The sequence below is a fragment of the Myxine glutinosa genome, chromosome 14, assembly GCF_964187855.1.
Source record: "Myxine glutinosa chromosome 14, kmMyxGlut1.1, whole genome shotgun sequence".
NCBI classification, from domain to species: Eukaryota; Metazoa; Chordata; class Myxini; order Myxiniformes; family Myxinidae; genus Myxine; species Myxine glutinosa.
The window spans coordinates 50,820,864-51,082,676 of record NC_136274.1 but is presented as its reverse complement, the minus strand read 5'-3'; the positions used below and the strand labels follow the sequence as shown (position 1 = coordinate 51,082,676).

General features: G+C 43.8%; 3 protein-coding genes and 1 long non-coding RNA gene across 11 annotated transcripts; 2 read left to right on the top strand and 2 right to left on the bottom strand.

The window, feature by feature from the left end:
* Positions 1-11,241: 11,241 nt before the first annotated feature.
* On the bottom strand, positions 11,242-68,216 carry TPR (translocated promoter region, nuclear basket protein). Of its 4 annotated transcripts, none has more exons than XM_068135808.2 (52): positions 68,062-68,216; positions 65,674-65,778; positions 58,884-58,957; positions 55,571-55,667; positions 55,364-55,467; positions 54,914-55,078; positions 54,729-54,821; positions 54,499-54,579; positions 52,335-52,422; positions 49,254-49,394; positions 48,643-48,734; positions 42,780-42,977; positions 42,550-42,657; positions 42,243-42,370; positions 41,657-41,776; positions 41,380-41,534; positions 40,674-40,807; positions 40,416-40,564; positions 40,082-40,244; positions 39,814-39,948; positions 39,486-39,626; positions 39,119-39,296; positions 38,871-39,025; positions 32,314-32,466; positions 32,063-32,179; positions 31,099-31,302; positions 26,123-26,295; positions 24,793-24,940; positions 24,304-24,441; positions 24,090-24,221; positions 23,813-23,946; positions 23,503-23,671; positions 23,224-23,397; positions 22,705-22,882; positions 21,201-21,385; positions 20,307-20,377; positions 20,034-20,191; positions 19,046-19,510; positions 18,729-18,823; positions 18,387-18,635; positions 15,833-15,979; positions 15,563-15,734; positions 15,325-15,377; positions 14,916-15,062; positions 14,761-14,829; positions 14,540-14,634; positions 14,314-14,420; positions 14,096-14,194; positions 13,883-14,003; positions 13,686-13,798; positions 13,409-13,579; positions 11,242-11,410 (listed from the first exon to the last, which is right to left on the bottom strand). In XM_068135808.2, exons 1-52 carry the CDS (start codon positions 68,162-68,164, stop codon positions 11,379-11,381), a joined length of 7,176 nt encoding a protein of 2,391 aa, XP_067991909.2. In that variant the 5' UTR covers positions 68,165-68,216; the 3' UTR covers positions 11,242-11,378. The 4 variants fall into 4 exon arrangements, with proteins under 4 accessions (XP_067991909.2, XP_067991911.2, XP_067991910.2 ...); XM_068135810.2 differs by having other exon boundaries at positions 15,833-15,964; XM_068135809.2 differs by having other exon boundaries at positions 23,813-23,943.
* Positions 68,217-83,281: 15,065 nt separating this feature from the next.
* On the top strand, positions 83,282-250,653 carry LOC137439747 (uncharacterized). Of its 5 annotated transcripts, XM_068135802.2 has the most exons (22): positions 83,282-83,438; positions 102,138-102,219; positions 152,734-153,362; positions 164,384-169,166; positions 175,557-175,601; positions 178,957-179,075; positions 183,201-183,360; positions 186,008-186,147; positions 187,346-187,472; positions 191,423-191,458; positions 193,124-193,263; positions 194,418-194,544; positions 221,707-221,852; positions 243,490-243,616; positions 243,773-243,805; positions 245,954-246,075; positions 246,254-246,383; positions 246,546-246,685; positions 246,904-247,027; positions 247,444-247,602; positions 249,801-249,963; positions 250,054-250,653. In XM_068135802.2, the coding sequence occupies exons 1-22, from the start codon at positions 83,320-83,322 to the stop codon at positions 250,143-250,145; spliced, it is 7,743 nt and encodes a 2,580-aa protein (XP_067991903.2). In that variant the 5' UTR covers positions 83,282-83,319; the 3' UTR covers positions 250,146-250,653. The 5 variants fall into 5 exon arrangements, with proteins under 5 accessions (XP_067991903.2, XP_067991905.2, XP_067991906.2 ...); XM_068135804.2 differs by lacking the exons at positions 83,282-83,438; positions 102,138-102,219 and adding an exon at positions 116,761-116,853; XM_068135805.2 differs by lacking the exons at positions 83,282-83,438; positions 102,138-102,219 and adding an exon at positions 122,101-122,334.
* On the bottom strand, positions 129,252-130,382 carry LOC137436234 (uncharacterized). The gene is made up of 2 exons (XR_013621325.1): positions 130,251-130,382; positions 129,252-130,127 (listed from the first exon to the last, which is right to left on the bottom strand). It is a non-coding gene; the product is annotated as an uncharacterized LOC137436234 (long non-coding RNA).
* On the top strand, positions 204,640-205,901 carry LOC144888850 (uncharacterized). Its single transcript, XM_078768367.1, has 2 exons — positions 204,640-204,696; positions 204,835-205,901. The coding sequence occupies exons 1-2, from the start codon at positions 204,640-204,642 to the stop codon at positions 205,681-205,683; spliced, it is 906 nt and encodes a 301-aa protein (XP_078624493.1). The 3' UTR covers positions 205,684-205,901.
* Positions 250,654-261,813: the final 11,160 nt, after the last annotated feature.

Genomic DNA, 261,813 nt, shown 5'->3' with positions numbered 1-261,813 from the left:
TCACATCAGCATGTGGAGGAATGCAGTCCTTTCTCTACGAGAAGCTTCCAGCCTGTACCGACTTGAGACAAATCAGCTCAAATGTTGACCTCCTCTGGAAGGTTTCGCTTACTGTTCGATCACCTCGGCCCTCTTGGACAGGAATGATGCAGATGGTACACAAGGGAGAACATCTGGGTGAGGCATCAATAATGTTTCTGCCCATGATTGAAGGTCCCTCAACGAAAGACTGTGCCCATCAGAAAAGGGGTGAGCGACCATCAGTGAAGGTATCTTTTTCTCAAACCATGACGCTTTCTGTCAAGAAGGAAGAGTTTCTTCGGAACAAGGAGAACAAGCAACAATTCATAGACATTCTTGGTAAGAAACTGGAAGAATCTCATTGTGAAGTGCTTCATGCGAGTGGGGATGCGGACCTACTCATAGCAACAACTGCAGTTTGTAGCTCTTCAAAATCCAACACTGTTCTTGTTGGCGAAGACACTGACTTGTTGATACTACTGTGCTACTATTTTCACAAGAATACTGCGCACACTCTCTACTTAATGTCGGAGCCGAAAAAGGGTTCATTGAATCCAAGACAATACTTGGACATTGGCAAAGTCTGGGTCTGGGTGATACTGTCTGTGAAAACATTCTCTTCATCCATGCGTACCTGGGATGCGACACGACATCAAGGGTCTTTGGGATCGGCAAAGGCACTGGACTCAAACTGTTCAAGGACAATGAAATGTTCCAGCAAGAGGCCCTAATTTTCGGCAATAAAGAGTCAACACAGGATGAGGTCATTGCTGCAGGAGACAGAGCAATGGTTTGTGTGTACGGAGGCAAACCATCAGACAATTTGAACGAATTGAGGGTAGCAAAATTTCATGCTAAGGTGACAACAAACAAAACATCGTTGCACCCACGGGTACTTCCGCCCACGAGCTCAGCTTCCAAATATCACAGCCTATGGGTATTTGAATTGAACCGATCCACCCGATCCGATTTTGGCCCGATCCACGCTCGTCGTAAAAATAAAAACGGGTTTCATATACCGAGTGAAAAGTCAGACAGGTTCAGGAGTGGAAAGGACACAAACTCAACCCGCTTGACTGGGGATGGAGGATCATGGACACCAGGATGATCCCTATGCATTCTGACCTCGCTGCAGCACCAGACTGTCTCCTAAAGCTGGTTAGGTGTTCTTGCAAGGGTGGTTGCACTGATAAACGTTGTGGTTGTCAGAAACTTGGGCTGCCTTGCACATTTGCATGTAGGGAGTGCAGAGGTATTTGTGCAAATGCAGACGAATCAGTGGACGTTTTCGAGGATGCTGATGATAGTGACCATGGAAGAGACGAAGTGACGTGTTAAATATTGTGAACGGACAGAAGGACATTGGGTACAAATAGTTGTGGTAGTGTATTCAAACATGGTTAAATAAAGAATTTAGAGTTGATTTGGTGTATTATTAAGAGTGATATTGTCATATAATTAATTTCTAAACATTGCGGTAGTCCGAAAAGTTCCCAAATCGGAAAGGACCTGAAAAACCATGTTCCACTCAATATATTTAAGTATAATTTTGGGCAGATATTTAGTAGACATCAAGGTCTCAGAAAAGTATTACTTCGTTTCTCTTGCAATTAGTGGCGGGTCCATTCACATTTTGACTGGACGATATCGAAGACAACAACAACAACATGCATTTTAAAGGCCATTTTCCCTGCTAGAGCGGGGGTTAGCCAAGCCAAGTGTGTTGTTGTTGTTGTTGTATATCGAAGAGAAGGATGTTGGATTTCCAGAACAGCATTGATTTTTTTTTTTTTGTATACTGAATCGAGGCTCGTGAAAGAGCTAACATTTATTTCACAAACAAATCAACCAGACAAACAAAATATACAAAAAGAGGGAGCGGAAGACAAGATGGTGAGAGAAGGGGAAGCACACAACCACAACATTTGAGAGCAGGGAGATGTGTGGGAGGGAGAGGGCTTGGGGGCAGGAGGCGTGGGAAGGGGAGGGGGCGGGGGGGGGGGGGACATATTGGTCAGTAACATAAATTTGGATGAAATGATAGCGCTGAGCCTTATTCACACTTGAAGCACCTGCTCTCTAAGGGAGCTACCAAGGGAGAGGGTGGGGTGGGGGGGCGCAATGTTATTATCTTTATGATTATTTTACCAAAGCAAAGTACCCACCCTACGGGTGATCTTGTTCCAAGCGTGTAACAGGTTCTTCTGACATCCCTTTATTTGGGCAGTGTATAGGCAACAGACCACTGCCTTGATCACTCCCGAAAATAAAATTAACCAGTATATGTTATGCATAAAGCGAAAACATGCGTGCCACATAATACATTGTGGTTATGCAACTGAGACCCCCCCAAAGGAAGAAAATGCCAAGATGGGCATCTTTAAAAAAAAATTGATGGAATCAAATGAGATTTGCACATGAAAAACTTCATGGAGCCCTTGAACTTTCAGCTTCCTCGGTCAAATCCTCTCGGAGGAGTAGATGTTACATATAAGCATAATACATACACTTGCTCCATTATATGTGGATGTTTCTCTTACATAGGTCAATCTTGTAGAGGTTTGGGTTTCATTGCATTGTCATGTCATTGTTATTGAGGTTGTTCTTGTGCCAGGGCTCTTAAAAACATCAAAATTTGTATAAATTGAGAAGAATACCAGTTGGTCGAAACGAGCTGCACACTCCTTTTGTTTAAACAAACAGGCTCCATCCTGATAACGAAGGCCCCGAGATCCTGGCGTTGAAGAGCCTACATTACGGTGAACACATTATGTCACTCCGAGACTCGTATGAGCATCGCTTTCAGAATTGGCAAGAGATCGATGGAGGACGGAGCAAGTGGTGGGTGTGGGAACACGTCCTGGATGTTCTCATTAATGCTACGAGGCAGTTACAGGTGTACGTGGACAACATTAACCACGGTAGGTTATCTTCAATGGCCATTGGTCAGAGAGTTACATTTCAACCACTAGAGGGCGTAGTTAGATCAAATCATGGCCACATTGGAAAGCTTGTCCGCCATCATCGTTCCGGGTAAAATTGCATCTGAAGCTGCACTTGCTACGGTTGTACCAACAGAACAAGAAACAGTGCAATTTCCATTCATAAGTGAGTAGTATAGTAGAGTACATAGCGTCAAATGATAACGGGTTAGTCGTACTTTATTACCAGACAATGACCATGTTAAAGTTACCCGTCATCATAGACTGACTAACATCAACATTGTTTAATCCAAGCAATCAATGAGTTGGTTAAATCATGCATCAGTTTAAAATTAAAGTGAATAATCTATATAAACGATAACGGGACTCACTAGAGAGCATACCTCCACCTGGTTAGCCGTATCACTCAATGGTGAAGAATCACATAAAATATTCTACAAGCTGGATCCGGATCTTCACCAAAACTGAATCGATTCTTCCTTGTCACACACACACACACACACACACACACACAGTCCAACAAGTTTTTGAGATATCTTGTTCACAAACGGACACACAGGGGTGAAAACATCAGCTGCGTCCACCTGCGGCAGTGGAGGTAATAAACCCGAAAAACACGGTCCGTCCGGGAAGCCGTATGATTATATGTCTATTGATTACGTACTGTTGAAATATACCTTTCGACCCTTTCGACGGCTGAGACCCCTTAGACATTTGGAAACCCTTTAAGTCCCCGAAGACCTTTAAAGATCCAGAAGACCCCAACGATCCTTAAAGACCACACACACCCAAAAGACCCATAATACCCTTTAAACCAGCTTGGACCCTTGACCATTTAGAGCTTTAGATCACTTGAACCTTTTTTATTGCAAATAAATTACAAATAAATAATATCACCAATAATACAAATAAATTTGTACAAAAGAAATGTTTGTATTATGATTGGTGTAAATCATGACAACACAGAAAGTCAAGTTCAGTCAGGTCATTATCCTCAGTTAAAACAAGCCCGTGCCTCTGCAGCGATGACGTATGGTGAGGCGAGCGGAGCGAGCCGATCCCCGCTCGTCGTAAAAATAAAAACGGGTTTCATATACCGAGTGAAAAGTCAGACTAGTTTTCGGAAGCCTTTTAACAAGTACGTGGCTGTGTCGGGGGACCCCTGTATTGTCCCATGCGGTGCTTGTGATTGTTTCAGTCAGCAAGTTTTTGGTCCTAAATATATTCATACTAGCAAGGTTACTTGGCGTTGTTAGGGGTAGAAAGAACTGAGAAGGGGCAGGAGAACTGCTGGAGCAGGTGAGGGACAGAAGAACTGGTGGCTGCGAAGATGCCAGTGTAACACCACACCCCTCCCACTCCACCTTGGCCCAAGCACACCCAGGCTTGTTGAAAGGCAAGCTAATGCTCAAGCAGTATGGCAAGCAGGTATGTTCCAAGTGCATGAAAACCAATTAAAAATTAGTCCAATGGACCAACAGGCCCACGACAATACACAATAAATACGGGCCCGCACGGAAGTGGCATAGAAATACTGTTCAACCAACGATCTAATCTGACTTCAATAAAGGGGGATGTATCAATTAACTTTCTCATAATTTCCACCTCAAATTGAGTGCGATATAACTCAGGCCGGCTATGATTTTACATTGAGCATTTCACATGGAATCACTGGGTTATTGAATTTGATGAAACCAATTATTTAATTCATCATTTACTAACCTACGACCGTGCACTATACTGGACATTTAACAGATAATGTAAATACATGTAACACCAAAAAAGGCAGGGAGACCGAGTTAATAAGGTACAACTAGTGGATTAGAGCAAAGCCTTTCCACAAAGTTTTCACGTCAAATCGCATCCAGACACATTCTGGTGATGGTGGACAAGCTTTCTAATGTGGCCATCTAATGTGTACTGTATTCTGGATAAATCTACTTGGTAGATGCAAGTCTGTGCCATTGATGAATCGTTTTCAGCTCACGTGGAACAAAACATTGTTCAGGTGAGGTATTGGCATTGCACGAGGCAGTCAGGCTGTTTGTAAACACTTGGAACTTCTTCGAAACTACACACACGATTTCGATGAAACTTCACCACAACCTTCATCACCCGTGATGTACCAAAGTTTGTTCACAGCATTTTAAAAAAAAAGTATCTAGGGGGTCGACTGGGGATTTGTCCCCCAAAATGTAGGTATTTGTTTTCTTCTCCAGATCCACACACACCGTTTTGATGAAACTTGACCACAACCATTATCACCCTTGATGGACTAAAGTTTTTTCATGGCATTTCAAAAATCAGGATCGACAGGGGTCTACAGGACTGGCGGTGGGGGGCTAGGGGGGGGGGGAGGAGAAGTGTGAGGCAGTCTTGACCCCCCAAAATAGATATTTGCTTTTTCTCCGAAACACATAATTTGAATAAAACTTTACCATAACCTTCATCACCCATGATGCACTAAAGTTTGTTCATGGCATTTAAAAAAAACATCAGGGTATGGCCCCCCAAAATAGGTATTTACTCTCTTTTCCGTTACATATTTCATGGGTCATCCACACTTATCAGTGGTTCCCTGGTTCTACCAGGTGAGCCCAGGGGCATTGCCTCTATTTTTGGTTTATACTTGGAGCAGATTTTGAGCTTGCTTACAAAATGACAGTTGTCTTTATTGGATTCTTGCTGGATCTTTGTGCAGACATCAGTTATATCCTTTTCAACGTTTTTTTCCACCTCCTCAACATGGCGATTTGTGACTAGGAAGGGCAGCTTGTGTTTTCGGATTGTGTTTCACCACCGAGGAGTGTGAAGCGAGACTCGGCGAGTTTGGCTCATACTGCCCTGTCTCTCTGGCCCTGCACGGAGAGCTCGTCTGCACCCACAGTCCCTCTATGCGCTTTGTCGCTGAGTTCAAAAGGCATTTCTACAAAATGGCATCTCAGGAGGCATTGCAGGTAAGTTTTGTACAATCATAATTACGAGGGAGATACCCGTGCTACGGGTGGGAGGCCAGAAGCAAACAGGCAATGCAGATATGGCGAATACTAAAGCATGAAACCAATAAATTCCACATTCATGTAGCACCTTCAGTCGCACGTCAGACATGGACAGCAAGTTCGTGAAGGACTTCCATGAAAAACGTACCCGTTCGCAAACAAACGGGTATGTTCACGTATAGAAACATCGATCGTGGGCCCGTGGCGAATCTGCATATGGCGATCCACGAAGTTCACGTTTAGAAAGTAGAAACCATCACGGCATGTCGTCATTTACTTGAACTCGATATCTTTTTTCATTCCCAACAACATAACTCAAATCACAAATTAATCACAAAATAAACTTTTAACATTGTTAATATTTCCTTCATTGTAAAAACTACCAAATCAACAGTTAAAAGGATTTTGAGCCGATAGGTGTTACGGCCTTGGCAAAATCGATGGAGACAGAGATCTGTTAGCGTATACATCGCCCAAATAGCTATGTGGAATTCTCTCATGTAGAGATTAAACTCACGTCGTTTGAACTTTGGCCGAGGTCATTATTTACTTTTAATGATGTTTGTATACGAATCAAAAAGAAGATAATTGGTTTTGGGTCGTCCTTTCTGCATATCTCGTGCGATTGTGAGTTGGACCGTGATGGCGGGGAGGGGGTTGGCATTCTCTTAAGCAGGGATTCAACCCATGTCCTTATAAAAGGTCTTTGTCCAAGGTCACCGAGTCCAATCGGTGCAGCCATTTGTGCAGCACCCGGAAAAATAACGTAATGCGGGAGTCCAATCGAGAATGCTGGAGACCAAAGCGGAAATTGGAAAAACAATATAGCCTATTTTACTCCAGAGGATCCCAGGATTACCCACTCCAAATATCGTTCCGATCGGTTCAGTCGTTTTTGCGGTACCTTCGAATGGATGGACCGACAGACGGACAGACATTTGGTGAATTATAGTAAGATAAAGAGCTCAAATTGTTCATACACGAAGGGCTGAATCGCAGTGCATGCCAAATGCATCAGGTTGTATCCATTTTGATGAATAATTTTGAATCAAGAATGGAGGAAAAATGAGACTGAAGAGGCTGTGCAAGATGGTTCCACAGGTGGGGAAAAAAAAGATACCACCGACCCATCTGCGATGGTAACGTGATAGGCCCATAGACTCAGCTTCATTGCAGGAGATTCCAATGATCTTGAAAGCCTTGGTTTTTCCTTGGCGTCAAGCTGAGCAATATGTGAGGCAGGGGAGCCAGCCCAGAGGGGAGAGCAGTACTCCCAACCTGTGGATGAAAGCCTTGTGGGTGGATAGTTCAGGTGTGCCAAGGAAGGAATTTGTATGACGGAGGATGCCCAGTCGGCATCCGGTTTGGTGGCAAACTTTGAAATGTGGTTTGCCCAAGAAAGATCTTGGCTTAGAGACCCAAGACTTTGAATGAGCGAACTTGAAGAGGTTTGTTCAGAAGGTAGATGGGGTGAGGGTGTGGCGGATGCTCCTTTTTAGAGAGTGAGAGAATGCAAGATTTGTCAGAACTGAAAGACATATTCCGAGTTTTTGGTAATGAAATTCCATGCAGATTCAAATCCAGGAACTTATCTTGAAGTGCCCTCTGGCCATTAATTTAAACGAACTCTAATGTTAACCCTTTGAAGTTTATAAAAACCCAACAGACCATCTACCATACATTGTCTTTGCATGAGAACTCAGTTCCTTGTGCAGTTTACCACAACTGATCCACAGTTTAGTCCTTGTTCTCTTTCTGGATAGATGTTTCTCGCTGAACCAGAGACGTACACTTCAGTGGATATTATACGTCTTCTTACGCCAGCGGATCTCTTGCCGGTGCATCTGGAGTTATCAAAAGCTCTCGGTTTGCTCGAAACCGATGTGGAACTGGACGGCTTTTGTCCCGTCACTTACAGAGATGGGAAAGAAAGGTAAGTGGTGTTGCTCTCATAAAGGGAGAACCTTTGCTTTCTATTTTTAAAGATGGATTTTACATTTCACACATGTCTTGTTTTCCACAGGACAGAATCTCCGGTTCCTGGAAACATCAACCATGCTGTCAAATACAGAAACAAGGTCGTCTATGTGTGTCATTCTGAAGGAGCAATGGACACATTTTAAAAGTGGACTAAACCCCCAACAAGTCTTGCATAATGTTTTGTGTAAATCGACATTTATTTTCATTACTTTTTTGTTACACGTGATAAGAACAACCTTCTTTGCAGATTACCAGAGGTATACTCCAGTGTAACTCTTCCCAAAAAGCTTCCACCCAAGAAAGAACCCTTGGTCTTAACAGCTCTGCCAGTTTTGGGCTATTTGGAGCAGGTGAGCACTTGCACTGCAAAGGGACAACCCAAACAAATATGTGAACCCCATGCCCAATCACCATGTAAGCTGTTGCAATTTGTATTCAGAGTGTGGGGAAAGCTCTCACTCGAGCTTTGACCTTGGTGGGCACGGTGAAGCCCAAACTGCCACTTGTGAGCATCAAACTATCTGCGTTGCTCTACACGGCTTGCACTTTGAAAGGTACGGACATTGGATGTGTTCCGCAGGTGGGATCATGTCCTGGAGCACCATGTGGGAGGGTTTGCCATGTTTGTATTTCCACTTGAGGTGCTAACCACAAACAACTGCATTCTCAGGTTACGCAACTACCAAAATAAAACTTGGAATTCCAAAAATGGAATTACTCCTGTTCCGTTGCCATTGCAGTGAACTGTAGTAGTCTTTGGAATGTCAATGTAGTCGACTTTTTTTTTGGAATTTTAAGATAAAATGTGGAATCTTTCACAATTCACATGAGCATGCAATATATTTGGCTTCATCGCTTCCAGTGGGGTGGCAAGATGGCATGGAGGTACGCACACTCACCTCCAAGCTATTTAGCCTGGGTTTGAATCCCAACCCAGTCATCCCGGTGTTGCAGAGGCAGGGTGATTTTTCAATGTGCCTTGCCTTGGATGGACGTTAAAACAGGCGTCCTATGTTCCAACATTAGTTGGACTTTAAAAAAAAGAAGAAAAAAAAAACCAAGGTGTCTTTCATGAAGAATATGAGCTGTCACCAACACCCTGAAAAAAAATCCAAATTCCTGCCCTGACTTCCTGTGTTGGAGTAGCGACCCATCCAAGATTGTAACCGTTCGATATACTTGCTCTGATGTCACGTGCTGAGAAGTACCACGATGATTCGTAGTTGTTGAATATTTTATTCTTCTTTTTAAATTACAGCTTTTAATGCCCAGAGTGAACACTTCGTGAGAGAAATATGCAGCTGAACTTAAAAAGATGGAGTACACGGAATTGATTGTGTGTCTAGGATTGAAAGTCACTCATCACAAAGAGCCATGGGAGCAACCTCATGACGTGCACCAGAAAATGGAACAACTATTGGCAAAGAAAAGGAACGCACCAGTGTTTACAGGAAATGTTAATTTATAATTCTATTAAGTGTGCCCCATACACGCGCTCGGCATGTTTAAAGATGTTCACATTTGTGCTCCTGCTACTGAATTAGAATGAAACCAGATTATATTTTACATTGAACTTGAAAATACAAAATATCAACTTCTGCAGAAGGACGGATTATTCAAGGATACAACAACATGCATTTTAAGGCCATTTTCTCTGCTAGAGCGGGGGTTAGCCTTGCGGTCCCCATGACAATCTTCTCCATTTTGCCCTATTTTCTGCATCTCTCCTTGTTAAACCCCCTTGCCCGCATTTCTTCTTCCACCATCTTTAGCCAAGTCTTTCTCCGTCTTCCCCGTCCTCTACTTCCTTCTACATTCATTTCCATCACTCTTCTCAACCAGTCACTTTCATCCTTCCTCAACACATGACCAAACCATCTCAATCTGTTCCTCTTCACAGCATCAATCGCAGGCAATATTATTGGTTATCTGTAATCATTGGTTATCTATCAACAAGGATAATCATTGGTTATCTGTTGCAGTGAAAGATTACTATATATATATATATGTAATGCCTGTGTATGTATGACTGACAGACCCTCTCATGGCACAATGGTCTCTTTTTGGAGGGTAGAAGGAAGCTTGGTACTTTGAAGAGTTGTTTCAAATTTGTAAAAATCAGTTCGGAAATTGCTTGGAATTGTAGTTAGTAGTTTTAATACCTTCATTCTGATTGTTTGTTTAAAAATTCAATTTTATTTTTAACATAACAAAGAACCTTCCCCCACAACCCCACCCCCTTTCCAGATCCCCCAATCCACGACCCCCTCGGTGAGTTGGGGGGGGGGGGGGGGGGAGGGGAAGAGAGTAAGCTGGGGGAATGAGAGTCAGGAATTGAGTAAGGTGAGAAGGGCGTGAGGGAGCGGTGGAGGTAATGGGGAGGAAGAAGGCAGGAATGGAAGGGGATGGAGAAAGGGCGTAAGAGTGAGCGGTTGAGGTAATACAGGGAGAAGGGTGGGGTGGTAAGGAGGGGAGAGAGTGAGAGATCGAGGAATGGGAGGGGGGAGAGGGAGTGTTGAAAAGGGAGTGCAGTAGAGGATGGGGGGGCGGTGGGGGGAGGAGAAGAGGGAACGGAGGGTGGGGGAGTAAGGGGTGAGGAATTAAGGTAGTAATGGGGATAGTAAAGGATGGAGTAAGGTGGGCCATGGGAGGGGAGGGAAGGGGGAGTTCGGGAGTAAGGCGGAGGGATTAAGGGAAAAGGGAGGGACGAGGCAAGGAGTAATGGGGTTGGGAGGTATGGAGGAAGTAGGTGGAGGGGGAATTGAGAGTGTAAGAGGCATGAGGAGTAAGTGAGTAAGGGGAAGGAGTGAGGGGGCTAGGGGCAGCGATGAAGGGAAGTGGAGGTAGTGAATAATGGGAGAGGGAGATGGGCAGGAGGTAAGAGGGCGTAATGGGCGAGGAAAAGAGCGAGGGATTTAGGTAGCAAGTGTAGTGGGAAGAAGAGGGGGAGGAAGTAAGGGTGTAAAGGAGGGGACAGAGGGAGTGAGGGGTAAAGGAGGAATGGATGAGGAGAGTAAGGTTGGGCAAAGGTGGTTGAGGTAGGAGGAGTGAGGGGGGAAAAGGGGGAGAATGTGTGTTAGGGGGAGGGGGAAAGGGAGGGAGTGGAAAGGTGAACATGGGAGAGGTGGTGGAGGATGAGGGGAGTTGGTGGTGGAGGAGCAGGTTTAGGGGAAGGCAAAAGGTAGCAGGCAAGATTTATCTTTTAAGAAGACCTGAACTTCATCTTCACCTTCAAGGGAAGGGAAGGGAAGGGAAGGGAGAGCAGGTGTAAGGAAGTTGCTAAATTCAGCAAGAGTCTATTAGATGTGAAAACCAATTTTATTGCAGAAATTAGCCAAAGTTTAGGAGGAAGAAAAAAAACCAATTATTATTTAAAAAAAATAAATGCAGTGATGGTTCTTTTATTTGTTGAAGCTTGGGAGGAAGTGTCGCTTTTTTACAAAGCTCTTCTTCTCCCTGATGTTGGACCTGTGGAAAAAGACAAGTGATTAAAGTGTTAAAAAGCAAAGCTCCTTTCATGAATATCTCTTGTTAAATGGTGTTTTCACACTGACTAGCAAATACCACCCATCACCTAGCGACGGGAATATTAAGCTAGGAGGTGCAGGTGGGAAAATGGGAGGGGGGGGGGGGGGGGGGAGAAGAGACACACACAGAGAGAGAGAGACAGAGACAGAGACAGAGACAGAGACAGAGAGAGAGAGAGAGAGAGAGAGAGAGAGAGACACACACACAGACAGAGTTAGGAAGTTGGCGTTTGCAGTTTAGCTACATGGCCATACACGAACATTCCTTCCTTTTGATATTTTCATGCCTCTGACCCCAGAGGTGGCTGGAGGCATTATGTTTTCAGGTTGTCCGTCCGTCCGTATGGGCTAAACCTCGTTTTTCTCAGCAACTTCCCCCATCCAAAACCTTGATCTTTTCTACCCCCGTTAATTCACCCCAGATCCACTTTTTTGAAATTCCGACTTCTTTCCTGGAAGTCCGAGCAGTGTCCATGTGCTTTATACCTCTCCCAACCCCCCCTCCCCTCACCTTCCCACACCGCCTCACCCCAAAGCCCTCTCCCTCCCACAGATCTCCTGATGTCCCTGTTCTCAAATGTTGAACTTGTGTGCTTCCCTCTCCCCATCTTGTCTCCCGCTCCCTTTATCTTAAGTTTTGTGTCAGTTTGTCTTTTTGTGATTAATGTTAGCTCCTACACGAGCCTCGATCTTGTATACAAAAAAAGAAACCACATGTCCAATTGAGACAAAACTTTCAGGGTAGGAGTGACACCCATGCAGAATGTTTTTATGATAATTGTGATGTCATAGGTCACGTGGTATGGCAGCCATCCTGGATTAAATGAAAATAATTTAATAATGATTTCTTGGAAATCGCTGAATGGAAAAATTTGAAACTTGGCAGATTGTCAAGTACTCCCAATGGGGAACAAAACATGATAATGATGACATCATAGTTGAAGTGGTCTACCAGCCAAAAATGTTTTAATCGAATTCCTTATTGTAAAAATCTGAAATTGCATGCATACGATCTATGACCCATTTGTATTGAAATATTAAATTTATGACATCATAGGTCACATGGTTTGGCAGCCATATTGGATTAAACTTAAAATGTAAAAAAGCATCTTCTCCTATACCACCAAATCGATTGACTCAAAACTGTGTGTCATTGATGAGCCATGGTGATTAAAAGATGATCACAAAATCATCATTGGTCACATGGTGTGGCAGCCATATTGGATTGAAGGAAAATATTAAATAATTACATCTCTGAAACTGCTTACCCTATTGATGCGAATTTTTACAAATATCATCTAACACCACTGTTGCATATAGTTTGAAAATGATGTCATAGGTCACGTGGTTTGGCAGCCATATTGGATAGAAACACAAACCTTATTCGATCAACACGAAACTTCACAAACGTGATCCCCTACCCATACATATGCAGAGTGTACATTTTTTTTAAGGTCATATGTCACGTGGTGTGGCAGCCATATTAGCTTGAAAGCCCATCCCTTCTCTGAAGCCGCTTCACCGATCGATGTGAAACCTGTCCTGTCTGATGAAAATGTGATACTTGAAAACAGCTGAAGGGATTTAAATCAAACTTGTTTATTTTTAGGACAGTGAACGAGGGCATCTACCTGTTGTGGGACTATGTGGAGGCATATTGGCGACAGTCGCATTGCTCTAGTTTTCTTTATGCGTCACAAACCTTCCTGGGAGTTCCCTGAATCCACTGTCATTGGTTTCATGTTAATCTGTTCTCAAGTTATAGCACAACAAACAGACAAACACAGCTCTTTTTATAATATAGATGGATTTTAATCTGCGTTTTATAGAGTTGCCTCTTGTGATGGGACGCCAATATCAATTCTGCTTAGGTTGTTCCTATTCAAATCAGACTGATGCAACAAATTGAAAAAGTAACAATTGTGATTATTCCCCTTACCTCTGCGCCTGGTGACCCTCAGCCCAGTAGAGGGGCTGGAGGAAACGGGCAAACAAATTGGGCGACGAACCTGCACCGCACCTCCACCTCTTTCTGTCCTTCCACCTCGTGCAACCCTAATACCTCTCGCACTTCTGGCTGCTCGTCCCCGTGGTCCTCTGCTGCTTGATGCTGTGGGGTTGGAAGAGGTTTTGCTCAGATATTAGAAACCAAAAGCTTTTTTCTTTGCACCAGAACACAAATTTCATAAAAACTATTTTCTCCCAGATCAGTTTACCTATTGGTGTGTCCTGGCTAGTTGAAGGAACAGGTGCATCATCCTGCATCCCTTCTCCTTCTCCCTCATCTACTCCTTCAAGAGTTTCCATGTCCATCTGTCCCTGGCCAGAACTGATAACATATCACAAGCACAGAGTCAATTTCAGGTTTCCAGTTCACATATGACATATGTAAAGCACAAAATCAACAATGCACCTGTCAGGATCTGCTTCCAGGTCATGGGTTGAACTTGTGTCTGGGGCAGTTGCTCCTGTTGCCACGGGTACAGATTGTGATGGATTCTCCGTTTGTTCCACTAGTCCTTCAAACACACAGGCTGTAGAAGGGGAAGGTAAGCGTATCAAAGTTATGCTTCAGCTCTTACATCAGCAAGCTTGTGCATTTGGAGTTTGATGAGAGAATGATCACCTGGTGCTGTCGGCTGCAGCGGAGTGGTTGGTACACTCCGTCCACCATCATCCTCAGAGGCTGGCTGCAGACATATTGGTGTCTCATACATTCCCAAGCCTGTAGACAAACAACGGCAGGAAATAATTCCTTTGTTAAAGTACAGTCTGGTATTATTAACTTCACACAAACAAACCGTAATTTCAAAGTCTGATCAGTTGAACAAATCGTGCCCAAACCTCCTTGTGATGCAAGCTGGCGTAAATCGGATTGGCCACTCGTGGAGGCCGAGAGCTCCTCTGGTGGTCCAAACTGAAACCGAGGCATGCGTGCTACCTGTGGAGAGCTTGAGGGAGAGAGAGAGAGATAGAGAGAGAGGGAGAGCGAGAGATGCCAATTAGAATGGAAACTGTAAAAAGTTTGAGGTGATATGTGAGAGCATAAAGAAAGAAGTGAAAGACTTGCTTTATAGCCTGAGCAAAATCATCAGTCCGGTGCGGCACCGGAAGAGTTGGAGTGCTGGGAACCATACTATCATCGTCTTCGAATAAAAAGGAAGCCTGTGATACAAAAAGACATGACGACAAGATGTTTAAAGCAACGACTTATTAGCGCATGATAAATCTCCCTCTATAATACCTCAGTGCAGTGCTTTGTCAAGTGCAACCGTTCCTAGAACTCCTTACCGCTGTGCCAATGCCTGGAGTGACGGGCCCACCACGTCCTCCCATGGATGGTCTGCGGAATGAACCTCGCTGGTGGAAAAAAGACGAGAAGAAAATTAATAATCGAGGTGAAAAGGGGAAGGATTCTCCGAAGTTCATGAAGACAGATAGCGTACCTGCACGTGCGGTGCTGGGTGTTCTGTGGCAGGGGGATATATGGTGAGCCTTGGTGGCAAAATAGGTGAAGGGCGACGATGGGACGGGGGGTATCCTACGTGCCTTTCTCCTCTGGAATACCCTGAGTTGTGTCCATCTTCCACCTCCTACAAATTAAACAAGAGCAAGATTTGCTTTGAAATACATGTCCCCTACCGGTGCCAATGATTGATTTTTTTGTTGAGACAAATAAGGAAAGATTGTGTGAATAAGGAAAAGCAAAAATGTAGCTTTTATAGGGCTGACCTCATTGGTCCAAATCATACTGTTGTAACAAAAACAGGGGGTTTGAAAGCTATCCAGGTGTTTGTTGGTCCAACTACATGATGCTTTAGCAAAATTCTAATCCTCACAGGACTGCATTTGTACCTCCGAGTCTTCATACCCCACTGACTGCGCAGCCTGGGCTTCTCCAGGTACGTCTGGGAATGTGTGGGAGGGAATGGGGAAAGATCACAACTGAGTATATAATCATGTGATGACATTTCAGTGGAAGAAGATCAAATTCAACTCTTCAAACAACTCCATGAAATAAAGTTGCCTCTTCACACAACTTCGCCTGCTCTCTGTTCGTTATACCACTTCACAAGTGCAAGAGGCTGCTCACCAATGGTAGAATCATCCTCAGGTCTTGATCTTCTTGCTTCACCAGGTAAATCACATTCTCCCTCAACTTGTTCCACCTCCTCTTCCTCCTCCTCCTCCTCCTCAGCTTCGTCCTCTTCCTCTTCATCATCCTCATCATCTTCATCATCATCTTCATCGTCATCTCCAACTGCCTGCAGAAACATAAAAATAGGAGATTGTCGATGATAATTTAATCACAGAAGAAGCAGAGCAAAATAGGCAGGAAGTGTGTGTACGCTGATGTCAGAACCTCAATTTGATCTTGTGAATCTTCATCCATGACCTCATCTTCCTCTTCCTCTTCTTGTTCATCATCCTGGTCTGCGATGTCAACATCTCGTCCCTCCCCATCATCATCATCATCATCATCATCATCATCGAACTGCAGACATACACCCTGAAAACCTTAAAACATTACCAATGGACCACGGACAAGCCCACAACAACCACTCCCTCCCAATTCAGCACCAAACTATTCCGGCTGAGAGTAAAGAGTGCAGAATACCCTGAGGTGAGAAGGTGAATGTCAGTATGAAATATATTTTGTGCCATGGCTAATAATCCCGTCTGCAGCAGGGGTCAATAAACCACTTGCACTGTGGCAGCTGTACATGCCAAAAATCGCAAGTCTTCTCCTGGGAGGGGATTTTTTTTTAGGCCTCCGCGATGGTCGCCTTTTCACTCTTTCGAGGCTTTACGTTTTCAGATTGTCCCCTTCTGTGCGTCTGTCTCCGATAGGTTTTCATTACCCCAATAACTTGAGAATGGCTGAAGAGATCGAAGTCAAACTTGGTGCAGGTATGCATCATGACGTAAAGATGCACTGATTCGATTTTGGGGTCACGAGGTCAAAGGTCAAGTTCGGTAAAGATCATGTTACCACGATAACTTGTGAACCAGTGATGGGATTTTGACGAAACCTGGTACAAGTATGTATAATGATGCAAAGATGAACTGATTAGATTATGGTGTCCTGAGGTCAAAGGTCCCATCAAGTAAAAATTATATTACCAAAAATCACCAAGGGCAATAATAACCAAAACAAAGGAATTTATCACGATTATATGAAGCAAGGTACATGGCAGTACTGTATGCGCTGTGTGTCTCAGACTCTTAGTTTATCACCTGCACAGCAGCAGTGCCACTGATTCACAATTACATGTGCAAAGTCGAGACCGCTGTAAAGTTGTTTTCTTTATGTTGAAGGCTCCAGTCACGGACTATATAGTCCTCAGAGGCCAAGCCTGAAATAAATTAACTGTATTGATAAATGTGAGGAAAGAGAAATAAAAGAATGTAAAGGTGAGGAGTGAAAATGAGCAAGAAAAGTGAATGATGGAAAGTGTATGATGTTTGTTTGCAAGAGAGGTTGAAGCTAGCCCGGTAGCTCTAGTTTGAGTGAGACAGAAAGTAAAACCAATCAGCTTACTTCCAATAATCAGCAAGGTCATGGAATCAATCATCACAGTTGACAAAATCATTCCTTTTCTCCAACAGTCTCATCTTGTCACCAATTTGGATTCAGACCAGGTCACTCTACCTTGGACATGCTGCTTCTATTCTACCAACAATGGATGGGGCCCTCAATATCAGACCTGAGATCAGGGCCATCTCTTTGGACATATCTCGAGTCTTCAATACAGTCTGGCATCCCATCGTCCTCTCCAAATTGTCTGCCGATGGAATCCAAGGCCAATTCCACGATTGGATTACCGACTTCCTCCACCCTCGTAGCCAACATGTGGCTCGTACTTTCTCCTCAGACCTTGACAAAATCACAATCTGGTCAAACACTTGGAACAGGTCTTTCAATCCTGAGAAATCCCACACATTCACTCTCTCCTGGCAAAAGGACCGTTGCACAAACCCTCTCATTTACTTTCTCATCAAAGAGGTTCAGCCACTCAAACTCTTGGCTTTCACTCTCAGCCACAATCTCTCTTGGACAATCCACATTTAAAAGTTGGCCTCCAAATCCAGACCCCGTCTAGGCATCCTCTGTCGTGCAAAGTCCTTCCTTGGCACACCTGAGGTCCTATCCACCCACAAGGCTTTCATCCGCAGCTTGATTGAGTACTGCTCTCTCCTGACTAACATCTTGTTCAGCTTGGCGCTCTGGAAACCAAGGATTTCAATATCATTGGAATCCCTCGCAATGAAAGTGAATCTTTGGAACCATCAGCAACAGGTTTGTGGTCTCTTTGTCTTCTTCCTCCTCATTTCTGGTCTTGCACCCTCTGCCCTCTCTCCATGCTTTGTCCCCCTCCCCTCCCCAGGTATCTGTGCAACCCCATCTTAGTGAGACTGTCCAAATCGAGAGCCTCTGCTCAACTCCACTCATTTATTCCTCTTTTTTCCCCACCTGTGGAACTGCCTTCCAAACTCTTTAGTCTCATTCTTCCCTCCAAGTCTTCAAGACAGCTGTTCACCAACATCTCAAGTCACCCCTCCTCCCCCCATCCAAAACCATGATCTTTTCTACACCCGATAAATAATCCCCCCACCCCTCTCAAAATTTTGCGTATCTATATTGTCCACCCATTGCATTCAACCCTACCCCTCATTATTACCTGCATCCTTTGTTTGTCCGTCTCATTCTACTTTCTCACTCCGCCCTGCTGTTGGCATTCCCCCTTTGTTATATTGCGTCCTGATCTGTTATGTGTCCTAGCTCTTCCACAACTCTAGACCATGTAAATATATAGTTGAAAGTAAATGGACACGGCCTTGTGTGTCAAAAGACTATGATGATAAGTAAGAAACACAGTAGATTTTATTTATATCTCAGATACTGTCTAACGTACCTGCCCATCACGATCCTCATTTTCGCTGTCAATGACAATGACATCTGTAAGAACAGACTGGAAACTAGGGTTGACCTCATCTGCCTCAAATTCCCTATTACTCTCTTCTGTACCATCATCTGCTTCCCGCTCTCCATCACCTTCCAAGACAACGGTGTGGGGACGTCCTGACACCTCCTGTTGGGCACTTGATGGTGACATTCCGGTGTCCACTGTGGTGTCGCTTGATCCAGCTCTTAACACGTCCTCCTGAAATATAAAGTGCAAACAAAGTGGCAGTAATCACAAATGAGAGTAACAGGAAGTAGTGAAGAAAGTGAACTGATACGAAGAGGAGAATACCTGCGATCTGGGTCTTTTTGCTTGCTGGGAATCAGGTTCTGTGGTAGTGCTGCTAGTTCCAGGCTCTGCCTCTTCACGAGGCCGCTTCCCCGCCCCTGGTGGATGATATATGATGTCAATGGATAATGGTGCGGGGAAGGATAAAAAAAACACAAAAAAAACCATCATGAGTGGAAGAAATCAAGTGGAATTAAAGGATTAAATAAGCCGGCAAGGAAAATTAAAAAAAATGAAACCAACAACATAACTGAATTAAAAATAAATCCAAAAGATAAATCAATTTAAATAAAAATAAACAAACAAATCTGACAACTTACCAAAAACAACACCAGAAGATCCTGGACGTTCCACATCTGTTCCGCTAACCACGACTGCTGAGCCACTGTCACTCCCTGGAAGCAGTTGCATGTTGGACAAACCAGGCTGGACACTGGGGTCCAGTCCTGCGGCTTCAGTCGGTGGAAGCAAGGGGGGAGTTTGCTGAGTTGGCTGCACGAAAACCTTAACGAGAGTCGGAAGCTGCAGTGACAAAGTTGGGCCAGGTACAGATGAAGCTGCAGATGATGAAGAGGATGATGTTGCCGCCGGTGACGGCGGAGGAGGAGGCAGGGTAGTTGACACACTGGGGCTCGGGCTTGGACCACCCGATGAAGAGGGGCTTGGGGACGGAGCTGGCGCGGCCGAGATGGGAGGGGTCACAACCGGGCTGGTGGAGCGAACAACACCGCTGGCACTTCGAAGTACAGGGGATTGGTCGGGAGGAGGTTGGTCCGGTTGAAAGGCTGGATAAGGTTAATGGGGAGTGGAATGAAAGAAGTGAATATGAATGAATGAATGATCGTTTTAAGGCCATTTTTCCCCGCTAGAGTGGGGGTTGGCCTTGCGGGCCCCATGACCTCATGGTTCCCTGTTTGAGGCAATGTTTTTATGGCCGGATGCCCTTCCTGACGCCAACCCTTAGTCGTCTCTTACGATGCGCAGGGATGCAGGGATACAGTGTACCTATTCTAAACCGGGGTACACACCGGGATCATTCCCCCAGCAAGCTGGTACTCAATTTGCCGACCTCGGAAGGATGACAGGCTGAGTCAACCGCCCTGGTGTTAATTCAGCGATCGACCGGGATTCGAACTCAGGATCCTAGGATCCCAAGCCAGCGCCCTAACCGCTAAGCCAACACCAGGCTTGGAATGAAAGAAGTGAAGAGTACAAAACAGTAAGAGGAAAACAAAATGTTCTCTTTTCTCCAACTCATAAGACTCAATCCACTTTTCCTTTCTCCTCAATTTTTATTTCACATCTCACCCTCAGGGCTCTCCATTGGCATTACAGTAGCAGTGGGCGTGCCAGTTGAAGTTCCAGGAGTGATCATTGGACGAATGCTAGCCCTGGGTGTGGCCTTTCCCCCAGTCCCTGGTCCCACGGTTGGCTTGATATTCATCATCGGAGGGTCTGCAGATGTGCTGATGAACATGGAGGAATTTTTTTGTTAAACATGCTAATAATTTAAGGTTAATGTGAGAAATAATATCAATGGTTTATGAGGCAATCAATTAACAGACGAACAAAACAACTCACCCAGCCCTCTCCCCTGCTGAAGTTGGTTTGATTGCCCTTTGCTGGTCAGTTGTGCGAGAAGTCTCGGTGGCCTAAAGGTAAAGCAAGCAAATGAGGGGACTGGAGGGGAGGAGGGGGACAGGAGTGTAGACGAAAAACAAAAAGGCTATTTCAGCCAAAATCATGCCCTACTGATCAATGATCAAGATTTTGTAGTTTATCCTGTTCTCGGCTCTCAACTGGCAACCCCGCCTCACACCTTGCTAAGCTTGACGCTGGAGAAGCCAAGGCCTTCAAAACAATTGTAATCTCCCAAGATGAAGCAGAGTCTCTTGGCCAACCTATAACATACAAGTTGGTGGTCTCTGTCTTCTACCATTCCCTTTCTGGTCTTGCACCCTCTGCAGTTTCCGTGATCTCTACTACCCCCGCCCCCTTCAGGGGCATACACAGTCTGACAATAACCCTCTTCTGGAGAAACTGCAAAAATACAGACCCACTGCTCACCTCCACTCACTCGTTCGTCCTTTTTCCCTCCTGTAGCCCAACTTTCTCATTCTCTTTCATCTCATTCCTCCCTCAAACTTCAAGATAACTGTTCACCAAAATCTCAGGTCATCCCCTATCCACAACCAATATAGTTTCCACCCTGATTATACTCTCCCCAAGCCCAACGCTTTCCAAGTTTCCAGTTTATGGCTGTATCCATCTCATCCACCCCTAGCCATCTTTCTTCTTCACATCAATTTCTCCAAGACTCCATCGATTTTGTCCCTCAACCCTGCTGTTTGTGTGTTCCCACTCACACTATTTCTGTTCCTTTTGTGACTTCCTGATCCATTCTATGTTCGAGCTCCTCCACAAGTCTACACATTCTACAAAAAACCCCAAAAAGAAAAAAGTCTAGACAGACACCTTGGATCCATCTGGTGAGCCCTCTCGGGCCTTAAGTGGGGGTGCAGAGCGGAGTTCGTGCTCGAGACGGAGGTTCTGAGACCGCAAATTGGCCACGCGGGCCTGCAAGTCCTCCAGCTGATGCTGCAGTGCATTTGCTCGATTGCGCTGCTCCTCCACTTCTTGGGACAGCTGGTCACGTGCAGCTGTGTCACACACATTAGCAAGATGACATTTAAATCAATAAATCAAAAAACACTCTGCACCCTGACAAATGATAGATCACAAAGAACTGACACAGGAGGCCATATGGGTCATCAACCCTGTGCTCCATAAACACTACATTAATCTATATAATAATGCACATGTCTGTCGTCAGTCTGTGTTTAACATTCCTTTTCACCCATTGATTGGACAGCTGGCCTGGCTCACCCACAATTGTCCCCTGAAAAATCAAAGCCGTCATGTTGGTGCTATGCATATCCAAAGACATTTTCGGAGCTGTCATATGCACAATCGCCATGCCCTCCCTATAAGTTTTCCTTTCAATGTATAACGGCAAAAGCGACTGTTAAGAGGATCATCAAATATAGAAAGGTTGGAGGTAATAGGCATCACCGACCGGTCTTATGAAGGCCACAGTAAGTTCAAGTATCATGCTTCGGTTTCTAGGCTTCAGGCCTCTGGTGTCAACTTATGGGTAAGTGCAATAGGAATCTATCCGAGCTACAGCGCCTTCAGTAAATATTCACACGCCTTGACTTTTTCACATTTTGTTGTGGTACAGCCTGAATTAAAATGGATAAAATGGAGATTTTTGTCATGAATCGACACATAATACCCCATCATAATGCCAGTGGATTTTTTTTTTTTAAAAGAAATTTTTACAAAATAATTAAAAATGAAAAGCTGAAACGTCTTGAGTCGACAAGTATTAAATATATGCATATGCATATATCTGCGGTTCTGCGTACCGTCACCCCAGGGCAATGACAACATATAGGTTCTCGAGTTAGTTATTTCATTATTAAACATGTGCTACCGTTTCCACTGTTCCCTCCTGTCAGCGGCGACCCTCCGGTTGTCTACCATGACATCTTAGCCACAAATAAATGTCTTTGTCCTGCTGTACTTTGTGAATAAAACCTGATTGAATGAATGTTCTATATACCTTTCCCCCCCCACCCCCATCCCCCTTTTGTAAATAATAAACCCCCCTTACACATGTTCTTACAATCTGCTTGTGATGTCTTATCCTCCATTGGTCTCACATAATCCGCACTAGCGTTAGCCAGGATGCTCTTCCCCACGAATTGACTCCACCACTTAGCCGGTGCATTTTCAACAGTACTGCTCGACTGTTCGTGCTTTTCTAAAACTTGCATTGTGGCCGAGTATTATAACCATGGTTTTCCAAAAACCTGGTGTCGTGGTCTTTGCCTTCTTATAATATGACACTTCAAAGGATACAAAGCCCAAGGCCTGCTGCCAGTGCATTGAACCCACATGTTAAAAACCCACTCACCAGACAGCTGTGTGATTTTCTGTTTGGCTGAAAGTAGCAATTTCTTTGCCTTTTCCTCCTTCTCTCCCAGCTGTTGGCGCAGTTGTTCTTCCGTGTCTGACCGTGCAAATACCTCTGCCCTGAGCTGCTCACCGGTCTGCCTCTCCGCAGCAAGCTCAACCTCCCTTGCAGCCAGGGACTGCAACATCACAACATGTAAAAACATGAGCTCATTTTATAAGTAGAACAGACTGGTTTGTACCAGCAGATTATTGTCCCTCCACAAAGGCGGCTATGATTGAACCAGATGGGTTTGTAACACAAAAAAAAAAAAGAAGAAAAAATAATAATTCTGTGACTTGCTCAGTTTTCAGTTGAAAATACTTGTACTGCTGACAAAGTGAACCCATCATCTCTGAGTTCCTAGTATGGAATTTTCATCACATCTAATGTGCATCAACTTGAGTAATGGTCATGTCACAAAAAATTCCTGCAATCAGCACACCTCTAACAAAAATGTTGGAAGATAAAACAACAAACCTGTTGGACGGCATCAAGATTGGTCTGCAGCTCTTGCAGCCGAACTCCTTCCTGTTGGCTTGTGGAATCGGAGGTCGTGGGTATAGGTGAATGGGTTTCAGAGGTCACGAGGTTGGCCTGGGAGGACACAGCTTGAGCGGTTCGGTCAGCAGCTGAAGCTTGGCTGGCAAGAAGCTGTACGTGAGAGGGCAGTGCACACAAGATGAGTATCCATCAACGTTAGAAAAACAAAATGGAAGAACAATGGCCAAAACAGGAAACTCAAACAAGTCAACCAACCTGATCGTATTGCAACTTCAGCTCTTCGTATTGTGATTTGTATCTTCGGCCAATCTTCTTCACCTGGTTTACCATACGGCCCTTTTCAGCAACTTCATGCTGCAAAGCTTCCCGCTCTGTACGACTTGCCTCAGCTGTTGTCTGTGCCACTGCCTGTGTTGCGGAAAGCCTGAACAAAAAAAGAAGGGGGAAGAGGACAGAGAGACACAGAATGAAGACCAAGAAGTCGAACAAATCAAGTGCGTCACTGAGGTCTAAAGAAAGTGCTGTGATGTAGATCATAAAGGTCTGTCCACAACGAATGTCCCACCGAGCATTCTCAGCCTTGAGTCTGGCAACATCCTCAACGAGCTGCTGCTGGCGCTGCCGGATGCTGTCGCGTTCACTTTGTAGGCGTTTCACCTCTTCCGCCTCTCCTGTTCGTACTGCCTGGTTTGCAATCTGCTGGGACAGGGCCATGGCCAGTGGTAGATGAAGACGATTATAAATGTTCAGGAGTTGCTTGTTCAAAGGCAGCAGGTAAGCACACATCATGCCGACTCTGAGGTAGGAACACGGAAAAATAAATGCAAGGAAGTGGTGCAAACCTGAACTCTGTTCTTCCATCGTTTTATCTCATCTTCAGCAGTCCTCTTCTCGGCCTGCATCTGCCCGTTTCTCTCACAGAGCTCCCGATTAGATTGTTGCAGAGGAGCCAACTCTCCTTCCAGACGTTCTGCCTGATGGAACGGAAAACACAGTCAAATGACGGGGCAACGGGCAGTGTATGAAAGTAGTTCCCAGGGCAAGCCACATCCTTACCCTGGCAGTTGTTTGCTTTAGCTTCTGGATGAGGCCTTCCCGTTCCTCCCGCAAAAGTCGGTTGGAATCTGTTACCACAGCCAGCGTCTCAAGTTTTCTCATTAAGTCCTCATGTTGGGCTGGGCTCTGCATCTCTCCCTGGTTCCCATAAAGACCAAGGTTTATTTTTTTGAGCCTTTTCAACACCAAACAGTGAGAAATGCTTTGATCTATTACCGAACACACAAAAGCCAATGGCAGAATACTTAACTGACTTATTGTTAAAAATTTCATGCAGTATTATCCATTTCAAAATAAGCTTTCAAACATTTAGCTTTGATGAAACGACTGATCACATGATTCATTCCTCGTATGCTCAAAGACTGAAAAAGAGAACAAAAATAAATAAATAAAAAAGACTCACATAACTTCCAAGGCCACATATTTGACAAAATGTCATCTTTAACCACCGATAAGTCCATTTTTTCAAACCATTTTTCATTTAGTCACCTGAGTCGTCTCTCGTTCGGTAGCAAGAGCCGTGCGAGTCACCACGAGCTCATTCTCTACCTGCTCCAATCTTTGCTGCACCCTCAGTGCCTCAGCCCTCGCAAGTTCCCCCCGTGCCTCCATAATATCTTTTTCTCTTCGCACAAACCTGAAGGAACATGTGTGAGTTAGAACCAGTTTGATATTTACTTTCATGCCTCCAAATTGGTGAACATTTGATTAAAAATAACCGTAACCGTACCGTAAAAACGGCTGAACCGATCGCAACGATATTTTGGGTGGGTAGTCCTGGGATCACCTGGAGTAAAATAGGCTATATTGCTTTTCCAATTTCAGCTTTGGCCTCCAGCATTTTCAGGTTTGGACTCCCGCATAACGTTATTTTCCCGGGTGCCGCACAAACGGCTGCACCAATCGCTGCACGGCTGCACCGATCAGACTCGGTGACCTCGGACAAAGACCTTTTATAAGGACATGGTTTGAATCCCTGCTTGAGTGAATGCCAACCCCCTCCCCGCCATCACGGCCGTCTCTCCAACTCACAATCCCACGAGATATGCGGAAAAGACGACCCAAAACCAATTATCTTCTTTTTGATTCGTATATAAACATCATTAAAAGTAAATAATGACCTCGGCCAAAGTTCAAAGACGTGGGTTTAATCTCTACATAAGAGAATTCCACATAGTTATTTGGGCGGTGTTTAAGCCAACAGATCGCTGTCTCCATCGATCTTGCCGAGGCCATAACACCTATTGGCTCAAAATCCTTTTAACTGTTGATTTGGTAGTTTTTACAATGAAGGAAACATTAACAATGTTGTTAAAAGTTTATTTTGTGATTAATTTGTGATTAGAGTTATGTTGTTTGGAATGAAAAAAGAGATATCGAGTTCAAGTAAATGACGACGTGCCGTGAGGGTTTCTACTCTCGAAACGTGAACTTCGCGGATCGCCATATGCAGATTCGCCACGGACCCATGATCGATGTTTCTATACGTGAATGTACCGTTTGTTTGCGAACGTACCCGTTTATTTGCGAACGGGTACGTTTTTCATGGAAGTCCTTCACGAACTTGCTGTCCATGTCTGACGTGCGACTGAGGGTGCTACAGGAATGTGGAATTTATTGGTTTCATGCTTTAGCATTCACCGTATCTGCATTGCGTGTTTGCTTCTGGCCTCCCACGCGTGCGGAGCACGGGTATCTCACTAGTCTTATTAATAATAATCTTTATTTTTCTTTACCATTCACCGCTGGCATGGCTGTACAAAGTAAGAGTTATATCACCCATTGAGAACAACTCCACAAAATTTGGTGGTTTAGATACCTGAGGATTTCGAGCAGCTGTTCTGGTGTCGTCGGGTCAGCTGCTGTGACTGACACGCGATCACTCTCCTGCAATGAGATGAGTTGAGCTCCGAGTGACTCAAGCTGAGTGTGCAGGAGGACATTCTGCGTCTCCAAATCATCAGCTCTTGCTGAAGCTCGTTGGTTCTCTTCCTACATGGGAAAACGATAGGATGAGTGGTCAAGACAGCAACATCAATGTCGTACCCAAATCAAAGATGAGACTAGAACGACACTCTTCAATGTCACGACGTCGACCGATATCTCTCCGCCCAAATTACATCATCATATATAGTTGTTCCAAGTTTGATTTAAATCCATCCAGCTGTTCTGAAGTTTTCACACTTTTACCTGGCATGACCTCTGACCTGTTGATGCCAGAATCCAATCAGTTTATCATTGCATCATATATAGGCCTACTTATACCACGTTTGTTCAAAATCCCATCACTTGTTCAGAAGATGGTGTGGCAACATAATTTTACTTAACATGACCTCATGACCATGACTTAACATTTCCTCTTCTCCAATGGCTTAATCTCTGATCATCAATTTGGTTTCAGACCTGGTCACTACTCTGGACATGCTGCTTCTGCTTTCTCAACAATGGATGGAGGTCCTCAATGCCAAACAGGAAATTAGAGCTGTCTCCCTTGACATATCACGTGCCTTCGATACGGTCTGGCACCCCGCTCTGCTCACCAAACTCTCCTCTTTTGGTATCCATGGAAATCTCCACGCATGGCTGGCGGACTTCCTCTCTAGTCGTAGTCAATGTGTGGCCCTGAATGGGTTTCTCTCATCTCCTCTTCCTGTTCAGGCTGGAGTTCCCCAAGGCAGTGTTCTGGGCCCTGTGCTTTTTCTGGTCTTCATCAATGATCTCTCTGACTCTCTTGAAAATCCCCTCTATCTCTTTGCTGATGACTCTACTCTCTGTCGCTCCATTCTTCATCCCTCAGATCGGCAGTCTGCAGCCTCCTCACTCTCTGCAGACCTGGACAAAATCACAGACTGGGCAAACAAGTGGAACATGTCTTTCAATCCTGACAAATCTCACACTCTTAAGATGTCTCTCCAAAAAGACCGACTGGACAACCCTCCCATCCTCTTTCTGAATAATCCTCTCCAAGAAGTTCTGTCATTCAAGCTTTTGGGTCTCACTATCTGCCATGATCTTTCCTGGGAAAACCACATTTCAAATCTGGCCTCCAAAGCCAGTCCACAGCTGGGCATCCTCCGTCGTGCGAAGTCCTTCCTTGGCACACCTGAGCTCCACACCACATACAAGGCTTTCATCCGCAGCTCAATGGAATACTGCTCTCCCCTCTGGGCTGGTACTCCTGCCTCACACCTAGCCCGCCTTCACGCTGTTGAAACCAAAGCATTCAGAATCATTGGAATCTCCCGCGATGAAGCTAACTCCAAGGGCCTCTCACTCACTCACCGCAGGCAGGTTGGTGGTCTTTCCGTCTTCTACCGACTCCTCTCTGGCCTTGGCCCCCCAGCTCTCTCTGGGCTCTGTCCCGCAAATATTCCTACAGGTCGCACAAGATCTGCCTGCAACCCTCTCATGGTTAAACTGCCAAAATCAAGACTCTCTGCTCACCTTCACTCCTTCATTCCTCTTTTCTCCCACCTCTGGAACAAACTCCCTCACTCTCTTCAATCCCACTCCTCCCTCCAGGTCTTTAAAACAGCTGTTCACCACCATCTCTTATCTTCCCCCATCCAAAACCTTGAGCTTTTCTACCCCAGCTAATTTCACCCCAATTCCACTTTTTTGAAATACCAACTTCTGTCCTGGAAGTCCTTGGTGTCCTTGTGTTTATACTTCTCCCACCCCCCCCCCCCCTTCCCACGCCTCCTCCCCCCAAGCCCTCTCCCTCCCACACATCTCCCTGCTCTCAAATGTTGTGTGCTCTCAAGTGTTTGTGTGCTTCCCCTTCTCTCCCCATCTTGTCTTCCGCTCCCTCTTTTTATATATTTTCTTTGTCTGGTTGATTTGTTTGTGAAGTAAATGTTAGCTCTTTCACAAGCCTCGATTCAGTATACAAAAAACAAAACAAAAAAAAAACCAAAAAAAAAAAAACAACCCATTATCTAATCAGTTCATTTTTACCTCATTATACATATCTGCACCAATTTTGACTAATATCCCTTCAGCCGCTCTTAAGTTATCGTGGTAATGAAGCAATTGTAACTTAACATGACCTCTGATCTTTGACCTCTTGACCCCAAAATCGAATCGGTTTATCTTTTCATCATCTATCTATAATTCCAGTAATCTCTGTGTGTGTGTGTGTATGTGTGTGTGTATGTCTGTGTGTCTGTGACCGCTGTTTCTCGACAACCACGGGTCCGATATACTTTAAACTTGCCAGGTATATTGCTGGGGACCCGAGGATGTGCCTTTTCAAGGTTTCATATTAATCGGAGAAGTAGTTACCGAGCTATGGCGATTTCTTTACCAAACTCCGCAAGCCGTTCGCTTTGGACCAAACCATTTCATGTAAATAGAGGGGGGGGGGGGATTGTCACCGTACTCGCAAGCCGTTCGCTTTGGACCAAACCATTTCATGTAAATAGAGGGGGGGGGGATTGTCACCGTACTCGCAAGCCGTTCGCTTTGGCTTTGCGAATGAACCAAACCATTTCATGTAAATAGAGGGGGGGGATATAATTTTAGATATCTATCTATAATTCCAGTAATCTCTGTGTGTATGTCTGTGTGTCTGTGTGTCTGTGACCGCTGTTTCTCGACAACCACGGGTCCGATATACTTGAAACTTGCCAGGTATATTGCTGGGGACCCGAGGATGTGCCTTTTCAAGGTTTCATATTAATCGGAGAAGTAGTTACCGAGCTATGGCGATTTATTTACCAAACTCCGCAAGCCGTTCGCTTTGGACCAAACCATTTCATGTAAATAGAGGGGGGGGGGGATTGTCACCGTACTCGCAAGCCGTTCGCTTTGGACCAAACCATTTCATGTAAATAGAGGGGGGGGGGATATAATTTTAGATATATATATAGTACGGGCATGCCCTAGTCTATCTATAATTCCAGTAATCTCTGTGTGTCTGTGTGTTTGTCTGTGACCGCTGTTTCTCGACAACCACGGGTCCGATATACTTGAAACTTGCCAGGTATATTGCTGGGGACCCGAGGATGTGCCTTTTCAAGGTTTCATATTAATCGGACAAGTAGTTACCGAGCTATGGCGATTTCTTTACCAAACTCCGCAAGCCGTTCGTTTTGGACCAAACCATTTCATGTAAATAGAGGGGGGGGGGGGATTGTCACCGTACTCGCAAGCCGTTCGCTTTGGCTTTGCGAATGGACCAAACCATTCCATGTAAATAGAGGGGGGGGATTGTCACCGTACTCGCAAGCCGTTCGCTTTGGCTTTGCGAATGGACCAAACCATTTCATGTAAATAGAGGGGGGGGGGGGATATAATTTTAGATATATATATAGTACGGGCATGCCCTAGTCTATCTATAATTCCAGTAATCTCTGTGTGTGTGTCTGTGTGTGTGTCTGTGTGTTTGTTTGTCTGTGACCGCTGTTTCTCGACAACCACGGGTCCGATATACTTGAAACTTGCCAGGTATATTGCTGGGGACCTGAGGATGTGCCTTTTCAAGGTTTCATATTAATCGGAGAAGTAGTTACCGAGCTATTAGTAAAAGTAACGCAAGCCGTTCGCTTTGGCTTTGCGAATGAACCAAACCATTTCATGTAAATAGAGGGGGGGGGGGTTCTGTGGTCGTTACTGCCACGTGGTTTCAAAGTTTTTTTTTGTTGTTGTTGTTTGCACGCATGTTTTTTTGCACCCACGTACTGGCACGCCCTAGTAATATATAATTATACTAAGTTTGGTGAAAATCCCATGACTGGTTCACAAGTTAGCTTGGTAGCAGAATTTTTACCTGAAGGGCCTTTTGACATTTGACCTTCAACCTCTTGACCCTAAAATCTAATCAGTTAATCTTTACATTATACATACCTGTACCAAGTTTCAATTCGATCCCTTCAGCCGTTCTGAAGTTATAGACCTATCACAGACTTTGACCTCTTGACCCCAAAATCAATGAAGTTCATCTTTGCATCATAATAATTTAGATCCTAATTTTAGGATCATAAATAAATAAATTGCATCATAATTTAGATCCTGGGGGGACAGGGCCTTCTCCATCGCTGCTCCCACCCTCTGGAACTCGCTACCTCACACCATCAGAGACTCCTCCTCACTCTCCACATTCAAAACATCACTCAAGACCCACCTGTTCAACACTGCATTCAACATTTAACCCACAGCATCTAACCCCTGACTATCTCCTCTCCTTCTCCCTCCTTTGTGCTTTGAATATTTCCCTATTGATTCTTCTTTTTTTTGCAATTGTTTTTATGTTTTGCTATGCATTATGTTTTGCACTCTGTCAAAGCGTCTTTGGGCTTCCTGAAAAGCGCTATATAAAATAAATGCATTATTATTATTATTATAATACACACTTTTACCAACTATGGTCAGAATCCCATCACTGGTTCACATGTTATTGCAGTCACAGGATTTTTTTTTTTTTAACTGCAGGAAGTTTGACTAAGATCCCTTCAGTCGTTCCCAAGTTATCGCGGTAACGAAAAGCCATCATGGTCAGCTGGACGGACAACCTGAAACAATGCCTCCGGCGACTTCATCGGTGGAGGCATAATAAAAAAAAGAAGCAATTCTGAAAAAAAGAAGACAAGTGATAAAACTGATCTCCCTCCACCCAAACCCATTGCTTTAACAAATATTTTGGACTCAAACACTTGAAAATTGAAAAATAAAAAAAAAGATAGCACAGTTGGAATGCCCCTTGAGCCATAGGAAGTGAAACACCCAAGGCATTGAATAGCTAAACTCTAAACCATGAGAATAACAATCAAAATATTCCCAGAAACTTCCATTCACCTTCAGAATCCTTTCCTGAGTGGTCCAGGTTGAAGAATGTGCTTCCATTTTGATCTGTATGCCTTCAGCCTCACCAGCTGCCTTATGTGCAGCTTCTCCAGCCTGGGAAAGCTGGGCACGAGCAGCTGACAGGGCCTCAACATCTGCTGCATGTAGAATGAGTTCACGTTGATAACGCTCCTGAGCCTCGGTTGCTTCTCTTGCCTGAGAAATGCGATATCGAAAGAATTAAGGGTGTAGTACTGGTGAACTTTCCAATATGCCTCTTTAAAAAAAAACTATGTTTTTACGGTTTAGATTCATACGTATTGTATAAACTCATTCAGTATTTCCTTTAAAATATCTAATGTTATCTTTACACGCAATTTACAAGAAATATAATATTTTGCATGAAATTTGTTATAACTTTAATTTGCATCATTCTTTTGGGCTGAAATTTGGACAGGATATTCAGAATATCACTTCCTTTAAAATGATGAAGGCTTTTGTTTATAGGAGTAGCCATTGTGGATTTATTGAAGGACAACCAAGTTTTATCTGGTAATTGGCATAATTAGCTAATTAGTGAACATTTGACATAATTTCACAAAATCCTCTCATCAGGTAGTAGAGTAACACATGTATAATACATGTACCAAGTTTTGTGTGAAAAGAATGATCGGTGACATAGAAGATAGAAGTAGAAATGTGTTCTTTGTTTTTCCTTGTTTTTTATTGACGGTCTAATTTATGCAAATTATATGCATGTAATATGACAAAGAAGCGTTGAAACTGGTCTGAGTTAAAGCCAAAATTATATCTTTCAAGAAAAACTGAAAATTAGACATTAACTTGACTTTGTTTTTGTGTAAAGGCCTCTCAAAGGTACCTATGTAGTTTTCTCAATTTTTCACCAGTACTACACCCTTAAAGAACAAAATATGAGAAAGCAAAAGAAAAACGCATACCTGAATGACCATCATACCTGTTGCTGGCATTCCTGTTGGGCAGCTCTCTCTCGGCTGGTTGCCTGTGTTGACGATTCAAATGCTTCCTGCAGCTGCTGGCGCAGCGAGTCAGACGAGGTTCGCAGAGAATTTATCTAAAAAAGGTGAGATTTAATAACCAGTGAGAAGAGTAAAGGCAATTAATGTAAGGATATTGGGAAAATAGTCGATGCAATGATCGTTTTGAAACAAGTGAAAAGGGTGCAAAACAACAGGTAGTTTAATATACGGTGTTATGCGCTAGCTGCTGTTCAATCCGTCGCTCCTCTGCTATTGCTTCTTTTTCCTTGTCAGCGTCACTCAATGCTTGCTGCAGCCGTTTGGCCATCTCGTGCATCTCTTCGGTGGCTCGCTCCAGTGCTTGCCTGGTGGCATCGCTGGCCTGGACACACCACACACAAGACCATGAGAAGCACCCACTCTCTCAGGGAGTGCCCAGGGGGGTGATGTTATTATCCATTATTATTAAAACCATTTCGGCCCAACTTCGGTGAGCAATTTAAGGTGGTGATATTTCCACAGTGATACTTCCTTCTGTGACACCACAAATTTCAGCACCCACACCACCAAGGGGCACTATTTTCCATCACATACATATACATATATACTCCGGGGCAAAAATATTTGGAGCCAAAGATGAGCAGTACATATTCCAGGTTAAATTGATTACTCAAGTTACAGGAGCAAAAATTCCTCCGTGTAGTTTACAGCAATTTTTGTGAAAAAAATTGTTTCAAGAAGTTTTGTTCTCAAAAAAACGAAAATTACGAAATTTCTGTATTTTCACCTTTCATCTTCAAAGGCCAATAACTCAAGACAAAATAGATCAAAATTTTTAAAATAGAAAAGGAAGATAAGTCTGTTTTAAGTTGTTCTGGCACAAAAAATTCAAAAATATTTTTTACTGTTACAGTCTGTGACCTTTCTTTTTTTTCTTCCTTCTCCCCCCCCCCCCCCCCTCCTCCCGTGAGTTAGACTAAGTGGTTTGGTCTATGGGTATAAAGCCTATAATTGGCTGTGGGGTAGGGGAGGGGCCAGGAAGGTGATTCAGAGGAGAGAGAGGGGCCATTTTGGAAGAGGCCTCATGACGGAGTGCCTTGTCGTGTGCTTGTAGAGTCGTCAGCGGAAATCTCTCCACCTGAAGGTTGTGCTGGATCAACCCCTGCGGCCACCTCTGTACCTGAAGGTTGACTTGTGCCGGATCCACCCCTGCGGCCACCTCGGTACCTGAAGGTTGACTTGTGCCGGATCAACCCCTGCGGCCACCTCTGTACCTGACGGTTGACTTGGATTAAACTCTTGCTACCGCTGGGCCTGCACTGGGGCCTAATCTTGGACCTGCATCCTCCTACCCTCTCGTGCTGGCCTACTGCTGGGCCTGCATTGGGGGCTACTGCTGGGCCTGCCTTGGGGCCTACTCTTGGACCTGCCTACTCTTACCCTCGCGTGCTGGCCTACTCTGGTTTTTCCCTCTCTTCTCCCTTCTTTGTTTTATGTGTAGTGTTACGGATTTATGTGAATTACTATTCAGGTCTTTGCTTATTAATGTGTAGTCGATTAAAGGTTGTTGTGATTAAAGGGTCAGGAGCCCTTCTGGGGAAAAGGAGACTGGAAACGGAAGAAAAAAGACACGAGGTCCGGGAGAAGCGGCGATTCTCTTCTTCTTCCTCGCCCAGCGCCGAGAAGAGCGGTATCGATATTGAGCAACGGGGAACGCTGCGTTTGAAAGCCCGTCTGGCGAGAGGAGTTACCTGGGCGGGGTAATTACCCATTTACACGTCAAGTCGCCGTGGGTTCGTGCACGGAACCCAGCGTCCGGCACAGTTCGCCTCACCATCTACAAGGACGCGTACGGGTCGCACCTTGGGCCTCGCGCGCGTTGCAAGCCGCGCTTGGTTTTGCCCCGTTGCTTGGCAAGGAGGTGTGCGCTGCAGCAGCTGTCCCCGGTACGAGACGTGCACGTTTGGAGCACGTCCGCCCGGGGTTCGTTCAACCGCCCGGGTGCGGAGAAGAGAGACATTGTGAGGGACAGTGACCCAAGTGGTCGTGAGTGGGGACAGGGGGGGACACATATGTAAGATGGCCATCTTCGTAATATTGATTGTGGATTGTTGATGGTTGTTGATTGCTCGGGGAATATATTATTGATTACTCCGGATCCTTGGTGTGGGGTTTCTTATTGACTGAAATTCATATTGATTGCGTTACGAAAGCGTATAAATCATAGATCTTTCTGGCGGAGTTCCTCTCACGGTCCGGGGGTCACCGAGACCAGGTAGTCACCGGGAGGACCACGTAACAGTAGGAATAGATTTTGAGTGTGATAACCCATAAATAAAGCCAGCGTGATTGACGGCTTGGCTTGGTGTGCGTCAGGCCGTAACAATACTTTTAAAGTTCTGCAATGCATTTTTAGGGTGTTATGTTTTTTTTACCCATGCCTGAGAGGGCATTTCATTTGTGTCCGTTTGTTTGTCTGTTTGTCCGCACAGAATAAATATGATTTTCTCTGCAACCGTTGGTCCGATTGACAGGAAATTTTCACCATAGGTGCAACTCCACCTGTAGAATTTTTTAATGATAATTATGACGTCGTAGGTCACGTACACGACCGGTCAAAAGTTTTAGAACACCTCAATTTTTCCAGTTTTTATTGAAATTTATGCAGCTTAATGTCTCAATGTACTCTGAAATCAAGCATAGAACAAATAAACAATTGGACATAAAAAAAGGAATCATAGAATCATTTTGTTTAACAAAATTTTATTTAAATTTTTGACTCGGCAAAGTAGCCACCTTTTACAGATATAACCGCCGAACACACTCGTGGCAATCTTTCTGCAATGGAAATCAAATATTGTTCGGGAAGTTCTTCCCAACACTGTTGCAGAAGTTCCCACAAATGTGTTGCACTTGGAGGTTGCTTTGCTTTCACCCTTCTGTACAGTTCATCCCAAACCAGATCGATGGGGTTTAAGTCTGGAGACTGTGCTGGGCCATTCCATGATTTGAAGCCTACCGTCTTGTTCTTTTCCTCGAACGTAGTTTTAACATAGCCTGGAGGTGTGTTTAGGGTCATTATCTTGCTGTAGGATGAACCCCTGACCAACTAGGCGTATACCAGAAGGTATTGCATGGCGCTGCAAAATGCTGTGGTAGCCCTTTTGGTCCAGAGTGCCAGTCACTCTGTGCAAGTCGCTGACTCTGGATCCAGCAAAAGATCCCCAGACCATCACGCTTCCTCCTCCATGTTTGACAGTTGGTGTCACACACACTGAGGAACCATCCTTTCGCCTACTCGACGGCGTACAAAAACCCTGCGTGATGAACCAAAGATTTCAAAGTTTGATGCATCGGTCCATAGGACCTTCTTCCAGTCTTCAGTAGTCCACTGGCGGTGCTTCATGGCCCAGGCAAGCCTCTTTTTCTTATTTTGCCATCTTAGCAATGGCTTTCTTACTGCCATTCGACCTGTCAAACCTGCAGCTCAAAGTCTTCTCTTCACAGTTGAAACTGAGACTTGCTTACTTCGACCAGTGTTAAGCTGTGCTTGAAGCTGTTGTCCTGTGAGCTGCCTATTACGCAAGCTGTTGACTCTCAGAAACTTGTCTTCTGATTCTGTTGTGGCTTTGGTCTGCCAGACCTCTTCCTGTCAGAGTTTCCTCCAGTTTCCAATATACTACTTCCTGCAGTGCAATATTGTCCAAATAATGCTTCAGAGGGTGTAATAACAGTCTGTTCCAATACTGCTTTTATACAGAGGGGGTTTGTAATCAAGTAATCAGCAGAAGTTGGGACCCCTGTAGGAATTGTTTGCATCAACTTTCAAGGTTTAATTTACTTACATTGCTGCAGAACAGCTGTAAGTTAACCCATTACTTGTTCCCTAAAGAAGGCCTTTTTTACAATATCACTGTGCAATTTACATTATTTTCCCATTTTTGCTGACCTAAACTTTTTTCTTTTTTTTTTAACCTCGAGCAGTTTACTGCTTACCTTTGTACCATTTCAGGTTATTCACTGGACATTAAACTGCGTAAATTTCAATAAAAACTGAAAAAATTGTGTTCTAAATCTTTTGACCGGTAGTGTAGTTCGGCCGCCATCTTGGAAAAACCGAAAAACATTGCACCTCTATATCTACGAAAGCGCTGAATAGAAAAAAATAGAGACATGGCTCATTGTAAAGAACTCTCCATGGGGAATAAAATATGTTAATGATGATGTCATAGGTGCTTCCATTATGACGTTATAATTCGACAAGTACAAAACTTCATCCTATCAAGATGAAATTTCTTGTCATGTAGGCATAATTTAGTGGAGAAAAAAAAAATAATGACGTCATCGGTCACATGGTTCGGCCACCATATTTGTTTTAACACAAAAGCCTTAAAACCACTGAAAATACATCCTTGTGAGGGTTTGCAATTGCTTTTTTTTGTTTTTGATTCATGCATATGTAGTGCCTAAATTGCTCTAATTTATGACTTGTACAGTTAATTTAGGTCGTGTTTTTTGTTTCAATTTAGAAATACTTCCAAAGAAAGAAGTTAAGAGAAGAAAGTTTATCATATGCTTGCGAGTCAACATCTCTCTGGCTATTCTGAGAGCTGCCTCAACATCGGCAAGTCTGGCATTTCACTCAAGCAGATTGGCAGGGACTGCATGCATCCCTCTCTCTTCAGGACTGGTCTCCCATATCTACTGCCGCTGATGTTAACTCAGCCTGAGAATTATTCTACAGAAACATGCTCTCATGCACAGATTCATCCCATCTCGTCTTCAATTAATCCTACCCTAAATCCTGCCAATGGTACCTTGAATCCTGTGATGAAGCAGTTGTTCTGAAACAATTAGCCTTCTCTTCGTGGAAGGCTAATCTGACCGATGGAAATCTCAGTGCATTCCCAAAAGCCCATTGTCTAGCCTCATTGTGTTTATGGTGCATTGCATTGGATACATGGGAACACCTGCTGTGCGGATGACGACATCACGTGAATTGGAGGATGGGAGGCCTGCTTAACTTTCGGAATACAAAACGGTTGCTCTTGGAGTCCCTGGAGTTACGACGTTTTCCTGCTTCCTGCATGCTCTTTCGATACAAGTGTGTGTCCACTCTCAGGAGAGCGAGAAAACATCTGGTCAACCTCAAGGTTGACCTTTCAAACTTGTCATCCTCCAGAACCTGGTGGCACCTTGTTAAGTCTGTCTCTGCTCATGGACTCTGTCTTTTGCACCAGAGGAGGTGGAAATGGTGGAGAAGGTTCTTGCAACCTTCATCTCTGACACTGCTTCTGGGCCGGAAAACATCAGCTCACGAGTCCTAAAAACCTGCTCTGCTGCTCTTGCACATCCCCTCTGCCATTTTCACCTTGTCATTTGCCCCAGGTCATCTTCCATCTCCTTGGAAATCTGCCAACATCACTGCACTACATAAAAGGTGCAAAAACGGATTCCCATCAACTACAGGCCGATCAGCTTACTTCCAATCAACAAGGTCATCCATCATCTCAGGTGATATTAAATCATTCCTTGTGACACACCTGATAACCACCTATGAACCACCACCTATGTTCCTATGAACTCCTAACCACCTACAAGGCCTTCATCCGCAGCTTAGAGTACCCCTCTCCCCTCTGCGCTGCCTCACACCATGCTCAGCTTGACAACATGCAAACCAAGGCCTTCAGTATCAATGGAAACTCACATTCTAGAGCAGAGTCTATGGGCCTATCACTTCGCCATAACAGACAGGTCGGTTGTCTTCTACCGCCTCATTTATGGACTTGCACCCTCCGTTATTTCCATGCTTTGCCCCCCACAAGTATTTGCAGCATGCACATGGTCCACCATTAACACCCTTCTCGTGAAACAACCTAAATGCAGGATCACTGCTCACCTCCACTCATTTTGTTCCTTTTTTTCCCACCTGTAGAACCAACTTCCACATTCTCTTCAATCTCAATTTCCCCTCCAGGTCTTCAAGACAGCTGTTCACCACCACCTCAAATCATTTCCAAGCCATTCTCAATCTTTTCTATCTTCATTAACCCACTCAAACCCCAAGCCCTCCTACTTCCAAATTTCCACTTCTTCTCTTCTGAGAATTTCCTTCTCCATCCATCTTGTCCACACCCTGCATCCTTTTTCCTGCCCCCCCCCCCCCCCCATGCCTACCCACACCCACTGTTTGTTAAAGTCTTCCTCCATCTTGCCCTTCATATCGACTGTTGGTACCCTCCCCCCAACCCCTCCCCCCACACTTTCCCTTCATTTTTTTTATGACCATGGCAATTCATGGTAAATCTAATGTACTTATACCAAGTTTGGTCAAAATCCCATCATTGGTTCACAAGTTAGTGCAATAACATAATTTTTACCTAACCAAGCTTGCCTCTTGAGAAAAGTCTCTGACCTTTGACCTCATAATCTATTATGTTTATCTTGTGTCATTTTACATGGGCTACTTGTACCAAGTTTGACTTCGTTCCCTTCAGCCGTTCTAATGTTATCACGGTAACGGAAACCCATTACCGACTGACCTTTTGACCTCTTGACCCCACACTCCAATCAGTTCATCTTTACATAATAGTACATACTTGATCCAAGTTGGATTGAATTCCCTTCAGCTGTTCTCCAAGTTATCACGAACAGACGGACAGCTAGACGGACAACCCGAAAACAATGCCTCCGGCGACTTTGTCGGTGGAGGCCTAGAAAGTCCTGCCGTCCAATCCCAATGTGTACCCCCACAGCCCCACAAAGTACCTGTGTGCAGAATCACACCTGTTTTTCCTGAGACAAAGCTTCCTCCAAGTCAGAACACATGCTACGTAGTTGTCGCATACTCTCTGCACTCTGCTCCAGTCGTGCGCGCAAGGACGTCTCCAGTTGACGCGCTTCTTGCAAGGACACGAGCAACTCACCCGCTTCGCCATCATCTACAATAAAGATATCGATCGACAGAAAAAAATTGCAAGACAATACAGACCAGGCACATATGAGCCCAATCAAAGGCAGAAACAACCATTTACCATCTTGATTCTCTACGGAGGTGGGTGGTCGTGATGCTGAGGCTAGGCGGGCCTCTGTTTCTGCTAACTTAGTACGCAAAGCTGAGGCAGAAGTTGAAGCTTCACGTAGCTGCTCGCGCACTGTGGCATGGCTTGCACTCTCAGCAGCCAAAAGCTTTCGGAGCTCGGACGTCTGTGCCTGTGGAAGAAGAAAACATTGTCCGTGCAATTCAGGTGCAAGTACAGCAACGATCCTCTGATGTGGAGGAGCTTGTACATCAGTCGCACAAGCCTAGAGTTGGTAAGAATAAAAACAAATTGAAAGAAGATCCCAAAGACAACTTGCCAACTGTTCAGAAACATCAAGATGATGTAATCTTGTGCAAACCTCAGCATTTCGAACAGCTTCTCTCCTCGTTTCTTCTTCCTCTTGCAATCGCTGGCGCAGTTTATTCAACTCGGCATCTTGCTTCTCGAGGCGGCTTTCCAGCCGTTGTTTGTCACCAACCTCAGCCCGCTCCAGGTTCAACTACAAGCAAGAATTGTTATTCTTCAGAGACCAATCTGGTTTGCAGCACACTTCTGTCCATTAGACCAAACTGGTACACAGCAGAAATGCGACGACTGCAGCGTAAAAGGAAATTAACGGGTTTTTTTGTTTTGCTTGGTCTCCTCTGAAGAGATTGCTGTTAGCTACACCAGAAAGTAAAACATACCTGGATCAAGCTAAGGTTTGTGAGCAGAGAAGCTTGGGCACTCTTCTCAACAAGAATAGCCTCCCTTTCCTTGCATAGACGAGTCTCCACTGAACGCAACATGTCTCTTTCTTGCCGAAGGCCGTCTGCCTGCACCTGTACAGCCACACACAGCAACGCTAAATATTTGGGAATCGTGCTTGTTAACTAACACAACGAGCCAAGACAGCACACAGATCAATCCTAATCAGTTACATTCGGATAAAGATAAAACACACAGCCATCCAACCTGTACTCTGTTGAGCTTTTCATTGGCAGTCGTTAGATCAGAGGTAAGAGAAATCACTGCCTCTTCCTGCTTCTGGCACGACAGCGACATCTTGCTGGTTCTGTCACGCAGCGTGCTCAGCTCCTTCCGGTAGCTCTCCAGGTTAGTCTGCATAATTTCCTGCCTTCTCGCCCAGTTAACAAAAACTTCAACAGCCATACCAACTTCTGGACAAATCGAGCAGATATCGATATGAATGCATTCATGCCAAACCACATTCACACTTAGTAAACAGAATAGTCAACCACCCCACCCTTAAAAAGAAAGTCATAAATAAATAAATATATTTCCAAACCGTTTTGTGGCGAACTCGAGCTGCGAGGAGACGCGAGTGTTCTCAGTGCGAAGTTGTCCTAATTTCTGCTGGAGGCTGTCGATAATATCTTGCTTCTCCCTCTCGTTGTCCTTCACCTCAGTTCGTACTCTCTCCATCTCCTCCCGCATCTGCATCCAAAGAAGGTGAACACAGCAGGAAGGTGAAGCACACACTGCTCTAAATAAATAAATACAAACAAATAATGGGCGTAAACCACAACAAAATTCAAAGTCTCACCTGAGCCAAAGCAGCCTTCGCTTCTATGGCTGCCTTCTCACTTGCGGCCAAGCCTCCGACCGAGCTATGTCCTGGCGCGATAGTTTCGCCATCTTGGCCCGAATGGATCTGGGCTTCGGTTTCTTTCTCCAACCCTAGATAACAACAAATTGAAGTTCAGACTTGACAGATTTGCTGCAATCAAGGGTAACCCCCGCTCCAGCAGGGAAAATGGCCTTAAAAAGGGAATTTTATTTTTTAAACATTTACACCCTTTAGACCTGTTCAGCCCGGCGGAGGTATGCGTTCTACCGAGTGCCGTTCTAGTTTTCTTTTGCAACATCTTTGATGCTATTACAATGGCAATCTGATAGTTTTCTATGTGCATGATCAATTGAAAAATCTAAAGATCAAAAGAAAAGAGACCAAGAAAAAAATGTCGGAGAGACCAAGAAGGAAACACGGATGGAGGATTAAAGAAAGGCAGAGGACCAGGTGAAATGGAAAACGAGCAGAAAGTCAAACATCTGCCATTCAGCACTTCATTTGCTGTATCATTTTAAAGGAAAAAAAAAAATGTTAGAATGTGTTTCTCAAATCATTATAAAAATTTTTATTTATCAAAAGACATTTGGACAAAAGTGCAGCAGCTCAAATCAGAGTTCTGGTTAAGTAAATTCTATCTCAAAAAAAAAGAAAGAAAAGAGCTTGAAGACCAATTACTTACTTGGTATTGCTCCTCCAGCTGTTTGCAGAAGTACTCTGTACATGTCTCTTTGTCTGACCAGCGAATCAACGAGCTGAGTCTGTTTCGCCCTCGCATCCTTCAACTCTCCAATACTCTCAAGTGCCTTCTCGAGTTCAGCTTTCAATTCGGTGATGCTGGGGAAATTAAACAAATAAATAATTCCTCATGTAAACATCACAAGACTCCAGTAACACTACAAACTGAAAAAGAAGCACAAAATTACAGTCTTGCAACAAGTGTGGCGGCGCGAGCTCACCGAGAATCCAGCACGCGATCCTCCTCTGATTCCCGGGCAAGGCTCAGGTCCCTCACAACGCCCAACAAGCGCTGGTTCTGAGCTTGGAGTTCAGCAATACTCCCAAAACTCACCAAGTGCCTAGAAAGCACAGGACCATCACTATACAAAGGAAAACGACACTCGGTCGAGTGCATACCTTCGTCAGACTGAACAGTTTACGTTCTGTATCCCACTGATAGGCCGGATCTGCATCAAGACCTGAAACAAAACCTAATGAATTCGTCCTCGTCACACACCCGACCTGTCCACCAAATTTCGTCCAAATCCATCCATAACTTTTGGAAATATCCTTCTCACAAACAGACAGGGGTGAAAACATAGCCTCCGCCCACCTTCGGTGGCAGGGGTAATAAAAACAGATAAGTCTAGAAAACGTTTATATTACCAATTGAACATTTTTGTTCAATAAGCACACGACACGTAATTTTATGGATTGGTCCAAATTTAACACCAGTAAAAGTTTTGATTTCCCAATATTAACCAGCCAGTGAAAACTGGGTTACAAAACTGACGAGGTGCAAGAAAGAGTACAATGTCAACTCACTTTGAGATAACCTCTGAAGAGCTGGACACATTGTCCGAACTTAGCTCGGCTTCTTTCTCCACCTCGGACGCGTCCCTCATACCATGGTCACCGCTCACCTCTGAGAGCTCACGCAGTAACCGTCGAACCTGGAGGTCACAGCAATGGGACGAGCACCACACCACTCTCATTTAAATGAAAATCCACAATGTTGCCTTCAGACCGGCAGCATTTTTCGGCCCTTAATCATGCCCCGCTCAATTAAAATCTGAAGAAAATGTGCCCGCAAGCTCACACAAACAATCGTGACAAATACCACCCATTTCACCTGCTGGCCCAGGTCTACAGTCTGCAATTGGAGTCTCTGTTTCTCTCTGTTGCTCAATACAACCTCTCGTCGACTTTTCTCCAGGTCTGCCCCGAGCTTCTCGATCTCCTTTGGTAACCACGGATTAGAGATACAAAAGGTGATAACTGAGAAAGATGTATTCCACATGATAAAATGTGATAAACATCACAAGAAGGAAAGACACTGAAAAGTTTGAGAGCCCAAATAACCTGCATGGCAGCACCAAGCCGGGATGAAAGGCCTGCCGTGGAGCGCAAAGCCTGCTCGTAATCCTTCCGTTGACGTTGTAACATCGGCGCGTTCGTTTGCACTTCGGCCAGAACACCCTCCAATGAGGCACGCAAGGAGGCAGACTGCTCACGCTCCGTCGCCAAGGCCTCGCCTGTTTCCATGTACGCTGAGTAGATCTGTGACCCACACACCACAACCAAAAGTACCATTCGAAATTTCTCCAAAACTTCTTTTTTAACTGACCATTGAAATATCAAGCGCTGACGAACTTGACAGGTGGCTCACAAATCACTGAACTCATGCTGGCCTTGCTACATCAGTAATCATCTCATTTATTCACACCTGTAATCTGGTACGTTCTCCGTGCTGTGAATATCTTGGTATCTTTGCTGTGTCTATTATAACACTATTAAAACAATTCAGCGATTGTTCTTTTTTTGATTCGATTTTGCTGCTCCGATTCAGCGTTTTTATAAACCTCTTTCAAAACATTTTTGCACAACTGTTTGGGTATTCTGCCTTCTTGGACCGTCACTTTCTTTTCCTTATCTATTGTCACTGCATCATTTATTTTAAATGCACTATTTAGTTGTTGTTAAATGACTAATGCACGGACAGACGCCACAGGCTGCATAATATCAAAGTTAGATTACTCTACCTCCCAACCTGCGCGCTCGCTTCGGACATATGCTCCTACAAAACGTGCCCCAAACGTATGATACTCCACGTGAGGACTTGCGTGAAAACGCTTGCCTCGAGCCTGCGTCCAGCCCAGCGTGTTCGAGAATACCTCGAGGCAGGTACAGTTCGCTCACCGAGGCGACAACACTTTTCATTTCCATTTCATCTGTTACACTTTTTGTTAAAAGTTTGAAATGTCGAAGCACAATAAAATGAAACAAAACTTTTCCCTTCAAGTTAAATTGTAAGCTTTGAGAATGGAGAAGGCCATGCTTGTTCATTGTGGTTTTACTTTATACAATTTTATGAATCATTACGACTGTTATTTATTCATTAATAAGCACAACTTTATGCTTTAGAACTCTTAATTTTGAGGAAAACAAGACCAAAAGTCCAACAGCGTCATAGCCGGTCTTGTAAACTATTATAAACCACAAACACAAATGATTAGCTTTTTAAACAGTCGCTAATGCAGCTTATAACATTAAACAAATAAGTTCTGAGGATTCCCGTCATCCGTGAGGTAGGTTTTACTTACAGAACTGAGCGAAGATCTACTGTAATCTATATACCCCACAAGGGTTGGAGGTGTGCTCATTTACCAAGCAGCTAGCTAGCGCTTGCCAAGCCAGCCGTTCCTTAAGGGTTTTGAATTGAGTGCTTGCTCAAATGTTTAAACCACTTGGCGATATCTCCACGAGAACCTTGGTAAATGAACACACCTAATGTTCTTGAGACCCGACCATAGATCGACTGTAATCTATATACCCCAAAGAGGAATGGCCCTTCCTGCCACTCCCGTAGTGAGCGAGTGTACTAGTAAATTAAAATGTCTGTCGGTGGAGTCGGCCGTCGTAATGACATAGACGTAATGACAGTAATGACATAACGGACACAAAACTGCCGCTACTTTAATATATAGATGATGATGTATTTTAACTTGCAGTATGTTTACAGTCACTATGAAGGGGTTCATGTTACGATTATATTTACTATAATATTAACGTTACGTTATCATTATTTTGAAAATGCTATTGCTATCAAAAAACCGAGGCAAATTCCTTACTTCCCCAATGATTAATATTAGTGCCGAACACCGCTTATATCATTGATTCATGAACCATACACCGCTTCAATCCATCAACTTTCCATTCATGACAATGGGATTAAAGTGTTATGGTTATATTTTTTATATTATTATTATTATTACAAAAATGATACGACTGAAACAATAAACTACTGTATTAATAAACCTGGGCTCAATTTGTCCAAAGATGAGGCATAATGCCTAAGGCCTATACGTACCGTTTTGTTGGAAGAGCCGTAACGTCGATGCTTTCGACATTTGATTTTAACATTCGGTTTGTTTGTGTTTCACACTGAATGAAAACTGTGAAGGTAGAGCATGGCGATTGTGATATATGACAGTTTTGACAATATGTTTGGCATGAATGGCATACAAATCAAAATGGCAGTGTGTGGAGAGAGTCAGCCGCCTCACGCCATAATGACATCAGACGAAATCACATCACACTGTCTTGTGACCAGATCCTCAGCTCTGATTGGAACATGTTTGAGGGGACCTACATACATACATACATACATACATACATACATACATACATACAGATGGACAAACACTGTTCTAGACAGCTTTACCCTAAGGGCTATGCCGTAAAAAAAAATCCTGTTTTTTGCCATCTTTCAGGAACGCATCTCCTATTTACAACACTATTCTTGGAGGAAAATATGTTTCGCAACATGCCGATTCACAATACGCTCGGATTTTCAGGAATGCACGCAGAGTGTATAAATATACAGTGTCCTCAATAAGTATTGGAACAGTAAAGTCAAATTAGTCTCCTTCAGCAAGTGAAATGCTTGCTCCATTGGATTTAAATCAGGAGCTCGACTTGGCCCGTCTAAAACCTTCCACTTTGTTCCCCTGATGAATTCCTTGGTTGTGTTGGCAGTGTGTTTTGGGGCATTCTCTTGTTGCATGGTGAAGCATCACACAATGAGTTTTGAGGAATTTTCTTGTACATACCATGTCCGACATAGACAATGTTTCTGTACATTTCCAAATTCATTCTGCTGCTGCCATAATTAATTACATCATCAACAAAGATGAGTGCGTGAGCCAGTTCCAGAGGCAGCCATGGAAGCATAAACCATGACACTACCTCCACCATGTTTCACAGATGAGATAGTGTGCTTTGGATAATATGCAGTTCCTTCTTTTCTCCACACTTTCACCTTTCCATCGCTGTAGTAAAGGTTTACTGTGGTCTAATCTGTCCATAAAACTTTGTTCCAGAACTAACTGGCTCATCTCTTTACTTCTTGGCAAATTCTAATCTGGCCTTTCTATCCTCGGTGCTGATAAGAGGTTTGCATCTTGCTGTGTAGCCTTTGTAATTCTGTCAGTCTTCTGCGAACGGTAGATTGTGACACTTTCATCCCTGCACTTTGGAGGATGTTGGTGATGTCACTGACAGTTGTTTCAGGGTTTTCTTAACAGCGCATGATTTTTGTCATCAACTGCCGTCGTTTTCTTTGGCCAACCTGGCCGTTGACAAGGGTCTATTGATAAGTGCACTAGTGGTTTAGTTCTTTTGTTAAGATATTCCAAATTGTTGTATTTGCTATGCCCAGTTTTTGTGCTGTGGTTCTCATTGAATTTTTCTGTTCTTTCAGTTTCCAAATTGCTTGTTTTTCTTTCATAGACAGTCCTCTGGTCTTCATGTTGATTTATGCCGACAGACGCCAAAGGCAGACCCCCCCGACCCGAGGCAAAAGCAAAGGCTAAAACCAAGACTAGACATTCACAGCTCTTTTATGTGTGAACAATCAATGCAACAAGAAACACCTGTCAGTCATTTGTTCCAATACTTGTGCATACCTAAAATGGAGGGGGGGGGGGGGGTGAACATAAAAGTGCTACTGTTCTGTAATGGTAAAACAAATATGCATAGAAATACCAAAAAATAATAGCTGACCTTCAGTACTCTTGCCTTTTTGATCATCTTTTGATCTCAAATCCAAATTTCTTGAGTAATTGTAATAAGAAAAGGGTGTGTGTGTTTCTGTCCATCTCCTCCATAACTCCAAAAACATGGAACCAAGCAGCCCTAAACTTTGCATGCAAACTTATCAAACTCCAAGGGAGTGGACCTTATTGGGTGTGTTTGGGTGTGTTAAAACACCCTTTTTGAAGATGATTAACGATATGCTCATAACAAAAAACCATTTAAAAAAGCCTTACCAAAATGGCGATCCACCATCTTGGTCAGCCCACGGTCACATCACTGGATTCTTAAGCCACTGTTTGCCCATCCACACTGGGCACTTTTGCTAGTATAGCAATAACAAGCGTTACGCCTAGGTCCCCCGTCGGTGAAGTGATGCGAGTTGACAGTGGAAGACGCAAGGCGGCCATCTTGGATTTTGACATGGTGACCCAATTTTCAATAGCGTTCTTCCTTATGCGTAGATACACCCACACACCAGATTTAGTTAGTAGTTCGTTTATATTTCAAGATATTTCGCTCACAAGGTTCAGACATATATATGGTGGCGGCCATGTTGGATTTTGACGTGGCGACCCAATTTGCAATAGCGTTCTTCCTTATGCCTAGATACACCCACACACCAGATTAGAAGTTGGTACTTCGCTTCTTTTTCAAGATATTCCGCTCACAAGGTTCAGACATACATGGTGGCAGCCATCTTGGATTTTGACGTGGCGACCCAATTTTCAATAGCGTTCTTCCTTTTGCCTGGTTGCACCCACACACCAAATTAGAATTCGGTCCTTCGCTTACGCACACACGCATGGACGGACGGACGCACACACGGACGGAGGGGAAAACCATCGTCCCCCTTTCGCTCCGCGGTGCGACGGGGGACAATAACAAATTTGACTTCACAGTTCCAATACTTATGGAGGGCACTGTGTGTATAATTGTAATAGCCATCAAATCTTGGATAACCATTGTAGTCAGGTTCACCATGTTTTTTTCGTTCAAATTTTTTGGAGATTAGCAAAACTATACATTTTTGGAATATTCAGAGCATGGGGAATCCAAAAATTAATGTTGGCATTTGCGTGGACACCTGCATTGCCGCCATAAAATACATAATTTGTGCTATCTCGGCTTCTAGTCAACCGAGAATCTTATTTAAATACTGTAGGCTAATCCTATGTTTTCTGGGTCAAGAAAGCCATTGATGGGATCATTAGACTTCTAATCCTAACACTTGCTTCACTTTTAGGACTTTCCAGATGTTAGTGGTACAAAAAAATATTCCGCTCATATCTTCCGACCTATAAACTTTTCATTGAATATGCCTATTCCATGTTCAATCTGATACTAAAAAGGCTGCTTTCTTGCTTTATAAACCCATACCTATAACTTCAAAGGACTTGCAATATCATGTATTATGTAATATCACAAATATAAAGACAATGGTTTTCAATTACCTTTGTTTGTTGCTTTTCTATAATCCTGAGCACTATTTTGAGGCCTTTATTGGATTCCTTGGCCCAGAAAACATAGGATTAGCATATTTAATTAAGTTTCTAGGTTGACTAGAAGCCGAGATAGCGCAAAATATGTATTTTATGGTGGCCATTTTGAAAATCCAAAATGGCGGCCAGGCAGGTGTTGTGCAAATGCCAACATTGATTTTCGGATTCTCCATGCTCTGACGATTCCAAAAATGTACAGGTTTGCTAATCTCCCAAAATTTTGAACGAAATTATATTTGTTAACATAGTGAACCTGACTATTGCGTGGACCAGCGTAAATTATTAAATATACTCAATTACCTTACAAGGTGAAGAAACGGCAACTCGTGGCTTGTCAAGATAGTGCGAGGTCAATAAAAAAAAAAAGAAGAAGGATTTGAGCAAAGAATACTACTTTGCTACAAATTTAGGAAAATACATCTCAAAGATGGTTCATCTTAAGGAGACTGTGCAGCATCTAAATTCTAAAATATACTTGGAACACAGATCAAACGCCTAAAAATAACAGAAGAATATTGAGCAGCAAAATCAAATATAGTCCATCAAAACCAACATGGCCTATCTAAAACAGAATCCACAAACAGATCAATTTGCAGGGTGTTGGTGGAACCTTAAAAGCTGCACCATACCTGTGTGAGTGTCATTCCACTGCGGATGAAGCGGCTAGCAGAGGCAGCTGCAGGCGAAAGACTCACGAGTTCTTCCTCTGTCAATTCCACTCCTATAACCAACAGAACCAATAAAATGCTGGTACCTAACTAGTGGTAACTGTGCTAGTAAGTACACCGACAGCAGTCCCAACCATTCATATCTGACAATCATTATTGGGAATCCATGACGAGGCAGCAGCTAAATGTCTGTTACTCTCACACCACAGACAGGTCCATGGCTTGCTTGTATTTTTTGTTTTTGAATGTCATACCTCTTCTAATGTTAAACTTATTCTGCTCTCACTCTCGCTCTCTCTCTCTCTCTCTCTGACCCTTCCGAGTTCCTTCAATAATAAATGCACATGTTCTTCCAATAACCCACACATGTGCAATAAAAAAAAATCAAACAAAAATCCAGGTTTACGGCACACCTCCGCTCTTTTGTTAAACTTTTCACCCGTTTGTGGAACCACTTTCCTGAGTTGGTCAATCTCACGTTCTTCTGTGAGCACAAATTTCACCTAAATAAATATACAGTATTACTGCCATCTCGCATCCCCAAACTCATTCAACCAAAGGGAGAAGGCTACCTCTGCGGGTAGCCGAGGCAAGCAAGCGGTTACTGTGGGCAATCTCCGTCTGGACAGCGGTTAACTGGCTCTTTAGTTCATCGATCTCCAGCTTGCTCTTCTCCTCCACCTCCAACAGTTTTCCTTCAGCCTCACTTTGAGCTGGTGGAAAATTGCCAACAGTATCACAGGATGAGAGATGAGAACATGTTTCAAAACTCAGGCATTGTTGAAAAGTTTGTGAAATTTTGCTTTTGAACATTTTATATTTTACTTAAGCCGGTCACACCTTGACGTTTTAGCCAGCGTATGAAAAATTTGGCGAATACGCTGGCACACGTCGAATACGTTATGGGTAAGTTTTGTATACGTTAAGAGCACGCTGGCATACGTCGTAGTACGCCGAGCACAAAATTTGTCGACGTATGCCAGCGTATGACTCACACGTTCCGCATACGCTGGCCATAAGTTGCAGGCACGTTAGGCGATCATTGACACACGTCGACACACGTTCAGGTAATTCATGTTTACATAGCATATATTATACAGTATACAATGCAATTCAACTTTTAGCCTATGCTTATAAACATTATATGATTTACCTTAAATGTTATATGTATCATTATATTACTTTTTATTGTACAGCGCATTAGAATATGTTTTTATTATAGGTGCACTTTATAAGTAAATAAAATCAAATTCAAATTCCAGGTACCCAGGACTACAGAACCAGCAGCTTGACCGGGCAGAGAATGAGAACCGCGACCTTGTTCCAGGAGCATGGTGAGAGGGACATCACTTGGAGGATACACAGACAGCTACTGGCCCCAACACTGCCTCCAAGGACGGAAAGAAACAGAGGAATCTCCTCAAGCACTGGGTTAACTCCCCAGCTGGCGCAGTTCCGTGGCAAGATAGGATGATTTAGATATTTGTATTACTGCATTGTTCAGGCAATAAAGTAAGATTCCTCTTGAAATGAACATCGTATAAAAAGCTTTTTTTCAATTATGCACTTTGCAATATACATGTACAATTCAACAAATAAAAAAAATGTTCTCGTTACTTTGTAATACGTTTGTATTGACTGCACATTATATTATTATACCTTTTTCAAAGTGTATGAATAAACATATATATTTATATGGACCCAAAGGGAGTCAGTGATTCGAATTCGAAGATTCGAAGTTTTCTTCGGCATGACGGTGATGTTGACACTTCGATGTCGAGTGCGGTTATGATTTGAATCGTCGAGCGGAAGCCTTTTAATAGGCGACGCCACGTGATCGTCGGCGATACGCTGCCGCACGCTATGCATAAGTTAGACTATCTTTGGGCATAGGTTGTGACCGCCGACAACACGCTAAGCATTCGTTGGTATAAGTTATCTATAAGTTATCGAAACGTTCTGTGTACGTTACTAATACGTTATGCATACGTCCAACTCATTATGAATACGCTATTATACGCCCAAAACTGAAAAAAAACAGATAGTTCAGCGAACGCCAGCGTTTTAGATAAATTTTGATACGTCGGCATACGCTGGCTAAATCGTCAAGGTGTGACAGGGGCTTTACATACAAGTTTTTAACTTTAGTGTCAACAATGATGGCCAATAATGACAGTACTTTTGCAGCAAATTCAAAGTTTCCAGCAATTCAAGAAAGGAAATAACAATGATGATAAATAAATGTTTAATAAATAGCACCGCAAAGCGGGCGTAACCCCTCAGCCCATGCATGGTGAAAGGAAGCCGTGGCGGCCATATTGAAAATCGCAGCGCGCCCATTTTCGAAAGGAACCTTCCTCTACTCAACCCCAACACACACTGCAAAAATGGATTTAATCAGACAAGCCGTTCTCCTTGAAATTTATGGAAACCAATTTCAAGATGGCTGCCGCGGTAGCCATATTGAAAATTGCAGCGTGCCCATTTTCGAAAAGAACCTTCCTCTACTCAACCCCAACACACACTGCAAACATGGATTTAATCGGACAAGCCGTTCTCCTTGAAATCGACGGAAACCAATTTCAAGATGGCTCACGTGGTGACCATATTGAAAATCGCAGCATGCCCATTTTCGAAAGAAACCTTCCTCTACTCAACCCCAACACACTGCAAGCATGGATTTAATCGGACAAGCCGTTCTGCTTGAAATTGACGGAAACCAAAAGTTGGACGCCCGGACGACATCCGTGATGACAATATCCTTTAGCCCATTGGGCTGAGGGGTGAAAAGGGGAAGCGGAGGGGAGAGGATGTCATCAACAGCTTCTTCTTCAATGTCTACAATTATTCCCATGTTCTTGTGGGGTTGGCCAGGGGAGGTTTTTGGCCCAAGCCTTTCACGAACCGGCTGGTCAGGCCTGACGGTCGACTAAATAGTTAGGGCAGGAAATTTGGAATTTGGCCAGGGTGCCGGTGATAACTCACCTATGATTCGCGAAGGACACCGTGGAGTTTTTGACGTCCACCAACTACGAGTAATACTGGCAGATGGGACGCCTAGTTTAACGTCCATCTGAGGGACGAAGATTGATGATGAATTACCATGAATTGAATAACACTGATGTGTTCCGTGTCAGTGAATCATGTGAATTAGAGTATTTGAGCAACCATGCCTGTGAAACACCAGTATGACAGTTTTATAGCTGGGTCGGTATTATAGCCCAGGACAGACAGCCTAGAGGCGAGTGTGCGTACCTCGAGGCCATCCTGTTCGCCCAGTTGGCATCAACAGTTAAAAGCCAGAAAACACAAATACAGAAACGTCTCACACCTGAAAGGAAAGCATTTTTCTCAAGTGCACCTGTTGAATTTATGATTGTTAACAATATCAAGGGAGTTGGTAGTGAAAGTACAAGTAACACTGATTAACAAGGAACTTTTTTGAATCAATAGCAGGAAATCAAAACAAGCTATAAATAGCTGCCCAAGCAATTATAATGTATCCTGATGGTTTACATTTGGCGCATGATTTTTGACAATTTTGTCTCAAAAAAAAAAGCTCAATTTGGTGAACGACTTAAAATGATGTCAAGAGAATCAAAGGACTACACGATGCATACGCCAAATAAAAACCATCAGGACACCTTCCTCACCTTTTCCAGCCACTCTTAGCACAGTGTGAAGCTCTTCAACACCACGCATCAACTCTGTAGATTTCTGTTCTGCATCATCAGCTGCAGACTAAGGAAAGGTCAAAGTGAGAGCCTCAGAATCAAACTTGAGGTTAAGGGAGAATTAATAACAACAGCGACAACAACAAGATGGGCCACCTATGCCGAGCTACTTTATAATTGCGGGCAGTTATGACCGGGATCCAATCTGCCCCACTTTAATACAACCCCGCTTTCATCGCACACACGACACATAAAAAGGACATCCTTTTTATAAAACTGCATTCAGTGTTGGATTTTAAATATTGAAAAAAAATATGAAGTCTCAGGGTCTTTTGGGTCCTCGGAGTAGTCGTGGTATTTTGAGTCCTTGGGGACTTTTGGGTCCCCAGGGGACTTTTGGGTCTGATAGTTCCTTGGGGATTTTTTTTTTTTTTTTTTTGTATACTCAGTCGAGGCTCATGTAAGAGCTAACACATGTAACAAAAAAAACAAGTACAAAAAGTTTTAATTAAAACAAAAGCCGCATCGATGTTACACAATGCCTACATGCAGCTGTGCCTATAACGTCGATGTTATAGGCACAGGACATTCCTATTGATTCGATTACTTGATGTTATTTTTGTGCAAAGTGAAAATATATCTCGGCAATTTCCCGTGTGTGGCGACGAATTTTGAATATATCTCGGCATTTTCCCGTCTCTTATTTCGGGCGGTGTATGACTGACCATGCCGCGATTTAAACAAAATATATATATCTCGGCATTTTCCCGTCTCTTATTTCGGGCGGTGTATGACTGACCATGCCACGATTTAAAAAAAAAATTATCTCAATGGACTTGAAGTTACAGGCCTTTGAGAATTCATTTCGTTCTATAAAGGGCAACTTTCATCGGATTTTCTTCCCGTTTTTTTTCAACCGAGTAAAACTATGTTAGCGACTGTGAAAAATGAAATGATATATCGAATTTGATTTGAAATAAAACTGTGTGAGAGAGGAAGACACCACGGGCCTACAAAACAGGCCTCAAAGCTATGCGAGTTAATAAAATGGTGGATATTTGTTTATATGAAGGCTCTCCCAGAATGGGTGGAGCTTTGAGGTTTTGTCTTCTCTGCAAGAAGAAGAAGAAGAAGAACAACAACAACAGCAGAGGGCACTCTATGAGCAGCGTCTGCGCCACGGCTAAAAAGACATAAAATGTCATAGCCCCCACCATGGTTTTAATAATTTTGCTGTACAGAGTTAAAGGCTGTCAGTCGGCCATTTTTGGTCGGATGACAAAACAAAATCTTCTGCATATGTATACTCATTTATATACTCATGTATTGCCTTTGTGCTAAGTTTGAAGAAAATCGGACCATGCATGTCCAATAAATGGTTAGGGACACTGTTAAGTAACAAAATGGCTGCCAGTCGGCCATCCCAACACAAGTGCGAAAAGTGGTTTTGCAACACGAACACAAGTGGGGAAAGTGGCTTTGCAATACTCGCACAAGTGCATAAAGTGGTTTTGCATTGTAAACACAAGTGCGGAAAGTGGTTCTGCAACACTAACACAACTGTGAGAAGTGGTTTTCAACACCAACACAAGTGTGGAAAGTGGTCAGCCGGCCATCTTGCATCTGTTCTTGAAAAATAATGACGTGCATATGCATGCCATCATTCATCATCTTTGTGCCAACATCGAATAACATTGGTAAATGCATGTCGGAGAAATGGTTGAGGACATGTTCAACATTAGTTGTTTTTTTTACAACTAAAATGGCCGCCAGTCGCGGCCATCTTTGATAGCATTGTGAAACAAAATGATGTGCACATGTACACCATCATGTATTGTCTTTGTGCTAAGTATGAACAAAATCGGTCCATACATCTCCAAGATATGGTTGCGGACATACGGACGAGACAAAATCCACAAGTCCCCATTTCAGACCAAGTCCAACGGCGGCTAATAATAATATTCAAGACAATAGGGTATCACAGCCTGAAAGGCATATGGTACCCTAATAATAATAAAAACCAAACCGATTTTAATTGGTCTCCCAGCCTGCAAGCTTTGGGACCCATATTAATAAAAACATAACAGAACATGGAAACGTTCAGTAAAGGAAAGGATAGGAGGGTTTGAAAAGGGATGTTCACCTTGTAAAGAGCCATAAGTTTGGCTTGAGCAGCAAGTTCCTTGCGGAACTGTTCCTCCGTGCTTGCTTGTACATCTCGTTGCTGGGATCAGAAGGTTATCATTAAAACTATGCATATACCCTACACATCAAAAATAATCATTTGAACAACACTTCATGACATTTCGATTCACATTCAGTGGCCTAAGGTGAATAGGTTGAAGAGTTTGTGGCAGCCATGACAACACCAACCTCCTTGAGTTTCTGCAGAGCATCTTCAAGCCTTTTGCATTGCTCTTCGTGTTGCTCCTTTAACGTTTTCATGGTTTCTTCCACGTTTTCTTTCTACACATGCAAAATTGGTTTGAACATACCATGAACCAATGTTCGAGTACGCGACAGTACTCAAATGGCAGATCAAAAACAAAAAGGTGTACCTCTTGTGTGAGCGAATCCAGCTTCCCTCGGAGATCCAAGCCCTGCTGCGCATGTTCTCGTCGCAGCTTTGCCAGGTCATCACTCGTGCGTTGGAACTCCTTATCGAGCCAAGACCGTTGGTTCTCCAGAAGGTTATTCTCGCGTTCCAGCCTTTGCTCGCGCAGCTGCACCAGAAGTTCAAGCACATTTTCAACAACCCGTTCCGTGTGTAGAACACAGTTTTCTCAGACGTTTTTCGGCCTTCAAGTTTGTACAGATTTCAAAATTAAATTATACAACTACCCAACATCATCAACACCAACCAGCAGCAATTAGTCGACTCGGTCGAAAGTGACAATATTAATTTGAACCAAGATAATTTAAAATAATTAACAAATAAAAGCTTTCAATTAATTTCACAGCAGCGTCTATTTTATTCCAGTGACTGCCTCAATCACCCTTTTCGCTACCTTGGTTGTAAGTTCAGAGCCTTGAAGTTCATCCAACCGGCCCTGCAACTGCCCCCGCGCTACCAACGATGCCGACAGCTTTTCGCTCAGCAACTTCCACTCACCTGAAAAATGAACACAGACATACACACTCCAAATTTATACCCTTCTGATCGAGCTGCGTTGTTTAAAGATTTCAAATGCTTCAAATTCTACTTTCTTCTTCACCATTCAATTGTTCCGCATCCCTCTCCCGCTTCTCCAATGCTGTGATCAAATCCCGCTTTTCTTTCTCCAGTTCAACCACAGTTTGCTCCAGTTTCCCCTGGGAAGAACAGGATACACCATGCCATATCAGGATGGATGAGGACAGAGCAGGGAATACAACAACACATCATTTTAAGGCCATTTTCCCTGCGAGAGCGGGGGCTAGCCTTGCGGTCCCCATGACAATCTTCTCCATTTTGCCCTATTTTCTGCATCTTTCCTTGTTAACCCCCTTGCCCGCATTTCTTCTTCCACCATCTTTAGCCAAGTCTTTCTCGGTCTTCCCCATCCTCTACTTCCTTCTACATTCAATTCCATCACTCTTCTCAATCAGTCACTTTCATCCTTCCTCAACACATGACCAAACCATCTCAACCTGTTCCTCTTCACAGCATCAATCACAGGCTCTATTCCCATCATCTTTTGCAATTCATCATTTGTCTTCCTCTCTCTCTCTCTCTCAACGATACTCCGCACATCCACCGAACCATTCGCATTTCCACCCTTTCCAGCCTTCGTTGCTGCTCTACGTTCATTACCCATGTCTCGCTCCCATAAATCATAACACTTCTCACACATGCAGCATACACCTTTCCCTTCAGCTTCAACGACACTCCTCCTCATCAGCACGCCACTCAGTTCCCGAAACTTCTTCCATGCACGTCACTCGAGCAACCGTTGCCGAGTCTGATCCACCTTCTCCATTCAGCATGCCTCCGAGGTAGCAAAATGTTTTCACACCTTCCAGCTTCACGCCGTCTCCAAGATCCAACTCAACATTTCCTCCATCTGCAGCTCCCTCTGTGCACACCTTACATTTGAATGTAGCTGCCACACTGGTTAATGACCGTCTCAGACCACTGCATTTTTGATGAACCCACTCAGCGCACATTGTACATTGAATGGAGTTCACTCCGACACCCTTCCTGGACACAGCACATGGCCACTTCCCAGTTCTTTCCACCTCACCACATGCTTTACCACTTGCCATCACCTTTGTCTTTCCGATATTCACCTTCAGACCTTTTGTCTCCATACATTCCTTCCACTTGTTCATCTTTTCCTTCAGTCCATCCATACTTTCCACAATCAACACCAGATCATCTGCATACAACAACTCCCACGGTAAACCCTCCTTTACGTTCTGAGCAAGCACCTCCATCACAGCTACAAATAGTAGTGGACTTAGTACCGACCCCTGATGCACTCCCACCTTCACCTCAAACTCACCACTGTTCCCGTCCTTCATCCTTACAGCTGTGCGCGCTCTTTTGTACATTGCCATCACTACTCTGATCAACCATTCCTCCACTCCTAACTTCCTCAATGCCCATGTCACTACTTCACGTGGAACCCTATTGAATGCTTTCTCCAGATCACCAAACCCAAGAAACAACTTCTTCCTCTTCTCCATGTACTTCTCCTGCAACTGCCTCACAATAAAGAGCGCGTCTGTCGTTCCTCTTCCTGGCATAAATCCAAACTGCATTTCGTCGATCTTCACCTTCTTCTTTATCCTCCTCTCTAACACCCTTTCCAATACCTTCATTCCATGCTCCAATAACTTTATCACTCGGTACGAGCCACACTCCAGAGGGTCACCTTTCCCCTTGTATAAAGGGACGAGGGTACTCAGTTCCCAATCCACTGGTATGCGGCCTTCTTTCACCACCAGATTACAGATCTCTGCCATTCTCTTCACACCCCAACTTCCTGCTGCCTTCAACATATCTCCCACAACTCGCGTTGGCCCTCCTGCTTTTCTACTCTTCATTGCTTTTATCGCTTCCTCAACTTCCTTCTCAGTTATCTTCTCTGCCGGTCCTAAAACTGGGTTACTCTCTATGTTGCCATCCCATTCATTCTCTGTATTCAACAGCATTTCCATATATCTTTTCCATCTTCCTTTAATTCCATCTCGGTCCACAACGATTGGTCCCTCTTCATCCTTCAAGCAACTCATCCCCATCACATCACACCTCTTTCGCTATCTGCTTTGCAATCCTGAATACAGCTCTCTGACCCTCTTCCGAATCCAAGCGTTCTCCAAACATTTTCCTGCATGCCTCCTGCGCCTTTGCTACCTCTTTCTTTGCAGCCTTCTTGGCTGCCTTATAACTTTCATGCTCTGCTTTTTCTGCTCCCGTACCCTTCGCCTTCTGCCACTCCTTGAACTTCTTCCTCTTCTCGTCAATCCTCTTTCCAACTTCATCATCCCACCACCATGTTTCCGAGTGCCTCGGTGGTCCTTTTGTCCATCCACATACCTCACCAACGGCTCCCAACAGACTATCCTTCATTGACATCCAACCACTTTCAAGCTCAACCACATCATCCTCAACCCTACTCAGCCTCTCTTTTAATGCCTCCCTTACTGTCACCTCTTTCAACCTCCACACCTTCATTCTCGGTTGGTACTTCACCCGCCGAGCTCTCCTCGCACCTTCCACCCTTATGTCGCAGACAACCAAGTGGTGCTGTGAAACAGCCTCCTCCCCCGGGATCACCTTTGTGTCCCGGAGGTGCCCTCTATCTCGCCTACGCACCATCAGGTAGTCAACGGTTGTCGTCAACCCACCTGACGTGTATGTAACAAGCTTATTATCCTCTTTCTGGAACTGAGTATTACAAATCAACAAATCAGCTCCATCAGCAAACTCCAAAATCCTTTCACCTCCTCCATTTCTCACACCATATCCATAACCCCCATGAACTCCCTCAAAACCATCCATACTCCTTCCCACATGTCCATTTAGGTCTCCTCCTACCACAACAACTTCCTCATCTTTCACGTTTTCCATCAGCTTCTCTATCGCACACCAGAACTTGTCCTTCTCTTCACCGCTCCGACCAACCTGCGGAGCATATCCTGAGATGACGTTCACAAAGAGCTTTCCAATCATAATTTTCACCATCATCAACCTTTCACTCACTCTCGTCACACTCACCACACTGTCTACAAACTCCTCAGAAAACAGGACACCAACACCATTCACGCCCTCCGGGCACCCTTGCCACAGAAACTTGTATTTCTGTCCCTGGCTACCCTTCACCATTCTCACACCACTTCCCTTCCATCTCCTCTCTTGCACACAACATATGTCCACTCTTCTTCTGATCAATACTTCCACCACTTCTCCTGATCTCCCTGTCATTGTACCTACATTCTTTCCCTACTGTCCTGACAGAGCAGGGAATATCATAGAGAAATAAATGGATGAAGAATGGAGAAGGTTATCAATATAAAAGTGGAATAAGGGAAAATAACCTTCACCTTCATACTTGATGCCAACTTCTCCACCTCTTCCTGAGAATGGCACTTGGATTCCATATCCTGGCACTTCCTGTCTGTATTGATAAATAGCATGAGCCATGTCGGCACAAAAATAATTCCCAAATATCTCACAATGTCACCTAATTCTGATGAATAACTTTCCACACTAAAACACTTCACTCTCAAATATAATAAATAGCACAGCAAAGCGGGCGTAACCACTCAGCCCATGCATGGTGAAAGGAAGCATTGATGATAATTTGTTATTTGAAAAGAAGTTGTATTTTGCAGTAGGATTTTGCAGGATTTTGCAGGTTATTTGAAAGTAGGATTTTGCAGTAAAGAAATTTCATGATAGTGGCGATGTATGGATATAATTATTGAACAGAACGATTCAAAAAGATATAGCAGCTGCATATGGGAGCATATGACAGCATGATTGAATATAGAAGTGGGTTATAAATTTATAGGGAGCAGCCAAAGAAGACCATAGAAAAGGATACCTTTAACTTTGAATTAATGTCAATGAACCATTGAATATTTCTATTGCAGCATGCATCGTGGCCAAATGTTTGTCTGTTCACTAACGTCTTGGCTACATTGTATAAGTCTCTGACCAGACTCCTGGGTTTCAGTACATTTGTCTCTTCACAAACGTCTTGGGTACATTGTATAACTCCTTGACTAGACTCCTGGGGTTTATAACATTTGTCTCTTCACTAACGTGTTGGCTACATCGTATAACTCCCTGGAGTTATAATTTCATCTCCAACTCCACACTTAATTCATGCAACTGATTCTTCTCTGTATAGTCTGCGTCTGTAGTGTCTGGACGAGAGAAACTTACAGGTATCATGGCAATAAGTTTGTTTAATCATGTAGACAAGAAATTGCTTTGTGATCGGAATGTTTCATGAACATCTGTGTATTTTGGGAGCCGGAATATTTGAATAAATGTGGTCAATAGTAGTCTGGTAGTCTGTTGTGTAACCTGTGATGAGTTGGTTGAAGTTAGACTATTTGAGAAATGTGAGGAGCTGGCGACTTTGTGGTGATTGATGTGATATGTCGATGTTGAAGTCTCCAAGTAGAACTGTCGGTGTGTTTTGTAGATTTTCTTTTTCAACGAGTCCTTGAATTGCTCGTTTCAGGGCATTAAGTTGTGTTTGTGGTGCACTATAAATTCCTTTAACATTCAAATTGGAAACTTTCTGGTCTGAAGCATGAGAAATCGTAGTCAATATCACTTCCACACTTTTGTAATTATGCCGCGTTGATGATGTGGTAAAGTTCTTGTGTGGTGTCACATTTACTGCCATGCCGTGTGCAGGTCTTTGGTGCGTAGGACAGCTTTCATCATTTCTGAATGGTAGCTGGAAACTAGGGAGGGCAATGTATTGTGTAGAATCGTTCACTGAAAACCGTGTTTCGCAACAAATGAGTATATTGTTACGGATTAGTCACTTCCATTGTGGTGGTTTGCATCCACTGTAAATATTTCTGATTCCATATACTATTATTGCTTTCAAAAGGTTTATTGTCCATGAGCTGTTTTCCAAAGGTAAAAAAAGTTAATGTTAAAAGAAACAGGAAACCGGATCGGGAACCGGAGGACGAAGAGAAAGAGGGCGGAGTGAATGAGTTGGACAAGAAAGCTGAGTTGCTCCGGGTTCTGAAGCGAACGTTGGCGAGCCAGAGTCACTAGCGAACTTTCGGGTTTCCGGGAAAGGGATTCCTACGACAGAGTTGTCATCGCTGTGACCGGTCAACCTGTGTGTCAGGTTTTGCGATCGATTCAGGAGAAAATCATCGCCGTGCCGTGCGCCACGAGACCGGGTCGTCGGCCATTTTGACTCACGAACGACTTGCGCTTCGCTCGCGGTTTCGTCTCTTTTCGACCATCTCCACCGCATTCAGACGTCGATCTGGGGCGTGTGTGTGACGTGGCTTTTTGAAGGTTAATTCGTCCATACCCAAGGGTGTGATCTCTCAGTCGCCTGGAGGGCGCCTTTGGATTTCCCAGGTGCCTTGAAGGCGCCTTTGTACAGCTTCGGCTGTGTGACTGTATTTGCCATCCGCACAGGATTCTGGTCTTGATTGGACCTCGTTCTGGCGATTGCTGGAGCGAATCAATTTCGTCTCAAAGCCGGGAATAAGAGACATTGGGGAATGTTCGTGTTTCACTCACTTGGAGCACAGTGAGTTAAATATTACAAAAATGATGGTACCATCATAGGACATATTGATTGTACTTTTGAATACTATTATTGTTGTACTGTTATTCTTGTGTGATCTTAATACAATATTTGTTTGCGAGTAACAATTGGGGTGGCTTCTCCCTCGATCTTTGACATACAGAATAACACATCTTTCTGCCGTGATTCCTCTCGGGGCTCGGAGGTACACCGTGACCAGGGGGTCGGGGAGGAGCACGTAACAATATCAGCAGTGGATAGTCTATAGTCAGTAGCAACATCAGGCAGGTGTTGATGTAGCGATTGTGCGTTGACATATATGATAGAGATATGTGAATCAGGACACTTGGCAAATGGTGCATCTTTGGAGGAAGATGATCTGAGGCGGTTCATCTCATGTACAACTGGTTGACTAACAGTTATCTTGTCTGGCACAAAGTTGCGTAGATGAAGTCCTGTAGGTGTTGTCATTCTGCTCAGCGCAACATTGTAAAGATGAGGTTGAGCTCTACCCTTGAAATCTATGTAGGGTTGATCAAGTGTCTCCTTGAGACCTGTGGACAGTTTTTGCCGTAGCTGGGCGAAGGGGAAACTACATTCGTATTACTTGATATTTTCACAAGTTAAATTGGCACGTGACGGCCTTTATTATATTGGTGTCCATGAAGGAAGGATTCCTTTTTTGTGGAGACGTTTGTTGTCGTTTCTGGTCATTTGCCCTACATTTTTGTCATTGAATTCAACCCAAACAGTTCCAGTGGGGTTATTGCCGGAAATTCATAGTTTCTTAATAATACAGGAAGCTTAATTGGTCATGCCGTCTTCAATCCTGACATTGATCGACACATCATACCTCAGATCTGTTGCTAACTGGAGGGTTGTGTATAATTGCATAGTTTTTGTGTATTAATCGGACAAGCCATTCTGCTCGAAATTGATGGAAACCAATTTCAAGAGGGCTGACGTGGGGGCCATATTGAAAATCGCAGCGCGCCCATTTTCGAAAGGAACCTTCCTCTACTCAACCACAACACACACTGCAAAAATGGATTTAATCGGACAAGCCGTTCTCCTTGAAATTGACGGAAACCAAAAGGTGACGGATGCACGGACGACGCCCGTGACAATACCCCTTAGCCCAATTTGGGCTGAGGGGTGAAAAGGAATTGTTTTTTTCTAATCTAATGAAACATTTTGGCCCAAGCGTATAATTTTCGCTATTTAGCAACAAAACACTGGATCAATGATTTATGACAAAACCCTTCAAATTCCCCTTAACCACAGAGGTAGCAAAAGCAAGGAGCCCTTTTCGGTGACTGATCCCTTACAGACAACATATCTGCAATGCATTATTAGCATTAAATGCACAAAGATCAAAGTGCCAAAACAGCAAGTGACAAGCCAGCAAAATCAAATTCCATAGAGGTACTTACATGTCGGAACAAATGCATCATGGAGAAGTGAAACAAAAATTGGTATTTTGATTCAAATTCCCTCAACCTCTCCCATTGCTTGTTGGTACAAGTACAGCACGTTTGCTAAGCAGTCTCTTATCAGGTAAAGCTGAACAAGAACAAACCTTCCACAATTGTCTGTGTCTGATTATATCTTGACAACGGAACATTGTGGGGCCAACAAAATTGCAGGCTATTCACGTCAGCCCTATGGATCGTACGGCTACCAAATGTAACTTGCTGGAGTCATATGGAAGGGAGGGGGGGTGAGGGGGGGTTGGAATCGGGGGCAGGGATCTCTAATGGTGTGTTCGCCAGAAACCTTGTTGGGGACAGTGTAGGCCCCATGTGAAGTAGAATGAGGGGGTGGAGGTGGTGGGGTGAGTTTGTGGGAAAGGGGTAGGGGTTATTTGTGTTTGTTGTCTAGGATGTTTGTTCCCGAATGCTCAGCACTTGTCTTCTGTATTGTCTTGCTGTACAGTTTCACCCTTCCAATAACTTTGAAAAACACTCCCCATGCACAATAACTTTGAAAAAGGCATTATCGGCTCTGACTAGATCACTTGGTTAAGTCAATTAAGTAAGACCAGGAATGACCGCACTGTGGTCACAACCTGCAACAAAATCTGGTAAAGAGCCGATTGGGAAATGCAAATGTAATGCACTCTTAAAAAACCACCGTATGGAGGCCATTTTTCCCCCGCAGAGCGGGGGTTGGCCTTTTTCGGGGACCGTGGTTGTTTTTTTTTTTGGTCCCCTTTTTGAAGCAATGTTTTACGGCCGGATGCCCTTCCTGCCGCCAACCCTTTTTGTCGCCTTTTACGACAAGCAGGGAATTACCAGTGAACTGGTACTCAATTAGCCGACCTCGGAAGGATGACAGGCTGAGTCAACCCCCCTGGCGTTAATTCAGCGATCGACCGGGATTCAAACCCAGGATCCTAAAAGATGAACAGCGCAATTGGGAAACACATTCAATGAACTATTAAATAATATCCATAACGTAACACTTGATTACGCAACGTAATCTAACACTTGATTACCATGCATTATAAGGAGCTCGATTAAACCTTACTATTATTCAACATGCCATCACATTTTTCAGGGTACCTCATCATCGATAACACTCAATACAAACAAAGCCAATGGAAATCTGACGCAACAAACCCGGGCAGTGTATAATCAGCATACACCTACAGGCCCAATTTGTTAGGCCCTTCAGAAAACCAAGATGGCCTCACTCTCCCTGCACTGCCCTTACTCCACGGCACCCCCAGAGTACCTCTGGCTACGGCTTCCCCTCCGCTCCGACCTTTTGTGCATATGTGTGTTGTACCAACCACCAAACAGTGATGACTCCATTTACATCTCGCAGTCTGACAATATGGACCAACTTCCATCCACTCATCCCAACTCTCTCTTCCTCATATGTGGCAACTTCAACTGTCATCATGCCAGCTGGCTGGGTGTGGGTACCTCTCACACCAGCCATAGCACCTCAGCAAAGGACTCCTGCGACTCATTGGGACTAACACAATCTGTCAATTTCCCAACCAGCATCTCAGTCAACAGAGCATCATCTCTTTTGGACTTGGTTATGACAAACTTCCCTGCAAATGTCTGCTGCTCTTCTTCTGCTCAAATCAGTTCTTCTGATAATTTCCTTGTTAAAGTGGACATCTCTCTGGCCATTCTCAGAGAGCCTCCTCAGCGTCGACGAGTCTGGCATTTCACTCAGGCCAACTGGGCTGGTCTTCAAGCAGCCATCAATCATCTGGACTGGTCTCCCATCTCTACCGCCTCTGACATAAACTCATCCTGGGAATTCTTCCAAAGTAAATTGCTCTCTCTCATTGTTACGGATTTATGTGAATTACTATTCAGGTCTTTGCTTATTAATGTGTAGTCGATTAAAGGTTGTTGTGATTAAAGGGTCAGGAGCCCTTCTGGGGAAAAGGAGACCGGAAACGGAAGAAGAAAGACACGAGGTCCGGGAGAAGCGGCGATTCTCTTCTTCTTCCTCGCCCAGCGCCGAGAAGAGCGGTATCGATATTGAGCAGCGGGGAACGCTGCGTTTGAAAGCCCGTCTGGCGAGAGGAGTTACCTGGGCGGGGTAATTACCCATTTACACGTCAAGTCGCCGTGGGTTCGTGCACGGAACCCAGCGTCCGGCACAGTTCGCCTCACTGTCTACAAGGACGCGTACGGGTCGCACCTTGGGCCTCGCGCGCGTTGCAAGCCGCGCTTGGTTTTGCCCCGTTGCTTGGCAAGGAGGTGTGCGCTGCAGCAGCTGTCCCCGGTACGAGACGTGCACGTTTGGAGCACGTCCGCCCGGGGTTCGTTCAACCGCCCGTGTGCGGAGAAGAGAGACATTGTGAGGGGCAGTGACCCAAGTGGTCGTGAGTGGGGACAGGGGGGGACACATATGTAAGATGGCCATCTTCGTAATATTGATTGTGGATTGTTGATGGTTGTTGATTGCTCGGGGAATATATTATTGATTACTCCGGATCCTTGGTGTGGGGTTTCTTATTGACTGAAATTCATATTGATTACGTTACGAAAGCGTATAAATCATAGATCTTTCTGGCGGAGTTCCTCTCATGGTCCGGGGGTCACCGAGACCAGGTAGTCACCGGGAGGACCACGTAACACTCATGCACAGATTTATCCCATATCTTCAGTTGTCATACCCTTCCTCCCATCCATGGTACACTGAATCTTGTGGTGAGGGAGTTGCCCTGAAGATTTGGCGTTATGGAGGATGGGCGGACACGCGCACGCACACGCACTTTTATAATTAGAGATAGAGCGGGTGATGGAGAGGTGGGGGGAGGAGGAGGGCGGCGGTTGTCAGTGGGGAAAAAGACACTTCACAAATTAATTTTTATATTTTCAGGGCTAAGCATTATTTCCGACGCAGCCCAATGATATGACCCGACAAGGTTATCCTTGAATAATTAATTTCATCATCTTATTTTCATATGGTGAACAAGGTTTGTCCTCCAAGCTAATGAGGCAGTTTCATACGTCAAAAACACGAATACTGTACAACATCCTTAATTGTCGGTATCATTAATACCACACCTACCTTCGTACCCCTTTCTTTTTCCTACCTTCCCTTTCCCTTTCCAAACACACCTGAATCCTGCAACTTCTTTTCCAGTTCAGTGCACTCATTTCGTCCCACATCCAATTTCTTCTGGCTCTCTAACAAACGCTGCTCCAGCAAAACAGCACGTTGTTCTGATGGGGAAAGTGCAAATTAATTCAAGATTCTTGATCATCTCAGATTAATACAAATTGGTCAAGCATGACAAATTATATCAGTGATTAACAATTCACGGTTCGCACAACCATGGAAGACCAAATTTCCAGGAGTTTTCCAGGACAAACTTGATGAAATTTTCCTCGACAGAGCAGGCCGATGCCAATGGCATTCCAGCTTTTATTGATATAGATAGAAAGCCATTTAAAAGGAGGAAAGTCTTGGAAATGACATCGTTTGGAAAACACAAAAAAGTTACTGCAAGAAAGTAGAGTATTTGAGTACAAAAAGTATCGAGAAGAAAAATTGGAAAATGAAACGGATTTTAACGACATTTCATAAACCGAAAGCAGCGTCGGCATCAGAGTTATTTCACAGCAGCAAGGTTAATATCAAACCAACTGTTAACCAATACCAAAGCAGACATTAAGGAAGGCAAGAGAAGAAGAGACAGAAGATGAATGACTTTTCCAAGGAAATGATAGCAATAGTCCATGTATGATGTAAGTGCAAGGTTTATCGATAAAGCCTTGTATAGACAGAGAAAACATTTCTGAAGAAAGAGCAACGGACATGACAGCAGAGAAGCTTTTCCAGTTCATGGCTACAACAGCTGTCTTGAAGACCTGGATGGAGTTTTCACAGGTTTTTTTAGGGTAGGTTGATTTGTACATAAAATACAGCAAATATCAGCAAGGATCAAGGTTTTCATCAGCAAACATCAAAATACAGCAAGGATCAAGGTTTTCTCCCGCCTCTGGAACAAACTCCCCCACTCCCTTCAATCCCACTCCTCCCTCCAGGTCTTTAAAACAGCTGTTCACCACCATCTCTTATCTTCCCCCATCGAAAACCTTGATCTTTTCTACCCCCGGTAATTCACCCCAGAGTCCTTGCAGTGTTCATGTTTTATTCCTCTCCCACCTCCCCCCAAATCCTCCCGATGTCCCCCCTGCTCTCAAATGTTGTGTTTGTGTCCTTCCCCCTCTCCCCATCTTGTCTGCCGCTCCCCTTGTTTTTTGTGTTTTGTGTGTCGGTTTGTCTTTTTGTGTGATTAATGTTAGCTCTTTCACGAGCCTCGATCTTGTATACAAAAAAAAAAAAAAAAAAAAAAAAGTCAAAACTTACACAACATGGTTTTCCTTGGTTCTCAGATGCACTTCAATCAATTTTAAGCATCAGACAGGCCTATGTTATACGAAGGGGGCGGGGCGGGGTGCTACAAAAATTTAATTCGCTGCATTCTAGAAATTGGCAGAGATGCCTGGAATCGCGGAGTAGTTAATGCCTGGAATGAATGGTAGTGGTGCAGGTAACAGTGGATATGGTCCAAGTGGAATTGGATAGGTACTTCGAAGCATTGGGGATAGATAGGTACATGGATATTGTCATTGACAGGACTGGAAGGTAGCTTTAAAGGTAGGGTTGTATGTTTATACATGCGTCGTAATTGTTACGTTTGTAAGAGCATTTCATCGAAAGGTATGTTCGGTGTGCGTTTGTTCATTGCTCACCCGACAGGCTCCTTCATCCCAAACCACAAAAAAACCTTTTATTTTAAAAAGAAATTTGGTATCTGTCAGGATTATTGACGAGTTCTGCTCTTTCTTACTTCCCCATTGGTATGTATGATCTACTATCATGTGAAGACAAATACTTATACGCATAGTGCTGTATTTCCCCGCTTACACACTGACACTATCACTATGAGTATGAGTATGACCAGAGAGCATCGTGCTCGTGCTGCTGCTGCTGCTGCTGCTGCCCTCCTCCTCCTTTTCATGTCCATTGGGTGTTGTACAGGTTGTGTGCTGGCAAGCTTGTTGTGCAGGTTGTGAGTAATCATGTGCAGGTTGTGTGCACCATTCCCTTTTTACCACCTCTATTAAATTAATGGATTGTATCGTAATACACATGTACATATAACACCCTAACAATGCCCTGTGTCTTTCCTTTTATAAACATTTATACATTTCCTTTCTCTCGAAGGTCAAGGCGACAATTTAAATGAAGGCCTTTCCCTCCAACAACATTTGAATTTCATACCTTCGTATTGAAAAAATACAAGCCTTTATAAACAATGCGAACTCTTTTGAGGTCAGATTATAAAATAATATCCGATTTTAGACTATTTGTAATTGATATACTTTGTTTGAATTTGAAATGTCGATTGCAAAAATTAATATTGGCGTTTTTGACTTCGAATCTTATTCGTGAAATTTTTCTACTTCACTCTTTCTGTGAGGTAACAAGGCTCTTACCTGCGTTCACCTTCGTGTGCTCCAGCTCAGCCCGAAGAACTTCCACCTCAGAGCGACTCTGGGCGAGTTCATGCGCAGCATCCATCTCCACACGAGCCGCCATGAGGAAACCCGGCAACACTAAGTACTAACTCCTCCCCTCCCTCAACCTTCTTTCATTATTTCACCACTATACTACACGTGCTTCGTTAATTGAGGAAGTTCCAGGGATTTGTCTATTTTCCTCCAATATCGTCAACCACAAACTATTCCTTTTTTGTTTAATCGGATGTCGCTTAAATTAAACGTGAACACCAATGGACTTAGGCTGGAGTACCTATACACCGCTCTTTTGAACTGATATCTATAAATACCGTATAGATGATGGCTGCCGAGAAAAGGTAAAGCAACAACAAACGTAAACAAACCGATTTTTAAAATGTAATATATTTTGATTAAAATAAAATGTTAGCGAGAATGCAACGTTTTGACGTTGCTCAGCCACAACTATACACCTCTTCTTCTTCTTGATAAATCATATTCCTATCATGCTTTCCTTTCAGCCGAGCTTTCCTGGAGCATAATTAGTTCGTGATGCTTTTATCCTACAGTTTTCTTGTCTTGCGATATTGTTTTTACAAGTAGTGATAACTGCATTAATTTCATTCAAATCGTTCAGTTCAAATATCATTCAGTTTAAAAAAGACTAAACGACGCTTAAAGCTTATACACCGCTAAATGCACACGGGCGTATACCAGCATTGTACAACTCCTGGGAGTGTGTCCCATTAGCAAACGGCTTGCTATCGCTTTCCAAGCCATTTGTTTCGTATCAATCGCTTTGCAAGCCGTTTGGTAAGTGGAGCAAGCGTTTAAGAGCAGTGTTTCGTTTTGTTAGCAAAAAATGGCCGCCGTAGTCAGATTCAACAACCAATTAAATGTTCTGACTTCTGAGGCATATACCCTGTTATGTATACTCATATTATTGAAAAATGCATTTCATACTTTTTTTATACTCTTTTCATACTCTTTTTCCCAGTGTTATCTATATAAATAATAGCGTAAGGACTCGACTTTGTTATCCCTTTTACGCCGCACCCAGTGACCCGATGCCCACGGCACTAATGCATTTACGATCTACGAACCGCGCTCTTTGTTTATCACGGACAGGCATACTCGAAAAATCTGAATTAGCCGACGTTGGGGCCCAAAAGCATCCGATTAACTGCCGATACGACGCCATCTTACGACGCCATCGTATTGGCGTCTGCTGGGCGAAGGCGAAGCAAGCCGTCCGCTGATTGGACAGGCGAAGGCGAAAGCAAGCCGTCCGCTGATTGGACAATCCCAGAGTGGTGCTCTGCCGATTCCTATTACGAATCCATTCATTTTTCAAAAGTATATCGTAGCGTTGTCATTTAAGTAGATTGCAATAAATACGTTGTTCATATACGCATTCTTCATTCTCATCTTTCTTCCTAACTCTTACTCGGACAAGCAAATCCCCTATGCCATCCATAATGGTACACCCTATCCATACACCACATCCTCCCTTCCGTGGATTTTCCACGGGTTTCGGCTATCCAGAGCATGCATTTGTGCCGGTGTCGGCGATCGTTGTTCATATACGCACTCTTTATTCTCATCTTTCTTCCTAACTCTTACTCGGACAAGCAAATCCCCGATGCCATCCATAATGGTACACTCTATCCATACACCACATCCTCCCTTCCGTGGATGTTCCACGGGTTTCGGCTAGTCTATATAATAATAGCGTAAGGACTCGAATTTGTTATCCCTTTTACGCCGCACCCAGTGACCCGATGCCCACGGCACCAATGGATTTACGATCTACGAACCTCGCTCTTTGTTTATCACGTACAGACATACTCGAAAAATCTGAATTAGCCGACGTTGGGGCCCAAAAGCATCCGATTAACTGCCGATACGACGCCATCTTACGACGCCATCGTATTGGCGTCTGCTGGGCGAAGGCGAAGCAAGCCGTCCGCTGATTGGACAGGCGAAGGCGACAGCAAGCCGTCCACTGAGTGGACAATCCAGAGCATGCATTTGTGCCGGTGTCGGCGATCGTTGTTCATATACGCACTCTTCATTCTCATCTTTCTTCCTAACTCTTACTCGGACAAGCAAATCCCCAATGCCATCAATAATGGTACACTCTATCCATACACCACATCCTCCCTTCCGTGGATGTTCCACGGGTTTCGGCTAGTGAAAAATATTTACAAGTGTTCATGACTTTGTTCATGCAAACATCTTCAACAAGTTAAGCGTTCATGGCTTTGTTTATGTAAACATCTTCAACACCACAATCGAGAGACTTTGATTTTAGTGGGATGGCCACAATAGAGAGACTTTGATTTTAGTGGCATGGCCACAATCGAGAGACTATGATTTTAGTGGGATGGCCACAATAGAGAGACTTTGATTTTCGTGGGATGGCCACAATCGAGAGACTTTGATTTTCGTGGGATGGCCACAATCGAGAGACTTTGATTTTAGTGGGATGGCCACAATCGAGAGACTTTGATTTTCGTGGGATGGCCACAATCGAGAGACTTTGATTTTCGTGAGATGGCCACAATCGAGAGACTTTGATTTTAGTGGGATGGCCACAATAGAGAGACTTTGATTTTAGTGGGATGGCCACAATAGAGAGACTTTGATTTTCGTGGGATGGCCACAATCGAGAGACTTTGATTTTCGTGGGATGGCCACAATTGAGAGACTTTGATTTTAGTGGGATGGCCACAATCGAGAGACTTTGATTTTCGTGGGATGGCCACAATCGAGAGACTTTGATTTTCGTGGGATGGCCACAATCGAGAGACTTTGATTTTAGTGGGATGGCCACAATAGAGAGACTTTGATTTTAGTGGGATGGCCACAATAGAGAGACTTTGATTTTAGTGGGATGGCCACAATCGAGAGACTTTGATTTTTGTGGGACCTTATGGCCACAATAGAGAGACTTTGATTTTTGTGGGATGGCCACAATAGAGAGACTTTGATTTTAGTGGGATGGCCACAATCGAGAGACTTTGATTTTCGTGGGATGGCCACAATCGAGAGACTTTGATTTTCGTGGGATGGCAACAATCGAGTGACTTTGATTTTAGTGGGATAGCCACAATAGAGAGACTTTGATTTTAGTGGGATGGCCACAATCGAGAGACTTTGATTTTTGTGGGACCTTATGGCCACAATAGAGAGACTTTGATTTTAGTGGGATGGCCACAATAGAGAGACTTTGATTTTAGCGGAACCTTATGGCCACAATAGACCTTACCTATCCCACTGATCGCCAGATCTGCATCCAGACCTCAACCAAAATTGGATTGTTCTTATCACCTACTCAACTTAAGTCAAACAAGTCAGGAGACCACGATGGTTCACGAGTGAGCGGTATTCAATGACAAAGGTCAAAACCGACATTGAAAATATATAAATAGGAATGTATTATCTGTTATGAAACCAGTTAGCTACACAATACCGAAAATTTGGTTCGATTCCAACAACTTTGAAAATTTGACCTTTGTGACCTTGAAATGTCAAAACGAAGGTGACTGACCTTGAAATGAGATAGAAAAGAATGTATGATCAGTTATGAGGTTAGTTAGCTAAACAATACCGAAAATTCAGTTCGATTCCGACAACTTTGAAAATTTGACCTTTGTGACCTTGAAATGTCAAAACGAAGGTGACTGACCTTGAAATGAGATAGAAAAGAATGTATAATCAGTTATGAGGTTAGTTAGCTAAACAATACCGAAAATTCAGTTCGATTCCGACAACTTTGAAAATTTGACCTTTGTGACCTTCAAAGGTCAAAGGTCGAAGATTCTGACATTTGTCGGAAAACTTGTATTTCATGATGTATGTGATAATATAAAACCATAAATTTGGTACGACATTTCACCCTATCAGGAAGCGAACAATGTAATAAAACCATCAAAAATCGACTTTTCTAAATTTCGTGACCTTGTGACCTTGACCTTGGGGCGAAAATGAAAAATCGAGCTCCGTGGGGCTAGACACATGACATTGGCCTAACGAAATACCGAAACCCCTGTCAGATTACACTAAACCCCTCGGAGAAGATGTAGCTTGAACTCGATTACCCCTGAAAATACATCTTTTTCGGGCGTGGCTCCGCCCACAATGGGCGCAATACGCCCACTCTAGGCAGGACACAACTAGATCATGATATCAACCTCCCACCCATGTTTCATCAAGATCGGATGATATCATCGGGTAGTTATGCTGCGGACAGACAGACAGAAAGACACCCATGACGAATATAGTGGTCACTCTGATAACTCGTGAACCAACATATTGTTACAGATACGACTTTGATGGTATGGTGGGCCGAGCGGGATGGCCGCCGTATCCGTACAAGTTACCCGATTGTGCCCGAATGTTGACTAATCGCGCTACGCTGGCTCAATAGGAAAGAGAAGACACCCGGCTGGGTTATAATGACACAATACGACACCAGGGTTTCGATTCTCAAGTATATTCGTACGGAAAAAGGTTAGATTACAGGGGCTAGAGGTATATTACAGGAAGACAGGCACTTAGACACACTCTTATATTATCCCCGGACAGACGACAGACACACGGGACAAAATGCTGACTCACACGGGGGTTGATGAAAAGGGGAGGCAGGTCGCGATGGCTCAGGTGCACCTGGCTCAGGGACAGAATCACGTACGGTGGTGTCCAGAGATGCGTGAAGGTATCACAGCGCTTGTGGGTCGCGACTTTGGTCTCAAGCTGGGGAGGTCGCTCAGCGCTCGGGAGGGTGGCGTCTTTTCCTTCCAAGCTCGGGGCGCATCTCTTGTCACGTCCGGCGCGGGGCCGCGTATATATCCGGCGGGGAGTGACACGCCCTCGGCTCGTTAGCGCCGCCCCAGATGGCATCGGCCCATGGCTTCTCATTGGGTGCGGGGGTTACCGGCTCCGCCCTTGACGAGGGGCCGACAGGGAGCCCCTTCGTGGTAACCCCGTGGAGCGCGTGGTCAATGGTGGCTAACCGAGCCGGAAGGAGGACGCCCACTCCCCATGCCGTCACCGCGCCGCCCCCCTCTTTTGTTGTTGTTGTTGTAGTTGGCGCTTCTTCATGGGGAAGAGATGCGGAGAGGTATGGGGAGGTCCTAAACTTCCTAACAGGTGCCATATAATCACATTCTGGTGCAACGAAGAGTCATAATTAATGGAAACAAGTCCTTAACTGACATAGATTAAGAATAACTAGCAAGATGTCCTATAATTGTCTACGTGTGGTGCGGGGGACCTGGGCACGACATTTAATGGGGGGATGAAGGGGAAGATCGGCTCTAATGGGTGTTGTTTACAGACAATGGGACTAGGGAATGGGGTAAGGGAGAGTTGGGGAGTATCGGAGAAAATAGGGGAATATTTACAAGCGGATATGGAGGCCAAATTCCATATTCGCAACATTGCACCCTTCTCTACCCTCGGGGCGTCCCGACCCGATAAATTTTTACCTACTTTAGTGTGGCACGCAATGTAGTTCCCTCTACTATTAACTCTACCCTGAGTGCGACAGTTTTACTGATATTCACAAATGAGTAAATATGTCCCCCTGCGACGTTGCACCCTTCTCCTCACAGAAACACACCCACAGGATAACCGAATCCGGAAAGAATTCTCAAACTAAACATACAGCCGGTAGGGAGCATTATTTACAAGACTACGCTGCTATTTACACTACGATCCAGGACCTGTTTTTGGAGGAACACATGCAGATGTTATGCATAGAGAGAGCGCGCTTGCCAACATCGATACACCAACCCACGAGTGCTCTGTATCCGACGGCCTTTAATAACGTGCAGAGCACCCTTTCCCGAGCATCAACAGCACCACCCCACCACCAATCGGTGCAGTCACCATTGTTCATTGGAATAAAAATAACTTCAACAACCCCTAACCCTGCAGGTGTCTCTTGCTCTTCTTGTGGTGCACTTGGTGGTGTTAACTATTAGTGGTTCACCTGTATGGCATAGGTGCCACGTTGATCCATAGGTCCATCCCCGGGTGGTGCTTGGCCGCAAACGAACTGCGGTCCATTGTGGGTGGCCACAAACATTGCGGTCCATATGGTGTACCGATCCAGGCAGCGAACAGCGAAAGTGCAGGCCCACAACTGCGCAGCCAGCACCTCTCTCTCCTCTCTCTCTACCCCAAAGCCAGATCCTCGGAGGTGGGAGACAAAAGAAGCAGACAAGTGAGTAAGGTGGTAAGGGCGCAAAAGTGCACGCAATATAAGGTAATGCACACTGGGGGCACATGGGAACCAGGTGAGACAGGTACGTTCCTATCGTACGCCCCCCCCCCCACCAGGTAACCTACATGGCCCCTCCCTTACCCCTTACTGCATCCACACAACACAACACTACTCATAAACATCTACTTTACAAATCAACAAACATCCCTACTGTCTTCCCCGTTCCTCCCATATACCAAATTCGTCTTCTCTCCCTCCTAACCAATCAAATTTGCCATTTTCAACTCTCATCAAAATTTGCCATCTCCAACTGAACATCAAAATTTGCCATCACCAATTCATCATCAGTCCCTCCTAGGGAGGGAGAGATGGAATCACCCCAATGTCTCATCCACGTCGTGATGCGTCTCACAAATCCTCACAGCAATTCTCATTTCTGCAACACAACCAAAGAAAACACAGGTGTGGAGTCATCATCATCACCACAGGCAAGTGGCTGCGTATGGTGCGACAGGTTCATCAATCCTAACTATCTCCTAAATGACTTTAACAACTTTACACTACCCGGGGTCTTTCTCCGGCCAAACCATTGGTCCTCTTACGCTATGGGTTCTAAAAACCAATTCCCATTGGCCAAACTGTGGTGCTCTTCAATTTGGGGTCTCACTCCCCCGATTCATCTCCCGGTGCCCTCGCACAATTTCTGGGCTGCGGCGTGTACCTCTCCCAGTGGGTCTACCCACCTGCACACCTCCACCACTGCAGTTGCCTCCGAGCTTACCTGCTCCTCACCCTAACCTAACTACCTGGGGAAGGCCCTCTGGCTCTCTCCCCACTCCGTGCCCTCTCTGGCACTGGGCTGCCCGATCCACACCCGGGATCCTCAGGCACCCACTCACAACTACCGGCTCCCAGAGCCCACCTGCGGCCTCACCTGGCCGACATCCTCACAGTGGTGGAGTGCCCAACCAACTACACACACTAACAGGCTACACGCCCAGCCATTTCCACAACACTAATGCACCCATTCACAACACCATTCTGCAACCGCACCACAAATGCCAATATCCAACCACAATTTACCTGCACCCTCTACCTAACACTTACACTACCCGCCCCGGGTGCTCGTGAAAGGGGTCCACTCTTCCCCCATCCACACCTTCGCACCATGCACACCACTCCGTACCACTCACTCCAACTCTCTCCACACACCGGTACCTGCACACCTGTGCTCTCACACCTGGTGCCACCTGCACCCTTCTCTCCCCAAGCGCATTCGCGCTGATCCACACACTCACTACTCATACACTGCTCCACACACCTGTCCAGTTGCACACCTGTGCAATCACACCTGTTCAATTCTCACACACACGGCATCATCTCAGCTAACTACTCCCTTCTGAAACTTGCGCTTCCCAGTCGTCCCTTTAACTATTGCGCTCCCTCGTCATTATAATCCACACTAATCTACCTGCGTCCCCACTACAGGTATCAGTCACTAACTAATCTTAACGTTACCTAATGTCAATCTTCGCTAGATCCCTACACACCATATCCTAACCCACCCGGGCTAGTTTTCACTGCCATACACCCCATAAGCTATTGCTCCTTTGCCCCCCACACATGGAAAGGGTGGCAGGGATGCCATCCCACCACGTCGGGGGTCTCTCACTACCAATTTTGCACATCAAATTTCAACAAATCAAAAATTTGCCAATCATCTGCCAATCACTGTACCATTACCAATCATCACTCTGCCAATCCTTTGCCAATCATCAAATTTCGCCTTTTTCTAATTTCGGGGCCAAAACACTAACCTCATCACCCAGTCGACTCACTAATACCTCTCGGTGCGCCAATCCCTGTCCAAAGCCCGGCTTCGTAAAGCCAAGCAATGAATGCGGGTTGTTCTGTGCCAGCGGCTGGATGCGTCCGGCACTCGGTGCAGGGATGGGGGCTTACCCGTGCCGAGATCCCACGCACCATCTCGGCACGGAGCCATCCAATGTCCCGCTCTCGACCTGCCGGCACGTCTCACCAAAAAGTGGTCGCCATGACGACCCTTTCTATCGGGCTGCCAGCTCCGCCTAGTGGAGCCTGGACGCGGCCGTTCAAAGCGAGGCCCGGCACGCACCGAGGGCCTGCTTCGGCTATAAGTCGTTCTAACCTCTAACCCGTGTAACGTCGATGCTTCACCTGGACGCTTACACCCCGCAGCCCGTTCCTTGCTCACACATCCAGCCGTGCCCATGCTCCTCGTACCGTTCCTTACACACCCAGGCACACCCATTCCACTCACAGCCTTGGTCACACACCTGACCACCGAACACTTTGGCACACACTCGTTGGTAGCACACCTCACCAATACACCTCTTCGCGCCCCCTCCTCGGTCACCTCCTCTGTGACAATCACAGGTGTGCTCTCATTCGCACACCCAACCACGTGCCTCACCACCAACTCCAGCGTGCATTCCCACTCACGCTCTACCATTCCAGGTGTGCATCCTTCCATCCCAGGTGTACATCCTCGCTCACCTGTCACAACTAACTCACGCTCCATGTCACTCTCACTACTTTCACCTCCACTCGTGACAACGCACTCACCCTTACTCTTGACAGCACACTCTTTCCCCATGCACCTGTCCGTCACACACCTTTCTCGCGCACACTCTCCCGTTACACCCTCTGTAACACTCACCACAGGTGGACACTCTTCCTTACTTCTGACAGCGCACTCTTTCCTCATGCACCTGTCCGTCACACACCTTGCTCGCGCACACTCTTGCGCACACTCTCCCGTCACACCCTCTGTAACACTCACCACACCGCGCTTCCATGTGCTCCCTCGCACACACGCTACGACCGACTCACTCTCGCCAGCACACTCACTCCTTGGCACGCACTTTTTCCTCACACACCCCAGAGTCGGACTTTCTCGCACACCTCCTTTTTCGCACACCAGACCTGTCGCACACTTCACCAACGGCCTCTCACGAACACCCGGGTCCATCTCGACCCCCAAGCTTATTAAATCCCCTGGCGCATCCTACGCACGACCATATTGGTCACCACTTACACCGGGTCCTCTTCCTCTTCGCTTCTCCTCCATCACCTGCGAATCCCTCATCCGGTTAATGAGCACATCATCACGATCCAAACACAGACTTTGGACCAATTCTTTTATCTCCTCCTTTATCTCCTTCTTATCCCCTCTCCGTCGCTTCTTAATTTCACTCATCCCTTCTTCCACTTCTTCTAATTTGTGCTTCACCTCTTTTATTCCCCGGTACGTCTCCTCAAGCTCGTCCTCCAAGGCTACCTTGACCGTTTCCATGTGCGTCCTCACCTGCCGGTCCTTCGTCTCCATAACCTCTATCACTTCGTCCAACCTCGTTGTCAGTCCCTCACGTACCATCTGACATTCCCTCTTCGTCGCTACCAAGTCATCTTTGAGTTCTTTCTGTGTCGCCTTTAAACCTCCTAATACCGCAGTGTTCCTTTGAACCTGCTCCACTAACTCCGTCTGTCCCACCGTCAGCTGCTCCACCTCTTGCGTCAGGTCCTCTATGCCCCCTTGTAACTTTACAGTCGCCTTTCTCACCTCCTTTTCCATGTGCTCCTCACAGTGCCTCACCTCCTCGCGCACTCCTCCGACCTCCTCACTCACTCCTCTTCTGATCTCCTCTCCCATCACTTGCATCTCCTGCCCAGATGCCACCCTCATCTGCTCCATTTCCTCCCTGTGAGCATCCAGTTTGGTTTCTACCCCCATTCTGACCCCCTCTATCTGCTGCTCCATTTGTTTAACTTCCCTTTCCGCTTGGTCCCTCATGTCCCTCAATTTGCCTTCCATACTGTTTTCTAACCCCTCTAACCCTTTTTGCATCCCTTCCATTTGATTCTCTTGAGCGGCCATTCTGTTTTCTACCCCCGTTAACCCATTCTTTACTTCTTTTATCCCGTTGTCTAACTCCTCAAAATTATTGTCTAACTTCTCAATTTTCTTGTCTAACTCCTCAAAATTATTGTCTAACTTCTCACTGGTACCCCTCGCTTCGTCCCTCATTACCCCCATTTGGCCCTCCAATCGCTCACCCTGAGCATCCATCCGGTTTCCCAACCGCTCACCCAATCGCTCATTATCAGCCCTCATTTCCTCCCTCATTTTCTCGCTATTCTGGGCCATAAGGGCCTTCATTTGTATGAAAAAAAACAAGTTCCAATCCACCGGGGGCGCTGCCACGGTCGCTGGCGCGGTGATCAGCGAGGCGCCATTTTGCGCGCCCGCTTCTTCGTGCGTGACGGCGCTATTTTGCGAACCTGCCGCCCTCACTGCTTCGCTCTCCTCCTGTCCCTCATTTTGGTCCTGGATCGACCCTACCTCACTCTCCCCTACCGGACCCCAGCCGTCTTGATCCGCCATAGCGCGACTTGCAAAATTCGAGTTTCGTAAAACAAAACAAATTTCGGCCGCTCCAAATTTTGACCAAATTTTTTTTTTTCCTCTATTCGTTTTTTTTTTTTTTCTTCAAAATTTGGTCGGGCCTCGAATCCCACTCCTGACACCAATTGTTACAGATACGACTTTGATGGTATGGTGGGCCGAGCGGGATGGCCGCCGTATCCGTACAAGTTACCCGATTGTGCCCGAATGTTGACTAATCGCGCTACGCTGGCTCAATAGGAAAGAGAAGACACCCGGCTGGGTTATAATGACACAATACGACACCAGGGTTTCGATTCTCAAGTATATTCGTACGGAAAAAGGTTAGATTACAGGGGCTAGAGGTATATTACAGGAAGACAGGCACTTAGACACACTCTTATATTATCCCCGGACAGACGACAGACACACGGGACAAAATGCTGACTCACACGGGGGTTGATGAAAAGGGGAGGCAGGTCGCGATGGCTCAGGTGCACCTGGCTCAGGGACAGAATCACGTACGGTGGTGTCCAGAGATGCGTGAAGGTATCACAGCGCTTGTGGGTCGCGACTTTGGTCTCAAGCTGGGGAGGTCGCTCAGCGCTCGGGAGGGTGGCGTCTTTTCCTTCCAAGCTCGGGGCGCATCTCTTGTCACGTCCGGCGCGGGGCCGCGTATATATCCGGCGGGGAGTGACACGCCCTCGGCTCGTTAGCGCCGCCCCAGATGGCATCGGCCCATGGCTTCTCATTGGGTGCGGGGGTTACCGGCTCCGCCCTTGACGAGGGGCCGACAGGGAGCCCCTTCGTGGTAACCCCGTGGAGCGCGTGGTCAATGGTGGCTAACCGAGCCGGAAGGAGGACGCCCACTCCCCATGCCGTCACCGCGCCGCCCCCCTCTTTTGTTGTTGTTGTTGTAGTTGGCGCTTCTTCATGGGGAAGAGATGCGGAGAGGTATGGGGAGGTCCTAAACTTCCTAACAGGTGCCATATAATCACATTCTGGTGCAACGAAGAGTCATAATTAATGGAAACAAGTCCTTAACTGACATAGATTAAGAATAACTAGCAAGATGTCCTATAATTGTCTACGTGTGGTGCGGGGGACCTGGGCACGACATTTAATGGGGGGATGAAGGGGAAGATCGGCTCTAATGGGTGTTGTTTACAGACAATGGGACTAGGGAATGGGGTAAGGGAGAGTTGGGGAGTATCGGAGAAAATAGGGGAATATTTACAAGCGGATATGGAGGCCAAATTCCATATTCGCAACAATATCGACAAATACAGACAGACAGACAGGGTGAAAATAAAACCTCCGCCACCGAATATGGAGCAAATAGAATGCGAGACAATCACACTCACAAAGCTGTGCGTGGTATTTGGGACACATTCTGCAAGAGTGATGATTCAGAAAATTCCTGTGTCACCATGACCCTCAAGAAAGGAGCAACTTTGAAGACCATTGACTATAAGTACCTTTGAAGCCCATTAAAGGAGTCCATTAAATACTGTAAGTGATGTAAAAATTCACACAATGTAGGAAGCTGTAATCAAGTGGAACATGTATGTTTAAGTGGAGTCTTTCAAAGTAGAAGGTTGCATACATTTGCCTTATCATGATGGGTGAGGATAAGACCACAATAGGGACACAAGGGGAGGTGGTTAAAATGTCAATCTTAAAGTTATTTTCTGACATAGCTTGATCGTATCACTATTACATTTTAAAGATATTTTTAGATTGGAGGCTGGAGTGCCCCTAGGCAGTCTTGGGCCTGTCTTGTTCCTTAGCCTCTCCAGATGCTCTTTTCTTATTCTTTTTTTTTTCGTATACTGAATCGAGGCTCGTGAAAGAGCTAACATTTATTTCACAAACAAATCAACCAGACAAACAAAATATACAAAAAGAGGGAGCGGAAGACAAGATGGGGAGAGAAGGGGAAGCACACAACCACAACATTTGAGAGCAGGGAGAAGTGTGGGAGGGAGAGGGCTTGGGGGGAGGAGGTGTGGGAAGGTGGGGGTGGGGGGGGGGAGAGGTATAAAACACAAGGGGACCGAAATTAGCGGGGGTAGAAAAGATCAAGGTTTTGGATGGGGGAGGATAAGAGATGGTGGTGAACAGCTGTTTTAAAGACCTGGAGGGTGGAGTGGGATTGAAGAGAGTGAGGGAGTTTGTTCCAGAGGTGGGAGAAAAGAGGAATGAAGGAGTGAAGGTGAGCAGAAAGTCTTGATTTTGGCAGTTTAACCATAAGAGGGTTGCAGGCAGATCTTGTGCGACCTGTAGGAATATTTGGGGGACAGAGCCCAGAGAGAGCTGGGGGGGCAAGGCCAGAGAGGAGTCGGTAGAAGACGGAAAGACCACCAACCTGCCTGCGGTGAGTGAGTGAAAGGCCCTTGGAGTTAGCTTTGTCGCGGGAGATTCCAATGATTCTGAACGCTTTGGTTTCAACAGCGTGAAGACGAGCTAGGTGTGAGGCAGGATCACCAGACCAGAGGGGAGAGCAGTATTCCATAGAGCTGCGGATGAAAGCCTTGTATGTGGTGAGGAGCTCAGGTGTGCCAAGGAAGGACTTCGCACGACGGAGGATGCCCAGTCGGCGACTGGCTTTGGAGGCCAGATTTGAAATGTGGTTTTCCCAGGAAAGATCATGGCAAATAGTGAGACCCAAAAGCTTGAGTGACAGAACTTCTTGGAAAGGATTATTCAGAAAGTGGATGGGAGGGTTGTCCAGTCGGTCTTTTCGGAGAGACATCGTAAGAGTGTGAGATTTGTCAGGATTGAAAGACATGTTGCATTTGTTTGCCCAGTCTGTGATTTTGTCCAGGTCTGCAGAGAGTGAGGAGGCTGCAGACTGCCGATCTGAGGGATGAGGAATGGAGCGACAGAGAGTAGAGTCGTCAGCAAAGAGATAGAGAGGATTTTCAAGAGAGTCAGAGAGATCATTGATGAAGACCAGAAAAAGCACAGGGCCCAGAACACTACCTTGGGGAACTCCAGCCTGAACAGGAAGAGGAGATGAGAGAAACCCATTCAGGGCCACACGTTGACTACGACCAGAGAGGACGTCTGCCAGCCATGCGTGGAGATTTCCATGGATACCAAAGGAGGAGAGTTTGGTGAGCAGAGCGGGGTGCCAGACCGTATCGAAGGCACGTGAAATGTCAAGGGAGACAGCTCTAATCTCCTGTTTGGCGTTGAGGACCTCCATCCATTGTTGAGAAAGCAGAAGCAGCATGTCCAGAGTAGAGTGACCAGGTCTGAAACCAAATTGATGATCAGAGATCAAGCCATTGGAGAAGAGGAAAGATTTCATATGTGAAGCAATGATGGAGCTCTGAAATGAAGCAAGCATGAAGCAAGTAATGAAGCTCTGAAAAACATATCGCGATAGTCAGGCCTTAGGCTTCACGTTGGGTTGAATGGTCTGATTGGCCAAATTTGAAGCCGCAAGTCGGGGCCTCGTTGCCGCCCAAACCAAACCCAAGTACCGTAAAATGGGGTGAATAGGGACAGCAAGGTGAATAGGGACACAAACTGAAAGAAAGTTCGGAAACTTTTTTCGCTGAAAATTGATAACCATGTGGGAGCTGTGCTCGCACGATAAAGCCAGACAAAATGGACGACACAGGAACGAAGTTTCACCGAGCTATTTATTTAGCTCAAAACCAAAGAACTCAAGAGCACACTGAATCCGTCCGCCCCTCGAACGGGCGGCAATTTATATCGCAAACTGAACACACAAAACCACGCCTCTCAGGCGGGGCGTGGTATGCAAAATAGGTAAGTCACGCCTCTCGACGGGGCGTGGTATGCAAGGGAAGTGTTCGCCCGAGAAGGGCAAGGGCAAGTCTGCACACGCCCGGGCGAGTCCGGACACGTGACCACCCGCCGGTTGCGTCATCGGCCCGTGCACGGTAATTGTGTCATGCTTCCGGTAACCGCTACAACCATACTGATTTGTTGATATTTGGGTTGAAAGTGTTGTCTTGTTTTTTTAAAAAGCAACTTATAGTCCCTATTAACCCCATATATGGGTTAAATAGGAATAAATAGGATTTTTATGGCTGTCGCGATTCACCCCGTTTTACAGGTGAATAGGGACAGTCACTAATACAAAAAAATAATAAATTTTTTTTTTTTTAGATCAAAAGGTCAAAGGTTAAGTTTGCATACAATTGTCAGTTTTTGTCCAATTGACCTGAAGGTTTAAGAATTTGCATATTGTATTACACAATTGCCAATCAAAAGCAAGAAGCTGATTTTTCTTTTTTACTTCTAGCTCAAAGGTCAAGGCTGCATAAAATCATCAATTTTCATTTTGTATTTTTTAAAACTGTTTTTGTTATTTTTCGCATATAGAAGAAGAAGCCGACTGAATACAAACGGACGGGCTTTGCATTTTCACATGCTTTCTACCTTCTTTTGTTATGTTGCGTCCGCCCACGTATCAGCAACAGCCAATCCACGTCGAGTGCACCTGACTTGAAGCTCCGCCCTCACCATACATTTTCCCAGCTGATCGCTACGAAGAGCTGGAAGAGAGCGCGTGCGGCGAGTATGTTGTGATTCCGCCGACATCATGGAACTCTCACAGACCTTCCGGAAAAGGTTGAGCAAACTCACCCAGTTCTTTCAGGAGATGGAATCGGATGTGGCGACGCTGCAAAACGATATGAAGAATGACGTCAGCTCGTCCAGGTGAGTGATCGCACCCCCTTGGGCATGTGAGGATACCCGTAAAGCACGATGGGGATTGTCTATCGGACAAGTGAGCAAGTTGCTTAATGACTCTGTGGTCACAATTTGAGGGAGGACATCGATCTTGTTGTGGGGCAATGATCACGGAGACCTCGGGGACACAGAGATAATTAAATAATATTCACCACAGGAGTAATAATAATTAGGAACGGAAATAATTTTGTGTGAAATTGACGGAATATTGTGTGGAATAGCGAATGTTATTGTTGTTTTGATCATTTTGTGTTAACACTGCAACAGAAACCCACCCAGGAAGCTTGATCAGCACTCCCTGACACGCAACGTACAGTATTGTTAGCCATTGTATTTTTCACCATAATTAAATGTAATTATTCCATTGACATATTATGATGTGTACATTTAATTGTTTTAACTTAAAAACAAAGTAACTTGTGATATATTAAACGACAAGCGAATGCTCTTTGCTCGTCATGGGTAACAAGGATATGTAACTATTTCTGGTACCACTTACCCTATCTGGCCCATGGACTAATGTGCACCAACCTGAACCATAAGTTGGGGACAAGAGCATCCATTCCCCATGCCCACCCTCCAATCCCCCATCCCCATGCCCACCCTCCAATCCCCCATCCTCCACCCTAACCTCCAATCCCCCATGCCTAGATCCCCCTTCTCTCGCCCATCTCCCACCTCTCCATCCCCTCCCTAATGTCACCCTCACCTGCCCTCTGCCATCTCGCACCACCCACCCCCCAACCACAACTCGACCTTTCCTACAATTTGCAAAGGGTTTTGCTCCCCAAATCTAAGTTGAACATTCACCTCCATTCTTTCATCCCTGTGGAAGCGACTCCCTGTTCTAATCCTTGGTGTCTCGTTCATTGTCACCTTGTGCTTTCCACCATACTTATTTTACTTTCGCTGAACCCTCCCTCCCCGCCCCCCCGCCCCCCCTTTCTCCCCAATCTCCCCAATCTCCCCACACGCCCTGTACCTGTTTGCATGTTACAAATGTATTTATTTATTTTTTCTTCAATCCCATTCGTGACACTCAACTAATAGTTTGCACTGTGTACATCCATTTTTGCTTGTTCCTCTTTTCTCCCTGGCCTAGTTATCAGTATGTCAAGTTCTCTCTTTCTCTTTCTCTCTGTCTAATTCTCCATAGAAAACCAAACTCTGTACCTCTGATGAGTATACCTGGTTACAACGCAAGTACCAATGCTTGCACCTGCCATTGCACGCCATTGTGTTCTGATGCCCTCACCTTGCATCTTGGGTTAAAGGCATCAATTAAGAGAGGCAAGATGCAACAACATCCATCTGCACACCGTCGTTCTGTTTTGGATCCTGATCACCCACACGTGGTGTGTCAGAATCCTCCACAGCACGTGTGTGGATCTGGTTTTGTACAGTGTGGTGCATAAGTACAAACGTCTCCGTTTCTACTGGCACACACATTTGTCTTTGGTGTATGCGGACCGACCTGTTCAACAGCCTTCCATTTCCATTGCACCATGTCTGATGCCTACACGCTTTGGCATTAGGGAGGTTTCGTAATCAGGAATAATGTGAGAATTCTCTCCAAATGGTGAAGTTATGGTTTTATTGAAAGCTGGTGTTTTGTGCACTCGTTGAGATGGTAACAACATGCAGGTAATGAAAGGGTTCGGGTTCATTGTCTGTCGATGCACCTGTGATGGTGGACGAGCTGCACATCTGTCGTTGCTTCTTTATGAAAGGTGTCGTTCCCCCATTTCTGAGAAACGATAAACCAACACACCGTCATGGAAATAGCTGTTGTCAAAATAATACAGAGGTCAATTGTCAATAATTGTTTTGTTTTTATCACAATAATTATGTTGCAACTTACAATTAGCCTACAGCACCCTCAGAAAGTATTCGCACCCCTTAACCTTTTTCACATTTTGATCTGGATTTAAAATTGATTAAAGTGAGATTTTTTTTTTCTCACTGATCCAAACATAACACCCCATAATGTCAAAGTGGAATTTTGTTTTTAGAAAATTTTACAACATCATTTAAAAATAGCCCTGAGTGAGGTCTCGTCCATTGTCACCTTGTGTCAATTAAAAGCAAAGGCAGTGTTAATTCAGACCACCGCTGATTTAGGGGAACCCCCCCCCCCCCTCCCGGGAGCTCCCTGTTTTCCGAAATCGGAAAATCTAAGACCGAGCGATCCTGTAGATCATCGAGTAGGAGGGCTGTATCGGATTTCAGAGCAATCTGTTCGTAAATAAGGGATGAGAGGGGATCCAAAGTCAATCCTCCCCCCACCCCTTCCCTTCCCCGCACCCCCTCCCGAAAGCCCAAATGATCCGAAATCGAACAATCGAAGCCAGAGCGATTGTGGGAGCTTTTGTCTTGTATTCATGTGTAAAGTTTCAGAACAACCAGCTGAGTGATAGGGGAGGAGTAGTAAAAACAGCAAAAAGTTAAAGGATGGACGGATGACTGGATGGACAGATATCCAGACATCACGACCATTTTATATTTTAATCTCTTCAAGAATCGAGATGAGATGACCTAAAAATGAAAAGCTGAAATGTCTTAAGTCAGTAAGTATTCAACCCCTTTGCTATGACACTCCAAATTGAGTTCAGGTGCATCCAATTTCCTTAGATCATCCTTGATGTCTCTATAACTTGATTGGAGTCCACCTGTGGACAATTCAATTGATCAGAGTAGTGATGGAAATGTACAAAAGAGCGCGCACAGCTGCAAGGACGAAGGACGGGAACAGTGGTGAGTTTGAGGTGAAGGTGGGAGTGCATCAGGGGTCGGTACTAAGTCCACTACTATTTGTAGCTGTGATGGAGGTGCTGGCTCAGAACGTAAAGGAGGGTTTACCGTGGGAGTTGTTGTGTGCAGATGATCTGGTGTTGATTGCGGAAAGTATGGATGGACTGAAGGAAAAGATGAACAAGTGGAAGGAATGTATGGAGACAAAAGGTCTGAAGGTGAATATCGGAAAGACAGACGAAGGTAATGGCAAGTGGTAAAGCATGTGGTGAGGTGGAAAGAACTGGGAAGTGGCCCTGTGCTGTGTGTAGGAAGGGTGTCGGAGTGAACTCCATTCAATGTACAATGTGCGCTGAGTGGGTTCATCAAAAATGTCGTGGTCTAAGAGGGTCATTAACCAGTGTGGCAGCTACATTCAAATGTAAGGTGTGCACAGAGGGAGCTGCAGATGGAGGAAATGTTGAGTTGGATCTTGGAGACGGCGTGAAGCTGGAAGGTGTGAAAACATTTTGCTACCTCGGAGACATGCTGAATAGAGAAGGTGGATCAGACTCGGCAACGGTTGCTAGAGTGAGATCTGCATGGAAGAGGTTTCGGGAACTGAGTGGCGTGCTGATGAGGAGGGGAGTGTCGTTGAAGCTGAAGGGAAAGGTGTATGCTGCATGTGTGATAAGTGTTATGATTTATGGGAGCGAGACATGGGTAATGAACGTAGAGCAGCAACGAAGTTTGGAAAGGATGGAAATGCGAATGGTTCGGTGGATGTGCGGAGTATCGTTGAGAGAGAGGAAGACAAATGATGAATTGCGAAAGATGATGGGAATAGAGCCTGTGATTGATGCTGTGAAGAGGAACAGGTTGAGATGGTTTGGTCATGTGTTGAGGAAGGATGAAAGTGACTGGTTGAGAAGAGTGATGGAAATGAATGTAGAAGGAAGTAGAGGACGGGGAAGACCGAGGAAGACTTGGCTAAAGATGGTGGAAGAAGAAATGCGGGCAAGGGGGTTAACAAGGAGAGATGCAGAAAATAGGGCAAAATGGAGAACATTGTCATGGGGACCGCAAGGCTAACCCCTGCTCTAGCAGGGAAAATGGCCGTTAAAATGCTTGTTGTTGTTGTTGTTGTTGTTGTTGTTGTTTGTACCATTTCAGGTTATTCACTGGACTTGAATTGCTTAAATTTCAATAAAAACTGGAAAAATTGAGGTGTTCTAAAACTTTTGACCGGTAGTGCATATATGTAATTAATTGAACAACTTCTAAAAGGTACCAATAATATTGTCCAGGCCAATTTTGGATTTCTATGTGGAATAAGCTAAGGTTTAGTAATTTTTCAGCTCTTTTTGTTTTGCTCCAATGTAAACTAAAGAAATACATGTATGTACAGTCGTGGCTAAAAAATATTGGCACCCTTGCACGTTTTTCAAATAATTCACCATTTCTTCCAGAAAATATTTGAAATTAAAAAATATTTTGGGATCCACATAGGTATTTATTTGGTTTGCAGTGGAACAAAACAAACAAACAAAAAAAAACTGAAAAAATTAATAAAGCTTATCTTATTTCACACAGAAATCCTAAAATGGCCCTGACAATAATATTGGCATGTTGTAGAAGTTGTTATAAATAATTAGATTTCAAGCAGGTGATTCTTCTTTACTTTGGAATTGAACTCACCTGCGGTGAGTTGCAAGTGCCTGCAATATAAAAATCACTCATTCAACCAGTTTGAATGAAGAAAAGGAGTCATTTTGCTGTTTTGTGTCACTGTGTGTACCGCAATGAGCATGGAGAGAAGAAAGAAAACCAGAGAATTGTCTGAGGAGGCCAATCAAGTCAAGCATGGACAATCTCAAGGTTACAAATCCATCTCCAGAGACCTTAATGTTCCTGTGTTCACCGTTCGCAATGTTATCAGGAAGTTTAAGGCCCATGGCACTGTAGCCAACCTCCCTGGACGTGGCCGGAAGAGAAAACTTGATCAAAGATTGCAGCGAAGGATTGTTTGTATGGTGTTGAAAGCACCTCGAGCAACTGCCAAACAGATTCAAACTGACCTTCAGGCACAAGGTACGACAGTTTCAACTTGGACCATCCGTCACCAACTCGATGAAAGGGGGTTCTATGGTAGGAGACCCAGAAGGACCCCACTGCTAAGAAAGCCCGACTGGAGTTTGCCCAAACACACCTGAACAAGCAAAAATCTTTCTGGGAGAATGTCCTGTGGACAGATGAGACCAAATTAGAGCTTTTTCGTAAAGCACATCATCTCTATATTTACAGAAAACAAAATGAAGCCTTCAAAGAAAGGAACACCTTCCCTACAGTCAAACATGGAGGAGGTTCAATGATGTTTTGGGGTTGCTGTGCTACCTCTGGCACTGGGTGCCTTGAATGTGTGTATGGCATCATGAAATTAGGAGATTACCAAGGCATTTTGGAGTGCAATGTTGAACCCAGTGTCAGAAAGCTGGGTCTCTGTCGAAGGTCATGGATTTTGCAGCAGGACAATGACCCCAAACACTTTAGAAAGCACCCAGGAATGGTTCAAGACAAAATGCTGGACTGTTCTGAAGTGGCCAGCAATGAGTCCAGATCTAAATCCCAATGAACACCTGTGGGTGGATCTGAAAACAGCAGTTGGGAGAAGGCACCCTTCAAATCTGGGAGAACTGGAGCAGTTTGCACAAGAGTGGGCCAAACTGCCAGTAGAGAGGTGTAGGAAGCTCATTCATGGCTATAGGAAGTGCTTGACTGCAGTTATATTGTCCAAAGTCTGTGCTAGCAAATATTAAGTCTCGGGTGTCAATAATTTGGTCAATGCCATTTCTTTTTATTTTCTGATTTAAAAGGATATATGAAGTTCTGAATAAAAACAAAGGTTCTGTAATATTAACAGTGAAATAAAGAATTGTGGAGACCAAATACTTTTGTCAATTTCAACTTATTATTCGGGAAAATTGTGAGTTATTTGAAAAAAGTGCAAGGGTGCCAATATTTTTGGCCACGACTGTATCTTACTATAATTCACCAAATGTCCGTCCGTCTGTCCGGCCGTTCGAAGGTACCGCAAAAACGGCTGAACCGATCGCAACGATATTTTGGGTGGGTAATCCTGGGATCTCCTGGAGTAAAATAGGCTACATTGTTTTTCCAATTTCAGCTTTGGCCTCCAGCATTTTCAGGTTTGGACTCCCGCATAACGTTATTTTCCCGGGTGCCGCACAAACGGCTGCATCAATCGCTGCACGGCTGCACCGATCGACTGCACCGATCGGACTCGGTTACCTCGGACAAAGACCTTTTATAAGGACATGGGTTGAATCCCTGCTTGAGTGAATGCCAACCCCCTCCCCGCCATCATGGTCGTCTCTCCAACTCACAATCCCACGAGATATGTGGAAAGGACAGGACGACCCAAGACCAATTATCTTCTTTTTGATTCATATATAAACATCATGAAAAGTAAATAATGACCTCGGCCAAAGTTCAAACGACGTGAGTTTAATCTCTATATAAGAGAATTCCACATAGCTATTTGGGCGGTGTATACGCTAACAGATCGCTGTCTCCATCCATCTTGCCAAGGCCGCAACACCTATCGGCTCAAAATCATTTTAACTGTTGACTTGGTAGTTTTTACAATGAAGGAAACATTAACAATGTTGTTAAAAGTTTATTTTGTGATTAATTTGTGATTGGAGTCATGTTGTTCGGAATGAAAAAAGAGATATCGAGTTCAAGTAAATTACGACATGCGGTGATGGTTTCTACTTTCTAATGATTCGCCACGGACCCACGATCGATGTTTCTATACGTGAACATACCCGTTTGATTGCGAACGGGTACGTTTTTCATGGAAGTCCTTCACGAACTTGCTGTCCATGTCTGACGTGTGACTGAGGGTGCTACAGGAATGTGGAATTTATTGGTTTCATGCTTTAGCATTCGCCGTATCTGCATTGCCTGTTTGCTTCCGGCCTCCCACCCGTGTGTAGCACGGGTAACTCACTTGTGTATATATAATACTAGCAGGAGTACCTGGCGTTGTGTGTGCGGGGGGTGGAGGGGGGTGGGGGGGGGGGGGGAGGGGCCGGAAGGAGGCTGCATCGCGAAACACGTCGCACCAAGCCGGTTGTCTTGTCTCCACTGGGGACGATAAAGACGGAGCTCGCCACATCCTTTGGTACATTAGTGGTGTAGTGCCAAAGGCAGTGTGGGAATCTTCATCCTGATGGTGGTTCGAGTGCAGCCACCCAGCTGCTGGTTGCATCATTTTTTCTGTGGGCGCATCTGCTGCCTCTCTATAACCAGTTATCTGGTACTCATTTTACCGACCTCAGAAGGATGACAGGCTGAGTCAACCTCACCTGGTATTAATTTAACAGCTGAATGGGATTCGAACTCAGGACCTTAGGATCCTAAGCCCATCGCCCTGACATTGATTTAATTACTAACACATAATGATTTTCAAAGAGTTTTCAATTGGACAAAATGAAAAACAAATTTACATGAAAATAGACTTTATTACACATTTTCTCAGTGGCTACCGTGCTACTGCTTCATTTTGTGGGCAAGCTCCTCTAAGTTTGGTTTTATGTTGATGGGCAGAGCACAACGCAAATCATGCTGAGGATCCACATGGTTCCTTGCTTTAGTCTTGATTGCAACAAGACCTGAAAATCCTTGTTCACAGAGATATATTGTTGGAAAAGGGAGAAGAGCTTTTTCTGCCTCCCAAGTCAGAATGGGCTTATCCTCAAGTTGGATCCAAAATTTCGAATATGGGAGCTTTTCAAAGCATTGCATCTGCACTTGATTTTCCTGGAGTTCTATAAGTTCTTCTTGAAATCACGGAATATCTTCTCCACCTTCACTGACGTCCACATTGAACACATTTCTGATCCAACTATGCTTCTTGAGGTCGACGTTTTCTGGAAAATACCTGTCCATTTCTTCCTGAAGGTTCTTCAGATGATCTTCGGAAATACTTTTGACATCAACAAGCGATATTTCCGACGTATCTTCCAGCACAGCACCCAGTTCTCGAAAGGCAGCCGTTTTTCCTTTAGTCAGTTTTTCTCTCCAAAGAGCTTGCTTTTTCTTGAATGAGGCAATTTTTTCACCTATGTCCACCATGGTATGATTACGGCCCTGCCTGTCTGAATTCAGTTCATTCAGGTGCATGAAGGTGTCACCCAAATAGGCAAGCTTTGCCAGCCAAGCAGCATCTTTAAAGCAGTCTACCAGTGCATGTCTCTTCTCACGTTAAAAAAAAAAAAAATCCATTTCCGTTTTTAATTCAAGAACTCTTCCGAGAATCTTCCCTCAAGAGAGCCAACAAACTTCCCGAGTTCTTCCTTCCTGAACTTCCCAAACTTCCCGAGCCAACTTCCCGAGTGGAACAGCAAGACCTGGTGATGTGATCTCATCTTTTCACTCATTTTATGAAAAATGCATGAGTTTAAAGCCCTGGCCTTGACATAATTCACAATTTGGATAGCATTATTGAGAACTACATGAAGGTCCAGTTGCAAACATTGAGTGGCAAGGTTTTCCCAATGTAAGAAACAGTGAATTATTATGATATCAGGATTTTCTCTACCTTAGCTCCTCCCACTCTCCAAAACTAACCATCACCTCCGTTTCCCATACATATGAACTATAACATGTGAATTATAACATGTGAATTCCAAACATAACAGATGCTATATTATCCACAACTATTCTACTTTAATTACTATTTCAATAATCCTTCATATTGTGCCAGTGAAGTAATCCCCTTATAACACTAATATTTCTTTTTTGTGACCGTCCCGTGACCCTCAGGAACACCCTCGCGACCCTCATTTGGGTCGTGACCATGGGTTTGGGAACCACTGGCTTAAAACAAAGAGGGTAAGGTATGCCACTTTCTCTCATCTCGATGTATGAAATGCTGCAAACGCTTCTGATAACGTTGATGCAGTACAGTCATCTCATGTAGTACAGCTCATGTAGTCATCATCTGTTTGAGCAGACTTGGGTATGTATGACTAGCAAAGGTACCTAGCGTTGCCGGGCAATGCAGCGTCACTTCATGATGGGAATATCGAGAGAGGGGGAGGGGGTCTTTGAAGACTAACTAGTTGCCTGTCTAAGGGTCTTTGAAGGCTAAAGACAACACCCTTGTCTTTACAAATATGCACCCATATCCGCAGATACGTCGTAGGAAACCTGTCTCACGATGGTCTAAATTCTAAACTCAGCTCACGTTCCATGTTGGTGGGTGAGCAATTTCAATCGGCCGAAACAAAATGGCGGTTAAGAACTCAGTGATGTAACAGTGTGCTGCCAAAGTTGGTGGACCACCATTTTGGTTAGGTTTGTTATGTGTTTTTTTTGTTATGAGCACCTCGTTAATCATCTTCAAAAATGGTGTTTTAACACACCGAAACACCCAGTTTTCGTTTATGCATTCTCTTGGAGGTCGGGAAGTATGCAAAGTTTGGGGGCCACTCGGTTTCATGGTTTTGGAGTTATCGAGGACACACACACACACACACACACACACACTGCCTTTTATTATTATGGATGAGATTCTTGCAATCCTCATGATCTTCCATAAGAATTGGAAGTTGGTTCCGAATCAGACTTGTATCCCTCTTGAGTTGATCCACATAGATGAGAACAGGGTGGCCATGAGACCTCTTGCCTTGCGATGGCTCCCATAGCAGAAGTTGTGATACCATTTCCTACTTGCTTCTCCAACAATGGCTGGCAATTTTTTTTAAAGCAAGAGATGCAAAGGTCAATCCGCCATATAGTCTTTATTTGTTTGACGTTTGTTCTCTCCAGATTATTGTCGTGTGACTACCCTCTGGTGAACACCGCAGGGTGACACGGAGGACCAAACGAGCTTAACACTCCAAGGTGTTCAGTCAAAATATAGTGGAGAATATGCGTGGGGGAATGGGGGATGGTGGTGGGGGGGGGGGGGGCGAAAAGCTTACCTTCACGGATCCACCGGCGGTCTTCACACCTGTGATGATTAACTCAAACCGAGACGGAATTAAAATATATAAATAAACAGGTTTAATGAAATAAATGCCAGTAACAAGGAAAGCATGATAAAAATAAATTCCTAACTAGAGCGCTCCCACACAGACTCGAATACAGACAAGGGATAAAATAACTGAAAAATAAATGTGTTGTTTGTGGCACTTAGCTCAAATTGGCTGGTGTATCTCGTAAGGAATCGTCAAAGATAGTCTGAGGCCTTGACGGGAAAATGCGTCCTTTGTCGCGAACTAGGCCTCGCTGCGTATCCGCCCACTCCTGGCTTCGCCAAGAGCCAGCGAGCAGGCGGCGCCCATCCACTCGTCGTTCTTGCTTGGGAAACCGCAGTTCTCGGTCCACCGTTACTCCTCCTCACGATCACTATCAAGATGTCGGAATACGATCGTTCGTGATCAATCTCCCTTGCGCAAGAAGACAAAATGCGACCGTTCGCTATGGGATCCAGAACGAGAAGGGAAAATGTCCGCCGTTCCACCTATTTTGTACTTGAGGCTCTGACGTCATCCCATGACATCTCTGTCTCCGCTCCTATCAGCGAGTCTCATCGTCTTATCTTAGCAGTCTCTGTGCCAATCAAATCCCTGCCAATCACTGCTCTTTGAGACGTGGCTTCACGGACCTTTTGTGCCTCCGTGCTCACCAAGTCCGTGTTATCAACGATAATGCTTGATGCCTGGTTTCTGGTTGGTTTTTAATTAGTGTGGTTAATGGCCGATTTCTTACTAGGTGTCTGTAGTGCGGTACCATAAGGAACATAGGAAAGGATTAGAGGCAATTACATACAGGGGATTAATTACCCATAATCCCTCGCTAATTAACAAACCCCACCCCTCTCATGGGGACGAAGATACACTTACACGACATCCGGTCTACACAAATTTCCTACTTATGATACACCGAGGTTTCTTCTTCATGACAGTCGGAGAACACTAATCTATACAATTCTACTTGGACTAAGGTATTGCCTACCCCCTACAAACGTAACATTATATTCAGTGCTGCCCTCAACAACCTTGTATAGCAGCCATCAAATCACCTCTCAAGTGTCATTGTTAGTGTCCAACTCTCGGTACCATGTGGATGATCTTCCCATCACATCAGCACTCTCTACTGTTGCATGGAAGCATTTCACCGCTGGGTTTCTGTCCAGATTTGATTTCCATAGAGTATTTATTCTTCTTTTTGAGCGCTGTCCAAACCTTGGTTTCTCTTACTTCAAAATCTTTGTTACTTTTGTTGATCCCGGTCCCAAGACATTGAAAGTCAGCTCCCCCTTTTAAAGCTTTTCGACTAGTCGCTTTATGTTCACCCTCTTGATTGAACAACACAAATAATATTATATGGGACTGATGACGTTAATGATGAAGAATTGTGTCCTTTTAGGCTTTCGTGTGCAGAATATTTTTTCCTTTCAACATTTTCAAAGCCTCATGGAGGAGCTTGTCTTTATCAGATACAGGGCAATGGCATGTGAAGGCATCATGATACTTTCACATGTGTTACAAACACATTACGAGTAATATAATGTGTGTGGGAAAAGAAAGTTAAAGTGGAAAGTTAAAGTGCAGTGCTGCAAAGTGAGTATGGGAATTGAACTTGGTTGGATACGGCATCATGAACTATGTAATCAAATAATAAAAATGTTTTAGCAGGATCAAAATTTACTTTGACTTCACGGTCCACGAGGGGGAGCAATCGTGTCGTCTTTGGACCGCTGGGATCAAGGAGGCAACCGAAAATTACCATGATTCTGTACCATTTCATCAGACTAAATCCATATCTTCACTTAATCCAAATTTGTATATGAAACCAGGACAAGCCTTTTCATCTGTATGTCAATATAAAAAATAAAGGATGAAATCAACAGCAGGAGGTCTATTGAGCTATGCTAACCGCAGTTGGAATCGAGCAGGAGCTGACGTTTTGGGCGTTAACCCTTCATCGGAGTGAAATATGACGAAGGGTTAATGTCCGAAACGTCAGCTACTTGCTTCCGATGGTGGTTATTATCATACCTCATTTCATTCATCATTCTACCCGTCCTCCAACGCAGATCAACACTACAGCTTTTACCAGTGTTCTTTTTCATTCATATTGTTGCGGATCTCCAACCTCGGCCTTTCCCCTTACAAAGGGGGGATTAATCCCCTTGTCTTTTTACTAGCCGACAGGATCCAGAGCTATGACGTTCCTTCCAGACGGCGTTAACTAGGGTTGTAAGCCGAATTCTTATTACCTACTTACTAACGCCGCCCAGGAAGCAAGGAAATAACTCCAGCCCGAATCACGGATACAGATGGAAATGCCGAGCGGTAGCGATCCGTGATCCGAGCTGTTAACAATGACTAGACCCGATTCTAAGCGGTTCCGAATCGTGCCACGTTTACCCAATGGAGAAATCACTAAGACAGTCGAATTAAGAGGAAACAGGAAGAACAAGCAATTTATTACACTTTGTACAATGAAGAAGAAGAAGAAGAAGCAATGTACAGTGAAGAAGAAGCAATGTACAGTGAAGAAGAAGAAGCAGATACACAGGGCAGCCTTATACAGTCTTAACTTATAGCTGGACACGGGCCCATTCGCACTCAGACTCACACGGGGGTTGTAGATGGTCGGGTTGAGGGTCCAAAGATGGCGTCCACAGCTCGCTCCGGTCCCCGACTCGTACCACGAAGAAGATGGTAGACGGCAGGCAAGCTCTCCGCATGTCGTTGGTGCGGATCGGACAATTATATGGGGGGATCGGTAAGCTGGGCTGGCGGTTACTGTGCGGCTCACGGCCACGTACGTAATAGAAGTACCGGCGCGTTATATGCGCTCCCCGCAAGCCCAAAGCCAAATCCTCAACGAGTTCTTGCAATCACTCAGCATAACAGCGCCTCTTCCAACCAGTCCTCAAACAGGGCGATCTCCAATCAGGCCTCTTTTATGCACTAATCGTGCGAGTCCTCCTCGCAATGCAATGCGCTCCAAACAAGTCCTTATCACGCGAGTCCTTCCCCAATAGCAAGTCCTGTTGCAAAGCCCCTCGCTTATCAGTTCTCTCGATCAAGCGCATGAGTCCTCTTCATGCGAGCGAGCTCAGTCCTCTCTGCACAGTCCTGTCGATCAAGCGCATCAGTCCTCCCAATACCCATCCTTGGCTTCAGTCCTCCTCATGCGAGCTCGCTCAGACCTTTCCGCACAGTCCTTCGATCAAGCGCATCAGTCCTCTCTCAGGGCTTTGCGTGCGCGGTTATATAGCGCCGCCCAGCGAACCCTCTCGAATGTGCCAGGCGTGCACTTACCACGCCCCTTAGGCCATGCCCACTGAGCCCTGGTTGGTTGTTGGGGTCTTACCGGCTCCGCCCTTGATGTCTGCTTGACATGGCCAGTGCCACACCCCCGACCTCGCGCTCCGCCCCTTTTCCAGGCCTTACCTCGTGGCATTTGGCTGGTTTCAGCATCCTAATGCGAGGGGCAATGGGGCGCAGACTGGATGGTGCCCAACGAGGTCGATTGGAGGGTGGGCTGTAAAATGAATGGGGCCTACTCTTATTTATTTCTTTTACACAACGCAGGTATCACTATTGGAAATGGCCTTATCTCACATATACTATGAAATAACTAACGTTCTAAGGTGACCTCCGTGTTGCATGTAGACTAACTATGGGGGCAAAACCTTTAACCTTTATTAATCAAATATGTACATTTTCAGAACCGCAACACTGCACCCCTCCTTTTCCTGGCTTGTCCCCGAGCCGGACCCACACACCAGTGAGCCCGACTGGGTCTGATGCAAGGGTCAGGACTACTTTTTAACAATTAGTGTGACACTTAGGTGTAGTTTCCCTCTACATTTAACCTTAAACACTGGATATGTCCCACCTACTGCGTTGTGTACTAACTAACTGACTCACGCCCACAATTAACCGAATTACGGAAAGAATTCCCAAACTAAACATAAAGCCGGTGGGGAGCATGTTATTTACAAGACTACTAATTATTTACAATACTACAACCCAGGACCTGTCTTTTGTGGGAAAGAGAAGGGATTTTGAAAAGAGGAAACACAGAATGCACTGCACTGCACCAATACACCATATGTACAAATTTTTTTTTTAAATGCACAAAAAGCACCAAAATGCACAATCATCACATTTCAATAATAAATGAATGACGTCTTGGGCTTGCTTGGCTGCTGGGCTGTTGTATCTTGGCTGCTCCTCTTCTTCTTCGGTGTGCCGTAATAATTTGGAGATCTTCTTTTCCTGGCACACCGGAATAATAAAAAGTGCACAAACCGTGTCCGCTTTTTATTTTGGCCAGCAGGGCCAACTTAGGTGGTCCGACTGCATGGCATTGATGCCACTTAAACACAGTGGTCCGCAGGGCAAGATAACGTTTGCCACGATTGTCTGCCCAAGCAAAGGTGCCAGGCCACAGAACGTGTGGTCCATATGGTGTACCGGTGCAGGCATCAGGCAGCAGGGTGCAGCGCAAGAGTGCAGCCACATGGCTCAGGGCACCTGCACACTCCCCTCAACAAAAGGTAATGGGTTGACTACGTCCCCACTACTCGTACAATGTCTCTACTTAATTCTCAGTCTCCTAAAGTCACCTCTAAATCCCTAACATTATCCTAGCCCGCCCTCGGCTAGTTTACACTGCCAAACCCCATACATCTACTGCTCCTTTGCCCCAACTTGTGAGGTGAATGGTAAAGCTACCATTCGCCATCACTACTGCCATTACCATTCCAGTCCTCTGAACTATGAGCCTCGTCGGGTGGGAATACATTTTCATAGCTCGGCTTCAAAAAGCCGAGCAATGCATACTGGTGGTCTGTCTCCTGTTGGTTGGGTCCGTCCGGCATTTTCGATTCTGGGGAGGAGGCATACTTGGGCCGAGGTTCCAGGCGCCATCCCGGCGCGGAGCCTTTCGGACTCCGCCACGATCACCCAACCTCCCCCGGTCGGAGCACCGCGCCCGCCAGGGGGCGAAGGTCCGACCTGGCCTACCTCCCCCGGAATCGTGCTGTTTGCCCCTTGCGCCACGGCACGGCACCGACCATACAGGGCGGGACCCAGCCCGAATCGTGCACGGCGCTCCTTGCGAGACCGCCGCGGCAACGATCCCCGCCGGCTCCCGCAGCACACAAAGAACACCACGCCCGAGAGCTCGCGTTGGCGGTACGTCACCCTAAACGCCAAGGCCCGGTCTGCGTCGATGCTCGAGTCGCATTCTCACACCACGCGACCCGTTTCTCACTCGCACATCCCATACACTCCCTTACTGAACTCTCCTGTGCACACTCTTCCGTTCCACACTCAGGTGCACTCACGCCGTTCACACACTCCCTTAGTACACATCCTCGCGCACACCCTGGCACTCTCATACCACTTACGCACTCAGTTACACACTCTGTAACACCCACGGGTGTGCACTCCTGCACACACCCAATCATCACCGCACACCCTCACGCACATTCTTGCACACACTCCTCCGTTAGGTACTCCGGACCAGTCGCACACCTTACCATTGGCCTCTCACGAACGCCCGGGTCTATACTAACTCCCAAGCTTGTTGAACCTCCCCTCACACCATATACATTCCCGACATTATCGCCACTCACCTCGGCGCTTCTTCCTCTTCGCTCCTCCTCCACCACCTGCATCCGACCGTCTTGACTAGCCATGGCACGATGTTAATTTGGGTGTTAATAATAAATTTCGGCCGCTCGTAATTTGGAGTGCGTTAGGCGCACTTCGGGTCCAATCCCACTTCCCTGACACCAATTGTTGCGGCCAATATGCACAATTGGTGTCCAAAATTTGGTCTTAAAAATTTAGTCCAAGGTTCCAAATCCCCACTCCTGACACCAATTGTTGCAGATCTCCAACGTCGGCCTTTCCCCTTACCAAGGGGGGGATTAATCCCCTTGTCTTTTTACTAGCCGACGGGATCCAGAGCTATGACGTTCCTTCCGGACGGCGTTAACTAGGATTGTAAGCCGAATTCTTATTACCTACTTACTAACGCCGCCCAGGAAGCAAGGAAATAACTCCCGCCCGTATCACGGATACAGATGGAAATGCCGAGCGGTAGCGATCCATGATCCGAGCTGTTAACAATGACTAGACCCGATTCTAAGCGGTTCCGAATCATGCCACGTTTACGCAATGGGGAAATCACTAAGACGGTCGAATTAAGAGGAAACAGGAAGAACAAGCAATTTATTACACTTTGTACAATGAAGAAGAAGAAGCAATGTACAGTGAAGAAGAAGAAGCAATGTACAGTGAAGAAGAAGAAGCAGATACACAGGGCAGCCTTATACAGTCTTAACTTATCCCTGGACACGGGCCCGTTCGCACTCGCACTCAGACTCACACGGGGGTTGTATATGGTCGGGTTGAGGGTCCAAAGATGGCGTCCACAGCTCGCTCCGGTCCCCGACTCATACCACGAAGAAGATGGTAGACGGCAGGCAAGCTCTCCACGTGTCGTTGGCGCGGATCGGACAATTATATGGGGGGATCGGTAAGCTGGGCTGGCGGTTACTGTGCGGCTCTCGGCCACATACGTAATAGAAATACCGGCGCGTTATATGCGCTCCCCGCAAGCCCAAAGCCAAATCCTCAACGAGTTCTTGCAATCACTCAGCATAACAGCGCCTCTTCCAACCAGTCCTCAAACAGGGCGATCTCCAATCAGGCCTCTTTTATGCGTCAATCGTGCGAGTCCTCCTCGCAATGCAATGCGGTCCAAACAAGTCCTTATCACGCGAGTCCTTCCCCAATAGCAAGTCCTGTTGCAAAGCCCCTCGCTCATCAGTTCTCTTGATCAAGCGCATCAGTCCTCTTCATGCGAGCGAGCTCAGTCCTCTCCGCACAGTCCTGTCGATCAAGCGCATCAGTCCTCCCAATACCCATCCTTGGCTTCAGTCCTCATGCGAGCTCGCTCAGACCTTTCCGCACAGTCCTTCGATCAAGCGCATCAGTCCTCTCTAAGGGTTTTGCGTGCGCGGTTATATAGCGCCGCCCAGCGAACCCTCTCGAATGTGCCAGACGTGCACTTACCACGCCCCTTAGGCCATGCCCACTGAGCCCTGGTTGGTTGTTGGGGTCTTACCGGCTCCGCCCTTGATGTCTGCTTGATGTGGCCACACCCCCGACCTCACGCTCCGCCCCTTTTCCAGGCCTTACCTCATGGCATTTGGCTGGTTTCAGCATCCTAATGCGATGGGGCAATGGGGCGCAGACTGGATGGTGCCCAACGAGGTCGATTGGAGGGTGGGCTGTAAAATGAACGGGGCCTACTCTTATTTATTTATTTTACACAACGCAGGTATCACTATTGGAAATGGCCTTATCTCACATATACTATGAAATAACTAACGTTCTAAGGTGACTTACGGGTTGCATGTGGACTAACTATGGGGGCAAAACCTTTAACCTTTATTAATCAAATATGTACATTTTCAGAACCGCAACAATATGTAGCACAAGGTTGTGGCGTAGCATCATTGCCTGAGGGTTCTGCTGTGCTGCTGACGCAGTGCCCCATGTAGGTTAGAGCTGGAGTTAGTAATTTGTCCATGGTGCTCGCCACACAGTGGGATCTTCAATGTGCACCAATGAATGCTTGCAGACGCCCCTATAACGTCCATCGAGGGACGGCACACACATTGATGAATCACACTGCATGTGAAGCACCAGGAAGCACACACATTGATGAATCACACTGCATGTGAAGCACCAGGATGCACACACATTGATGAATCACACTGCATGTGAAGCACCAGGATGCACACACATTGATCAATCACACTGCATGTGAAGCACCAGGATGCACACACATTGATCAATCACACTGCATGTGAAGCACCAGGATGCACATACATTGATGAATCGCTGCATGTGATGCACCAGGATGACAATTTATAGCTGGGTCAGGATTCGAGCTTCGAGGTGAGTGTGCATACTTCTGGGCCATCCTGTCATCCCACCTTCACCAGCAAGACTTGCTCTTAATTCTACAATAATGAAAAGACAGCTCTTGATACACTGAAGATAATGACAGGCAACTGGTGAGTTAACACAAATACGGGACTTGAACGAAAGGTTTTTTGCCCTTTGTGCTTGACTTTCCCAGGCAAAGAGCAGAGCAGCCTTCGACTCAGCAGGTCTAGACAAATAATTAGTCTGTATAATGATAACAGTAATAATGAAGCAATTATCATTTTAAAGCAATTTATTGTGTGCCCCATTTTGGTTGGAGCAGGATTCGTTTATATGGGTCGCCATTGACAAAGTGTGTAAGTTCTGAGGCATTTGCTGCGAGTGCTCGCAGATATGTATGTGTGGTGGAAATTCACTTGAAAGCCTTGTTTTCTCAATGAAGCAGTCTGGGCTTGCCACCCTGGTTGAAAGCGCACATGGCACGGCTTTAATGTGCTGCTTGGTGGCGTGGGCAGGCAGTGCGGCTTGTGATCGGTGAGTTGTGGGACGCCAGTTAACCCAGATTGCTCTCATTCAGAGCTGTGTCCGCTGCCTGTCCAGGTATCGGTTATTACCTGTCTAGATACCTGGTGCATTGCATTCCTTCCAAGCAATCATTTTGGTCATGTAAACATACTATTCAACATCTTTCACAGTCGTATCGTGCTCATTGACGTATCTTTCAAGAGATGGCAGCACAGAGCATATACTACGTAGCTGTTGCCAAAATTTAAGTTCTTAAAACCCACAACAACTCAACCGCTCCCTCCCACCCCCACCCCTATCCCTCCTCCCAACTTCCGTTCCTCCAGTTCTTGGTTTATCTTTCACTTCATTCATGCACCCTATCACCCCATCACTCCTTCCTTAGACGGAGTCAGTACGAGAGCAGTCTTTCAGAAGCAGGAGCACCACCGGGAAATAACATGGAGGGCCCAAGGTTTGATAACGTGGTGAGTAACGTGTTAAGTACAGGTGTGCTGATGTATGGATTTATTGAATAGGTATTTGCAATGAAGATATTTCCTGGTTTTTATTGAGGCAAACAAAAATTACCTTTTGATAGAGTTGGCGTGTTTGGATCCTTTTACATCCTTTTACCTGTTAGCACAAAAACAAATGAATTACAAGCTGCAAGCAGCAAGAGCCTGTATAAGTGTTGCGTGTCTCTAATTCTTGGTGTTTCTCCATTAAAAGGAGTAGCACGCTGGAAGAGACTAGTAAGAGTTGGATCCTTTTACAAATGTCATGATGCAATGTACATTTGTTACATATCCAAGGCACCCACTCTGAAAGTAACCCAACAATTAATTATAGTATTCATAATCACCAGTACCTTTTCTATGTAAGGATTTAAATTTATGAACAGCGCACAGATCAGTCCTCATAAAAAAAAGATTTCCTTGGGTTATGCATTTAGTGTTAAACAGCAGTTATGCTCTAACTCTTCTGAAACGATCCATAATATGTTGAATCTCATGAACTTCATTTGTCCAAAACGAATCTACGGAAAGTGTGCTTTTTCTTTAAACCTTTCGCAGACTTGTGAAGGTATGGCTGAAAATATGTAGGAAATCTTATATGTGAGTACAGCACCTTTCCCGTAGTAATGTGCAAGCCAGATTGTTTGTTGTCCAAATAAATCCAATTTTTGAGTTGAGCAATGATTATGAAAAGGGCACAAAGTTCAAACAAGACCCACCTTTGTTTAAGGTTGTATAATCTGGTTGATTTAAACTCTTGGGCAAGTTTCCTTGTGCTCTACCTCTTTTGAATACTCATACTCAATGAGGTGTGTGGCCTAGCATGCCAATGGTGAGTGGTATAGTGAAAGGGGGGAACATTTACTAGCCAGATGAGAAAATTCATGACATGTCTGGGCCGAGCACAGCACCTCCGTGTGGGCAAAGACAGATCTGAAGAATTCCTTTTGCTTACTGAGTGCTTGATTAATCAGTTGGGCACTGTCCATCATCAAAGTTTTCTGAGAGGGAGAGAGAGGGAGAGAGAGGGAGAGAGAGGGAGAGAGAGGGAGAGAGAGGGAGAGGGAGGGAGGGGGGGAGGGGGGTTGTGGGGGAGGGAGGGAGAATATGAAAGAAAAGGAGAGAGACTTTTGACTTTTGAGGTCCTTTTATTCCAAAATTATAAAAGTGTGACGTGTGTATGTACAATTTACAAATCAAAATTCCAAACAAAACACAAGAGAATATGAAAGCGATGAAACAACAAGAGTAGAAAAATTAATCAGTTCATTTTACAAAAACATAAAATAAAGCAATACTACGAAAATATAGAAAGACTTGATTATTTAAGAAAGAGATAATAACAACTCATTTTCGTGAACTTCACATACATTTTTCAAACACCATTTTCCCACAAACACATCAAGTTCAGCCATGGTCTTGGAAAAATTTAATTCAAGTTTTAACCTTGCAGAAACAAGCGCAGTGAAAAACGTCATGACGTTGCATTGGTGAAGCGGTGTACCGGTACGCTTCTCCTTTCTGGACAAGTATGTAGCAAGTTTTGCTGTAGCAACACAAAAAACACAACAGTTCATACTTTTTGTCATGTTGACGTTCCTTTTTGAACCCAAAAATAAAGGATCGAAAAGTCGATCTGAAATTCTGAATACTGAAACTGGTCTCCAATTCTCCATCCGCCGGAGATCTCCTGACTTTGGGGGGAGACTCACCACTGCTCTCCTTAGACTCAATGGCATTGCACCAGTTCACAGGGATTCTTGGATTACATTTAAGAGTTCCCGACCTAAAAGGTCCCAAAATTCCAAGTGTAACTCGGCTGGTAGGCCATCAATTCCTGGAGCTTTTCCAGATTCCATTTCAGCCAGAGCACATTCTAATTCAGCAAGGGTTAACTGCACATCCAGCTCCAGACGTTGAGTCTCCGTCAGGGATGGGAGATGGGAGGTAAAGAGTTTCATCTTATCCTTATAAACATCTTTTTTTGCAAACAGTTCTGAATAGTACTTTCTAATAGTATTTTTTACCCCCATCAGAATTTGCAATTACATTTTCACTGGGGTCAATAACTGTTAAAATAAGCCGAGCTGGCTTCGTTTTGGATTCAAGGTGGAAAAAGGATTTGCTCGGGCTATCTGATACTTTAATATATTTTTATTCTTAATCTAAATATTAATCCTGCCGCTTTCTCCTGCAATAGTTCTCCAAGTTGGGTCTTTCTTTCAAGGAGTAACTTATAGTTTGCCTCATTCTCTTGTTTCGCCAGTTTGTTCTCCAGTTTTAAAATTTCAGTTTCTAACCGAGCCAATGTGACTCGACTTTCATGGGTGACATATGAATTAAAATGTTGACAAAACAGCTGTATATGGGTTTTCATATTGTCCCACCATAGGTTAATGGAAGCAAAAAGGGGCTTTTTCAACTACTGCTATCCATAGATTGCGAAAGGCTTCCTTAAAAAAGGCACCATCCAAAAGACTAGTATTACATTTCCAATAGGCACTAGTATGTTTGAATTGAGGAAAGGATAGACCCATAGTGACCATGTGGTGGTCAGAGAAGATAGATGGGACAATATTCGAGAAGGCTATCATATTCCTAAAACGTGGGGTGATGTACCATCTGTCAAGTCTCGCTAAGGACACTTGACCATTGGAACATCGACACCATGTGTACTGTTGGTCATTTGGGTGTATCAAACACCATACATCAAGAAAACCCACGACGGAAAGGAAATGGGAGAGGTCACCATGGGTTTCGGGATGTGGTTCTGGTGAGTTTCTGTCCAATTTGGGCTCAAACGTGCAATAGAAATCACCCCCCATGCAAATGTACTGATTGAGGTCAAACTATTGTAAATGGTTTACCACGACAGTAAAGACAGTTTTACGGTCAGTACTTTCACTTGGTGCATATACATTAAAATAATAACTTTTTGGTTATTAATCACCAGTTCCAGGGAAGCAAACAGGCTTTTTATCACCTCCTGCAAGAGGCAAGAATCAGGTACAAACCCTGGTTTTTAACAAAAACCCAACTCCAGCAGATACAGACGACATGTTAATGAAGCAGGATTAACCTTTAAAAATGCTGCTCCAGTCATGTTCAACCTTCTCAATGATATGAGTTTCCTGCAGTAAGATCACATCAACTTGTTTCCGTTTGAATAAACTATTTACTTGGATCTGGCGGATGTTACTAGCCCCGCCACCATTTATATTAAGAGTTGCAAGAGTGAGTGTCCATTATTTGTTAGTGAATTTTGTCTGACGCTGAGAATACTCAGACTTTGCCTTTGTTATAACTTTGTTTAGTCGATGAAACTGTGATTTTGTGAGGTTTAGTTCCTCAGATTTTTTTTTTTAGGACCAGTTTTGCAGCCTGAATAAAGGAAGCAAAGTCGGGGGAAAATGATAAAAAATGACAACATTCCGTTGTCTGTACGTTTCATTGAGAAATGAGAGAACTAGGTGGGGAGGAACTTGGGGCTGATCTACCATTGATTGTGATAAAACAGTCACATCCACCTCCTCTTCTGATTCCGATAAGTCAGAAATTGCCCCACTGGGGTCTGGGTCAATACCCTCAGCCAATTCTGTTTTATGAATAAGTCTGCCAATGTCTGGGGGTCCCCAGAGTGCTGGGTTCGGGAAACATCAGCAGCCTGACTACGACTTTCCTCAAATGGAGTAAAATCTTTGTTTCCACACTGCTGTGGATTTGCGTTTACACCCTCATTTGTTAAATGGGCATAATTATGTTGGACCATAGTTTGGTCACCTTCATGTGGTCGGATCAATGATGTATCATTCACTGACTCACGGTCAGCTTTATTTACATCATCATCCTCGTCCGTGCGGGTAATGGAAGCACTTTGTTGCACCGTTTGAATCCCGTTACACTTCCCCAGGTGTTCTGTTTCATTTATTTGGTCAGCGTTTTGCAAAGAGATTTCAGGAGTATCCTGAAGAGTTTTTTGCACCGAAGGTCTGCACATCGAGCACAACCTTTTCAACAGCACCTGATGAGCCATTAACATCAGGTGCTCTTCGTTTACTGGTCACCAATTTAGACTCGGGATCCATAGCAACGTTTCGCCGAGGAGGAATAACTTTGGAGGTTGAGCCGGTGGTTTCACCCTCATTGGGAACATTAAGCCGTGCATTAACGTTTACCTCCTCCTCGTTGGGAATGTTAATGTGTGGAGTAACGTTAACCTCCACCTCACTGGGAATGTTAATTTGTGGAGTAACGGTAACCTCATCTTCATTCGAAACATTAAGTGGTATAGTCACGTTAACCTCCTTCCCAATAGGAATGTTAATTCGTGGAGTCACGGTAACCTCCTTCTTACACACCGCATCAGTGTGACCTTTTTTGCCACACCTGACACACGAGGCTTTGGGACAAAAGCGTTTTAAATATCCGACCGCTCTGCACTGAAGACACATCAAGGTGGTGGACGATGCATACAGCTGGTAATTCGTGTCCTCAAAGTTTATTTTGAACGAGATAGTGAGGCCTGTATCGACCCCATGGTCTGGTAGGACCATGTAAACCTGCCTTCGGAAACTCATGACGTGTTTAACACGTTCATTCCGACAACCAAGAGGAATTGTAGAAATCCTGGACACCATTTTACCATAACGTGATAACACGGTCATAATCTTGTCATTAGGAATAAAGGGCAGTGCGTTTGATATAACAACTCTCATTGCGGGAGTCATCATCGGCGACGCCATCATAAAATGACCACTTTCTGTGGTTATTCCGGCATTTACAACGTCATGGATGAGTTCTTCGTCTGAAACGAAAACAACCACTTTCTGATTCATACGTGATGCAGCACGTATATTTTCATCACCAATAATATTCCCAACTGCGAGGATAATGTCCTCTACAGGCACTCCGTCAGGAGTCACACGCACAAACTTGTGTTTCCGGGTTAGTCCCCTGAAACCCTCACACCGAGAGCGTACATTCGCCATGTCGGCGATATTATCGCCCCCTTCTTGTCCGGTTCGGACAAGAAGGTATCAAACCTAAATAAATAAAGCTAAAATGAAAACCAAAAACGCATTATAAGCATAAACAAGGCATAAACAAGGCATTATAAGCAACCCAGAAACGGGTAGGCCGCACCCAAAATAGGCCCGCTCTTAATCTTTCTCTCTCTCGAACACAAAGGAGTAGAAAAACGGAGAACAAAATGCCAGAGGCACATAGGATGTAACAGGAAAAGAGAGAAGGGATGGGGGAGCTGTAGGGCCAAAAACAATACACTGACGACTCACCACAATACAAAGCAGCTGCATAAGGCGGTCATGACCCCACACCCAAAGTACAACATGCCGAGAGAGAGAGAGAGAGAGAGAGAGAGAGAGAGAGAGAGAGAGAGAGAGAGACAGACAGACAGACAGAGAGACAGAGACAGAGACAGAGAGAGAGAGAGAGAGAGAGAGAGAGAGACAGACAGACAGACAGACAGACAGACACAGACAGACAGACAGACACAGACAGACAGACACAGACAGACAGACACAGACAGACAGACAGACAGAGAGAGAGAGAGAGAGAGAGAGAGAGAGAGAGAGACAGACAGACAGACAGACAGACAGACAGACAGACACAGACAGACAGACACAGACAGAGACAGACAGACAGAGACAGACAGACAGACAGACATAGATAGATAGATATGTATGGAAGAGCACAATTTACATTCACATTCTAATTGTAAGTAATTCACCAGAAGTGAATGCATAATTTACTAGAATGGCACTCAGTAGATTGCATACCAGGCTGAACAGTTTATGATTTGTATCCACTGACAGGCCAGATATGGATTCGGACCTGAACCAAAATCGAATCGGCTTGTTCTTGTCACCTAACCAACTCATCCACCAAGTTTTGTCATAACCCGTCCAGAAGTTTTTGAAATAACGTGATATAAATCGTTTTTGGCCCTAACTCTCAATGGTGAAGAATCACTTTTAAAATTCTCATATCCGGATCCAGATCTTCACCAAAATCGAATCAATTTGTCTTTTTCACGCATCCAACATGTCCAATAGGTTTTCTCTAAATCCGTCCATAAATTTTGAGATATCATATTCGCAGACAAACAAACCGGGGTGAAAACATAACCTCTCTTCACCTTTGATGGAGGAGATAAAAATTAATGTAAGAGCGCTGTCTAATTGTTTAAGACTTTGAGGCAGGATGTACCAGTTGCATTAAGTAAAAGTAGATCAAGTCTATTCCGTTCTCTCCAGACTATTGGCACTGCCGAAGCAGGTAAACATTATACAATGAGTGGTTTGCCATCGCTCTTCCTAATGGAAGTCAGTCCAGAAAATTGTCCAGGTTACTAGCACATGGTGGCCATCTCTCTTTGAAAGATTCTGTTGCATAGTTAACATCCAACAGAGAATGCTAGCAGAAGGGAACTCGAGCTTAACATCTGTCCGGAGGACGGTGCACTCTTTCATGCTACGACTTCTTCCTGCAAAGGACCAGAGTTGCAGTATATAGGTGAGTATGCTACCTTTGAGCAATCTAGCTACCCCAGTTCGAAGATACTTTTTGTAATTTCAATTTTGTTCATGGAAAACTCAATTGTGTACAGAATTCTGAAGTTCTCCAGTTACCTGAGGATGAAAATACTGAGAAAAACACTCGACAATTATCCATTCAATAGCTTTTCTGTATGCAAATGCCCAATTGTGTCACACTCATTTTGGAATGAGTTTCTAATTGCATCAAATAAGAAGTTCTGAATTAGAATTTCTGGAATGTTTAACCGACAAAAAAAAAAGTAGTTGGAAAAGGCATCTCCGGAGGTGCACATATAGTGGAGTGCAAACTCATGATTCCAAAAACAAATTTGTCATCATATTGAAAATGTGTATCCATATTCTTTAATTAATCATAATTATTATTGACTGACACTTTGGATAAACAGAATAAACGAAGGGTGAATGCATTTGAGAGAAAGATAAAATTTACGTGAGCAGTCTGACTCTGCTCTGATTTGGGGAAATATTGACTCGTGCATAATCCATACACTAATCCTATTATAATAGAGGGAATGTATGTGTTGTAAGTCAGAGAAACAACATTGTCCCAAGAGTAGGTTTAAAAGTAATCGTTCTCAAACAGCATCTGGAGAGAAAACCAATAATCATTGTATTAATATTACTTCAGGTGACTTCAGGTGAATACAGGTGCATACAGGTGGTATCTCGATAAGCGAGCAGATAGTGTACATTGCAGAATCGTTACCATTCTACGGAAGCCCAGAGGTGCTATAGAGTTACATAGCGATGATGGATGAAGAACTCCTTTCTGCGCTGAAAGGCAGTCTCTTTTATAGGAGCCACGGTGGTGTCGCGTAGCGGCAATGAGGAGAATAACATCAGTGTCGTAACTTGGATGACGATTTCATCACAGTATGTATGTACGTATATACCTTTTGATCATTTAGACTGTTGAGACCCCTTCGACCTTTTGAAGACCCTTTAAGACCACCAAGTCCCCAGAACACCGAAAAGACCCAGAGGACCCCAAACTAACCCAAAGATTCAAAAGTCCCCAAAGACACAAAATACCCCAAATACCCAAATTTCCCTGAGCGAAGTATTTCCTTCAGGGCTTTTGCATAAACAACCCTTTCGGAAATCCTCAGCTAAGGATTTCCTTGAGGTTCAGGAAATCCTTAGGAGCTGTTGCTATGCCGGCAACCAATCAGATTAGAGATCTCTGATCGTCAATTTTGATTCAGACCAGGCCACTCTACTCTGGACATGCTGCTTCTGCTGTCTCAACAATGGATGGAGGTCCTCAACGCCAAACATGAAATCAGAGCTGTCTCCCTTGACATATCGCATGCCTTCGATATGGTCTGGCACTTATATGAGCCTCGACAAATTGATCATCAATTTGTATTCAGACCAGGCCACTCTACTCTGCACATGCTGCTTCTGCTGTCTCAACAATGGATGGAGGTCCTCAACGCCAAACAAGAAATCAGAGCTGTCTCCCTTGACATATCGCATGCCTTCAATATGGTCTGGCACTCTGCCCTGCTCACCAAACTCTCTTCTTATGGTATTCATGGAAATCTCCATGCATGGCTCGCAGACTTCCTCTCTGGATGCAGTCAATGTGTGGCCCTGAATGGAATTCTCTCATCTCCCCTTCTGATCAGGCTGGAGTTCCTCAGGGCAGTGTTCTGGGCCCTGTGCTTTTTCTTGTCTGCATCAATGATCTCTCTGACTCTCTAGAAAATCATCTTTATCCTTTTGCTGATGACTCCACCCTCTGCCACTCCATCCCTCATCCCTCAGATCGGCAGTCTGCAGCCTCCTCACTATCTGCAGACCTGGACAAAATCACAAACTGGTCAAACAAGTGGAACATGTCTTTCAATCCTGACAAATCTCACACTCTTACAATGTCTCTCCAAAAAGACCATCTGGAAAACCATCCCATCTACTTTCTCAACAATCCTCTCAAAGAAGTTCTGTCACTCAAGCTTTTGGGTTTCACTATCAGCCATGATCTTTCCTGGGAAAGCCACATTTCCAAGCTGGCCTCCAAAGCCAGTCGCCGACTGGGCATCCTCCGTCGTGCGAAGTCCTTTCTGGGCACTTCTGAGCGAATCACCACTTACAAAGCTTTCATCTGCAGCTCAATGGAGTACTGCTCTCCCCTCTGGGCTGGTGCTCCTGCCTCACACCTAGCTTGGCTTCACGCTGTAGAAACCAAAGCTTTCAGAATCATTGGTATCTCCCGTGATGAAGCTGATGCTGAGGGCCTTTCACTCAGGCAGGTAGGTGGTCTTTCTATCCTCTACCGACTCCTCTCCGTCCTAGCACCCCCAGCTCTCTCTGGGCTCTGTCCTCTCCCCCCTCCCCCCCAAATATTCCTGCAGGACACACAAGGTCTGCCAGAAACCCCCTTCTGGTGAAACTGCCAAAATCAAGACTCTCTCCTCACCTTCACTTTTTCATTCCTCTTTTCTCCTGCCTCTGGAACAAACTCCCACACTCTATTCAATCCCACTCCTCCCTCCAGGTCTTTAGAACAGCTGTTGACCACCATGTCTTATCTTCCCCCATCCAAAACCTTGATCTTTTCTACCCCCATTAATCCACCACAAACTCACCTCCTTCAAATTTCATTTTCTTTCCTGAAAGTCCTTGTAGTGTCCATCTTGTTTTTCCCGTGTACCCCGCCCCAGCCCTCTCTCTTCCACAGATCTCCCGATGTCCCTGTTCTCTACTGTTGTTGTGCTTCCCTCTCCCCCTCTTGTCTCCTGCTCCCTTCATTATGTGTTATATGTGTTAGCTCTTATATGAGCCTCGACTAAGTATACAAAAAAAAAATCAATCATAAAATAAAAGCCAATAATGAAAAAGCGATAAAGGTTGTGCGTATCTCGGTGTGGTTTGCTCTGCATGTGCCTGCTTTAACATGCCTGTGTTGAGTTCTTGGCAAACGAACAAAGAGCAAATAAAGCTGAGTTTGCACTCGATTCATCTTTGGCATTTTTCGAAAGTATCAGGATGGGAAATATTAAACTGTATAGGAAAGCCAAAGTACAATTTGGAAAGAAAACTGTGAAAACATTTGCGTTACCTGTCTTTCCAGTTACCAGAATAACGTTTATTTGCTATTATTGGAGGTTTTTTATTTCATTTTTGTCTCGGGTGATGCTGTAAGCCTGATAGGATAGCTTGAAGGTGTGTACACTCACCTATGAACTACCTAGCCTGGATGTCCCTTCTGCTGGCATTATTTGGTGGATGTTGAAGATCACACGGTGTTCTTCGCAAAGAATATGTAAATTATGACTGGCACTGAACAAATTACAAAATAGGGTTGTGACTGACTGCTGGGAAGGTAATGGCAAACTACCCAGTGTAACCCGAACGTTACCAAATAATTGCTTTGGCAACACCAACATCCTTTAAGAGTTTAAAGTGCGATGATGATGATGATGCCGTAAACAGATCTAACAGAATAATCATTGGGAATGTCCCTTTATGAAACTGAATCTCTGGGCCTGTTACTCTCACATCCCAGACATGTCAAGTGGTCTCTGTATTCTGCCAGCTCCTTTCTGTAGGGCACACACCGTTCTGCCATTTATCGCCTTCTGGTGAAACTCCCAAAATACAAGCCCACCGCATGTCCATTCATTAGTTCCTCTTTTCTATCATGTATGAAACCAACATCCTCAGTTCATTCAATCTCATTCATTCATCCAGGGCTTCAAGATGGCTGTTCACCTCCTCAGGTCATTCTCATGATCTTTTCTACTCTCATTTTCACTGCCCAGCATTAACCCTCTCCAAGCCCACCTTCCTTTAACAAGTTATTGTGTATCCCGGTTTAGAATAGGTACACCGTATCCCTGTGCATCGTAAGAGGCGACTAAGGGTTGGCGCCAGGAAGGGCATCCGGCCATAAAAACATTGCCTCAAACAGGGAACTATGATTGTCATGGGACCCGCAAGGCTAACCCCCGCTATAGCGGGGAAAATGGCCTTAAAACGATCATTCATTCATTCATTCATTCATTGTGTATGCTCCCCTCTCTCTATCCATCCTTTTCGTTTTTTTTTCTATTTCTGTTTCATCCTCGGTCTTCCCTTTTCTTCTCACTGTGTATTTTTAGTCTCATCTCAAAGGAGTTGCGAGACTATTGTAAAGGCCACTTATGTCTATTATAAAGGCCATTTATGTCTGTCTGTCTGTCTTTGTCTATATATTTTCGCTCAATTTTTTAAAGCAGTGAAGCTACTTCGATATTTGTCTGTCTTTCCTTCCATACGTCCACCCGCCGTTCAAAAATGATGAAGAAGAACCTTTCTAACTCATCGTGTTTAATTCTAAAGGGTTCTAAAGGGTAATTTTAATGTGTTTTAAAGGGTATTTCTAAAGAGTAATCCTAAGGGTTTCTAAAGGGTGATTTTAATGGGTTAATTTGCTTCTAGGTTTTGCCTATTTCATATTAAAAATGCCAAACTGAACCGCTTCCTTCGGGCATGGATGTGATATTGTTCTCTGCAACTGCTTGGCCAATCGATGCAAAACTTTAAACATAGGGGACTCCCCAATGGAGGATTAAAAAAAAAACAACTCTGTCACAGGCAACATGGTATGGCAGCCAACATGGTATGGCTCCATCGAGTGCTGTTCTAGTTTTTGTTTGATTTCTGTTTACAAAGTCAAGGCTCATAGAGGAGCAAGAACACAGAATGTATTAGGATGTAAAATAACAAAAGGAACAGTAGAATAGATGGGGAAAGCACACCAACAGCAGGGTTTAGGGCCAAAATAGAGGAGGATTTGGGATATGGAGAAAATGTGGGGTAGGAGAGGGCACATGGAGTGAACAAGATACATACAGAAGCAAACTCTTCGGAAGGAAGACTGGAGGTTTGGAAAGGGTTGTGCTTGGGGAGGGTTAATGTGGGTAGAACAGATCATGGGTGATCTGAGATTGTGGTGAATATCTGTTTTGAAGACCTTGAGGGAAGAATGAGATCGAAGAGGATATGGAAGTTTGTTCAACATGAGGTAAAAAGAAGAGGAATGAGTGGAGGTGAGCAGGGATTATAGATTTTGGGGGTTTCACCAGAAGGGGGTTGCTGGTGGACTGCATGTGCCCTGCAAAATTCTGAAAGAGCAGAGGGTTCAGGACCAGAAAAAGGCAGAAGAAGATAGAGAGACCACCGACCTGTGTGATGTGAAAGTGATAGGCCCATTGACTCGGCTTCAGCGCAGGAGATTCCAATGATCGTAAAGGCCTTAGTTTCCATGGCATCAAGATGAGCAAGATGTGTGTCAAGGGCGCCATTCCTTCAGGGAGAGCAGTACTCCACCTTGTCTCCAATGTTTGAGCTTATAATAATAATAACAATAATAACAATAACAACAATAATAATAATAACAATAATAACAATAGTAACAAGAAAGAGCAATCAGAGATTGCAGACCCTCGCCATGATTGATTTCTTTGGTGTATTTTTTGTGGTGTTTATTAGCTACTGTGTTTGTTTGGTTTATTGATTACGTAGATTTATGTTCAATCCAATATGGCTGCCGAACCACGTAACTGATGACGTCATTATCATTTTTTCTGCATGAATTTATACCGAGATGATGCTCAAGAAATCTCATTCTGATCAGATGAAGTTTTTTTTTACTTGTCTAATTATGAGGTCATAATGGAGGCACCTATGACATCAATCACATATGTTATTCTGCATGGAGAGTTCTTTACAATGAGCCATGTCTCAATATTTTCTACGCAGCACTTTTGGAGATACAGAGATGCAAAGTTTTTCGGTTTTTCCAAGATGGCAACCGTACCACATGACCTATGACATCATAACTATCGTTTAAAACATCTACAGGAGGAGATGCTCCTATGGTGAAAATTTCTTATCATTCGGACCAACGGTTGCAGAGAAAAACATATTCACATTCTGTGCGGACAAACAAACAGACCAAATTCCACGATTTAACAAATCCCTTTGTCTTCTTTCCCCACCCCTTGCTCTCATTCTCCCCCTCACCTATTCTCCCTCCAGGTGTCTCTCTGTTGTGTCCTTCTACCCAAATGTTGGTGTGTTTCTCTGCTTTCCACTATGTTGTTTCTGTTTTATCAACTGCGCCACCAAAGGTGGATGGAGGTTATGTTTTCACTCCTGTTTTTTGCCATCTGTTTGTGAACAGGATATCTCAAAAGGTTATAGATGGCTTCGGACGAAACATGGTGGACAGGTTGGGAGAATGATAAGGATGAATTGATTCGATTTTGGTGAAGATGCAGATTTGGATCCAGATGCGAGAATATTTTTAAGTGATTCTTTACCGTTGATCAGAGATGGGGCCAGAAACAATAAATAGCACGATATCGCAAGTTCTGGACAGATTCGGACGAAACATGGTGGACAGATTGGGTCTGCGATGTGGCAAAGACGAATGTATTAGATTTAGGTATATAGGACCAAAAACTATATATTGTTCTTCTCCGTCCTGCTCTTTATAAGGGTTGAGGTCCAATGGTACCAAGCCTCTACTTCTGATTAGATTTTAGTTAAAAAACAAGCCGATTTGATTGATTAAGATTTGGATGCAGATCCAGCCTATCGGTGGGTTACAAAACGTAAACTGTTCGGCTTGGCGGAGGTACGCGCTCTACCGAGTGCAGTTCTGTAGGTTTTTGTTCTGTATTCTAACTCTTACATGAGCCTCGACTTTATATACAATAAACAGAATAATCTCACATATGGATGCTTGACTTGTTCTAGATAAGTGGGGTTAGCGGGTTTACAAAACGTGGGGGTTGAGGCAAGAAGGAAGGGGGGAGGGAGTACGGCTAACGTAGTGGTCTTGTAAGAAGGTAGTAGGGTCCTGGCCCTACAGGACCCAGTGTTCGATCTGTACTCGCTTTACATCCTTGCAGAAAATGTGTAATCAAATACAAAAAGAAGAAAGTTTGTTTGTTTGTTTGTTTGTTTATGCATTCGTATCATCCAGGAACCGGTGCAACCAAACTTTGCACGGCCTCCTCTTTAATCCAGAGGAAGATCGAGAGCTATGTTTGGGTAAAAACAGTTGACCCAAGATTAAACCAGATCACCTGATCATTAAACCAGATCACCCAGATCACCTTCAGGCCTCGGTCGGGTATTGTGCTTATACACTGCCTGGGTTTTTTTCCCAGGAGCGATCGAGTAATATGTTTTGTGAAGATCATATGTTGAGGTCATATGTATGCAAACTAATAAGGGAAACTGTGTATTCCCTTGGTACGTAAGGCCAACATTTCCCAATTTGTCATGCAGGAAATATTTAAATACATATTTCATTGAATACACCTGGGCCACACCTGGTACTTTAACTAGTTATTAAGCATAAATACAACTTTAGTGAATTTCCCAGTGATTTATATAATGGCAGCCATGTCTTGTCCCTGTGGGTCCCTCATTGACTGTGAAATATAACGTCATTTTCGTTCGCATCATGAACCAACAAATGCAAGATATGGCAACCTTCAAATAAATTGGTGAGAAATTCCCAAAAGTCCCATTTACTGCTTAATGTTGCATTTCTTTAATGTGAAGAGACAAAATTGAAAATTCAACCCTTTCAAGTCTTCCTTGAGCAGCACATTATGATGTTAGTTTGGGAGATATCCAAGTGACTGCAGGTTGGAAGGTGGAAAGAGAGGAGTCTCTTTTTAAGGTCTGTATTAACATTGAATCATCGCAGAGTAGGTTTTATTGGATGCAGCAGAGACTGGAATAACAAGATCGAGAACAAGCAACATCTTGTATGTGAGGGATATCTGGCGCCCCGGGAGATGGATCGGCTAGTGCAGCAGGTCTGTTCAGCAGAACTAAACAACAACAACAACAACAACAACAACGTATATTAGGAGGAAAACAACCCGAATCGGATGTATGCTTGGAGAGCAAATCTCGTGACAAGGGAGGACGCAGGGAAATGGTAAAGAAGAATGCTATTGGTGACTTCCTCGGAGGTCTCGCAGCACCAGGAAGCAGTTTTGTTTCTCATTGCCAGGTAATGTGTACTGTATAATCTTTCGGTCAAAAGAGAAGAGTATGGTTTATTGGTTATAGACTTGACATTTGTAATGCAGTCTTGCTGAACTTGTATTATGCCTTGAAGCTGCCTCCTTTCCTTGTGGCAGGCCTCAACTTGTCTGTTCTTCAATTTGTCAGGATTCCTCAGTGTCACGTGGCTTTTCACCCTGTAAAGTGTCACGTGGCGGGCCTCAGTGTGACATGTTCTTCCTAATTTGTGCAGGGTTATTTTAAATCTTTAAACACTGATTTAGTTTCATGGTACAGAGGTAAATGAATTGTAAAATAATACAATTGTTTTTTTACAAAGAATACTTTTGGTTTTGCAAATGGATATAGAGACTGTTTTCTATTTGGTTAGAGGAATGTGGGGTGGGGATGTTGCCCTTCTATAGGAACCATTTTCCCATCCACAGTTTATCTGAGAGCACTGAAGAGCCAAGCATGAAGTGGCAACGAGCACCATCCAAATGTTCAGGGAGGAAAACGTATAGTACTCCATCCCTTAAGGTCATAAGTGAGCCAGGTGGTATTTAACAACAGGAATTCTCAGATTGGCTCAGCAAATGTAGTGTTCACCTGTATGATGAATTCAGCGCAGGTCAATTTTGAAGGACGAAACACCTTCTCTTCGGAATTCTGTGGCATAAGATGCAACTCGGTTGTATAACTGGAGAATGAAAGGCTATTGTGGCCACTCATGTCCACAATATGAGGTCCACAATCGATCCATTTACAAACTGCTTGATGGACAATTTGCTATCATTGTCCTTTACTTATTGTTCCCTATCTGTCTGTCTGTCCATCCGTCCATCACACTTGTGGTGATAAGTTACAGTAGAGGTTTGAGTTTTGGGGCGTTTCACCAATTGTTTTCACGGAGATATTCCCCTTTTGGACTTAGAAAATATCACATGCTATACATGGGCCAGTTTTCCAGACTTTTCCTCCTTACTCTTTAACATATTCAACTGAAACTTGGTAGGGGACATGTATTGCAAAGCAATTCTCCCTCTTGTTAGCTCACCTGGAACATATAGTTCCGGGGAGCTTATGTGATGGTGCGTCGTCAGTCCATAAACACTTGCAACCTCTTCTCCAAAACTGCTGATGAGATTGTGACCAAACTTGGCACAAATGACATTTGGTATGTCGCAACTCAACTTTGTTAACAGCGTGAAAAAAGTGGGGGAGTAATGGGGTCTACTGGGGGTCAAATTGGATCCAGGTTTGACCCCCCCAAAATAGGAATTTGCTTTTTCCTCTGAAACCACACACACTATATTGATGTACCTTGACCACAACCTTCATCACCTGTGATGTATCAAAGTTTGTTCACGGCAGAAAAAAAAAATCGAGGTCTGAGGAAGTTTACAGGTAGGTTTGAGCCCCCTACAATAGGTGTTTGCTTTCTTCTCCGAAACTATACACACAATTTTGATGAAACTCGATCACAACCTTCATCACCCGTGATGTACCAAAGAAACTACACAAGCAATTCCAATTAAACTTGACAACAACGTTCCGTTCATCACCCTGATGTACCAACGTTTATCCATGGCATTAAAAAAATTGGTCACGTGGGGAGGAAAGGGGGAAGGGTTGCCCCCCAAAATAGGTATTTTTTGTAATGTGTTTGTTTAAAGTCGTATGATTACACTAGCCGAAAGCACCCGGCATTGCCCGGGTTCTTTTTGAATGAATTTATTACTATAATTCAGCTTTTACTCGCGGCCGAAGAAGTTTGACTACTATAATTCAGCTCAGCTTTTAATTGCGAAATGGGCCCAGCCCGGCCGAAGCCGCCTCGACCGGCCTTGCCACCTAGCCTATAACCTTCCCGGGGCCCGTCCTGACATTTTAAGTTATTTTTGAATGAATTTACTAGTATAATTCAGCTTTTACTCGTGGCCGAAGAAGATTGACGACTATAATTCAGCTCAGCTTTTAATTGTGAAATGGGCCCAGCCCGGCCGAGGCGGCCTCGACCGGCCTCGCCACCTAGCCTATAATCTTCCCGGGGCCCTTCCCGACATTTTTTGTTTGAGAGGTTGCCTCCTATCTTTCACCGTTCAGGAGATTAGCGCGTGCAGACAAACAAACAAACAAACACACAAAAACTTTTTTATATACAGTCACGTGAAAAAGTAAGTACACCCCATGTAAAGTTTTGACTTTTTCAACATATTTCAACATACAGCTATTTGATCTTCATTTCAACAATATTGATAGATAAAGGTGATATAATATAACAAATATCATGAAACATTTACATTTTGTAGTCCATTGTATAATTTAAATAAACATAAATGCAAATTTTGCATGTGGAAAAAGTAAGTACACCCTTGGCTCTAATATTGCCCCCTTTGGCAGAAACAACCTCAAGTAAGCGTTTCTTACAACTGTCTACCAGTCACTGACATCGACTGGGAGAAGTTTTTGTCCACTCCTCCGTGCAGAATTATTTCAGCTGTGCGATGCTTGAGGGGTTTCTTGCATGCACAGCTTGTTTCAAATCCCCCCACAACATCTCGATGGAATTTAGATCCGGGCTTTGACTTGGCCATTCCAGAACCCTCCATTTCTTTCTTTTCAGCCATTCCTTGGTGGATTTACTGGTATGTTTAGGGTCATTGTCATGTTGCAAGGTCCATCTTCGGTTGAGCTTCAAATTTCCGACAGATGGCCTCACATTATCCTCAAGCACCCTCTGGTACAATGAAGAATTCATTGTGGATTCTATGATGGTGAGCTGCCCAGGCCCTGATGCAGCAAAGCTGCCCCAAACCATAATATTTCCACCACCATGCTTTATAGTTGGTATCAGGTTCTTGTGGTCAAATGCTGTCTTTGGTTTTCGCCAAACATGTCTTCTGGTGGAAAGTGGCAAGAGCTACCTGTAGGTCCCGTGATGACATTCTGGGGTTCTTAGAGACTTCTTTCAGCATCTTGCGGTCCGCTCTCGGGCTAAACTTGCTGGGGTGGCCTGGCCTGAACAAGTTGGCAGTTGTTTGGAATCTTCTCCACTTGTAGATGATCTTCCGGACAGTCGAATGATTGATTTCAAATTGTTTGCAGATCTTTTTCAATCCCTTCCCAGACTCGTAGGCATCTATAACCTTCTTTCTGAAGGCCTCAGGGAGCTCTTTTGATCTCGGCATGGTGACGCCGCACACTTCAACAACAAAGAGCAAACCAAACTAAATGTCTGAGGTTTAAATAAGACAGGTTCCTCCAAGATCCTCTAACGATGTTCTAATCATTTGCACCTGAGCTGGTGCACCTGATTCTAATTTTATGTATTTGAAGTAGTGATAAATGTAGGGGTGTACTTACTTTTTCCACATGTGAAATTTGCAATATTTGTTTGTTTAAATTATACAATGGACAACAAAATGTAAATGTTTCATGATATTTGTTATATTATATCACCTTTATCTATAAATATTGTTGAAATGAAGATCAAATAGCTGTATGTTGAAATATGTTTAAAAAGTCAAAACTTTACATGGGGTGTACTTACTTTTTCACGTGACTGTATAAGTATAGATAGAAGATAGAAGATAGATTAGTAAGATTCTACATGCTGCCCTGTCTTCGAGCAACCATTGGAATTGGTATAAAATACTGTGATACTGTTTAAAATACCTTTAGTCAGTGTAGTATACTGCTTTATTCTACCAGGTGAGTGCTCATGGGTATTGTCCATATTTATTTATTTATTTGTCTTTCACTGCCATTCATTATTTATCACAAGTTTTGAGTGTTTTGTACTTTATTTAAAATAGTAGTACAAAATCACATAAATGTGGGGAAAACAAAATTGATGAAATACCTGGATTTTACCCCACAATTCTTTCGTCTTCCATCAATTTTGTTGTACCCCACATTTGGACTATAGGACACAATCGGGAAACTAATGAAACGAAGCCATTGCTGCAGTCATATAATAATTGGGCTCCTTTTGATTAAGCCTTAGAATTGGAATTTTGGGATGTGGTTAAAAAACCTTCATCACCTGTGATGTCGGTCCTATGTTTGTCGGCTTGCTTAAACGTCGTCGAGTTGTTTTGAAATGCAAATCGTGTAACATTTAAGTGTCTTCCATGGGCGAATTGACGTCAGTGGTTTCCAACACGACACGTCACGTGGCTCTGGCATGGCAGAGAAGCCTCGTTTGTTTTCGGCCACGGATTTGGGAGAATCAGGCAAGTTATACCCAGTTCCCTGAAACATGGAGGCTACTTACCAAACAACCGTGCAACGTGCTAACGGGGAAACGCACCAACTGTAGCTCGTACATTTAAGTCCAACCACAAAATAACTATCTGCCCTATTGTAAAATGTTGTGACTGTTAATTCAGCCGTTTGTGTGGCAGGACGTTTCCAAGCGTGCCATTCAGCTCCAGTGATTTGTATTGTATTTTATAAGGAATAATGAAGGTTCACATTATCAGGAAACTCTGTTGAATGTTACATTTTCACAATGTCTGTCTTGTTGTTGGCAAAATTACATTGCATGTGATTAGATTTTTTTAAATCCTCAACCTCGTAAGTACTCCCTAAAGCACAATCTTTGCAGATGAACACACAGGTATATAATAGAACCACCTTCAGAGGCCATTTTCCCCCACAGAGCAGGGGTTGGCCTTTTTCGGGCACCGTGGTCCCCTTTTTGAAGCAATGTTTTATGGTCGGATGCCCTTCCTGCCGCCAACCCTGTTAGTCGCCTCTTGTGACACACAGTGAATTACCAGTGAACCGGTACTCAATTTGCGGACCTCGGAAGGATGACAGGCTGAGTCAACCCCCCTGGTGTTAATTCAGCGATCGACCTGGATTTGAACCCAGGATCCTTGGATCCCAAGCCAGCACCCTAACTGCTTACACAGGTATATAATGTCGGTTGATATTGATAAAATGTGGTCCTTTTTATTTATTTCTTGCCTTTCTTAATTTTCTGTAATCAGAGGCCTGAGAAGGTTTAAGTCCAGGAAGACTAGAACCGACAATTTTCACATCTTTATGAAGATTGGATGTCCTAATAGGCTGCGGCTGTCCGCTTGCCATGTCACATCGTCAGGTGAAGGCAGGATTACAATATCGCTTTCTGAACGAGAGATATTGTTCTCCCTTACAGGCAGGAATGAACCACAGAACTGATGAGTGGGTGCGCCTTGAAGGGAGTTAATCTCTTCACTGCCGCATTACTCCCTCCACTCCCAGTGCGGACAGGTGCTCGACGCTCGCTCGTAAACAGAACGTTCAGGAAGGGTATAAGCGCTTGCATACTGCAAGTGTTGACGGAATTCCATCTCTGCTCTTCGACCACATGTGGGAATCCCTGGATCTGTGGATTTTTTGTTTTTAGACTTTGGCCTGAGAAGGCTCCTGGCTCCTGGCCTGAGAAGGCTCCACACTGTCTTTCAGCTTTCTGTAACTCTTTGTGAGGTAAAAGGTATGTATACCTGGCTGCCAAGTTGTTACTGTTTCAAACTTGTCGTCATTCCACGAAAATCCTCATATTTTACTCCTCATGCTTTAAACTTAAAGACTCATGCTTTACACTACTCACAATAAGTTAGGGATATTGTGGGAGTGAGTTTATTTTTTTTATAGGGGTTAGGGTTAGGGTATTGAAATCAAGAATGCTGTGTTTTTTCACACTCATTAATAACCATAAAATTAGGACCAACAACTTTTTTCAACATAATTAATACACAAAATCAACCACACCGAAGAACCTGCCAACATCCCTAACTTATTGTGAGTAGTGTATGTCGATAATACATACAACTGCTTCACCTGCAACGGCCTTGCAATTATATAACCCTTGCTTTAATCTTGCAGCAAGTGTAAGTTTGTTGTGGCTAGTTTTCTGTGCACAATGGTTGTTCTCACAAATTTTAAGAGTAATTATACTTGTTTTGGTGAATCGACATCATATTAAAATATGCAATTTGGTGTCTCTGTCGGTCTGACCATTACGCTCGGTCATTACTTATCCATTCTCAACCAAACTTGATCGGATGACTAAGGGTTACACGATGGAGGTTATAGTGACTTAATTTGCCCTCCTCCCCAAGGGGGTTGTCTGCCTTGGGTGAAATCTGTTAAGGTGGATGTCTGTGTTAAGGTGTAAATCATGGTGTTTTTCCAAGGCCGCTTATAATAACAAAAGTAATAGCAACACTAATGATAATATCACCTGGTGTTGGCCTAATGGTTTGGGCGGCAGGCTTGGGATCCTAAGGTCCTGAGTTCGAATCCCGTTGAATTAACTCCAGGTGGGGTTGACTCAGCCTAAGTCATTCGTCATTCATCCTCACTCAGTCATTCGTCATTCTTCTGAGGTCGGCAAAATGAATAACTGGTTAAAGAGAGGAATTGCATCAGTGGCAGACACGCCCACAGAAAGATGATGCAACCAGCAGCTGGGTGGCCACCCACTCATTATAATAGGCATAACATTAAGGTTATTACAAAATAATATTAATATGAATAATGTCCCCCCCCCCCTCTCCCCCCAAGGGCCCCTTCCTCCTTGGACTGCCTCCAGACTATTATCTAGGGCTAGGCCTAGCGAAAAGTATGATGAAGCTCCTATATTTCATTTCTGCATAAGTATAAGAAGCTCCCACATAATTTCAGGGACTTCTTGCAGCTTCAGTTGTCTTTCCTACTTTTCTTTTTTTATCAACTTAGAGTAACCAATCACAAATGGGGATAATTATAGAATGTTGTTATTAGAGACGTCCATGCAGTTTGTTAGAAGTTGATGATCATGTACTGAAATTATAACATTGTACTCCGGCTGCTAATTTGTCGGGTCTCATTATGTGGCTGCACTACAAGAGTAATCAAGTACTGTACTGTTCTAACCAGTGGAGTGTTTGTAGAAACTTGAAGCAATAACTGATGAAGTGTAACGTAATGTTGTGATGTAGAGATTGTTATGTGATTGCAATACTGTTAGCTACTCTCTAAAGTCTAAACCAACATCATCCCTATCTTGTTTAGGACCTTTTTTTAGACTGTAGTTTGTCATCCCTACATTGCCTTTTTAATTTAGCATACATTTTTTTATTCACTCGTTTCTGTAATTTTTTTCAATGTGGAATAACACAATGGTATGTGGTACTCAGAGGATACCCAATCCTGGAGTAAACGTGTCAAGATATCTTAGTCAGCAAAGTCAAACACTGCACATGTTCATATATTGTCTTCTTACGTAACCCTGACTGTATCTTGCAGCTCTGTTATCAAAATAAGATAAAAGTACTTCTCTGTAGTATCCAAATCCTGGTTCCTAGAGATCAGAAGACCTCGGTAATAGCTGAGTAGATTCTCGCCAGACAAATACAGTCACTATAAATCATCAGAATCATCACAAGCAGGTGAAAGTGTGGCAGGTATTTCCTGGTGGTCAGGATGCATGCAGCAATAGCTGGTGTGGCACTTGCTTCTGGCCTGGTACCCACTACAGTTATGGAGTCTGGTCTCAAACATCTATATATATATATATATATATATATATATATATATATATATATATATATATATATATATATATATATATATATGCCAAAAATATTTTAAAAATAAACATTTTTGGTGGTGGGGGTTGGGGTAGGTGAACATGCATGGTTATAGGGTGAGGAATGAACAAACAGACAGCACATTCACCTTTGGACGAAACCTTCTAACATACATTCCAGTTACCGATCAAATACCTCTGATATATATATTGTTGCGGATATGGGATTGGCATCCATCCATATCCGCTTGTAAATATTCCCCTATTTCCTCAGTACTTCCCAACTATCCCCAATTCCCCATTCCCTAGCCCCATTTTCTGTAAACAACACTCTGTAGACCCGACCTTCCCCTATTTCCCCCATTAAATGTCGCATCCAGGTCCACCGCATCTCACGTAGACAACTATAGGACATCTTGCTAGTTATTCTTAGTCTATGTCAGTTAAGGACTCGTTTCCATTAATTCTGACTCTTCGTTGCACCAGAATGTGATTGTATGGCACCGTTAGGAAGTTTAGGACCTCCCAATACCTCCCCGCAGCTCTTCCTCACGGTTCAACAACAACAACAACAACAGCGGCGGCGGCGCAGGGAGTGTGCATCCTCACTCCGGCTTGGTTGGTCGGGGGGTGTTGGGAGGGCACCAAGCCTTTCCAACGAGCCGCCATCGAGCATGTGCTCGACGGGGTTACCAAGTAGGGGCTCGCTGTCAGCTCCTCGTCAGGGGCGGAGCCCGGTAACCCCCGCACCCAATAGAAGCGGCGGACCGATCCCATCTGGGGCGGAGCCAACGAGCCGAGGGCGTGTCACTCCCCGCTGAGCATGCGCAGGAAGAGGGAGGTGACGTCAGATGCGCCCTCAGCTTGGAGAGAGAAGGACGCCACCTCCGAGCGCTGCAATACCTCACCGCATCTCTGGACCGGACCGTGTTTGATTCTGCCCCTGAGCCAAGGTGCACCTTGTGCTATCGACTGCCTGTCCTTCCCTGCCATCAATCCCTGTGTAAGTCAGTCTTGTTCCGTTTGTCTGTGGTCTGTCTGGGCTAGATAAGATTGTGTCTAAGTGCCTATCTCTTCTGTGCTTTACCTCTTACCTTGTAATCTACCCCTTTTCTCCACCACCAATTATATCCTCCTCCGGAGGTCTTGAGAACTGTACCCCTTGTGTCGTTTCATTTATCCCAGCCGTTGTGTCCTTTCCATCATTGATTTAGCGTAGCGCGATTCGGCCAACGTTCGAGTGGAATCGGGTGAGTTGGGGGTAATCGGGTAAACTGTGCGAACACGGCGGCCATTCCGCTCGGCCCATCATAACATCTTAAGCCGTGTCAGTAACAATTGGTGTCGAGGAGTGAGATCGGACCCGAAGCGCGCTTAACGCGCTCAAAATTACAAGTGACCGAAATTTGTTTTGTTGTAAAATAAAAACCCGAATTTTGAAAGTCGCGCTATGGCAGATCAAGACGGCTGGGTTCCGGTAGAGGAGAGTGAGGCAGGGTCGATCCAGGACCAAATTGAGGGACATGAGGAGAGCGAAGCAGTGAGGGCGGCAGGTTCGCAGGGTGGCGTCCTCGCGCACGAGGTTACGGGCGCGCAAAATGGCGCCTCGCACATGGCCACGGCGACCGCGCCCGCGACCGTAGTAGCGCCACCGGTGGATTTGAACCTTTTTTTTATACAAATGAAGGCCCTTATGGACAAGAATAATGAAGAAATGGAAAACAGAATGATGGGGGCCCTTATGGGACAAATGGGAGACCAAATTGGAGGTTTGAAAAACAGTATGGGGGCAATGAGGGACGAATTGGGGGGCAAAATGGGGGTCATGGGGGGCGAAATGGGGTCCAATAGCGAGAAATTGAGGGAGGACATGGGATCCAATAGCGAGAAATTGAGGGAGGAAATGGGGGCCAATAGCCAACGGTTAGAACAAAGGATGGGGGCCCAGATCGGAGGGTTAGGGAGTAGAATAGAGGGATTAGACAATAGATTAGGGGAAATACAGGAGGGGTTAATGGGGGTAGAAAACAGAATGGCCGTTCAGGAGAATCAAATGGAAGGGATGAAAAAGGGGTTAGAGGGGTTAGAAAACAGTATGGAAGGCAAATTGAGGGACATGAGGGACCAAGCGGAAAGGGAAGTTAAACAAATGGGGCAGCAGATAGAGGGGGTCAGAATGGGGGTAGAAACTAAATTGGATGCTCACAGGGGGGAAATGGAGCAGATGAGGGTGGCATCTGGGCAGGAGATGCAAGTGATGGGAGAAGAGATCAGAAGAGGGGTGAGTGAGGAGGTCGGAGGAGTGCGCGAGGAGGTGAGGCACTGTAAGGAGCGCATGGAGAAGGAGGTGAGAAAGGGGACTGTAAAATTGCAAGGTGGTATAGAGGAGTTGACGCTGGGAGTAGAACAACTGACAGTGGGACAAAAGGAGTTGGGGGACCAGGTAAAGAAGAACACAGCGGTAATAGAGGGTTTAAAATCGACACAGAAGGAGATGAAAAAGGACGTAGGGGTAATTAAAAAAGAGTGTCAGACGGTACATGAGGACCTGACGAGGAAAATGAACAAGGTGGTAGAGGTGATGGAGGTTAAAGAGCGGGAGGTGCGGGAGCACATAGAAAAAAATAAGGTGGAGTTAGAGGAAGAACTTAAGGGGGCGCACGAGGAGATGAAGGAGGTGAAGCAGAAATTAGAAGAAGTGGAAGAAGGGGTGAACGAAATTAAGAAGCGACGGAGAGAGGATAAGAAAGAGATAAAGGAGGAAGTAAAAGAATTGGTCCAAAGTCTGTGTTCGGATCGTGATGAGGTGCTCATTAACCGGATGAGGGATTTGCAGGTGATGGAGGAGAAGCGAAGAGAAAGAGGACCCGGTGTAAGTGGTGACCAATATGGTCGTGCGTATGATGCGCCAGGTGATTTAATGAGCTTGGGGGTCGAGATAGACCCGGGTGTTCGTGAGAGGCCGTTGGTGAAGTGTGCGACAGGTCTGGTGTGCGAAAAAGGAGGTGTGCGAGAAAGTCCGACTCTGGGGTGTGTGAGGAAAAAGTGCGTGCCAAGGAGTGAGGGTGCTGTCGAGAGTGAGTCGGTCGTAGCGCGTGTGCGAGGGAGCACATGGAAGCGCGTAGTGAGGAGTGTTACGGAGGGTGTAAAGGGAGAGTGCACACCTGTGGTGAGTGTTACAGAGGGTGTAACGGGAGAGTGTGCGCGAGAAAGGTGTGTAACGGACGGGTGCATGAGGAAAGAGTGCGCTGTCGAGAGTAAGGGTGAGTGCGCTGTCAAGAGTGGAGGTGAGAGTAGTAAGAGTGACACGGAGCGTGAGTTGGTTGTGACAGGTGAGAAAGGAAGCACACCTGGAATGGTGGAGCGTGTCTGGGAATGCACGCTGGAATTGGTAGTGAGGCACGTGGTTGGGTGTGCGAGTGAAAGCACACCTGTGATTGTCACATAGGAGGTGACCGAGGAAGGGGCGCGAAGAGGTGTGTTGGTGAGGTGTGCGACCAACGAATGTGTGCCAAAGTGTTCGGTGGTCAGGTGTGTGACCAAGGCTGTGAGTGGAATGAGTGTACCGAGGTGTGTAAGGAAAGGTACGAGGAGCATGGGAACAGCTGGAGGTATGAGCAAGAAAGGGGTAGCGTATGCATGTTAGCATGCAGGTGAGGCATCGACGGTAACCGGGTTAGCGGTTAGAGCGACTTTTAGCCGAATCGGGCCCTCGGTGCGTGCCGGGCTTCGCGTGCCGCGAGAACCAGCGGGGATCCGAGCCACGGCGGGTTCGAAAGGACCGCCGTACGCGATCCACGCTGGGCCTCGCTTTGAACGGCCGCGTCCGTGCTCCACTAGGCGGAGCGGGCAGCCTGATAGGAAGGGTCGTCATGGCGACCACCTTTTGTTGAGGCATTCCGGCAGGTCGAGATCGGGCCATGGGATGGCTCCGTGCCGAGATGGTGTGTGGGACCTCGGCCCGGGTAAACCTCCTTCCCTGCACCGAATGCGGGACGTATCCAGCCGCTGGCACCAAACAACCCGCATTCATGGCTTGGCTGTACGAAGCCGAGCTTTAGAAGTAAATTGGCGCACCGAGAGGCATTAGTAAGTAGACTGTAACGACGAGGATAGTGTTTTGGCCCCGAAATTAGAAAAACAAAATTTGATGATTGGCAAAGGATTGGCAGTAATGATTGGCAGATGATGGGTAGTGATTGGCAAATTTTTGATTTGTTGAAATTTGATGTGCAAAATTGGTAGTGGGAGATGCCCGATGTGGTGGGATGGCAACTCTGTCATCCCTCACAAACATGGGGGCAAATGCGCTATAGATTATGGGGTGTATGGCAGTGAAAACTAGCCCGGGTGGGTTAGGATATTGTGTGTAGGGATCTAGAAGAGATGACATTAGGTAACGTTAAGGTTTAGATAGTGACTGATACCTGTAGTGGGGACGTAGTAGCTTAGTGTTTGATAATGACGAGGGAGCGCAATAGTTTACAGTTTTTTTCGATTGCTTAAACACGATTTTGAAAACAGGGCCCATTTTGTCAAAACACTACACACAATTCACACAACCACACACACAAGTAGCAGAACACCTCAGATCCTTTGCAAAATGAAACACTCTTGTAAAAACTATACACTAATTTATAAAAACCATATTCTGTTACCATATGAAACACACACGTTTCATATGACTTAATTCTGTTTGAACCAGTTACACACTGCTGTTGCGAACCTAAAACACTTTTAGCAATTCTACTTCTCAGCGATTAGAGTACTGCAAGGGAAGCACACAGAGAAAGTGCAAATATACAATAAATTCACCAAACACGACACAAGACCAATGCTGCAGACTGATGAAAATATAATTTATTTCTCTCCATATACCCAAATCAGTCAACATGTCAACATGGAGAATCACAACAAAACATGTCCCAGTTTTCATGCTACTACAGTAGTGTGCATAACACTGTAAGCTCAACAAATATCAGACAAACGTAAAATACTGTATCCAGTACAGGTTACAATTACAGTAAAAAGAAAAAAAAACTGAAAATACAGTACAGAAAATACTAGACATTATCTCTTCGCCTAGCTGGATCTGGCCAGAGAATTTCATCAACATCACAGGCGATATCCTCATTGGCAAGACAACGTGGGAAGAACCGTCTCGAATGTCGGATCCATCCTTGCACAGCTGCGGCGTCGATTTGGTCACAGGCCTCCTCCATGGCCTGAATGAGGGGTACCTGAGCTTGGGGCCGGAGATCGTAAACCCTCCACCGCCATGCCGAGAAAAACTCTTCGATTGGGTTTAGAAACGGAGAGTATGGTGGAAGGTATAGTACTGTAAACTGTGGATGGTGTTGAAACCAGTTCTGGACCAGAGCAGAGCGGTGGAACGACACATTGTCCCAGACGACAATGTATTGCATCTGGTGCATTTGGTTTACTGCTGTGACGATGTTGTGCAATCGGTCCAAAAATGTGAGAATGTGAGGTGTGTTGTAAGGGCCCATATTGGCATGACGGAGGAGGACCCCAGTCTGTGTAATGGCAGCGCAAAGGGTGATGTTACCCCCACGTTGCCCTGGGACATTGATTATAGCCCTGTGGCCAATGATATTTCTGCCTCTCCTTCTTGCTTTTGTGAGGTTGAACCCTGCCTCATCTATGTATATGAAGTCATGCGGGATTTCCTCAGCATCCATCTGTAAAACTCTCTGAAATACAGTGAAAGACAAGATTGTGTAGTTCAGCATAGATCTAGTATACAGTAAATTTACATGTAAAAAGGTTACGTGTGCAGTATGCAACATCACAGTGCTAAAGTGAACAATACATACCTCCACATACTCATGCCGCAGCTGTTTGACCCTCTCTGAATTCCGCTCAAAAGGCACTCGATAAACTTGTTTCATTTGAACCTGATGTCTTTTCAGGATGCGTGCCAGTGTTGACAGAGAGACCTGATGGACATTATTGAAAATGGCATGGTCACCGATAATGTTGGCTTGAATTTCTCTGAGCCTGATAGCATTATTGGCCAAAACCATGTTTATGATCTGTGGAAGTGTAACTCAGTGTAACGTATTGATTGGCCCTGGTAACTCATTGATTAAATCTGGTAACGAAGCAGAATGTGCATGAACATGATAATCCTTTGGAAACACCTGGTCAAGGCCCCAGGCTAGAGCACCCCCCCCTGCTGTGTAAATGGAGATCACAGCAGGAGGGGAGCGAGCTGATGCCAGGACTCGGTGCGATGCATGACCTCGGGACATTAGCGGAGAAGAGATTACGAGTTCAGCGGACAGAGGATTAAGTCGAGTTGGTCCATATAAGCGGGAGCTGCGGCTGGAGTCGAGAGGACTTGCTACGTGAAGCGCTGACCGAACGGGAGTGTCGGATGAACGAGAAGGACCAGCGAAAAGAGTTAACCTGATCCATTATATTATGCGGTATCATTTTGGTAATTGGATGAAGTGAATACAGTTTAATAAACTAGACCTTTGTAACCTGTGTCCGGTCGTTGGAGTCCTGTGAGTCCCCCAGTAAATTCCCTGACAATCTTGGAGGCACCGCTGGGATCAATTGTACAAGCAAGTCTTCTTTAAAAGGTGAGTGTGTCTTGTCTTGTCCAATATGATTTACGAACTTGGAAGTTATGGGTACATACATGGGGGAGCAGGTGATCTGGGGCTTCCCTACGCACCGATACCACGATATAGGTAACGTAACGATAATCCGAGGAGTGTAACGTATTTTTGCGCTGTGTAAATAGATGCGCCAGTTCGACGCTGGTTATTAGAAGCCTTACCATGAACTAGGAGCAAGATCGTGCCATGAGTGCACCATGGGACGATCTGCTTCCAGGACGTGTAAGGCCGGTACACTCGTTTACCCACCAGCACACGGATAAAGTACTATTTTTTTTTTGCACTTGTTCGAAGCACTTGACTTGATCGGCGCTTGGCGAGCGACAGGGAACCGGGAAACGGAATTATATTTATATATATATATATTTCCAATATGGTACACCGGCCACAACGATTTTAGCGATTATCCGAGTTTTTTTTTAACGATTTCTGTAAATACGTATTTTTCCTGCGCTGTGTAATTCTTCTGACATGCGCCACGAAGAAACGCACCACTGATGTGCATGAAGCGACTTGTTTGCCGGTTCGCTAAGGTCCGTCCGTACACGTGTACAATCGTGTACACCCGTTTTAAATAAATAATTTTTTTCAGTTTTCCCGCCATGCCTATAAATTCATGACAGACAACCCCCCTCATGCCGGTCCAGAATTATGATGAAAGATGGCGATTGAGGAAAAAATTGCATCAAATTTTGTCCAGGTCCATCAAGAAGCCTTTGAGACATGCTTCACGGTTGAATAAAAAACCACCGTTAAGAGTACTTCTTTTTTTGTTCAAAGCACTCGACTTGGAGCCAGCGACTTGCTCGGCGGGGGATATAATTTTAGATATATATATAGTATGGGCATGCCCTAGTGAGAGATAATTACAGGAAATGGTGTTTTGTGAGTAGCAACCACTCTCTGGTCGAGGCTCATAGAAAAATTGATACTTATTGATTTGGCACGCTTACAATAGATATTAATGGCGAGGGTTCTGTGGTCGTTCGTTTTGGCTTTGCGAATGGACCAAAGAGACAAAGTGAGAAAGAGAGACAGACAGAGAGAGATAGACAGAAAAAGAAAGAAAGAGAGACATAGAGACAAACAGAGATAAAGATGATAGTCAGAGTCAGACACATAGAGAGAGACAGACAAAAAGAGATAGACAGAGTGAGACAAAGTGAGAAAGAGAGACAGACAGAGAGAGATAGACAGAAAAAGAAAGAAAGAGAGACATAGAGACAAACAGAGATAAAGATGATAGTCAGAGTCAGACACATAGAGAGAGACAGACAAAAAGAGATAGACACTGAGTGAGACAAAGTGAGAAAGAGAGACAGACAGAGAGAGATAGACAGAAAAAAAGAAAGAAAGAGAGACATAGAGACAAACAGAGATAAAAATGATAGTCAGACACATAGAGAGAGACAGACAAAAAGAGATAGACAGAGTGAGACAAAGTGAGAAAGAGAGACAGACAGAGAGAGAGATAGACAGAAAAAGAAAGAAAGAGAGACATAGAGACAAACAGAGATAAAGATGATAGTCAGACACATGTTTTACAGATGGATACAGGTGGGACAAAGGGAAACACCGTATCAAGACAAGCCGACCAATCAAGGGAAACCAGAGACTTCTACTTCAGATACTCCTTGAAAATGGTGATATTTATCCTAGGAATGGGTTCTCTGGTAGTGGGGACTCTGTGTTGTATGGATTATTTTGGGGTAATGAGGGAACAAAATGCAACACCAGCAAATGATACACAGATATATGATCATGCGGAACGACAAAAGCAGAAGAGAAGTTTGATGAAGGATAAAGACACACCTTTAGAATCCGATGGATTACACGGGATTAATACTTTTTTACATTTAGCCCATACAAGGGCTGCTATAGCAAATGGAACTTGTTGGAACTTGTTGTTGGAACTTGTTGTTGGAACTTGTTGGAACTTGTTGTTGGAACTTGTTGTTGGAACTTGTTGTTGGAACTTGCTGTTGGAACTTGTTGGAACTTGTTGTTGGAACTTGTTGTTGGAACTTGTTGTTGGAACTTGCTGTTGGAACTTGCTGTTGGAACTTGTTGTTGGAACTTGTTGTTGGAACTTGTTGTTGGAACTTGTTGGAACTTGTTGTTGCAACTTGCTGTTGGAACTTGCTGTTGGAACTTGTTGGAACTTGTTGTTGGAACTTGTTGTTGCAACTTGCTGTTGGAACTTGCTGTTGGAACTTGTTGGAACTTGTTGTTGGAACTTGTTGTTGGAACTTGTTGTTGGAACTTGTTGTTGGAACTTGCTGTTGGAACTTGTTGTTGGAACTTGTTGGAACTTGTTGTTGGAACTTGTTGTTGGAACTTGTTGTTGGAACTTGTTGGAACTTGTTGTTGGAACTTGTTGGAACTTGTTGTTGGAACTTGTTGTTGGAACTTGTTGTTGGAACTTGCTGTTGGAACTTGTTGTTGGAACTTGCTGTTGGAACTTGTTGGAACTTGTTGTTGGAACTTGTTGTTGGAACTTGTTGTTGGAACTTGTTGTTGGAACTTGTTGTTGAAACTTGCTGTTGGAACTTGTTGTTGGAACTTGCTGTTGGAACTTGTTGTTGGAACTTGCTGTTGGAACTTGCTGTTGGAACTTGTTGTTGGAACTTGTTGTTGGAACTTGTTGTTGGAACTTGTTGGAACTTGTTGTTGCAACTTGCTGTTGGAACTTGCTGTTGGAACTTGTTGGAACTTGTTGTTGGAACTTGTTGTTGGAACTTGTTGTTGGAACTTGTTGGAACTTGTTGTTGGAACTTGTTGTTGGAACTTGTTGTTGGAACTTGCTGTTGGAACTTGTTGTTGGAACTTGCTGTTGGAACTTGTTGGAACTTGTTGTTGGAACTTGTTGTTGGAACTTGTTGTTGGAACTTGCTGTTGGAACTTGCTGTTGGAACTTGTTGTTGGAACTTGCTGTTGGAAGTTGTTGGAACTTGTTGTTGGAACTTGTTGTTGGAACTTGTTGTTGGAATGAATGGGAACATTCAAATGTTGGGTTTTGCTAACATTTCCACAACGTCGCTACAACGTTTCACTTTCGTTGTTGCAACGTTTTGCTCCAACGTTTTGGGGACATTCGAATGTCAAGTGAATCGAATGAGAATTCAGGAATTATTTCATTATTAACGATTAATGAAGTACTTATTTAATTAATTACATTTCTTATTACATTACAGTAATTACATTACAGTAATTACCTGAGGTAATTACAGTAATTACAGTTCCGGTAATTACAGTAATTACAGTAATCATTACAGTAATTGCAGTAATCTTATTACAGTAATTACATTACATTAACTCAGGCACCTTTTGAGTAAGGAAGCTGATATTTGGACATGACACTGACCAAGTGATGTGGCTGTCAAGGAAAATATTGATTTATTGATTAATCATTTAATAAATTAACTCGTTGATTTATAAATGACTTATTTAATTAAAATTCCTGAGAGATACATCTTCGGATGAAATACTTGCAGATTGGTTATGCTATGAGCCAATTGATTAAGGAAAATATTTTGTGATGGCCATATTGGCAATTTCGTGGCCATATTCGTGGCAACTCAGTTAGTGCCACTGCACCTTTAAAATGCATCCCTGCGTTCATTTTTCGATCGATTGAGTTGAAATTTTGAACAATCGGATCTGGACTGTCGTTGTTAACGACTCTAGCACGCACTCGTCCAATCAGGATGGAGCGGTATGGTCCCCGGATCATCACTGCCCGCAGTTTTAATTAATTTTACCTTTTCTCTTGGTCATATAATTTTGAAGACATGCGTGTCATGATAGAGGAAATGTTTGTTCTGTTGAACGGAATAAATGTTGTTTATTTGTGTGGGAGTGTATTTTTGTGTATTTCTTGTGTATTTTGGATATATTTTCACGACTAATTCCAGTTAACATCCTGCAAAATTTGCTCGTTTGCTGGCCGAGTCGAAATTGCGTTGAGTTTCTATGGCATGCGCCATTAAAAGCGCTGTGTAATGGTTGAGCTCCTTTTATTTCGGTTTGGTCATGCGGATGAGCAAACAAAGTGACAAATGCTGCGGCTGGAGCAGTAGAAGCGATGTTTTTTTTAAATGGAAACGATGTAATGAGTAATTAAAAGTGGGAGGGGGCAACACCACGCATACCTCTTTTAAGGTGTGTATAAACCCTGGAATATTTCAGCAATCAATACAATGCTGAAACTATGTAAGTTAAGTTAATGAGTAATTTACTGAGTAATTTAATGAGTAATTTAATGAGTAATTTAATGAGTAATTTACTGAGTAATTTAATGAGTAATTTAATGAGTAATTTAATGAGTAATTTAATGAGTAATTTAACGAATAATTTAATGAGTAATTTAATGAGTAATTTAATGAGTAATTTAACGAATAATTTAATGAGTAATTTAATGAGTAATTTAACGAATAATTTAATGAGTAATTTAATGAGTAATTTAATGAGTAATTTAACGAATAATTTAATGAGTAATTTAATGAGTAATTTAATGAGTAATTTAATAAGTAATTTAATAAGTAATTTAATGAGGAATTAAAAGTGGGAGGGGGCAACACCACGCATACCTCTTTTAAGGTGTGTATAAACCCTGGAATAAACGTGGGAGGGGGCAACACCACGCATACCTCTTTTAAGGTATGTATAAACCCTGGAATATTTCAGCAATCAATACGATGCTGAAATGATGTAATTTACTGTGTAAGAGGGTCGACCTTGGGTTTGTTTGGGTTTGTTGTTTATTTTGTGGATGTGTATTTTTTGTGTATTTTGGATATATTTTCACGACTAATTCCAGTTAACATCCTGCAAAATTTGCTCGTTTTCTGGCCGAGTCGAAATTGCGTTGAGGTCCTATGGCATGCGCCATTAAAAGCGCTGTGTAATGGTTGAGCTCCCTTTATTTCGTTTTGGTCATGCGGATGAGCAGACAAAATGACGAATGCTGCGGCTGGAGCAGTGGAAGCGATTTTTGAATTGTTCAATGATTATTCGATATTGTTATGACTTATTGTCAATAGGTATACTAAGTGGCCATGAGGTAGCCTGTTGCTATGTACAGTTTTATTCTAGTGTTGATTATACCACATAGCTGTGGTGATAAAGGAAATGTTCGTTTAAATAGATGACTATGATATGACCATGACTATAAAATCATGATGATTATTATGAATGATATCATAGGGTTCAAATGCAGAATGATTGCATGAACTTGGGAAAGAACTTTCAAGCCCTATGGGATCAATTGGGTGTTACAAGCGATGGAGTTTCAAAATTTAGCATGATTGAAGGAATTTTACAGTCTTATTTCAGGAGTTTTACGAAATTTAAATTGCCAAGAGATTTTGGGTACTATTAAAGGAAAAATGATGAGATATTTTTCCAATGAACTTTAATATCTGCCATCCATTTTGGCTGTCTCACGAATGAAGGATGAGTTGCCTTTAGTGGTTGCAAAGAAAATTTGTGGAGACCAGGCAAAATGGGGAAATATGTCAGATATGACCCTAGGACAGGACGGTGATTCATCAATTGACATGAGGTACGAACCAGAGGTGACGACCGATAAAATTCGATCTCAGTCAATGGATGGACCTGTCCTGATATCATTGGGGAAAGGGCTTATGCAAGGAGTCATCCAAAATGATTAATTTGATTTATTGATGAATATTGATGAATTAATTGAAATTGAATAATTGATTGAATTGTTGATTGATTGAATCTAATTGATTGAATTTAATTGAATAAAATTAACTGAATAAATTGAACTGAATAAATTGAATTGAATATATTGATTGTTTGATTGATGAAAATGCGGTCTCAAGAAAGAAGCTTTGATATCTTTGCGAGATATTATCAATGTGGAGACAACCTGGGAAAATTGAGCAAGGTGGTGAGTTTATATACAGATATATATGTGCGGTTACCATTGTGTGATTTCCCCGTCAACAGAGCGGACACCTGAGGATTCACCCATTTCATACTGACCCTTTGGCTCATCTGCAAATACTGATCTGTGAGATTGGATTGTGCAAAAGCCACAGCTGAGGGAGATTCTCTGGAAATCACCGTGTGAACAGGTGGAGAGACCCTTCCTGGAGGTACGAGTGAAGCTTTAGAGGAACAAACTACAACACATCCAACGCTACTTTGATAAAAGGCAGAATGGGAAATGGAGCCTGCAAGAACACACAAGGACAACCAGAAATTCCACAAAAAGGTACTTGTACACATCATATGTACGACCGTTATGGTGCCGAAGCTATAAGACAGGTCGAGAATTGGTATTTGTGGACAAAGGGACATGATGAGGAGTTTCCAAGAGATGGTACATTCGAGCGAAGTCGATTGGAAAGATTGGAACAAAGATTGAAAGCCAGGAAGAGACAGAATCTAACGGTAGACTGGCTTGCATTCCATCTTTGGGATGGTGAATCCAGACAACGGGAACAGCAAGAACGGATAACGGATCTAGAACTTAAAATAAAAAGGATACAGGATACAGTGGAGGAGACAAATGCACAACTGCCCTCGAAATTAGGAACGAAAGTGACAGTTGTCCCATCAGATTTCCAGTTGTCTCCCCAAAAAGGACGGTACAGAGAATTTTTTCGTGTTTCAGGAGATAACGAGAGATTGCAGTGGCAACTCAGGGATGTAGAGATGCAGCCCAGCAATACAAGTGCACAGGCGCACAGATCAGACAACGACAGAAACCGGTGTTTCGAGTGTGGAAAGATGGGACATTGGAGAAGAAGATGTCCGTATGTCAACAGGAAGACAAGGTCATGGGGCAAACCAAGATCAAGGGTACCAGTGCTTACCGGTACCTCAGACAATGATTAGGCCTTCATTGCTGCAAATCCCAAATGATGATTGGCCTCAACAGATTCGATTACTGGACAAACATGAACAACTGTCAATGATTCTTGTGTCTGAAAAGTTTTCAGAGCAAGAATGATTCATTTTTCTTTTTGCTTGTTAACAAATTAATAATTAATTGATCAAATGCCAAAATTGGATCTTCTATTTTGGGCACAGCAATTTTAAATTTACAAAGTTTGGAACAATTGCGTTGCAATTGTTGGCAAACCAAGTAACAAGAGTCACATGATGATCAGGTGGGAATTTCGGACTATTGTTCCGCACGATTGATAGGTCAATGGTCGACTGACATGCAAATGGGTGTGTAGTCAAAATTTGGATAGATTATTGTGAAGGCAGAAAGGGTAATTTCAATTTGACATCATAAGGGTTTTCTAAGAATGGACTTTTGGTTTATTTGTCTATAAGCATTTTGAATTTGATTGACAAATTTTATGAAATTGAAATAAAATTGACACCCATCTGATCTGTAAATAATGGTTCCAACGCAAACAAATATGCATAATGCATGTGTGTGTGTGTTTTTGTGTATCAATCTTACAAGATTGTTGACACCGACAGTGTGCCTGTCTGGAAATGGATAGTTATATGTGGATGGGATTGGGATATGTGGATGGGATTGAATATCCAGAGAATCCGTAAAATAAAATAGAAATATAATTTGATTATGAACATTATCTCTTTTGTCAAGGGAAATGGAATATAAAAAATTTTTTTTGATGTGCTGGGTTATGAGCAGCCATTAATTAATAGTAAAATTGTGAGTAATTTTGGGATTCCATTTTTGATAGAATGTATATGAGAATAACATCTATTTATGGATATGAGCTTCATAAAAGGAAATGAGGAAGTACAAAATCATCCAAATTTGGGAGAGGTCTTACACTGACTTCCCAGAATACTCTGCTCATGGATTTTATATATATAAACTTGAATTTTATCAGCATATAAATTGTGCTGTATGTATGGATGTGTTTTAGGCATAGATGATATGGGAAAAGAGTAAAGAAAATTTTGCTGGTTTGAACTATTGTGGGTTTTCAGTTCTGGAGTTTAAACAAAGTCACTGGTTAACAGATGAGAAAGGATAGTAAATAAATTATTCCCTGCTGGGCAAATTAAGTACGATATTACTAAGACTTATGAGAGCTATTGTTCCGCCTTACAGCAGTGGAAAATTATTGGAAAAAATTAGATCCAACATAATGAATCTATAAAAGAATGTGATAGGGATAATATCCTCAATTTGTACTAATTATTTGATTGTGGGTAAAGGAATTAAGTCATCGTAGTGGATTGTTAACAGCAGCCTGAAAATGTCCTGAGAGTGTGCATCCATGTAATCAGAAATCCCAGATTTGTTTTTACAAACAACATTTTGGTAGAGGTCTTGTGTGGAACACTTCCTTGGTAGATAAAAACGGTACTGCATGCTGGCAGCCACTTTTGCGGCCAGTTAGGCCAAACAAATTGAGAGGAAATTGTAGATAAATACTAAGTTACACATGGCTATTTGTAAAAAAGGAAATTTGTTGAGATGGGAAACATTTTTTCGAAGGTTTATTAAGGTGTTATAATATGACATGTGGCAAGGCAAACTATTGGATAGGAAAATTAGATCTGGCTATAGAATAAATTTATTGACCCCTTGAAGTTAAGCCTTCGAATCATTGTTTCACTGGCATTTTTGTTCACATTGGAAATAGTTTGGTAGAGCTTTGGTTAAAACCTTTGGTTGCGGTATCTTGGAACGAATTGATAAACCATAGGAGATTGATAAGAATAGAAACAAATATGGACCCAAAATAGAAAGTTGGATTCATGCCTCTCATTGCAAGCAAGCACATGGGGCTAAGGTGGACGATCCCACAGAAAATGAGGCTGCACCTAGCAGCCCAGCAGAACATTCAGTGGTAGAAAAATGATAGTCATGATTTACAGTCATTTGAATTACATTTTAACACCCCTTGCATTGATAAACATTACATTTTCAACATGTGATATTCCTACTTGGAATAGTGACATTTATTTGCCTACATGACATACAATTACCTGCTGATATTAATACAGCATGAGTGAAAAAATGTATCACAACTACACTCATGATCAGGGGATTGAGTTCAACCCCGGGAGATAGGGGGATCAGGGTAAGACAAATAATCTGATTATGTTACATATTAAGGGATTTTCTTTATTTACCTTTTAGGAAGCTTGTTAGTTTGGTATATAATGTTAAATGTCATCGACATATAACTATGTCATAGATATGAATATATACAAGGAGTAGCAGACTTGTTTGTTGGTTTAGTAGTTATATTGGCAATTGTTTTAGTGGTGGCTTGCTTGAAAGCCTTAGTGACGGTGTGTTTGAATAAGGTAACCAACAACACGATGATAACGCATGAAGTGACAAATGAGGAAAGAAATGTGGAACCAGAAAAGGAAGACTTTTATGGCGACATAAATACTGAGATTAAAAGACTAAATCAAGTGATGTTGCAAATGAATACAGTAGAATTAAGATAATGGCATAACGACAATGTTATGAGTTGTGTCAATTACAATATCAATGAACTCATATCACCACGAGTGACACACTGTTAGAAAAAAAAAAAAGAGGGAAAAGAAAAAGTGGAGAGGAATTATGGTAATAATACATTATGCTTAATTTGTTGGTTTGGGAAAATTGTTGTTGGGAATTAGGTATTCCCGTGTGTGATTGTAATCATATACAATGCTATTCTTAGTTTAGTAATAAAATACATACCTGATTGAATATTATTTGTGTGACGCATATAAATGAATATAACTTTTTGTGTTAAGGAAAACAACAAATTGTTGAATGTGAAACTGTCGGAAGATATACATGATTATGCTGATTTCATGGTAAGATGTACCCTATCTGATTCAGTGTGTGCGGAAAGCAGATTCAGATATGACTGAGCATAAGGATAAGACGAGATCACATTTTGGAGGGATTGCTAACGGAATTGGGAAGAAGAAAGAAAGAAAATTTGTGGCTAAAAAATGAAGTTAATCGTGGCATACACCCTCTTTCTCAAAGAATGATGAAGACATTCTCCCGTGTAACTTGGAGATGAATGCTTACCTTCACCAAGGAAATTTATGTGACCATTTGCCTGGATCACACTGCAACATATGAAAGAAAGGCGATCACTTACTCTTGTTCGAAGACTTCGAACATTCACCACATCAGAAGTTGCAGGACAACGACATTTTACCTGCAACCTCTGTGAAATGCGGGGACATATGTTATTACTTCACCAACGTCCGGGGAACCAGCATGGAGCTGCAAAAAACGGCTGTGCCCTTGTCACAACAGCTGTGCACGATTCTGCTGGATTGCTCCTGGTAAGGACCATGAATGACCTGAACACCATGGTCCCAACATCAGTGTGGATGCATCCGGCATCCCTGTTCCACATCTTGCTGGCCAATCAACGTCACACCAATACTTGCTGCCCACTCACAATGAGGGAAGAGGCAAGTCGACTACAACTGGGTGAAGGCCTTGTTCAAGGAATCATTATGGTTCACAGCAAAAAAGTGGCAAGAATGCTACATGGAGAGAAGGGTCAGTCTATGACTCCGCAGTGTTACCACAACAGCGAAATCCTACACGAAGTAGTGCAGGAGCTATGAAGACATTAGGAGAAAATGTTTCATACCTGGATTCAAACACAAGTGATCAGCCCTTCCTTTCAAACAAAGTTAACATTTGTGTGGAGGCAAACGTTTTTGCCAGATGGTGCAGATGCTTTACAAAACTTGAAAATGAAGTGAAATTGTTGTATCTTGGTGATGGTGAAGTGTTGTTTTGAAAATATATTTGTGATGCAAATGCAATAGATTGAACAATATGGAAGGAGTCAATGACCAACGAAATGTTTTGTGATTCTTGCAGGATGACGGTGTATGCCTAAGGGAATTTGATTACCAAAGTGATTGATTATTTACTTATACTTGTAATGATGTTTACAAAGTGATTGATTATTTACTTATACTTGTAATGATGTTTACTAGTAGTGATTGATTGTTTACTTATATTGATGTTTAGATTAATGGTTAATATAAACAAAAACAAAAAGATGAGGGAATTGTGGAAGTGTAACTCAGTGTAACGTATTGATTGGCCCTGGTAACTCATTGATTAAATCTGGTAACGAAGCAGAATGTGCATGAACATGATAATCCTTTGGAAACACCTGGTCAAGGCCCCAGGCTAGAGCACCCCCCCCTGCTGTGTAAATGGAGATCACAGCAGGAGGGGAGCGAGCTGATGCCAGGACTCGGTGCGATGCATGACCTCGGGACATTAGCGGAGAAGAGATTACGAGTTCAGCGGACAGAGGATTAAGTCGAGTTGGTCCATATAAGCGGGAGCTGCGGCTGGAGTCGAGAGGACTTGCTACGTGAAGCGCTGACCGAACGGGAGTGTCGGATGAACGAGAAGGACCAGCGAAAAGAGTTAACCTGATCCATTATATTATGCGGTATCATTTTGGTAATTGGATGAAGTGAATACAGTTTAATAAACTAGACCTTTGTAACCCGTGTCCGGTCGTTGGAGTCCTGTGAGTCCCCCAGTAAATTCCCTGACAGATCTCTCTCTCTTGTTCTTGCGTGAACATGGGCCCCCTTCCTCCTTGTCGTTCTCGACCCTCAATCCTATGTAGAAAAAAATACATGTAACCTACTGTAAATGTCACAGGAAGGAGTATCAAAAGTGCTGATATGGTGCATGCAATAAGCAGCTGATTACTGTAAACTGTCGACAGATTTTATTTTACCTGTTTTCTTGTCGAAATGTCCTAATGACAGATGCCACTGTATATCTGCTAAGATTTGGCTGAACTCTTAGTCAAGCCTCCCTCAGCGCCAATCCGTGGTTCACGACATGGTCAACTAGTGTTGCGCGAATTTCATTTTATAAATTTGGTCCTCTTCTTCTTTGAGCACGTTCTCCTCCTGCTTCAGGTCTTCCTCTTCCTCTACCGCCTTCTCCTCCTCCGTGGATTCCCCCTGGCACCCTCACTCTTCTTCTTCTGACTCCTTCCATTTTGGTTGAAGACAGGTGAACTCACCTGCTGCATTTTTATAGTGCTTAAACCTGATTTGTGTGTCTACAATTAAGCAATCGTGTGTTTGCGCACCTGCTGGCTGTGTTTAACCGATTGGCTCATAGGTGTGGTAATTTGACAGTCCGTGCTTTGGAATTGCAAGGAAGTGACATCATGATATACTTCTGTGTCTAATGTATACAAGTGTGTTTAGTGTTTTGCAAATCACTGTGTGTATTGTTTTGTAAAAGGTGTGAGGCTGACATTGTGCTTATAGTGGTGCAAATCTGGGCCGATGTTTTGCTCCTTGAGTGTAAGGTTTTGATAATTGTGTAATACTTTTGATTTTAGTGTTTATGCAATCGGAAAAAACTGTAAAGGGACGACTGGGAAGCGCAAGTTTCAGAGGGGAGTAGTTAGATGACATGATGCTGTGTGAGAACTGGACAGGTGTGTGGAGCAGTGTATGAGTAGTGAGTGTTGTGGATCAGCGCGAATGCGCTTGGGGGAGAGAAGGGTGCAGGCGGCACCAAGTATGAGAGCACAGGTGTGCAAGTGCAGGTGTGTGGAATACATGGAGTATTGGAATGAGTGGTGTGGAGAGAGTTGGAGTAAGTGGTACGGAGTGGTGTGCATGGTGCGAAGGTGTGGATGGGGGAAGAGTGGACCCCTTTCACGAGTACCCGGGGCAGGTAGTGTAAGTGTTAGGTAGAGGGTATAGGTAAATTGTGGTTGGATATTGGCATTTGTGGTGCGGTTGCAGAATGGTATTGTGGATGGGTGCATTAGTGTTGTGGAAATGGCTGGGCGTGTAGCCTGTTAGTGTGTGTAGTTGGTTTGGGCACTCCACCACTGTGAGGATGTCGGCCAGGTGAGGCCGCAGGTGGGCTCTGGGAGCCGTTAGTGTCAGTGGGTGCCTGAGGATCCCGGGTGTGGATCGGGCAGCCCGTGCCAGAGAGGGCACTGAGGGGGTGAGAGTGCGAGAGGGCCTTCCCCAGTTAGTTAGGTTAGGGTGAGGAGCAGGTAAGCTCGGGTGGCAACTACGGTGGTGGAGGTGTGCAGGTGGGTAGACCTGCTGGGAGAGCTGCACGTCACAGCCCAGAAATTGTGCGAGGGCACCGAGTGATGAATCGGGGGAGTGAGACCCCAAATTGAGAAGCACCACAGTTTGGTCAATGGGAATTGGTTTTTAGAACCCATAGTGTAAGTTGGCCAATGGATTGGCAGGGAAAGACCCCGGGTAATGTAAAGTTGTTAAAGTCATTTAGGAAATAGTTAGGATTGATGAACCTGTCGCACCATACGCAGCCACTTACCAGAGGTGATGATGATGACTCCACACCTGTGTTTCTTTGTTCTGTGTTGCAGGAAATGAGAATTGCTGTTGGATTTGTGAGACGCATCACGACGTGGATAAGACATTGGGGTGATTCCATCTCTCCCTCCTTAGGAGGGACTGATGATGAATTGGTGATGGCAAATTTTGATGTTGAATTGGAGATGGCAAATTTTGATGAGAGTTGGAAATGGCAAATTTGATTGGTTAGGAGGGAGAGAAGACGAATTTGGTTTATGGGAAGAACGGGGAAGACAGTAGGGACGTTTGTTGATGTGTAAAGTAGATGTTTATGGGTAGTGTTGTGTTTTGTGGATACAGTAAGGGGTAAGGGAGGGGCAATGTAGGTTACCTGGTGGGGGGGGGGGCGTACGGTAGGAATGTACCTGTCTCACCTGGTTCCCATGTGCCCCCAGTGTGCATTACCTTATATTGCGTGCACTTCTGCGCCCTTACCACCTTACTCACTTGTTTTCTTTTGTCTCCCACCTCCGAGGATCTGGCTTTGGGGCGGAGAGAGAGGAGAGAGAGGTGCTGGCTCCGCAGTTGTGGGCCTGTACTTTCGCTGTTTGCTGCCTGGATCGATACACCATATGGACCGCAATTTTTGTGGCCGCCCACAATGGACCGCAGTTCTTTTGCGGGCAAGCACCACCCGTTGATGGACCTCTGGGTCAACGTGGCACCTATGCCATACAGGTGAACCACTTTTAGTTGGCCCCCCTGACGGCCACAATTCAGAAATGGACGCGGTTGGCGCCTTTCTTTATTTCTAAAGAAGCCAGAAGGCCAAGTGCACTCCATGAAGGCAAGACCAGCGGCAGAACATCGGCCGGCTGCGACACCACCGGTGACCATGGACACTTGATTGTGCTTTTGTTTTTATTGAACACTTTATTGGTGCACCGGATGGTGCTGACTGTGCGTATGGGGTGGTGCTTTTGGTGCTTGGATGGGGTGCTCTGCACATTATTAAAGGCCGTAGGGCCACAGGGCACTCGTGGGTTGGTGTATCGATGCTGGCATGCGTGCTCTCTCTATGCATAACATCTGCATGTGTTCCTCAAAGAACAGGTCCTGGATCGTAGTGTAAATATCAGTCTTGTGTAAATGATGCTCCCTACCGGCTGTATGTTTAGTTTGAGGATGCTTTCCGCGATTCGGTTATCCTGTGGGTGTGTTTCTGTTAGGAGAAGGGTGCAACGTCGCAGGGGGGCATATTTACTCATTTGTGAACATCTGTAAAACTGTCGCACTCAGGGTTGAGTTAATAGTAGAGGGAACTACATCTGAGTGCCACACTAACGTAGGTAAAAATTTATCGGGTCGGGACGCCCCGAGGTAGTGAAGGGTGCAATGTTGCGGATATGGGATTGGCATCCATCCATATCTGCTTGTAAATATTCCCCTATTTCCTCAGTACTGCCCAACTATCCCCAATTCCCCATTCCCTAGTCCCATTTTCTGTAAACAACACTCTGTAGACCCGACCTTCCCCTATTTCCCCCATTAAATGTCGCATCCAGGTCCACCGCATCTCACGTAGACAACTATAGGACATCTTGCTAGTTATTCTTAGTCTATGTCAGTTAAGGACTCGTTTCCATTAATTCTGACTCTTCGTTGCACCAGAATGTGATTTTATGGCACCGTTAGGAAGTTTAGGACCTCCCAATACCTCCCCGCAGCTCTTCCTCACGGTTCAACAACAACAACAACAACAACAGCGGCGGCGGCGCGGGGAGTGTGCGTCCTCACTCCGGCTTGGTTGGTCGGGGGGTGTTGGGAGGGCACCAAGCCTTTCCAACGAGCCGCCATCGAGCATGTGCTCGACGGGGTTACCAAGTAGGGGCTCGCTGTCAGCTCCTCGTCAGGGGCGGAGCCCGGTAACCCCCGCACCCAATAGAAGCGGCGGACCGATCCCATCTGGGGCGGAGCCAACGAGCCGAGGGCGTGTCACTCCCCGCTGAGCATGCGCAGGAAGAGGGAGGTGACGTCAGATGCGCCCTCAGCTTGGAGAGAGAAGGACGCCACCTCCGAGCGCTGCAATACCTCCCCGCATCTCTGGACCGGACCGTGTTTGATTCTGCCCCTGAGCCAAGGTGCACCTTGTGCTATCGACTGCCTGTCCTTCCCTGCCATCAATCCCTGTGTAAGTCAGTCTTGTTCCGTTTGTCTGTGGTCTGTCTGGGATAGATAAGATTGTGTCTAAGTGCCTATCTCTTCTGTGCTTTACCTCTTACCTTGTAATCTACCCCTTTTCTCCACCACCAATTATATCCTCCTCCGGAGGTCTTGAGAACTGTACCCCTTGTGTCGTTTCATTTATCCCAGCCGTTGTGTCCTTTCCATCATTGATTTAGCGTAGCGCGATTCGGCCAACGTTCGAGTGGAATCGGGTGAGTTGGGGGTAATCGGGTAAACTGTGCGAACACGGCGGCCATTCCGCTCGGCCCATCATAACATCTTAAGCCGTGTCCGTAACAATATATATATATATATATATATATATATATATATATATATATATATATATATATATATATACATATATACTAGGGCATGCCCGTACTATATATATATCTAAAATTATATCCCCCCCCTCTATTTACATGAAATGGTTTGGTCCAAAGCGAACGGCTTGCGAGTACGGTGACAATCCCCCCCCCCCTCTATTTACATGAAATGGTTTGGTCCAAAGCGAACGGCTTGCGAGTACGGTGACAACCCCCCCCCCCTCTATTTACATGAAATGGTTTGGTCCAAAGCGAACGGCTTGCGAGTACGGTGACAATCCCCCCCCCTCTATTTACATGAAATGGTTTGGTCCAAAGCAAACGGCTTGCGGAGTTTGGTAAAGAAATCGCCATAGCTCGGTAACTACTTGTCCGATTAATATGAAACCTTGAAAAGGCACATCCTCGGGTCCCCAGCAATATACCTGGCAAGTTTCAAGTATATCGGACCCGTGGTTGTCGAGAAACAGCGGTCACAGACAAACATACAAACATACAAACATACAAACATACAAACATACACACAGAGATTACTGGAATTATAGATAGATATATATATATATATATATATATATATATATATATATATATATATATACACCAGTCCTGACACTGTTCAGGTACTCCTCTATTCCCAATGCCTTGAGGTACAGTGCATTTAGAAAGTATTCAGACACCTTCACTTTTTTCACATTTTGTTATGTTGCAGCCTTATAGTCCAGGCAAAATAAGGTTTCACTTGGAACAAATATTGCAAGAGAAATTATTTCGCCACAATGCATTTCTTCAATGTCCCCAGAACAACATACTAAAAGTCCCAAGCAATCCCAACATGGGAAATATGTCTAATTTGCATAATCCAATATGACCGCCAATCTGCAATATTTCTCTCATATAACGAATGATGCTCTGTCTATTGGTGACAGATACACGAGTTTCATTACAAAATCACCATACTATGCTTATATAAAGATGTTCAGCTAGTGAAAATTGCTGTAGTGATTGCTGTAGGTATACAAAATGCTGGAACATCCAACTCAAACGATTAAACAGATTTGTCATCCTCCTCTGTGAAATCTGGCAGTTCTACATTGGTACAACTTGTACCATGACATTCCCCGCACACAGCACTGCATGTGAGACCATATTTTCTACAAGTACATCTTCGTGTATTGCAGTCCTTTTTACAGTTGCAGCAGATGACGTCCAGGAGTGCTGATGGTGCTGCGGCCTGATCTGTCAGTATTGGTAGGCAATGTCCATCTACTCTGTGCCATCCCCACTCCAGTGGATTTAGATCGATCCCTTTCCACTGCTGTATTTGGTGGTACACACGAAGGCTGTGGTATCTTGCAGCTGCAGAGGTGGGTGGCAGGGTCTGTGGCTCTACATGTGAAACATTCTTGGTGACCTTTTCACAAAACCGCCTGTACCGTAAGGTGTCCAATCCTTCCTCCTCAGATCCTCCATACGACGACACAAGTGCATGTTCTCCTGCCTTGGCGATAACCTTCTCCTCCATTTAATGTGTTTGACTGAAAACTTTAGCTTGTTGATAGAAGAAGGCATCGTTCATGATTTTTTTCAGTGCTAGACCCTTTCCCAAACCAAACAGGCGAGAAGTTGTATCGCAACCAAGAATAGCATGTACGAACAGCATACAGACACATACGTCACTGCCAAGCAAATTCTTTGATTGCTTCATGTTCCAAATCCTGTTCTTTCTTGAAGTTTGCTTTGGTTCTGGTATCAGGAACAAGTCATGTGCGTCCATTTCAGCATGGTGAATAAGAAGGATGAGTAAGTCCGGGTCATCTCCCACCAGGACAGTGTTTGTTGTTCATGCAGAGGCAACAGCTGTTTGAACAATTAACAAATCAGCATCTTGCTTCGCATGAAATGTATTGCACCCAGCTGTCTCCTGTTTGTCACTCAGATAAGAAATGAAGCACTGTTTGTTCCTCGCATTGTTCAAGAAATCCTCTTTTCTGGATTGAATCACCATTTCACCCGCGGAGTGAACTGTCACACCAGTACAGGCTCCTGTTCTTCTCATGTGTGTGGCATCTTTCGTTGATGGGTCATCATTGTAGCCATAAAACACAACAGTAGCATCAGCATATTTCTGTACAACATAGTTGTTGTATAGATCACACACATAATCAAAGGTAGAAACTCTTGGCCAGGGTAGTCTGTGAAGTAGAGCACCACCATCAATGATGTACTGGACATTTTCAGTAGGTTCTCGTTTCTCTGGGATGACTTTCCAGATAGAATCAGCAAGAGTTGCCTTATTGGCCTGCAGTGGAAGGGAGGAAGATTCGAACAATGCAGGAGGGTGACTAGAGTTCATACTTGAACAGTGATGGAACATCTTCACAGCGTTCAGCGACAGTTATCAGCCTCTGGAATATCAGCTGTGGATCCACCTTCCCAGATTCGCCTTTGATTTTGACAGTTGATCTTGTACCGAGAATCTTTGCTTGATCAGCTTTTCGGAAGACAAACTCATCGACAGATTTCCCAACCATTGATGCTAGAATCCGTTCACCAACCTCTCGATCTTTCAACATTGACTCCTTCCTGAGCTGTCATGCCATTTGCAATGTTGAGCATTGTACTGTTATTAACAAATGGGTTTCTCTTTTCAAGATAACTGATAAGGTCAAGGGTGTCGCTGACATCTCTAGCTTGTCTTGCTGATGATATGTCCTTGTGTTGGTCACTGGTTTCATATGACACACCACTGAGCTTTTGCATGGCATCATTGATGTTTGCACACGCTGACATAGATAGGACCCACACCAAGCGCGGGGTGTCTGTCATCCCCTTTCCTCTTGTAAGTCCCCCACTTGTCTTAACACTTCTCATGAGCACTTGTTCAATAATGAGATCGGTCGACAATCCTGACCAATATCTGTCGCTGCGTCTCACCACATGGTATCCATGCTCAAATTTCTGGTTGACTTCTGGGTGTGTCTCTGGCAGATTTAACATCATTTGAAGATAGATATATGCAGACTTTGCATATAGTGTGTGTCCAGATGCTGCAAAGTATGGTAACATTTCACGTACTGTTTGGAGAGCATTTTCCAATTGCCTGTGCGTTCAGCCTTGAGAAACCTCTGTAGAATGTCTACCATTTCCAGATATTGTACCCAGAGTTCTGCGGTCCGCATTGTGGTCATTATATCCTTCTTTTCCTTCAGTTTGCTTTGAATTCTGGTTCAGACATCTGCCAAACACACGTTTTCTACAGATGTTGTAGAGGAAACTGCATTGTCATATACTTCTGCTGCTATGGTCAAGTCGGTTGTGTCAGAATGTTGTTCGACATCATCACCTGTCATCACTTCATCAGGGTCGTCTGCTTTCATTTTGGATGGCACTGGTACATTGTATGCGCTGGACAGAAGGATGGTGTTCAATGCAGCATCTACGAGCATGTGACCACGGACTGCTCTGGACACAGTCTTGCCAGTCAACATGTGGCTCACGGTGTTACTAGCATACACAACCTCAAGGACTTCTTCCAATCCGGAACCTGCCATCAGATGCCCGATGCTACCCAGGAAACTCATTTCCATGTGAAACGCTCCCAGTTTGAGGACCATTCGCCGGAGATGACTGTCAACTGGTTGAGATCGAACAATTGATAATGCTTTCCAATACAAGGGTTGATCGAATGTGAGGACAGGAGTAACACCATGTCGCCTGGCCTGAGCTGACACAAACTTTAGTGTGGAATAGATACAATTTGGATCACTAGGATTGAGATCAATCATTGGAAGGAATATCACAGAAGACTGTCCTGGATATTGGCCATGATGGAACATTTACATCATACCAGACCATGCTGGTCTTGGAGAGCGAAGAAGTAGGGAGGTTTTCCATAGAATGTCAAGTTGAGATGTCGGATCATCCGCTGCCGTGTGTACAAGTGGCAGATAGGTGAGTGGTGGCATCATTGCAGGGATACGGAAGTACTCAATGTTTATACGGCCAACTGCAGCAATGTCCGAAGCTGTAACAGACACTTTGGGGACAGGTCTTGAGGTCTTTATTTGTGGTGTAATAGTAGCTATGATGCCCATGCCATGAAATGTCCCGGTGCCATCTAGTGTTGCTACGTTATGGTCAACATTGTCCGCAATATACTGGATGCATTGTTCTTGAGTAAAGGGTATATCTGTGCCTTGTACAACTGCCGCACTTCGTTCAAATTTTTTCACCTCGGCATAGGAGCATGAGAATCCATGTTCATGAAGTGTGTCTATCAGGAACCGTGACGCAAAATGATGGTGCATCTGTACCCCAAGACCAAGTTGAAGTGGCGCAAGTATGGATCTTGGTCGAATTGCCTGCATGATTGACCGCCCAATCGATGCAACTTTAGACATATTTCCCATGTTGGGATTGCTTGGGATTTTTAGTATGTTGTTCTGGGGACCTTGTAGGATGCATTGTGGCAAAAAAAATTCTGTTGCAATTTGTTCCAAGTTGAGTGAAAAAATGGGCTAGATTGCCTGGACCATTATGCTGAAATCGTTTAAATTCATTTTTTCCCTCATCAATCTACATTCAATACCCCATAATGACAAAGAGAAAACAAGATTTTAGAAAGTTTTGCTAATTTATTAAAAAGAAAAACCTGAAATATCACATTGACATAAGTATTCAGACCCTTTGCTATGACACTTGAAATTTAGCTCAGGTGCCTCCCATTTCTCTTGATCATCTTTGAGATGTTTCTACACCTTGATTGGAGTCCACCTGTGGTAAATTCAATTGATTGGACATGATTTGGAAAGGCACACACCTGTCTATATAAGGTCTCATAGCTGACAATGCATATCAAAGCAAAAACCAAGCCATGAGGTCGAAGGAACTGCCTGCAGAGCTCAGAGACAGGATTGTGTCGAGGCACAGATCTGGGGAAGCCTACAAAAAAAAATTCTGCTGCATTGAAGGTTCCCAAGAGCATAGTGGCCTCCATAATTCTTAAATGGAAGAAGTTTAGAACAACCAGGACTCCTCCTAGAGCTGGCCGCCCGGCCAAACTGAGCAATCCGGGGAGCAGGGCCTTGGTAAGAGAGGTGACCAAGAACCCGATGGTCACTCTGGCTGAGCTCCAGAGATCCTGTTTGGAGATGGGAGAAACTTCCAGAAAGACAACCATCACAGCAACTCTCCACCGATCTGGGCTTTATGGCAGAGTGGCCAGACGGAAGCCTCTCCTCAGTGAAGTATCTGGTGTTGGTATAGCGCAGGTATGATTGATTGAATGGCCTCCTGCTGCGTCACAGTTCCTTGTTGATGGTGACCAACACTGATACAGGTAAATATGGAACTGGCACCATATTTGTGCATAAAATGTTTTGAAGGTTTCTGGGAAAAGGTTTTCAAAACTATGTTGAGTTTGTAGACTTTAATAATTCATTTTGACTATCCTTTATAGTGCCAATACAGGACATTGATGTCATGTTTTGGTACCGGTACTCTATAAATGTTATGAGGGTTGATTGCTTTTTTTCTTCAGTGTTGAGAGAACTGAGTGATATAAAAGCAATTTTGCTTTCATTTGGAAATGTCAAACCGAGTCATCCTTAACATGTCATGTCATCCTTAACACAATACTGTATTTACTTTGAAAACATCTGGTAGTTTCCTATTAAGCAGGCCAATCAGGGGAGTGGGTGGAGTGTCGGTGATCTAATCCAATACAGTAGGTCCAGGTATGCATGTGATGAGTAACAGGCAAAAGGGAAAGAGTCACCTCTGTAATGGAGCAATTAGACACATTCTTTGCCTTTTTTCACGTGTGTGTACAGGAAGGGCCCTTGGTATCGGACGAAGTCGACCAAGCCTTCAACTATACAGACATGCCTCGACGTCGTTCTGGTTCTGGGTCGTCTCCAAAGGAAGCAGCTGATAAACAAAAGTCACGTTCACAGCCAGGAAAGAGCCAGGAAGGAGGACAGACATGTGTAGAGCTACCCGAGAGTCAAAAAGCAGAAGCTAAAGATGAAATAAAGAATGACGTTTCGAAAGTTGAAGCAAAGAAAATGCTTTCAGAAATCCTGCGGAAAAAATGTACCGGATCAGACCTGTCAAGGGGCACCTGCAACACGAGTAAGAGTACGATGGAGCATGTTGACATGACCTCTGCAGAAGCTCATTCGGTTAGCGCCAGTGATTTGATCGGTGCTCATTCAGATGTTCAAAGCCCCGTGGAAGCGCACAAAGCAGATCCCGTTCAGACCAAGGAGTCCAACATGAACATCGTGAATGAAGAACAAGTAGATCGGCTATTTCTTACAAGGGGGAGACGTTGGAATGAACAATACCGTACAGTACTATCAATATCTACCAAGAACCCAAGAGTGGGCATGAGGGAAGACTTAAAAATGAGTGAAGATGGAACCACCAACGTATTTGTCAGCAACAGCACACTTCGTCTGTAAGTACCTTTACCTTAAAGAGTGAATCGTCTCAATATTCACCAGTTTGTTTTTATCCAAATAGTGACAGATTGTTTCATGAGATATGTACCAAATTATTTGCAGAGCATTGGTGCTGCAGAAGCAGTTTCTTGGCACGGGTTATACCAGGTCAGTGAGAGCAGGAATTTGTCATTTGTTCAGGGTGTCCGCGATAGCTCACCTGCTTTCGCAAAGGACACCGTGGGATCTTTAACGTCCACCGACTAATACTTGCAGGCATGATGCCTGGGTGAACGTCCATCCAAGGGAATCACCCTGCCTGTGAAACACCAGGATGACAGTTTAGTGTTGGGCCGAGGTTCGAACCCAGGATAGACGGCTTTGAGGCGAGTGTGGGTACCTCTCGGCAATCCTGCGAGGCCGGATTGTTTAATATGGAGCATCTGATTGAATACTAACGTGTTCAAAATTGGTATAAAAGTTTTTTTTTTTTTTTTTTTTTTTTTTTTTTTTTTGTATACTGAATCGAGGCTCGTGTAAGAGCTAAAAGAACAATAGTCAAAGTTTGTTTCAAAATATTCTTTTTCAATGATTTCAGGGAAGACTTGCACAACAGGGAATAAGTTGTGACCTTGGTTGGAAACTCCAAATAAAAGGTCACCAGCTGAGGACCATCTTGTTGTGAGTGAGGGACGGGGGGGCGGACCATTTAACTTCTATTGATGATGTAACTGGAAGGATTTTTATGGTGGTATGTTCATTCTTCAAAAATTATATCTTCTGTCGATATTTCCAGCAAAACTGAAGCTAATTAATATGTTCTTGGAATTACTGCCAAACCATAATTAGTGAACTAAACTTGTGTACGTCAAGACACTTGCCCATTAATTTGCTTTCAGTACTAAGTTATTCATAAATGAAGGTCAAAGTTTTTTTTGTTGTTGTTTTTTTGTATACAAGATCGAGGCTCGTGTAGGAGCTAACATCAATCACAAAAAAAGAAACCGACACATAAAACATACAAAAAAGGGAGCGGGAGACAAGATGGGGAGAGAGAGGGAAGCACACAAGTACAACAGTAGAGAGCCGGGAGATCTGTGGGAGGGGGAGGGCTTGGGGGGGAGGAGGCATGGGAAAGGCGGGGGGGGGGGGGGATGGGGGAGGTATAAAACACATGGACACTGCAAGGACTTCCAGGAAAGAAGTTGGTATTTCAAAAAAGTGGATCTGGGGTGAATTAGCGGGGGTAGAAGAGATCAAGGTTTTGGATGGGGGGAGATAAGAGATGGTGGTGAACAGCTGTTTTAAAGACCTGGAGGGAGGAGTGGGATTGAAGAGAGTGAGGGAGTTTGTTACAGAGGCGGGAGAAAAGAGGAATAAAATAGTGAAGGTGAATAGAGAGTCTTGATTTTGGCAATAAACAACAATTTTTTGTTGATCTCCTTATACGGACGAACCAACACAGAATATTCACTTTACTTTCAGATCAGTCCTCTTCTTTATCCACCCTTCACCAAATCCAATTACCATTTTCCCTTTATCTGTACAGGAAACGACAAGACAAGATAAGACATTATCTACAAGGGTGCCTTATCTATATCAAAGGATTTGTAAATTTCTACCCTCACCACCTTTGCTCCTTTTTCACCTCCCACTCCGTTCCCCACCTCATATAGTTATTTCTTATGATCCTACTGAAAAATCAGAAACCAGAAATGCCATTTTTCACAACGGCATGATCAGACTTGCTTGGTGCAATTTCCTGGTGCTCCAAAATGCCTGCTTAGGTTTGCCTTGCCAAATCAGACGGTCACGATATCAAGACCGCCGTACATTGACTCGTCGGACAGTGCAGTAGTGTCGCGTGCATGCCCCATGGACTGCCATGGCTGCCAAAGCACAATTTTGGGACCCAAAATATCGGGTTGCATGAATAGCCATGCCACATCAAATATTTACGTTTCTAGCCTGGACCCGCCTCCAGTTGTCGAACAGGCTGAGTCAGGACAGTCATAGTTGTTTTATCCCAACGTACCGTCTGCCACACCAAACGGTGCTGGCGAGCTTGCGAATGGCTCGGCAACAATCTCCGGAACTCGCTTTGCTGACGGATCCAAAGAAAAGGTAAACTTGAAAAACAATTCTGAAAACTTTGGTGTTGACAGAAAACTGATGAACGTTTGATCGCGCTTGTCGTCAAGTAACAATGTATTATGCATTTCAAGAGATTGAACTTGCTGAGACAAACTTTTGAGCGGCTTGTCTTTAAACAATCCGGTTGAATAAATTGATAATGCTTTTTATATTCAATGAATGCGTTTCTGAGAAACGTCTGCTTTTTGAGCAGGCAAATGGCAAAAGAGCCAGACATGCAACGACCTGTTGTAACATTCCTGCAGAAAAGCTGGCTGTCTCTAAAGAAAAGAGTTATTTTCCGTAGGAAGCACAACTTTGCGACGACTGGTCTCTTTGATTGTTTTATCCAGGTTTTGTGTTTTATGCAATTTCAACTGTTGTCGAGTTTGTAAAATTCAGGCCACTGGATATGCACATGTTGAGATACACGACCTCACGTACCTGAGATTGAGGAGCAACACATCCCTCAAGCAAAGGTGTGCATCAAAAGATGCTTTAGAAGTAACAGGTAAATTGCGTTAATTGAGTCGAATAGATTCGAACTGTGGTTGCAATGACCTTGGGGATGAAAATTCCCCAAACATTGACTTTAGAACCACCGTGGCCTACTGTCTCATCTGTAACGCCTGGACATTTGACAACAGACTCCACTGACATGTTTGCTCTCCCATAAGTTTAGTCCCCTCCACCCCTCCGACAAGGTTAGAGGAGGGGAACATTAAAATGAACCCATCCGACCAACTTACCGACCGGTTATGTCCAAGTACTTTTGTGTACACGACTTTTCAAAAACCGTTGAACGTTTATCTCTCATAATGAAGATATCTATTCCTCATGACATTATCTCAACCTGATTAGATCACGATTGTGATTGGCTGAATTATGTTGCCATGGCAACAATCTTGGTAACTTGGCTTATGTACGTGGTATTTCAAAAAACATTCAAGATTTCGCTTTCATATTACACACATTTATTCCTCATACCACCCAAAAGATGGGGGTACCTAGGGTATCAGCTCCTTATATTTTGTAATATGGTAATTTAAAATGAAACTATATGATTGGGGTATTGGCAAGGTTTTGATGACAAACTATGTCAACTTAAGAACGCCTGCGTCTTTCCAAGTCTCCTGCCTTCAAACCCCACCTCTTCTAGATGTCTTCCTCTTCATGATCCTTCCACTTCATGTCCCCTCTTTCTACGTTCTCCCTCGTCCTGCCCCTCTCAGTTTCCCTCTCGTCCTGCCACCTCACAGCTGCCCCACTTGTTCCACCCCTCTCAGCTGCCCCACTTGTTCCACCCCTCACAGCTACCCTACTTGTTCCACCCCTCTCAGCTGCTCCACTTGTTCCACCCCTCTCATCTTCCCTCTCGTCCTGCCACCTCTCAGCTGCCCCACTTGTTCCACTCCTCTCAGCTGCCCCACTTGTTCCACCCCTCTCAGCTGCCCCACTTGTTCCACCCCACTTGTTCCACCCCTCTCAGCTGCCCCACTTGTTCCACCCCTCTCAGCTGCCCCACTTGTTCCACCCCTCTCAGCTGCCCCACTTCTTCCACCCTTCTCAGCTGCCCCACTTGTTCCACCCTCTCAGCTGCCCCACTTGTTCCACCCCTCTCAGCTGCCCCACTTGTTCCACCCTCTCAGCTGCCCCACTTGTTCCATCCCTCTCAGCTGCCCCACTTGTTCCACCCCTCTCAGCTGCACCACTTGTTCCATCCCTCTCAGCTGCCCCACTTGTTCCACCCCTCTCAGCTGCCCCACTTGTTCCACCCCTCTCAGCTGCCCCACTTGTTCCACCCCTCTCAGCTGCCCCACTTGTTCCACCCTTCTCAGCTGCCCCACTTGTTCCACCCTCTCATCTGCCCCACTTTTTCCACCCCTCAGCTGCCCCACTTGTTCCACCCTCTCAGCTGCCCCACTTGTTCCACCCTTCTCAGCTGCCCCACTTGTTCCACCCCTCTCAGCTGCCCCACTTGTTCCACCCCTCAGCTGCCCCACTTGTTCCACCCTCTCAGCTGCCCCACTTGTTCCACCCTCTCAGCTGCCCCACTTGTTCCACCCTTCTCAGCTGCCCCACTTGTTCCACCCCTCTCCGCTGCCCCACTTGTTCCACCCCTCTCAGCTGCCCCACTTGTTCCACCCCTCTCAGCTGCCCCACTTTTTCCACCTCTCTCAGCTGCCCCACTTGTTCCACCCCTCTCAGCTGCCCCACTTGTTCCACCCCTCTCAGCTGCCGCACTTGTTCCACCCCTCTCAGCTGCCCTTCGTTCTGCCCCCTCTCCGCTTCCATACCATCCTGCACCATCCTAGTCTCCCTACCCCCCATGTTCCACAACCCTCCCAATACCCCGTCCTCTGTCCCCCATTCTGTGGACTTCAAACATCTGAGGCCTCCGCTCAAACCTGACAAATCTCTCAATTCAGGCCACTACCGATAAAAATGATACTGCCATGCCGTTATCAGTATCGGCAGTGTCAGTTTTATCTGATACTGATATTGACCAAAACTGATATCGGCCACTGCCGATAAAACTGCCGATAAAACTGCTGATAAAACGAACGAAACGATAAAACGAAACGAACATTCCTACAGGTCGCACAAGATCTGCCTGCAACCCTCTTATGGTTAAACTGCCAAAATCAAGACTCTCTGCTCACCTTCACTCCTTCATTCCTCTTTTCTCCCACCTCTGGAACAAACTCCCTCACTCTCTTCAATCCCACTCCACCCTCCAGGTCTTTAAAACAGCTGTTCACCACCATCTCTTATCCTCCCCCATCCAAAACCTTGATCTTTTCTACCCCCGCTAATTTCACCCCAATTCCACTTTTTTGAAATACCAACTTCTGTCCTGGAAGTCCTTGGTGTCCTTGTGTTTTATACTTCTCCCTGCACCCCCCCCCCTTCCCACGCCTCCTCCCCCCAAGCCCTCTCCCTCCCACACATCTCCCTGCTCTCAAAATGTTGTGTTTGTGTGCTTCCCCTTCTCTCCCCATCTTGTTTTCCGCTCCCTCTTTTTATATATTTTGTTTGTCTGGTTGATTTGTTTGTGAAGTAAATGTTAGCTCTTTCACGAGCCTCGATACAGTATACAAAAAAAACAAACAAACAAAAAAACAAACACAACATCATCATCTGTTTAACATTTCTCCCACAGGACGTTCCTGGCACCTTAGTGACTCTCCCTGGTTATTGTCACCTCCAATTTGATAGGCCGGAACCCCAACCTGGTGGCGAAGATGTACATTACATCAACATCTAAATTTCTCACTGTCCTTGTACTGATCGTATACCTCCCAAACCCCAGGAGTAACTTTGGCTGTGACTTCCCCTCTACTCCAACCTCTTTGTCATGTGTTGTACCATCCTCCAAACAGTGACAACTCCATATACATCTCTCTCTCTCTCCCTCTTTCTCTCTCTCTCTCTCCCTCTCTCAGACAACATGTACCAACTCTCTCTTCCTCACATGTCGAGATTTCAATTGTCACCATGCAATTTGGCTGGGGGTGTTGGTACCTCTCACACCAGCCATGGTACTTCAGCAAAGAACTTCTGTGACTCCATATGACTTACTCGATCTGTGAACTTTCCCACCTGGATTTCTCCAAATGGCAAATCCTCCCTCTCGACTTGAAGTTTACCAACTTCCCCACAAATGTCTCCTGCTCTTCTTCTGCTCCAATTGGTTCCTGCTCTCTCTCATGCGCAGATTCATCCCATCTCATCTTTAATTATCCTACCCTTCTTCCCCCTCATGGTACACTGAATCCTATGGCGAGGCAGTTGCTCTGAAACAACTTCTTTATCTTCCTGGAAAGCAAATCCAACCGAAGACAATCTCAGATTATTCCATAAATCCCGCAACGAGTGTGTGTCCACTCATGAGAGCCAGAAAACATCTGTCCAACCTTAGGATTGAGCTTTCATTCAAAGTTGTATCCCACCTCTAAAACCAGGTGGTGCCTCGTTGAGTCTGTCTCTAGTGTATGTTCCCCCTCCACCCCTTCCTTCACTTCAAATGGCATCACACACAGCCAACACCGCCAGTGAGAAGGATGAATGCCTCAATTTTGTATTTGCTTCCAAATCTTATGTCCCGAACCCCTCGCTCTCTGTACCCACCCTACCCAGATGAACTCAACTGCTCCTCGACTCTGTGAGAAGGTGGAGAATTTTCTGTCAACCCTCGACTCTGTGCAATTGGACCAGATGGCATCGGCTCACATGTCTTTAAAAAACCATTCTACTGCTCTTTTACATCATCTCTCTGCCCTTTTCCCCTTTCATTTACTACAGGTCATCTTTCACCTGCTATAAAATCATCCACCATCACTGCATTTCATAAAAAGGTGCAAAAATGGATCCCCTTAACTACAGACCTATCAGCTTACTTCCAATCATCAGCAAGGTCATGGAATCAATCATCGCAGTTGATATGAAAGCCTTCCTTTTCTCCACTAACCTCATCTCAAATGACCAATTTGGATTCAGAACAGGTCACTCCACCTTGGACATGCTGTTTCTACTACCCTCCCAACAATGGATGGAGGCCCTCAATGTCAGACATGAAATCCAGGCAGTCTCTCTGGACATATCTCGAGCTTTCAATACAGTCAGGCATCCCACATTGCTCTCCAAACTCTTTACCCATGGCATCCAAGGCCAACTCCACACATGGCGTACTGACGTCCTCTACACTTTTAGCAAACATGTGGCTCTCAACAGAAGCCTCTCATCTCCTCTCCTTGTTAAGGTTGGAATGCTGCAAGGCAGTATTATGGGCCCAGATTCCCATTCCTAACTCTAATAACTGATCAGTCTGACTCTCTAGAAAATCCCCTTTATTTATTTGCTGATGACTCCACCCTCGACCATGACTTTCCTCATCCTTCAGGCAGGCAGGTTGCAGCCTCTTCCCTCATGTTGACACAATAACAAGCTGGTCAAACACATGGGATTTGTCTTTCAATCCTGACAACACTCTCTCTCTCTCTCTCTCTCTCTCTCTCTCTCTCTGTCTCTCTGTCTCTCTGTCTCTCTGTCATCTCTGTCTGTCTGTCTGTCTCTCTCTTGCAAACCCTCCAAACTACCTTGTTAACAATCCTCTTGAAGAAGTTCAATAGCCCAAACTCTTGAGTCATACTATCAGCCATGACGTCTCTTTGGCAAACCTCTCATCCAAGTATGGCCTCCAAAGCCAGTAGCTGACTGGGCATCCTCCATTGTGTAAAGTCCTTCCTTAGCACACCTGAACTCCTATCCACATAAAAGGCCTTCATCCATAGCTTGATGGAGCACTGCTCCCCCTTCTGGGCTGGTTCCTCCACCTCACACCTTGCTCAGCTTGATGTCATGGAAACCGAGGCCTTCACGATCATTGGACTCTCCCATGATGAAGCTGAGTCTATGGACATATTACCTCAACATTTCAGACAGGTCGGTTGTCTCTGTCTTCTTACGTCTCCTTTCTCATCTTTCCCCCCCTCCCCCACCTCCCCGCCCGCCTCGTAACAGGTTTCTAGGTTTCTGCAGGGCTCACGTGGTCCACCATCAATCACCTTCTGGTGAAACCCCTAAAATCCAGAAACACTGCTCACCTCCACTCATTTGTTCCTCTTTTTCCCAGCTGTAGAACAAACTTCTACCTTCTCTTCAATCTCCAGGTATTCAAGTCAGCTGTTCATCCTCATCTCAGATCACACACCACCCATCGCCCCCCCCCCCCAATCCAAAACCATGATCCGTTGTACCCCCACTAGCTTCCCCACCCCCAAGCCCACCTCCTTCCAAATTTCCTGGTTTTTTTCCTGAGAGTTTGCTTCTATATCCATCTTGTCGAACCAGTGCGCCTCCTCCACCACTCTTTCCTCCCAACTTTCCTTATTTGTCCAAGTTTCCCTCTATTTTGTCCTTCAGCCATGTGTCCTGATATGTTCAGTGTTTAGCTCTTACATGAGCCTTGTCTTCGTGTTATTTTGGGGAGAGTTTTTGTATGCAAAGGTCACTTGGAGGGTAAACGTTTTCAGTAATGGCAGTCTGCGAGGGAAGACAATGTCAGACTGATTGATCATTAAACCGCTAATTCATTTTAAAATGGTCAGTTCGTTCAAAAGACTTTGTAATTGAACATTTTAAGGTTGGTCTAACGACATTAAACAAAAACATTTCATGTTTTGACTCAATAATATAACCTTAAAGTCAATAAAAAGTTATAGCCTGGATAGACACATTGAAGCTCAATGTTAAATAAATGAAGAAACAGAAGCGATGAAATAAATGTTGAGTCTCGTGCTTGATGTGCCATGGTGAGGTCAATAAGGGCTATTTATAGTCACTATGACTCTGCCCTTTCACATTTTGATCCAAATTAAATTGTTTTCTCCATATTTTCATAATAAACGTTTGTTGAAAATAAAGTTAAATAAAAATTTTAAATAAAAAAATAAAAAGTTGTGGCAAGGACAGACACAGACACAGACACAGACACAGACACAGACACAGACACAGACACAGACACAGACACAGACACAGACACAGACACAGACACAGACACAGACACAGACACAGACACAGACACAGACACACACACACACACAGCAAAGACAGACAAGACACATACACACATGCAATTGCAAAACTCTGTCTTCCTCTATGCGGGGGCAGGAGAGGGGTAATGATGATAATAATAATAATAAGTTCCCTTAAAAGGAACTTCAATGCAGGAGGCCATCAGGCCTGTCAAAGCTAATATTGCCAACCTATTGTCCATGCTCTATTCTTTTTGAATGTGGTGTATCAAGCAATGAAAAGCAGCACGTACCATTTGTAGTCTTCGGTCTGACTCGAGATGTCAGTATAATAATCCGACAGGGTGGTACAGGGATAGCACATGCCTTTGAACTCTATAGTCTGAGTTATAGTTTCAGCCTGACTTTAAAGTTGGTGCTTCATAGGCAGGGTGTTCAATAAAAAGTTTATGATGTCGAGTCTCCTCGGGCTATGATGGCGTGTGCCATCATATTGCCTTTCTATGGCTGGTATACACGAGTAAGTGTGTGGTATAGACGGGGGGTCGCCACCCCTCTCCGTCCCTCTGCCGGCCGTTGGGGGATTCACCCTCTGCCGCCTGTGCTGTTGGAGTCGACTGGACCCTCAACCACCAGATGTGCAGAGCCATCTGCCATTTAAACCCCATGGCTGTGGACCATTACCCTGGTAAGGGGGGCTGACAGGTACTACACCTTGCCCACAGATGACCTGGGATTATGCAAGGCAAGGGCATCCATCTCCCTGAGGTATCAGAAGACACCTGCATACCCATATAAAGTTACCTGTCCCTTAGAATGTTTGTTAAGCTTGGTTTTTCCATCTAATATTATTAGTTGGTGGGCATTACACATCTCATGGTGTCTTTTAATGAAGAGTAAGCTATTTACATCAGCAACCTGGGCAAACTCAAAATTTCTGTTGTCTGTGTCGGAGTGGCGACACTAGCCAAGAAACTGCTTCAGCAGAACCAGTGCTTTGCATTGAGCATGTTGAAAAAATGAAAAAAAAATTGGATATATTGAAATATATAAATATATATTGAAATATTATATATTGAAAAAAAAAACTTCAATTGGAAGAAAAATGTTCGAAACAAAAAGTAATGACGACGACGGCTATTCACAGCTACACAGATCACCACTCCGCCCTCTATGGTAGCTTTTTATGATTTCATTGCTACTCCTGCTTTACCAAAGGAAAAGTTCCCTGCTTAACCAAAGTACGACTTCCCATTTAAATAAATGCATTACGTATTAACAGTGCATTATTGGGTCCATTGCCTTGAATGTTTCCTCCCACTCCCCTCTTCCCAGACCCTTTCCAAAAATGCCGATCTACAGTCACTTGAAATGTTGGAGGAAGGTGGGGTGTGGAGGGTTGGAGGAATTTTCATTTGTATGCAACCTGTGGCTGTTTGGTTGCAGCATTTTTCTGGGGACGAGGCTGTGCCATTGATGCTCCCTTACCAGCTAGGTGGCACTCATTTTGCTGACCTTGGAAGGATGAGAGGTTGAGTCGGCCCGCCTGGTGTTAATTCAATGGCATGGCAGGGGCTTGAACTCACGGCTTGAACTAGGATCTTAAAGCCAGTCACCTTAACCGTTAAGCCAACACGAGGCTTTGCATGGCATGATGACATCCAATGATACAACAACACAACAACAGGCATTTTAAGGCCATTTTCCCTGCAAGAGCGGGGGTTGGCCTTGTGGTCCCCATGACAATCTTCTCCATTTTGCCCTATTTTCTGCATCTCTCCTTGTTTGTTTGTTTTTTTGTTTGTTTTTTTTGTATACTCAATCGAGGCTCGTGAAAGAGCTGAAACCATGAAAGAGCTGTTAACCCCCTTGCCCGCATTTCTTCTTCCATCATCTTTAGCCAAGTCTTTCTCGGTCTTCCCCATCCTCTACTTCCTTCTACGTTCATTTCCATCACTCTTCTCAACCAGTCACTTTCATCCTTCCTCAACACATGACCAAACCATCTCAACCTGTTCCTCTTCACAGCATCAATCACAGGCTCTATTCCCATCATCTTTCGCCATTCATCATTTGTCTTCCTCTCTCTCAACGAGACTCCACACATCCACCGAACCATTCACATTTCCACCCTTTCCAGCCTTCGTTGCTGCTCTACATTCATTACCCATGTCTCACTCCCATAAATCATAACACCATACTGACCATCCAATGATGCAAGTTATAAATCATAAACTCACATTTTGTTGTCAAAAGTATAATGTGACTGGTGACTTGTAAAATAGATGGTAAATGTATATGGGTGTTGAAGCTCATGTGATGTTGCTTGTCCATAACCAAATGTTATCTAATTTCATTTTGGTCAACAGGGAACGGAATCTAAAGGTTGCTGATAAAGACATTGTTAAACATGGAGAGATCGGTGCTGGAAGAAGCAAAGCTGCAGAACCACAATTCACAGAGCTGGATGGATTGCCTCCACGCAGTGAAATCACAAAATATAACAAAACATTAAGTCCTTCAGAACCCCGTTCAATTACTTACTCCACTTATCAATCTCCAAGAAAAAAGAGCCGCCGGAGAAAGTCACTTGAAAAGAAGAAAATTGCTTTGCCATTGGAGTCGGATGGAAAACACTCAGAAGTAAAGCAGGTAACTTCTCCCAACGTTGGCCAATCACAAAATGACAACACAAAGTTACGATTCCCGTCACCTGAGTCTCCAATGTTGTCACCGAAGAGCCCAGCAAAAGAGGTTGTTATTGAACAGACTGAGTTCATCACTATCGAAGAGAACATTGTTACGAAGGGTTCCAGAAACGAGCTGAAAGAGAAACAGGCAAGAAGTGTAGCATCCAGCCAAATATCTGAAATGAAGGTAACAGAAACTAAATTTATCAGTCATGAAAGCAAAATAGACAACACCATGAAAAATTATAGTGACCAGAAAACTCCAGATGAACGAATACAGGAGTCAGATGGCATTAGAGGTGTTAAAGTGGACGCTTGTGCAAAGACACCAGCCGAGCAGAGCCCTTCTAGCACAAATAGATTACAAACTAAGGGATTAAGTCAAAAACTTTCTGATCTCTCAAGCAGATACAGTCAATGGACAGTTGACAGTGAAAATTCAAATGTTTCAAATAGGGTCAAGCTCAAAAAGACTGCAGATGTCCCTTGGGGTCATTTAGAGAGACAGGATTTAAACCAAGATAAAAATAGTTTACAAATACAGCTTACTTCAGCAGATGTGGCAGAAAGAAATCAACAAATTACACTTGTTGGTCCTACTAAAACAATAGCAACAATAGCATCTGCCTTGCAGCATGAACAAAGCAGAGATTGTGGAGCCACCAATAATGGTCCTGGAAGTCAAGAGGTCTTTGGTCTTGAGGCCTCAGGTATGGATCCAGAGCAGCTGCCAGTCTCGGAAAAGCGGCAGACAGGCCAGGAGCAGTGGAAGCCAGTCCCGGAGGAGCGGCAGCTAGGCCCAGAGCAGGGGAAGCCAGGCCCAGAGCAGGGGAAGCCAGGCCCAGAGCAGGGGAAGCCAGGCCCAGAGCAGGGGAAGCCAGGCCCAGAGCAGGGGAAGCCAGGCCCAGAGCAGGGGAAGCCAGGCCCAGAGCAGGGGAAGCCAGGCCCAGAGCAGGGGAAGCCAGGCCCAGAGCAGGGGAAGCCAGGCCCAGAGCAGCGGAAGCCAGGCCCAGAGCAGGGGAAGCCAAGCCCAGAGCAGGGGAAGCCAGGCCCAGAGCAGGGGAAGCCAGGCCCAGAGCAGGGGAAGCCAGGCCCAGAGCAGGGGAAGCCAGGCCCAGAGCAGGGGAAGCCAGGCCCAGAGCAGGGAAAGCCAGGGTTAGAGCAGGGGAAGCTACATCCGGAGCAGCAGCCCAGCTTGCGGGAGCGGAATCCAGTCTTAGAGGGGCGGCAGCCAGGCCCGGAGGAGTGGCAGCCAGGCTTGGAGGAGCAACTGCCAAGTCAAGAGAAACGAAAGGCAGGCCCAGAGCAGCAGAAGCCAACCACAGAACAATGGGAGCCAGGCCCAGAGGGGAAGTGCAGCTTGCAGGAGCGACAGCCAGGCCCCGAGCAGCAGAAACCATGCGTGGAGCAGCCGAAGCCAGGTCCAGTGCAGCAGTCTGGCCTGGAGGAGCAGCTGCCAGTCTCGGAAAAGCGGCAGACAGGCCAGGAGCAGTGGAAGCCAGTCCCGGAGGAGCGGCAGCTAGGCCCGGAGCAGCGGAAGCCAGTCCCAGAGGAGCGGCAGCTAAGCCCAGAGGAGCATAAGTCAGTCCCGGTGCAGGAGAAACCATGCGCGGAGCAGCGGCAGCCAGGCCCGGAGTGGGAGCCCAGCTTGCAGGAGCAGCTGCCAATGTCGGGAAAGCAGCAGCCAGGCACAGAGCAGTGGAAGCCAGTCCCGGAGGAACAGCAGCCAGGCCCGGAGGAGCGGCAGCCAGGCCCGGAGGAGCAGCAGCCAGGCCCGGAGGAGCGGCAGCCAGGCCCGGAGGAGCGGCAGCCAGGCCCGGAGGAGCGGCAGCCAGGCCCGGAGGAGCGGCAGCCAGACCCGGAGAAGCGGCAGCCAGTTCCGGTGCAGCAGAAACAATGTGTGGAGCAACAGAAGCCAGGCCCAGAGTGGAATCCTGGCTTGCAGGATCAGCGGCAGGCAGGCCCGGAGCAGCGGCAGGCAGGCCCGGAGCAGCGGGAGTCAGTCCCAGTGCAGAAGAAACCTTGCACGGAGCAGCGGAAGCCAGGTTCAGAGCAGCAGAAGCCAGGCCCAGAGCAGGGGAAGCCAGGCCAAGAGCAGCGGCAACCAGGCCCAGAGCAGGGGAAGCCAGGCCCAGAGCAGCAGGAGCCAGGCTTGGAGCAGTGGAAGCCAGGTTCAGAACTGCAGGCCAGCCCGCAAGAGCAGCAGACCAGCCCCGAGGAGCGACAACATGACTTGGCGGAGCGGCAGCCTTGCAGGCCAAAACTGTTTTATAACACGACAGACTTTAAACATGATACAAGGTCTCTGCATCAATTGGAAGATGCTCAGAACAATGCAAAGAAAATGCACCATGACATGGAGGGGTCTTTCATAGCAACAGATTTGAGTCACTCTGCTGATAGAAGAGAAACAAATAAAGATAATGACGTTGGTATTGCTCTTACTGTTGAACATCCAAAATCCACAGAACCTGTTGATTCAGATATTGGGAACAGCATACCTGAAAGCCAAATTAATGTCTCACCCATAAAAAATGATTTTACAGAAACAGCAAAGCAATCTTTAAGTCCAGATGGAAATGGAAAAGGTGAGATGACAAAGGTGCTGAAAGTAGCAGTGAAAGGTGATTTTAAAGATTCTTCAGGTGTGAAAGCCATTGATTTGAGACAACAATCTGTTGATATAACGACACAAAATATAACAGTAATGGAACCTAAAAACCAACCCCAGATGAATGGTGATGTAGCAGTTAAGGCGACGCAAGAGATGAATGATTCACCTGTACCAAGTGAAAAATCAATTTTGCCTTGTTCTGGACCCAAACAGAGTCAGGTTGCATTGACGGAAGAGTCACACACACACAGCCCTGAAAACCTCACTGTAGGTCTTTTGGAAGAAAATGGAGACCTTGATGAAAGCAAGCTTCCGAAGAAAATACTTGCTGAACATAATGACCTCCCTTATTTCAGTATGGAACCAAAAGATATTCCAAAAGAAGAAAATGATTTGCAGCTGCCCTCCTCTAAACTCAAGGCAGAAGAACCCCTGCACTCAAACTTGCATTACAATGTGACACAGCAGAAAAGAAGCAATGACACTTCAACTGATGTTACAGGTCAGAGTATACATACATTCACCACCGAAGCCATGACAGATGAAGAAGGACATCGTTCATCCAGCAAAATGCGCAAAGAAGAAATGGCGGTTAATGCAAAGACGTTTTTGTCTGTAGAAAATGGAGTGCATTTAGCGGCCTCAAATAATAGACAGTCAAACGCTTCCACTGAAGTTTCTTCTGAAAAACTACAGCACAACGGAAGCAACTTTAGCCTCGACTCCATGGAAGTCTTGAATACAGTCACTCATCCCCATCCTGCAGTCGCAATCAAAGAAGATCAGTCAGTTGTTTGTGAAGGTGTGGAAATAGTGCAAATGGAAAATGATGATTCAACTCTTGCAATATATCCTGAAGAGTTTGATGACATCTATTCGATGTCTTTGGACAAACTCCCTACAATCCGGGAAGACATTTACTTCGAAGAAATTGAAGAGGGCGAGGAGGTGTGCGAGAAGGAGGAGGAAGACGAGGAAGGAATTGCGCCAGGGACGAAGAAGCAGAAGTACTTTCCTGACACTGATGTTTATGAAATGTTCAAGGAAATTAAAATTCCTGACTATTCAGAATATTTCACTCAGGACAAGAAGGACTTGTCCAAAACGTATAAGCAACGAATGCAGCTTGGCAAGATGAGGCCCGCTCTCGAACTGCAAAAGTCAAGGCCTGCGAGCCAGTTTAGACGCAGGAACTTGACACCGAGTGGAGTCAGCGGCATTCTGAATTCAGTCAAATATTCATCAGAAAGTCAGCAGCAGCTTAATGAAGAAGATGCTTCCGCCTCTGCAGAAGAGAAGCTTGATAATCCAGAAGTGGCCGTAAAAGGTTCAAGACTGTCTCAGATCGGCATGTATGCAAAGACCAAGCCTTATGGTATTGATTCAATGCATAAAGCTAAGATTGAGGTGAAACCTGGAGGGGTTGAGAACCAAAGTGTTCAGAATAAACGTTTGGCGAATGCATCGATGCACAGTGAGGACAGTCGGGAGCTTCCAAAGCAACCTCTAGATATTCCAGAGGAAGAGAATTCTGAACATCAAGCGCACCTCCAACTCACAAAGGAAGCATTCATCTCAGATCCTGATCAATCCCAAGAATATTTTGATGATGAAGAAAGAGAGGGCGTCGGAAGCAGCAACGAACCTCAGACAGTTTCAGAGATGACAAATCCATTGGTTCCTGGAGCAAGGAATTATATGCTGATGACTGGGAGTCAAGAAATGAGGGATGCGGATGGCAAGATGCCATCGCCGCAGTCCAGAGGCTTGGGCGTGAAACCAACCGAGGAGGTTCAGGCAGAAGGAGACAAGAAGCAGCCAGATGACAAAGTATCACCTGTACGGAAGGTATGCATGGAGGCAATTTGTGAACCTCAGCTTTTATTATATGATTCTGATATGCTGCTGAACTCTCCAGGGCAATGTAGTCTTTACTTACGTTATGTCAAGAAGTCAGCACTTTGTAAAGCGGTTTGGGATATTCATCATAGTTGTAACTGTTCAGCTCTTCATACATTTGTTTAATGTGTTTGGTGATAAAAAAAGTCCTTCTACCGTGTATACCAGGACCTCCACTTTAGGAATTGTCGAAATGACGAAAATCTCATAGTAATAGGTTATTGCAAAAAGTAATGTTTCAAATTGATTCTTATTATTGTTCCTTCATCTCATTTTGTTTACGTTGATGAAGAAGAATCTGTTGACCTAACTTTTTTTTATTTAATTACCTCTGCCACCGAAGGTTTGTTACTTGGCAAAAAAAAACGTTTTTTTGTTGCTCACTCTGGTTTGTGTGTGTGTGTGTGTTTGTGTTTGTCTGTCCGCTCACTTATACTTGCCTACAGGTCACAATTTTAAACCGATCTTCATGAAACTTCACCAAATGGTAGAGTTCGTGGTCCGACAAAATCCTATATATTTTTGAGGTCAAAAGGTCAACATAGGGCAAAGGTCAACCACTTTTTTCAAATTTCTAAAATCCTCAATTTTCATTTGATTGACTTGAAATTTGAATAGGATATACATATCGGCGAACTGAATTCAACCACCAACTATTTTTAAGATCACCACAGCCCAAAAGATCAACATAGGCCAAAGGTCAACAATAATTTCAAATTTCTAAAATCCTCAATTTTCATCCGATTCACTTGAAATTTGAATGGGATTTACATATCAGTGATCTGAATTCAACCAACAACTATTTTTGAGATCAGCATAGGTCAAAAGGTCAACATAGGCCAAAGGTCAACAACTTTTTTCATATTTCTAAAATCCTCAATTTTCATCCGATTCACTTGAAATTTGAATGGGATTTACATATCAGTGATCTGAATTCAACCAACAACTATTTTTGAGATCAGCATAGGTCAAAAGGTCAACATAGGCCAAAGGTCAACAACTTTTTTCATATTTCTAAAAGCCTCAATTTTCATCCGATTGACTTGAAATTTGAATTGGATTTTCATATCGGCTGACTGAATTCCACCAACAATTATTTTTGAGATCAGCATAGGTCAAAAGGTCAACATAAGCCAAAGGTCAACCACATTTTTCAAATTTCTAAAAGCCTCAATTTTCATCCGATTGACTTGAAATTTGAATTGGATTTTCATATCGGCTAACTGAATTCAACCACCAATTATTTTGGAGGTCAAAAGGATGCTCTACTGAGTGCCATTCTGCTTTGTTCTCTATTGCCAAGTGTCGCTCTATGAGTGATTTTTTTTGTTTGTCTGTCTGTAAACTTTGTTTGTCTGTCTGAGAACAAGATATCTCAAAAAGTTGTGGACGGATTTGGACGAAATTTGGCAGAGATGTTGTGTATGTGACAGGGACGAAATTATTAGATTTTGGTGAAGATCCGGCGAGAAGAATTTTTAAGTGATTCTTCACCATTGAGTGATGGGGCCAAAAACGATACATAGCAGGACATCTCAAAAAGTTGTGGATGGATTTGGACAAAACTTGGTGGTCCGGTTGGGTGTCTGACAAGGACGAAAGGATTCGATTTTGGTGAAGAGCTGGATGTGGATTCGGATACGATAATTATTTAATTTCTAAGGGATCCTTCACCATTGAGTGATAGGGCTAACACCGATATCTCAAAATGTCTCAATGTCTCAAAAAATGCACGATGTCTCAAAAAATTATGGACGGATTTGGACAAAACTTGGTGGACAGGTTGGGTGTCTGACAAGGACGAATTTATTGGATTTTGGTGAAGATCTGAATATGGATTTGGATACGAGGATTATTTAAATTTTACGTGATTCTTCACCATTGAGAGATCGGGCGAAAAGCGATATATAACATGATATCTCAAAAAGTTATGGGCGAGTTATGACTTAACTTGGTGGACAAGGTGGTTAGGTGACAAGAACAAGCCGATTCGATTTTGGTTCAGGTCCGAATCCAGATCCGGCCTATCAGTGGATACAAAACATAACCTGTTCAGCCTGGCGGAGGTGTGCTCTCTACCGAGCGCTGTTCTAGTTTTAGAGTGCAACTCAATTTTAGCGATTTATATTCTGCTCAACCACATCCTTCTTCAGTTTCACCACAATGCCAGAAACAATGTAATTTTTTTTCAAAGAGAATAATTGGTGTTCTCACACTCGCTTCTAATCTGTCTAGTCTGGGTTTGGAATCCTTGACCCAGCTATAACCTGCCGTCCCGGTGTATCACAGGCAGGTTGAATCATCGATGTGTGTGCCGCCCCTCGGATGGACGTTAAACTGGACATCACATCTGCCGGCATTAGATGGTGGCCGTTAAAGATCCCACGGTGTCCTTCGTGAAGAGTAGGCGAGCTATCGCCGGCATCCTGAACAAATTACTAATTCAGGCCGTAATGTATAGAGGGCACTGCATCAGCAGCACAGCCACACCTCCAGCCAATGATGCTACCCCACAGCCTTTTCTGCATGCGAAAGAAGAAGAAGAATAGCGGTAGTCGTTCTTGAGCAACTACTTCAGGAGGCTGAAGTCTCAGGTTCAAATCCTGGATATTAATTTGTTATTTTTACCTTATTATTATTATTGCTGTTCATGTCAAAGTATTATTTTTCCCACCCCTCCCCTACCCCCCCCCCCCCTCCCGCCCTTCTCATGCTTGCCTCCCCCAAGCCCTCTCCCTCCCACAGATCTCCCGGTGTCCTTCTTCTCTACTGTTGTACTTGTGTGCTTGCCTCTCTCTCCCCATCTTGACTCCCGCTCCCTTTATTATATGTTGTATGTGTCCATTTGTTTTTTTGTGATTAATGTTAGTTCTTACACGAGCCTCGATGTTTTATACAAAAAAATACAAATAAGTACATTGATGTTTTTTTAAATTGTCCTGATATTTATCTAAAAGCAAATTGATATTCCCTGATGTTCTTGTTATTCATGTTAAAAGTGAATTTAAAAGTGTTTCACAGGCATGAGGACATGGTGAGTGATATGAAACATAATATAATAGAGCAAACGTATGTGGTTATGTCGTTATGTCGTTATGTCGCTATCTTTATATGCGACGAAAACGTCTTCTGCTTCTTAAAATAAAATTACCACCCTCTTAATTAACCCTCTTAATTGCGTTAAGACTGCTCAGACCTTTGACGACCCTTTAAATCCCCCAAGACCCTTCAGACCACCAAGACCCCTGAAGACCCAAAACACCCCAAAGACCCAAAATACCCTTCAAGGCCCTGAGGCTCAAAAATACCCTGAATACCCAAAAACCCAAAAGACCTCAAAGACCCAAAACACCCCGAAGACCCAAAACACCCCGAAGACCCAAAACACCCCGAAGACCCAAAACACCCCGAAGACCCAAAACACCCCGAAGACCCAAAACACCCCGAAGACCCAAAACACCCCGAAGACCCAAAACACCCCGAAGACCCAAAACACCCCGAAGACCCAAAACACCCCGAAGACACAAAAATATCCCGAAGACACAAAAATATCCCAAAGACCCAAAACACCTCGAAGACCCAAAAGACCCTTAACGGCCCAGAGGATCCAAAAGACCCTGAAGACCCAAATGGCCCTGAAGACCCAAAACACCATGAAGACCCAAAAGACACCGAAATGGTCAAAGATGCCTACCCCCTTTGAAACGACGTGTGGTGAGGCACGCGGGGCGCGCCGAGTCACGCTAGTTAAACATAAGAGCAAGGATTTTTTTTTAAAGTACATAAGGGGTAACGAGCAGGTTAAAACAAGTGTGGGACCATTGAGGTCCAGCAGAGGGAGATTAAGCCTGGTGTTGGCTTAACGGTGAAGATGGCTGGCTTGAGATCTTAATTAGGGTCCTGGGTTTGAGCCCCTGTCGTGCCGTTGAATTAACACCAAATGGGTCGACTCAGCCTGTCATCCTTCCAAGTTCAACAAAATGAGTACCAGACTGGTTATAGAGAGGTATTGCATCAGCGGCAGCCACGCCCCCAGAAAATGATGCAACCAGCAGCCAAACGCTGCACACGAACCACCACCAGAGGGAGTTTGCTGAATGATGAAAGTGAAATGTCATGCTTATATTAAATTGTTATTTTGTTTCAAAATTTCCACAACAGCGAGGGGAATAATTATCTGGTACTCATTTTTCCGTCCTTGGAAGAATGACAGGCCGAGTCAACCCACCTGGTGTTATTTTGGCACGGCTGAAGCTTAAACTCAGGACTTTAAGATTCCAAGCCCAACCACCTTGACCGTGAAGCCACCACCAAACATATAATTACCAGTAGCTGAGAGAATCCTTCTAGGATGTGAGAAAGTACTTTAGAGGAGTTCGAATAGGATTAGAGGGAGTAAAGAAACAGGAAAGCTAAGAGAAAAGAAAACTCCGGGGGCCAGATAACGTGCATGCCTCCTAGAATATTGAAGTAGGTGGCAGAGCAGGTAATCGAGATGTTAACGCTAATAGTTCATTGGAGTCAAGACAGGTACCGGAGGATTGGAGAATAGCTAATGTAACACCATTATTTAATAAAGGATCCAGAGGGGAATTGTTGAACTAGTCTCTGTACAGTTGTGGGTAAGATTTAACTTCAATTGCAGGGAAGATGTTCGATACGTTAATTTGGGATAAGATGGGGAATCATTTAAAGTCATTAAGGGCAGTCAGGAAGGATTTACTAAATGGAGGTAATGCTTAGCAATTTTTTTGAACTTCTCCGAAGCAGATTCTGATTGCATGGATGAGGGAAGTGTAGTAGATGTAATGGAATATCTAGACTTTATGAAGGCATTTCATAAGGTACCACATAGGAGGTTGTTGGCCGAGGTGAGGGCTTGTGGAGTGGCTGGTCAGGTAGCTAACTGGATTGGAAACTGGATTAGTGATAGGAAGCAAAGATTGGCCATGAGTGGGAGTATGTCTAGCTGGGAGGATATATATATATATATATATATATAGTGGGGTACCTCAGGGGTACGAGGACCATTATTAGGTCATTTCATCTTGACTCTTGAAGAGATGAACTTATAAAATGGGTCGTGATGTCCGGATGTCCGTCCGTCTGTTAACTTTTTGCTATTCTTGCTACTCCCCCCTTATCACCGGCTGATTGTTCTGAAACTTGACACGTGAATACAAAGCAGTAACCTGCACAATCGCTCAGTCTTCGATTTTTTTTTTTTGATTTTGGATCATGGAGGCTCCTAGGGGGGTTAACCTCCAAACTCTGGATCCCTACTCGTCCCTTATTTAAAACCTGATTGCTCTGACACCTGATACAGCCCCTCGACGCGATGATCCACAGGATCACTCGGTCTTCGATTTTTTTTTTGATTTGGGATCATGGAGGCTCCGAGGGGGGTTATCCCCTGAAACTTCAGATCCCTACTCGTCCCTTATTGACCAATTGATTGCTCTGAACCCCAATACAGCCCTTCTACTCGATGGACCGCACAATTGCTTAGTCTTCGATTCTTCGTTTTCTAATTTTTCGTATTCGGACCGTGGGGGCTCCCATGGGTCCGCCAAATCAGCAGAGGTCTGCACAACAACCTCAAGAGATGACCGTCATCCCACTAGGGATGGGGGGGGGGGGGGGTGCTATTTTTATTCATAATTTACATCAACTATTTGGATAGTGGGTTGAGAGTAAGTTTTCCGAATTTGCAGATGTCACAAAGCTTGGAGGTTAGGTAGATAATGAAAGGGCAGTGATCAGATTCAGGAAAGTATTGACACTTGCATAGATTTGGCAAAATATTGGAAGATGCAATTTAACTTGAACAAGCTTAAGGTGCTGGGGATTGCTAAGAATAATGAAAATATAGATGACATGATGCAAGGGGCAATTTTGGAGCGTGTCACGCAGGATGAGTATCTGGGGGTGGTAAGAGATACGGGGGAGAATGGGGGCTAACCATACAGGACAGTGCCAGGTAGCTGTCGGTAAAGCTAATCAGATTTTAATTTTGTATAGATTTGGAGACTAATTATAAATCTCTAGTGGTTTGAGGTGGTTGCTATTGTTATACTGTCATTGCATTTCATATGATATATCCACATTTATTAATGAGGCCCGAGTGTGCTGTTTTTGCACATCTCATGATGTGGCACTTACCTTTACCTGACTCAATGAGGCAATCATTATTTTAAATTGCAGCAGTTCTATGTCACAGTCGGAACATGTAAGATTATACCAAAGTTTCGCTCCCTATTAAACTCAGATAATCAGATTGTTTCTGGTACAAACAGGTGGGCATATGGAGATGACATATCGTGAATTGTTCTTTTGCAGGACTTGCAAATACAAGAGAAAAGAGTCAACCCAAGACCCGGGAAGGCAAGTTTCGACATTGAAATGCAAATTCTTGATCAGCTTTGTTTGGTGCTTTAACCTTAATTCTTTTTTAAATTGTTTGATCATTTTTATTTTTAACTTTAAGCAAAATGACTATCCTTCAAGGTGGCCTGAAAGTCGCTTTACCTCTCCCCAGTTAAGCATTCATTCTGAAACTCTTTTAATATACAGGTTTGTGCAGTACTTACGATAATTAATCAGTAATTGTATCTGCATGTGTTCCATCATTCTCCTTGCACCACTGAATTTGTCACCAAGTCTTCTTACACATATTGTGTAGCATTTGTGGAGTCACAGGTTCAAAAGAGGTTACTGCAGCGTGTAATTCTTCAATCAGCCTATACTGGTTTGTCGACACTTTCTCCTTGATAAAGCCACCCAGAGTTGTCTGGTGTCGTTAGATCTGGACTATGTAGATCTGGTGGCTATGGTAGAGGAGCTGGTGATGTTGGTGATCCATGTCCCATCCATCATTGAAGGAATGTTTCATTGAGATAGTCCCGAACATGCAACTCAAAATGAGCGGGTGCGCCATATTCTTGAAACCAGGCACATTCCTGCAGTAACAATTTGTGGTACCCGACAGTTTCTTAACACATGCGCTTGAGCTACGCCGTTTACCAGTCCATCATAAAAAATAGGGACCAAATAAATGTATTGAGGTCATTCCTGCCCATATCGCGTGAGGAGGATGATGCCCCAATTCCAATGTGAAATGTGCATTTTCCTTCAACGAAAACACCACATTCCGTGCCCGTGGGTTTAGATAGATGGCACATCCATCCAAAAACAACACTTTTCCTCGAGACAGGGGAGTCGAGAAGGTGTCGAGGAAGACATTGCATGCTGCACAGTGCGTATCCATGTCAGCATCACTCAGTTCATTCACAAATGATGGAAGACAGGGTTTCAACTGAAGATAGTTTTTCATGTGAGTTTGCATAGCGGTACGCCAGGTTCACGAGCTCTTTCTTGTTGATTTTTTTTCAGCGACCGGTCATCTAATGCCAACACAGAAGTGAACGTGTTTCGTCCTGTTACAGGTCTTCCACTGTACTTCTTATCCTGTTTCAAAAGCCCATTTTCCCCACTTTATCAACATCTATCTGCTTTGGTGGAGAAGGTTCTCCAAAGCATTCCATGAAAGCTATCAGAACTTGAGCATTTCTTTGACCCATGCATGCCCTTTCATGCACCCAAACAAAAACAACCAACTGAACTTATGTCCGCCATTCAGTTTTACTCACTGACACGGGAGTCAGCAGGAAGTTAATGTTGCTGCATACCACGGCCGAGAGGGTGGAAGGGGAGGAGGAAAGTGCGAGAAGTTTAGCAAGGGTAAAGCGACTTTCAGGCCACCCTGTACAATCAGAATGCTAATGTTCATTAATTGTATTGCAAAATTGCGACCCTTTAATTTTTTAATTTTTTAAAAGTTTTGAGGCTTTTCATTCCTGTAGCCCCAATAACAAAAAGAACGTTGTTTCAGTTCTTCTTTCTCTCATATAAGTGGAAATAAGGGAAAGTTGTGAGGCTTGGACTCTAGTTGGGTTGTGGATTGAACATCCTCCAAGGGCAGGCAAACAGTTTCTGGCAGGATGGTATAAAGATAGCACACCTGTACCTTTGAGCTTACTTAATCTGAGCTTGATTCTTGGCCTGACATTAAACTGTCAGACTGGTGCTTCGAAGGCATAGATTCAACCAACGAGTGTACCATCCCTAGGATGGAAGTTAATTGGGGGGTGGGGGGGGTTTGCCTACTCACATTGCAGTAGCATAACCTCTAAGACGTTATACCCTGTGTTTATTATAGTAAACTAGAACAACACTTCGACGTCACGACGTCGACCGATATGCCTCTGCCCACATTATTACATCATTATAATACGTGTACCAAGTTTTAAATTAAATCCCTTCAGCTGTTCAACCGTTATCGATTTTCTACCCAACATGACCTCTGACCTTTGGCCTTTGACCTCTTGAACCCAAAATCTAATCAGTTTATCTTTACATCATTATACATACCTGTACCAAGTTTGAATTGGATCACTTCAGCTGTTCTCAAGTTATAGACCTATTACAGACTTTGACCTATTGACCCCAAAATCTAATCAGTTAAACTTTACATCATTATACATACCTGTACCATGTTTGAATTAGATAACTTCAGCCATTCTCAAGTTATAGACCTATAACAGAATTTTGCCTTTGACCTCTTGACCCCAAATTCTAATCACTTAAATCTTCACAATATTATACATACTTATTCCAAGTTTGAATTAGATCGCTTCAGCCGTTCTCAAGTTATAGACCTATTACAGACTTTGACCTTTGACCTTTTTGACCCCAACATATAATCATTTCATCTTTATTGCATTCTATACAATTGTTCTAAATTTGGTCAGAATCCCATCACTGGCTCAAGTTATCGTGGTAACAGGATTTTTACCTAACATGACCGTTGGCCTTTGACCTCGTGACCCCAAAATCGAATTAGTTCATATTTACCACATTATACATACCAAGATTGACTAATATACATTAGCTCCAAGTTTGACTAAGATCCCTTCAATTGCGGTAACGAAAACCTATCACGGACAGACAGACAGACAGACAGACAGACGGACGGACAGACGGACAACCTGAAAACATAATGCTTCTGGCGACTTTGTCGGCGGAGGCATAAAAATATCATCCAGAGTTGAATTCCAGTTTAAAACTGTAATGTCTGAACTTTTTTATCGTATGAAGATAAACAGTACGTCATTTGTTGTCATTACACTGAGAGCTTTCACTAATAATATTATTTTCCCAAAAACTTTGAAATTTACAGGATTGTCTTTTAACAACAACAATACCCATGAGCTGAGGTCGTCAGGCAGACGAATCACACACATTTTTCAGTAGTTTTCCTTGACAACCATCGTTGTAGATTATCTGGCTGGTTGATGACAACATTGACAGCGCACAGTAAAATACCACACTTGATACCAATCTCCTTTAGAACAAGTCTAACGTCCTTCATATTGAAAGAAAATTAAGCCTAGCTGTTTCCAAAAATTCCTTGGAGTAAACATGCCATGACATCATTGGGTGTGTGTGTGGAGTGGGGTGGAGAGGGGGGGCATTTGTGGATGTTAAATATCCCATTGTATTTTGATGATCCAAGGGTTGTGGAGTTATCCTCGACAGACCGGCCAAATTACAAACTCCTGGCCCAACCTATAGAAGACAACTATAGCAATGATGCAAACCAGCAGCTCACATGCTGCACATGAATGAATGAAGGAAACTCAGTTTGCACTAAGTTGGTTACCTGTGCTATCCACCGCAGGTTGTTATATTCTCAGAGCCAGATTTTGCTGGGAAGCAGATACAAGTGTTTTCCAGCGTGCCTGATGCCACTTCCTGGAATCTGTCCAACACCATATCTCTGCAGGTTATCCGTGGAGGGTCAGTTTGTTTTTTCCTCTGTATTGAATAAAGCACTTTGTTAATGAAAAGTCATTGTCACTATAGTTAAACTTGTTGATCTTCAAATTTCAGTAACAAATTCAAAAGTAGCAGGGGACAGCATGTACAAGGGCATAACTACATAGCTACGCTCCCCCTCACCTGTCACCCCTCTGTCCCCACGCACATTTTTGTGTATTTATATTCCTTCCATTGCTCTCTGCTCCACGTCTACCTTATTTTATCTTCCTTAATCCTACCCCCCTTGTTTTTCTTTTCTCAAGTTACTTTTTCTCAATTATCTCACCTTTCGTGTCCTATGTTTGCATGTACACGTATAATGGGTATGGACCCAATGTGAAATTAGGCACACTACTTATTTTTCAATAAAGTCCTAGTGGACTAAAATAGCCACATTAGAACTAGTTTTCTCAGCAATGGTGAAAATAGACAGTAAGTACCGGTAGCCTAATTTATGATTCGGCCGGTAGCCTAACTAGTACACCCGCTCACTATGGGAGTGGCAGGAAGGGTCATTCCTCTTTGGGTTATATAGATTATAGTCGATCTATGGTCGGGTCTCAAAAACATTGGGTGTGTGTTCATTTACCAAGTTTCTTGTGGAGAGATCGTCAAGTGGTTTAAGCATTCGAGCAAGCACTCCATTCAAAACCATTAAGGAATGGCTGGCTTGGCAAGCGCTAGCTAGCTGCTTGGTAAATGAGCACAACCCGGTCTTCCTCCCTTTCAGTTTCGTATTAAACAGCAGGAGCGAGTTTCAAAAGTTCGCTACGAAAAACGACATGTTAGCGGCAGAAAGGGCCATGTTATTAACCCAACATTTGTGGGGTACATAGAGTACCATAGATTTTCGCTCAGTTCTGTAAGTAAACCATACTTCACGGATGTCGGGATTCCTCCAAATTTCTTCATTTAGTGTTATAAAGAGCATTAGCGACTGTTTAAAAAGCTAATCATACGTGTTTGTGGTGTATAATATATTTACTTCCTGTGCAAGCCATTGCTCCCACGGAAACGCCATTATATATAAGCTATTTATACACTATCGCTGCAGGAAAAACGCCTTGGGGAAGTGGGACATTATTTGTATTAATATTGTTTTGTAATAACATTAATTTATATGTGAGTATCATTAATTTTGTTATTAAAAGCGTCTTTGAAAAAACGCCACAATAAATCTAATTCTTTGGAAAAACGCTGCGATAAAGCTAATTTAACATTGCTATACACCTCAACATGCAACCCCATTGACTGCAATGGTGGGGAAAACCTGCTCGGGGGAGAAAACCCCCTTGGGGAGGGGGGAAAATGAATGCGCTACAACCGTCATTATGTAACCCTTAGTCATCATCTCAAGTTTGGTTGAGATTGGATAAGTAACGACGGAATGTATTGGGGTCAAAAATTAATCAGACAGACAGACACCAAATTGCGTATTTTAGAATGATAATAACACACACACACACGAAATGGGGATAATTTAATATCACATTTCACATAGCTACAAAGGATCATACACCAAAGCAATAAAAAAAGTAATTCAAAACAAATCCGAATTTTTTTTTTCAAAGTTTTTTTCACTAAAACATTCCCTGGCACTCACTGATGAACTCCTGAAAGTTTGGTGAACTCTGAGAAAAATGGCAACACACAGACACACACACAAAAATGGCAACACACACACACACACACACACACACAAATGGCAACACACACACACACACACACACACACACACACACACACACACACACACACACACACACACCCACACACACACAAATGGCAACAACACACACACAATGGTGACACAGACACACACACACAAATGGCGACACACAGACACACACAAACAAAAATGGCAACACAGAGACACACACACACACAATGGTGACACACACACACACACACAAATGGCGACACAGAGACACACACACACAAACATGGCGACTCATAGACACACACACACACAAAAATGGCGACACACAGACACACACACACAAAAATGGTGACATGCAGACACACACTCACACACACAAATATGGTGACACAGACACACACACACACACACACAAATATGGTGACACACAGACACACACACACACACAAATGGTGACACAGATGCACACACACAAAAATGGCGACACACAGACACACACACACACACACACACAAAATGGTGACACATAGACACACACAAATATGGTGACACAGATGCACACAAACAAAAAGGGCAACACACAGACACAAACAAACAAAAATGACGACACACACACACACAAATGGCGATACACGCACATACACACAAAAATGGCAACACACAAATGGTGACACATAGACACACACACACACACAAATGGTGACACACAGACACACACACAAATATGGTGACACACACACAGACACACACACACACACACACAAATATGGTGACACAGACACACACACACACACACACAAATATGGTGACACACAGACACACACACACACACAAATGGTGACACAGATGCACACACACAAAAATGGCGACACACAGACACACACACACACACACACACAAAATGGTGACACATAGACACACACAAATATGGTGACACAGATGCACACAAACAAAAAGGGCAACACACAGACACAAACAAACAAAAATGACGACACACACACACACAAATGGCGATACACGCACACACACACACACACACACACACACACACACAAATGGTGATACACACACGCACACACAAATGGCGACGCACACACAAATGGCGACACACACACACACACACGGCAACACACAAACACACACACAAACATGGCGATACACAGACACACACACAAATGGCTCTCTTCTAGTATAGAAATTGCATCAACATATGAGACATGCAAAGGGTAGGTGGGTGTGTGGCAAATTGAGAAAAGGAAGGGATAGAGATAAAGAGAGAAAATGGTTTGAGGAGGGGAGCATAGGAGGATGTGATTGGGAGAGAAGGTTGATGCAATAAGGCGCACCGTGAGAATCCTTTCGATGAACACGTGTCAAAATAGTTCATTTTTGCAACACAAGAAACACCCGCTCCCTTGTCTATCTGTTGTACAGTATGAAACAACCGCTCCCTTGTCTATCTGTTGTACAGTATGAAACAACCGCTCCCTTGTCTATCTGTTGTACAGTATGAAACAACCGCTCCCTTGTCTATCTGTTGTATGAAACAACCGCTCCCTTGTCTATCTGTTGTACAGTATGAAACAACCGCTCCCTTGTCTATCTGTTGTACAGTATGAAACAACCGCTCCCTTGTCTATCTGTTGTACAGTATGAAACAACCGCTCCCTTGTCTATCTGTTGTACAGTATGAAACAACCGCTTCCTTGTCTATCTGTTGTATGTCTAATCGAACATATATATTGTATGTCTCTCTCTGAGTCTCAATGATCACGGAAGATGAAGAGAAATACGAGAAAACAATTACACGTAGTTAGTAGTTGTTGTTGTTGTTGTTATTTGTGTCTTCCTTCCGTGAACTTGTAAAGTGTTCCTGCTGTGGAAGAATAATAAATGTTACCATTTGAACTGCTACATTAAAGTTCCCATTCCAGCTTCCACTTCTTCTTCTGCATTACAGGAAAGAGGGCTTATAAACAGGTACGTTTTTGAGTAAAGGAACTAATTTTTGTTCCAAGTAAATAGATTATTAGCTTTCCAACGGTACCATTTTTATTATTCTACGGCAGCAGGAACCCCTAAAGCTCGAGCTCGTGCTTCTTCTTCCTCTTTTTCTTCTTCATGGCACACACACACACACAAACACACACACACACACACACACACTGGCCACTAATTTGATTTCCTCTCCTCATAACCTCGAGGTCCCTACATATTACATTGGAAACAATTACTTTGGCTCATTTTCAGTCACAAGTGTGGCTTATTTGTGCAGCTGTGGGAGAAGAAGAAGAAGAAGAAGAATATGCAGTAAATAGTGCGTGTTGGCTATGGATGAGAAATATAAAGATTCCTTTTTTCCTACACGCCTGTGCAAGGAAATCCTCCATGATGGGAAACATTTATTTATTTTTAAATGGTAATATATATGCCTGGTACTGCAGGTGGCTGGTATTCAAGGAGCCAAACTATGAGGGCGAGACTTTCTCTCTGGAGGAGGGAGAGTGTGAAGGATTCTGCCCCTGGCAGAAAACGGAGAATCAGGAGGATGATCATGATGAAGATGGAAAGCATCCCATTGGGTCAATGAAGCTCATAGTAAATGTAAGTGTTCTTCAACTCGAGCTGTTTCTTCAAGGGGTAGAAACAACTTTTACACCAAAGTAAATAAACCTGTAATTTTTTTTTTCTCAACCGGAAAACTGTGTCCTCCTAACGCTGCTGTCGTAACGGAATAGACAATGTGTTCATGTTGTGGTTTGTCACACTCACCTCTGAGATGTCTAGCCTGGGTTTGAATCCTGACCCAGCTGTAAACTGTCATCCCGATGTTTTACAGTCATGGTGATTCATAAATATGTGTGCCGTCCCCCCTGATTGACATTAAACTGGACGTCCCATCTCTGGGCATTCATTGGTGGACGTTAAAGATCCCATGGTGTCCTTCGTGAAGAGTAGGCGAGCTATCGCCGGCACATCTTACTATAATTCACCAAATGTCCGTCCGTTCGAAGGTACCGCAAAAACGGCTCAACCGATCGCAACGATATTTTGGGTGGGTATTCCTGGGACCCTTGGGAATAAAATAGGCTATATTGTTTTTCCAAGTTTTCCAAGTTTTCCAATTTTCCAATTTCCAGTTTTTCCAAACACGATGGAATAATATTTACCGATATGAACAGTGATGTGGCCTTTTTTGAAATTCTACAAATACTGTTTATTCTACGTACCAGGAGAGAGTAGATCGACTCCTGACGAACTCTTCCTATAGAAACGTGTGGCTCCGAAGTAACACGGCAGCGTGTGCAAAGCGACTGAGAAACAGGTGTAGCGGCCGCTTCCGTGTTACAGATTCGGCGCACACTCTTCACACATAAACGTGCGACTGCGAAAGACGTGTAGCGGCCTCTTCCGTTTTGCAGAATTCAATCTTTTTTCAAAATGGGCGCCATGTACTGTTTAGATTTTGATGATTTGCGTGTGATATGATTCAACGGATGTTTATATGAATCGTTTAAAATAAAAAAAGCCTTCAATTTCTGATATTTTGCCTTTTCATTTGGGCCTCCCAATTGAAGCCCCGCCCGTCGGGCAGGTACCGTTGCTAGTTTGTCAAATTCCAAATTCCTGCCCTAAGCAGTAGAGGCCAGCAAAACCGTTCCCTCAGCCAATGATACTACCCCACAGCCTCGTGCTGCATATGAAAGAAGAATAATAAGAATAAGATGAACTCCTCCTATAAAAGCAAAACATGTCTGCAGATGTGCCATTTTCTCTACTTGTAGCATTGCCCACAAGGCCTGATTCACAATGACATGCCTCCAATGGAGGTTTGTTCTTATCAACTCATAATTTATTTAAATCCAGATTGGACATCTGGGAGGCTTGCATCATGAGCCACGAGTCCACACAGAAAAGCTAAACTAAACATGCCAGTCCAAAAATACTTGCTATAAACAGGTGAATGTCACTTATAATAATTAAATAATTCTCATATCCGAATCCATATTCTGATCTTCACCAAAATCGAATCGAATCGTCCTGGTCAGACACCCAACCTGTCCACCAAGTTTCGTCCAAATCCATTCATAACCTTTTGAGATATCCTGATATGTATAGTTTTTGCCCCGATCTCCCAATGGTGAAGAATCACTTAAAAAATTATACTAGCCGGATCCGAATCCAGATCTTCACCAAAATCTAATCATTGCATCCTTGTCACATACACTACATCTCTACCAAAACTCGAAAAGTTGACTTGCAGTTTGCCCTGCTGTGTCTACTCTACTCTTGTTATTTTCTTAATAAGAAATCAACTGGCATCCAGAAAGGACGTAACTCTTATTACTACCTCATTAATTTAACCTGTTACGTAATTTATGGATTTGTTTATAATTTTGCTCCTTTCTGCGCAATCTGGTCCTGAGTTGGACGGAATGAGTTGAAAACTGGTGGTTGTACTCGGGATGTGCACAGGAAGGTCTTAATTGGTAAAATAATGAACTAGAACGGCACTCAGTAGAGAGCATACTGTACCTCCGCCTGGTTGGCCATATCACTCAATGGTGAATCACTTAACTAGCTGGATCCGGATCTTCACGAAAATAGAATCGCTTCTTCCTTGTCACACACCCAACCTGTCCAACAAGGTTCGTCCCAATCCATCCACAACTTTGAGATATCCTGCTATGTATCGTTTTTGGCCCTATCTCCCAATGGTGAAGAATCACTTATAATAATTAAATAATTCTCATATCCGAATCCATATTCTGATCTTCACCAAAATCGAATCGAATCGTCCTGGTCAGACACCCAACCTGTCCACCAAGTTTCGTCCAAATCCATTCATAACCTTTTGAGATATCCTGATATGTATAGTTTTTGCCCCGATCTCCCAATGGTGAAGAATCACTTAAAAAATTATACTAGCCGGATCCGAATCCAGATCTTCACCAAAATCTAATCATTGCATCCTTGTCACATACACTACATCTCTACCAAATTTGATCCGAATCCGTCCACAACTTTTTGAGATATTTTGTTCACAAACAAACAAACAGACAGACAGACAGGGGTGAAAACATAACCTCCATCCACCTTTGGTGGCGGAGGTAATAACCACTGACGCAGCCTCATGAAGCTCCATACGTGTAAAATATCAAAGGTAGATGATTTACATTTATAATTACTTGATGCAGTCTTTGTCAACGAACCAAACCTCATACGGATCTAATCATTCCACTGTTGGCAGGACAACAGCTTGCCGGAGATCACGCTGTATGCTCAAGCAAACTGCTGCGGTAACCCTATGGTGTACCACGAGGAGGTGGAGTGCTTGGAACTGTATAACATCAAACCAATGGTGACCTCCATCACTGTTCAGTCAGGCGTGTAAGCCAAACTCTATGCTTATCAAAGGAAACACGTTGCATGCAAACTTTCACAAGCACCACTTAAAAAACTAGAATGGTAGTCGGTAGAGCGCATACCTCCGCCAGGCTGAACGGTTTATGTTTTGTATCCCACTGATTGGCTGGATCTACATCCGGACCTTCATAAACATGCAATCGCTTGTTTTTGTCATCGACCAAACTCATCCATCAAGTTTTTTTCATAATCCATCCACAAGTTTAGAAATATCATGCTATATTGTATATCGTTTCTGGCCCTATTTCTCAATGGTGAAAAATCACTTTGAAAATTTAAAAAATTCAAGTATCCAGATCCAGACCGTTGGTGGTGGAGATAATTTTAGTGTCTGGATCTGGATCTTCTCCAAAATCGAATCGATTTGTCCTTGTCAGACACCCAACCTGTCCACCAAGTTTCGTCCAAATCCGTTCACAACTTTTTGAGATATCCTGCTATGTATCGTTTTTGGCCCTATCTCCCAATGGTGAAAAATCTGAGTACCAGCTTCCTGGGATGAATGATCCCGGTGTGTACCCCGGTTTAGAATAGGTACACCGTATCCCTGCGCATCGTAAGAGCGTGACCAAGGGTTGGCGTCAGGAAGGGCATCCGGCCATAAAACATTGCCTCAAACAAGGAACCATGATTGTCATGGGGCCCGCAAGGCTAACCCCCGCTCTAGTGGGGAAAATGGCCTTAAAACGATCATTCATTCATTCATTCATTCATATTCATTCATATTCCCAATGGTGAAAAATCACTTAAAAAATAAAATAATTCTCTTATCCGAATCCATATTCAGATCTTCACCAAAATCGAATCTATTTGTCTTTGTCAGACACACAACCTGTCCACCAAGTTTCGTCCAAATCCGTCCACAATTTTTTGAGATATCCTTCTCATAGACAAGCAGACAGACAAACAAACAGACAAACAGGGGTGAAAACATAACCTCCATCCACTTTTGGTGACGGAGGTAAAAATGATGTATCTGTGTTCCCTCTGTCCCCAAATAACCTTCCCTTGTCCTAAGATAGTTCACGTGTTGCAAACTCACATCGTCACCGATTTCAGTGTTTATAGGAATGACGATCAGAATTTCTGACACAATCATAAGTCACACCCATCAGTGCTATCTGCTGATAAACTTCTAAACATTTCTCTTGTGCTCCACCAGATGGGTCTTGCATCATGCTTATGGGTACAATGATGTTATCGGTGTTCTGGAACCTGGTGTATACCCTACTTTAGAGTCATGGGGTGCGGTGGAATCCGTGCTGGGATCATTTTACCCTCTCTGCATGGTAAGCTCCCTGCACTCGTCACAGGCAAAAAGGCACATAATCATCTTTATGGAAAAAATGGTGAAAACTTTTAAACAAAACTATAGTGAAAATGTTTGAGAGGTTGCCATTCATGAAGCCTGCTCAAATATATTTTACAAACATCTATTTTCAAGCTGAGCCTGCAATGCATGAATTAGGCTTGTAGAAGAAGGCTTAAGGTAGGAAGGTAGTTCGGCCCCTCGGTAGTTCGGTTTTCTTCACTTGCCGTGGATTATATCTATCTGCTCAAGTTAATTGATCCACCTTAATATTTCCTATTTCTCAACCTATTATCTTCATTCTGTTCACTAATTTTTCACTTTTTAAATGTAAGTCCCACTTTAAAAATTTTTTTGTGAGAATCCACGACTCTGATTTGAACTTCCATTCTGATGGACTTGATCTCCAACTGAAGAATTTGTGACCTAAGACTGAATGAAGGACACAGTCGAGTACAATATTTGCTAGATTTGGATTTACCTCATACTGATCATCCTTGCAATATTTGCAAGATCATCCTGTCTCCATCATGTCTACCCCATGTGTCATCCTTCTGTCTCCATCTAGTCCACCTCATGCGTCATCCTTATGTCTCCATCATGTCCACCCCATGCATCATCCTTCTGTATCCATCTTGTCCACCACATGTCATCCTTTTGTATCCAGCTTGTCCACCATGTGTCATCCTTTTGTATCCAGCTTGTCCACCACATGTCATCCTTCTGTCTCCATCTCATCCACCCCATGTGTCATCCTTCTTTCAACATCTTGTCCACCACATGTCATTCTTCTGTCTCCATCTTGTCCACCCCATGCATCATCCTTCTGTATCCATCTTGTCCACCACATGTCATCATTTTGTATCCAGCTTGTCCACCATGTGTCATCCTTTTGTATCCAGCTTGTCCACCACATGTCATCCTTCTGTCTCCATCTCATCCACCCCATGTGTCATCCTTCTTTCAACATCTTGTCCACCACATGTCATTTTTCTGTCTCCATATTGTCCACCCCATATGTTATCCTTCTGTCTTCATCTTGCCCACCCCATGCATCCTCCCTTACCCTTCATTCCTCTCCACACCTATTGTTTGTCCAAGTCTCCCTCTATTTCTGGGGTTCTTAACCTGGGGTATCCATACCCCTTGGGGGTATGGGGACCAAAATCTGGGGGTATGGGACTCGTAATAAATAATAATAATAAATTGTAATAAATTCAATGAAATATCAACTTTAAATATATAATAAATGGTAATAGTCGTGCAGACAGTCAACTTTATTCATGGATGGGAATTAAATCATCGGCTATTTCAAAAATTCTGTGATGAGAATGGGGCGGAACATTGTGTTTTACTGTACCACACAGAGGTACGTTGGCTATCTCGCGGTCGTGTTTTCACACGTGTAGTGCAATTTCAGGAAGAAATTCTCAAATTCCTCAGGCATCAACAATCCCCTCTTGTGAACGGTTTTGAAGATGAGCATTTTATTGTTAGCCTGGGATATTTGGCTGATATTTTCGGTCACCTCAATGACTTGAACATGTCGATGCAGGGAAGGGATGTGGACATTATTCAAGCCAGGGGAAAGTTAGTGGCATTCACGAAGAAATTAACTATTTGGAGTCGCCGTGTTGAAAGCGGAAACGTGGCGAACTTTCCAATCCTTGGCGATATCCTTCTTGATGGAGAAGATGAAAAGGCATTGCCTGGGGAAATACTTCAAGAAGTCAAGGACCATTTGAAAGTCCTAAGTACCAATTTTGAGGGTTACTTCTCAGATATTGATGATCTTAGCATGGAATCCATTTGGATCCAGAACCCTTTCTCGTTTGATATTTCTACGACGAGTGACAACGATTTAGTGAAGGATGATTTGATAGAGTTCCAAGAAGATCAAAGAAAAAAAGCTGATTTTGGAAAGGCTGGGCTGGATTTTAAGCAGTTTTGGTGTGAGCAGATAGCAGCTTACCCTAGCTTGGCGAAGAGGGCAATGAATGTGTTGGTTCCCTTCACAACTACGTATCTCTGTGAAACAGGTTTCTCTGCATTATTGAACCTGAAATCAAAGTGGAAAATCGACTTGATGTATCCGATGATATGCGAGTGGCGTTGTCACGAACTGTGCCACGATTCCATATTCTGATTGCACGAAAACAGCAGCAACAATCTCACTAGATTAGTAAAACGGCTTGCATAAAACTTGCATGCTTTAGTTTAGTTTGTTTTGTTACTTTGTCAACAAATAAATAAATAAAGAGGGATGAAATCCTAATGATTTTCTTTCTTGTTCTGTTCCTAATTATCCATATGTAAAACGAAGCTATTGAGATATTTTGAAGTCACACTGGAACCTAATGGGACTGATAATCAGGTGCCGATCCCCAAACTTAGCCCATTTTCTGGGTAATAAGTTACCAATTTTCATCCAAAAAAATAGGCAATTAAAGTAAAAACACCCCTCAGAATGCACCACAGACAACCTAGAAATCAAAAACATTTATAGGGGGACATGCCCCCAGTCCCCCCTAGCTATGCACACCTTCGGTGCACCGTATGGCAAAGGGGGTATGGGGACATCGTGGGCAATCCGTTGGGGGTCTTGACAGGGAAAAAGGTTAAGAACCCTTGCTCTATTTTATCCTTTAACTCTGCTGTTGTTGTTTCTTCCCTCTCTCTACTGTTCCTTTTCCTTCTGTTGCATCCTGAATTGAGGTATAACAGTTTTCTGTTTCTAAATGTACAGTGTACAACTCTTGAATCGACTGGATGTCTGTTGCACAACATTTTAAAATGAGGGACGTAGATTAGAATGGATAAAAAGGCACCCTGAACCATTCTACCTTGATTACACCATTTTATGTCCTTGCAACAAAATTTAAAAAACAACAGGGTGACATAAGAAAAGTTGAGATCTTTATCAATCCGATGCAACAACCAATGCTGGCAGACAGGCCCCACCTTAACATTCATATGAGGGACAGCGTGCTTACTGACGCAATGCCTCACGTGCGAAACACCAATCTTGACTTTTTTTGTCGGGTTGAGAATCAAACTGAACCACATAGCTCAGAGGCAATTGTGCTTGCTACCTTTGCACCGTCGTCTTAGATGAAGGTAAATATAGACTTACATAAATGAAAAGCAAGGCTAAAGGTTGTATTGAATGAACATTTGAGCATGGCACTATAATTGAGATCATGTACGATTACCCACTTCCCCTCCTTTCCTCATGGAACATTGGAACATGCAGCATATTAGTTATAAAAATCCTCTTCTCTCAACCCATTTATTGTCTGCAACGGTAGCACTATTTCCCTGATACAGCATTGACTATTGCTACACGCATTTATGGACATTTACCTGGTGTAATGTACTGACACGATGGTGCAGTGGTAGCGCACTTCCCTTTGAGTTGCGCAGTCCAGGTTAAGTTATTGGCTTGTCCATAACACATGTCAGAGCAGGACACTGCCCCACAAAGCGGGCTGTCTCTTGGATTGACGTGAAGCTGGCGACCTACTGCTCACATATAGTCGGCGGATATTAAAGATCCTGCAGTCTTTCGACGAACAGCAGGCGAGTTATCGCTGGCACCCTGGCAACATTCCAAAAATCCCTGCTGTAGCCTACAGGGGGGCACAGCATCAGCAACATATCCGCACTCCCTAGCCATGAGGCCACCAGGAGCCACGTGATGTATGCGAGAGAAAACTAAGCTGGTGTAATGAAACCAAGGTAGCACACCTACGACATAAAAATGAACTCTTTAAATTCGGGTTGAAATGAAAATTTTCCTAAAACCGAAGGTGTTCGCTTGTATTGTGCATTGAGAGAAGTCTCCACAACACACCTACTAGGTAATGGCATCATTATCGTTGCAGTTTTGTCACTGTTCAGGTTGTAACTGTGACCTTCTTGCCGTGACAGGGAAACCTCAAGGTTGAAAATCCCAACGAACCGAAGGTATACGAACACATGATCTCACAATACTTTGTTTCCATGACAACGAAGGTTTTGCTCACTTGCACCATCCAATAGATAACTAGTCGAACGGTGCTCGGTAGAGCACAAACCTCCGCCAGGCTGAACAGTTTACGTTTTGCATCCCGCCAATAGGCTGGATCTGAATCCGGACCTGAACTTAAATCAAATTGGCTTGTTCTTGTCACCAAGACAACGCATCCACCTAGTTTTCTCATAATCCGTCCACAATTTTTTGAGATATCGTGCTATGTATAGTTTTTGGCCCTATCTCTCAAATGTGAAGAATCGCTTTAAACTCATCGTATCTGAATCCGGATCTTCACCAAAATCTAATCGGTGAATTCTTGTCAAACATCCAACCTGTCCACCCGGTATCGTCCAAATCCATCCATACCTTTTTGAGATATCGTGTTAACAAACAAACAACACAACATGCATTTTAAGGCCATTTTCCCTGCTAGATCGGGGGTTAGCCTTGCGGTCCCCATGACAATCTTCTCCATTTTGCCCTATTTTCTGCATCTCTCCTTGTTAACCCCCTTGCCCGCATTTCTTCTTCCACCATCTTTAGCCAAGTCTTTCTCGGTCTTCCCCATCCTCTACTTCCTTCTACATTCATTTCCATCACTCTTCTCAACCAGTCACTTTCATCCTTCCTCAACACATGACCAAACCATCTCAACCTGTTCCTCTTCACAGCACCAATCACAGGCTCTATTCCCATCATCTTTTGCAATTCATCATTTGTCTTCCTCTCTCTCAACGATACTCCGCACATCCACCGAACCATTCGCATTTCCACCCTTTCCAGCCTTCGTTGCTGCTCTACGTTCATTACCCATGTCTCGTTCCCATAAATCACAACACTTCTCACGCATGCAGCATACACCTTTCCCTTCAGCTTCAACGACACTCCCCTCCTCGTCAGCATGCCACTCAGTTCCCGAAACTTCTTCCATGCACATCTCACTCGAGCAACCGTTGCCGAGTCTGATCCACCTTCTCCATTCAGCATGTCTCCGAGGTAGCAAAATGTTTTCACACCTTCCAGCTTCATGCCGTATCCAAGATCCAACTCAACATTTCCTCCATCTGCAGCTCCCTCTGTGCACACCTTACATTTGAATGTAGCTGCCACACTGGTTAATGACCCTCTCAGACCACTACATTTTTGATGAACCCACTCAGCGCACATTGTACATTGAATGGAGTTCACTCCGACACCCTTCCTGCACACAGCACATGACCACTTCCCACTTCTTTCCACCTCACCACATGCTTTACCACTTGCTTTGCTTAACAAACAGACAGATAAATATGGGTGAAAACACAACCCCCATCCACCTTCGGTTGTGGAGGTTATGAATGTCACGCTAATGCTGACTTTTTAATATAGTACTTCTGGTGACATCACGTTTTGTCAACTCTACACATTCTTTCGGGGCAGTAGTATAAGACTTTACATACCTGTACCTGTACCAAACAATAGTATGGGTAAGTAAAGATTGAATTGTCATGGCTGTTTTCAAAATGGCACCTTATGGTTACATCATTATCTTAGAATGCAACTCACCAGCAGCACGACGTATCGAAAAAGTTTTCTTTATCATCGTCGTTTACATGTAATCCTGCTGTAAAATTCAGATTGTGCTGTATGAAGAAGAAGAGTTCTGTGGACGAAGTCAAGAGATGTGTGTGGCCATCCCCGAGCTCACAGACTTGCTGCAGGAGGCTGATCCAGATGTTCCACATTCAGTGGGGTCTTTACGGGTGCTTGCTGGACTGTATGTACTGTACATTTGCAGAAGATGCACTGTAACACACATTCATGTAAATTAGCCATCTACATATTACATCCACAAAATTGAGGTTTTGTGAGGGGTTGGGGCGGATGAATGAGTGTGATAGGGGATCAAAGGCAAAATGTTTCTAGTAGGCCCTATATGGGAAGTGGACTGTACTGTATGTGAATGGACATAAAGGGGTGGGATAGGGGAGAGAGAGGTTCAAATTCTATACCAAAGATGTTTCTCTTCTGGAGGCATAAATAGGTTTATTTTAATACTGATCTTAACCTCATGGGGGATGTTGCGTACATGTAGGAGAAAGACATGAGACATCAGTGTACTTTCACGTGCATTACAGGACATTGGGAGACAATAAAAAGACCAACACAGTGTGTGGGATTTTAAAGCTGGGATTCCCGCACCATGAGCTAATCAAATTGTCAGATGGGAATGCAAAACAGGCCAATGCATGATGAAGCACATGACGTATACGTGTTATAATTCAACAACAGAAACAGAATTTGGAAATTGTCCACTTATAGACTATACAGGCAATGAGTAAATGCCTCTCAAAATCTGTACTGTGTAGGCAATCCACATGGAGGAAAGAAGAAGAGGACAATAATTCAGCTTAATTAAATAAAACACATTTCAAGAAGATGATAACTTACAGACCGGCCTGATTTTCAGGGGGGTTTTTTTTCCAGTATGACCTCACACGTGGTTATAGGGGCACATTACAGAGAACGAATAGCGATCGAGGAGCAATTGATGAAAAACATTCCGACCTTGTAAATTATGTCAGTGGTGAAGTAGATTATTGTGGTGAAAAGTCAAACCATGTTGTGCCAAGATAGCTTGGTGAGCAACTAGCGTGCTGCTGAACCGTCTGGTCAAAGGTTGCTGAAGCCACAGCAAGGTTGCGCAGTTGTCTGAAACTGTCACTCAGGTGGTGTAGTAGCAGGTGGAACTGAATCCTGGCAGTGTGCTGTACATCATAAGGAGGACATTAAGCTGGCTATCCCATTTGCAACCATAAAACTATCTTGTGGTTTAAAGCGTTACACTGTACATCGCAATGACAGGTATTAATCTATTGTACCCTTGATGGCTTTTTCAACTTCAGCAATGTATTTGTGTGTTTGTTCCAGCTGGGTGGCTTACGAAGAGCCTGGATTTCAGGGTCGCCAAATGCTTTTTGAGGAGGGCGAGTTTCCCCGGCCATCGGCCTGGGGTGGCCACGCTGGACGTCTGCGCTCACTACGGCCCATCTGTTGTGTGAGTTTAACCTTTCACAGTCATTCGATGTTTTCATTTTCATTTTATTAAAAAAACAACTTAAATCTTACTTTGTTATGAGAATCTCTTTACTTACTTTATAGGTTAAAATTGGTAGTTTTTGGATAAGGACATCTTCAATTATTAAGCATCTTCATATGGTCATTATTAGGATTGCTGATGAAAGGATGTAACTTCACATCGACAACTAGAGTGGCACGGATCTGGATTCGGACCTGAAACAAAATCGAATCGTCATGTTCTTGTCACCTTCCCAACTCACCCTCTAAGTTTTGTCAGAATCCGTCCACAACCTTTTGAGATATCGTGCTATATATCGTTTTTAGCCCCATCTGTCAATGAATGGTTGCTGATGTTGTTGTTTCATATGCAGCACGTGGCTGCTGGTTGCACCATTTCTGGAAGTGTGCTGTACCGTTGATGCAGTGCCCCTGTTACCAGTAAAAACCACCTTTAGAGGCCATTTTTCCCCGCAAAGCGGGGGTTGGCCTTTTTCGGGAACCGTGGTTGTTGTTGTTTTTCGGTCCCCTTTTTGAAGCAATGTTTTACGGCCGGATGCCCTTCCTGACGCCAACCCTTTTTGCCGCCTTTAACGACAAACAGGGAATTACCAGTGAACTGGTACTCAATTAGCCGACCTCGGAAGGATGACAGGCTGAGTCAACCCCCCTGGCGTTAATTCAGCAATCGACCGGGATTCGAACTCAGGATCCTAGGATCCTAAGCCGGCACCCTAGCCGCTAGCCCAACACCTGTTACCAGTAAGATGGTACTTATTTTGCCAACCTCGGAAGGATGCCAGGCTGAGTCAACCAACCTGGTGTTAATTCAATGGCATGACAGGGGCTCAAACTCTAGATCCTAAGATCTTAAGCCAGCCACCTTAACAGTTAGTTCAACACCAGGCTTACTCAATGGTGAAGAATCACTTTAAAAATTATAGTATCTGGATCCGGATTCGAATGTTCACCAAAATCTCATCATTTCATCCTTGTCACACACCCAACCAACCTTTCCTCCAAATTTTGTCTGAATCCTTCCACAACATTTTGAGATATCCTGTTAACAGACAGACAGACAGACCGACAGTGTTGAAAACATAACCTCCATCCACCTTCGGTGGTGGAGGTAACAATCACTACATTCAAGGGCATTGAATTTTTATTTTTATTTTATAGGATTGTTTTTCTTCCGAAAGAGATATGTCCGAGTTATTTATTGGAATGTTTGGGTGGTGCTGCCTTTTCATAGTTGGGAGTTTAGTTCCCATCCCAAATTGCCCTGTGTGCATCAGTTATCCCCTATAAAGTGTGGACAAGCACCACATCTAAACTGGGACAGGTGGGGAAGGCAGTTTACCCCCTCAGTGAAGGGCATCTGAACAATCTTCATACTGATGCTTTCAGCTGGATTTGTAGGAAGTGAGTCTAGTGTTCTCACCACAAGGCCACCATTGTGTAATAAGAAAGGCATTCAAAATTCAAAACACCCAAACACATTTCACCAACTAAGAATTACATTACAGACAAACAGGAAGTACAGATATACAGGATGTGTAATCCAATATGATATGACAACCATGGGACACAAATTCCTAGTTGAAATAAAGTTGTTTATCATTACTATTTCTGTGAAGTATTTGGTTTGTTTGCATCACAAGCAGGGCCAGGTTTACAATTGCTCCAAAGGCACCTTGACGCCAGGCCCACGCGCAGGAGGGGCCCAGAACATAAAGTTTTCCTTCTAAAAAGCAAACGTGTGTATGTATGTGTGTGTATATATATATATATAAAATATACAGGGTGAGCCAGAAATATGGTCATTTTTAACACTCGTATAAGGGTAATAAAAAGTTGTATTTCAAAATAAATTCTTACAAGAAAGTGAAGTACATAACATGCCATTTATTTGTGGAAAAGAACATCTAGGAGATGCGCACCATTTCGTCTGACACATTCCTCCAATCATGGACGCCAATTTATTCATGACGTTCTGCAACATGGCCCCATCAATTTCATCGATTTCGCGTCTGATGTTTTCCTTAAGTTCATGAAGAGTTTGTGGACGGTTAACATACACTTTGTCCTTTAGATATGACGACAATAAATAATCGCATGCAGTCAAATCGGGTGACCTCGCTGGTCATGGAATATCGCCGTTTCGGGAAATGACATGCTTTGGAAAGAGCGCCCTTACAGTAGTCATGGACACTCTGGCGGTGTGGGAGGTTGCACCATCTTGCTGAAACCGTGTCATTGGGCTCTCTTCTGCAAATCTGTTTAAATCTCTGGAGAGGAAGTTAGAAACCATATCGGTATAATCGAGCTGCAGTAACAGTAACAACATTTCCGTTATCATTCTCAAAGAAGTAAGGCCCTATGATGCCGAACGACAAAAGTGCACACCACACTGTGACTTTGGGACTGTGTAACAGTTTCGTGTGCATTTCTCTTGGGTTTTCGGCTGCCCCAAAACGAGTATTTTGTTTGTTGACATAGCCGCACAGATGAAAATGTGCTTCATCAGACATGAACAAATTGTTAGCAATGTTTTGGTTTTCATTTCCGTCCATAAATGAAAGCATTCCCTCACAAAAATTATTGCGGACAATCTCATCCTATTGGCTTCATTCCTGGACAGTTTGAATTTTATAGGGATAAAAGTTTAAATCCTTATGCAATATGCGGCGTAGTGACGTGTGAGAAATTATTAAGGCTGATACATGTTTTTGGTGGTGCAATGCAGACTTCTCAAAACTGACTCCCTTACACGCTCAATGTTTTGTACCGTTCTTACTGATTTGGGTGCTCCCGGTGGTTTCTCTTTTAAAGTTGAACCGGTCCTCTCAAACTTCTGAACCCATAACTTGATAACACGAACAGACGGCACATTTCCATGATGTTGAACATTGAAATGGAGTTTGAATTGACATTGTGCAGCAGTTGCACTATCATTATTCTTGTAAAAAGCTTTGATAGCGAAAGCGCGTTCTTCACCCGACCAGTTCCACATGGTCAAAAAATAAAAAATAATAAATGTGCATGTTATGTACTTCAATATCATGAATGAATTTATTTTGAAATACAATTTTTTATTTCCTTCACAATCATTTCTGGCTGCAGAGAATTTCTGGCTCACCCTGTATATATATGAGTATATGTATATATGGGGGCAGCAAGGAGCATGTATATATTGTTATGGTTTTTAGAACCTTCACATGTAAATTTAGTAGAAAATTCCCTCATAGATGACCCCTGTGTACATTTCCCCTTAATTGGCTGTTAATTAAAGATTGCACCTTAGTTAGTCCATGTACAACACGTAGGACACCATAGGACCTCTCAATAGTTATGTCATTAGTATGTGTTTCAGGTAAGGCTGTGTTTCCAATAGTTGACTCTACGTTGCATCAAAGAAATAAGATAGTTCCCCTTTCAATTTTCCCCAATCGCCTCTGCCAAGTGCCAGTGACAGTTGGGCTGTTTCGTTGGCATTACACCGCCAAAACTCCATTGCCCACGAGGCCAGGATCGGAGAAGAAGGGCGTGGCCCCACCTCGTCATCAAAGGTGGAGCCAGAGAGCCCCGAAGGACCAACCAGGGCTCGGTGAGCATGGCTTGATAGGGCGTGGCAAGAAACATCTGGTGAGTTCGAGAGAGTTCCATGGGCGTGGTTATAAAACCCTTGGCGCGAGGCCCCCACCAGAGAGACGCAGGAGGACTTTCAAGACCCACGGTGTTGGAGACGGATGAGCAAGGAGCACCGGAGAGAGACGCGATACCAACCAGCACTGACGACCGGGTTTTCGCCACTGCACCGGAGCGTGACGCTCACGTGGGCCACCAACGGCGTGCCGCGATTCCTGAACTTCCCTGCCCACCAGTTCTTTGGACCGTCTGCCCTTCTCATCCTTCCTGCCATTCCTGCCTGAAAACCCCATTAGTGTACGTGAGTTTGTTCTGTTTGTCTTGTCCCTGGGTATAAGTAAGCTTGTAGTAGGATTTGCGCTGTGTCTTCTTCTCCTGTATATTACTTTCGTTACTTCTCTTCCTTTGGTCTGTATAGTTAATTAATAAATACCTGTTCCTCCTTACTTTGGTTTCATTCTTGTCCGATCGCTTTCGTGATTTCTTTCAATTGAGTACCTGTGGCACGATTTTGGCCGAACCGCTTATGAATCGGGTTAGTCCTTTGCTAACGGTTCAGAATCCGGATTGCTAAACCGCTCGGCAAACTCCATCTTGTCCGGGATTCGAGCGCTTCTTGTCTCCCTGTTTTGCGGAGGGATTGATAAAGGTATTCGGGCTAATACCTGGACCAATAACCCTGATCAATCCCACCCCGCAAAAGAGCGTTACAAGTACCAGGACCGGTCGGACAGCCAGCTTAACAAGACAAGGGGTTTAACCCCCCCCCTTGCTAACGGGAGTGCCGTCCCCTGCATCCATAACAATTGGTGTCGGGGAGTGGGATTTGGGCCCGAACCAAATTTTTAACATCTAAAATTTTGGTCGAAATTACGAGCGGCCGAAATTTTATTAAAACATCTAAATTTTAAAATCGTGCCATGGATGATCAAGGCGGTCGAATGCCGGTGGGGGTAGAAGAAGAGGGTTTGGAGGTAACCCAGGACCCCAGGGAGGAATTGAGAGAGGGGGAGGAGGAGAGCGACGAGGATGTGGTCGAGGGGGTTTCAGGTGCACAAGATGGCGGCCTCGCGCACGAGGTTGAAGGCGCACAAGATGGCGCCTCGCACGTGGTGGCCGCGGTAGCCGCGCCCGCGGCGCAAGTGGGATGGATAGACATGCAAGCCCTCATTGCGCAGCTGCAGGCCGCCATGCAAATGGGGATGGGAGAACAATTGGAACAAATGGAAAACAGAATGGGGGAACAATTGGGAAGCCAAATTGGAGCAATGAGGAATGATATGGGAAGCCAAATCGGGGAATTGAGACATGACTTGGGAAATCAAATCGGGGGGCTAGAAGCCAAATTTGAGGGTTTAGACAACAAATTTGAGGGTTTAGACAACAAATTTGAGGGGTTAGACATCAGGTTGGAAGGGCTGGAAGGTAAATTGGGGGGCCAACTGGAGGATGTGGGTAATCAAATTGGGGAAATGAAGGATGGGTTAACGGGGTTGGAGAATAGAATGGCCACCCAGGAGAACCAAATGGAAGGGGTGAAGAATGGGTTAGAGGGGTTAGAAAACAATATGGAAGGCAAATTGAGGGAAATAGGGGAGCAATCCGCCCGGGAAATTAAACAGATGGGGAATCAGATAGAGGAGGTAAAAATCGGGTTGGAAAGTAAATTGGATGCCCAAAGGAATGATTTGGAGCAGATGAGGGCGGCATCTACCAAAGAGATGGGAGAGATGGGGGAGGATATAAGGAGCGGAGTGGGCAAAGAGGTCGCTGGGGTACGCGAGGAAGTAAAGTGGGGTGAGGAGCGCATGGAGAAAGAGGTGAGGAACAGCACGGCTAGGTTACAGGGGGGGAATAGAAGACCTGACGCGGGGAGTAGAGCAGCTGACAGTGGGACAAAAGGAGTTAGGGGAGCAGGTGGAAAAGAACACGGCGATAATAGGGGGGTTGAAAGCGACGCAAAAATAGATCAAGAAAGAACTAATAGCGACAAAGAAGGAATGTCAGACGGTACATGAGGGACTGACGAAGAGGTTAGAAGAGGTGGTAGAGACAATGGAGACAAAAGAACGGGAAGTCAGGACGCACATAGAAACGACCAAGGTGGCCTTAGAGGGAGAAATTGAAGGGAAATAAAGGAGGTGAGACAAAAATTAGAGGAAGTGGAAGAGGGGGTAAGTGAAATTAAGAAGAGACGGAGGGAGACTAAGAAGGAGATAAAGGAGGAGGTGATGGAGTTGGTGCAAGGTCTGTGCTCACAGCGTGATGATGTGCTTACTGACCAAATAAAGAGTTTGCAGGTGGCGGAGGAGGAGCGGAAGAGAAGAGGTGCCGAGGTGAGTGGCGATATGCTTGGGAATGTATATGGTGTGAGGGGAGATTCAGTGAGCTTGGGTGTTGGTCTAGACCCGGGCGTTCGTGAAAGGCCGCTGGTGAGGTGTGCGACTGGTGCAGAGTGTGTGGACGGAGGAGGTGTGCGAGGATGTCCGACTATGGGGAGTGCGGAAGGTATTTGTGAGCCAGGGTGTGCGGCGGTGATCGGGTGTGTGCAAGAATGCACCCCCATGAGTGGTACCGAGTATGTACCGGGAGAGGGTGTGCAAGAAGGTGCATGAGAAAGGTGTGGAACGGAGGTGTGTGTGAGGAAAAAGTGTGCACTGAGGAGTGAGAGTGCTGTCGAGAGTGAGAAGGAATGCACGACAGAGTGTGGTGGTGAGAGTGGCACGTGGAGTGAGATGGATGAGGAGCGGGTGCGAGGAGGCACATCTGAGTTGGTGGTGGTGCGGGTGCGGGAGGGCACATTGAAGCGTGTGATTGGGTGTGCAAAAGAGTGCACACCCATGGTTGTCACAGAGAATGTGACCGAGGAGTGGGCGCGAGGAGGTGTGTTGATGAAGCGTGCGAACGACGAGTGTGTGCCAAGGTGTGCGGTGGTCAGGTGTGTAATGGAGTATGTGAGCGTTATGAGTAGACCTGAGTTTGTGCGAGGGGAGAATGCACGAGCGAGTGCTGTGACAAAGTGGGTGGGATATACGAGTGACGTTGGAGCGCCGGGTTTGGAGAGTGTGAAAGGGGTCGTGTATGTGTGTGGGCATGCGAGTAAAGCATCGACGCTAAACGGAGCAGCGGTTAGACCGACGTTTAGCCGACGCGAGCCCTCGGTCCGTGACCGGGCTTTGGGTACTGCAGGAACCGGCGGGGGTCGTAATCACGGCGGTTTCAAAAGAACCGCTGTGCGCGACCTGGGCCGGGCCTCGCCCTGCATGGTCGCGTCCGCGCTCTGCTAAGCGGAGCGGGCGGCCCGGTGCGAGGGAAGGTAAGAAGGGTCGGGACGGCGACCCCTTGTCGTTGCGGCGTTCCGGCCGGGCGAGATTGGACCATCGGGCGGGAGAGCGAAAGGCTCCGCGCCGAGGTGCACCTTGGAATCTCGGGCCGAGTAAACCTCCCCTGAACCGAGTGCCGGACGGACCCACCCGCGGTAGACAAACCACCCGCCTTCATTGCTCGGCTTTGCAAAGCCGCGCTTTGAGAAGGTAATGACGCACGAGGCTCGAAGATTAATGGACGATGGTAGGGATAGGGCAGTAATGATTGGCAAATTGAATTGGCAAATTTGATGGGTAAAAAATGATTGGCAGTAATGATTGGCAAATTTTGATGGGCAGAAAATTGGATGGGCAAAATTAATAGTGAGGGATGCCCGATGTGGAGGAATTAGTCTAGTAGGAAGATTAGGTCCCCCTGCACCCCCTGGAGATATACTTCTAATCAGTGTTTCTAGATTGGAAAAAATGTGTAGAAAATGACTAGCTATGGCCCCAAGCTGAAAAAATGTCCCACATACCATTTTTATGCAAATTACTGCTGCCATTATCAAAAAAACGATTTTTGACATATCTCAGCCAATATTGCAGATAATTGAAAAATGAAGGTGTCTAGACCCATGTTTTGAAGGGCATAGATCATGATAGAACTATTCATAACATGATTACATGTGTCTATGGTATACTAGTATGCATATTAATGCTGTAATTACAAAATAATCAGTTTTACAAATGATAAGGATACGTTAATACTGCAGATAACTTAACATGGTACATAAGGGGTCTAAACCCAGGTATTTTCAAGGTTAAATGTCAACAAGATGCTCCTGAGTCTTGCATAGGGGCGGGACATTGGCAGTAACATTGGTACCACTCAACTTTTCTTCCCACCATTGACTTTGTATTGCGAGAGATTTTCACTTGCTTATTTAAAGGTTTCTCACCCAGCCCACGTAAAATCTACCAACTCCTGCTGTTAACTCCCAAACATATTTTTTTATGTTATCCAATCACAGTGCAGAAATGACAGACTAGAGATCCAAATTAGTGCTGCTATAGCTGCCATTTTACATTTCCATCCATGTAACATGCGCGCTCGCGCGCTCGTATCAATTGGTAATGTCGCGCGCTCGTATCAATTGGTAACGTTGATGTTATTGAATACCTCAGTTGAAAGTTCAGTCTTCCATTCCATCTGTGTGTTGTTCTTGGTATTCATCCTCCAATCTAGCCAGGTAAGATGCTAACTATAATGTTACTCACACTCTTGACTTCAGTTTCTGCATGAAATCATAAACAGGCAGAATAACAGCTGAGCCAGCTAGCACCATGTTAGCTAACGTTAAAGCTAGCCTCATCTATGTACAGTATGTTCCTAATGTCGGTGTAACTTAAACTTTTGTTAATGCCAAACATGAGACATATCTGTTGACTTCTGTATATGAATTGAACCAGAAAGAGGCACGACAGCTGAGCTAGCTACAGTAACTTAGCACAATGTTTCATTGGCCTAGATAGCTAACGTTAGTGTGGAAGAATTTAGATGTTTTAGCTATTAGCACTTTTGATGCCACTAAACATGGTTTAGTCAGCTAAAAAGTACCCTAGTGTAGAACATGACTCAGAACCTCTGTTACCTCACTGAAAACTCAGAGCCTCCTTTCACAGGCACTTTTAACATCATTCGTGATTTCTTATTTGTCATTTAACAGTGATGGTAGACATCGACAGCAAGCATGCCCAAAAGAAAACGGAGTGTAGAACCTGCAGCCCAAAGCTCTCCTCCTACATGCATCCTTCATGTACCATCCATGTCTGATCATGGGGATTTCACGCCCCTCCGTAAAATTAAAGGATCTGCTTCAGAAAAACTGCAACTGCTTCAAAAGATCCGGGATAGACGTCTCAACCAACCGCATGACTCCCCATGTCGTATGCAATCAGTATGTGATCAGATCCCGGCAACTCTTCCTGATGACCTAGAAAGAGTAGGATATCACAGCAAGTGTTATAAGCACTTTGTCCGCCACTTTCATCGTCTGGGAGATGATACAGAACCAGGGCCATCAACCTCATCATGGCATCACTCTCCTCGTAAACCAGGAGGTTCTGCTGAACCCATCTTCCCGCCAGAGTGTATATTTTGTGAGAAAGTTGAGACCAAAGATGCTCATCGCAATACTGAGAGGCCTACAACCTTCCCATCCTTTAAAAACAAAGAAAATGCATGGGAGCAAATCGAAACACGGGCTGAGAAAATGGGTCTCTATCGACTCCATCGAAAGGTGAAAAACAAAGACCTCTTTGCATGTGAGGCCAAACACCATCCGTCATGTTTTAAAGCTTTCCGCACAGCATTCTACAACTATGAGCGTGCGATTCACAGAGCCGAAGCACCAAAGGAGCAGGCTTGCATGTCAGCCGCCCATGAAAAGGCATTCAACTCAGTACTGGAACACATTCAAACCCAGGTCATCCAGCAGAATAAAGTTCTACAGCTTTCTTCCTTGCGCTTGCTCTATGTCGAGGAACTGAAACTGAATGGATATGAGAACTCAAATTATCGGTCAGAGAAACTACTGAAACGCCTACAGAATGACCCAATCAAGGAGCATATCCACTTCACGAAGGTTGATCATGACAAATGTGATGTCATTTCTTTCTGGCTTGTGCACAGCTCAAACATAACAGTTTCCAATGCTCTCGCACGAGCATTCACACTCGGAAGCACAAACAAGAACCAAAATGTTGCCCTCCAACTTCGCCAGGGTATTCTACAGGCTTTCAGAGAGTGTAAAGACCAACCATGGCCACCAACAGCTGAAGACATGGAGCTCAATCCTGAAGACATCCTACCTCCAGACCTTGTCCGCTTTCTCAGCGTGCTAATGACTGGCAAGGAGGGCATCGAAACAGAAAAGGTGAAGCGTCTGGTCTTCTCCATTGGACAAGATCTGTGCCGTGCAGTGTCAGATGGAAAATGGAAGTTACCAAAGCACATTCTCCTCTGTGTGACTGTAAGGCACCTGTTCCGAAGCAAACAGCTCACCACAATACTACACAGGCTTGGACACTCTGAGACTACCAGGCTGGAGAGAACAGAGATGGCTGTGCTGATCGTGGAGGGGAAGGCCCACCAACTTGCCTCAACGAATGGCAAGGTAAAATTGAAAGCCCTTCGTGAATGGCGATTCAATTTGTAATTTTTCCTGAAAAAAAGGTGATTACCTGTGATGTTTGTCTAGATCTGAAACTGGCAGTGACTGGTGATTGAAATGCGGTGCCTTTTTGTGTTTCAGGTCGAGGTACGTGAACTCCCCACGATCTACAGCAACCAGGAAGAGACTGATACCAGGGTGGTTCTGTACCTCCATCATGCTGCTACCATCGGATACAAGAACGCTGTAGTCAGAACACCGGACACAGACATCCTCCTGATCCTGCTCCACCATGCCCACAACATCAAGCTGACGGTGTACCTGGATACAGGGTCAGGGAAGCATCGCCAACTTGTCAACGTCTCTGAGCTGGCAGAATCCCTGGGAGAGGACTACTGTGCCACTCTCCTGGGGTACTATGTGTTCAGCGGAGAAGACTGCACCAGTGCCTTCAAAGGGAAGGGAAAAGTCGGGCCCTTGAAAAAGCTGGAGAAGAATCCCAGGTTTCACAGGGCATTCGGTGAACTGGGTGACAACTGGGATGCCAACCCTGAGGTGGAGAGGCAGTTAGAAAAATTCACCTGTGTGATGTACGGCCAGAGTCGCGAGTCATCAGTGGACATTGTCCGTGCCAAGCTGCTACGAAAAATGGTGGGAGAGGACAAGACCCTCACATCCAAGTCCAAGGTTGATCTGGCTCGCCTTCCTCCATGCCAGTCTGCCCTGAAGCCGCACATCCAGCGTGTGAACCACCGCGTAGCATTGTACAAAAGAGCCGATCAACCTATCATCGAAAAGCCAAAACCTTATGAGGAGCAAGGATGGATAAGGACTGATGAAGGACTGTTGAAACCAATGTGGTCCAGTGGTCCCATCCTACCAACCTCACTGGTGGATCTTCTGAACACAGGAGAGCACGAAGAGGAGGAGGAAGAGGAAGGAGAAGAAGAGTTTGACTCTGACGATTTCGATGAAAATGATGATGACTGACTCAGTGTAGAATCACTAATGCTAATGATGTTTATCTAAAACAAGCAAGAGAAGAGTGGTCACATTGAGTGCTAGGACTATTTTGACAGTTGTAATATTTAGAAAAATAAAACTTTGTGTTAACGTCTGTGTAGACGGACCTTAATATGAGTCTATTATTTCGTAAAACTGTGATTATTTTGTAAATAAAGCACTAATTAGCATACTAGCAAACCATAGACACAGGTGATCTTGTTATGAATAGTTCTATCATGATCTACACCCGTCAAAACATGAGTCTAGACACCTTATTTTTTCAATTATCTGCAATATTGGCTGAGATATGTCAAAAATCGTTTTTTTGATAATGGCAGCAGTAATTTGCATAAAAATGGTATGTGGGACATTTTTTCAGCTTGGGGCCATAGCTAGTCATTTTCTACATATTTTTTCCAATCTAGAAACACTGATTAGAAGTATATCTCCGGGGGGTGCAGGGGGACCTAGTCTTCCTACTAGACTAAATGGCAACTTTGCCATCCCTCACATCCCTGGGCACATGAGCTATAGTTTATGGGGTTTGGCAGTGTAAGCTCGCCGAGGGCGGGTTTGGATAATTGTATAGGGACCTAGAGATGACCATAGGTAACTGTAGGGTTAAGTAGCGACATGATACCTGTAGTATCGCAAGATTGGAGGTCACGTCTCTTCAAAGCTGTCCATGCGCGCATGCTTTCGAAGTTAAGTAACTTTTCACAATTGTGTTTTTGTCGAAACTGTATCTTTCTTTCGGTGTGTGTAACTATTGGTGTGTCTTTAATAGTATTCTTGGTGTTGGTTTTTCATACCTGTGTACAGAATCGTCGGTTAGTTCGTGTCGCGTATTCTGAGGCCTAGTGTAGTACTAGTAGGCTACCGTGTCTGACCTTGGCTTGAGGCTTTGTTTCTGTCTCAGCGGTTCTTCGATTGTGCTCGCAATTACTTTCGGTCTCTATTTTTCACGTTTCACGTTCGGTCTCTGTCTCTGTTTTCATCTCAACTCAAAAAAAAAAAAAAAAAAAAAAAAAAAAAATTCCCTTCTCTGTTCCGTTGTTCGTTCTTATTTGTTCGTTCGTTCTTCGACCACGTTGTTCGTGATCACATGTTCAGGTCGTTAAAAAATGTGTCAACTGTCCCCTGAAGAACTGTATTCTGTCATATACTATAACACCTTTTTCTTCTTCTATAAAAGGATGCTTTCGACTTGCTCACCAAATCTATTCATTCCAAAAAAAAATTCCATCTCTTACAGTTACAGTGCCTCTTTCATACATTCCCTAAACTCTCCAGAACTCCACCCATCCTTCAGCGTCCTCAAACGTATTTTTGACTCGAAGGTCTCAAGAAACTAATTTTGCAATAAATGTTCGTTTCCCATTAATCGTACATTTTTCAAAATCCAATCTCACCCCTCCCCTCCAAATCTTCCCTATCACCCCTTTCCTCCAAAACTTCCCCATCACCCCTTCCCTCCAAAACTTCGCCATCACCCCTTCCCTCAAAAACTTCCCCATCACGCCTCCCCTTCAAAACTTCCCCATCACCCCTCCCCTCCAAATCCACCCCCTTGCCCCTCCCCTCCAAATCTTCCCCATCACCCATCTCTTTCAAATATTCCCCCTTGCCCCTCTCCTCCAAATCTTCCCCATCACCCATCCCTTTCAAATCTTTCCCCTTGCCCCTCCCCTCCAAATCTTCCCCATCACCCCTTCCCTCCAAAACTTCCCCATCACCCCTCCTCTCCAAAACTTCCCCATCACCCCTCCCCTCTAAATCTACCCCCTTGCCCCTCCCCTCCAAATCATCCCCATCACCCATCTCTTTCAAATCTTCCCCCTTGCCCCTCCCCTCCAAATCTTCCCCATCACCCATCCCTTTCAGATCTCCCCCCTTGCCCCTTCCCTCCTAAACTCCCCCCACACCCCTCCCCTCCGAGACTCTCCCTCACTCCTCCCCTCTGACTCCCCTCTCACCCCTCCTCCTCAAAGCGTCCTCCCCGCTTCTTCCCCCTTCCAACTTTCACCTTAATCTCCCACAACCTTCTGCCTCACTCTTCCCCCTCCTCAAATAACACCTCACTGCGCCTCACCCAATCACCATCAAACCTTTTGTCCGCCCCATTCTTCCCTTTCTCCAAGCTATTCTGAAATCTCTGACACACCTTCAACAGCTCTCCCTACCTCTTCCTCCTCTTCCACATCTTACCCTACCGCTCCCCCCCCCCCCCCCCTGTTCTGTATCCGATGCTCCCCCTTGCTCTTCTTTAACAGTATGGACTTCAAACATCCGGGCCTTTGCTCAAACTTGACTGATCTCTCCATACAGGTTGCTTCTGACAAACCAGACGTGATCTGCTTAACAGAAACTTTCCTCCTTCATGATGTCTCTGATTCCTTGGTATCTCTCCCAGGTTACTCCCTCCTCCGGTATGATAGACCTGAGCCTCGTCCTGGAGGGGGGGGGGGGGGGGGGTTTGCTATCTTTATAAAAAAACTCTTCCTCACTCGCCCTGCACTGCCCTCTCTCCACCTCACCCCCAGGAATACCTTTGGCTACGGCTTCCGCTTCGCTCCCACCTTTTGTTCATATGTGTGTTGTACCGTCCACCAAACAGTGTTGACTCCATCTACATCTCGCTGTCTGATAATATGGACCAACTTCTATCTACCCATCCCAACTCTCTCTTCCTCATATGTGGTGATTTCAATTGTCACCATGCCAGTTGGCTGGGTGTGGGTACCTCTCTCACCAGCCATGGCTCTTCAGCAAAGGACTTCTGTGACTCACTGGGACTGACACAATCTGTCAATTTCCCGACCCGGATCTCAGTCAACGGAGCATCTTCTCTTCTGGACTTGGTTTTGACTAACTTCCCTGAAAATGTCTGCTGCTCTTCTTCTGCTCCAATCGGCTCATCTGATCATGTGCTTGTAAAAGTGGACATCTCTCTGACCATTCTCAGAGAGCCTCCTCAGCGTCGACGAGTCTGGCATTTCACTCAGGCCAACTGGCACGGTCTTCAAGCAGCCATCAATCATCTGGACTGGTCTACCATCTCTACCGCCTCTGACATCAACTCATCCTGGGAATTCTTCCAAAGTAAATTGCTCTCTCTCATGCACAGATTTATCCCATCTCGTCTTCAGTTGTCATACCCTTCCTCCCGTCCATGGTACACGGAATCTTGTGGTGAGGCTATTGCCCAGAAACAACTTGCTTTCGTCTCATGGAAAGCAAATCCAACGGAAGGAAATGTCATTTCCTTTCACAAAGCCCGAAACAAGTGTGTGTCCACCCTCAGGAGAGCCAGGAAACAATATCGCTCCGTTCTCAGGACAGAACTCTCTTATCTGTCTCCCTCTTCCAAATCCTGGTGGCGTCTGGTCAAATCTGTTACTGGTGTTTGTTCCCCCTCCATCCCCTCCCTCACCTCAAACGGCCACACGGCTGACTCCACACGTGAAAAAGCTGAATGCCTGAACTCTGTGTTTGCCTCTAAATCTTGTGTCCAAAACCCATCCCCCTCTGTACCCACCGTACCCAGTCGTACCCAGCTGCTCCTGGACTCTGTGTCCTTTCCTCCTGACAAGGTGGAAAAGTTTCTGTCAACCCTCGACTCTGATTCTGCAACTGGTCCTGACGGCATCAGCCCACGGGTCCTAAAATCATGTTCTTCCGCTCTTTCACTCCCTCTTTCTGTTCTCTTCACCCTATCTTTTGCTCAAGGTCATCTGCCATCTGCTTGGAAATCAGCCAACATCACCGCTTTGCACAAAAAAGGTGCAAAAACAGATCCCAGGAACTACAGACCAATCAGCCTTCTCCCAATTATCAGCAAAGTCATGGAATCCTTCATTGCTTCAGATATGAAATCTTTCCTCTTCTCCAATGGTTTGATCTCTGATCATCAATTTGGTTTCAGACCTGGTCACTCTACTCTGGACATGCTGCTACTGCTTTCTCAGCAATGGATGGAGGTCCTCAATGCCAAACAGGAAATTAGAGCTGTCTCCCTTGACATATCACGTGCCTTCGATACGGTCTGGCACCCCGCTCTGCTCACCAAACTCTCCTCTTTTGGTATCCATGGAAATCTCCACGCATGGCTGGCGGACTTCCTCTCTAGTCGTAGTGAACGTGTGGCCCTGAATGGGTTTCTCTCATCTCCTCTTCCTGTTCAGGCTGGAGTTCCCCAAGGCAGTGTTCTGGGCCCTGTGCTTTTTCTGGTCTTCATCAATGATCTCTCTGACTCTCTTGAAAATCCTCTCTATCTCCTTGCTGATGACTCTACTCTCTGTCGCTCCATTCTTCATCCCTCAGATCGGCAGTCTGCAGCCTCCTCACTCTCTGCAGACCTGGACAAAATCATAGACTGGGCAAACAAGTGGAACATGTCTTTCAATCCTGACAAATCTCACACTCTTACGATGTCTCTCCGAAAAGACCGACTGGACAACCCTCCCATCCACTTTCTGAATAATCCTCTCCAAGAAGTTCTGTCACTCAAGCTTTTGGGTCTCACTATCTGCCATGATCTTTCCTGGGAAAACCACATTTCAAATCTGGCCTCCAAAGCCAGTCGCCGACTGGGCATCCTCCGTCGTGCGAAGTCCTTCCTTGGCACACCTGAGCTCCTCACCACATACAAGGCTTTTATCCGCAGCTCAATGGAATACTGCTTTCCCCTCTGGGCTGGTGCTCCTGCCTCACACCTAGCTCGTCTTCACGCTGTTGAAACCAAAGCATTCAGAATCATTGGAATCTCCCGCGATGAAGCTAACTCCAAGGGCCTCTCACTCTCTCACCGCAGGCAGGTTGGTGGTCTTTCCGTCTTCTACCGACTCCTCTCTGGCCTTGCCCCCCCAGCTCTCTCTGGGCTCTGTCCCGCAAATATTCCTACAGGTCGCACAAGATCTGCCTGCATCCCTTTTATGGTTAAACTGCCAAAATCAAGACTCTCTGCTCACCTTCACTCCTTCATTCCTCTTTTCTCCCGCCTCTGGAACAAACTCCCTCACTCTCTTCAATCCCACTCCACCCTCCAGGTCTTTAAAACAGCTGTTCACCACCATCTCTTATCCTCCCCCATCCAAAACCTTGATCTTTTCTACCCCCGCTAATTTCACCCCAATGCCACTTTTTTTAAATACCAACTTCTGTCCTGGAAGTCCTTGGTGTCCTTGTGTTTTATATTTCTCCCACCACCCCCCACCCCCTTCCCACGCCTCCTCCCCCCAAGCCCTCTCCCTCCCACACATCTCCCTGCTCTCAAATGTTGTGTGCTCTCAAGTGTTTGTGTGCTTCCCCTTCTCTCCCCATCTTGTCTTCCTCTCCCTCATTTTATATATTTTGTTTGTCTGGTTGATTTGTTTGTGAAGTAAATGTCAGCTCTTTCACGAGCCTCGATTCAGTATACAAAAAAAAAGAAAGACAAAAGTAGGGGACGTAGGTAGATTAGTTGGTTGATAACGACGAGGGAGCGCAATAGTATAAGGGGCGACGGGGAAGCGCGAGTTTTAGAAGGGAGTAGGTAGATCAGATAATGCATTGTGTTTGTGGTTTTTTATTGAATGAGGAATTGGTATGGAAGTTCTTGCTGGTGAGCATGTTGAAATGAGGAATTGGTTGAGAATGGCTGTGTGTGTGAGAATCTTTGTGTTGAGCAAATGAGGCAATGCTCGTGAATGGTGCCGTGTGTGTGAAGGAGGTGATTGAGCAGAGTATTGTGAGTGTGCGTGAATGGCATTGTAGTGAATGAAGAAGCCTGGGAGGAAAGGAGGGTGCAAGAGCCACCAGGTGTGTGTGAGCACAGGTGTGCAGGTGAACAGGTGTATGGAGAATGGTTGGATGAAATGAATGATCTGGGATACATGGAGTATGGAATGGATGGTGTGGAGTGAGTATGGTGGAAAACGTGGAGTGCAGTGGTTGGTGCGAAGGGAGTGGATGGGGAAGATGGACCCCTATCACGAATACCCGGGGAGGGTAGTTTAAGAGTAGGTAGAGGCTATAGGTAAATTGTGGTGGATATTGGCATCTGTGGTGCGTGTGGTAGAATGGTGTTTGCATGGGTGCATTAGTGAAGTGGAAATGGCTGGGCGTGTGGCCTGTTAGTGTGTATGGTTAAATGGGCACTCCGCCACTGTGAGGATGTCGGCCACGTGAGGCCGCAGGTGGGCTCTGGGAGCCGGTAGAGTTGTGAATGGGGCCCGAGGATCCGGAGGACGGACCCGGGTAGCCCAGTGCCAGAGAGGGCACCGAGGGGGTATGTGTCAGGGAGGGCCTTTCCCAGTTAGATAGGTTAGGGTAAAGGAACAGTTAAGCTCGGAGGCAACTGCAGTGGCGGAGGTGTGCAGGTGAGTAGACCTGCTAGGGGAGCCACACGACTCAGCCCTGAAATTGTGCGAAGGCACAGGGAGTTGAATCGGGGGAGTGAAACCCCAAATTGGAGAGCGCCATCGTATGTGCAATGGGAGTTCGGTTTTTAGAACCGCATAGTGTAAGATGGCCAATGGTTTGGCAGGGAAAGACCCCGGGTAGAGTAAAAAGTGTTAGTCATTTAGAGGGTAGTTAGGATTGGAATCCCCTCGCACCATCTACACCCACTCACCTGAGGTGACGACAGGACTCCACGCCATGCCATGGTTTGATTAGCTTTTTGTGCAAATGTTTTTGGGAATGTGAGACGCATCATGACGTGGGTGAGACATTGTGCTGGTTGTTCCATCTCTTCCTCCTTAAGAGGGATTGATGATGAATTGGGTGATGGCAAATTTGGTTTCATGGGGATTGTGGATGAATTTGGATTAGGGGAGATATGGGGAAGACGAGACGATAGAGACGAATTTGTAAATTGTTGTGTAAATACGGGGTAAGGGGCGAGGGTAGAGTAGGTGACGGGGGGGGGGAGGGGGGTGGGTGACGTACGTTAGGGACGAGCTTTCTCCGCTCGATCTCCAATCTCCAGGCGCACCTCACCTCTGCATTGCCTTGTGTTGATGTGTACCCTTGCGCCCTTACCCCTCGCTGACTCTGCTTTGTCTTCCTCCCCACCCATGGACCGTGCTCTCTGGGCACTGAGGGAGAGCGTGCGGGAGCCGCATCGACAAACAACGGCCAATTTTAATATTGGACTTCCGCTTCCGGTCCGGTCTGGAGAGGACGCTGGCGTTACTTGTTTGCCGCTTCTCCGACTGGGCCATTGTACATAGTTTGCTTTTCTGGTGGTCGTGGCGGATTTTTGACCATTGGGTCTGCCCTCTACTCGGTCCCGGCTCTGCTCCTGGCTTCGCCTGCCCGGCTCCTCCACTGTTTCCTCAGGCCCGCTCCCGTTGTTTGTGGCCGTTGTTTGCGGCGGTGGCTGTTTGCCGCTGTGGTCTTGATTAGCGGCTGCGGTCGTTTGCCGCTGCATTTTCCGCTTTGCCTCCTCGACCTTGGCCTCGTACTCGTCCCTTCGCTCCTGCCTGGCATGGCTCTGAGGTACTCCGCCGCAAGGCTTCTTCTGCTCAATACTCACTCCACCCCATCATGCATCTCTGCAATCAAGTACCACGGGCTCCTGCGACGACCTAGATACATTCATAGAGGCTCCTGTCGTAAGTTTGTTTACTTACAAACAGGTCACTTCATTCCCGTACTCTGGTCGGCTCAGCGCACTCCCACTCATCATCCCAGCGCACCTGGTCCCAGCAACGCACACGATCGCACCTCCTGTCTGCAAACCCTGGCTAAATCACCTGAGTTCATCCCCACCGTACAAAACAACATCAAGCTCACCCTGTTCAATACCCGGTCCCTCAACAACAAAAGCCTCATCCTGAACGACGACATTCTGGATAATAAACTGGACTTTCTCTGTCTCATTGAAACCTGGCAACAACCTCTGGACTACTTCTCACTCAACCTCACTACACCCAATGGATATTCTTACATCAATAAACCACTCTCGGAGGGCCGAGGTGGTGGAATTGCCGTAATTCACCGACAAGACATCAAGACTAGCCTCATCTCCATCTCATCTGCTCCATCATTTGAACACCTGGCTTTTAAACTCTCTGGTCACACACAGTCAGTCATGGCTGTCGTCTACCGCCCTCCCAAACCACACCCATCATTCCTGTCGGACTTCTCCTACTTTCTGACCCAGCTCTGTTCCCTCTCCCCCTCAACCCTCCTCCTCGGTGATTTCAATATCCACATGGACTCCACTGACTCCACAATAACCACTGACTTCACTGATTTACTCACCTGCTTTAACCTCACTCAACATGTCAACTTTCCTACCCATAACCATGGGCACATTCTGGACCTTGCCTGCTCTACTGGATTAATTTTGCACCATCTCTCTGGCTCCGACCTCACCCTCTCTGACCACTTAGCCATCACTATGACCATCAACATCCCCACCCCAGCACCAAGGCATTATCGCACGATCAACTTCCGTAAGCTAAACGCTCTTTCACCTACCTCATTCTCATCCACCCTCTCTGAAAAAATGTCCACTTCTCCCTTTGTTGACCTCCACACCCATTCTGACCTCACTGATTACTACAACCACACTCTCTCCTCCTGCCTTGACCAGCTTGCGCCTCTAAAAACCAAAACAGTTTCTTTCACCCATTCTGCTCCCTGGTTTACCCCTGAACTCCGCCTGATGAAAACTCGTGCTCGCCAACTTGAAAGACTCCGCAATAAAACAGGTCTCACAATTCACTCCCAGGCCTACAAGGACCACCTACAACACTACATAGATGCCCTCTCCCGCGCCCGCTCCGCCTACTACTCTCAAATTATCCACTCTGGCTCCGGAAACCCAAAAGCACTCTTCTCTACAATAAACAAACTCCTCAGCCCCCTGAACACCACCACCCAGTCATTCACAGTAGACAACTGCATCTCCTTCCTTTCATTCTTCCAATGCAAAATTGACAACATCTACAACAGCTTAACCACCACCGCACCCGCTCCCCCTCAAACCACCTGCCCCCCCTTATCCTGCCAACCCCTGTCTCAATTTTCCACAGTCTCCTCTACTGACCTCTCTGAACTCATAGGAATGAAAACTGCCACCTGCACTCTTGACCCAATCCCCTCCAGCTTTGTCAAGGCCTCCCTTCCTGCTCTCTCTCCACTTATCACTGCAACAATAAACTCCTCCCTGTCTACAGGCATCGTCCCACCATCCCTCAAAATTGCTGCTGTTACCCCCATTCTGAAAAAACCTGGACTCAACCCTGACACCCTAAATAACTTCAGACCCATCTCCAACCTACCCTTTCTGTCAAAAGTTTTGGAACGTGCTGTAGCCATTCAACTCAAACATCACCTCTCTGCCAATAACCTGTATGAAACATTCCAATCTGGGGTCCGCTCCAACCACAGTACTGAAACTGCTCTCCTCAAAATCACCAACGACCTTCTACTCTCCTCTGACGCTGGCAACCTCAACATTCTCATCCTCCTCGACCTCAGCGCCGCCTTTGACACCATCAATCACACCATCCTCCTCACCCGACTTGAAACCACCTTTAACATTACCGGCACTGCCCTCTCTTGGATCAAATCATATCTCTCTGACAGATGCCAGTTCATCTCCATCAATAACGGCAAATCCCCCACTGCTCCCCTCCCCTAAGGTGTCCCCCAAGGTTCAGTTATTGGCCCCCTCCTCTTCATCCTGTACCTGTCCCCCCTTGGTCACTTAATCCGCCGTCATGGTCTCCAATTCCACTGCTTCGCCGATGACATCCAGCTTTTCATCTCCACCAAGTACATCTCCACCGCCACCCACTCTATCCTGACAAACTGCATCACTGAAATAAAATCCCGGCTTCAAATAAACTTCCTCAAACTTAACTATGATAAATCTGAAATAATCATCATTGGCCCAAAAACGCGCACCAAATCCACCCATAACTTTGCCCTCAACATCGACGGTTTCCCAGTATCCACCTCCCCTCACATCCGGAATCTTGGCATCATCTTTGACCAAACCCTCTCCTTCGACAAATACACTAAACACATCACAAAGACAGCCTTCTTTCACCTGAAAAACATCGCCCGTCTCCGTGCATCCCTCTCCTCCACGGCTGCAGAAACCCTCATCCACGCATTCATCACCTCCCGTCTGGTCTACTGCAACAGCCTCCTCTATGGTTCACCCTCAATAAACACCAATAAACTCCAATACATTCAGAACTCGGCTGCCCATCTACTCACCCATTCCCGGACCCGTGACCACATCACCCCCGTCCTTTACAAGCTTCACTGGCTCCCCATCCCCCAGAGAATCCAGTACAAAATCCTCCTCTTGACCTACAAAGCCCTCCATAACCTGGCCCCATCCTACCTGGCTGACCTCCTCTCCAGACACACTCCCACCCGCAACCTCCGCTCTGCTGGTACCAACCTCCTGACCCCCCCACCCCACCCCCCCATCCGGACCAAATTCAGATCCTGGGGGGACAGGGCCTTCTCCATCGCTGCTCCCACCCTCTGGAACTCACTACCTCACACCATCAGAGACTCCTCCTCACTCACCACATTCAAAACATCACTCAAGACCCACCTGTTCAACACTGCATTCAACATTTAACCCACAGCATTTAACCCCTGACTATATCTTCTCCTTCTCCTTCCTTTTGCTTTGATTATTTACCTATTGATTTTTGTCTTTTTGCACTTGTTTTTTGTACTCTGTCAAAGCGTCTTTGGGCTTCTTGAAAAGCGCTATATAAAATAAATGTATTATTATTATTATTATTATTATTATCTGTGCGCCCGCATTTCCGCTGCCAGCTGCCTGGATCGATGCACCACTTTATGGACCGCACGTCTTGCGGCCAAGCACCGCACTTATGGACCACGGTACTGTGGCCGAGCACCACTGATGGACCCCACGTGTTGGGGCCTGACCCCTCTGCTGGGACCGGCCAGGTTGGCCAGAAAAAGATCTTGCTTGCGGACCATGGCGAGGTGGCCCCTTTTGCCCTACAGGTGGACCACCCATAGTTGGCCCCTGTGGGCCCCAAATAAAAAATGGACACGTTTTGTGCTTTTTATTTTTATTATTGCAAATAGGCAGCAAGTCACCAAGAACGACAACACCAGGAAGAGACATCGGCCAGCAGAGGGAGCAGAGCAGAAAGAAGACCATCAGTTTGTTTTTATTGTGTGTGCAATGTAGCACTGGATGGTGCTTGATGGTGCTTATTGGTGCTTTGGTGCTTGCATGCTCGGGGATGCATTGCAATATCAATCCTGCATCCCCGGGCATGTAGAGGTGGTGTATCGATGCAGTGCATGCTTTTTCCTCCCTCCCACAGGGTTCTTTTTGTTTCCCCAAAACAAATGACAGGTCCTGGGTTGCAATGTAAATACAAATAGTGTCTTGTAAATAATGCTCCCCACCGTACATGTGTAGTTTGAAAATAATTCTGCAATTCGGTTAATTGTGGGTGCGAATCTGTTAGGCAGGATGCAACGTAGCAGGCGGGACATACTTAATTGTGTTTTAAAACTGTCGCACTCAAGGGCAAGGTTAATAGTAGAGGGGTATTACACCTGCGTGTCACATTAAGTTAAAGTTTTTTTCAGCCCGAGACGTGCCGTGAGGAATGAGGGTGCTGTGTTATGGTTTTTAGAACCTTCACATGTAAATTTAGTGGTAAATTCCCTTATAAATGACGCCTGTGTACATGTCCCCTTAATTGGCTGTTAATTAAAAATTGCACCTTAGTTAGTCCATGTACAACACGTAGCGAACCATAGGACCTCTCAATAGTTATGTCATTAGTATGTGTTTCAGGTAAGGCTGTGTTTCCAATAGTTGACTCTACGTTGCATCAATCAAATAAGATAGGTCCCCTTTTCAATTTTCCCCAATCGCCTCTGCCAGGTGCCAGTGACAGTTGGGCTGTTTCGTTGGCATTACACCGCCAAAACTCCATTGCCCACGAGGCCAGGATCGGAGAAGAAGGGTGTGGCCCCACCTCGTCATCAAAGGTGGAGCCAGAGAGCCCCTAATGACCAACCAGGGCTCGGTGGGCATGGCTTGATAGGGCGTGGCAAGAAACATCTAGGGAGTTCGAGAGGGTTCCAAGGGCGTGGTTATAAAACCCTTGGCGCGAGGCCCCCACAAGAGAGACGCGGGAGGAGATTCAAGAGCCACGGTGAGAGGCAGATGAGCAAGGAGCACCGGAGAGAGACGCGATACCAACCAGCACTGACGACCGGGTTTTCGCCACTGCACCGGAGCGTGACGCTCACGTGGGCCACCAACGACGTGCCGCGATTCCCGAACCTCCCTGCCCACCAGTTCTTTGGACCGTCTGCCCTTCTCATCCTTCCCGCCATTCCTGCCTGAAAACCTCATTAGTGTACGTGAGTTTGTTCTGTTTGTCTTGTCCCTGGGTATAAGTAAGCTTGTATAAGGATTTGCGCTGTGTCTTCTTCTTCTTCTGTAAATTACTTTCGTTTCTTCTTTGGTTTTGGTTTTCGTGTAAATAATTAATAAATCCCTGTTCCTTCTTATTCTTTGGCTTCTTTCTCGTCCGATCTCTTTAGTGATTTCCCGATTGAGTACCTGTGGCGCGATTTCGGCAGAACCGCTTACAATCGGGTTTAGTCCATTGCTAACGGCTCGGATTCTGGATTGCTAAACCGCTGGGCAAACTCCATCTTGTCCGGGATTCGAGCGGGGCCATCCACCTGCTTTGTGGAGGGATTGACGGAGGTGTCCGGGAATCCCTTTTTTTTTTTTTTGGGTACTGAATCGAGGCTCATGAAAGAGCTGACATTTACTTCACAAACAAATCAACCAGACAAACAAAATATATAAAAAGAGGGAGCGGAAGACAACAGAATGGGAAGCACACAAACACTTGAGAGCACACAACATTTAAGAGCAGGGAGATGTGTGGGAGATGTGTGGGAGGGAGAGGGCTTGGGGGGAGAAGGCGTGGGAAGGGGGGGGGGGGGGGTGGGAGAAGTATCAAACACAAGGACACCAAGGACTTCCAGGACAGAAGTTGGTATTTCAAAAAGTGGAATTGGGGTGAAATTATCGGGGAGAGAAAAGATCAAGGTTTTGGATGGGGGAAGATAAGAGATGGTGGTGAACAGCTGTTTTAAAGACCTGGAGGGAGGAGTGGGTTGAAGAGAGTGAGGGAGTTTGTTACAGAGGTGGGAAAAAGAGGAATAAAATAGTGAAGGTGAGCAGAGAGTCTTGATTTTGGCAGTTTAACCATAAGAGGGTTGCAGGCAGATCTTGTGCGACCTGTAGGAATATTTGCGGGACAGAGCCCAGAGAGAACTGGGGGGGGGGGCAAGGCCAGAAAGGAGTCGGTAGAAGACGGAAAGACCACCAACCTGTCTGCGGTGAGTTGGTGAGAGGCCCTTGGAGTTAGCTTCATCGCGGGAGATTCCAATGATTCTGAATGCTTTGCTTTCAACAGCGTGAAGACGAGCTAGGTGTGAGGCAGGAGCACCAGCCCAGAGGGGAGAGCAGTATTCCATTGAGCTGCGGATGAAAGCCTTGTACGTGGTGAGGAGCTCAGGTGTGCCAAGGAAGGACTTCGCACGACAGAGGATGCCCAGTCGGCGACTGGCTTTGGAGGCCAGATTTGAAATGTGGTTTTCCCAGGAAAGATCATGGCAGATAGTGAGACCCAAAAGTTTGAGTGACAGAACTTCTTGGAGAGGATGATTCAGAAAGTAAATGGGAGGGTTTGTCCAGTCGGTCTTTTTGGAGAGACATCGTAAGAGTGTGAGATTTGTCAGGATTGAAAGACATGTTCCACTTGTTTTCCCAGTCTGTGATTTTGTCCAGGTCTGCAGAGAGTGAGGAGGCTGCAGACTGCCGATCTGAGGGATGAAGAATGGAGGGACAGAGAGTAGAGTCATCAGCAAAGAGATAGAGAGGATTTTCAAGAGAGTCGGAGAGATCATTGATGAAGACCAGAAAAAGCACAGGGCCCAGAACACTGCCTTGGGGAACGCCAGCCTGAACAGGAAGAGGAGATGAGAGAAACCCATTCAGGGCCACACGTTGACTACGACTAGAGAGGAAGTCCGCCAGCCATGCGTGGAGATTTCCATGGATACCAACAGAGGAGAGTTTGGTGAGTAGAGCGGGGTGCCAGACCGTATCGAAGGCACGTGATATGTCAAGGGAGACAGCTCTAATTTCCTGTTTGGCATTGAGGACCTCCATCCATTGCTGAGAAAGCAGTAGCAGCATGTCCAGAGTAGAGTGACCAGGTCTGAAACCAAATTGATGATCAGAGATCAAGCCATTGGAGAAGAGGAAAGATTTCATATCTGAAGCAATGATGGATTCCATGACTTTACTGATAATTGAGAGAAGGCTGATTGGTCTGCAGTTGCTGGGATCTGTTTTTGCACCTTTTTGTGCAAAGCGGTGATGTTGGCAGATTTCCAAGCAGATGGCAGATGACCTTGAGCAAAAGAGAGTGTGAAGGGAACAGAGAGAGGGAGTGAAAGAGCGGAAGAACAAGATTTTAGGACCCGTGGGCTGATGCCGTCAGGTCCAGTTGCAGAATCAGAGTCGAGGGTTGACAGAAACTTTTCCACCTTGTCAGGAGGAAAGGACACAGAGTCCAGGAGCAGCTGGGTACGACTGGGTACGGTGGGTACAGAGAGGGATGGGTTTGGGACACAAGATTTAGAGGCAAACACAGAGTTAAGGCATTCAGCTTTTTCACGCGCGGAGTCAGCCGTGTGGCCGTTTGAGGTGAGGGAGGGGATGGAGGGGGAACAAACGCCAGAAACAGATTTGACCAGACGCCACCAGGATTTGGAAGAGGGAGACAGATAAGAGAGTTCTGTCCTGAGAACGGAGAGATATTGTTTCCTGGCTCTCCTGAGGGTGGACACACACTTGTTTTGGGCTTTGTGAAAGGAAATGAGATTTCCTTCCGTTGGATTTGCTTTCCAGGAGACGAAAGCAAGTTGTTTCTGGGCAATAGCCTCACCACAAGATTCCGTGTACCATGGACGGGAGGAAGGGTATGACAACTGAAGACGAGATGGGATAAATCTGTGCATGAGAGAGAGCAGTTTACTTTGGAAGAATTCCCAGGATGAATTGATGTCAGAGGCGGTAGAGATGGGAGACCAGTCCAGATGATTGATGGCTGCTTGAAGGCCATGCCAGTTGGCCTGAGTGAAATGCCAGACTCGTCGACGCTGAGGAGGCTCTCTGAGAATGGTCAGAGAGATGTCCTCGTGAAAGATCACCTTGGCCAATCCCATCCCACAAAGGAGCGGGGTAGTTCCAGGACCGGTCGGACGGCCAGCTTAACAAGACAAGGGGACTAACCCCCCTTGCTAACGGGAGTGCCTTCCCCCGGATCCGTAACAATATATATATATATATATATATATATATATATATATATGTATATATATATATATATGTATATATATATATATATATATATATATATATATATATATATATATATATATATATATATATATATATATATATATATATACACACATACATACATATATACATACATACATGCGCCACATACCATCATCATGTTGCCGTTTTTGCATTTTATTTCCACACTGCAGTCATTACATTACTGGTGTGTGATGTCTCTGCATTGTGAATGGCGTACGGTCTAGTGCACACACTGTTTCAGGCGTGGGTGAGATGTAGTGCGGGATAGTTTGTTTATAGGATAACTAGAGACAAAAATGATGAAAAAACATTCAAGCGGTGCTCAGAAACTCAGAAACATGAAGTGCTAAATCAGAATTGGATGAAAATAAAGCAAAACTGCCTCGCATATGCAGTTACGTACAGCACGCACCGCTGTGTGCTGCGTTAAAGACAACTTGTGTGTACACAAATCTGTTTGGCACCAGGCCCACAAAAGGTTAATCCAGCACGAGTTACAAGTTGTCATGGAAAGATTTTTTATACCATATCCAACAGGAGCTTCAATAACGGAACATATCTGTGACTTTCAGGACTTTGGAAGTCCTCAATTGCTGCTCTTGGAAGACCCAGAGATAGAACACGGAAAAGAACTACAACTCATGGCTGAACATGTCGCTGATCTACAGCTGTTTGGTTTTGGAACGCACATCTCCGAGCTTGAGGTCCAACAGGGCGTGTGAGTATCTTTAGTTTAAGATTTATCACAGGATGCTCCACCTTCAACCAAAAACTCAGCTGAATTAGATCCACTTAATTTTTAATATACTTTTTTAACCCAGCTATTGAAGCTCATGCAAGAGTTAAATGACAGGGGGCAATGGTTCCACAAACAAAATGGGGTAAAGGGAAAGCAGTGGAGGGATAACAAACATGCACCACAGCACAAGCAGTGGTGCACAATTGTAGAAGCAGGACGTGGCAGGGTCTCGGCCTGGGAGGGGACATGAGCATGAGGTGGCATTGGACTTGAACCTTGTTTAGAAAGGCTGAAGCCAATGGACTCGGGAAGACAGCTCCACAGATGGATACAATGTGGTTGGATGAATGAATGTGAGTGTTAAGTTTAGAATTGGGGAAGATAAGTATGAAAGGGTTGATGGGAGAACACATTCAACATGAAGAGGAAGGCGTTGGGTGGAGAGGTAGCAGGGCAGGTGTAGCAAGACCAGAGTAGAGCAGGTAAAACACTGCTAGTCTACAACCTGCCAACAGTCAGCAAGAAGCAGATTCTGAGTCTAAGCATCCTGCCGTATGATTCTAAATACACAGCCGATTTTAGATTCCAGGGTCTCAACAGGGGCAGAGAGGCAGCAACACCAATCCATAGAAGGAAATCGTATTCCATGACACTCTCGTTAAAGACATTGTACAATATTACAAGCTGAGGAGGGCAGAGGAAGGCCTTGGCCCTGCAGAGAATTCTGAGGGATTGGCCAGCTTTTAGGGCCAACTTGGAGATATGATGTCCAATACAGGTTGCAGTTGATGGTGAAGTGGAAGAGCTCCAGAGATTGGACCTCCCCCATAGGTTGACATCAGAATAAAATTGGGGAATTTCCTGCTGATCCTTATTGAGGGACAAAGTAGGAATATGTGTCTTCCTTGCACTATAAAAGACACGTTCAAGGAAGATGAAACATTCTCTGTTTTCTCCAGATCAGCAGAGAAAGATGCTGCCACACCCTGCCTAGCAGAGGGGTACGGAACTATGCTGCACAGAATAGAATTGTCTTTAAAGTGAAGCAATGGATTTTGAAGTGATGATGTGCCATTGGTGGATATCCAGAGCAGGAGTGGTCTTGGAACACGGCCTGAAAGATACAGTATGAGACAATATTCCATTCAACGCAACCTGCTGCTTGCAAGCACACAGGAAATGTGATATTCAATTTAGGAGAGAACTTTGGATACCATTAGCTGACAGTTTGAAAATCAGGGCATGGTGCCTTAAATTTTGCAGTGAGTTGTCCAGTGAGACAGTTCTGACCTCTTGTTGAGATTAAGGAAATTGATCCATTCCTGGCTGATGGGAAGAAGCAGCATATCTGAGCTAGAATAACCTGAAGGGTTTCCCTGTTTTCCTCTTGAAGGGTCCCATGTGCCAAAAACAGATCCTTGCAACGACAGAACAAATCAGCCTGCTCACAATCATCAGCAAGGTCATGGAATCCATAATCACTTCTGATATTAAATCCTTCCTCTTCTCCAATGGCTTGATCTCTGATCATCAATTTGGATTCAGACCAGGTCATTCTACTCTGGACATGCTGATTCTGCTGTCTCAACAATGGATGGAGGTCCTCAATGCCAAACAGGAAATCAGAGCCGTCTCCCTTGACAGATACCGTGCCTTCGATATGGTCTGGCACCCCGCCCTGCTCACCAAACTCTCCTCCTATGGTATCCATGGAAAATCTCCACGCATGGTTTGCGGACTTCCTCTCCGGTCGAAGTCAACGTGTGGCCCTGAATGGAATTCTCTCATCTCCCCTTCCTGTTCAGGCTGGAGTTCCTCAGGGCAGTGTTCTGGGCCCTGTCCTTTTTCTGGTCTTCATCAATGATCTTTCCGACTCTCTGGACAATCTCTCTATCTCTTTGCTGATGACTCCGCTCTCTGCCTCTCCATATCTCAACCCTTAGATCAGCAGGCAGCAGCCTCTTCGCTCTCTGCAGACCTGGACAAAATCACAAACTGGTCAAACAAGTGGAACATGTCTTTCAATCCAGACAAATCTCACACTCTCACTTTGTCTCTCCGAAAAGACCGTCTGGAAAACCCTCCCATCTACTTTCTCAACAATCCTCTGAAAGAAGTTCTGTCACTCAAGCTTTTGGGCCTCACAATCAGCCATGATCTTTCCTGGGAAAACCACATTTCCAAGCTGGCCTCCAAAGCCAGTTGCCTACTGGGCATCCTCCGTCATGTGAAGTCCTTCCTTGGCACCTCTGAGTTCACATACAAAGCTTTCATCCGCAGCTTGATGGAATACTGCCCTCTCCTCTGGGCTGGTGCTCCTGCCTCACACCTAGCTCGGCTTCACGCTGTTGAAACCAAAGCTTTCAGAATCATTGAAATCTCCACGATGAAGCTGATTCCGAGGGCCTTTCACTCTCTCACCGCAGGCAGGTTTGTGATATTTCTGACTTCTACCGACTCCTCTCCGGCCTTGCTCGCCCCAGCTCTGTCTGTGCTCTGTCCCCCAATTTTTCCTGCAGGACACACAAGATCTGCCAGCAACCCTCTTATGGTTAAACTGCCAAAATCAAGACTCTCTGCTCACCTTCACTCTTTCATTCTCTTTTCTCCCGCCTCTGGAACAAACTCCCTCACTCTCTTCAATCCCACTCCTCCCTCCACGTCTTTAAAACAGCTGTTCACCACCATCTCTTATCTTCCCCCATGCAAAACCTTGATCTCTTCTACCCCCGTTAATTCACCCCAGATCCACTTTTTACTTTTTTGAAACACCGACCTCTTTCCTGGAAGTCCGAGCAGTGTCCATTTGGTTTTATACCTCTCCCACCCCCTCCCCTACCCTTTTCCCATGCCCTCTCCCCCCAAGCCATCACCCTCCTACAGAGGAGAAACAGATCTCCCGATGTCCCTGTTCTCTACTGTTCTACTTGTGTGCTTCCCTCTCTCTCACCATCTTTCTCCCGCTCCCTTTATTATATGTTTTACATGTCTGTTTATGTTTTTTTGTTATTAATGTTAGCTCTTGCACGAGCCTCGATCTTTTATACAAAAAAAAAAAAAAAAAAAAGGGCGAGGCGATGGAGGGTGGAAAGCTAAACTGATATTCGATGTAATCCTCACATCCCTGTCCTTGGTCTACCAGCCAAGGCCTTTTATGAAACTTCTGGCTTCACTCAATCTGTTGCATCTTCAATGCGTATTTCCACTACAGACTACCAATCCCTGCAAGGAGATTGGAGAGTTTGAGAAACGATGACTCTTGAGATCCACTGCGATTATCGATTCCCTTGCTTTACCTATGATGGTGAGAGGCTGACTGGTCCATCGTTAAAACGGTCAGTTTTGGCAGCATTCTTTGGAATCGTGATAACACTGATGATTTTCCATGATGCAAGTAGGCGGTCCTCTGAAAATGACGTCGTAAAGAACAGATAACCAGGAATTGTTGTTTCATATGAAGCCTGTGTCTGTTGGTTGCATCATTTTGTGGAAGTGTGGCTGTGCCGTGGATGCAGTGCCCTATTCTCAGTCAGCTGGTCCTCACTTTGCAACCTCGAAAGGATGACAGGCTAAGTCAACCCACCTGCTGTTGTTTCAATGGCATGACAGCGGCTCAAACTCAAGACCCTAAGATCTTAAGCCAGCCACCCTAACCATTAAGCTAACACCAGGCTTATCGACAAGAGTAGACAGCCTCTTCACGGTGGTTGTACTGCCCAATGCAAGTCAGGGACCAAATCTTCCCCATTCTTCCCTGCTGCCCTAATTCGTCAGGGCAGTGTGGTCATGGTCAGAGTGCTGATCGGTCCCCATGGACCAGTCCTTTCCCTTCTGTCTCTCTTCTTTCTCTCTCTCTCTCTCTCTCTCCTCTCTCTCTCTCTCTCTCTCTCTCTCTCTCCCTCTCTCTCTCTCTCTCTCTCTCCCTCTCTCCTTCTCTCCCTCTCTCCCTCTCTCCCTCTCTCCCTCCCTCCCTCTCTCCCTCTCTCCCCCTCTCCCCCTCTCCCCCTCTCCCCCTCCTCCCCCCTCTCCCCCTCTCCCCCCTCTCCCCCTCTCCCTCTCTCCCCCCTCTCCTTATTGAAGGTGGGGGTACACCATCCTGGACGTGGGGGATCTCTGGGTTGCTACTGAGAGATCGACCGGCTATCTCCATTCCACAGGCTTGTTCAAGAGAACTGTCCGGAGCTAAACAACAACAAGAGCAGGAGTAGACTAGAACGGCACTCGGTGGAGAGCACACCTCCGCCAGGCTGAACAGTTTATGCTTTGTATCCCACTGAGAGGCCGGATCTGGATTCGGACCTGAACCAAAATCTAATCGCCTTGTTCTTGTCACCAAACCAACTCGTCTACCAAGTTTAGTCATAACTCGTCCATAACTTTTTTTAATATCATGTTATATATCGCTTTTCGGCCGATCTCTCAATGGTGAAGAATCGCTTAAAAATTAAATAATTCTGGTGTAATTCTACATCATTCTGGAACATTTGAGGATGGAAATGCAATGGTTGAGTCTTGCCAAGAGACTGCAGGTGTTTATCTGTGGTGGTGGCTTTACAGGAGCAAAAGGCTAGTTGTTTTCTGCTCATTGCCTCGTCACATAAATCCTTGTACCTGAGAGAAGATGTTTGACAGGATGGCTGGAAGAATGGCAGTATGAAGTGATGGAGGAGAGAGAGTAGTTTGTTGAGGAATGAGTCGCAGGCACGGTCTATGTCTGAAGATGAATAGATAGTAGACCAGTTGGTGAAAGAGATTGTGGGCTAGCTGCAGTCCAGACCATTCTGCTTGATTAAATTGCCAGACATGGTAGAGCCTTGAGGGATCGTTGAAGACCACCAGGGAGTCAGACACCTTCAAGAGTACATTATCTGAGAAGCCAAGGGGAGCAGAGGATGAACAGTAAAGGTTGGAGGTTAGGTTGGACATTATCGAGTGGAGCAGAGATTGGCAGCTGGTAGGGAAAATGTTTGGAATGCAACAGATTTGGTGAGGCAAGAAGTTTCCAAAAAGAACTTCGCCGCAATACCAAGGACAGCGGTGTGAGGACTGTACCAAGACAGTGGGATCCACGAAGATTGTAGTGAGACAAGGTTCCTACAGTTGGGATGGGAGAATATAAGGAATCAAAATTTGTGTCGCACTGCTGTTTCTAATGTGTTTTCTCTGTCTACCTGTCTCATCTTTGCTTATTGGTAAGGGGACACTGTGCTTGATAATCTGGCACTTGGACATAGGATGTGGCGAATTGGCCCTTCATTCCTGAATCATATCCACATCCTAGCACTCCCACCTACTGCAGGCAGTGCTAAATGTGTAGCTCTTTTGGCCAGGACACCAAGGTTAGTGTTCACAAGGATTGACAGGATACCTGCAATGAAAAAAAGTGTTTAGAAGGACTAGATTCAGTTTGTAGCAGCGGAAAAATAAAAATAACGAATTTTATAAACCGTACGTTGATGTAGGTTTGCTAACGCCGTGGAGAAAAGAGGGTGAAGTGACTTTTCGGGCCTGAGACATTGTTTTAAGCAAATGTGCTTTAAAAGCTTCTTGAGTTCGGGCCTGAGACTTCTTTTTAAAAAGCTTCTTGCTTTTTTGATGTATGAATATTTATCCTCACGCTAAACAAATAAACGGGGGGGGGGGGGGGGGGGGGGGGGGGTAATTGCGGTCGAGTCCGTCTCTCTGTCCGTCACTCTATATCCTCCTAAATGAAGAAAAAGAAGAACCACCTTTAGAAGCCATTTTTCCCCGCAGAGCAGGGGATGGCCTTTTTCAGGCACCATGGTCCCCATTTTTGAAGCAATGTTTTATGGCCGGATGCTCTTCCTGCTGCCAACCCTGTTAGTTGCCTCTTGCAACACACAGGGAATTACCAGTGAACTGGTACTCACTTTGCCGACCTCGGAAGGATGACAGGCTGAGTCAACCCCCCCTGGTGTTAATTCAGCGATTGACCGGGATTCAAGCCCAGGATCCTAGGATCCCAAGCCGGCACCCGAACCGCTAAGCCAACACCAGGCTTATCTCCTCCTAAACGGTTGTGTAGAAATTCACCAAGCTTAGTAGTTATGATCACCACATGGCAAGAAGGTGCAAGAGCAGTATCACGTTTGGCCCTGCCCCCTGGAATGGAGTCAAAAAATTAAATTATGGGCATATTTTCAAACATTTTTAAAATTAATCTTTGTATACGCAATCAACACTGGGGAATGCATGAAATATGTAACGATTTTTTCGATTTGTCCCCCGGTTCATGCTCCAGGGGGTGCAGAATTGGGTCACGGGGGTCAAAACAGAAGATTTTTTTTAAACTCAAAATTTTATATTGGGTTATTCCTGGTGGAACTGTTTGCCATCTTTCAGCTTTGCTTTCGATGGGAGGCGTGGGGGATTTGTGATGGTGTGCAAATCGAGTTCGCTCTAGTTTGATATTTAATCGAAATAGCTTTGTTGATTTTTTTTGTTGTTGCAAAATCCTTTGGATTCATCTGGTTCTATATTTAAAACTGGCTCAAATGTCCCATCCGATTTTATTTGAAATTAATTCCTATAATTTTCCAATTCTAGTTTCGCCCGATTATATTTCAGCAGCATTTTGTTTGTTCCTATCGGTATCCTTTCAGCTTCGCTCCAATTTTGGAAATAACTAATCTGTGATCAGAATTGGTATATCTTCCATCCTCCATATTATTTTGTGTCTCATATCAGTAGGGGAAAAAGGTTGATACTGTGACACCCGCACCCAAACCCACTGGGACACCTAAAATGGGGCTTTTTGACTGGAAAAGGGGGTGAAAAGGCACAAAATCGCTGAAAAATGGCCCAAAAGTCCTAAAATCGTTGTTATTTTGCCCCAAATCGTGTGTTTTTTAAAGTGGGTTTTTTGGAAATCATGACCGTTTTTTCGCCATACACCATGCTAGTTTGAAGGGGCGATATAACTTTTTTATAAGACAAAGCGAAGGCGAAGCCGAGCGGCGTCTTTAAAAAAAGTTATCAAGTTAGTAATTCTCTAGCCTCGCCAACGGTGAGGCAATACAGGGTTCACTGATTGTTTGCGGTCCTTTGGTCCTTCTGTTTATTACCCCCTCTGCCAGGGATCCCCCGTTTATTATCCTCCTATATCGAGGTTCACTGTTTGTCTATGATCCCACTGCTCATGTATCGAGGCTCTAAAATCCACCTACCTGTGATCCCCCGTTTATTATCCTTCTGTTTATTACCCATTGACTCATGTATCGAGGTGATTTAGTAGATTATCTATACTTCCATTGTACATCCCCCCTTTAGCAAGAGGCATGATATCCAAAAGGAACCGATGTGTTCCCATCATTATTTAAATATCGTTTATCATCATATGCACCAAGTGCCTTCTTAAGAACTTTCTCGGAATATATTTTATGTTTATAACTTCTTATTCCTTTAATATTTCTGTACACAACCTCCTTTGTATCCATCGTGTTTTTATAATCATCAAATCCGAGAGTTTGTTTTATAACCCCCTTCTTTATTCCCTTTAGCTTTTTACCAGTTTCAAGTTTATCCCCATCAAAATATCTATACGCATATGACTTTGCTCTAAGGCCAATAAATTCACTCATAATTTTTCCTCCAAGGTCATCTTTAAATTTTCCAATAACTTTTTCATTGGCTTTTGAGAAGGCCTCTTTCCTCCCATCTTTAAACCCAAGGTAATTACTCGTGTCATATACTTCAGAATTATTTATCATGTCTTTAAAAACATCATCAGTTTTGATATCCAATATAAAGCTGTCTGTGTCCATATACATCAGCTCAACTTTTTCATTATATTTTGGTTTCAGATTCTTATAATAAAAATCATACATCAAGGACTTTGATAAATCAAGAACTGTAGTCCCAATGTAGATCGGCTTATCCATTTTAATTTCTTCCCTTAGCATATTGATCCCACAAAAGTTTTCATCAAAAATTGTTATACTAGCAAAGTTTGGCTTGTTGATTAACCTAGAGGCCTGTTTCCATGTTGTTGTTAATCTGATATCCCTCCTATTTCTAACATTTTCCATCGTCTTACCAAACACTGAATTATTCATTAACTTATAAAAATCTTTCTCAAATGGAATTGTTCCCTTTGTTCTCATCTGAGTGTTGTAGTCAATATATTTTGCCAACCAATGACTCTGCTTAAATTTTATTATTCTATGAATTTTTTCCACAACTAATCCGTTATTGATACACTGAAGAAGATTTCTCTGGTGGAGAACATAATTCTTTTTATCAAATAATGTTGTTAAAAGTTTCTCTGTTGTTGTCTTAACATTAAATGACTTTTGATAATCACTCAACCATTCTTTTTGAGGCGTACCCTTTGAACAAGCAAATGGAAGATCCTGATGTTTTGAATGGAGTTCTTTTGGGTATTTTAAGTCGACTTCAAAATAATACCCAACCTTCCAATCATCAAGATCCTCTTGCGTGTTATTTAATAGCTCATTAAAAACTTCTTGTTCATCTTTCTTTGGAACCCATTCTAACCCACCATATGGAACAGCTTGGGACATTGCCCAACCATACAAGTTATTCGCATCATAATACATCAAGAAAGAGCTCTTTTTCTTGGAATCATAATCTTGAAGATACTTGTTGTTTGCTTTCGCATATCTCTTTTTACAAACCTGGGAAATTCCTCCACGTTTTGCCTTCTCAATCATTAGGAGCATATCAACATCTGTAATTAAATCAATTTCTTGTTTCGTCATCTTTAACATTGCGCTCCATGCTAATCCTGGAGATGTAAAATAATGTGCTGGGTCTAGTTCATATCCCTTTAAACAAATATCACGGAATGATTCAAAAACGTCAGCCAAAAGAAGGACATCCGTTTTCAAATACAAATCATGATAACCCCCCATGTTTTTAATCCCATGTTCTTTCCAAACATTTTGAGCGTGTTCATATTCTTTATCCGTTATCCCAATATTGTTGAGTTCATTCCAAAAATCATCTTTGCTTGGCAACTGTGTATCGTTGAACCTTTCAAACGAATCCATGTAGTCATATGGATAAATTCCCTTTTGAGTTAATAAATTTGTGTTTTCAAAAGCTCCTTCAAGATTAGGAAATGACTTTAGATTGTTTACAAGATTTCCCAAACCACTTGCCATAAATTTAAAGGAGTCAAGAAATCTTATTTTGGTTAATGGACTTGATGGGATTATCTTTGTGTAAGAAATATAATTTTGATCTGTACTTGGAATTGCTGTTATTTTTCCAGTCGTTTTTGCCAACTCTCTTATAAAAAGATGTGTGTCATAATGAGAATTATTATGTAGAAACACAGGTATAAACTTTGGTTTTTCTTTAATTTTTTTATTCTCCATGATAATTTTTGTTAATCGAATACAATCATTTTCAAGATTTTCTACAAATTTTTCAGGAGCCTTTGGCCCCCGGTATCCAACTACTTTATTTAATTCATCACCAATTCCAGATTTAATATAATAACAGAAACCACAAGGAATGTGCTCTTGATATTTTCCACCATCATTACATTTTTGTAGGATGCTCTCAAAATCAGCATATATAACAAATGGGTGTTTAATTGTTTTCTCTGTGTCTTTAAAATAAATTGAAGAACCCTTGTCTGGCATCTTAACAACCGTTGATTTATGTTCACTACAATATTTAGAATGTCTTCCTAACCGCTCCTTTGTCTTAAACCAATTTAGACATCTTGGGCACACATGAATTTTGTTTGTTCTCTTTGTTAACTGTGTTCTTACTAACTTTGCAAAATCTTTAATAAGTACATAATGTGAATTATCTCCATCCTTTATCAAAAGAAGATTAATATTTATTGTCTTCAGATCTCTTGAGAAATAAATTGGTTGAACATTCAAATTATCAGTTAACCCATAAACATTAACAGACATGTTATTTAACTTTTCAAATCTCTTTACATCTTTAACTTTCATCGGCATCTGAATATTTCCCAATTTTAACTCATTCTCATACTTATAATATTTTGAAGCTCTATGTGGATTTTTCCCATGGTCAACTGGGTGAAGATGTGCAAGAATAGACCAGATAAAACATTTATTATCATTATTTTTTATATTGATTATAGCCTGTTTCCCCCTAATTTTTTGTGGAAGATCAATGTAAGATGATCCACTAAGAGGCCCAGAGCTAACAACATGAACATCAACAGAGTTTGTTCCACCAATAACCCCTCCACTTTGTACACCAAGCATTGACCACTATAATCATGGCTTTCTAACCCGGGGTGTAAATCTTCTCCAAAATCTTCAAAATTTTCATTAGCATTTACAATATATTTATTATCACACCTCTTATAAATATCATGAGTCTCCCCATCTTTTGTTGATTTATAGTTTATCCCAAAATAATATTTAAATGGACCCATTTCCTTAAAAGTTTTTTCAAAGAATTTCCTAAGTTCAGGTCTAATATTCCCAAAGTTTTCATTAAAATTATCTGTATCTGATTCATCAAAAGAAAATCTTATAATTTTAACGTGGTTCTTAAATGCGTTGTCTTGTCTAGAAACACTAAACAATTTTTTCCGATGAGAAGCAGTTTTTAGGTGTATCTTATATCCAGCTTTTAGAATATCTTTTTGGCACTTGTTGCATCTCATGGTTAATGAGGGGGGAGCTAATTTTTTTGCATGACCAGCAGTGGTTAAATGTCTTTTAAAACTAGATTTATTTATAAATTTTTTACAAGGCTCACACTTTATTTTTTCCTGTCCAACTAAATCATTCTTATTTACCCCAAGATGTTTTTTAGTTTTATTATGTTGATAAATAAACTTAACTGACACGTTGCATTTTTCACAAAAAGTCATATTTATAGGTGAACAATCTCGTGAGATTTTGGCACTCATTTAACTATGAATCTTTCCTTAAAGCCACGCACATTTGGCACCAAGCCAACTTTTAATCTGACTCAGAACTTTGAGATTCAAGGAAGCTCGAGAAATCACTCGTTGTGTCATCATCAATAAAGCTTGACTCATATTCATCATTTGAGCATAAGCTATCAGAATCGTAGGAATCTTCATCCCCAATTGTTTCTCCATCACTATCATGACTTGTGAGATCTTCAGAGTCAGAATCTGAATAATTCCATGAATCTAAAAAATCTTCTAAATCGTAATTACTCATATTTATAGGGCTATAATTCATAGTCTGATTCTTCAGAGTCAGATGGTAGAGGTGAATTTGGATGAAGACGTGTATATGTTTCTAGCGAACCACTTTTAATTATATATTTTTTTAAAATTCTTTTAGAGTTTTCTTCTTCCAAATAATCTTGATAATCATCATAAGCCGTTTGTCTTTTTTCTTCTTTGCTTCTTTGGGATATGGTTGAACTGGTTGATCTGAATACAAGCGTATAAATTTGTCTAAATTAAACATTAAAGTAAAATTTCTTTCCTTATGATCTATTTCAATTTTTGATAGATGCATGATGCCTTCAAAATTACAATAAACCATCTCACCAATAAGATGGTCAACATAATCTTTTAAATAATAACCGCCGCAAGTATCTTTAACTTTATTCATAAATGTGAATCCAAAAGACCCTCCCATAGTTTTATCATAAAATGTTTTTTGTTTAAGGGTTAGCAAATTGAAAGCTTTTTTAATTTGATCAATAATTATTGTATCAACACTAATAAATTTTTTATTACACATCTGAAAATGAATCTCTCCAACAGACCATTTTAAATCAGATATATTTTTAATTGAGCTTCTTTCCAAATATCTTGGAGGAGAGTGGCTCAATAACGTATCAGTTTTTTCAAGAGGATCTCTGAGAATTCCGCTGAAGAAATCAATTGTGTTTTGAATTGTGTGCCCCATTTATATATGAAAACTTTACTTAAACTAAATTACATTTCCATCGAGCCCAATAATTTTTCTTTCAATATCCTTTTGGATAATAATATTTTTTACATTAAAAGTTATCTTCAAATAATCTTTAATTATAATTGACCTAAATGTCATCTCCCCGGTTATGATTTTATTATTAACATCAATATCTGTTTTATTAAAAAATATACATACATCTCCTTTACTTGAGTTGATGGTCTTATCATTAAGTTCCAAAGAAGTGGCGTCCAATTTTTCACCAATCTTTTCATAAATAGCCATTAGAAGGGGGGAGACATGATCCAAATAGACTTTTATCGATTTTTTAGCTGGAATAGAAAATCCGCGGCCTTTAAACATAATTGATGGACTAATATTATCATTTAATTCGGGATAAACCCAAAAATTACCATATTTATCTTTGTTCAACTTTACATCTTTGACACAATCAATAGAACCTTCGGTAATAGATTGAAATTGGTCTTTTGTGTTGTGAAACATTGTATTTATTAATGAATAAACTTGCGTTTAGTTTAAGTAAAAATTTACTATATAAATATGATAAGTTCTGAAGGATATTTAGAATTTCCAGACTCTCCATATGATAAATTAGAGAATTGTCCGGCTTGTGATAGAATAGGGCTTAATAATGAGGGTTCATATAAACAATGTATTTTCTGTGATTTAATTTTAATTAATGATAATAAAAAATATAAAAATATATATAACTCTTTTAAATTAGAACCAAAAATGAATTACTTTACAAGATTAATAAGAGAGATGAATGTTAAGTATTGTGATGATAATACACCATTTCTTTCAAGGGAAGAGACTAATTGTATTGAGGAAATGTATAAGGGTTTAATGATATTTATTATTCAAAATAATTTTAATGGAAATGTTAATACAAGATACTACATAAATAAAATAATGAATTATTTTGAAATTAAACCTGAACTCAGGATAAAATATAGAGTTTCTCAAATAGCTCAAAAAAAGTTGGATAACTTGTTTTCCAAATATATAAATGAATGATTTTTTACCCGTTTGGGAAAATAAGATAAAATTTAATAACCATAAAAACATTCCAAATTCATTGAGATGTCTAATAGTTGGTTCAAGCGGATGTGGAAAAACCTGTTTACTTTTAAAGATGCTCCTTGGTCCTAATTTTTTAGATTATGATAATTTAATAATTTTTACAAAGTCAAGTTTTCAACCCGAGTATCAACTACTCTCACAGGGTTTTAATGCGGGTCTTAAAAAGGAAGACATTATCGGTTTATTTAAACTTCAAAACAAACTAAATGATTATAATATTGATGATATAATACAATTATTTTGTGATACACAGAAATCAAAATCGAAACCCATAACTTGTATTCTCAGTGATAATACGGATGATATACCTTCACCTCAAGATTTAGATAAATCAAAAAAGAACCTCGTCATCTTTGATGATTGTGTTAATGAGAGAAACCAAACAGTAATGGATAGCTACTATACAAGAGGGAGACATTCTTCTTGTAATTGTATATATCTTAGTCAATCATATTTTCAACTCCCTCGACGCTCAATAAGAAACAATGCCAATACTTTTATTTTATTTAAGTTAAATTCAATAGATGTAAATAATTTTTGGAGAGATAATTGCTCTACGTTATGTAGTAAAAAAGAATTTGAAAATTATATGAAACACACGATTGGAAAATATAAATATATTGTTGTGAAACAAGATGAGATACTAAATGATATTTTTCAATACTAAATGAATACTGAAGAAAGAGAAAGAAAGTTTAAGGAACATCAACAATTAGTTTCAAAAGTTGTTAAACAACAGGAAGAGATAAAGAAGAAACGGAAACAGAAACTAACTGGTGAAGAAGCCTTTGAAAGAAAACAAGAGAAATTCTTTAAACCACTTTTGAAAACTCAACACTCACCTACAGTTCCCACGGTAGAATTTACTCCGAAAAAACTTCAAATGCTCAAAGATTTTAGTCAGATAACAAAACAAGAACTTGGTGAATTAGAATATAATGATGAAGAATTATTTCGGAAACTTGAGCAGGTAAATCAACCCCCTAATTATGTTGTGGAAGCTCTTCAAAACAATGAATATTCGGCGGGTTCAAAAACCAGAGCAGGTCTCATTCCAACAGAAGAACCAGCAGTGTTTCATCTTGTGGAAGAAAAGGTATTGATATTTAATGATGAATTGATGTTCTTGAGTTCTACTCAACCAAATGTTAAATTAACTCCAAGATTAATGTTTCTTCTAACAAACCCTGGATTCAGCGGTTCAAAATATTTTGAGGAACCACTTGATATGGAAAGAGAGGAAGATAGGGTATATATTGAGTTGTTAAATGCACTTGATTATGGAGTTTCTGTTGCTGGTAAAAGTAAGAAGAATGAGAAGGAGAAACATATTATTGATGCTTTAAGTAAGCTTGGTTCGGGTGTTAGTTTTCTTCCAAATGACCCATCACAATTAGTTAATAGGCTATTATTGTTGTTAGGTAGTAAGAAGGCTGGAAACAACAATTGTTTTAATGAATCCTCAGCCATTTTAGATCAGTTGATGAATATGAAAATAATTAATAAATGTCAATACAAAGATATTTTATTAGATATTAAATAAGATGAGAAGCACAATTCTTAGTTTTAATTTCACAACGAGCGATTACACAGCTTCATTCCCTTACCCACTACAACTTGACCCCCTTACCTCATATGAGGCATCTTTGTTGTCAATGGAAACTTACAATACCCTTTTTAATATCACAGAGAAAAACAACAAGTTTAGTTATAATCCAGGCACTGCCTACAAAACTATAACCGTTTCACCTGGAGCTTACGAGATTTCTCAAATATCTTCAGAAGTCTCTCGCCTTATGAAAGAAAAAGGTGATGAACCAAAAAATATTGTAATAGATATTCAAACACACACTTCAAAATCAACTATTAAACTTAAAAATAATTATAAAGTTGATTTCACGATTGAAAATTCGTTTAGAGAGCTATTGGGTTTCTCTTCAAAAAAGATTGAAAATAACGGGACGTTTTACAGTGATAATGTTATCCAAATATCCTCCGGTATAAATTCAGTATTAATTCATTGTGATTTGATTGATGGTGCTTATAACGATGGAATAAGAACAAATACAATATTTTCATTCAGTGCATACTCAACCCCGATTGGTTATAAATTTAATATGGAACCAAAAAATCTTGTCTATTTACCTGTGTCAGGAAAAACCATATACAGAGTAAATTTTAGGATAACCGACCAAGATAATCGTATGATATCCTTTAATGATGAAATTATATCCATCAGAATTCACCTACGTGAAGTTTTTCAATAAATAAATAATGGTTATTGTAAGAAAACACGAGTTGGGAAAATATAAAATAATTACAGGGGAGGGCATGTTCCTTTCACCAGACTATACAAGGTATGTGGGTAAAGGATACTATAAACCTAAGAGACAACGGGGTGTGGGTCATCAATTTCGAAATAAAGGAGATGGGATAATTGATACTCTAATGGGTATTGGTTCAACCATTCTTAAACATAAAGACCTAATTGGTTCAACTGCTTCTGCCGTGGGAAATGTAGCGGGTGTTGTAAAGAGTATAAAAGATGCTCAAAAGGAGTCCCATAAATTACAAGCAATCAAAGAAATTAAAAAAGGTAAAACTCAACTATCTTCACAAGAACGACAAAAAATCATTAAAATACTTGGGTCAGGGTTTCAACAATTTTAATACTATATAAATACAAGTATGGAAGCGATTGAAAGTATCTATGATTTGGATGATACGATTATCATTTCAAACTCTACTAAAAAGGAAGACTATTTTAAGGTAAATGCTATTACAGGAACCGACTGGAATTCAAACGGAACAAAAAGTTTTGAAATAAATAATAATCAACAAACTTACTTGAATATAGCTGATAGTTTCTTGCTGTGTAAATTTAAATTCACTAAGGCTGCGAATAATACTAATGCTACACTCGTAAATGATTTCTTCTGGAAAATGTTTGACAGTGTTCGCCTGTATATTGGAACACAAGAGGTTGAAGCGGTTGATTATGTCTCTGCTACATCTGAAATGATGAAATTTACACTATATTCGTTTGGTGATAGAATGGGTAAGGGAGCTGTTGAAGGCTTTATTCCTGATATGTCAACGGGAACAAACACAGACCCTGGTTATAGTCAAAGGAAGTCAATGTATAATGATGAAACAAAAGCAGTGAATAGTTTTACCGTAGCAGTACCTCTTAAAGGTATATTTGGATTTTGCGATTATGATAAAGTTTTGTATGGTCTTAAAATTAGATTTCAACTACAAAGGAATGATAATGTAAATAGGTTGCTTTTTGGGGATGAAAATGCTTTTGGAGACAACAATAAATTTGTTATTAATGATTTGTGTTGGTATATCAGTGAATATACTCCTAATCTTAAAACGGAAGAGATGTTAAATAGAAGACTTAACTCAAAGAAACCGCTAAATGTATCATACCTTAAAAGAAGATGTCAACACGTTAAACTGGAACACACTACCTACACTTGGAATTTGGGTGTTCTTGAAGGAAAGCCACGATACCTATGGCTCATTTTTAAAAAACCAGATGGAGAGGAGGGTACTAATAAGAATAATGCGCTGAGTGATAATGCTAAGGTGAAACAACTTCGGGTTTCTCTTGATGGCACATTTTATCCACGAGATAGATTGGAAATTGATTGGGAAAAAAATGATTATGCGGAAGCCTACAAGTCCTACCAAAAGGTGTGTGAAAGTAATGGTAATAATGATCCTATTTTGGATATGGTTGCATTTAAAGGTTTATATACAATCTACGCAATTGACCTGAGTTCTCAAAAGGAAACTATAAAGTCTAATCGAGTGGATACTTCTCTATACATTGAAAGAGGGGAGAATGAAGAAGTTGATGCTTATTGTTTGCTTTTGGAGGAAACAGAATTACAGATTAATACAGATAATGGTGTTATGATTAATATCACATAGGTTTTTTCTCATAAATAAATGGTAGGGGTATATGTTAATCAAATCAATCTTAATAAATTAACATCTTGTATTCAAAATCAAAAGCCTTGTATTATTAATGTTAATACAATTCAAAGAAAAGGAGCTGTAAGAATTGATGTTTTACTCACACACACACAAGTAAAAACACTAAATGATGTTGGATCACTTAAAATTAAAATGACGAAACCTATGTTAAAGAAATATTCAATAGATGAGTCAAGAGGAGGATTTCTCCCGTTTCTAATTCCTTTATTTGCTGGTTTAAGTGCGGCGGGAGCATTGACTGGTGGTATTTCAGCAGCGGTAAAAACTGCTAACGAAAGGAAGACACAACTAAAAGCTCAAAAAGAATTGGATAGACATAACAAGGAGTTGGAGAAACAAATTAGTGGAAGTGGTGTAATTGTAGATTTTGCTCACCCACTGCCTGATAAAGCTAGATTGTTGGTTGGAGATATGCTTTCCTCTATCGCTCAAGCGGGTGTTAAACTAACTAAACGGGGTAATGGATTGTATCTTTCTCATAAATAAATGGATAAATGGTTTAAACAATTTGGAAAGAATACAACGTCAAATATAGAACTATCTAAGTATTGTAAAACACTAAAAATTGATAACGTGGTAATCTGTATGAGAGATGAATTAACACATATAAATAAGAATACAAAGAATATTATTATGAATTTAGACACACAGAATGGTTCTCATTGGGTTTGTATTCATAATAGTCAGGATAAATATTATTTTGATAGTTATGGTATGCCACCACCTGTTGAAGTAATACAATTCTTACAGAATGGTGTTTATCAAACATTTCAAGTTCAAGAAATTAATTCTAAATGTTGTGGTCAATTATGTTTATATGTATTATTTCAACTCAACAATAATGAAATTTTTTATGATATCATTTTTAATCTAATATAAATGACTTATGTTGGAAAAGATGGTTCTATCTTTGGAAAATCCTCCCAGGATATTGATTTATCAAATTATTATACAAAGGCACAGGCTGAACGACAAAAATATAGTATAAGTAAAAATATTAATATGAAGAATACTTATAAATTAATCAATTATCCAAACCCTACAGATGCGAATGACTTAATTAGATTCAGTGATTTATCACACTTGTTAAATAAAACAGCACGTTTTGTGAAACAAGTAAAATTTACAACCACAACACCTGGTTATACTGACCATACACCTTTCCTCATTGAATTTAACTACCTGCTTACAATTGAATTTTATAAAGAAGGACATTTAGTTAATATGCGAATTAATAAATGGGGGTATGATATGCCTGATTTAGGGTATAATTGGTCTTTTTCAATAAACTTAGAAGACCTACATGATTTAAATCAGTCTCGTAAAGAAGAATATTATCCACTTGGTGAAGATAAGGATTTATGTGGAAGTACAATTAGTAAACAACAAATACGTGATTTTAAGAAAATAAAAATATATGATAGTATAGCGATGGTTCGCATGACAAAGAAGGAAGGTAATGAGATAAGGATAGAAAGCCGAGGAATACAAACCGATTTGGTAGTTGGAAGATGGGGTGGTATTACCTGTCATAATATTAATCTCACATATATTTCTGATACATAAATGGCAGGAAGAAGACTACAAGAGAATTATAATTTTTGTATTCAAGGATACCTACAAGAAAAGGGTGCTCGGTTTTACATACCGTACGAATTGGAACATACACATGGAAATTTTGTCATTAAAAACTGGCCTTATACTGATATTGTTAAACCCACAAATAGAGACTTGTTTAAAGTATTAAATAAAAATGAACTTCTCAAAGTTATGAAATATAAAACTCTTTTAGAAATCGTCAACAAATCTTATTGGTATCCTATTATGAGAAAAATAATTATAGATACAAGAATATCTCAAAATCCAGATGAGTATATGTATAATATTATTTGGGACTCAAGCTCAAGGGTTGTAAGGGCTGAGGAAGGAATTAAAGAAGAGAAGGAGGAGGAGGAGAGGGAGGAGAGGGAGATGGAAATCAGTGAGATTCGTAAAAGATTAAATGTATTACAACAAATAAATCAATCTCAACGCACCGAAGAGGAAAATAAAGAAAGAATGACTTGTGAAGAAATTGGTTTTAAAAACGGATGAGATGAGTTCAATTTCAGGGAGGAGATCTAAACGAGAAAGTGGTATTGACTTTAGTTAGTTTTATTTGTAAATAAATGGAGGAGAAAGTGAAGACATTTCTAAGGATTCTTTATGTTTTAAAAATAAAGATTGAAATGTATATGTTGAAAACCAAAAAGGTTTTGATACTCTGTCGGAATTTTTCTGATAAATAAATATGAGTTATTGTCTCAAATGTAAAAAGAAAACTAAATCTAAAAGTGTATTGTATGTTAAAGCTAAAAATAATAGAGTTTATGAAAAAGGAATATGTCAAGTGTGTGGCTCTAAAAAGTGTCAATTCATCTCACCTAAAAGTGGAGGAGACATACAAAAGTTTCTGTCAGGAAGTAAATTTACAACAACTGGAATTCCTGGGGAACTACATCTACCTGGATATTCTTTCTGTGGCCCAGGAACAAACTTGGATAAAAGATTAGATGAGACTGACAATCCTAAACCTTGGTCCAGACCAAAAAATAGGGTTGATGAAGTGTGTATGAAGCATGATATTGCTTATGGGGATACCACCACATTGGATGAAAAACATGAATCAGACAGAGAAATGTTGTATAATTTGTCTTTGATACGAAATCCGACATTGAGAGAGAAAGTTGATAGGTTTATTGTGAAAAAAATGATAAGTGTTAAATTGAAACTTGGTCTTGGTTATTTCCCAAAAAACTAATAAACTCCAATGATGTTATCAAGACTGAGGAGCTTTTGGCTAATGAATTACATAAACCTATAATCACAAAGTTTAAAAGAAGGAAAGTTTATTCTAAATACACTGACCACATATGGTCCGCTGATTTAATCGAACTAAATAATGATAAGGGATATAGGTATGCTTTAACCGTTATTGATTTGAGGAGTAGATTTGCCTGGGTTGTCCCTTTGAAAAATAAAAGGGGTGATACTTTAATGTTAGCCTTTAAGCTAATATTTGATAGGGATAAAAGGAAACCAAAGAAGTTATGGACTGATGAGGGAACAGAGTTCTATAACAAAATATTCATGAAATTTCTTAAGGGGAAGGGTATTAAATTATACAGCACCTTTAATGAAGGAAAAGCAGTTGTTATTGAGCGTTTTAATCGTACTTTAAAAGAGAAATTATATAAAAAATTCACACAACTTGGTTCTCAAAAATGTGTCTATTTAATTCAGGATATTGTAGATAATTACAATAATACAGTTCATTCATCAACAAAATCAAAACCATCAGAAACATTTACAAAATTAGAATATGAAAAGGAGATTAATTTAAGAAAGCCCAAGTTTAAAGTTGGTGATATTGTAAGAATATATAGATGGAAAAGCCATTTTGAGAAAGGTTATACACAAAAATGGACTCGTGAATTATTTAAAATCATTGATGTAATGGATACAGTCCCTTGGACTTACAAATTATATGATATGAATGGGGAAGAAATATTGGGTTCATTTTACTCACAAGAATTACAAAAAACAAAACTGGTAAAAAGCTAAAGGGAATAAAGAAGGGGGTTATAAAACAAACTCTCGGATTTGATGATTATAAAAACACGATGGATACAAAGGAGGTTGTGTACAGAAATATTAAAGGAATAAGAAGTTATAAACATAAAATATATTCCGAGAAAGTTCTTAAGAAGGCACTTGGTGCATATGATGATAAACGATATTTAAATAATGATGGGAACACATCGGTTCCTTTTGGATATCATGCCTCTTGCTAAAGGGGGGATGTACAATGGAAGTATAGATAATCTACTAAATCACCTCGATACATGAGTCAATGGGTAATAAACAGAAGGATAATAAACGGGGGATCACAGGTAGGTGGATTTTAGAGCCTCGATACATGAGCAGTGGGATCATAGACAAACAGTGAACCTCGATATAGGAGGATAATAAACGGGGGATCCCTGGCAGAGGGGGTAATAAACAGAAGGACCAAAGGACCGCAAACAATCAGTGAACCCTGTATTGCCTCACCGTTGGCGAGGCTAGAGAATTACTAACTTGATAACTTTTTTTAAAGACGCCGCTCGGCTTCGCCTTCGCTTTGTCTTATAAAAAAGTTATATCGCCCCTTCAAACTAGCATGGTGTATGGCGAAAAAACGGTCATGATTTCCAAAAAACCCACTTTAAAAAACACACGATTTGGGGCAAAATAACAACGATTTTAGGACTTTTGGGCCATTTTTCAGCGATTTTGTGCCTTTTCACCCCCTTTTCCAGTCAAAAAGCCCCATTTTAGGTGTCCCAGTGGGTTTGGGTGCGGGTGTCCCAGTATCAACCTTTTTCCCCTACTCATATCAGATATCCTCGATCTTCTATGATAACAACAATTTCATCAATTAAACCTCGTGTTAGTCCATCCGTTGATGTTCATGTTGTCTTGTGGTTCAATCTGTTGGAATACTACGGTAATTGGAATACTTACACTCTTTTTGACCAAGAGTATAATGACATCACGAAAGCTGAAGTGACATGTATGTGCTACCTGCATGGTGTATCCCCCAGGTGGGTTGCGTATGACGAGGCAAACTATTGTGGAGAGCAGTACATTCTCGAGCGAGGTTTATACAGGTCCCACCTCGATTGGGGTGGTTCTGAACCGAGCATTGGTTCTGTGCGGCCTGTCTTCCTGGTATGCCCACCTATGACTATGAAACTTCATTTTATTTCATGATACATTATACATAAACCTGCTATAAGCTTTATACTCTGTGCAAAGAACGATTCTACCATATATAACAAGATGTACTGATTGTCCCTCTCTGTCCATGTGTGTGTCGTTTTACAGCATCGGACTTCCGAACCCACATCAGAGAGCCGGGTGAGTGTTGTCACCTTCTGTCTGCTCAATTTGTTTCTGGAAACCTGAAGCACAATCACTGCAAATCTCTCAATGTAACCGACATTCAACACACTCATCATCATCATCAATCTGCCATACTCTTGACTGTCAATGCCGAAGCGGTCTCTTTTCAAGGGTTCCTCTGGGTGGTTTGCCATTTCTATCTGAGCAGTCATTCAGGACAGGAATTTTGAATTTCTTCAGGGTGCCAATGAAAAAGACACTCCATGCAATATTTAATGTCCACCAATGACCAGTGTTGGCAAATAGGTGCTTCTACTTAATGGCCTGCTGATGGATGGTGCAAGCATTGATCCCTTGTCCTGCAAACGAAACACCAGGGTGACGGTTTATAGCTGGGTTGAGATTCGAACCCTATAGAAGAGACAGCTCAGAAATGAGTGCACTTAACTCTAGCCCTCAGTCATACAATAATAAACAAGAAAAAGAGCAATCAGAGATTGCAAACCCTCGCCAGGATGTATTTCCAGTGGTTTTTAAGGCTTTTGTGTTAAAACAAATATGGCGGCCGAACCACGTGACCGATGACATCTTTTTTTTTTCGAGAAACTAATTTATTCCTAGATTATGCTCAATAAATTTCATCTTGATCGATGAAGTTTTGTACTTGTCGAATTATGATGTCATAATGGAGGCACCTATGAGATCATCATTAACATATTTTATTCCCCATGGAGAGTTCTTTACAATGAGCCATGTCTCAATTTTTTCTATTCAGCACTTTCGGAGATATAGAGGTGCAAAGTTTTTCGGTTTTTCCAAGATGGCGGCCGAACTACGTGACCGATGACGTCATCATTATTTTTTTCTCCACCAGTTTATGCTGACATGGCGCTCAAGAAATTTCATCTTGATTGGATGAAGTTTTTTACTTGTCGAATTATGACGTCATAATGGAGGCACCTATGACATCATCATTTACATATTTTATTCCCCATGGATAGTTCTTTACAATGAGCCATGTCTCAATTTTTTGTATTCCGCACTTTCGGAGATATAGAGGTGCAATTTTTTTCGATTTTCCAAGATGGCGGCCGAACCACGTGAACTATGACGTCATGATTATCATTAAAAAATTCTACAGGTGGAGTTGCACCTTTGGTGAAAATTTCCTGTCAATCGGACCAACGGTTGCAGAGAAAATCATATTTATTCTGTGCGGACAAACAGACAAACAAACGGACTCAAATGCAATACCCTCTCCTCTGGCGGGGGTAATAAGCAATAAGTTAAAAGTTGTGTTGTCTTCTGATTTTTACCTCCTTCACCAACGGTGGATGTGCACACAGTTGAGGCTTGTGGAAGAGCTAGTACACTGAACGGAACGGAACGGGACAAAAGCAACAGCAGAGAGAGAGGGGAAACACCAACAGCAGAGCCAAAGGCCAAGACAAAGGGAGACAGACAAACAATGGATGTGGGGAGGATATCTCAAAAAGTTATGTACGGATTCGGACGAAATATGTTGGACAGATTCGGTGTGTGACAGGAACGAATTTATCAGATTTTTGGTGAAAATCCGGATCCGTATGTGAGCTTTATTTTGTGATTCTTTCACCACTTAGAGATAGGGCAAAACGATAAATAGCGCGATATTTCAAAAAGTTGTGCACAGATTCGGATGAAAGTTTGTGGATGAGTTAGGTAGGTGATGAGAACAAGCCGATTCGATTTTGGTTCAGGTCCGAATCCGGATCAGGCCTATTAGTGGGATACAAAACGTAAACTGTTCATCCTGGCGGAGGTTTGCTCTCTATCTATCGAATGCTGTTCTCGTTTTTTGATTCAACAAAAAGAATGCTCTTGACTTCCAAAGTTCATTCTTCCTTGGCCAGTGCACATTTCAGCAAAATTACATTTTCGTTAATTTAATTCTTAATGACACCTCCATCAAGCTTTGCTGATTAATAATTTTTAAGATTGCGTGTTATGAAGTTGTTTTTTTTTTTTTTAAGGCGACTATATCTGGAATTTTTTGGAAAACTGAACTTTAACACAATTTGTCCAGTGAGCCTCCAGCACAAGAGCAAAGCATTTCTTTATACGTTGATTTGTCCTCCTGCAAATTCTGTCTGACGTCTCCTGAACGAACCCTTGCACACACAGGTCGTGTTGTACGGTCAGAAGAACTTCCTGGGGGCACGCTTAGAAGTCACAGAAAGTTTGAAAGTGCTGCCTGATGCCTGGCTGGGTGGTGGAATTGCCTCCATACGTGTACTTGCTGGCTGGTAGGACCCGAACACCACCCTCACTTCGTAGAATGACACCACAAATGCACGAGGCAAACCAAAGGAATAATAATAATAATAAAGATTCAGTTCCAATCATGGAGTTTGGGCAAGTTTTGGGTCATGCCAGTTAATGAGATAAATGGTTATTATTTACGCATTTGTCCTCACGTTTCAGTTGGGTGCTCTACTCAGCTGCTGAGTTTTCAGGCCTTGAGTTTGTTCTTGAGGAGGGGAGCTATCCATGTAGAGAAGACTTTGCGTGCCCCGAGGACTCGCAACTTGCTTCGCTGCATGCCCTGCCACATGTAACGTATTCTGTCATGACTTTTTAAGGTCTTGATAATCTTCATTGTATGTTAAGACTGAATAATATAATAATTAGACAACAACATGTCAACCCACTTGCTGTGACCCTTGAAGTCATGGGATGTTTAGTGACTTCAACAAATGACATGCACGTGCTGCAGGATATTTCAGAGCCATTTCTGAGTTTGTTTTCTCGGCTGGGTTTGTCGGGTCGTGAGCTTGAGCTGGTGTCGCCATGTCGTAGCCTAACCGATCTGGGCCACGATGGACGTGTCTCCTCGGTCCGTGTGCACAGTGGCATGTAAGATATATACTTTGCCTCACCTTTACCTGCTTTATGCTCCTCTCCATTCCTTATCTCTCTTCCCATCCCACCTCACGCATCTCCTCCTGAACTCACATCTTCCTTACGGCTATTCGCTCCGCATCATATTTGTTCCTCGAATGTTACCGCCTTCTTACATTTACAATTGCCCTTCAAATCAGAAACGTAATTTTCAGTTGTTTTGTTTCCCATAGATGGGCTGTGTTCGAGTTTCCAAACTTTCGTGGGCACCAGATGGTATTGGAAAGCTGCGAGGTCCCAAACTGGAAGGAAAGAACGGGATGGAGTGTGGTGGGCTCTCTGTATCCACTCAAACGGGTACACACACACACACACACACACACACACACACACACACACACACACACACACACACACACACACACACACACACACACACACACACACACACACACACACACACACACACACACACACACCACCTCATCATTTCGTATGGAGCCTGTGGTGATTTAACAGTCAATGTGTGAGGAAAAGACGAAGGGAACTGCACATTCACCCAGTTTTAATGCAATTTCCTTTAAATTTGTGATGCATTGCGCATTGATTGTCATAGTGCCGTGGTAGGTCTTCAAGTAGTTATTCATCAAATCTACAACTGTCACTCAAAATGCTGTTTTTGCTTTTGCATTTGGAGTTATTTTACACCAAAATGTCATTTCAATACGCTGTCATGCTTTGTCGTTCATATATCGGTTTGCATTCACGCACAGTGCCAATTATACATACGACTGCGGAATAGTGGACGAAATGGTGCCCTCGCGGTGGCCAAGGACCCCTTGAATAATGAGGACCTTTGTGTGTGCCTCCTGCCCGATGAAGCTGGCCTAGCCCAAAACTGGCTTTACCGAGATGGAATCCTGCGGAATCTGGTAATGGAACTAGTAATTCAATCTCTTTGTATATGGACAGGTGTCGGTCATTACCACAGCCGCCGAAGGTGGACGGAAGTTATGTTTTCACCCCATCTGTGTTTTTTTGCCTCCGCTAACTAAGTCGCTGGTGGCATTACGTTTTCGGGTTATCCATCGGGCTGTCTGTCCGTCCGTCCATGCTTCTGTCCGTCCGTCCGTGATGGGTTTTCATTACCGTGATAATTTGAGAACTGCTGAAGGGATTTAAGTCAAACTTGGTGCAGGTATGTATAATGAGGTAACGATAGACTGATTTGTTTTTGGGGCATGAGGTCAAAGGTCATGTTAGGTAAAAATCCTGTTACCGCGATAACTTGTGAACCAGTGATGTGATTTTCACCAAAGTTGGTACAAGTATGTATTATGCTGCAAAGATTAACTGAATTGATGATGGGGTCAATAGGTCAAAGGTCAGACTCTGTAATATGATTATAACTTGAGAACGGCCAAATGGATATAAGTCAAACTTGGTACAGGTACGTATAATTATGTAAAGTTGAACTGGTTTTGGTGTTAAGAGGTCAAAGGTAAAATGACTGACTTCCCGTTAGGTAAAAATTCTGTTACCGAGCTAACTTATGAAGCAGTCATGGGATTTTCATCAAACCTGGTATAATTATATATTATGATGCAAATATGAACCTGATTAGATTTTTGGGTCAGGAGGTCACAGGTCATGTTAAGTTGCAATTATTTTGTTACCGCAATACCTTAAGAACGCCTGAAGGGAACTAAGTCAAACTTGGTACAAGTATGTATGATGATGCAAATATTAACTGATTAGATTATGGGGTCAAGAGGTCAAAGGTCAGTGGTCGTGTTAGATTAAATAATTCTGTTACCGAGCTAACTTGTGAAGCAGGGACGAGATTTTGACCAAACTTGGCATAAGTATATATTATGATGCAAAGATGAGCTGATTATATTTCTGCATCAGGAGGTCAAAGGTCACTTGATGTTATTGGTTTTTGTTACCGTGATAACTTAATAATGACTGAAGGGAACTAAGTGAAACTTGGTACAAGTATGTATAATGATGAAAAGATAAATGAAATACATTAAGATTAAGGGGTCAAGAGGTCAAAGGTCAGAGGTCCTGTTAGGTAAAAATTTTGTTACTGTGCTAACCTGAACCAGAGTGATGGAATTCTGACCAAACTTGGTATAAGTATATTATATTACGATGAAAAGATGAATTGATTAGATTTCGGCATCAAAGGTCAGAGGTCGTGTCAGGTAAAAATGTGATACTTGAGAACAGATGAAGAGATTTAAATCAAACTTGGCACAAATGTGTATAATGATATAATAATGTGAGTGGAGGTATATCAGTCGACTTCGCGACGTCGAAGAGTGCCGTTCTAGTTGTTTGTCTGTGAGCAGGATATCTCAAAAGTTTGTGGACAAAACTTGGTGGAAATTCGGACGAAACTTAGTGAGCAGGTTCATTGTGTGACAAGGACGAATTTACTCTATTTTGGTGAAGATCCGGATCTGGATTCAAGGGGTTTTAAGTGATTATTCACCATTGAGTGATAGGACTAAAAACAATATATAACACAATATCTCAAAAAGTTGTGGACGGATTCGGATGAAACTTGGTGGACTGGTAGGTGTGCAACAAGGACTAATCGATTCCATTTTCGTGAAGATCCAAATACGGATTCAGATACTATAGTTTTTTAAAAGTGATTCTTCACCATTGAGAGATGTGGCCAAAATGATATATAACATGATATTTCAAAAAGCTGTGGACGAGTTACGACTAAACTTGGTGGACCTGTTGGGTAGGTGACAAGAACAAGTCGATTAGATTTTGGTTCAGCTCCGAATCCAGATCCGGCCTATCAGTGGGATACAAAACATAACCTGTTCACCAGGTGGAGGTGTGCGCTCTACCGAGTGCTGTTCTAGTTTCAATATGCTACTGTACGCAAGCACTCTCAACCAAGGTGGGACTGCCCTTTCGGGTAGGATGAAACATCATTGTGTGTGTCCATAGTCCTGACATTTAAGCAAAAATACATCTTCAAGTCGTTTTGATCAGGTCATCTATTCTTCATCACAACAGAGTGCATGTGCCTCAAATATTCAATTTGTTTATGCATTTTAGCCTCAAATAAACATGACCATAACATGTTATTGTGTGTTGTCAGGAGTGTGAGCTTTGCCTCGAGGTGGTTCAAGAAGCCGCGATGATGTCGAACTCTCAGCTCCAACTAGCCGGAGAAAATGGCCACACGACACAAAAGTGGACAATCCAACCCGATGGTTTCATCTCCTCTGTGTCGGACCCTGACCTCATATTAGATGTTAAGGGTAAGACCCAGTGCGGCCATTTACCTCATCGTATGCTGTCTATTCTTATATCCTGCTTTGCTCATTCAAGATTGCTGTTTTATGCCACAGATTCCTTCTACTATGACCAAAACGTGCCGGTAGTGCTGAACCAACGTACAGCGTTTCGCACCACACAGAAATGGGGTCTCGAGTTCCTCTAGTACCGTTCAGGATATCTTTCAGCCAGGTGCCGAAAGCCCTCTCGGTGAATACTGTGTTCCTTCTGACACGTTGTCCCAAATGCAGGAGCTTATTAAGTATTATCAGTAAAAATAATAACGTTTTCTTTCACTAGGATTAATGTTTTACATTTGAGGGCAGAATAAATTGGGAATTTAACATTCACATAAGTGCTGTTGCACCATAAGTGCTGTATGTATAAAACACTTTTTTCATTGTTTTTGTAAATTTTTACTTCTTCACTGAGATGGAATTTATTATGCTCTGGATCACAAGATAAGAACATTCTGCAAGAAATAGTTTTGAAGGCAACCATACTGGCAGGCCAGGAGACGGGCCTAAATCAGTCGATCTCAATGACCCCTCAAGGCCTTTTCTTGGAGATTTCTTTCTGAAAGCTTTGAGACTGAATTTGTTATTTTTATTCATAAAAAACAGTTGTATCGACAGTATGAAGGTACGAGTGCAAATAAATGACACTTTTTATAATGTGGTTGTTTTTTTTACTTTATGTCCATTAATTCAACCAAATTGCAGACACCCCCGACCTCTGAGCTGGAATACCCTTCTCGGCCCAACTTCGGTGGGCATTGTGCTTCGGCACATCCTTGATCATACTCCATATCCTAAGATAAAGGATGATGATTTGTAATACCGGCTACCACCAAAGGTGGCGCTATTTCCACAATATAATAATGTATTCGGTGGCGGAGGTAACAACGTCTCTCACCTGTAATTGGAGGGAATGACCAATCAGCTGTCACCTAATGAATTATGTTGGTGAAATCCATTGTTTTCATGGGCTTGAGTTCGGCCTGCCTAGGCTTGATGGGGAACCGTGTGGGATTTATCACTATTTGTGCATTTCAATACCCCGAACCCTGTATTTTCACAATCACTGTGCTCTGATTTGGTGAACCATGGTTGACCAGAGGTGACATGGGCTGAGCACAGAGGTTTTTAAGGTTGCAGGACACATTGGTGAGGATAGCATGAAGAGGCTGTTTTATTATGACAATGACAACGACAATGATTGTAATTGGTGTGAGGAATACCTTTTGATGAAAAAATAAAAACTGCGTCATGGAGCTGAACTTCCAGATGTTGCATTGGAGGAATCTCAAGTGCGAGGACCCAGCGACCAGGTGAGGAGACAGGAGACATATTTTGTGGAACAGAGACGAATCTCATGGAAACAGCATCCACTTTGCTCACATCCACAGAGTCTAACCAAGAAGTTTATACTCATTTAAATTGTAATTAATCATGGTTACCTCCCCATTTCTGTGCGTTGAACACAGACAAGATGGTGTGGCAGACACCTCCTATTGGCCAGAATTCATGTGGCAGTAGGTGGGGCACATGGTGCTGCTGATGTAGGTGCGGCACATGGTGCAGGATTCATGTGGAAGTAGGTGGGGCACATGGTGCTGCTGATGTAGGTGCGGCACATGGTGCAGGATTCATGTGACTGTATGTGTGGTACATGGTGATTGTCACGATGCTGATGCAGTTTATATTTTATACCAAGACTCAAAGACTGTGGTCAGCTCTTTCCGATAAGGGGTCATCTGCTCCATGATAATGATGGCCAAGTAGTCAGAAACGTGTATTCATGGATCGTGCTCCTGCCCCCCTCTGCCCTCCTTTGCTGAATAGACACATTGAGGATGAAAACGTAATGTTCCCTGTAGTGAGCAGCCTGACTCCTTCGTTCAGTTTGTACAAAATCAAGAAGGTATTGCCCTTTTAAGAACAGTATGTGTATATATATACAGTGCATTCAGAAAGTATTCAGACCCCTTCACTTTTTTCACATTTTATGATGTTGCAGCCTTATGCTGAAATCGTTTAAATTTATTTTTTCCCTCATCAATCTACACTCAATACCCCATAATGACAAAGAGAAAACAGGATTTTAGAAAGTTTTGCATATTTATTAAAAAGAAAAAACTGAAATATCACTGACATAAGTATTCAGACCCTTTGCTATGACACTTGAAATTTAGCTCAGGTGCCTCCCATTTCTCTTGATCATCTTTGAGTTGTTTCTACACCTTGATTGGAGTCCACCTGTGATAAATTCAATTATTGATTGGACATGATTTGGAAAGGCACACACCTGTCTATATAAGGTCTCACAGCTGACAATGCATATCAGAGCAAAAACCAAGCCATGAGGTCGAAGGAACTGCCTGCAGAGCTCAGAGACGGGATTGTGTCGAGGCACAGATCTGGGGAAGCCTACAAAAATGTTTTCTGCTGCATTGAAGGTTCCCAAGAGCACAGTGGCCTCCATAATTATTTAATGGAAGAAGTTTGGAACAACCAGGACTCCTCCTAGAGCTGGCCGCCTGGCCAAACTGAGCAATCGGGCGAGAAGGGCCTTGGTAAGAGAGGTGACTGAGAACCCGATGGTCACTGGCTGAGCTCGAGAGATCCTGTGTGGAGATGGGAGAAACTTCCAGAAGGACAACCATCACAGCAACACTCCACCGATCTGGGCTTTATGGCGAAAGCCTCTCCTCAGTGAAAGACACATGAAAGCCCGCTTGGAGTTTGCAAAAAAGCACCTAAAGGACACTCAGACCGTGAGAAACAAGATTCTGTGGCGCCGCGTATGGTCGCGACGTGTTGCGTTCCTCGCCGACTTTGCAGCTTTTTGCTTATTTTACTGTTTTTAAGTGTTATTTTTATATCTAAAGCAGCCAGTTACATTAGATATGACAGAGACACGTTGTTGGATATTTAAAAAAACTCGGCGATCATTCACATTAAGCCAGAGTTTATCCACCGGGACCCTGTTTTCATTCGCGACGCAGAGGACCCACACACAATAGCGGCGTTACCAGGGGGGAGGTGTCGGAAGCATCGCCGAAGGAGAGGAACAAGAGCCGGGGTGCTGGTGAGGCTGAGGCGGCGTGCCAACCGCCCTCCACTTCCCAGCATTCTGCTAGCCAATGTACAGTCCCTGGACAACAAGCTGTGCGAGTTGAGAGCAAGGATCTCCTTCCAGCGGGAAACGAAGGATTATAACATCATCTGCCTTACAGAAACTTGGTTGTCGCAAGATATTCCAGACCATGCCATCGTACCCTCGGGGTTCTCAGTGTTCCACGTGGACAGGTCAAAAGAACTCTCTGGTAAAGGCAAGGGAGGGGGTGTATGTTTCATGGTTAATAACGCTTGGTGTGATCCTAAGAACGTTCATTCCCTCAAGTCTTTTTGCTCCCCAGACCTGGAATACCTTGTGCTCCTGTGTCGGCCATTCTGGCTGCCCAGGGAGTTCACGACTATTGTTGTGATAGCTGTGTACATCCCGCCCCAATCCGACATGGACCTGGCACTCAAGGAACTGTATGGGTCAATCAGTAAACTGGAAGACAAGCACCCAGAGGCCGCTTTCATCGTGGTTGGGGACTTCAACCAAGTGTCTCTGAGGAAGGTATTACCTAAATACTTTCAACACATCGATGTAAACACATGGGGAAACAGTGTACTTGACCATTGCTACTCTCCCTTCCGCAATGCCTTCAAACCCCTCCTCCGCCCACCGTTCGGCAAATCGGATCACTCCTCCATCCTGCTCCTGCCCGCCTCTAGGCAGAAGCTGAAGCAAGCAGCTCCCTCCGTGAGGACGATCCACCGCTGGCCTGACCAATCGCTCACCGTATTACAAGACTGTTTTGATCACGCGGACTGGAAGATGTTTCGTGACGAGTATGCGGAAACAGTCATTGGATTCATTCGGAAGTGTACAGAGGACGTTGTCCTCACAAAAATAGTCCGGGTGTATCCAAATCAAAAGCCATGGATCAACAGTTCTGTGCGAGCTGCCCTCAAAGCAAGAAACACCGCCTTCGCTTCGGGAGACGAAGCGGAAGTAAAGAAAACCCGACCTTCGCAGAGCGATCTAGGCAGCAAAGCGAAAATACAGAGAAAAGATTGAGACACAGCTAAGTGGTAATGACTCGCGTTGTATGTGGCAGGGACTACACATAATATCAGACTTTAAAGGGAGACCCAGCTGTGTAGCTAACGTTGCAGCCTCCCTCCCAGATGAGCTAAATGGTGTTTACGCCCGTTTTGAGGTTCATAACACCAACCTCCCTGAGGGAGTCACCACCACTGCCGACCGGTCCAGCACTCTGGCCGCCACCAAGGCCGACATGAGCAAGGCATTCAGGCACATCAACATCCGCAAGGCGGCCAGACCAGACGGCATCCCAGGCCAAGTGTTTAGAGAGTGCGCGGCGCAGCTGGCTGGTGTGTTTATGGACATATTCAACCTCTCCCTTTCTACGTGTACAGTCCCCTCCTGCTTCAAGTCATCCATCATTGTTCCAGTGCCGAAGAAAAGCAAGGTAACGTGCTTAAATGACTGGCGTCCTGTTGCCCTCACTCCCATAGTGAGCAAATGCTTTGAGAAGCTGGTTAAGGATCTAATATCTGTAACATGTTACCACCCACACTAGACCCCCACCAATTTGCTTACCGGCAAAACAGATCCACGGACGACGCCATAGCCACAACATTCCACATCGCCCTCACCCACCTGGAGAAGAGGAACTCCTATGTGAGGATGCTGTTTGTAGATTACAGTTCAGCATTCAATACAATAGTCCCCTCCAGACGCGACACCAAGCTAAGGGACCTAGGACTTAACCCCAGCCTGTGCAGCTGGATCCTGAACTTTCTGTCGGGTCGACGCCAGGTGGTGAGGATGGGCTCCAACACCTCTGCCCCTCTGACCCTCAACACAGGAGCCTCGCAGGGTTGTGTACTGAGCCCCCTCCTCTACGCCCTGTACACCACGACTGCGTGGCCATGCACAGCTCCAACTCAGTGATTAAGTTCGATGACGACACAACAGTGATAGGCCTGATCATCGACAGGGACGAGACGGCCTACAGGAGAGAGGTCAACAACCTGACACAGTGGTGCCAGGAAAACAACCTCTCTCTCAACATCGAGAAAACAAAGGAGCTGATCGTGGACTTCAGGAAGAGAGGAGAGAGGCTGGACCCCATCGCCATTAACGGGTCTGCTGCTGAGAGAGTCAGCAGCTTCAAGTTCCTCGGCGTCCACATCATCGAGTACTTCACTTGGAACGAGCACACCAGTCAAGTGGTGAAAAAGGCTCAGCAACGCCTCTTCCACCTCAGACGGCTGAATAAGTTCGGCATGGGGCCAAATATCCTACGGGCCTTCTACAGAGGCACAATAGAGAGCATCCTGACTGGGTGCATCACTGCCTGGTATGGGAACTGCACTGCCCTCAACCGCAAAGCGCTGAAGAGGGTCGTACAGTCAGCCCAGTGCATCAGTCGATGTGAGCTTCCCTCCATCCAGGATATATATACACAAAGAATTAAGTTAAGCACCCCCCCCGTTTTTTTACAACCTCGCACATTACAAGTTTGTTGTCGTCAAAACAGTGTAATATACCCATGATATTGCTATATTTTCTGGAGAAGTGATATTATGGTCACATAAAAACATAACAATCATGCCGTTTTCAATATTTTATTCTGAATAATTTAAGGTGAAATTTTTTGGGAATTTTAGGCATATTTTCACCTCAATTTAAGTATGGAGCTATAGGTCCATCACGGACAGTGTGGATGACGTTTATGTTTTCTAACGTACAGTCATTGTTCTGAGAAGACCTCTAGCGATCTTTGCGTCAATAACGTGTGTAGGACCCACGTGATCGGATCACTGACTCAACCAATCACTTTTTTTCACTTTGATCACTCAATTTCATCAATGGATAATTGCTAATGTCATACCAATCATTATTTGATCTCACATACCTTAGAATATATGCCAATGTATACATATACACAAAGAATATATATTAGGGGGTGCTTACCTTAATTCGTTGTGTAGGGGTGCTTAACTTAATTCTTTGTGTATACAATGGACAGTGTCAGAAAAGCCCGTAGGATTATAAAAGACCCCAACCACCCCAACCACGGACTGTTTCAGCTGCTACCGTCTGGCAAGCGGTATCGCAGCCTCAAGGCCCAAACTAACAGGCCTAAGAGATCGTTTTTTTCATCAGGCAACCAGGCTCATGAACAATGAACACTGATTGCCGGTGACCTGTTGCCTGTCGGACTGCTACACACTACTTGTATTTCTATTACTGCCGCTGTTATCACTTTATTATCACTGTTCATCACTTTATTATTACTGCTACTTATTATTATTATTGCTGCTATTTACCATTATTATTCGCTACTTACTATTATTATTCTTATGTTATTGTCGCTGTTATCACTTTATTAATGAAAAACTGCTACTTATTATTATTAGAGCTGCTACTTACTCTTTATTCTTATTATATATTGTTATTATTGTTGCTAGTTTTTATTCCATATTGTTATTATATTTATTGTTACTGCTAAGTCGAGGAGCCAATACTTAAGAATTTTACTGCCTTATATTTGTATGGGACATGTAGTAATAATAAAGACTCTTGAATGTCTTGAATCTTGAATCACTCTTTCCGTCAATGCTTCCGGGGCACCCGCTGCCAACCAAAGGAGCACCAACGGTCTGAACATGAGAGGGACTTCCTCCACAATGGGGGGGGGGGGGGGGGGGGGGAATCCTGAATGGAACTAATTTTAGTTCCATATTCTTTCCATTTCCTTGGGTTGTGTTCTTGGGAACTATCAACACTCTAGAAATTGTTTTATACCCTTCCCCAGATCTACGCCTCCTCACAATTCTATCTTGGAGTTCTACGGTCAGAGTCTCAGACTTAATGGGGCAGAAAACTCAGAGAAGTTTCTGCTCCGACCTGCACTGTCAACTGTGGGACCTTCTTTAGAAAGGTGTGTTTCATTATAAATCATGTCCAATCAATTGAATTGGCCACAGGTAGACTCCTATCAAGTTGTGTCGACATCTCAAGGATGATCAAAGAAATTGGATGCACCTGAGCTCATTTTGGAGTGTCATAGCAAAGGGGCTGAATACTTATTGACTCGAGACATTTCAGCTTTTCATTTTTTATTATTTTGTAAAAAATTATCAGAAAAGAACTCCACTTTGACATTATGGGGTATTATGTGTAGATCAGTGACAAAAAATCGAACTTAATCCATTTTAAATTCAGGCTGTAACACAACAACATGTGAAAAAGTCAAGTGTGAATACTTTCTGAAGGTAATGTATCATTGACTTACTGTAATAGGCTTATTTAATTAATCATTCACTCCAAATGCCTTATCTTGTTTGGTCCAGAGATAATTAACTCGATGTCTTTCTACCGGTAATTCGGTAAATCATAAAGCACGTGCTGAACTCGTTCTTCCTCTGCTTTTTATGAGTTGCTGGACTCAGAGAGGGTGGTCCAACCTTTATGCTAAGGAATGGAACTTTGATGCAGGTGATGCAGGTCATGCCTACGTGATATTAAAGACATCTCTCTACTTAATTTATTTAGAGTGGGGAGGTGTATGAACATCACCGTGGTGATATTCAATTATTATTTTTTATCTCCTCTCTCTCCTCTCTCTTTATATATATATATATATATATATATATATATATATATATATATATATATATATATATATATATATATATATATATATATATTGTTATGTTATATGGTTATATTGTTATATATACTACCGTGACTCGGCAAGGACGGTTCAGAGGGATAGGCATGTTTGACCATGTCTGCTTTCTCAGGGAGTGGGGGATGGTGGGAATGGTGGGTGCGGGTTGGTGGTGGTGATGGTGGATGTGGGGTCGGGAAGTGGGGAATGGTGGAGGGGAGTTGGGGTGGATGATGATGGGGGTATGGTGGGGGAAAGCGGCCAAAATTGGGTCTTCAGGGACTTTGGGGTCTTTTGGGTCTTCAGAGTCTTTTAAGTCTTCAGGGTGTTTTGGGTCTTCAGGGTCTTTTGGGTCTTTGGGTCTTCAGGGTCTTTTGGATCCTCTGGGCCTTTAAGGGTATTTTGCGTCTTTGGGGTGTTTTGAGTCTTCGGGGTCTTTAGGGTATTCGGGATCTTTGGGGTCTTCTGGGTCTTTTGGGTCTTCAGGGGCTTTTGGGTCTTAAAGGTATTTTGGTTCATCTGAGTCTTTTCGGATATTTGGGGTATTTTGGGTCTTCGGGATCTTTTGTGTGTTTTGGGTCTTCAGGGTCTTTTGGCTCTTCGTGGTATTTTGGGTCTTCGGGGGTCTTGGTGGTCTTAACGGTCTTGGGGGACTTAAAGGGTCGTCAAAGGTCTCGGCAGTCTAAAGAGTCAAAAGGTATATTGCAACGGTACGGTACGTAATTAAGAGTTCACCGACTGTGTTTTGGTGTTAATTTTAGTTGAAGAAGAAGAAGACGTTTTGGTCACAAATAAACAAATATACAAACATTACCATATACGTTTGCTCTATTCTAATAAGATATATATATATCATTATTTTATTTCATTTTATTTGTTTTTGAGTGGAGGAGAGGGTGAGGAATGCGCACGTGGCAAGTTGGAGGTGATGAAAAACGGGTTTTATTATCTTGTTTATTTCTTCGACCTGGAGTAGTAAATACTGCGTGAAGAATCCTGGCGGGTAGTGAAATGGTCCTCGTTGTGGTGTAGAGAGAGCTAGCGCCTGATGTCACACAGCCAATGGACTCGAATGATGCCTTGCGGATCAGCTGCAGGCCCATGGTCACAGGTAAGTGTGGTGGAAACACATTACCATGTCTACGCTGAGCATTGTATCCCACACTACCTTGTTATTATATGGATACAGGTGTGGTAAGGATTAAGGAATTGTACGTTTTCCTAAACGCACCTGCCTCTGGGCATAAAAACAACATATTTTATAGTGGAGGATGGGAGGTCCCAGGTTGTCTGGAAAGGAGCAGAAATCACCACCAATTAAAAGGGTGTGAGGCGCAAAGCTCGATTTGTCGACATTACTCCCTCTGTTCATCAGTACATGGACAAGGGAGAGTTCCTGGATCCTCCACCCCCCCCCCTCCCCCCCCCCCCATTCTCCCTCATTGCCCCCTTCTGGATCTCCATCTCCATACCTAACGAAAAACATTCATTGATGTTCATCTTCCATGTCAGGTGAAGCATTTACTGCTCAGCTCTTTTACCCAAAACGACTCCCCCCCCCCCGCCCCCTCTTTTAGTCTATTTGCAGCCTCTATCATTTCTATTGTGAACCTAGAAATGTTTTATAGTATAAGGTTTTTTGATGGATTTGTCATCCCATGGGGTTAATAAAGTATTTCAGCTTGGTTGTCCTCCGGACAACCTCGGGGAAATTTTTTTATATGCTAATTAAGGCGACCATTACCGGAAATCCTATTTTCTTCAATATCTCCAATACTATCCATGAAATGTTCATGAAAATGGTGTCTATACCTATGTTTTCAGGGTCAAGGATTAAAGTAAACATGTGAAATAGTGTGTATTTACATGTATTGTTATGATACCTACACAAGATACATTGATCATGTAAATATCCATATGATTACGTGCTAACAATGCAAATTCCATTTGATTTTCTTAGTCAGATTTAAAGGAAAAGGTACACCAGGTCCCTGGCTTCAAAAACATTTATCAAAAGGTAAACATGCTTGTATTATGTATTCCATTTGATACTTATTTTGTTACCAAACAAAACTTGACATGTATTTCTCAATATCAAGGTTTCTTAACGAATCAAATCGACTGATTCTCAGTATATCCACACTTATTAACCTCATGCAGAGAACATTTGCATTGATTTATAGTAGATTAAACATAATGAATTATTAAACTTGAGGTTTTGAAAGGCCAAGATATTCAATCTTCATCCACTTCTTGCTCCTCACTGTCCTCATCATTGCGACGATCAGGATCATTTGCTTGGGAATAAGGGTTCAAACACCCCTCACCACCCCCACATTTGCAGTAAATGGTGCAAGATAGTTGATTTTCGCAGCAGCTACAAGTTGCAGAGCTACAGAATTTGCCTTCTATCTTGCACCCACAGCTAAGGACATCAATTAGTCCTGGTGGAGCTGGAGGACCAATGTTATAGCTGGGAGATGGAATGCCATCCTTCACAGTCCATCCAAACTCACTAATATCTACCGTTGGTGGACATTGTTGGTCAGCTGCCTTCCACAAGATCATCTGAAGATGTGCCCGCAGCACATGATGTAGAAGATTGGCATCTGTGGGTGGTAATGCCATGATACGAGCTGGTTTACCTTTCCTTCTTGCATAGATCCTGTAACAGGCAATATTCATGGAGGTGCCAGGAGGTTGGGCATAGATTGCAGCAAAGAAATGTTGCCCTGTTTCCATTAAGTCATCATGTGTGGCATCTTTTTCACCAAGTACATCGGACAGCCCAGGAAAGTCCTGTGCCTGTAATGTCTTGAGAGCACCAAGTTTCCCTTTGTTAAAAGGATAAGATACAGTGTCACAGCCACTTAGAGCATGCATTCCTAACAACTGCATGCATTTAGTGCCCAGCTGCATACAACTTTCATTGATGTTCACAATGTTCCCATCCCAACGCTCCATTTGGACATGACATGAGGAAATCAGCTGTGCTTTCCAGGCCCAGTAAACCAACAACACAAACACATCAGTGTCATCACTGAGGATTCGTACCACATGATCACACTCTGCTACTTGCAGCAGATATGCAATCATAGTCACATCAGCTTCATCGTGTGAAAAGCCACCATCATCTCGACACTCCACCGTTATATTTTCTCCCATGTCAAACGACGATATTAATCGAGACAGCTGGCATTTGTTGTGTTTGTTTTTCATGATAACAGCCCGGTTTGGGAGTGGACTATTGATGGTGAGGTTGTAATTCAAGGAACCTTCACCACCACGCCTCATTCTTTCATGGTCTTTTGCTGAAAGATCATCATACTTGTCAAATACCAAAATTTTCTCGGCATCTGGAGGATAACAAGATAGTCGTTGCTTGATACCCTCAACTAGAACAGAGACATCACCACCATGAGGCCAGGTGATGTGATACAACAGCTGTTGAGCATCCACTATGATGATGCCTGCAGGGGGAGCCCTCTGTTCGACCACTCCAAGGCGATTGGCAAGCACAGATTTGGTGCCTTTGCGCAAGCAGCCATACTCGTCAATCAGTGCAGAAGGCACTGCACACAATTCATACCGAAAAATGTCTTCTAACTGCATCTGCCGCTGCTGTCCTACCATCAAAAGACGAAGGAAAATTGCCTCTAGATCAAACACAGTCTTGTCGCCAACTTTCATGCCTTGCTTTAGCTGGTCCATAGTTTTCACTGAAGTTGAAATTCTCTCATGGAAGCCTAATGGTAAAGAATTTCGGAATGTTGTGGCCATTACTTCTCCTATCATAAGGGCATCCTGCACATTTACTTCCTTTGGAGCAACTTTCCCATTGGCAATGTTGTACAGAACTGGACTGTCTACTTGTAATGGGTGAGAATGTTGCTCCAGCTCAGCAGCAATGTTTGCACGATCTTGTGCATCAGATCTCTGCCTTTTTTTACCTTCTTCTTTGTGTTTTGTTTCTAATGGAGTACCAAAAACCTCACCAGAGTACAGGATTTCCATAGCATCAGACAGGTATGCAAAAATTGGAAAAGACTCGATCCATTCTGCTACCAATTCA

What these genes read in the sequence shown, in the direction of transcription:
- TPR (XM_068135808.2), bottom strand. Translation starts at nt 68,164, where the DNA reads ATGGCGGCTCGTGTGGAGATGGATGCTGCGCATGAACTCGCCCAGAGT. An exon ending in ATGAGGATCGTGATGGGCAG is followed by an intron (nt 15,980 to 18,386) that starts GTACGTTAGACA and finishes TAAGGTTTTCAG; the next exon opens with GGTGTATGTCTGCAGTTCGA. An exon ending in CTCCAGGCATTGGCACAGCG is followed by an intron (nt 14,635 to 14,760) that starts GTAAGGAGTTCT and finishes TTTGTATCACAG; the next exon opens with GCTTCCTTTTTATTCGAAGA.
- LOC144888850 (XM_078768367.1), top strand. Translation starts at nt 204,640, where the DNA reads ATGGCTGTGCTGATCGTGGAGGGGAAGGCCCACCAACTTGCCTCAACG. An exon ending in TTGCCTCAACGAATGGCAAG is followed by an intron (nt 204,697 to 204,834) that starts GTAAAATTGAAA and finishes TTTGTGTTTCAG; the next exon opens with GTCGAGGTACGTGAACTCCC.
- LOC137439747 (XM_068135802.2), top strand. Translation starts at nt 83,320, where the DNA reads ATGGAACTCTCACAGACCTTCCGGAAAAGGTTGAGCAAACTCACCCAG. An exon ending in AGCAACAGCACACTTCGTCT is followed by an intron (nt 153,363 to 164,383) that starts GTAAGTACCTTT and finishes TTTGGTCAACAG; the next exon opens with GGAACGGAATCTAAAGGTTG. An exon ending in AACCCACATCAGAGAGCCGG is followed by an intron (nt 243,806 to 245,953) that starts GTGAGTGTTGTC and finishes TTGCACACACAG; the next exon opens with GTCGTGTTGTACGGTCAGAA.